Here is a 266704-nt window from a genome sequence, read left to right as displayed (position 1 = left end):
GACCTGGGGAACGGCTCCAGTAGCCCCGACAGTGCTTTAGAAGGGTTTAGAAACATTTTATTGGTGATGCAGTAGGAATTAGGTAATTTTAATAGTTTTTCGTGTGTGTTAGCCCACGGATTTTTTAGGTGCCGGGGGTTCGGGCCAAATTTTCTTGGTTTCTTCTATAATAGCGTCTGTAACAACTTGGAGAATGAATCTAGTAGCTCTGAAGGCGCTTTAGAGGGTTTAAGAGCATTTTATTAGCGATGCAATAGGAATTAGGCAATTTTGTCAGTTTTTTGTGTGTGCTAGCCTAAGGGTTTTTTAGGTGCCGGGGGTCCGTGTCAAATTTTCTTAGAATCTTCCATAGTAGCATTTGTAATGACCTAGGGAACGACTCCAGTAGCCCCGATAGCACTTTAGAAGGGTTTAGAAATATTTTATTGGCGATGCAATAGGAATTAGGCAATTTTGCCAGTTTTTCGTGTGTATTAGCGCACAGACTTTTTAGGTGCCGGGGGTTCGGGCTGAATTTTCTTAGATTCTTCTATAATAGCGTCTGTAACGCCCTGGAGAACTATTCTAGTAGCCCTGGAGGCGCTTTAGAGGGGTTTAGGAGCATTTTATTGGCAATAAAATAGGAATCAAGCGATTTTGCCAGTTTTTCATGTTAAGTTAGCCCATGGTTTTTTAGGTGCCGGAGGTCCGGGTCAAATTTTCTTGGATTCTTCCATAGTAGCATCCATAACGACCTAGGAAATGACTCCAGTAGCCCCGACGGCGCTTTAGAAGGGTTTAGGAGCATTTTATTAGCGACATAATAGGAATTAGGCAATTTTTCCAATTTTTCGTGTGTGTTAACTCACAGATTTTATAGGTACCGGAGGTCCGGGTTGAATTTTCTTGGATTCTTCCAGTGTAGCATCCGTAACGACCTAGGTAATGACTTCAGTAGCTCCGGCGGCACTTTAGAAGGGATTTAGGAGTATTTTATTGGCAACGCAATAGGAACTAGGCGATTTTGCCAGTTATTCGTGTGTGTTAACCCATGGATTTTTTAGGTGCCAAGGGTCCGAGTCGAATTTTCTTGGATTCTTCCATAGTAGCGTCCGTAAACACCCAGGCAACGACTTCAGTAGCCCCGGCGACGCTTTAGAGGGGTTTAGGAGAATTAGGCGATTTTGCCAGTTTTTCGTGTGTTTTAACCCATTTATTTTTTAGGTGCCGGGGGTCCGGGTTGAAATTTCTTAGATTCTTATATAGTAACATCCGTAACGACCTGAAAAACGACTCTAGTAGCCCTGGAGGCGCTTTAGAGGGGTCTAAGAGCATTTTATTGGCAATGAAATATGAATTAGGAGATTTGTCCAATTTTTTGTGTGTGTTAGCCTACAGATTTTTTAGGTGCCAGGGGTCCGGGTCTAATTTTCTTGGATTCTTCCATAGTAGCAACAATAATGACCTAGAGAATGACTTCCGTAGCCCCGACGATGCTTTAGAGGGGTTTAGGAGCATTTTATTGGCGAAGCAATAAGAATTAGGCAATTTTGCCATTTTTTCATGTGTGTTAGCCAAAGATTTTTTAGGTGGTGGGGATCCGGGTCGAATTTTCTTGGATTTTTCCATAGTAGCGTACAAAACGACCTAGGGAATGACTCTAGTAGCCCCGAAGGCGCTTTAGAGGGGTCTAGGAGCTTTTTATTGGCAACGAAATAGGAATTAGGCGATTTTGCCAGTTTTTCGTGTATGTTAGCCCACAGATTTTTTAGGTACCGGGGGTCCGGGTCGAAATTTCTTAGATTCTTCAATTGTAACGTCTGTAATGACCTAGGGAATGACTCCAATAGCCCTGACAGCGCTTTAGAAGGGTTTAGAAGCATTTTATTGGCGACGCAAAAAAAATTAGGCAGTTTTGCCAATTTTTCGTATGTGTTAGTCCACAGATTTTTTAGGTGTCGGGGGCCCAGTTTGAGTTTTCTTGGATTCTTCTATATTAGCATCCGTAATGACCTAGGGAATGACTCTAGTAGTGCCGGCGACGCTTTAGAGGGGTTTAAGAGCATTTTATTGGCGATGCAATAGAAATTAGGCGATTTTGCCAGTTTTTCGTATGTGTTAACCCATGGATTTTTTAGATGCCGGGGGTCCGGGTCGAAATTTCTTAGATTCTTCTATAGTAGCATCCTTAACGACCTGGGGAACGATTTTTTTAGCCCCGGAGGCGCTTTAGATGTGTCTAAGAACATTTTATTGGCAATGAAATATGAATTAGGAGATTCTGCTAGTTTTTCGTGTGTGTTAGTCCACAGATTTTTTAGAAGCCGGGGGTCTGGGTCAAATTTTGTTGAATTCTTCCATAGTACCATCCATAACGACCTAGGGAATGTCTCCAGTAGCCCCGACGACGCTTTAGAGGGGTTTAGGAGCATTTTATTGGCAACGCAATAGGAATTAGGTGATTTTGCCAGTTTTTTGTGTGTTAGCCCACGAATTTTTTAGATGCCGAGGGTCTGGGTTGAATTTTCTTAGATTATTTCATAATAGCGTCTGTAACAACCTATGAAACAACTCTAGTAGCCCCAGCAGCGCTTTGGAAGGGTTTAGGAGGATTTTATTAATAAAGCAGTAGGAATTAGGCGATTTTGCCAGTTTTTCATGTGTGTTAGCCCACAGATTTTTTAGGTGCCGGGGGTTCGGGTTAAAGTTTCTTGGATTATTACATAGTAGCATCTGTAATGACCTAGGGAATGACTTCAGTAGCCTTGGCGGTGCTTTAGAGGGGCTTAGAAGCATTTTATTGGCAACACAATAGGAATTAGGCAATTTTGCAAGTTGTTTTTGTGTATTAACCCACAGATTTTTTAGGTGTCGGGGGTCCAGGTCGAATTTACTTGGATTCTTCCATAATAAAGTCCATAACGACCTAAGGAATGACTTCAGTAGCCCCGACGATGCTTTAGAGGGGTTTAAGAGCATTTTATTGGCGACGCAATAGAAATTAGGCAATTTTTCTAGTTTTTCGTGTGTATTAGCCCATGGATTTTTTATGTGCCGGGGGTCCGGGTCGAATTTTCCAGGATTCTTCCATAGTAGCATTCGTAACGACCTAGGGAACGACTCAAGTAGCCCCGGCGGCGCTTTAGAAGGGTTTAAGAGCATTTTATTGACGATGCAATAGAAATTAGGCTATTTTGCCAGTTTTTCATGTGTGTAACCCACAGAGTTTTTAGTTGCCGGGGGTTTGGGTCGATATTTTCTTTGATTTTTCTATAGTAGCGTCCGTAACGACCTAGGGAATGACTTCAGTAGCTCCGACGATGCTTTATAGGGGTTTAAGAGCATTTTATTGGCGACGTAATAGAAATTAGGATATTTTGCCAGTTTTTCGTGTCTGTTATCCCACAATTTTTTTAGGTGCCGGGAGTCCGGGTCGAATTTTCTTAGATTCTTCTATAATTACATCCATAACGACCTAGGGAATGACTCCAGTAGCCCCAACAACTCTTTAGAAGGAATTAGGAGCATTTTATTAGCGATGCAATAGGAATTAGGCGATTTTGCTAGTTTTTCGTGTGTTTAGCCCATAAATTTTTTAGGTTGCTGGGGTTCGGGTTGAATTTTCTTGGATTCTTCCATTGTAGCATCCGTAATGACTTAGGGAACTTCAGCGGTACTTTAGAGCGGTTGAGGAGCATTTTATTGGCGACGCAATAGGAATTAGGCAATTTTGTCTGTTTTTCATGTGTGAACACCCATGGATTTTTTAGGTGCCGGGGGTCTGGGTCAGATTTTCTTGGATTCTTCCATAGGAGAACCCGTAATGACCTAGGGACCGAATCTAGTAGCCCCGACAGTGCTTTAGAAGGGATTAGGAGCATTTTATTAGCGACGCAATAGAAATTAGTCGATTTTGCCAGTTTTTCGTGTATGTTAGCCCACAGGTTTTTTAGCTGCCGGGGGTCCGGTCGAATTTTCTTGGATTCTTCCATAATAGTGTACGTAACAACCTGGAGAACGACTTTAGTAGCCCTGGAGGTGCTTTAGAGGGGTCTAGGAGCATTTTATGAGCAATGAAATAGGAATTAGGCGATTTTGCCTGTTTTTCTTGTGTGTTAGTCCTTTGATTTTTTAGGTGCCGGGGGTCCGGGTTGAATTTTCTTTGATTCTTCCATAGTAGCATCCATAATGACCTAGGGAACGACTTCAGTATACCTGGCGGCGCTTTAGAAGGGTTTAAGAGCATTTTATTGGCAACGCAATAGGAATTAGGCAAATTTTCCAGTTTTTCGTGTGTGTTAGCCCACAGATTTTTTAGGTGACTGGGGCCCGGGTCGAATTTTCTTGTATTTTTTTATTGTAACCTCCGTAATAAACTAGGGAACGATTTCAGTAGCCCAGCGGCACTTTAGAGGGGTTTAGGAGCATTTTATTGACGACGCAATAGAAATTAGGTGATTTTTTTCAGTTTTTCGAATGTGTTAGCACACGGATTTTTTAGGTGCCGGGGGTCCGAGTTAAATTTTCTTTGATTCTTCCACAGTAGCATCCTTAACAATCTAGGGAATGACTTCAGTATTTCCGAAGGTGATTTATAGGGGTTTAAGAGCATTTTATTGGCGACGCAATAGAAATTAGGCAATTTTGCCAGTTTTTCGTGTGTGTTATCTCATTGATTTTTTAGGTGCCGAGGGTCTCGATCGAATTTTCTTGAATTCTTCCATAATAGAATCCGTAACGACCTAGGAAACAATATCAGTAGCCCCACCAGCGCTTTAGAAGGGATTAGGAGCATTTTATTAGCGACGCAATAGGAATTAGGCAATTTTGCTAGTTTTTCGTGTGTTTAGCCCACATATATTTTAGGTGGCTGGGGTCCGGGTTGAATTTTCTTGGATTATTCCATTGTAGCATCCATAACGACCTAGGGAACCCCAACAACGCTTTAGAGCGGTTTAGGAGCATTTTATTGGCGACGCAATAGGAATTAGGCAATTTTGTCAGTTTTTCGTGTGTGAACACCCATGGATTTTTTAGGTGTCGGGGGTCCGGGTCAGATTTTCTTGGATTCTTCCAAAGGAGAACCCGTAATGACCTAGGGACCGACTCCAGTAGCCCCAACGATGCTTTAGAAGGGATTAGGAGCATTTTATTAGCGACGCAAAAGGAATTAGTCGATTTTGCCAGTTTTTCGTGTATGTTAGCCTACATATTTTTTAGCTGCCGGGGGTCCGGGTTGAATTTTCTTGGATTCTTCCATAATAGTGTACGTAACGACCTGGAGAACGACTTTAGTAGTCCCGGAGGTGCTTTAGAGGGGTCTAGGAGCATTTTATTGGCAATGAAATAGGAATTAGGTGATTTTGCCTATTTTTTGTGTGTGTTAGCCCTTTGATTTTTTAGGTGCCGGGGGTCCGGGTCGAATTTTCTTGGATTCTTCCACAGTAGCATCCGTAACGACCTAGGGAATGACTTCAGTATTCCCGACGGTGCTTTATAGGGGTTTAAGAGCATTTTATTGGCAACGCAATAGAAATTAGGCAATTTTGCCAGTTTTTCGTGTGTGTTATCTCATTGATTTTTTAGGTGCCGGGGGTCCCGGTCGAATTTTCTTGAATTCTTCCATAATAGCATCCGTAACGACCTAGGGAACAACATCAGTAGCCCCAGCAGCGCTTTAGAAGGGATTAGGAGCATTTTATTAGCGACGCAATAGGAATTAGGCAATTTTGCTAGTTTTTCATGTGTTTAGCCCACATATATTTTAGGTGGCTGGGGTCCGGGTTGAATTTTCTTGGATTCTTCCATTGTAGCATCCGTTATGACCTAGGGAACCCCAACAACGCTTTAGAGCGGTTTAGGAGCATTTTATTGGTGACGCAATTGAATTTAGGCAATTTTGTGAGTTTTTCGTGTGTGTTAACCCATGGATTTTTTAGGTGCCGGGGTTTGGGTCAAATTTTCTTGGATTCTTCAATAGGAGAACCCGTAAAGACCTAAGGAACGACTCCAGTAGCCCCGACGATTCTTTAGAAGGGATTAGGAGCATTTTATTAGCGACGCAATAGGATTTAGTCTATTTTGCCAGTTTTTCGTGTGTGTTGCCCACAAATTTTTTAGGTGCTGGGGTCCGGGTGGAATTTTCTGGGATTCTTCCATAATAGCATCCGTAACGACCTGGAGAACGACTTTAGTAGCCCCGGAGGCGCTTTAGAGGGGTTTAGGAGCATTTTATTGGCAATAAAATAGGAATTAGGCGATTTTTCCAGTTTTTCGTATGTGTTAGCCACTGATTTTTTAGGTGCCGGGGTTCCTGGTTGAATTTTCTTGGATTCTTCCATATTAGCATCCGTAACGACCTAGGGAATGACTTCAGTATCCCTGGTGGCGCTTTAGAGGGGTTTAAGAGCATTTTATTGGCAACGCAATAGAAATTAGGCAATTTTTCCAGTTTTTCGTGTGTGTTAGCCCACAGATTTTTTAGATGGCTGGGGTCCGGGTTGAATTTTCTTGGATTTTTCCTTTGTAACGTCCGTAACGACATAGGGAACGATTTCAGTAGCCCAGTGGCGCTTTAGAAGGGTTTAGGAGTATTTTATTGGCGACGCAATAGAAATTAGATGATTTTGCTAGTTTTTCGTGTATGTTAACCCACGGAATTTTTAGGTGCCGGGGGTCTGGGTCGAATATTTTTGGAATCTTCCATAGTAGCATCTGTAACGACCTGGGGAACGACTCTAGTATCCCCGGCGGCGCTTTAGAAGGGTTTAGGAATATTTTATTGGTGACGCAATAGGAATTAGGCGATTTTGCCAGTTTTTCATGTGTGTTAACCCACGGATTTTTAATGTGCCGAGGGTCCGGGTGGAAAGTTTTTTGGATTTTTCAATAGTAGCGTCCGTAACGACCTAGGGAACAAATTCAGTAGCGCCGGTGGCACTTTAGAGGGGTGTAGGAGCATTTTATTAGCGACGCAATAGGAATCAGGCAATTTTGCCAGTTTTTCGTGTGTATTAGCCTACCGATTTTTTAGGTGCTGGGGTTCGGGTAAAATTTTCTTGGATTCTTCTATAGTAGCATCTGTAACGACCTAGAGAACGACTCTATTAGCCCCGGCGGCATTTTAGAAGGGTTTAGGAGCATTTTATTGCCGACGCAATAGGAATTAGGCGATTTTCTAATTTTTCGTGTGTGTTAGCCCATAGAATTTTTAGGTGTCGGAGGTTCGGGTCGAATTTTCTTGGTTTCTTCTATAGTAGCATTCGTAACGACTTGGAAACAAATCTAGTAGCCCCAGAGGCACTTTTGAGGGGTTTAGGAGCATTTTATTGACAATAAAATAGGAATTAGGCAATTTTGCCATTTTTTCGTGTGTGTTAGCCCACAGATTGTTTTGGTGTCGGGGGTCCGGATTGAACGTTTCTTGGATTCTTCCATAGTAGCGTCTATAACGACCAAGGAAACCACTCCAGTAGACGCGACGGCGCTTTAGAAGGGTTTAAGAGCATTTTATTAGCGACTCAATAGAAATTAGGCGATATTGCTAGTTTTCGTGTGTGTTAGCTCACAGATTTTTTAGGTGCCGGGGGTCCGGGTTGAATTTTCTTTGATTCTTCCATAGTACCATACATAACGACCTAGAGAGCAACTCCAGTAGCCCCGGCGGTGCTTTAGAGAGGTTTAGAAGCATTTTATTGGCAACGCAATAGGAATTAGGCGATTTTGCCAGTTTTTTGTGTGTGTTAACCCACAGATTTTTTTAGGTGCCGGGGGTCTAGGCTGAATTTTCTTAGATTTTTCCATAATAGCGTCTGTAATGACCTGTAGAACGAATCTAGTAGCCCCGGAGGCGCTTTAGAGGGGTTTAGGAGCATTTTATTGGCAATAAAATAGGAATTAGGCGATTTTGCCAGTTTTTTGTATGTATTAGCGCACAGAAGTTTTAGGTGCCGGGGTTCTGGGTCGAATTTTCTTGGATTCTTCCATAATAGCATCCGTAAAAACCTAGGAAATGACTGTAGTAGCCTCGACGGCGCTTTAGAAGGGTTTATGAGCATTTGATTAGCGACGCAATAGGACTTAGGTAATTTTGCCAGTTTTTCATATGTGTTAGCTCACAAAATTTTTAGGTTGCAAGGGTCCGGGTTGAACTTTCTTGGATTATTCTATAGTAGCATACGTAACGAGCTTGTGAACGACTACAGTAGCCCCGACAGCGCTTTCAAAGGGATTATAAGCATTTTATTAGCGACGCAATAAAAATTAGATGATTTTGCTAGTTTTTCGTGTGTGTTAGCCTACAGATTTTTTAGGTGCCGGGGGTACGGGTTGAATTTTCTTGGATTCTTCCATACTAGCATCCGTAACGACCTGGAGAATGACTCTAGTAGTCCCTGAGGCGCTTTGGAAGGGTCTAGGAGCATTTTATTGGCAATAAAATAGGAATTAGGCTATTTTTTGCTTATTTTACGTCAGTGTTAGCCCATAGATTTTTTAGGTGCCGGAGGTTCGGGTCAACTTTTCTTGGATTCTTCAATAGTAGCATCTGTAATGACCTAGAAAATGACTCCAGTAGCCTCAGCGACACTTTAGAAGGGTTTAGAAGCACTTTATTAGCGACATAATAGAAATTAGGCGATTTTGCAAATTTTTCATGTGTGTTAGCACACAGATTTTTTAGGTGCCGGGGGTCCGGGTTGAATTTTCTTGGATTCTTCCATAGTAGCATCCATAACAACCTAGGGAATGATCTCAGTAGCCCTGGCTATACTTTAGAGGGGTTAGGAGTATTTTATTGGCGATACAATAGGAATTATGCAAATTTGCCTATTTTTCGTGTGTGTTAGCCCACAGATTGTTTGGGTACCGGGGGTCTGGATCGAATTTTCTTGGATTCTTCTATAGTAACGTCCGTAACGACCTAGGGAATGACTCTAGTAGCCCGACGGTACTTTAGAGGGGTTTAAGAGCACTTTATTGGTGACACAATAGGAATTAGGCAATTTTGCTAGTTTTTCGTGTGTGTTAGCCCATAGAGTTTTTAGGTACTGGGGGTTAGGGTTGAATGTTTTTGGATTCTTCCATAGTAGCATCCGTAACGACCTAGGGAATAACTCCAGTAGTCCCGACAGTGCTTTAGAGGGGTTTAGGAGCATTTTATAAGTGACGCAATAGAAATTAGGCAATTTTTCCTATTTTTCGTGTGTGTTAGCTCACATATTTTTTAGGTAGCGGGGGTCCGGGTTGAATTTTCTTGGATTCTTCCATCGTAACATTCGTAATGACTTGGAGAACGACTCTAGTAGCACCGTAGTCACTTTAGAGGGATTTACAAGCATTTTAATTGCAATGAAATTGGAATTAGGCTATTTTGCCAGTTTTTCGTATGTGTTAGCCCATGGATTTTTTAGGTACCGGGGGTCCGAGATGAATTTTCTTGGATTATTCAATAATAGCATTCGTAACTACCTAGGGAACGACTTTAGTAGCCCCGACGGCGCTTTAGAAGGGTTTAAAAGCATTTTTATTAGAGACGCAATAGGAATTAGGCGATTTTATCAGTTTTTTGTATGTGTTAGCCCACAATTTTTTTAGGTGCTGGGGTTCGGGTTGAATTTTCTTGGATTCTTCCATAGTAGCATTTGTAATGACCTGGAGAACGACTCTATTAGCCCCGGAGGCGCTTTAGAGGGGTTTAGGACCATTTTATTGGCAATGAAATAGGAATTAGGCAATTTTGCTATTTTTTTGTGTGTGTTAGCCCACAGATTTTTTAGGTGCCGGGGATCCGGGTCGAATTTTCTTAGATTCTTCCATAGTAACATCCGTAACGACCTAGGGATCGACTCTAGTAGCCCAACGGTACTCTAGAGGGGTTTAGGAGCACTTTATTGGGGACACAATAGGAATTAGAAGATTTTGCCAGTTTTTCGTGTGTGTTAGCCCATGGATCTTTTGGGTGCTGTGGGTCCGGGTCAAAATTTTCTTGGATTCTTCCATTATAACGTCCGTAATGACCTAGGGAACGACTCCAGTAGCCCTGACGGTGCTTTAGAGGGGTTTATGAGCACTTTATTAGCGACACAATAGGAATTAGGCGATTTTGCAGTTTTTCGTATGTGTGTTAGCCCACGGATTTTTTGGGTGCCGGGGGTCCGGGTCGAATTTTCTTGGATTCTTCTATAGTAATGTCCGTAACGACCTAGGGAATGACTCTAGTAGCCCGACGGTACCTTAGAGGGGTTTAGGAGCACTTTATTGGGGACACAATAGGAATTAGGCAATTTTGCTAGTTTTTCGTGTGTGTTAGCCCATAGAGTTTTTAGGTACTGGGGGTCAGGGTTGAATGTTTTTGGATTCTTCCATAGTAGCATCCGTAACGACCTAGGAAATGACTCCGGTAGTTCTGACAGCTCTTAGAGGGGTTTAAGAGCATTTTGTTGGCAATGAAATAGGAATTAGGCGATTTTGCCAATTTTTTCTTGTGTGTTAGCCACGGATTTTTTAGGTGTCGGGGTTCCTGGTTGAATTTTCTTGGATTCTTCAATAGTAGCATCCGTAACGACCTAGGGAACGACTCCAATTACCCCGACGGCGCTTTAGAATGGATTAGGAGTATTTTATTGGCGACGCAATAGGAATTAGGCAATTTTGCCATTTTTTTATGTTTGTTAGCCTACGAATGTTTTAGGCGCCGGGGGTCTGGGTCGAATTTTCTTGGATTCTTCCATAGGAGCATCCGTAATGACCTAGGGAATGACTTTAGTAGCCCCGGTGGCACTTTAGAGGGGTTTAGGAGTATTTTATTGGCGATGTATTAGGAATTAAACAATTTTGCTAGTTTTCGTGTGTGTTAGCCCACGGATTTTTTAGGTGCCGGGGGTCCGGGTCTAATTTTCTTGAAATTTTCCATAGTAGCATCCATAACGACCTTGGAAACGACTCCAGTAGCCCCGGCAGCACTTTAGAAGGGCTTAGGATCATTTTATTGGCGACGTAATAGGAATTAAGCGATCTTGCCAGTTTTTCGTGTGTGTTAGCCCATAAATTTTTTAGGTGTCGGGGGTCCGGGTTGAAATTTCTTGGAATATTCCATAATAACATCCGTAACGACCTGGGGAACAAATCTAGTAGCCCCGGAGGGGCTTTAGAGGGGTCTAGGAGCATTTTTTTGGCAATAAAATAGGAATTAGGCGATTTTGCCAGTTTTTCGTATGTGTTAGCCCATGGATTTTTTAGGTGCCGGGGGTCCGGATCAAATTTTCTTGGATTCTTCCATAGTAGCATCTGTAACGACTTAGGGAACGACCTCCGTAGCCCCGACGATGCCTAAGAAGGGTTTATGAGCATTTTATAGGCGACACAATAGGAATTAGGCGATTTTGCCAATTTTTCGTGTGTGTTAGCCCACGGATTTTTTAGGTGCCGGGGGTCCGTATCGAATATTCTTAGATTCTTCCATAGTAGCATGTGTAACGACCTGGGGAACGACTCTAGTAGCCCCAGCTGCGCTATAGAAGGGTTTAGGAGCATTTTATAGGCGATGCAATAGGAATTATGCGATTTTGCCAATTTTTCGTACATGTTAGCCCATGGATTTTTTGGGTGCCGAGGGTCCGGGTCGAAATTTCTTGGGTTCTACCAGAGTAGCATCCCTAAAGACCCGGAGAACTAATCTAATAGCCCCGGAGGTGCTTTAGAGGGGTTTAGGAGCCGGGGTTCCGAGTTGAAGTTTTTTGGATTCTTCCATAGTAGCATCCGTAACGACCTAGGAAATAACTTTAGTAGCCTAGGCTGCACTTTAGAGGGGTCCGAGTAGAATTTTCTTGGATTTTTCCATAGTAGCATCCGTAACGACCTAGGAAATGACTATAGTAGCCCTAGCGGTTATTTTGAGGGGTTTAGGAGCATTTTATTGGCGATGCAATAGGAATTAGGTAATTTTGCCAGATTTTTGTGTGTGTTAGCCCACAGATTGTTTAGGTGCCGGGGGTCTGGGTTGAATTTTTCTTTGATTCTTCCATAATAACGTCTGTAACGACCTAGGAAATGACTCTAGCAGCCCCGGTGGTGCTTTAGAAGGGATTAGGAAAATTTTATTGGCGACGCAAAGGAATTAGGCGATTTTGCCAGTTTTTGGTGTGTGTTAGCCCACAGATTTTTTGGGTGTCGGGGGTGCGGGTCGAATTTACTTGGATTTTTCCATAAGAGCGTCCGTAACGACCTAGGGATCGAATCTAGTAGCCCGATGATACTTTAAAGGGTTTAGGAGGATTTTATTGGCTAGGTAATAGGAATTAGGCGATTTTGCTAGTTTTTTGTGTGTGTTAGCCCATAGAGTTTTTAGGTACTGGGGGTCCGAGTTGAATTTTCTTGGATTTTTCATTAGTAGCATCCGTAACGACCTAGGGAACGACTCCAGTAGTTCCGCCAGTGCTTTAGAGGGGTTTAGGAGTATTTTATTGGCGACGCAACAGAAATTAGACGATTTTGCCAGTTTTTCGTGTGATTTAGCTCACATATTTTTTAGGTGGTGGGGGTACAGGTCGAAATTTCTTGGATTCTTCCATAGTAACGTAGGTAACGACTTGGGAATGACTCTAGTAGCCCCGGAGTCACTTTAGAGGGGTTTAGAAGCATTTTATTGGTAATGAAATAGGAATTAGGTGATTTTTCCAGTTTTTCGTGTGTGTTAGCCCACAAATATTTTAGGTACCGGGGGTCCGAAATGAATTTTCTTGGATTCTTCAATAATAGAATCCGTAATGACCTAGTGAACGACTTCAGTAGCCCAGCGGCACTTTAGAAGGGTTTAAGAGCATTTTATTAGCGACACAATAGCAATTATGCAATTTTGCCAGTTTTTCGTGTGTGTTAGCGCACGGATTTTTTAGATGTTTGGGGTCCATGTTGAATTTTCTTAGATTCTTCGACAGTAGCATCCGTAACAACCTAGGGAATGACTACAGTAGCCGCGGCGGCAATTTAGAGGGGTTTAGGGGCATTTTATTGGCAACGTAATATGAATTAGGCGATTTTTCTAGTTTTTCATGTGTGTTAGCCCACAGATTTTTTAGGTGGCGGGGGTCTGGGTCGAATTTTCTTGGATTCTTCCATAACAACATTCGTAACGACCTAGGAAACGACTTCCGTAGCCCCTGCGGCGCTTTAGAGGGGTATTGGAGCATTTTATTGGCAATAAAATAGGAATTAGGCGATTTTGCTTATTTTTCGTATATGTTAACTCATAGATTTGTTAGGTGCTGCGGGTCCGGGTCGAATCTTCTTAGATTCTTCAATAGTAGCATTCGTAACGACCTAGGAAACAACTCTAGTAGTCTTAGCGGAGCTTTAGAAGGGTTTAAGAGCACTTTATTAGCGACGCAATATGAATTGGGTGATTTTACTAGTTTTTCGTGTGATTTAACCCATGGATTTTTTAGGTGCCGGGGGTCCGGGTTGAATTTTCTTAGATTCTTCAATGGTAGCATCCATAACGACCTAGGGAACGACTTCAGTAACCCCGGCGATGCTTTAGAGGGGCTTAGGAGTATTTTATTGGCGACGCAATAGGAATTGGGCAATTTTGTCAGTTTTTCGTGTGTGTTAGCCTACGGATTTTTTAGGTGCCGGGGGTCCGGGTTGAATCTACTTGGATTCTTCCATAGTATCATTGATAACAACCTAAGGAACGACCTCAGTAGACCCAGCGGCACTTTAGAAGGGTTTAGGAGCATTTTATTGGTGACGTAATAGGAATTATGCGATTTTGCTAGTTTTTCATGTGTGTTAGCCCACGGATATTTTGGGTGCCAGGGGTACGATTCGAAATTTTCTTGGAATCTTCCATAGTAACGGCTGCAACGACCTAGGGAATGAGTCCAGTTGCCCCGACGGTGCTTTAGAGGGATTTAGGAGCATTTTATTGGCAATAAATAGGAATTAGGCGATTTTGCCAGTTTTTCGTGTGTGTTAGCCCACAGATTTTTTAGGTGCCTAGGGTTCGGGTTGAATTTTCTTATATTCTTTCATAGTAGAATCCGTAACGACCTAGGGAACGACCTCCGTAGCCCCGACGATGCTTTAGAAGGTTTTAGGAGCATTTTATTGGCGATACAATAGAAAGTAGGCGATTTTGCCAATTTTTCGTGTGTGTTAGCCCACAGATATTTTAGGTGCCGAGGGTCCGGGTTGAATATTCTTGGATTCTTCTATAGTAGCATCTGTAACGACCTGGGGAACGACTATAGTAGCCTCGGTGGCGCTTTAGAAGGGTTTAGGAGCATTTTATTGGCGACGCAATAGGAATTATGCGATTTTGGCAATTTTTCGTACATGTTAGCCCACAAATTTTTTGGGTGCCGAGGGTGCGGGTTGAATTTTCTTAGATTTTTCCATAGTAGCATTCGTAAAGACCTGGAGAACTAATTTAATAGCCCCGGAGGCGCTTTAGAGTGGTTTAGGAGTATTTTATTGGCAATAAAATAGGAATTAGGCGATTTTGCCAGTTTTTCGTGTGTGTTAGCCCACAAAATTTTTAGATGCCGGGGTTCCGAGTTGAAGTTTTTTGGATTCTTCCATAGTAGCATCCATAACGACCTAGGAAATAACTTTAGTAGCCTAGGCTGCACTTTAGAGGGGTCTGGGTAGAATTTTCTTGAAGTTTTCGATAGTAGCATCCGTAACGACCTAGGGAACGACTCCAGTCGCCCCAACAGTTCTTTAGAGGGGTTTAAGAGTATTTTATTGGCAACACAATAGGAATTAGGTGATTTTGCTAGTTTTTTGTGTGTGTTAGCCCACAATGTTTTTAGGTACCGAGGGTCCGGGTTGAATTTTCTTGGATTCTTCCATAACAACATTCATAACGACCTAGGAAATGACTTATGTAGCCCCTGCGGCGCTTTAGAGGGGTTTAGTAGCATTTTATTGGCGACGTAATAGGAATTAGGCAATTTTGCTAGTTTTTCGTGTGTTAGCCCACCGATTTTTTAGGTTCTAGGGTTACGGGTCGAATTTTCTTTGATTCTTCCATAGTAGCATCCGTAACGACCTAGGGAATGACCTCTGTAGCCCCGGCGATGCTTTAGAAGGGTTTAGGAGCATTTTATTGGCGACATAATAGGAATTAGGCGATTTTGCCAATTTTTCGTGTGTGTTAGTCCACGAATTTTTTAGGTGCCGGGGGTATGGGTTGAATATTCTTAGATTCTTCCATAGTAGCATCTGTAACGACCTGGGGAACGACTCTAGAAGCCCCGACGGCACTTTAGAAGGGTTTAGGAGCATTTTATTAGCGACGCAATAGGAATTATGCACTTTTGCCAGTTTTTCGTACATGTTAGCCCAGAGATTTTTTGGGTGCCAAGGGTCTGGGTCGAATTTTCTTAGATTCTTCCATAGTAGCATCCGTAAAGACCTGGAGAACTAATCTAATAGCCCCGGAGGCGCTTTAGAGGGGTTTAGGAGCATTTTATTAGCAATAAAATAGCAATTAGGCAATTTTGCCAGTTTTTCGTGTGTGTTAGTCCACAAAATTTTAGATGCCAGGGTTTCGGGTCGAATGTTTTTGGATTCTTCCATAGTAGCATCAGTAACGACCTAGGGAACGACTTCAGTAGCCCCGACGGTGCTTTAGAGGGGTTTAAGAGCATTTTATTAGCGACGCAATAGAAATTAGACAATTTTGCTAGTTTTTAATGTGTGTTAGCCTACAGATGTTTTAGGTGCCGTGGATCCGGGTCGAATTTTCTTGGGTTTTTCCATAGTATCATCCATAACGACCTAGGGAACGACTCCAGTAGCCCCAGAAGTGCTCTAGAAGGGATTAGGAGCATTTTATTGGCAATGCAATAGAAATTAGGCGATTTTGCCAGTTTTACGTGTGTGTTAGCCCACAGATTGTTTAGATGCCGGGGGTCCGGGTTGAACTTTCTTGGATACTTTCATTGTAGCATCCGTAACAACCTAGGAAATGACTCCAGTAGCCCCGGCGGCACTTTAGAGCGGTTTAGGAGCATTTTATTGGCGATACAATAGGAATTAGGAGATTTTGCCAGTTTTTCGTGTGTGTTAACCCACGTATTTTTAGGTGTAGGGGGTCCGGATCAAAGTTTCTTGGATTCCTCCATAGTAGCATCTGTAACGATCTGGGGATTGACTTTAGTAGCTCCAGAGGTGCTTTAGAGGGGTTTAGGAGCATTTTATTGGCAATGAATCAGAAATTAGGCAATTTTGCTAATTTTTCGTGTGTGTTAGCCCATAGATTTTTTAGGTGTCGGGGTTCCGGGTTGACTTTTCTTATATTATTCAATAGTAGCATCCGTAACGACCTAGGAAACAACTCCAGTAGCCTCAGCGGTGCTTTAAAAGGGTTTAGGAGCACTTTTTAGCGACACAATATGAATTAGGTAATTTTGCCATTTTTTCGTGTGGGTTAACCCATTGATTTTTTAGGTGCCGGGGGTACGGGTTGAATTTTCATGGATTCTTCAATGGTAGCATCCATAACGACCTAGGTAACGACCTCAGTAGCCCCGGCGATGCTTTAGAGGGGTTTAGTAGCATTTTATTGGCGATGCAATAGGAACTAGGCAATTTTGTCAGTTTTTCGTGTGTGTTAGCCCATAAATATTTTAGGTGCCGGGGATCCGGGTCGAATTTACTTGGATTATTCCATAGTATCATCGGTAAAAACCTAAGGAACAACCTTAGTAGACCCAGTGACACTTTAGAAGGGTTTAGGAGCATTTTATTGGTGACGCAATAGGAATTATGCGATTTTGCTAGGTTTTCATGTGTGTTAGCCCATGGATTTTTTGGTTTCGGGGGTCCGGTTCGAATTTTTCTTGGATTTTTCTATAGTAACATCTGTAATGACCTAGGGAACGATCCAGTTGCCCCGATGATGCTTTAGAGGGGTTTAGGAGCAGTTTATTGGCGACACAAAAGGAATTAGGCAATTTTGTCAGTTTTTCGTGTGTGTTAGCCCACGGATTTTTTGGGTACCGGGGGTCCGAGTCGAATTTTCTTGTATTCTTCCATAGTAACGTCTATAACGACCTAGGTAATGACTCTAGTAGCCCGGAGGTGCTTTAAAGGGGTTTAGGAGCACTTTATTGGTGACGCAATAGGAATTAGACGATTTTGCTAGTTTTTCGTGTGTGTTAGCCCACAGAGTTTTTAGGTACCGGGGGTCCGAGTTGAATTTTTTTGGATTCTTCTATAGTAGTATCCATAACGACCTACGGAATGACTCCAATAGCCCCGACAGCTGTTTAGAGGGGTTTAGGAGCATTTTATTGGCGACACAATAGAAATTAGGCAATTTTTCCTATTTTTCGTGTGTGTGAGCTCACAGAATTTTTAGGTGGCGGAGGTTCGGGTCAAATTTTCTTGAATTCTTCTAATGTAACATTCGTAACGACTTGGGGAACGACTCTAGCAGCCCCGGAGTCACTTTAGAGGGGTTTAGAAATATTTTATTGGCAATCAAATAGGTATTAGGCTATTTTGCTAGTTTTTGGTGTGTGTTAGCCCACAAATGTTTTAGGTACCAGAAGTCTGAGATGAATTTTCTTGGATTATTCAATAATAGCATCTGTAACGATATAGGGAACAACTCTAGTAGCCCCGGCGGTGCTTTAGAAGCGATTAGCAGCATTTTATTAGCGATGCAATAGGAATTTAGTGATTTTGCTTGTTTTTCGTGTGTGTTAGCCCACAAATTTTAAGGTACTGGGGGTCCAAGTTGAATTTTCTTGAAATCTTCCATAGTAGTATCCGTAACGACCTGGGGAATGACTCTAGTAGCTCTGGAGGCACTTTAGAGGGGTTTAGGAGCATGTTATTGGCGACGTAATAGGAATTAGACTATTTTGCTAGTTTTTCATGTGTTTTAGCCCACAGATTTTTTAGGTGTTGGGGTCCGGGTCGAATTTTTTTGTATTCTTCCATATTAGCATCCGTAACAACCTAGGAAATGACCTTAGTAGCACCGGCGGTGCTTTAGAAGGGTTTAAGAGCATTTTATTGGCGACGCAATAGGAATTAGGCAATTTTGCCAAGTTTTTTGTGTGTATTAACCCACAGATTCTTTAGGTGCCGGGGGTCAGGGTCGAATTTTCTTGGATTTTTCCATAGTAACGTCTGTACTGACTTAGGGAATGATTTCAGTATCCCCGGAGGTGCTTTAGAGGTGCTTAGGAGCATTTTATTGGTGACTCAATAGAAATTAGGTAATTTTTCCAGTTTTTCGTGTGTGTTATCCTTTGGATGTTTTAGGGTGCTGGGTGTACGGTTCAAATTTTCTTGGATTATTCAATAGTAACATTCGTAATAATCTAGGTAACGACTCTAGTAGCCTCGACGACACTTTAGAGGGGTTTAGGAGCATTTTATTTGCGATGCAATAGGAATTAGGCAATTTTGCCAGTTTTTCGTGTGTGTTAGCCCACAGATTTTTTAGGTGTCAGGGGTCCGGGTTGAATTTTATTTGATTATTCCATAGTAGCATCCATACAAACCTAGGGAACGACTCCAGTAGCCCTAACAACGCTTTAGAGGGGTTTAGGAGCATTTTATTGGCGACGCAATAGGGATTATGCGATTTTCTCAGTTTTTCATGTGTGTTAGCCCACAGATTTTTTAGGTACTGGGGTTCGGGTCAAATTTTCTTAGATTCTTACATAGTAACATCCGTAATGACTTAGGGAACGACTCTAGTAGGCCCAATGGTGCTTTAGAGGGGTTTAGGAGCACTTTATTGGCGACGCAATAGGAATTAGGCAATTTTTCCAGTTTTTTGTGTGTGTTAACCCAGGGATTTTTTAGGTGACGGGGGTCTGGGTCAAAATTTTCTTGGAATCTTCCATAGTAGCATCCGTAATGAACTAGGGAACCACTTCAGTAACCTCGACGATGCTTTCGCGGGGTTTAAGAGCATTTTATTAGCGACGCAATAAGAATTAGACATTTTTTCCAGTTTTTCATGTGTTTTAGCCCGCAGATTTTTTAGGTGGCGAAGTCCGGGTTGAATTTTCTTGGAGTCTTCCATATTTACATCTTTAACGACCTGGAAATGACTCCAGTAGCCCCGACGGCATTTTAGCGGGGTTTAGGAGCATTTTATTTGCGACGCAATAGGAATTAGGCAATTTTGCCAGTTTTTCGTGTGTGTTACCCCACCGATTTTTTAGGTGTTGGGGATCTGGGTTGAAGTTTCTTTGATTCTTCCATAGTAGCATCCATAACAACCTAGGAAACGACTCCAGTAGCCCTGACAACGCTTTAGAGGGGTTTAGGAGTATTTTTTTGGCGACGCAATAGGAATTAGGTGATTTTGCTAGTTTTTCGTGTATATTAACCCATAGTTTTTTTAGGTGTCGGGGTCCAGGTCGAATTTCCTTGGCTTCTTACATAGGAGAATCCGTAACGACCTAGGGAACGACTCCAGTAGCCTCGGCGGCGCTTTAGAAGGGATTAAGAGAATTTTATTGGCGACGCAATAGAAATTAGGAAATTTTTTCCATTTTTTTGTGTTTGTTAGCCCACAAATGTTTTAGATGCCGGGGGTACGGGTCAAAATTTCTTGGATTCTTCCATAGGAGCATCCGTAATGACCTAGGAAACAACTCCTGTAACCCCGACGACACTTTATAAGGGATTAGGAGAATTTTATTGGCGACGCAATAGGAATTAGGCGATTTTGTCAGTTTTTTGTGTGTGTTAGCCCACAGATATTTTAGGTGCCGGGGGTTCGGGTCAAATTTTCTTGGATTCTACCATAGTAGCATCCGTAACGACCTAGACAATGACTCCAGTAGACCCGGCGGCGCTTTACAGGGGTTCTGGAGTAATGTATTGGTGACAAAATAGAAATTAAGCGATTTTGCCAGTTTTTCTTGTCTGTTAGCCCACGGATTTTTTAGGTGCTGGGGTCCAGATCTAATTTTCTTGGATTCTTCCGTAATATCGTACGTAACGACCTAGGGAACGACTCCAATAGCCCTGACGGCGCTTTAGAGATGTTTAGGAGCATTTTATTGGCGATGCAATAGGTATTAGGCCACTTTTTCTATTTTTTGTTTGTGTTAGCCCACGGATTTTTTAGGTGCAGAGGCTCCGGGTCAAATTTTCTTAGATTTTTCCATAGTAGCATTCGTAACGACCTAGGGATTGACTGCAGTAGCCCCGGCGGTGCTTTAGAAGGGTTTTGGAGCATTTTACTGGCAATGAAATAGGAATTAAGAAATTTTGGCAGTTTTTTGTGTGTGTTAGCCCACGGATTTTCTTAAGTGCCTGGGGTCCGGGTCGAATTTTCTTGTATTCTTCCGTAGTAGCATCATAACGACCTGGGGAATGACTCTAGGAGCCCCGGAGTCACTTTAGAGGGGTTTAGAAGCATTTTATTGGCAATGAAATAGGAATTAGGCAATTTTGCCAGTTTTTCGTGTGTGTTAGCCCACAGATTTTTTAGGTGCCTGGGGTCCGGGTTGAATTTTCTTGTATTCTTCTGTAGTAGCATCGTAACGACCTAAGGAATGACCTCTGTAGCCCCAGCGATGATTTAGAAGGGTTTAGGAGCATTTTATTGGCAACGCAATAGGAATTAGGCAATTTTGCCAGTTTTTTATGTGTGTTAGCCCACAAATTTTTTAAGTGCCGGAGGTCTGGGTAGATTTTTCTTAGATTCTTCTATAGTAGCATCCATAACGACCTAGGAAATGACTCCAGTAGCCCCGACAACACTTTAGAAGGGTTTAGAAACATTTTATTGGTGACGTAATAGAAATTAGTCGATTTTGCCAGTTTGTTTTGTATGTTAACCCGCGGATTTTTTAATGTGTCGCGGGTTCGGGTCGAAAATTTCTTGGATTCTTCCATAGTAGCATCTGTAACGACCTAGGGAACAAGTCCAATAGCCCCGACGGTGCTTTAGAAGGGAATATGAGCATTTTATTGGCGACGCAATAGAAATAGGCGATTTTGCCAGTTTTTCGTGTGTGTTAGCCTACAGATATTTTAGGTGCCAGGGTTCAGGGTTGAATTTTCTTGGATTCTTTCATAGTAGCATCCATAACGACCTAGGTAAAGAATCTAGTAGCCCCAGAGGTGATTTAGAAGGGTTTAAGAGCATTTTATTGGCAATGCAATAGGAATTAGGCGATTTTGTCAGTTTTTCGTGTGTGTTAAGCCACTGATTTTTTAGGTACTGGAGTTCCGGGTTGAATTTTCTTAGATTCTTCCATAGTAACGTCCGCAACGACCAAGGGATTGACTCCAGTAGCCCCAGAGTTGCTTTAGAGGGGTTTAAGATCATTTTATTGGCAATTCAATAGGAATTAGGCAATTTTGCTAGTTTTTCGTGTGTGTTAGCCCACGGATTTTTTAGGTGCTAGGGGTCCGGGTTGAATTTTCTTGGATTCTTTAATAGTAGCATCCGTAACGACCTAGGGAACGACTCCAGTATCCCCGATGGAGCTTTAGAGGGATTAGGAGCATTTTATTCGCAATGAAATAGGAATTAGGCAATTTTGTCAGTTGTTCGTGTGTGCTAGCCCACAGATTTTTTAGGTGTCGGGGGTCTAGGTCGAATTTTCTTGCATTCTTACATAGTAGTATCCGTAACGATCTAAGAAATGACTCCAGTAGCCTCAACGGCGCTTTATAAGGATTTAGGAGCCTTTTATTATCGACGCAATAGAAATTACGCGATTTTACTAGTTTTTTTGTGTGTGTTAACCCACGAATTTTTAATATGCCGGGGGTTTGGTTTAAAATTTTCTTGGATTCTTACATAGTAGCATCCTTAACGACCTAGGGAATGACTTCAATAGCCCGAGCGATGCTTTAGAGGGGTTAAGAGGATTATATTGGCGACGCAATAGGAATTAGGCAATTTTTCCAATTTTTCGTGTGTGTTGGCCCACAAATATTTTAGGTGGCGGGGGTTCGGGCCGAATTTTCTTGGATTCTTTCATTGTAACATCTGTAACGACCTAAGGAACGACTTAAGTAGCCCCTGCGGTGCTTTAGAGGGGTTTAGGAGCATTTTATTGGCTACGCAATAGAAATTAGGCAATTTTGCCAGTTTTTTGTATGTGTTAGCCCACAAATTTTTAGGTGTCGGGGGTCCAGGTTGAATTTTCTTGGATTCTTCCATTGTATCATCCGTAACGACTTAGGGATCGACTCCAGTTACCCTGGCGGCGCTTTAGAAGGGTTTAGGAGCATTTTATTGGCGACGCAATAGGAATTAGGCGATTTTGCCAATTTTTCGTGTGTGTTAGCACATAGAATTTTTAGGTGTCGGAGGTCCGGGTTAAACTTTCTTGGATTTTTCCATTTTAGCATCCATAAGGACCTAGGAAACGACTCCAGTAGCCCCGGTGGTGCTTTAGAGTAGTTTAGGAGCATTTTATTGGCAACTTCATAGGAATTAGGCGATTTTGCCAGTTTTTCGTGTGTGTTAACCCATAAATAATTTAGATGCCGAGGGTTCGGGTCAAATTTTTTTGGATTATTCCATAGTAGCTTGCGTAACAACCTAGAGAACGACTCCAGTAGCCCCGACGACGCTTTAGATGGGATTAAAAGCATTTTATTGGAAATGAAATAGGAATTAGTCTATTTTGCTAGTTGTTCGTGTGTGCTAGACAACTGATGTTTTAGGTGCCGGGGGTTCGGGTCGAATTTTCTTGGATTCTTCCATAGTAGCGTCCGTAATGACCTAGGAAACGACTCCAGTAGCCTCGGTGGCACTTTAGAAAGGTTTAGGAGCATTTTATTAGCGACGCAATAGGAATTAGCCGATTTTGCCAGTTTTTTGTGTGTTAACCCACAGATTTTTAATATGCTGGGGGTTCGGGTCAAAATTTTCTTGGATTATTCAATAGTAGCGTCAGTAATGACCTAGGGAACGACTTCAGTAGTCGGAGGTGCTTTAGAGGGGTTAAGAGCATTTTATTGGCGACGCTATAGGAATTAGAAATTTTTTCCAGTTTTTCGTGAGTGTTAGCCCACAGACTTTTTAGCTAGCGGGGGTCTGGGTCGAATTTTCTTGGATTCTTCTATATTTACGTCCGTAACGACCTAGGGATCGACTCCAGTTGCCCCTGCGGCGCTTTACACGGGTTTAGGAGCATTTTATTGGCGACGCAATAGGAATTAGGTGATTTTTCCAATATTTCGTTTGTTAGCACATAGATTTTTTAGGTGCCAGAGGTACGGGTTAAAATTTCTTGGATTTTTCCATTTTAGCATCCTTAAGGAACTAGGGAACGACTCCAGTTGCCCCGGTGGTGTTTTAGAGTAGTTTAGGAGCATTTTATTGGCGACGCCATAGGAATTAGGCGATTTTGCTAGTTTTTCGTGTGTCTTAAACCACAAATAATTTAGGTGCCGAGGGTTCGGGTCAAATGTTCTTGGATTCTTCCATAGTAGCTTCCGTAACGACCTAGGGAATGACTCTAGTAGCCCCAGCAGCGCTTTAGAAGGGACTAGGAGCATTTTATTGGCGACGCAATAGGAATTAGGCGATTTTGCCAGTTTTTCGTGTTTGTTAGCCCACAGATATTTTAGGTGCTAGGGGTCCGGATTGAATTTTCTTGGATTCTTCCATTGTAGCATTCGTAATGACCTAGGGAATGATTTCAGTTTCCCCAGCGGCCCTTTAGAGAGGTTTTAGTGCATTTTATTGTCAACGCAGTAGGAATTAGGCAATTTTTCCAAATTTTTGTGTGTTAGCCCACAGATTTTTTAGGTGCCGGGAGTATTGGTCTAATTTTCTTGTATTCTTCTATAGTAGCGTCTGTAACGACATGGGAATTGGATCTAGTAGCCCCGGAGGTGCTTTAGAGGGATTTAGAAGCATTTTATTGGCAATGAAATAAGAATTAGACAATTTTGTCAGTTTTTCGTGTGTGTTAGGCCACAAATTTTTTAGATGCCGGGGGTCCGGGTCGAAATTTCTTGAATTCTTCAATAGTAGCATCCATAACGACCAAGGGAACGACTTTAGTAGCCCCGGTGGCGATTTAGAGGGTTTAAGAGCATTTTATTGGGCACGCAATAGGAATTAGGCAATTTTGTCAGTTTTCATGTGTGTTAGTCCACAGATTTTTTAGGTGTCGGGGGTCTGGGTCAAATTTTTTTAGAATCTTGCATAGTAGCACCTGTAACGACCAAGGTAATGACTCTAGTAGCCCCGATAGCGCTTTAGAAGGGTTTAAGAACATTTTATTGGTGACGCAATAGGAATTAGTCGATTTTGCCAGTTTTTCGTGTGTGTTAGCACACAAATTTTTTAGGTGCCAGAGGTCTGGGTTGAATTTTTTCTTAGATTTTTCCATAGTAACATCTGTAATGACCTAGGGAACGACTCTAGTAGCTCCAGCGGTGCTTTAGAGGGGTTTATGAGCATTTTATTGGCGACGCAATAGAAATTAGGCGATTTTGCCAATTTTTTGTGTGTGTTAACCCACGAATATTTTAATGTGCCGGGGTTCCGGGTCGAAATTTTCTTGGATTCTTTAATAGTAGCGTCCGTAACGACCTAGGGAACAACTTCAGTAGCTTATGCGATGCTTTAGAGGGGTTTAAGAGCATTTAATTGGCGACGCAATAGGAATTAGGAAATTGTTTCAGTTTTTCGTGTGTGTTAGCCCACAGATTTTTTAGGTGTCGGGGGTTCGGGTTGAATTTTCTTGAATTCTTCCATAGTAACATCTATAACGACCTAGGGAACGACTTCAATAGCCCGTAAGGCGCTTTAGAAGGGTTTAGGAGTATTTTATTGGCGATGCAATAGGAATTAGGCAATTTTGTCAGTTTTTTGTGTGTGTTAGCCTAGGAATTTTTTAGGTGCCGGATGTCCGGGTCGAATTTTTTTAATATCTTCCATAGTAGCATCCGTAACGACCTAGGGAATGACTCTTGTAGCCCCGAAAGTGCTCTAGAAGGGTTTATGAGCATTTTATTAGCGACGCAATTGGAATTAGGCGATTTTGCCAATTTCTTGTGTATGTTCACCCACAGATTTTTAATATGCCGAGGGTTCGTGTCGAAATTTTCTTGGATTATTCAATAGTAGCATCTGTAATGACCTAGGGAACGACTTCAGTAGCCTAGTGATGCTTTAGAGGGGTTAAGAACATTTTATTGGTGACGCAATAGGAATTAGGCAATTTTTCCAGTTTTTTATAACTGTTAGCCCACAGATTTTTTAGGTGGCGGGGGTCTGGGTCGCATTTTCTTGGATTATTCCATATTAACGTCCGTAACGACTTAGGGAATGACTTCAGTAGCCCCTGCGATGCTTTAGAGGGGTTTAGTAGCATTTTATTGGCGACGCAATAGAAATTAGGCAATTTTGCTAGTTTTTCGTGTGTGAGCCCACAGATTTTTTAGGTGCCGGGGGTTCGAGTTGAAATATCTTAGAATCTTCCATATTATCATCCGTAATGACCTAGGGAACGACTTCAGTAGCCCTGGCAGTACTTTAGAAGGGTTTAGGAATATTTTATTGGTGATGCAATAGGAATTAGGCGATTCTGCCAGTTTTTTGTGTGTGTTAGCCTACGGATTTTTTAGGTGTCGAGGGTCTAGGTCAAGTTTTCTTGGATTCTTTCATAGTAGCATCCATAATGACATAGGGAATGACCTCAGTAATCCTAGAGGCACTTTAGAAGGGTTTAGGAGCATTTTATTGGCGACGCAATAGGAATTAGACGATCTTGCCAGTTTTTCGTGTGTGTTAACCCACAGATTTTTTAGGTGTTGGGGGTTCGGGTTGATACTTCTTGGATTCTTCTATAGTAGCATTTGTAACGACCTGGGGAACGACTCTAGTAGCCCCGAAGGTGTTTTAAAGGTGTCTAGGAGCATGGTTTTGTAATAAAATAGGAATTAGGCGATTTTGCCAGTTTATCATGTGTGTTAGCCCCACAGATTTTTTAGGTGCCGGGGGTCTGGGTTAAATTTTCTTAGATTCTTACATAGTAGCATCCGTAACGACCTAGGGAACGACCTCAGTAGCCCCGCGGCGCTTTAGAGGGGTTTAGGAGCATTTTATTGGCGACGCAATAGAAATTAGGCGATTTTGAGCATTTTTTGTGTGTTAGCCCACAGAGTTTTTAGGTGGTGGGGGTTCAGGTCGAATTTTCTTGTATTCTTCTATAGTAGCATCCGTAACAACCTACGGAATAACTCCAATAACCCCGGCGGCGCTTTAGAAGGGATTAAGAGCATTTTATTGGTGATGCAATAGGAATTATTTGATTTTGCTAGTTTTTTGTGTGTGTTAGCCCACAGATGTTTTAGGTGCCAGGGGTATGCGTCGAATCTTTTTGGATTCTTCTATAGTAGCATCCGTAACGACCTGAGGAATGACTCTAGTAGCCCCGGAAATGCTTTAGAGGGGTTTAGAAGCATTTTATTGGCAATGAAATAGGAATTAGGCAATTTTGCTAGTTTTTCGTGTGTGTTAGCCCACAGATTTTTTAGGTGTCGAGGGTCTGGGTAGAATTTTTTTGGATTCTTCCTTAATAGCGTCAATAACGACCTATGGAAAGACTCCAGTAGCCTCAGTGGCTCTTTAGAAGGGTTTAGAAGTATTTTATTAGCGACGCAATAGGAATTAGGCGATTTTGCCAGTTTTTTGTGTGTGCTAGCACATAGATTTTTTAGGTACCGGGGGTCCGAGTCGAATTTTCTTGCATTCTTATATAGTAGTGTCCGTAACGATTTACGAAATGACTCCAGTAGCCTCGGCGGCACTTTAGAAGGGTTTAGGAGCATTTTATTATCGACGCAATAGAAATTAGGCGATTTTGCTAGTTTTTTGTGTGTATTAACAACCTAGGGAACGACTTCAATAGCCCCAGCGGCACTTTAGAGGGGTTAAGAGCATTTTATTGGCGACGCAATAGGAATTAGGCAATTTTTCCAGTTTTTCGTGTGTGTTAGCCCACAGATATTTTAGGTGGCCGGGGTCTGGGTCGAATATTCTTGGATTCTTTCATTGTAACATCCGTAACGACCTAAGGAACGACTTCAGTAGCCTCGGCGGTGCTTTAGAGGGGTTTAAGAGCATTTTATTGGCTACGCAATAGAAATTAGGCAATTTTGCATGTTTTTCGTGTGTGTTAGCCTACAGATTTTTTAGGTGCCAGGAGTCTGGGTCGAATTTTCTTGGAATCTTCAATAGTAGCATCCGTAACAACTAGGTAACGAGTCGAGTAGCCCCGACGGCGCTTTAGAAGGGATTAAGATCATTTTATTAGAAATGAAATAGTAATTAGTCTATTTTGCCAGTTGTTCGTGTGTGCTAGCCCACAGATGTTTTAGGTCCCGGGGGTCCGGGTCGAATTTTCTTAAATTCTTCCATAGTAGTGTCCGTAACGACCTAGGAAATGACTCCAGTAGCCTCGGTGGCGCTTTAGAAGGGTTTAGGAGCATTTTATTAGCGACGCAATAGGAATTAGCCGATTTTGCCAATTTTTTGTGTGTAATAACCCACAGATTTTTAATATGCCGGGGGTTCGAGTCGAACTTTTCTTGGATTCTTCAATAGTAGCGTCTGTAATGACCTAGGGAACGACTTCAGTAGCCCAGCGGTGCTTTAGAGGGGTTAAGAGCATTTTATTGGCGACGCAATAGAAATTAGGCGATTTTGCCAATTTTCCGTGTGTGTTAGCACATAGATTTTTTAGGTTCCGGAGGTCCGGGTTAAACTTTCTTGGATTCTTCCATAGTAGCGTCCTTAACGACCTGGGGAATGACTCTAGTAGCCCCGAAGGTTGTTTAGAGGGGTTTAGGAGTATTTTATTGGCAACGCAATAGGAATTAGGCGATTTTGTCAGTTTTTCGTGTGTGTTAAGCTACTGATTTTTTAGGTACTGGAGGTCCGGGTTGAATTTTCTTAGATTATTCCATAGTAACGTCCGCAACGACCAAAGTATTGACTCCAGTAGCCCCAGCGGCGCTTTAGAGGGGTTTAAGAGCATTTTATTGGCGATGCAATAGGAATTAGGCAATTTTACCAGTTTTTCATGTGTGCTAGCCCACAGATTTTTTAGGTGTCGGGGGTCCTGGTCGAATTATCTTGTATTCTTACATAGTAGTGTCCGTAACGACCTAAAAAATGACTCTAGTAGCCTCGGTGGCTCTTTAGAAGGGTTAAGGAGCATTTTATTATTGACGCAATAGAAATTAGGCGATTTTGCTAGTTTTTTGTGTGTGTTAACCCACAAATTTTTAATATGCCGGGGGTTCGGTTTGAAATTTTCTTGGAATCTTCCATAGTAGCACCCGTAATGACCTAGGGAATAACTCCAGTAGCCCCGGCGGCACTTTAGAGGGGTTTAGTAGCATTTTATTGGAGACGCAATAGAAATTAGGCGATTTTGCTAGTTTTCCGTGTGTGTTAGCCCCACAGATTTTTTAGGTCCTGGGGATCCGGGTTGAATTTTTTTGGATTCTTCCATAGTAGCGTCCGTAAAGTCTAGGTAATGACTCCAGTAGCCCCGACGGCACTTTAGAAGGGTTTAGGAGCATTTTATTAACGATGCAATAAGAATTAGGCGATTTTGCTAGTTGTTCGTGTGTATTAGACCACAAATTTTTTAGGTGCTAGGGGGTTCGGCTTCAATTTTCTTCGATTCATCCATAGTAGCATTCATAAAGACCTAGGGAACGACTTCAGTAGCAACGGTGGTTCTTTAGAAGGGTTTAGGAGCATTTTATTGGGGACGCAATAGGAATTAGGTGATTTTGAGCATTTTTCGTGTGTGTTAGCCCACAGATTTTTTAGGTGGCAGGGGTCCAGGTCAAATTTTCTTAGATTCTTCTATAGTAGCGTCCGTAACGACCTGAGAATGACTCTAGTAGCCTCGGAGGTGCTTTAGAGGGGTCTAGATGCATTTTATTTGCACTGAAATAGGAATTAGGCGATTTTGCTAGTTTTTCGTGTGTGTTAGCCCATAGATATTTTAGGTGCTAGGGGTTCGGGTTGAATAATCTTGTATTATTCCATCGTAGCATCTTTAAAGACCTAGGGAATGACTCTAGTAGCCCCGGCAGCGCTTTAGAGCGGTTTAGGAGCATTTTATTGGAGACGCAATATGAATTAGGCGATTTTGCCATTTTTTCGTGTGTGTTAACCAATGGATTTTTTGGGTGCCGGGGGTCCGGGTCAAATTTTCTTGGATTCTTCTAGAGTAGCGTCCGTAATGACCTATGGAACGACTTCAGTTTCCCCGGCGGCGCTTTAGAGGGGTTTAAGTGCATTTTATTGTCAACGCAGTAGGAATTAGAATTTTTTTTTAGTTTTTCATGTTAGCCCACAGATTGTTTAGGTGCCGGGGGTCCGGGTTGAATATTTCTGGATTCTTCCATTGTAGCATCTGTAATGACCTAGGGAATCCAGTAGCCCCGGCGGTGCTTTAGAGGTGTTTAAAAGCATTTTATTGGCAACGCAATAGGAATTAGGTGATTTTACTAGTTTTTCGTATATGTTAACCCATGGATTTTTTAGGTTCCAAGGGTCCGGGTCGAATTTTCTTGATTTTTTCTATAGTAACTTCCGTAACGACTTAGGGAACAACTTCAATAGCCCCGACGGTGCTTTATAGGGGTTTAAGAGCATTTTATTGGCGACACAATAGGAATTAGACAATTTTGCCAGTTTTTCGTGTGTGTTAGCCCACAGATATTTTAGGTGCTGGGGGTCCGGGTCGAATTTTCTTGGATTCTTCCATAGTAGCATCTGTAACGACCTAGGGAACAACCTCACAAGCCCCAGTGGTGCTTTAGAAGGGTTTAAGAGCATTTTATTACCGACGAAATAGGAATTAGGTGATTTTGCTAGTTTTTTCGTGTGTCTTAGCCCACGGATTTTTTAGGTGCCGGGGGTCTGGGTTGAATTTTCTTGGATTCTTCTATAGTAGCTTCCGTAATGACTTGAGAATGAATCTAGTAGCCCCGAAGGCGCTTTAGAGGGGTCTAGGAGCATTTTATTGGCACTGAAATAGGAATTAGGTGATTTTGCTAGTTTTTCATGTGTGCTAGCCCACAAATTTTTAGGTGTTGGGGGTCCGTGTCAAATTTTCTTGGATTCTTCCATAGTAGCATCCGTAACGACCTATGGATTGACTCTAGTAGCCCTGACGATGCTTTAGAATGGTTTAGGGGCATTTTATTAGTGATGCAATAAGAATTAGGCGATTTTGCCTGTTTTTCATGTGTTAGCCCACAGATTTTTTAGGTGTCGGGGGTCCGGGTCGAATTTTCTTGAATTCTTCTATAATATCATCCGTAATGACTTGGGAATGACGTTAGTAGCCCCGGAGGCGCTTTAGAGGGTTTAGGAGCATTTTATTTGCGATGCAATAGGAATTAGGCAATTTTGCCAGTTTTCATGTGTGTTAGCCCAAAGAATTTTTAGGTGCCGGGGGTCCGGGTTGAATTTTCTTTAAATCTTCCATAGTAGCACCTTAAACGATCTAGGGAATGACTCTAGTAGCCCCAACAACGCTTTAGAAGGGTTTAGGAACATTTTATTGGTGACACAATAGGAATTAGTCGATTTTGCCTGTTTTTCGTGTGTGTTAGCACACAGATTTTTTAGGTGCCGGCGGTCTGGGTTGAATTTTCTTGGATTCTTCCGTAGTAGCATTTATAATGACCTAGGGAACGACTCCAGTAGCCTCGGCGGAGCTTTAGAAAGGTTTAGGAGCATTTTATTATCGACGCAATAGGAATTAGCCGATTTTTCTAGTTTTTTGTGTGTGTTAACCTACGAATTTTTAATATGCCGGGGGTTCGGTTTGAAATTTTCTTGGATTCTTACATAGTAGCATCCTTAACGACCTAGGGAACGACTTCAGTAGCCCCAGCGGCGCTTTAGAGGGGTTTAAGAGCATTTAAGTAGCGACGCAATAGGAATTAGGAAATATTTCCAGTTTTTCGTGTGTGTTAGCCCACAGATTTTTTAGGTGGGCGGTCCGGGTCGAATTTTCTTGGATTCTTCCATAGTAACATCTGTAACGACCTAGGGAACGACTTCAATATCCCCTGCGGAGCTTTAGAAGGGTTTTGGAGTATTTTATTGGCGACGCAATAGGAATTAGGTAATTTTGTCAGTTCTTCATGTGTGTTAGCCCACGAATTTTTTAGGTGCTGGAGATCTGGGTCGAATTTTTTTAGGATCTTCCATAGTAATATCCATAACGACCTAGGGAATGACTCATGTAGCCCGGACAATGCTTTCAAAGGGTTTAGGAATATTTTATTGGCAACACAATAGGAATTAGTCGATTTTACCAAATTTTCGTGTGTGTTAGCACATAGATTTTGTAGGTGACGGAGGTCTGGGTTGAATTTTCTTGGATTCTTCCATAGTAGCATCTGTAATGACCTAGGGAACGACTCTCGTAGCCCCGACGGTGCTTTAGAGGAATTAGGAGCATTTTATTCGCAATGAAATAGGAATTAGGCAATTTTGCGAGTTGTTCGTGTGTGCTAGCCCACAGATTTTTTAGGTGCCGGGGGTCTGGGTAAAATTTTCTTGCATTCTTACATAGTAGTGTCCGTAACGACCTAAGAAATGACTCCAGTAGCCTCAGCGGCGCTTTATAAAGGTTTAGGAGCATTTTATTATCGACGTAATAAGAATTAGGCGATTTTGCTAGTTTTTTGTGTGTGTTAACTCATGAATTTTTAATATGCCGGGGATTCGGTTTGAAATTTTCTTGGATTCTTCCATAGTAACATCCGTAATGACTTAGGGAACGAATTCAGTAGACCCAGCGGCGCTTTAGAGGGGTAAGAGCATTTTATTGGCGACGCAATAGGAATTAGGAATTTTTTCCAGTTTTTCGTGTGTGTTAGCCCACAGATTTTTTAGGTGGCGGGGTCCGGGTTGAATTTTCTTTGATTCTTGTATAGTAACATCTGTAACGACCTAGGGAACGACTTCAATATCCCTTGCGGCGCTTTAGAAGGGTTTAGGAGTATTTTATTGGCGACGCAATACGAATTAGGCAATATTGTCAGTTCTTCGTGTGTGTTAGCCCACGGATTTTTTAGGTGCCGTAGATCCGGGTCGAATGTTTTTAGTATCTTCCATAGTAGTATCCGTAACAACTTAGGGAATGACTTCTGTAGCTCCGACGATGCTTTAGAAGGGATTAAGAGCATTTTATAGGAAATAAAATAGGAATTAGGCTTATTTGCCAGTTTTTCGGGTGTGTTAATCCATGGATTTTTAATGTGCCAGGGGTCCGGGTCGAAATTTTCTTGGATTCTTCCATAAAAGCGTCCGTAATGACCTAGGGAACGACTTCTGTAGCCCCGACGGTGCTTTAGAGGGGTTTAAGGGCATTTTATTGGCGACGCAATAGAATTAGGCGATTTTATCAGTTTTTCGTGTGTGTTAGCCCACAGATTTTTTAGGTGGCGGGGGTTCGGGTTGAATTTTCTTGGATTCTTTCATAGTAACATCTATAACGATCTAGGGAACGATTTTATTGGCGACGCAATAGGAATTAGGCAATTTTGTCAGTTCTTCGTGTGTGTTAGCCCACGGATTTTTTAGGTGCCGGAGATCTGGGTCGAATATTTTTAGTATCTTCCATAGTAGTCTCCGTAACGACTTAGGTAATGACTCCTGTAGCTCGGACAGCGCTTTAAAAAGGTTTAGGAACATTTTATTAGCAACACAATAGGAATTAGTCGATTTTACTAGTTTTTCGTGTGTGTTAGCACATAGATTTTGTAGGTGCCGGAGGTCTGGGTTGAATTTTCTTGGATTCTTCTATAGTAGCATCTATAATGACCTAGGGAATGACTCCAATAGCCCCGACGGTGCTTTAGAGAGGTTTAGAAGCATTTTATTGGCGACGCAATAAAAATTAAGTGATTTTCTTTGTTTTTTGTATGTGTTAACCCACGGATTTTTAAGGTGCCGAGGTTCCGGGTCGAAATTTTCTTGGATTCTTCCATAGTAGCATCTGTAATGACCTGAGGAATGACTCTAGTAGCCACGGAGGTGGTTTAGACGGGTTTAGGGGCATTTTATTGGTAACGTAATAGGAATTAGGTGATTTTTTCAGTTTTTCGTGTGTGTTAAGCCACTGATTTTTTAGGTACTGGAGTTCCGGGTTGAATTTTCTTACATTCTTTCGTAGTAACGTCCGCAACGACCAAGGGATTGACTCCAGTTGCCCCGGCGGCGCTTTAGAGGGGTTTAAGAATATTTTATTGGCGATGCAATAGGAATTCGTCAATTTTGCCAGTTTTTTGTGTGTGTTAGCCCACGGATTTTTTAGGTGCCATGGGTCCGAGTCGAATTTTCTTGGATTCTTCAATAGTAGCATCCGTAACGACCTAGGGAATGACTCCAGTAGCCCCGATGGCGCTTTAGAGGGATTAGGAGCATTTTATTCGCAATGAAATAGGAATTAGGCAATTTTGCTAGTTGTTCGTGTGTGTTAGCCCATAGATATTTTAGGTGCCGGGGGTCCGGGTCGAATTTTCTTATATTCTTACATAGTAGTTTCTGTAACGACCTAGGAAATGACTCCAGTAGCCTCGGCGGCGCTTTAGAAGGGTTTAGGAGCATTTTATTATCGACGCAATAGAAATTAGGCGATTTTGCTAGTTTTTTGTGTGTGTTAACCCACGAATTTTTAATATGCCGGGGGTTCGGTTAGAAATCTTCTTGGATTCTTACATAGTATCATCCGTAACAACCTAGGGAACGACTTCAGTATCCCCAGTGGCGCTTTAGAGGGGTTAAGAGCATTTTATTAGCGACGCAATAGGAATTAGGCAATATTTCCTATTTTTGTATTTGTTAGCCCACAGATTTTTTAGGTGGCGGGGGTCCGGGTCAAATTTTCTTGGATTCTTTCATTGTAACATTCGTAACGACCTAAGGAACGACTTTAGTAGCCCCGACGGCGCTTTAGAGGGGTTTAGGAGCATTTTATTGGCTACGCAATAGAAATTAGGCAATTTTGCCAGTTTTTCATGTGTGTTAGCCTACAGATTTTTTAGGTGTCAGGGGTCCGGGTCAAATTTTCTTGGAATCTTCAATATTAGCATCCGTAACGACCTAGGGAACGACTCCAGTAGCCCCGACGGCGCTTTAGAAGGGATTAAGAGCATTTTATTGGAAATGAAATAGGAATTAGGCTATTTTGTCAGTTGTTAGTGTGTGCTAGCCCACGGATGTTTTAGGTGCTGGAGGTCCAGGTCGAATTTTCTTAGATTCTTCCATAGTAGCATCCGTAACGACTAAGGAAATGACTCCAGTAGCCTCGGTGGCGCTTTAAAAGGTTTTAGGAGCATTTTATTAGCGACGTAATAGGAATTAGCCGATTTTGCCAGTTTTTTGTGTGTGTTAACCTACAGATTTTTAATATGTCGGGGGTTCGAGTCGAAATTTTCTTGGATTCTTCTATAATAACATCTGTAATGACCTAAGGAACGACTTCAATAGCCCCTGCGGCGCTTTAGAAGGGTTTAGGAGTATTTTATTGGCGACGCAATAGGAATTAGGAAATTTTGTAAGTTTTTTGTGCGTATTAGCCCACGAATTTTTTAGATGCCGGAGATTTGGGACGAAATTTTTTAGTATCTTCGATACTAGTATCCGTAACGACCTAGGGAATGACTCATGTAGCCCCGAAAGCGCTTTAAAATGGTGTAGGAACATTTTATTGGTAACACAATAGGAATTAGTCGATTTTACCAGTTTTTCGTGTGTGTTAGCACACAGATTTTGTAGGTGTCGGAGGTCAGGGTTGAATTTTCTTGGATTCCTCTATAGTAGCATCTATAATGACCTAGGGAACAACTCCAGTAGCCCCGACGGTGCTTTAGAGAGGTTTAGGAGCATTTTATTGGCGACGCAATAAAAATTAGGCTATTTTGCCAATTTTTTTATGTGTGTTAACCCATGGATTTTTAATGTGTCGGGGGTCTGGGTCGAAATTTTCTTGGATTCTTCCATAGTAGCGTCCGTAATGACCTGGGGAATGACTCTAGTAGCCTTGAAGGTGGTTTAGAGGGGTTTAGGAGCATTTTATTGGCAACACAATAGGAATTAGGCAATTTTGTCAGTCTTTCGTGTGTGTTAAGCCACTGATTTTTTAGGTACTGGAGGTCCGGGTTGAATTTTCTTAGATTCTTCGATTGTAACATCTGCAACGACTAAGGGATTGACTCTAGTAGCCCCGACATCACTTTAGAGGGGTCTAGGTACATTTTATTTGCACTAAAATAGGAATTAGGAGATTTTGCTAGTTTTTCGTATGTGTTAGCCCACAGATATTTTAGGTGCTAGGGGTCCGAGTTGAATAATCTTGGATTATTCCATCGTAGCATCCGTAAAGACCTAGGAAATGACTCTAGTAGCCCCGGCAGTGCTTTAGAGCAGTTTAGGAGCATTTTATTGGAGACGCAATAGGAATTAGGCAATTTTGCCAGTTTTTCGTGTGTGTTAACCAACGGATTTTTTGGGTGCCGGGGGTTCGGGTCAAATTTTCTTGGATTCTTCTAGAGTAGCATCTGTAACGACCTAAGAAACGACTTCAGTTTCCCCGGCGGCGCTTTAGAGGGGCTTAAGTGCATTTTATTGTTAACGTAGTAGGAATTAGGAAAATTTTTCAGTTTTTCATGTGTTAGCCCATAGATTTTTTAGGTGCCGGGGGTGTGGGTTGAATTCCTGGATTTTTCCATTGTAGCATATGTAACGACCTAGGGAATCCAGTAGCCCCGACGTCGCTTTAGAGGTGTTTAAGAGCATTTTATTGGCAACGCAATAGAAATTAGGCGATTTTATTAGTTTTTCGTGTATGTTAGCCCACAGATTTTTTATATGTCGGGGGTCCGGGTTGAATTTTTTTGTATTCTTCTATAGTAGCATCAATAACGATCTAGAGAACGACTCTCGTAGCCCCGGCGGTGCTTTAGAGGGCTTTAGGAGCATTTTATTGGTGATATAATAGAAATTAGGAGATTTTGCCAGTTTTTTGTGTTTGTTAACACAGAATTTTTAGGTACCGAGGGTGTGGGTCAAAAGTTTCTTGGATTCTTCTATAGTAAATTCCATAACGACCTAGAAAATAACTTCAGTAGCCCGGCGGTGCTTTTGAGGGGTTTAGGAGCATTTTATTGGCAATAAAATAGGAATAAAGAAATTTTGCCAGTTTTTGTGTGTGTTAGCCCACGGATTTTTTAGATACCGAGGGTTCGGGTGAAGTTTCTTGGAATCTTCCATATTAGCATCCATAATGAACTAGGGAACGATTCTAGTAGCCCCGGCATATCTTTAGAAGAGATTAGGAGATTTTTTTGGCGACGTAATAGAAATTAGGCTATTTTGCTAGTTTTTTGTATGTGTTAACCCACGGATTTTTAATGTGCCGGTGGTCTGGGTCGAAATTTTCTTGGATTCTTCGATAGTAGCATCCGTAAAGACCTAGGGAACGACTTCAGTAGATCCGGCGGTGCTTTAGAAGGGTTATAAGAGCATTTTATTGGCAACGCAATAGTAATTAGGCAATTTTTCCAATTTTTCGTATGTGTTAACCCATATATATTTTAGATAACGAGGGTCCGGGTCGAATTTTCTTAGATTCTTCCATAGTAGCGTCCGTAACAACCTAGGAAATGACTCTAGTAGCCCCGGCGGTGCTTTAGAAGGGTTAAGAGGCATTTTATTAACGATGCAATAGGAATTAGGCGATTTTGCCAGTTTTTCATGTGTGTTAGCTAACAGATTTTTTAGGTGCCGGGGGTCCTGGTCGAATTTTCTTGGATTCTTCCATAGTAGCATCTGTAATGACCTAGGAACGACTTCAGTAGCCCCAGTGGAGCTTTAGAGGGGTTTAGGAGCATTTTATTGGCGACGCAATAGGAATTAGTCAATTTTGCTAGTTTTTCGTGTGTGTTAGCCCACAGATTTTTTAGGTGCCGAGGGTTCGGGTCGAATTTTCTTGGAATCTTCCATAGTAGCATCCGTAACGATCTAGGGAATGACTCTAGTAGCCCAGGCAATGCATTAGAAGGGTTTAGGAATATTTTATTAGCGACGCAATATAAATTAGGTGATTTTGGCAGATTTTCATGTGTGTTAGCCCACAGATTTTTTAGATGCCGGGGGTCCGGGTCAAATTTTCTTGGATTCTTGCATAGTAGCATCCGTAATGACCTAGGGAACGACTCCAGTAGGCTTGGCGGCGCTTTAAAAGGGTTTAGGAGCATTTTATTGGCGACGCAATAGAAATTAATCAATTTTGCCAGTTTTTTGTGTGTGGTAGCTCATAGATTTTTTAGATGCTGGGGGTTCGAGTTAAAATTTCTTGGATTCTTCAATATTAGCATCCGTAACGACCTAGGGATTGAATCCAATAGCCCTGGCGGCGCTTTAGAGGGGTTTAGGAGCATTTTATTAACGACGCAATAGGAATTAGGCAATTTTGCCAGTTTTCGTGTATGTTAGCCCACGAATTTTTTAGGTGCCGGGGGTCTGGGTCGAATTTTCTGAAATTCTTCCATAGTAGCATTCGTAATGACCTAGGAACAACTTCAGTAGCCCCGATGGCGCTTTAGAGGGGTTTAGGAGCATTTTATTGGCGACGCAATAGAAATTAGGCCATTTTTGCCAGTTTTAAGTGTGTGTTAGCTCACGGATTTTTTAGATGCCGGGGGTACGGCTTGAATTTTCTTGAAATCTTCCATAATAGCATCTGTAACGAACTAGGGAATGACTCCAGTATCCCCGGCAGCGCTTAGAAGGGTTTAGGAATATTTTATTGGCGACGCAATAGAAATTAGACGATTTTGGCAGTTTTTCGTGTGTTAGCCAACATATTTTTTAGGTGTCGGGGGTCCGGGTCAATTCTTTTTGGATTCTTCTATAGTAGCATCTGTAACAACCTAGAGAACGACTCTAGTATCCCTAAAAGCTCTTTAGAAGGGATTTAGAGCATTTTATTGGCGACGCAATAGGATTTAGGCAATTTTGCTAATTTTTCGTGTATGTTATCCCATAGATTTTTTAGGTGCCGAGGGTCCGGGTTGAATTTTCTTCGATTCTTCTATATTAGCATCCGTAACGACCTGGGGAATGACTCTAGTCGACCCAGAGGTACTTTAGAGGGGCTTAGGAGCATTTTATTGGCAACATAATAGGAATTAGACGATTTTGCCAGTTTTTTATGTGTGTTAACCCACGGATATTTAATGTGTCGGGGGTTCGAGTCGAAATTTTCTTTGATTCTTCTATAATAGCGTCCGTAACGACCTAGAGAACGACTTCAGTAGCCCCAACGGTGCTTTAGAGGGGTTTAAGAGCATTTTATTGGTGACGCAATAGGAATTAGCGAATTTTACTAGTTTTTCATGTGTGTTATTCCACAGATTGTTAATGTGTCGGGGGTCCGGGTTGAAAATTTCTTGGATTCTTCAATAGTAACGTCTGTAACGACCTAGGGAACGACTCCAATAGACCCAGCAGTGCTTTAGAAGGGATTAGGAGCATTTTATTAGCTATGGAATACAAATTAGGCGATTTTGCCAGTTTTTCGTATGTGTTAACCCACGGATATTTAATGTGACGGGGGTTCGAGTCGAAATTTTCTTGGATTCATCCATAGTAGCGTACGTAACGACCTAGGGAACGACTTCAGTTGCTCCGGCAGTGCTTTAGCGGGGTTTAAGAGCATTTTATTGGTGACGCAATCGGAATTAGGGAATTTTTCCAGTTTTTTATGTGTGTTAGCCCACAGATATTTTAGGTGCCGGGGGTTTGAGTCGAATTTTGTTGTATTCTTCCATAGTAATGTCCGTAACGACCTAAGGAACGACTTCAGTAGCCCCGACGGAGCTTTAAAGGGGTCAAGGAGCATTTTATTGGCAATGAATTAGGAATTAAGTGATTTTGCAAGTTTTTCGTGTGTGTTAGCCCACAGATTTTTTAGGTGCCGGGTGTTTGGGTTGAATTTTCTTAGATTCTCCCATAGTAGCATCCGTAACAACTTAGGAAACGACTGCAGTAGCCCCGACGGTGCTTTAGAAGGGTTTAGAATCATTTTATTAACGACGCAATAGGAATTAGGCGATTTTGCCACTTTTTCGTATGTGTTAGCTAACAGATTTTTTAGGTGCCGCGGGTCCGAATTGAAATTTCTTGAATTCTTCCATACTAGAATCTGTAATGACCTAGGAACGACTTTAGTAGCCCCGGCGGCGCTTTAGAGGGGTTTAGGAGCATTTTTTTTTGCGATGCAATAGGAATTAGGCAATTTTGACAGTTTTTCGTATTTGTTAGCCCATAGATTTTTTAGGTGCTGGGGGTTCGGGTCAAATTTTCTTGGAATACTCCATAGTAGCATCCGTAACGACCTAGGGAATGACTCCAGTAGCCCGGCAGCACTTTAAAAGGGTTAAGGAATATTTTATTGGCGATGTAATAGAAATTAGGTGATTTTGGAAGTTTTTCATGTGTATTAACCTACAGATTTTTTAGGTGTCGGGGGGTCCGGGTCAAATTTTCTTGGATTCTTCTATTGTAGCATCCGTAACGACCTAGGGAACAACTCCAGTAGCCTCGTCGGCGCTTTAGAAGGGATTAGGAGAATTTTATTGGCGATGTAATAGGAATTAGGCGATTTTTCTAGTTTTTCGTTTGTGTTAGCCCACAGATTTTTTTGGTACTGGGGTACGGGATGAATTTTTTTGAATTCTTCCATAGTAGCGTCCGAACAACCTGGGGAATGACTCTAGTTGACCCAAAAGTGCTTTAAAGGGGTTTAAGAGCATTTTATTGGCAACGCAATAGTAATTAGGCGATTTTGCCAGTTTTTCGTGTGTGTTAACCCACAGCTTTTTTAGGTGTCGAGGGTATGCGTCATATTTTCTTGGATTCTTCCATAGTAACGTCTGTAATGACCTAGGGATTGACTCCAATAGCCCCGGCGGCACTTTAGAGGGGTTTAGGAGCATTTTATTGGCGACGCAATAGGAATTAGGCAATTTTGCCAGTTTTTCGTATGTGTTAGCCCACGAATTTTTTGGGTGTCGGAGGTATGGGTCGAATTTTCTTGGATTCTTCCATAGTAGCATCCGTAATGACCTAGGGAACGACTCCAGTAGCCTCGGTGGTGCTATAGAAGGTATTAAGAGCATTTTATTGGCGACGCAATAGTAATTAGGCGATTTTACCTGTTTTTCGTTTGTGTTAACCCACGGAATTTTAATGTGCCGGGGGTTTGGATCGAAATTTTCTTGGATTCTTCCATAGTAGGATTCGTAACGAACTAAGGAACGACTTCAGTAGCCTCGGCGGTGCTTTAAAGGGGTTTAAGAGCATTTTATTGATGACGCAATAGGAATTAGGCAATTTTCCCAGTTTTTCATTTGTGTTAACCCACGGATATTTAATGTGCCGGGGGGGCGAGTCGAAAATTTCTTGGATTCTTGCATAGTTGCGTCCGTAACGACCTAGGGAACGACTTCAGTAGCCTCGGTGGCTCTTTAGAGGGGTTTAAAAGCATTTTGTCAGCGACGCAATAGAAATTAGGCAATTTTGCCAGTTTTTCATGTGTGTTAGCCCACGGAATTTTTAGTTGCCGGGGGTCCGGGTCACATTTTCTTGGATTCTTCTATAGTATCATCTGTAATTATCAAGGAAATGACTCTAGTAGCCCCGGTGGTGCTTTAGAAAGGGTTTAAGAACATTTTATTAGCGACGCAATAGGAATTAGGCAATTTTGCCAGTTTTTCGTGTGTTAGCCCACAGATTTTTAGATGCCTGGGGTGCGGGTCAAATTTTCTTGGATTCTTCTATAGTATCGTCTGTAATTATCAAGGAAACGACTCTAGTAGCCCCGGTGGTGCTTTAGAAGGGTTTAAGAGCATTTTATTAGCGATGCAATAGGAATTAGGCTTTTTTGGCCAGTTTTTCGTATGTGTTAGCCCACAGATTTTTAGATTCCGGCGGTCCGTGTTGAAATTTCTTGGATTCTTCCATAGTAGCATTTTTAACGACCTAGGGAATGACTCTAGTAGCCCAGGCGGCGCTTTAGAGGGGTTTAGGAGCATTTTATTTGCAAAGCAATAGAAATTAGATAATTTTGCCAGTTTTTCGTGTGTGTTAACCCGCGGATTTTTTAGGTGCCGGAGGTTCGAGTTGAACTTTTTTAGAATCTTTCATAGTAACATCCGTAATGACCTAGGGAACGACTTCAGTAGCCCCGGCAGAGCTTTAGAGGGGTTTAGGAGCATTTTATTGGCGACGCAATAGGAATTAGGGAATTTTGCCAGTTTTTCATTTGTGGTATCCCATAGATTTATTAGGTGTCGGGGGTTTGGGTCGAATGTTCTTGTATTTTTCTATAGTAGCGTCCGTAATGACCTAGAGAATGAATCTAGTAGCCCCGGAGGCACTTTAGAGGGGTTTAGGAGCATTTATTGGTAATAAAATAGGAATTAGGCAATTTTGCTAGTTTTTCGTGTGTGTGAGCCCACAGATTTTTTAGGTGTTGGGGGTTCGGTTCGAATTTTCTTGGATTCTTCCATAGTAGAGTCCTTAACGACCTAGGAAACGACTCTAGTAGCCTCGGTGGCACTTTAGAAGGGTTTAGGAGTATTTTATTAGGGATGCAATAGGAATTAGGCAATTTTGCCAGTTTTTCATGTGTGTTAGCCCACAAATTTTTTAGCTGTCGGGGGTCTAGGCCGAATTTATTTGCAATCAACCATAGTAGCATCCGTAACGACCTAGGGAACGACTTCAATAGCCTTGGCGGCGCTTTAGAGGGGTTTAGGAGCATTTGATTGATGACGCAATAGGAATTAGGCAATTTTGCCAGTTTTTTATGTGTGTTAGCCCATGGATGTTTTAGGTTTCGGAGGTCTGGGTCAAATTTTCTTGTATTCTTTTATATTAGAATTCGTACCGACCTAGAGAACAACTTTAGTAGCGCCGGTGGCACTTTAGAGGGTTTAGGAGAATTTTATTGGCGACGCAATAGGAATTAGGCAATTTTGCCTATTTTTCGTGTGTGTTAGCCTACGGATTTTTTAGGTGCCAGAGGTCTGGGTTGAATTTTCTTGGATTCTACCATAGTAGCATCCGTAATGACCTATGGAACGACTCCAGTAGCCCCAGCAGCGCTTTAGAAGGAATTAGGAGCATTTTATTGGCGACGTAATAGGAATTAGGCGATTTTTCCTGTTTTTAGTGTTTGTTAACCCACATATTTTTTAGGTGCCGGGGTCTGGGTCAACTTTTCTTTGATTCTTCCATAGTAGCATCTGTAACGACCTGGAGAACGACTCTAGTAGCTCTGGAGGTGCTTTAGAGGGGTTTAGGAGCATTTTATCGACAATGAAATAGGAATTAGGCAATTTTGTCAGTTTTATCCTATGTGTTAATCAATGGATTTTTTAGGTGCCGGGGGTTCGGGTTGAATTTTCTTGGATTCTTCCATAGTAGCGTCCGTAACGACCTAGAGATTGACTCCAATAGCTCCAGCGGCGCTTTAGATGGGTTTAGAAGCTTTTTATTGGCGACGCAATAGAAATTAGGCAATTTTGCCAATTTTTCGTGTGTGTTAGCCCAAGGATTTTTTAGCTGCCGAGGTTCTAGATCGAATTTTCTTGGATTCTTTAATAATAGCATCCGTAATTACCTAGAGAACAATTCCCGTAGCCCCAGCGGCGCTTTAGAAGGGTTTAAGAGCATTTTATTGGCGACGCAATAGGAATTAGGCAATTTTGCCAGTTTTTCGTATGTGTTAGCCCACAGATTTTTTAGGTGCCGGAGGTCCGGGTCGAATTTTCTTGGATTCTTCAATAGTAGCATCCATAATGACTTAGGGAACATCTCCAGTATCCCCGGCGGGGCTTTAGAAGGGATTAGGAGCATTTTATTGGCGACGCAATAGAAATTAGGCAATTTTGCCAGTTTTTCATGTGTTAACACCCACAGATTTTTAATGTGCTGGGGTTCGGGTCGAAATTTTGTTGGATTCTTACATAGTAGCAATTGTAACGACCTAAGGAACGACTTTAGAAAGATTTAAACGCATTTTATTGGCGACGTAATAGGAATTGGGCAATTTTACCAGTTTTTCGTGTGTTTTAGCCCAAAGATTTTTTAGGTGTTGGGGGTCCGGGTCGAATTTTCTTGGATTCTTCCATAATAGCATCCGTAATGACCTGGAAACGACTCCAATAGCCCCAGCGGAGCTTTAGAGGGTTTAAGAGCATTTTATTGGCAACGCAATAGGAATTAGGAAATTTTGCCAGTTTTTCGTGTGTGTTAGCCCATGGATTTTTTAGGTGCCGAGGGTCCGGGTCAACTTTTCTTGGATTCTTCCATAGTAGTATCCGTAACGACCTAGGGAACGACTGTAGTAGCCCAGGCGGCGCTTTAGAAGGGATTAGGAGCATTTTATTGGCGACGCAATAGAAATTAGGCGATTTTGCCAGTTTTTTGTGTGTGTTAACCCACAGATATTTTAATGTGTTGGGCGTCCGGGTCGAAATTTTTCTTGGATTCTTCGATAATAACGTTTGTAACGACCTAGGAAACGATTCCAATAGCCCTGGTGGCGCTTTAGAAGGGTTTAGGAGCATTTTATTAACGACGCAATAGAATTAGGCAATTTTGCCAGTTTTTCGTGTGTGTTAGCCTATGGATTTTTTAGGTGCTGGTGGTCCAGGTCAAATTTTATTTGATTCTTCAATAGTAGAATCCATAACGACATAGGGAACGACTTCAATAGCCTCGGCTGCGCTTTAGAGGGGTTTAGGAGCATTTTATTGGCGATGTAATAGGAATTAGGCAATTTTGCCAGTTTTTCGTGTGTGTTAGCCCAAGGATGTTTTAGCTGCCGGGGTCTGGGTCGAATTTTCTTGGAATCTTCCATAGTAGCATCCGTAATGACCTAGGGAACAACTCCAGTAGCCCCGGCAACGCTTTAGAAGGGTTTAGGAACATTTTATTGGCGATGCAATAGGAATTAGAAGTTTTTTCCAGTTTTCCGTGTGTGTTAGCACACAAATTTTTTAGATGCTGGGGGTCCGAGCCAAATTTTCTTGGATTCTTTCATAGTAGCGTCTGTAATGACCTAGAGAACGAATTTAGTAGCCCAAAGGCGCTTTTGATGGGTTTAGGAGCATTTTATTGGCAATAAAATAGGAATTAGGCAATTTTGCCAGTTTTTCGTATGTGTTAGCCCACAGATTTTTCAGGTGCCAGGGGTCCGGGTCAAATTTTCTTGGATTCTTCCATATTAGCGTCTGTAACGACCTAGTAAACAACTCCAATAGCTCTGGCGGTGCTTTAGAAGGGTTTAAGAGTATTTTATTAGCGATGCAATCGGAATTAGGCGATTTTGCCAATGTTTCGTGTATATTAGCCTACAGATTTTTTAGGTGCCGAGAGTCCGGGTCAAATTTTCTTGGATTCTTCCAGAATAACGTCTATAACGACCTAGGGAACGACTTTAGTAGTCCCTACGACGCTTTAGAGGGGGTTAGGAGCATTTTATTGGCGACTCAATAGCAATTAGGCAATTTTGCTAGTTTTTTGTGTGTGTTAGCCCGCAGAGTTTTTAGGTGCTGGGGGTCCGGATCAAATTTTCTTGGATGCTACCATAGTAGCATCCTTAAGTACCTAGAGAACTACTTCATTAGCCCCGGTGGTACTTTAGTGGGGTTTAAAAGCATTTTATTGGCGACGCAATAGAAATTAGGCAATTTTGATAATTTTTCATGTGTGTTAGCCAACAGATTTTTTAGGTGCCGGGGGTTCGGGTCGAATCTTCTTGGATTCGTCAATAGTAGCATACGTAACGACTTAGAGAACGACTTCAGTAGCCCCGGCGATGCTTTAGAGGGGTTTAGAAGCATTTTATTGACGACGCAATAGGAATTAGGCGATTTTGCTAGTTTTTCATGTGTGTTAACCCACAGATTTTATAGGTGCCTGGGGTACGGGTCGAATTTTCTTGTATTCTTCTATAGTAACGTCTGTAACGACCTAGGGATTGACTCCAATAGCCCTGGTGGTGCTTTAGAAGGGTTTAGGAGCATTTTATTGACGACGCAATAGAAATTAGGCAATTTTGATAGTTTTTCGTGTGTGTTAACCCATGGATTTTTTAGGTGCTGGGGTACGGGTCGAATTTTCTTGGATTCTTCCATAGTAGCGTTTGTAACGACCTAAGGAATGACTTCAGTAGCTCCGGCGGCACTTTAAAGGGGTTTAAGAGCATTTTATTGGCGACGCAATAGCAATTAGGCAATTTTTCTAATTTTTCGTGTGTGTTAACCCACGAATTTTTAATGTGCTAGGGGTCCGAGTCAAAAATTACTAGGATTCTTCAATAGTAGCATCCGTAAGGACCTAGAGAACTATTTCATTAGCTCCGGTGGTGCTTTAGTGGGGTTTAAAAGCATTTTATTGGCGACGCAATAGAAATTAGGCGATTTTGACAATTTTTCATGTGTGTTAGCCCACGGAATTTTTTGGTGTCGGGGGTCCGGGTCGAATCTTCTAGGATTCTTCCATAGTAGCATACGTAATGACTTAGGGAACGACTTCAGTAGCCCCGGAGACGCTTTAGAGGGGTTTAAAAGCATTTTATTGGCGACGTAATTGGAATTAGACGATTTTGCTAGTTTTTCGTGTGTGTTAGCTCACAGATTTTTTAGGTGCCGGGGGTCCGGGTCGAATTTTCTTGGATTCTTCCATAGTAGCATCTGTAATGACCTAGGAAATGACTTCAGTAGCCCCGACAACGCTTTAGAAGGGTTTAAGAGCATTTTATTAGCGATACAATAGGAATTAGGCGATTTTGCCAGTTTTTCGTGTGTGTTAGCACACATATTTTTAGATGCTGAGGGTCCGGGTCAAATTTTCTTGGATTATTCCATAATAGCGTCCGTAACGACCTAGTTAATGACAGTAGACCCGGCAGCGCTTTAGAAGGGTTTAGGAGCATTTAATTAACGACGCAATAGAAATTAGGCAATTTTGCCAGTTTTTTGTGTGTCTTAGCCCACAGATTTTTTAGGTGCCGGGGGTCCGAGTCGAATTTTCTTGGATTCTTTCATAGTAACGTCCGTAACGACCTAGGGATTGACTCCAATAGCCCCGGCGGTGCTTTAGAGGGATTTAGGAGCATTTTATTGGCAACGCAATAGAAATTAGGCGATTTTGCCAGTTTTTCGTGTGTGTTAACCCACGGATTTTTTAGGTGCCGGTGTTAGGGCTGAATTTTTTTAGATACTTCCATAGTAGCGTCCGTAACAACCTGATGAAATGAATCTTGTTGCTCTGGAGGCGCTTTAGAGGGGTTTAAGAGCATTTTAATGGCGACGCAATAGGAATTTGGCGATTTTGCTAATTTTTCATGTGTGTTAACCCGCAGAGTTTCTAGGTGCTGGGGGTACGGGTCAAATTTTCTTGGATTCTACCATAGTAGCATCCGTAACGACCTAGGTAATGACTTCAGTTTCCCCGGCTGCACTTTAGAAGGGTTTAAGAGCATTTTATTGTCAACGCAATAGAAATTCGGCAATTTTTCGAGTTTTTCGTGTGTGTTAGCCTACAAATGTTTTAGGTGGCGGAAGTCTGAGTCGAATTTTCTTAGATTCTTTCATTGTAACGTCCGTAATGACCTAGAGAACGACTTCAGTAGCCCCGGCGGCGCTTTAGAGGGTTTAGGAGCATTTTATTGGCTACGCAATAGGAATTAGGCAATTTTGCCAATTTTTCATGTGTGTTAGCCCAAGGATTTTTTAGGTGCCGGGGGTATAGGTCGTATTTTTTGGATTCTTCCATAGTAGCATCCGTAAAGACCTAAGGAATAACTTCATTAGCCGTGGCGGCGCTTTAGAAGGGTTTAGGAGCATTTTATTGGCGACGCAATAGGAATTAGGGAATTTTTCAGTTTTTCATGTGTGTTAGCCTATAGATTTTTAGGTGACGGAGGTTCGGGTCGAATTTTCTTAGATTTTTCAATTGTAGCTTATGTAACGACCTAGGAAACGACTCCAGTAGCCCCGGAGGTGCTTTAGAAGGGTTTAGGAGCATTTTAATGGCAATTAAATAGGAATTAGGCGATTTTGCCAGTTTTTCGTGTGTGCTAGCGCACGAATTTTTAAGGTGCCGGGGGTCCGGGTCAAATTTTCTTGGATTCTTACATTGTAGCATCCGTAATGACCTTGGGAATAACACCAGTAGCCCTGGTGGCGCTTTAGAGCGGTTAAGGAGCATTTTATTGGAGACGCAATAGGAATTACGCGATTTTGCCAGTTTTTCATGTGTGTGAACCCACGGATTTTTTAGGTGTCGGGGGTCTGGGTCAAATTTTCTTGGATTCTTTCATTGTAGCTTCCGTAACGACCTAGGGAATGACACCAGTAGCCCCGGTGGCGCTTTAGAGCGGTTTAGGAGCATTTTATTAAAGACGCAATAGGAATTAGGAGATTTTGCCAGTTTTTCGTGTGTGTTAACCCACATATTTTTTAGGTGCCGCGGGTCCGGGTTAAATTTTCTTGGAGTCTTCCATAGTAGTGTCCGTAACGACCTAGGTAACGACTTCAGTTTCCCCAGTGGGGCTTTAGAGGGATTTAAGAGCATTTTATTGTCAACACTATAGGAATTTAGCAATTTTTCCAGTTTTTCGTGTGTGTTAGCCCACAGATTATTTAGGTGGCGAGGGTCCCCGGTCGAATTTTCTTGGATTCTTTCATAGTAACGTCCGTAACGACCTAGAGAATTACGCAATTTTGCCAGTTTTTCGTGTGTGTGAACCCACGGATTTTTTAGGTGTCGGGGATCTGGGTTAAATTTTCTTGGATTCTTCCATTGTAGCTTCCGTAACGACCTAGGGAATGACACCAGTAGCCCCGGCGGCGCTTTAGAGCGGTTTAGGAGCATTTTATTGGCTACGCAATAGGAATTAGGCAATTTTGCTAGTTTTTCGTGTGTGTTAACCCATGGATTTTTTAGGTACTGGGGTACGGGTCGAAATTTCTTAGATTCTTCCATAGTAGCATCCGTAACGACCTAAGGAACGACTTCAGTAGCCCCGGTGGCACTTTAAAGGGGTTTAAGAGCATTTTATTGGCGACGCAATAGAAATTAGGCAATTTTTCTAATTTTTCGTGTTTGTTAACCCATTGATTTTTAATGTGCTGGGGGTCCGGGTCTAAAATTACTTGGATTCTTCAATAGTAGCATCTGTAACGACTTAGGGAACTACGTTATTAGCCCCGGCGGTGCTTTAGTGGAGTTTAAAAGCATTTTATTGGCGAAGCAATAGGAATTAGGCGATTTTGACAATTTTTTGTGTGTGTTAGCCGACGGATTTTTTAGGTGCCGGGGGTCTGGGTCGAATTTTCTTGGATTCTTCCATAGTAGCGTCTGTAATGACCTAGGAAATGACTCCAGTAGCCCCGGCGGCGCTTTAGAAGGGTTTAAGAGCATTTTATTAACGACACAATAGGAATTTTGCAATTTTGCCAGTTTTCCTTGTTTGTTAGCCCACAGATTTTTTAGGTGCCGGGGGTTCGGGTCGAATTTTCTTGTATTCTTCAATTGTAGCTTCTGTAATGACCTAGAGATTGACTCCAAAAGCCCCAGCTGCGCTTTAGAGGGGTTTAGGAGCATTTTATTGGCAACACAATAGGAATTAGACAATTTTGCCAGTTTTTCGTGTTTGTTAACCCACGGATTTTTTAGGTGCCGGGGGTGAGGGAAGAATTTTCTTAGATTCTTTCATAGTAGCATCTATAACGACCTGGAGAAACGAATCCAGTAGTCCTGGAGGCACTTTAGAGGGGTTTAAGAGCATTTTATTGGCAATAAAATAGGAATTAGGCAATTTTGTTAGTTTTTCGTGTGTGTTAGCCGACAGAATTTTTAGGTGCGGGGGGTCCGGGTCGAAATTTCTTGGATTCTTCCATAGTAGAGTCCGTAACGACCTAGGAAACGACTCCAGTAGCCTCGGCGGCACTTTAAAAGGGTTTAGGAGCATTTTATTAGGGATGCAATAGGAATTAGGCAATTTTGCCAGTTTTTCGTATGTGTTAGCCCACAGATTTTTTAGGTGCCGGGGTTTAGGTTTAATTTTCTTGGATTCTTCCATTGTAATGTCCGTAACGACCTAGGAATGAATCTAGTAGCCCTAAAGGCGCTTTAGAGGGGTCTAGGAGCATTTTATTGGCAATGAAATAGGAATTAGGCAATTTTGCCAGTTTTCGTGTGCGTTAGCCCACAGAATTTTTAGGTGCCGGGAGTTCGGGTCGAATTTTCTTATATTCTTCAATTGTAGCCTCCGTAACGACCTAGGGAACGACTCCAGTAGCCCCGGAGGTGCTTTAGAAGGGTTTAGGAGCATTTTATTGGCAATGAAATAGGAATTAGGCGATTTTGCCATTTTTTCATGTGTGTTAGCCCACAGATTTCTTAGGTGCCGGGGGTCCGGGTTGACTTTTATTGGATTCTTCCATAGTAGAGTCTGTAACGACCTAGGGAACGACTCCAGTAGCCCCGGCGGTGCTTTAGAGGGGTTTAGGAGCATTTTATTGGCGACGTAATAGAATTAGGCGATTTTGCCTGTTTTTCGTGTGTGTTAACACACAGATTTTTTAGGTGCTGGGGGTCCGGACCGAATTTTCTTAGATTCTTCCATAGTAGCATCCGTAACGACCTGGAGAACGAATCTAGTAGCCCCATAAGCGCTTTAGAGAGGTTTAGGAGCCTTTTATTTGCAATAAAATAGGAATTAGGCGATTTTGCCAGTTTTTCGTGTGCGTTAGCCCACAAAATTTTTAGGTGCCGAAGGTCCTGGTCGAATTTTCTTAGATTCTTCCACAGTATCGTCCTTAACGACCTAGGAAATGACTCCAGTAGCCTCGGCGGTGCTTTAGAAGAGTTTAGGAGCATTTTATTAGCAACGCTATAAGAATTAGGCGATTTTACCAGTTTTTCATGTGTGTTAGCCCACAGATTTCTTAGGTGCCGGGGTTCCGGGTCGACTTTTATTGAATTCTTCCATAGTAGAGTTCATAACGACCTAGGGAACGACTCCAGTAGCCTCGGCGGTGCTTTAGAGGGGTTTAGGAGCATTTTATTGGCAACACAATAGGAATTATGTGATTTTGCCAGTTTTCGTGTGTGTTAGCCCACAGAATTTTTAGGTGCCGGGGGTTTGAGTTGAATTTTCTTGGATTTTTCCATAGTAGCATCCGTAACGACCTGGAGAACAAATCTAGTAGCCCCCGAAGCGCTTTAGAGGGGTTTAGGAGCATTTTATTTGCAATAAAATAGGAATTAGGCGATTTTGCCAGTTTTTCGTGTGCGTTAGCCCACAGAATTTTTAGTTGTCGGAGGTCCTGGTCGAATTTTCTTAGATTCTTCCACAGAATCGTCCTTAACAACCTAGGAAATGACTCTGGTAGCCTCGGCGGCGCTTTAGAAAGGGTTAGGAGTATTTTATTAGCGATGCAATAGAAATTAGTCGATTTTGCCAGTTTTTCATGTGTGTTAGCCCACAGATTTCTTAGGTGCTGGGGTCCGGGTTGACTTTTATTAGAATCTTCCATAGTAGAGTCCGTAACTACCTAGGGAATAACTTTAGTAGCCCTAGCGGCGCTTTAGAAGGGTTTAAGAGCATTTTATTGGCGACGCAATAGGAATTAGGCAATTTTGCCAGTTTTTCGTGTGTGTTAGCCCACAGATTTTTTAGGTGCCGGGGGTCCGGGTCGAATTTTCTTGGATTCTTCCATAGTAACAACTGTAATGACCTAGGGATTGACTCCAATATCCCCGGCGGCACTTTAGAGAGGTTTAGGAGCATTTTATTGGCGATGCAATAGGAATTAGGCAATTTTTCAGTTTTTCGTATGTGTTAGCCCACAGATTTTTTAGGTGCCGGAGGTCCAGATCGAATTTTCTTGGATTCTTCCATAGTAGCATCCGTAACGACCTGGGAATAACTCTAGTAGCCCCGGAGGCGCTTTAGAGGGGTCTAGGAGCATTTTATTGGCAATGAAATAGGAATTAGGCAATTTTGCCAGTTTTTCGTGTGTGTTAGCACACAGATTTTTTAGGTGCCGGGGGTCTGGGCTGAATTTTCTTGCAATCATCCATACTAGCATCCATAATGACCTAGAAAACGACTTCAATAGCCGCGGCGGCGCTTTAGAAGGGTTTAGAAGCATTTGATTGGCGACGCAATAGGAATTAAGCAATTTTGCCATTTGTTTGTGTGTGTTAGCCCATGGATGTTTTAGGTGTCGGGGTCCGGGTCGATTTTTTTTAGAATCTTCTATAGTAGCATCCATAACGACCTAGGGAACGACTCCAGTAGCCTCGGCAGCACTTTTGAAAGGTTTAGGATTATTTTATTGGCGACGCAATAGAAATTAGGCGTTTTTGCTAGTTTTTCGTATGTGTTAGCCCATAGATTTTTTAGGTGCCGGGGGTCGAGGCCGAATTTTCTTGGTTTCTTCCATAATAGCGTCCTTAATGACCTGGAGAACGAATCTAGTAGCCCCGGTGGCACTTTAGAGTGGTTTAGAAGGATTTTATTAGCGACGTAATAGGAATTAGGCAATTTTACCAGTTTTTCGTTTGTATTAGCCCACAGATTTTTTGGGTGCCGGAGGTTCGGGTTGAATTTTCTCGCAATCTTCTATAGTAGCATCCATAACGACCTAGAGAATGACTCCAGCAGCCCGGCAGCGCTTTAGTAGGGTTTAGGAACTTTTTATTGGCGATGCAATAAAAATTATGCGATTTTGCCACTTTTTTGTGTATTAGCCCACAGATTTTTTAGGTGCTGGGGTTTCAGGCCGAATATTCTTGGATTCTTTCATAGTAGCATTCGTAATGACTTGGACAACGAATCTTATAGCCCGGGAGGCGCTTTAGAGGGTTTAGGAGCATTTTATTGGCAATAAAATAGGAATTAGGCAATTTTGCCAGTTTTTTGTGTGCGTTAGCCCACAGATTTTTTAGGTGCCGGAGGTTTGAGTCGAATTTTCTTGGATTCTTCCATAGTAGAGTCTGTAACAACCTAGGAAATGACTCCAGTAGACCTGGCGGCGCTTTAGAGCGATTTAGGAGCATTTTATTGAACACACAATAGGAATTAGGCGATTTTGCCAATTTTTCGTGTGTGTTAACCCACAGATTTTTTAGGTGTCGAGGGTCCAGGTCAAATTTTCTTAGATTATTCCATAGTAGCGTCCGTAACAACCTAGGTAACGACTTCAGTTTCCCCGGCGGCGCTTTAGAAGGGTTTAACAGCATTTTATTGTCAACGCAATAGAAATTAGGCAATTTTTCTAGTTTTTCGTGTTAGCCCACAGATTTTTTAGGTGCCGGAGGTTCGGGTTGAATTTTTTTGAATTCTTCCATTGTAGCATCCGTAATGACCTGGGAATAACTTTAGTAGTCTCAGAGGCAATTTAGAGGGGTCTAGAAGCATTTTATTGGCAATGAAATAGAAATTAAGCAATTTTGCCAGTTTTTCGTGTGTGTTAGCCCACGGATTTTTTAGGTGCCGGAGGTCCAAGTTGAATTTTCTTGGATTCTTCAATAGTAGCATCTGTAACGACCTACGGAATGACTCCAATAGCCCCGACGGTGCTTTAGAAGGGTTTAGGAGCATTTTATTAGTGACGCAATAGGAATTAGGCGATTTTGCTAGTTTTTCGTATATGTTAGCCCACAGATCTTTTAGGTGTCGGGGGTACGGGTTGAATTTTCTTGGATTCTTTTATAGTCGCATCTGTTACGACCTAGGGAATGACCTTATTAGCTCCGGCATCGCTTTAGAAGGGTTTAGGAGCATTTTATTTGCGACACAATAGGAATTAGGCAATTTTTCAGTTTTTCGTGTGTGTAAGCCCACAGATTTTTTAGGTGCCGTTGGTTTGGGTCAAATTTTCTTGGATTCTTCAATAGTAGCTTCCGTAACGACCTGGGAATGACTCTAGTAGCCCAGAGGCGCTTTAGAGGGGTCTAGGAGCATTTTATTAGCAATGAAATAGGAATTAGGCGATTTTGCCAGTTTTTCGTGTGTGTTAGCCCACAGATTTTTTAGGTGCCGGGGGTCCAGGTCGAATTTTCTTGGATTCCTATATAGTAACGTCCGTAACGACCAGGGGATTGACTCCAGTAGCCCTAACGGTGCTTTAGAATGGTTTAGGAGCATTTTATTAGCAACGCAATAAGAATTTTCTTGGATTCTTCCATAGTAGAATCTGTAATGAGCTAGGGAACGACTCCAGTAGCCCCGATTGTGCTTTAGAGGGGTTTAGGAGCATTTTATTTGCGATGCAATAGAAATAAGGCAATTTTATCAATTTTTCGTGTGTCTTAACCCATGGATTTTTAATGTGTCGGGGGTCCGGGTCGAAATTTTCTTGGATTCTTCCATAGTAGAGTCCGTAACGACCTAGGGAACAACTGTATTAGCCTAGGCGGCTCTTTAGAGGGGTTTAAGAGTAGTTTATTAGAGACGCAATAGGAATTAGGGAATGTTTCTAGTTTTTCGTGTGAGTTAGCCCACAGATATTTTAGGTGGTGGGGGTCCGGGTCGAAATTTCTTGGATTCTTCCATGTTAACGTCTGTAACGACCTAGGGATTGACTTCAGTAGCCCCTCCGGCGCTTTAGAGGGGTTTAGGAGCATTTTATTGGCGACGCAATAGGAATTAGGCAATTTTTGGCAGTTTTCCTGTGTGTTAGCCCACGGATTTTTTAAGTGTCGGGGGTCCGGGTCGATTTTTCTTGGAATCTTCCATAGTAGCATCCATAACGACCTAGGGAACGACTCCAGTAGCCACGGCAACACTTTAGAAGGGTTTAGGAACATTTTATTACCGACGCAATAGGAATTAGGCATTTTTGTCAGTTTTTCGTGTGTGTTAGCCCACAGATGTTTTAGGTGCCGGGGGTCTAAGCTGAATTTTCTTGGATTCTTCTATAGTAGCGTCAATAACGACCTGGAGAACGAATCTAGTAACTCCAGAGGCGCTTTTGAGAGGTTTAGGAGCATTTTATTGATAATAATATAAGAATAAGGCAATTTTGCCAGTTTTTTATGTGTATTAGCCCACGGATTTTTTAAGTGCCGGGTTCCGGTCGAATTTTCTTAGATTCTTCCATAGTAGCGTCTGTAATGACCTAGAAAACGACTCCAGTAGCCCCGGCATCACTTTAGAAGGGTTTAAGAGCATTTTATTAGCGATAAAATAGGAATTAGGCGATTTTGACAGTTTTTCGTGTGTGTTAGCCACAGATTGTTTAGGTGCCGGGGGTTCGGTTGAATTTTTTTGGATTCTTCCATAGTAGCATCCGTAACGACCTGGAAAATGACTCTAGTAGCCCCAGAGGCACTTTAGATCGGTTTATGAGCATTTTATTGGCAACGCAATAGGAATTAGGCGATTTTGCCAGTTTTTCATGTGTGTTAACCCACGGATATTTTTAGGTGTCGGGGGTTCGGGTCGAATTTTTTTGGATTCTTTCATAGTAACGTCCGTAACGACCAAGAAAACGACTCTAGTAGCCCTGGCGGCACTTTAGAAGGGTTTACGAGCATTTTATTGGCGACGCACTAGGAATTAGGCAATTTTGCCAGTTTTTCGTGTGTGTTAGCCCACAGATTTTTTAGGTGTCGGGGGTACGTGTTGAATTTTCTCAGATTCTTCCATAGTAGCATCCGTAATGACCTAGGGAACAACTCCAGTAGCCTCAGTTGTACTTTAGAAGGAATTAGGAGCATTTTATTGGCGATGCAATAGAAATTAGGCGATTTCGCCAGTTGTTCGTGTGTGGTAGCCCACAGAATTTTTTGGTGCCGGGGGTCCGGGCCGATTTTTCCTAGAATATTCCATAGTAGCATCTGTAACGACCTAGAGAATGACTCCAGTAGCTCCGAAAGTGCTTTAGAAGGGTTTAGGAATATTTTATTAGCGACGCAATAGAAATTAGGCAATTTTGGCATTTTTTCGTGTGTGTTAGCCCACAGATTTTTTAGGCGCCGGGGGTCCTGGTCAAATTTTCTTGGATTCTTCTATATTAGCATCTATAACGACCTAGGAAACGATTCCAGTAGCCCCAGCGGCGCTTTAGAAGGGATTAGGAGCATTTTATTGGTGCCGCAATAGGAATTAGGCATTTTTGCCAGTTTTTCGTGTGTGGTAGCCCACAGATTTTTTAGGTTCCGAGGGTCTGAGCCGAAGTTTCTTGGATTCTTCCATATTAGCATCCATAATTACCTGGAGAACGAATCTAGTAGCCCAGAGGCGCTTTTGAAGGGTTTAAGAGCATTTTATTAGCAATAAAATAGGATTTAAGCAATTTTGCCAGTTTTTCGCGTGTGTTAGCCCACGGATTTTTTAGGTGCCGGGGGTCCAGGTTAAATTTTCTTGGATTCTTCTATAGTAGCATTTGTAATGACCTAGAGAACGACTCCAATAGCCCCGGTGGTGCTTTAGAAGGGATTAGAAGCATTTTATTGGCGATGCAATAGGAATTAGGCGATTTTGCTAGTTTTTCGTGTGTATTAGTCTACAGATTTTTCAGGTGCGGGGGTCCAGGTTGAATTTTCTTGGATTCTTCCATAGTAGCATCCGTAACGACCCAGAGAATGACTCTAGTTGACCCGGAGGCGCTTTAGAAGGTTTAGGAGCATTTTATAGGCAACGCAATAGGAATTAGGTAATTTTGTCAGTTTTTCATGTGTGTTAACTCACAGATTGTTTAGGTGCCGTGGGTCCAGGTCAAATTTCTTGGATTCTTTCATGGTAACGTCCGTAACAAACTAGGGAATGACTCTAGTAGCCCCGACGGCGCTTTAGAAGGGTTTAGGAGTATTTTATTGGCGACGCAATAGGAATTAGACGATTTTGCTAGTTTTTCGTGTGTGTTAGCCCACAGATTTTTTAGGTACCGGGGGTTCGGGTCGAATTTTCTTAGATTCTTCCATAGTAGCATCCGTAACAACCTAGGGAACGACTCCAGTAGCCTCGGTGGTGCTTTAGAAGGGATTAGGAGCATTTTATTGGCGACGCAATAGAAATTAGGCGATTTTGCCAGTTTTTCGTGTGTGGTAGCCCACAGATTTTTTAGGTGTCGGGGGTCTGGGCCAAATTTTCTTGGAATCTTCCATAGTAACGTCTATAACGACCTGGAGAACGAATCTAGTAACCCAGAGGCGCTTTTGAAGAGTTTAGGAATATTTTATTGGCAATAAAATAAGAATTAAGCAATTTTGCTAGTTTTTCGTGTGTGTTAGCCCACAGATTTTTTAGGTATCGGGGGTCCGGCTCAAATTTTTGTGGATTCTTCCATAGTAGCTTTTGTAACAACTTAGGAAATGACTCTACTAGCCCCGGCGGCGCTTTAGAGAAGTTTAGGAGTATTTTATTAGCGACGCAATAGGAATTAAGCGATTTTGCTAGTTTTTCGTGTGTGTTGGCCCATAGACTTTTTAGATGTCGGGGATCCGGATTGAATTTTCTTGGATTCTTCTATAGTAGCGTCCTTAAAGACCTGGAAAATGACTTTAGTAGCCCTAGAGGCGCATTAGAGGGGTTTAGGAGCATTTTATTGGCAACGCAATAGAAATTAGGCAATTTTGGCAGTTTTTCATGTGTGTTAACCCACGGATTTTTTAGGTGCCGGGGGTCCGGGTCGAATTTTCTTGGATTCTTCCATAGTAACATCCGTAATGACCTAGGGATTGACTCCAATAGCCCTAGCGGCGGTTTAGAGGGGTTTAAAAGTATTTTATTGGCGATGCAATAAGAATTAGGCAATTTTGCCAGTTTTTCGTTTCTGTTAGCCCACGAATTTTTTAGATGCCGGGCTCCGGGTCGAATTTTCTTGGATTCTTCCACAGTAGCGTCCGTAACGACCTAGGAAACGACTCCAGTAGCCACGAAAGCACTTTAGAAGGGTTTAGGAACATTTTATTGGTGACGCAATAGGAATTAGACGTTTTTGCCAATTTTTCGTGTGTGTTAGCCCACAGATCTTTTAGGTGTCGGGGGTCCGGGTTGAATTTTTTTGAATTCTTCTATAGTAGCATCTGTAACGTCCTTGCAAATGACTCTAGTAGCCCCGGAGGCGCTTTATAGGGGTTTAAGAGCATTTTATTGGCAACGCAATAGGAATTAGGCGATTTTGCCAGATTTTCGTGTGTGTTAACCCACAGATTGTTTTAGGTGCCGGGGGTCCGGGTCGAATTTTCTTGGATTCTTTAATGGTAACGTCCGTAACGAACTAGGAAACGACTCTAGTAGCCCCAACGGCGCTTTAGAAGGGTTTAGAAGTATTTTATTGGCGACGCAATAGGAATTAGACGATTTTGCTAGTTTTTCGTGTGTGTTAGCCCACGGATTTTTTAGATGTCGGGGGTCCGAGTTGAATTTTCTTAGATTCTTTCATAGTAGCATCTGTAACGACCTAGGGAATGACTCAAGTATCCTCGGTGGTGCTTTAGAAGGAATTAGGAGCATTTTATTGGCGACGCAATAGAAATTAGACGATTATGCCAATTTTTCGTGTGTGGTAGCCCAGAGATTTTTTTGGTGCCGGATGTCCGTGCTGATTTTTCTTGGAATATTCTATAGTAGCATCCGTAACGACCTAGGTAATGACTCCAGTAGCCCCGGCAACTCTTTAGATGGGTTTAGGAATATTTTATTGGCAATAAAATAGGAATTAAGCAATTTTGCCAGTTTTTCGTGTGTGTTAGCCCACAGATTTTTTAGGTGCCGGGGTTCGGGTCGTATTTTCTTGGATTCTTTCATAGTAGCGTCCGTAACGACCTAGGGAACGACTTCAGTAACCCCGGCGACGCTTTAGAGGGGTTTAAGAGCATTTTATTGGCGAAACAATAGGAATTAGGTAATTTTTCTAGTTTTTCGTATGTATTAGCCTACAAATATTTTAGGTGTCGGGGGTCTGGGTCAAAGTTTCTTGGATTTTTCTATAGTAACGTCCGTAACGACCTAGGAAATAACTTCATTAGCATCGACGGTGCTTTATAGGGGTTAAGGAGCATTTTATTGGCAATGAATTAGAAATTAGGCGATTTTGCCAGTTTTTCGTGTGTGTTAGCCCACGGATTTTTTAGGTGTCAAGGGTCCGAATCAAAATTTCATAGATTCTTCCATAGTAGCATCCGTAACGACCTGGGGAACGACTCCAGTAGCCCCGGCAGTGCTTTAGAAAGGTTTAGGAGCATTTTATTAATGACACAATAGGAATTAGGCAATTTTGCCAGTTTTTCGGGTGTGTTAGCTAACAGATTTTTTCGGTGCCGGGGGTCCGGGTCAAATTTTCTTAGATTCTTCAATAGTAGCGTTCATAACGACCTAAGAAACGACTCTAGTAGCCTCAGCGGCGCTTTAGAAGGGTTTAGGAGCATTTTATTGGCGACACAATAGAAATTAGGCAATTTTGCCAGTTTTTCGTGTGTGTTAGCCCACGGATTTTTTAGGTGCCAGGGTTTCGGGTCGAATTTTCTTGGATTTTTCAATAGTATCATCCGTAACGACCTAGGAAATGACTTCAGTAGCCCCGACAGCGCTTTAGAAGGGTTTAGGAATATTTTATTGGCGACGCAATAGAATTAGGTGTTTTTGCCAGTTTTTTGTGTGTGTTAGCCCATGAAATTTTTAGGTGCTGAGGTCCGGGTTGAATTTTCTTGCATTCATCCATAGTAGCATCCATAACAAACTAGAGAACGACTCCAGTAGCACCAGCGGCACTTTGAAGGGGTTTAAGAGCATTTTATTTGAGACGCAATAGGTATTAAGCGATTTTGTCAGTTTTTCGTGTATTTTAGCCTATGAAATTTTTAGGTGCCGCGATGCAGGTCAATTTTTTTGGATTCTTCAATAGTAGCGTAATGAATTTGGTAATGACTCCAGTAGCCCCGATGGTACTTTAGAGGGGTTTAGGAGCATTTTATTGGCGACGCAACAGGAGTTAGTAGATTTTTCTAGTTTTTCATGTGTGTTAGCCTGCAGATTTATTAGATGACGGGGGTTCAGGTTGAATTTTCTTGGATTCCTCCCTAGTAGCGTCCGTAACGACCTGGGGAATGACTCTAGTATCCCTAACGACACTTTAGAGGGGTTTAGGAACCTTTTATTGGCGACGCAACAAAAATTAGGCGATTTTGTCAGTTTTTAGTGTGTGTTAGCCCACACATATTATGGGTGCCGGGGGTACGGGTCGAATTTTCTTAGATTCTTCAATAGTAGCATCCATAATGACTTGAGAACGACTCTAGTAGCCCCAGCGATGCTTTAGAGGGGTTTAGGAGCATTTATTGGCGTTACAATAGAAATTATGCGATTTTGCCAATTTTTCATGTGTGTTAGCCCACAAAATTTCTATGTGCTGGGGTCTAGGTTGAATTTTGTTGAATTCTTCCATAGTATCATCCATAACGACTTAGAAAACGACTTTAGTATCTCTAACAGCGCTTTAGAGGGGATTAGGAGCATTTTATTGGAGACGCAACAGGAATTAGGCAATTTTTGCCAGTTTTTTTGTGTGTGTTAGCCCACAGATTTTTTGGGTGCCGGGGGTACGGGTTAAATTTTCTTGGATTTTTCAATATTATCATCCATAAATACCTGTGAAATGAATACAGTAGCCCCGGCGGTGCCTTAGAGAGGTTTAAGAGCATTTTATTGGCAATGCAATAGGAATTAGGCGATTTTGCTAGTTTTTCTTGTGTGTTAGCTCGTGAAATTTTTAGGTGCCAAGGTCCGAGTCGAAGTTTCTTGGATTTTTCCACAATAGCATTCGTAACAAACTTGGAAACGACTCTAGTGGTACCGAAGGTACTTTAGAGGGGTTTAGGAGCATTTTATTGGCGATGCAAAAATAATTAGTAGATTTTTTCGGTTTTTTTGTGTGTGTTATCCCACAGATTTTTTAGGTGTCGGGGTTTTAGGTCATATTTTCTTGGATTCCTAAATAATAGCATCCATAACAACCTGGGAAACGACTCTAGTATCTCCGACGGTGCTTTAGAGGGGTTTAGGTTCATTTTATTAGCGACGCAACAGAAATTAGGTGATTTTGCCAGTTTTTCGTGTATGTTAGCCCACAGATATTTTGGGTGCTGGAGTTTGAGTTGAATTTTCTTGGATTGTTCTATAGTAGCGTACATAACGACCGGGGAAATGACTCCACTAGCCCCAGAAATGCTTCAGAAGGGTTTAGGAGCATTTTATTAGCGACACAATAGGAATTAGGTGATTTTGCCAAATTTTTGTGTGTGTTAGCCTACAGAATTTTTAGGTGCTGGGGTTTGGAATGAATTTCTTTAGATTCTTCTATAGTAGCATCCGTACCGACCTAAGGAATAACTCCAGTAGCCCCGGTGGCGTATTAGAGAGGTTTACGACCATTTTATTGGAGATGCAACAGGAATTAGGCGATTTTTCTAACTTTTCATGTGTGTTAGCCCACAGATATTTTAGATACCGAGGGTCTAGATCGAATTTTCTTTGATTCTTCCATAGTAGCATCTGTAACTCTCTAGTGAACGACTCTAGCAGCCCCGTGTTTAGGAGCTTTTTATTGGCTACACAATATGAATTAGGCTATTTTGCTAGTTTTACGTATGTGTTAGCCCACAGATTTTTTGGTGCCGGGGGTCCGGGTTGAATTTTCTTGGATTCTTCCATAGTAGCATACATAACTACCTGGTAATGACTCCAGTAGCCCCGGCGGCACTTTAGAGGGGTTTAGGAGCATTTTATTTGCGACGCAATAGGAATTAGGTTAATTTGATAATTTTTCGTGTGTTCTAGCCCACAGAATCTTTAGGTGCTGGGGGGTCCAGATTGAATTTTGTTGGATTCTTCAATAGTAGAATCCATAACGACCTAAGGAACGACTCCAGTAGCCCCGATGGCACTTTAGAGGGGTTTAGGAGTATTTTATTTGCGACGCAATAGCAATTAGTCGATTTTGCCAATTTTTTGTATTTGTTAGCCCATAGAATTTTTAGATGTTGGGGGTCCTGATCGAATTTTCTTAAATTGTTCAATTGTAGCTTCTGTAACGACCTAAGGAATGACTCCATTAGCCCTGCCGGTGCTTTAGATGGTTTAGGAGCATTTTATTTGTGACGCAATAGGAATTAGTCGATTTTGCCGGTTTTTCATGTGTGTTAGCCCATAAAATTTTAGGTGCCGAAGTTTGGTCGAATATTTTTGAATTATTCCATAGTAGCATCCGTAATGAACTAGGAAAAGACTCCAGAAGCCCCGACGACACTTTAGAGGGGATTAGGAGGATTTTATTGGCAACTCAACAGGAATTAGTAGATTTTTCCAGTTTGTCATGTTTGTTAGCCCATAGATTTTTTAGGTGTCGGGGGTCAAGGTCGAATTTTCTTGGATTCCTTCATAGTTGCATCCTTAACGACCTGAGGAACGACTCCAGTATCCCTGTCAGCGCTTTAAAGGGGTTTAGGATTATTTTATTGGCGATGCAACAACAATTAAGCGATTTTGCCAATTTTTTTGTGTGTGTTGGCCCACACATATTTTGGGTGCTGGGGTCCGGTTGAATTATGATAGATTCTTCCATAGTAGCATCCGTAATGACCTGGGGAACGACTTCAGTAGCCCCAGCAGTACTTTAGAGGGGTTTAGGAGCATTTTATTAGCGACGCAATAGAAGTTAGGTGATTTTGCTATTTTTTCGTGTGTGTTAGCGCATAAAATTTTTAGGTGCTGGGGTACGGGTCGAATTTCATTGGATTCTTTCATAGTAGCTTCCGTAACGACTTAAAGAATGATTCTAGTAGCCCCGGCGGCACTTTAGAGGGTTTAGGACCATTTTATTGGAGACGCAACATGAATTAGGCAATTTTGCCAGCTTTTCGTGTGTGCTAGCCCACAGATTTTTAAGGTGCTGAGGGTCCGAGTCGAATTTTTTTTATTCTTCCATACTAGCATCCGTAACTATCTAGGAAACGACTCCAGTAGCCCCGGTGGCGCTTTACAGGGGTTTAGGAGAATTTTATTCACGATGCAATAGGAATTAGTCAATTTTGCCAGTTTTTTGTATGTGTTAGCCCACAGAATTTTTAGGTGCTGGGGGTCCTGATCGAATTTTCTTGAATTGTTCAATTTTAGCTTCTGTAACGACCTAAGGAATGACTCCATTAGCCCTGGCGGTGCTTTAGATGGTTTAGGAGCATTTTATTTGCGACGCAATAGGAATTAGTCGATTTTGCCAGTTTTTTGTGTGTGTTAGCCCATAAAATTTTAGGTGCCGAAGTCCGGTCGATTATTTTTGAATTATTCCATAGTAGCATCCGTAATGAACTAGAAAAAGACTCCAGAAGCCTCGACGTCACTTTAGAGGGGATTAGGAGAATTTTATTGGCGACGCAGCAGCAATTAGTAGATTTTTCCAGTTTGTCATGTTTGTTAGCCCATAGATTTTTTAGGTGTCGGGGGTCAAAGTCGAATTTTCTTAGATTCCTCCATAGTTGCGTCCTTAACGGTCTGAGGAACGACTCCAGTATCCCTGGCAGCGCTTTAAAGGGGTTTAGAATTATTTTATTGGCGATGCAACAGGAATTAGGTAATTTTGCCAATTTTTTGTGTGTGTTAGCCCACACATATTTTGGGTGCTGGGGGTCCGATTGAATTTTATTAGATTCTTCTATAGTAGTATCCGTAACGACTTGGGCAACGACTATAGAAGCCCTGGCGGTGCTTTAAAGAGGTTTAGGAGTATTTTATTAGCGATGCAATAGAAGTTAGGTGATTTTGCCAATTTTTCGTGTGTGTTAGCCCATGGATTTTTTAGGTGTCGGGGGTCAAGGTAGAATTTCGTTTAATTCTTTAATAGTAGCTTCCGTAACGACCTAAGGAATGACCCTAGTAGCCCCGATGGCACTTTAGAGAGTTTAGGAGCATTTTATTAGAGACGCAACATGAATTAAGCGATTTTGCCAGCTTTTCATGTGTGTTAGCCACGCATTTTAAAGGTGCCGAGGGTGCGGGTCGAATTTTCTTTGATTCTTCCATAGTAGAATTCGTAACTATCTAGGAAAAGACTCTAGTTGCCCCGACAGTGCTTTTGAGGGATTTAAGAGCATTTTATTTGTGACGCAACAGAAATTAGGCGATTTTGCTAGTTTTACACATGTGTTAGCCTACGAATTTTTTGGGTGTCTGGGGTCCGAGTCGAATTTTTGTGGATTCTTTCATAGTAGCGTCCATAACAACCTGGGAACGACTCTTGTATCCCCGGTGGCGCTTTAGAGGGGTTTAGAAGTATTTTATTGGCGACGCAATAGGAATTAGGTGATTTTTGGCATTTTTTCGTGTGTATTAGCCCACATATTTTTTAGGTGCTGGGGGTCTGATTCAAATTTTCTTGGATTTTTTCATAATAGCGTCCGTAACGACTTACAAAACGACTCCAATAGACCTTGCGATGCTTTAGAGGGGTTTAAGAGCATTTTATTGGAGACGTAATAGGAATTAGGTGATTTTGGCAATTTTTCGTGTGTGTTAGCCGACAGAATTTTTAGGTGTCGGGGTTCTGGATTGAATTTTGTTGGATTCTTCCATAGTAGCTTCCGTAACGACTTAGGAAACGACTCTAGTAGCCCCGTAAACGCTTTAGAGGGTTTAGGAAAATTTTATTTGCGACGCAATAAGAATTAGTCGATTTTGCCAGATTTTCGTGTGTGTTAGCCCATGAATTTTTTAGATGCCGAGGGTTCGGGTCGAATGTTCTTAGATTCTTCCATAGTAGCATCCATAACGACCTGGAAAACGACTCCAGTATCCCTGATGGCACTTTAGAGGGGTTTAGGAGAATTTTATTGGCAAAGCAACAGGAATTAGGCGATTTTGCTAGTTTTTTGTGTGTAACACTCACAGATTTTTTAGGTGCCGAGGGTCCGGGTTGAATTTTCTTAGATTCTTCCATAGTAGCATCCTTAACGACCTGAGAACAACTCCAGTATCTCCGACGGCACTTTAGAGGGGTTTAGGAGCATTTTTATTAGCGCCGCAACAAGAATTAGTCAATTTTGCTAGTTTTTCGTATGTGTTAGCCCACAGATTTTTTAGGTGCCGGAGGTCCAGGTCAAATTTTCTTGGATTCTTGCATAATAGTTTTTGTAATGACCTAAGGAACGACTTCAGTAGCCCCGACGGTGCTTTAGAGAGGTTTAGGAGTACTTTAGTAGCGACGCAATAGGAGTTTGACGATTTTGCTAGATTTTCGTGTGTGTTAGCCCATAGAATTTTTAAGTGTCGAGGGTTTGGGTTGAATTTTCTTGAATTCTTTCACAGTAGCGTCCGTAACGAGTTGGGGAACGACTCTAGTATCCCCGGTTGCACTTTAGAGGGGTTTAGGGGAATTTTATTAGCGACGCAACAGGATTTAGGCGATTTTGCCAGTTTTTTATGTGTCTTAGCCCACAGATTTTTTTGGTGCCGGGGTCCGAGTTGAATTTTCTTGGATTTTTCCATAGTAGAGTCCTTAACGACCTGGGAAATGACTCTAGTATCTTCGATGGCGCTTTAGAGGGGATTAGGAGCATTTTATTGGCAGCGCAACAGGAATTAGGCTATTTTGCAAGTTTTTCGTGTGTGTTAGCCCATTGAATTTTTAGGTGTCGGGATTCCGGGTTGAATTTTCTTAGATTCTTCTATAGTAGCGTCCATAATGACCTGGAAAATGACTCTAGTAGCCCCGGCGGTGCTTCTGACGGATTTAGAAGCATTTTATTAGCGACGCAATGGAAATTAGGTGATTTTGCAGTTTTTCGTGTGTGTTATCCCACGGATTTTTTACGTGTCGGGGGTCCCGATCGAATTTTCTTAGATTCTTCCATATTAACGTCTGTAATGACCTGGAGAACGACTCTAGTAGGCCAGACGATGATTTAGAGAACTTTAGGAGCATTTTATTAGCGACGCAATAGGAATTAGGCGATTTTGCCAGTTTTTCGTGTGTGTTAGCCCATGGATTTTTTAGGTGCCGGGGGTTCAGGTTGAATTTTCTTGGATTCTTCAATAGTAGCGTCCATAACGACCTGGGGAATGACTCTAGTATCTCCGGCGGCGCTTTAGAGGGGTTTAGTACCATTTTATTGGCGGTGCAACTGGAATTAGGCGATTTTGCTAGTTTTTTTGTGTGTGTTAGCCCATGGAATTTTTACGTGTTGGGGGTCCGGGTCAAAGTTTCTTGGATTCTTCCATAGTAGTATCCCTAACGACCTGGAGAACGACTCCAGTAGCCCCGGCGGCGCTTTATACGGGTTTAGAAGTATTTTATTAGCGACGCAATGGTAATTAGGTAATTTTGCCAGTTTTTCGTATGTGTTAGCCTACGGGATTTTTAGTTGCTGGGGTACCGATCGAATTGTTTTGGGTTATTTCATAGTAGCATCTGTAACGACCTGGGAAGGACTCCAGTATCTCCAACGGTGCTTTAGAGAAGTTTAGGAGTATTTTATTAGCGACGCAATTGGAATTAGGTGATTTTGCTAGTTTTTTGTGTGTTAGCCCATAGATTTTTTAGGTGCCGGGGGTTCGAGTTGAATTTTCTTTGATTCCTCCATAATAGCGTCCATAACGACCTCGGTAATGACTCCAGTATCGCCGGTGATGCTTTAGAGGGGTTTCTGAGAATTTTATTGGCGACACAACCGAAATTAGGCGATTTTGCCAATTTTTCGTGTGTTAGCCCATAAAATTTTTAGGTATCGAGGGTTTGGATTGAATTTTCTTAGATTCTTCTATAATAGCGTCAATAACTACATGGGGAACGACTCCAGTAGCCCCAGCAGTGCTTTCCAGAAGTTTAGGAGCATTTTATTAGCGACATAACAGGAATTAGAAGATTTTGCTAGTTTTTCATGTGTGTTAGTCCACAGAATTTTTAGATGCCGAGAGTTCGTATTGAATTTTTTTGGATTCTTCTATAGTAGTGTCCGTAACGACCTGTGTAACGACTCCAGTATCCCCGGCGGTGCTTTAGAGGGGTTTAAGGATATTTTATTGGCGATGCAACAGGAATTAGGCGATTTTGCCAGTTTTTCGTTTGTGTTAGCCCACAAATCTTTTAGGTGTCGGGAGTCCGGATCGAATTTTCTTTGATTCTTCCATAGTAGCATCCCTAACGACTTGGGGAACGACTCTAGTTGCCCCAGCGATGCTTTAGACGGGTTTAGAAGTATTTTACTAGCGACGCAATGGGATTTAGGCAATTTTGCTAGTTTTTCATTTGTGTTAGCCCACGGATTTTTTAAGTGCCGCGGGTCTGGGTCGAATTTTCTTAGATTCTTCCATAGTAGCGTCTGTAACGACCTGGGTAAAGACTCCAGTAGCCTCGGCGGTGCTTTAGATAAGTTTAGGAGCATTTTATTAGCGACGCAACAGAAATTAGGCGATTTTGTCAGTTTTCGTGTGTGTTAGCCCACAGATTTTTTAGGTGCCGGGGTACGGGTTGAATTTTCTTCAATTCTTCCATAGTAGCATCCTTAACGACCTGGGAAACGACTCCAGTATCCCTGGTGGCGCTTTAGAGGGGTTTAGGAATATTTTATTGGCGGTGCAACAGGAATTAGGCGATTTTGCCAATTTTTCGTGTGTGTTAGCCCATAAAATTTTTAGGTGCCGAGGGTCTGGGATGAGTTTTTTTGGATTCTTCCATAGTAGCGTCTGTAACGACCTGGATAAAGACTCCAGTAGCCCCGGCGGTGCTTTAGATAAGTTTAGGAGCATTTTATTAGCGACGCAACAGAAATTAGGCGATTTTGTCAGTTTTCGTGTGTGTTAGCCCACAGATTTTTTAGGTACCGGGGTACGGGTTGAATTTTCTTGAATTCTTCCATAGTAGCATCCTTAACGACCTGGGGAACGACTCCAGTATCCCCGGCGGTGCTTTAGAGGAATTTATGGGAATTTTATTAGCGACACAACAGGAATTAGGTGATTTTGCCAGTTTTTCGTGTGTGTTAGCCCACAGATTTTTTAGGTACTGGGGGTCCGGATTGAATTTTCTTGGATTCTTCCATAGTAGCGTGTTTAACGACCTGTGGAACGACTCCAATATCCCCGGCGGTGCTTTAGAGGGGCTTAGGAGCATTTTATTGGCGGCGCAATAGGAATTATGTGATTTTGCCAGTTTTCGTGTGTGTTAGCCCACAGAATTTTTAGGTGCCGGGGGTTTGAGTTGAATTTTCTTGAATTCTTCCATAGTAGCATCCGTAACGACCTGGAGAATGACTCCAGTATCCCCGGCGGTGCTTTAGAGGGATTTATGGGAATTTTATTAGCGACGCAATAGGAATTAGGTGATTTTGCCAGTTTTTCATGTGTGTTAGCCCACAGATTTTTTAGGTACCGGGGGTCCGGATTGAATTTTCTTGGATTCTTCCATAGTAGCGTCCTTAACGACCTGTGGAATGACTCCAGTATCCCCGGCGGTGCTTTAGAGGGGCTTAGGAGCATTTTATTGGCGGCGCAATAGGAATTATGTGATTTTGTCAGTTTTCGTGTGTGTGTTAGCCCACAGAATTTTTAGGTTTGAGTTGAATTTTCTTGGATTTTTCCATAGTAGCATCCGTAACGACCTAGGTAACGACTCCAGTATCTCCAGCGGCGCTTTAGACGAGTTTAGGGAAATTTTATTAGCGACGCAACAGAAATTAGGCGATTTTTTCCAGTTTTTCGTGTGTGTTAGCCCACAGATTTTTTAGGTGTCGGGGATCCGAATCGAATTTTCTTGGATTCTTCCATAGTAGCATTCGTAACGACCTGGGGAACGACTCCCGTATCCCCGACGGCAGTTTAGAGGGGTTTAGGGGAATTTTATTGGCGACGCAACAGGAATTAAGCGATTTTGCCAGTTTTTCGTGAGTGTTAGCCCAAAGGTTGGAAATCCGGTTATCCTACTTAGAAATCTAAACCAAACTGAAGGCCTCTGCAATGGAATAAGATTAATTATCTCGCATCTTGATATTTGGTCTATTAGTGCTAACATCATCAGGTAAGAACATCGGCACAAGAGTCACAATACCCAGAATTATCATGTCTCCAAACGATTCAAAGTGGCCATTCAAGCTTAACAGATGCCAACTTCCTTTAGCACCCTGTTACGCTATTCCTTAACCATTTACCATTCAGTTTAGTTATTACAAAGTACCATTAAGTGGAAAAAATATATTAATAAATTTTCATAATAAAGGACCTGCAGATAGCTAGCCATACAAATGACGACACATGATGGAGATGGAATGTCAATGCCTACAAACATAACCATAGAGCAGGTTCTACACGGCCTAGCCAATGCAACAACTGCTGAATCTGTTACAAATACATAAATTAGAGGTAAGTACCTTATATATTAACATACAACACATACTAAACACTGATGTAACAAATGAACATAGAAAAATTGAACAAGGATGGTATGCAAAACACATGCACATGAATCGGAGATTAGCTAAGGACACTTGCATAGTGGCTATCACTGTACTATTTGGACTTTGTGTTACAGGGTATTTGACCGTGGAAATATCATTACTTGGTGCAGGTCAGACTCTTCATGCGGAATACTGAGCGTGTAGAGCAAAGAATGGGATAAGGTAGAGGAATGAAAGATGTAGGGTGAATGGGAAATACTTCCTACATGCCAAGCCTAAAAAACAGGAATGTATTTCACAATTTTACAGAATGTTGACAATTAATTGCCCAAATCACGGCACAAACCTATCTTCCCCATATCTTCCGTTACAAAACGTCCAAGGAAAACCTCAGGCACTTCCCCTTACATCCATATGATCTCCTTCTTAATCTCTATTGTTCACGTCTTCAATGTTCATAATTGCCCTCCATCTCTTCCTCTTATTTCACCCAAACATTATTACCTTTTCGTCTTCCAAAACTATTATTGTTAAAGATAGAACGAAGCAACTTTTTGTGACCGGATCCTTAGTTTAGTTCTCTGACTTTGTCGGAATTGAATTCATCATCTTCCTCAAACCATCTTTACGGATTATTACTGGATGTCGAATGCAGTCACCATCTCTTCCACTGATCTCCACAACAACCTTCAAACAAATATGGTACCTACATCACAAAGACTGCATATTTAGCAATACAGGGAAAAAGTGTAGTTTTATTTGCCTTTCAAAGCTTGGTTATTAGAAACTCTGTTAATGTTATTAACTATCGTCTGGTACACATCTTTCCAACTCTACCATATGTTACATTTTTTAGTAGCTGCACCTGATTTTTATAAAATTATCAAGACCTATATGTCATCGCGGTAAAAGGTTTTATTATGTAAGAATCAATATATCTGGAACTCCTTCAGTAATGAATAACTGATGCAAATTTTGCCCTACTAATTACTGTTATGCATTATAAGCATGGGTGTGAAATGATTCGTCATGCTCAAAAAGGTCACCCACCATTCAAACATCCACTTGCTTAATATCTAATTACCTTAATTTCTAATGGTTGTACGTGGTTTCCATCTATAAATGTTAATCTCATTCTATCGTGCAGAATGTTATTTGCAGAGATCTCCTGAATGGTCAAAAAATTTGATTTACTATTGTGGTCAATATGAAAATTTAACTGTGAGAGGGATTATACAAATCTCTTCATGAACTCATGCTCTTCAAGAGTATTCCACAAGAACAAAACGTTGAATTCAGGAATCAAGAGCCTCCAATCTCAATGATAATTTAATTGAAAGAAGCCATTAGAGTTAAAGAGTGCAAAAACCTTATAGATTGTAGCACATCAAACTTATATAAGAGCTATCATTGTTTATTTATGTATTATGACATCTCCTTTCACCATTTCATAAACATTATTCTTCTAATTAATTATGAAAACGATTGAAGCTATGTCTACTTTGTGGTGTGTTTGGAATGACGATCAAAGAAACAATAGCTTGCACGGATCATTTTTTCCAGTGTTGATTGTATCTTCTCATGTCTGAGGTATGGATAGAGCACCCATTGTTTCCTTCTATTTGAATAAGTACGTTTTTATATTTCGTGAAAACATTTAGAGGAGAGATTGCCTGTGATAATAGATACTTACAGTGATAGGACCATTGAAATAGAAAGAAGCAAAACTTTTAAGGAATAAAAAAAAATGGGGAACAGATATTTTATAAGAAAGAATATGAAAGTTAATTTGTATCTATGACCATGAATAACTCAATATCATACCAAAAATACTATGGAAACAGCTGCTTCATGTGCATAGTTGAAGCCCGCCAACTCTATGCAGAGAAACCATGTACCATCATACAATACCTAACATGGCTGCCTACAAACTGCATCAATGAGGGCCCTTTTACATAGAGTCGTATGATCTATAGCTTGGTATACAAATAGTGGAGCGTAATTAAGATTGGTGCAACTCGCAAAATACTCAAGTGTAGAAATCAATTAGATGCTACTGTTCACCATGCTACTGTTGGATCGAAAAAATGATATGCAACGAAGTGGAATCCTACAAAGAAATGGACGGAAAAATACAATTTATTAGGATGTCCAGATAATTTTATAACGAATGAAATTTAAATTAACTCGACTTACTCAGACTCAACCATTTAAAGCCTAATCGGCTAAATTCACAGGCGTGTACCGAGAAAAAAAATGATAATGCATTAACACTAAATTTGCATTAAAACAGCAAAATCAATAAGACGTAACTAACACCGGCGCGAAGTGCGAACAATTTACCTGCCAAATTAAAACTTCACATAATTTGACACATGGCAAAATATAATTGGCTATAATTTTTGACCCACTAATAGTCGACTCACCTATCAGAAAATGACATTCCTCCTCTTTTTTTTTCCTAATTTTTACTTTGGACACTTGGAAAACAATAAAAGTATCTTTGTCTGGTTATGGCCGTTTTTAGCTTTGATTATAACAAGAAAGAAAATTGAAAAAAATAATAATTTAACTTTTATCTCTATAAATATATTTTTTGCCGTTTTAATTTGCTTGTTTCGTTATTTTTTAATTATTTTAAAAATATTTTTTTCATTTTAATTTATATGTTTTACTTTATTTTTTAGTTTGTTTTAAAAAAAAAAAATTTGATAGCTTTTTAATTTTAATCTTTCACTAATATATTTAAAATCACAAAATTAAAGATATTTTGATATATATTTTTATATAAATTAAATTTAAAATCATAAGACTGAAAATTCTTCTTTACTTGTATTGCTTTTTTATTTCGATAAGTTTTTAATTTTAATATTTTTCGTGACTTGTTTAAAAGATATTTTAAGAGTATAAAATTTAAAGTTTTTTTTTTCTTTTTAAATTTGTATCAAATAAAATTAGACAAACAAATTGAAAATGAAGAATATATGTTTTTTTTCAAGAATTCAACTCTAAAAAAAACCACAAAAAGAAAAAACCAGAAAAAAATTCAAAGTCTTACCTTTCAATACATTTTTCACCTTTCATTGAGTCACAAGATATATATTTTTTTTTTCAAGAATTCACCTGTTGGAAGAACCCCACCAGAAGAGAACTCCAAAAAACAGATTAAAAATCCCACCTTTGAGTACTTCTCCCAATAATTTTAAGTTTCAGTGAATCTCAAGATGTAATTTTTTTTCAAGAATTCATCTGTTAGGAAAACCCCACAAGAAGAAAACTGCAAAAACAGATTCAAAATCTCACCTTTTTAGATCTTTTCAACATTTTTTCACTTTATTATCTCACAAAAATATTGAACAAGGAAGAGGGGATTCAAAAAAAATGTCATTTGTTTTAGGGGTTGTGTTTGGAATAGCATTTGGACTTGCTATAATAGTTGCTTTTGTGAAATCTGAAAATGCTAGATCCAAAAAACGTACTGATCTGGTTAGTCAACTAAAGTCTTTACCTTTTTTTACTTCAATTTTTTTGGAACTTTAGTTTTTTCCATTTCTGGTGTTTTTTGTATTTATGTTGTTTTTTTTTGGTTGAATTGTAAAGGCTAGTGGAATTGCTGCATTTGCTAGAATGACAGTGGATGATTCAAGAAAAATCTTCACTCCAGAACAACACCCTTCTTGGGTTGTTTTCTCAAATCAGCAAAAGGTGAAGTCTTTAACTTTTCTTTAGTATGTGTTTGGTATGACGTGGAGGTGGAGTTGGAATTTTTAGTTTATGGGTTCTAGACGACATTTCCTTTTGCTTTGTTGGGCTTCAGAAAAGACTATTTATACATATCAAATGAATATTTTAGCACAAATATAGGGTTTAAGCTAAATGTACTGGGTTCTGGCGTACCCATAGCTAACGTAGTGGCTCTGCCTCTAGTAGGACGGAAGTCAATTTTCAGAAATGTGTAAAATGACTCATTTTTTGGAAAATGTTTTTTCGTGTTTGATTGGTGAATGGAATATCTTTTTGGAAAAAGACATTATTGAAGATTGGGTTAGCAAATTGGATAGTGCAATCCAAGGGTGTGACCTAGTGGTCAATGAAATGGATCGACAAAAAAACACTTGGTGATTTTTTCCTATGTGTCCTAGTCTTGGTGGATAAAGTTACCTGGTGCCTGTTGCTAGTAGGATGTGGTAGTTATTCCGTGGAATTAGTCGAGGTGCGGGAAAGTTGGCCCGGATACAACACTTATCAAAGAATTTTTTTTTGGATAGTACTTTTGATGAAATATAGATGAGTATTAAAGACGGATAATAATGGCATGGCTATATTTGAGATAATCGTTTGCTCCTTTCTGGTGGAAATGTTTTCCCTAGAACATATTTTCTGGCAACCAAAATCATTAAATAAGTATTTTGTTTTTTGGAAATGGAATTTCGGAAAATATTTCCTGTTATACCCAACACAACATTAGTGTCCTTTTTTGTTTTGGGGGCACATATTGACCATATATGATCATTGAGATTCAATAAGCGCATTATGGTTCAAATTGTGGTCTTTGGTTACAAGATTTTCCCTTTATGGACTTTGTTTAATGTCTATCTAGCATACATGTTGAGATTTGGTTTGTTGAGAGCAAAGGAAATGACCTTTTAAAGTTTTCAATTTTATTCTTACAGTTGACGTGGCTTAATTCTCATCTTGAAAAGATCTGGCCATATGTGGATGAGGTTAGGTTCAATGTCTATACATTGTTTAGTTTTCCACTCTATTGCAATTCTGCAATTTTCCATTTTTTTCCCTTTTTCTTTTCTAAATTCTGATTGTTGGAACTTCTTTGTTACTGATTTTATCGGTATGGGTATATGGTAATTCAGGCAGCATCAGAACTAGTAAAATCAAATGTGGAGCCAGTTTTGGAACAATATAGGCCTGTGATTTTGGCGTCGTTGAAATTTTCAAAGTTCACTCTTGGTACAGTTGCTCCACAATTCACAGGTTAGATGAGGTCTGGCATAACATGCCTCATGTGTCGCAATACGTTCCAGTGTTTTAGCTTTATTTGTTTGTATGTGTATATATATTCACGGTCAAGTAATCACTTATTGTTATTTGTTAAAGAAATGTACCTCAGGCCTAATTCAACCCCAAAGTTAGCTCAAGAGTTGAGAATTGCCCGATACCATATAAGGAGGCCAAAGGACTACATGCCCACCGATGTGGCATATCCAACACCCTCCTCCCTCTTTGATCGTGTCTTAGTTTCTTTGCCCGAGACCATATAAGTTTTTATCTGTCAAAAAACTTTGATCGTGTCTTAGTTTCTTTAGCTATTCAAGGCTCTTCTATATTGTACTACCTAAAAGTTTTAGGAGTCACTTATACATATGAAAGAACTTATTCCTCTAGTTCTTTTGGCATGCTTATATTTGGAGTAGCATAACATTTCCCTGCACGGACACCACCACCGGAAAAAAAAAAGTCGCATAACATTTCCCTGCCATTTATAGCCTCTTGAGAAGTCAAAATGTAACAAATAATTTGAAACAGATGGTATAAAAGATATCCAAACCTAAAAGAGCTATTCTATTGTCTCATGTCAATTAGTCCTTAATAAAAGAAACTTCTTGTGAGGATGAATCACATGATATTTAACAAAGGTTTGATTTCATACATATGTCATTGCAGGGATTTCTATTATTGAAGATGGAAGTGAGGGTATTACTATGGAATTAGAGATGCAATGGGATGGGAATCCAAGCATAATACTCGATATCAAGACTTATGTTGGTGTAGCATTACCAGTACAGGTAATTAGTTTCACCATATGTTGCTTGGACTCTCCAAAAATGTTGCCGCACCCGTGTTGGATTCTCCAAAATTGCACTACTTTTGGAGTATGTGACACGCACCCGTTGACATTTTGAAGAGTTTGAACAACATACTTTCACCTCAGAGTTGTGCCACATACTTTAACTGCTTCACATGATATGGTCCTAATTTATGCTGAGATGCGAATTTTGCTTTTATCTCTGTGAATACTCAAATTGAAAGACACAATGGTTTTACTTGATGTCCTCAAGCCTGCATTTATTGTTTCTGAAAGAGCTTGGACTTATCGAATTATGTTTTCTATAAGAGCTTGTTGAAAAGGGGAACAAACAACTGTTTCAGCTTAACTAGTCTGTATTTGTGTCTTACACTTGCAAGTTATCCCATATGATTTGCATGGACATGCTCGTGCTTATGTATTTTTCTTGGACTGAGCACAAAATGAAAAGTTAATGTCATTATATTCCCTGCAATACGCCCTTAATAGTAATCTAAAAGAGTTGCTCGCTGTAAGAGTGAAGAAATGAAGACGCTAGTACTAGTAATTTATCCACACAAATTTCTATTTTAGTTCCTAAAATACTTGCATCTTGCTATGTTCCAACTCTTATGAATCTGATTATAACTTTGTGATTATTGTTCTCCTTTCGCTTAGGTGAAAAACATCGGGTTTACTGGTATTTTCAGGCTCATCTTCAGGCCACTTGTTGATGAGTTTCCTTGCTTCGGAGCTGTATGTTATTCTCTAAGGCAGAAGGTGTTGTATAAACCTCAATTTTTCTTTTATCTTTCATTTGCCTGTGTATCACTTTATGCACATACATGCACAGAAATCAATTTAAGCATGTTATTGATACTTACCCTTAAACAATTTAAGCATCGTGTTGATACTTGAAATAAAAAAGGAAATTAAGCATACTAATTACACAATCCATGAATGAAATTTAAGCTATTTCTTTTGTTTTGAATTAAAATAAGTCAGTGGGTGCTGATCACTACACCCACAACTCATTGTTGCAACAGGTGTGGACTTAATATAAATGTACATTTATATATATATATAAAAAAATCTCGACTACTTATATACTTCAAGCAAGACCAGAGGGAGAAGGTGCACCTACTGTCATAGTTCTACATTTCCCGTGTGTGTGCAGATGGCACTTACTCTCATGTGGACAAGGGCACAAGGCTACCCGCGTGCATATCTCACACCTAAACTCTATAGGAAAATTGACAAATAATTTCTTTGTTTGCAGAAAAAGCTGGATTTTACTCTTAAAGTAATTGGTGGTGACATGACAGCAATTCCTGGCCTTTCTGATGCAATTGAGGTTTGGGCGAACTTTACCACTTATCTATTTCTCTGTTGTGCTATTCTTCCACAACAACCAATGCAGTTTGATGTGGATGTAATTGTTATTGATAAAGTTGGTTAGATGTAGCGAAGGCCTACAGATGCCGTGGATATTTGGCTGGCGTAGCCAAGCCTTATTTTGTTTTCCCTTATTCTTTCTCAAAAGAGAACGGAAGGAACAGAAAGAATTGAAATTTTTAAGTAGTGGCTTAGTGTTATAACTACAAGAATAGGGTGTTTTTGTAGTGGTTATTTTCATCCTTGTTTAGGAAATTCGGGAGCTTGATTCACGACCTGTAAACAAGATAAAACTATTTCTCATGTTTCTTTGGTAAACATTCTATGTTGTCTTGAACTTGCCTAAATCTTCTATATTTCAATATGGATAACGGCATTTACTTGAAGTGACAAATACATTTATGAGAATGAAGGAGTGTTGAGTGAAAACTTTCGAACAACAATTCTTTTGTTTCTTGGTGCATTCTCTAAGACTATTCTCATTCGAGAAAAGAGAGGAACAACGGATTTGCTGCTTTGAGTTGTTTGCATGAACTTGAATTTTTTTATGCAGTCATAAAATGGAACACTTAACGCATGTTAGTTATGATTTACTACATTCTAGGTGTACTAAAATGAATTTATTTCTCCAGGGAACCATCCGGGACGCTGTTGAAGATTCAATCACCTGGCCAGTTCGAAAAGTTATTCCCATTTTACCTGGGGATTATAGGTATTGATATTAGCAATTGATTCTTTGAACCATCTTGGTTTCACTGACCCAGTTCATCTTTGGGCTGCCCCAATGTTGGTCCAATCGAACACATTTAACTTCTCGTTGAACCTCCGAAGGACCCTCAAATATAAGATTTCCAAAAGCAGAATTGGGATTAAGTTTTGGAGATTAATCCCCTCAACTTGTGTCGGACTTCCATTCATTTTGCATTGAGCTAGGGAAGTCAAAATGTTATCTCACGCAATTTTGTAATTATCTCATGTTTTGATTGGATCTGTAAAAGCAAGTTCTAGTAGATGCCTCTGCGTTCTGTGTTTTAACTGAAAAGACAAGTTAAACATCTAGATTTTGATTGGCAACTGCTTAATTTCAACATTCTATTTTCTTGTTTACCAGTGACCTTGAAATGAAGCCTACCGGAGTATTGGAGGTGAAACTTGTTCAAGCAAAGGAGTTAACAAACAAAGACATTATTGGAAAATCGGATCCTTTCGCTGTATTATACGTACGCCCTTTACGAGATAGAATGAAGAAGAGCAAAATAATTGTAAGTTATTCATTTGTTTCCTTGGAAAAGTTTCTTTAATTTATTTGATCAAGTTAAGATTAAAGTAATCAATGTTCTTTTTCAGAACAATGATTTGAATCCAATATGGAATGAGCATTTTGAGTTCGTAGTCGAAGATCCATTGACACAACACTTGGTGGTAAAAATCTATGACGATGAAGGGCTTCAGTCAGCTGAACTAATTGGATGTGCCCATATCCGTTTGAATGAGCTTGAGCCTGGTAAAGTGAAGGATATCTGGTTGAAGTTGGTGAAAGATTTGGAGATTCAGAGAGACCAGAAAAATAGGGGCCAGGTGATGACTCCAATTCCTGTTTACTTTCCATGGCCTTGTTTAAATCCATACTGTAGTAGCTAGAAATATACCGTACATAGTATTAGTAAATTTGATGGATAATATATGCACAGAATCATAATGTTCGAAATCTAATGATTTTTCAGCAATAATTAAATCAAACAACATTTTACTGTTCAAAATGAGTGGCACCCAGCAGCGGAGCCGGAGGATCCGAACCCCTTCGCTAGTAAATTACACTGTGTTACAAAGTCAATTTTACTTTTCATGTATATGCAATAGATGTTGAATCCCCTTGGCTTCTTGGTGTGTTTATCTCTTTATATTTTGCATCCCTTCACTGAAAATCCTGGCTCCGGCACTGGTGGCACCAATTGTCCTGTGAATAGTACGAGTTTGTTCCTACTCATTATATTCTTAATGCCATGATCTTGATCCACCGAGTGCATTAGACAGGAAGACCACGGGGGGAGGGGTTACATATCCTGCAGAACGTAGATCATATAGTGCATTATAGCAGTCTCGGTTGCCATCTTTTAGTCCTACTTTGTGAACTTACTGGCAGTGATTTCCTTTCCCTTGTAGCTCCAGAGCACGGCTAATCTCTATTATTTATTTGTCTCTTGAAACTGTGTATTTTGTTGTCGTTATTTTCCTTTCTATCATGATTTCTCTACACTTCTTTTGAGCTGAGGGTGTACCGGAAATAACCTCTCTACCCCGCAAAGGTTGGGGTAAGGTCTACGTACATCCTACCTTCTCCAGACCTCACTTGTGGGATTACACTCGATTTGTTGTTATTGTTGTAAATTGTGAGCAGAACACATAGAATAGTCTCTGTGCTTGATGTGTTAACTGTTCTCATTTCTTTGGTTAGGTGCACTTGGAACTATTGTACTGCCCGAATGGCATGAACAATGGGCTAAGTAACCCTTTTGCCCAGAATGAGTCAATGACTTCATTAGAGAGAGTTTTTAAAAACTCGGCAGAAGGAAAAGAAGCTAGTCCAAACGGAAGTGAAATCAACAATAGAAGAGAGGTAATAGTACGAGGGGTACTTTCTATTACCGTGATATCAGCTGATGACCTGCCCCCAGTTGATATAGGGGGGAAGGCTGATCCCTACGTCGTGCTGATCATGAAGAAGGCTCAACTCAAGAACAAGACCAGGGTACCCTTTCTTCGTATTATATAATTGTTGACTTCTTGATAAATGCAGTAAATAATTTCTTTCCTTCTTCGTATGCCATGATCCTCTTTTTTGCATATGATTTCTATGTAGCTTTGGCTCAGATTCTGTATTATACACTCGATAAGTACAAATAATTGATTTCAACCCCAGTAAATCAAATGAATTGATGTAGAATCCTGAACTCGAACAGCTTATCCGGAAAAAAAAACCGAACTTGAGCCCATAAGGTTCAAATCTTGATTTCACCTCTACTAATATTGAGCCTATGGGAACCACAAAGTTTGTATCATTCTTGTTCACAGTAATTTACCTCGAGTATCAACATTCATTACTAGATATATTGCTGAATGTTACTAACAATGACTACACCTCAAACTAAAGGAAGCTAGGGCCGTCTATATGATTTTTCAGTGTCCATACCGTAACATCTTTAGCTCATTTTATTTTATATGATGCTGATTATCACTTACCAAAAAAATATATAACGCTTATTATCTGTTTTCCTTTAGGTCGTAAATGAAAGTCTAAATCCAGTATGGAATCAGACTTTTGACTTTGTTGTTGAGGACGGATTACATGATATGCTAATGCTGGAAGTCTGGGACCATGACACATTTGGAAAGGTAAGAGTATCTGCCCCTTAAATAAGTTCCATATGATTATCCCGTGACTATTTTTGGTCCTCACGCAATATATCATTAAGCACTTGTTTAACATCTTAAGTATCTTTCCATACACCAACATTTGTCGATGTGATGTTTCCTTTAGCTGAAGTAACTCATTACGTGAGCGCTTTTCTAAAATTTTGAATTGGTTACATTCACCCTTTCCTTGTTTTTTCCATTCTAAAAAGGATTATATTTCTGTATTTGGAAATAATTTGACTTAAAACTTTCCATTTTACTATTTGTCAGAAGCTTTTATAGATGCACAAATTTCTAGAGTCTCTTTTTTTCTTAAACTCCGTATTGAGTCAAATTGCGTCATATAAGTTGGAACGGAGGGAGTACTAGATGTGGAACTGCGTAAGTTGTGTTTGACTTTTTAAAAGTATAAGGTTATGGAATGTATAAGTTGTGTTGGGCTATGATCCATTGTTTAGCTCATCTTGATCGTGCCCATCTCAGCCAAGTGATTTTTGAGCGGGCAACACATTTTGACCCACCTAAATTTAGCCTAACTCGCTCATCTAACACCCCCTATGTGCGAGTATATATAAATTCTGGAGAGTACCCTTGTCATATCTTATTTCCTGATTATAGAATTCATTCATTTCGAATTCTTCCAACTTTTTTCACAGGATTTCATGGGAAAATGCATTCTGACTTTAACGAGGGTTATTATGGAAGGTGAATACAAAGACACGTATGAATTAGCGGAGGCTAAATCAGGGAAACTGAACTTGCATCTCAAATGGAATCCACAGCCAATATACAGGGACTACCAATGATGAACATCAAACTTGAGTTTTATTATCTTGTTAGTTTTGTACAGGGAAGTAAAGTTTCTTTGATTCCCTAATTGACTGGGAACGGCAGCACGTATAATCGAATATTTTCTGTACATGATTTATTAAAAGCAGAAGATACTGTAAAGCTGTGAAACTTTTGAAGAGAAGCTGGACAAGAATAAAAATGGGGGTAATTTTTCAAGTTTAAGCTATTATGTACTATTAGCAACTCACTAATATCCTTGGCTATATGGCCATTTTTCATTTGTTGAAGTGTGTGACTATCTGAGCACACTTTTATTTGTGTGTGAGCAGAAACTCGTTTTTAATGGGCTAAGCATGTGAATCTTCTTTGTTTTGATAATGATTGGCATATAAACTCGAACTAGGAACCTCCGCCACCTATATACCATGTTGAAGTGTGATGGATCATGTTATCTAAAAGGCAAACTCTTTTTTGGGTTTCCCACCGGTACTTGCTTTAGGGCTTGACTAATTTGTATTCACATTGGGAAGTCCCACTTTAGGAGGGGTAAAATGCTCCTCAAAGGAGACTTCATATTCATGGTTCAAATTCGAGACTTTTTGTTAAGGGTGGATGAGTATTTAATGCTCCACCACAACCTTTGATAGTGAGTAAAATTTTTCTAAAAAAAAAACAAACTACAAATCCATGAGAGCTTATTAACTTATCATTAATCAAGTCTTTAAGTATTCTGATGGTACATTCATCTTCCAAAACAAGAACAAAATAAATGAAGTGAGTGCATTGTGAATATTCAAATAAAATTATTCTTCAGAAACTGAAATGATGAAATAAACAGCACAATCTTTTATTTGAATGATCATTATTTGGTGGAAATTTAGCCAAATAGTCCAACAACATACTCAGTGTAATTCCACGATTGAGTCTGGGGAAGGTAGTGTGCACACAGACAATTTCTGATAAACCCTCGACTCAAGTAATTATCCAAATAGTCAAAGAAAGCAAATAGATTTTCAAGCTAATTAGTTACCAATGGGATAATGATCTATGGCCATAAAACTGCAACTAAGTTGAGAGTAAGTTGCAGAAATATGTTTTCACAGTTGTGCAGTTGAAGCCCTGTTTAAAATGATTGAACGGAGACGATTTTTGTTCAACTTTATCCGGTGATGATTCCTTCCCCTGCATGACCATAAATCGCGTGAGTTTAACCTTTATATACTGACAATGTAAAAGAATTCGCCTAAATGATAGCTACTGATATTCGTCCATAGTAAGCGAGATTAGCTCTTGGAAAATAAGACAGTACTACAGTATGTTAAAAAGACTATAAGACTTATGTGTATACATGTTGCATTACTTAGATTCAAGACGAAATAGAATAGGCTGATTGTTCTAGTAGAATGACGACGTATACACAAAGTGGGTTAAAATAAGACAGTTTATCTGTTATAACAAGTTAATATATAGTATCGTCTGTGAATATATGTTAATGCACGTTGTGTTATTTAATTAAGGCGAACTAGAATAGGCTGACTCAACAGCAAACAAGTCTTATCAATCTGCTATTGCTTGGTAAAAGGAAAATTCAATACAAATTTTCCAGATGAAATTTTTTTCTGCAAAGGTAGGAAGATCATACTTACCAGTACAGATTGTGTAACACGAACGAGTCGATTTTAACTTTCTTTCCATCGTCATTTCTGTTCCAATGGTAGAATGCATGTGTTCTGTTCTTAATCTCTAGCGTAGAATGGCCATAGCTCGATTCGCGGAAAGCAGAGTAATCTGGTTGAGGATCTCTAAATCTGCAAAAAAATAAACAAATGAAAATCTATAGTTCTAGAGCGATTTAAGAAGTTATAAGGTAGTTGAAGCACATAATACGACAAGAGTAGAAAAAGGGCAGTACGTTGCACTAAACATCACACATTTATGCAGGATCCAGGGAAGGGCTGCACCACTAGGGAGTGTATGATGTAGGCAGTATGCACTAATGCAAGAGTCAGTTACTGAGTTCACGGCTCGAAAATCATGACCTATAGGTTACATGGGGACAACTTGAGCGTTGCTCCAAGTATCCCCTTCATAATTTCATTAAATTTCCTAATAAATGGATCGAGTAAATTCATGTACTCGAGATGAACCTAGTTTATTAATCTAGTGAGCGCATTGTAATGTCATTCACTAGCGATGTTTTGCAATAACATGTAACTTACCTTGAAGCAAGACCTTCTTTATTTCCTCCATCACCAACAGTTATGTAAACTGGAGCTGTTTTATCAGGTACGGGATAAGGATCACCACTCGAGATGTTATAGCGTATATTTGATATGCGATACTGGAAAAGAAAAAGAACTTTTTTTAGCAGATGTCACCTTTAGAAGAAGGAAATGTTCATACTTCAGATATATACTTCCTCTGTTTCAATTTGTTTGTCTTTCTTTCCTTTTTAATACATTTCAAAACGAATGTCTACTCCCTGTTTTGGCAACTCATAATTCCTCTTTAATTCTAACTTTCCACATGACATGTTTAAGACTACTAGATTAGAGGACATTTTTGTACATTTTACGTATCTTTAGCTTAAGATCACAAGATTCAAAAGTACTCGTTACTTTCTAAAACTCTGCGTCAAGTCAGAATCAGACAAACAAATTGAACAGAGGGAGTATCACATATTTTTTCTCCTTTATTTCTTTGTTCTCGGACGAGTAGAAAAGCCAGTACAATGAAATGAAGTGACTTACTGATCGTTCATAGGCGTGGACATGACCAGCAAAGATCACATCAACTTTGTGTTCGACAAACCATGCTTCGAAGACAGATCTCATACTTTCTCCCTCCATGAAATGAGCTACATTACTATTGTAGATAGGAACATGCATAAGGACTATAAGCCAAGGAGTTTTCTCTCTGTCCACATTTTTAAATTCCTCTCTCAGCCACTTCCATTGAGGTGTGTACTTTACTGCATTAGAAAAGACATTGTGAGTTTGTTGGTTGTGTCGCATTTAAGAAAATCAAGAAAGACTACTTTATTTACTTGATTCTATTCTCAACACGCTCTCACTTGCAGGCCTAATTCTTTCTTCCCTCGTGGGCCAAGTATGTGGAAATTTTTTCTAATAATGAGTGGTGTGGTCTGATACCATGTTGAAGTGTGTGTCTTATAGAGAACACGTTTTTGTTTACTTTATTATGTTCTCAACTAGTACCTCACATGGACAAGGTCAAAATAGCCTACGATGGAAGCAACAAGAATCATGAAACAAGAACGGATAAATTACCGAAAGGAGAATAGGTTGACAGCACAATTATGTGAGCAGACGACCTCCTGATGGAATACCAAAGAGGGCTAGTACTGTTTGAAGCTTGATATGGCGTTGGATATCTGTACAGATACGACTTGAACGGAGTTACTTCTCCCTGTGTAAAATAAGAAAAACAGTCAAAAATATTTAAAACATTGCTGTTTTTCTGCATATAGCAGGAAACTAACACTATGTTAAACATATGAACTTTAGCTGTGTTGCAGGACTTCACCATATATGGCATATATTCTATCTCATGATTCCCGGTATTCCAAATCCACGGTTGATATGCTGTACTTGGTTCAACAAAACGTCCCCATGAATCCCAACGGACTCCAACATCATGATACTTATATCTGTCCGCGTAAGATAGATCTCCCACAAATAAGACACTCTTAGCTCCACTATTCATGTAATGCTGAAGAGTTGAAAGAGAATTATATGTTTGTCCGAGATCACCTGGAAAGAACAACACACAAACTCTAATAATGATACATCCCGATAAGAGTTCAGATGTGCACAAACGTCATTATGTGGTAAAGTATAATTCAGAAAAATGGGAAATGAAATATATAAACTACTCACCTATGATGCCAAATGTGTATGAAGCATCTGGATCAACCTTTGGAGGAGTTTCAAACCAAAAGTTTCGAGCAGAGTCACCATTTCCGATTTCATAGTAATACTTCGTGTCATACTAAAATCAGAGGTAAAATTTTTGTCAAACTAGATAGAAAATTGAGGATAGCATTTAAAACATCACGGAACAATTCTGTGATGTCCATATATGTTATAAGTGGCGGAGGCAGGATTTTCAACAAGGAATTTATCATCTACCTTGTATGTACAGTTTAATTTAACGGTGAATTGAACTATATGCTTTATGCAAATACAATAGCATGATGTATATGACATTTAGACGAAGAGATGACATGGCGATTCTTTCCTTGTCCAAAACTAGAAAACGAAGATTTTTCATTACCTGAAGTCCATTAAGAAAGCACTTGTGTATATATCCAGACTTGTAGTCGTAGAATGTGTAGTTTGTGAATGATCCCTTAGCTGTAAAATCATATTTTCCCTCAGATAATCCGTAACGTACTTGACTAGACCCCGGTTTATCAGGTGTGACCCATGAGACTATTACAGCCTTTCCTTCATAGTCACCCTGTGTTATATGCACCTATAGTAGAATGAAGTTATTAGCATTTAAGATGACACGCAAACACATTGTTTTCTCGAAAAAACTTGTAGCATAAGAAACTGCATTTTATCCACAGTTGACAAAACGTTGCACTCGAAGATTATGAGTACAGTTGTCGATATTACAATGTATTTCATCATCACCTACATAGTTGTAACAGCCCACGAACCACTGGAGGTTGAACTCGAAAGGTTTTTTTTTGCCAAATGCCCCGATGACTAGGCTTGGCCAAACCTCATTAAATTTGTGTTATATTTTCTTCACTATTTTGTTTTGATTGTGTGCTAATTATCCCATGATCTTCCGCAACACTTGCCTTAGGCAAATCCCATACCAAAAAGGAACGGGAAAGTTAGTAGGCTTAGTGGTCATATAAAGACAAGTTCAGGATTCAACAGTTGAGACGTTGTTTGGTTAAATTCCCAAGGGAACAAAACCTTTAGGCCCCAAATCCTAGAGGTGGGGATCAGGCCAAAGCAGACAATACCTTAACAGTTGGACCTAGGCCAGGACAACAATTGTCATACACAAATTCAAGTTGACACTGAGCTATTAAATCGTGCTACTCGAATTGAATATATTATATCAAGTTCACAAAGACATTACACGAAAGCACACTTCCTCATAGATATATTGTTGTGTGGAAGATCAAACAAAACAAAGGTAAAGTAACTTACTTGCTGTGGAGCATTGTAACCTTTAGGAACTGCAAATACTTCATTTTCAAGAGGGATATCGATAGCTGGAAACTCGTTACGAATAAATGAACTAGTTACACCAGCATTCCCGTTGTCTATCAATGTCAAAAAGACGGACAACGAGAAGAAGAGATGAAGCAACATTGACTCCTCTCAAGTAAAAATATTTCAATGACACCAGTTAATGATTCACTGCATCCAGAAAGAACCAATGTAGTAATTAAAAGCGGAAATTTGAAAGGCAAACCTTACGCTAAACAAGAAGAAAAAATCAAAGTATATGCTTAGGTGAACATAGATCTATGTCTGTTGACAAATGATCAAATTCGTGCACGTTCCTATGATGAGGAAACACTCATGATACTAGAACTCATGCCTTATCAAGCATATTAACGGAATCTGACACATAAATCAGTTGATCAACTAATAGAAAAGCGTTTACTCTATCACTTAAGTTATACAGGAATAATTCATGAGATGAATATATAATCACTTGATTCCTCAAACTACTCAGTACTCATCACCTGAATTATCCTTCCTATGGCCTATATATGTTGCTCGGACTCTCCAAAATGTTGTTGCATCGGTGTCAGATCTTCCAAAAATGACTATTTTTAGAGTATTTGACATGCATATATTTTTGAAGAGTCTGAGCAACATAAGCTCTGGCTATTGGAACAACTAACAAAAGAGGATAAAACGAAAAAGGTGAAATGACATACATGAAGTGCGAAAGTCATTTTCCTTATGACTATCTGAACTTGTAACCAAACACCAGAAAATGATTTTCCATGGAAAAAGAATTACGTCATTACCAAACACGCGATATTTTATTGATTTTTACCTTTCTTTCCAAGCACCTCGTATGACGAACTCAAAAACAATGCAACAATATTCTTTAGTAACAGTACATTAACAATCACCCAACCAAACAAAGTCCAAGCTAACTGAATGCAGATTCTAATTACTTTCAATATCACAATTCTTTAAACTTGAAAGTCATTCAGATAGCACCGTACTTTTTAGTCTGTCCTAAAAAAATTATATCTTTCTATTTTTAGAAATGTTTTAAATTTAAACTTTCTCATCTTATCCTTTCCATACAAGTACATACGGCTTATTTTAGACCACAAATTTCAAAAATCTTTAATTCTTTCATTCTCATCAAACTCTCTGCCAATCAAAATAACAATGGCATATACAGTGTAATTCCACAGGTCTGGGGGACTGTGACATGTACGCAGACTTTACCTCTACCTTGTGAATGTAGAGAGGTTATTTCCGAAACGGAAGGAGTAGTAGCTAATCTACGCTTATTAAACTACTAAGAAAATCTCTATTAACAGTGATGGAGCCAAGATTTTCAAACAAGGGAATAAAAACTTTGTATATATGCAACAACAAAAAAAAATCACTTTTACCCAATTTACATAGTACTTCCTCCATTTCAATTTGTTTGTTTTACTTTCATTTGTAATCCGTTCAAAAAGAATGTTTCTTTTCTTTTTTGACAACTCTTTAATTCTGACTTTCCACGTGACATATTTAAGACTACAAAATAATACCTTCAATATATTTTCAGTTTAAGAAACCGAATTTAAAAATCATTTTTTACTTTCTTAAACTCTATGTCAAGTCAAACCAGACAAATAAATTAAAACAGACGAAGTATTATTTTTCAACCCTCTACTTCCACCCTTTATCTATATTGTCAGCGTATATAACTTAAAATTCATGAATTTGCATTAGAACAACATGAAAGTGATAAAGAAAAGTACCTTGAAAAGTTGAAATTAATCACCAGATAGCTAGGGAATTGAAGTGAAAATATTGGCAGGCTGTTTATTTTGGTATTGTTATTCAAATAGCATTGCTTATTTGATGAGTAAACTTTGAGTATAAGTAGTAATAAGAATGATGAGTAAAGATAGCAGTATGATATGGCGCAAGATTGGATCAAAATGTGTCGTCTCAGTCAATTATTGGATGGAATGTCACTTTCTTTGTTTTTTTTTCTCATTCAATGTTCTATATTTGTATTAAAATCTGATTAAATTCAAGTTTGTGTCGAAAAGTCTACATGGCGAGTTAAAAGGACTCCCTCACGCAAAAAGAATATCATATATTTAATTGTATGATTTACCCTTTTAAATAGATTGATCTTTAATTTTTGTCTTTTAAAATCAACTTATGTCTAGTGAGACATAAGTACATAAATTATTTAAAAGCGTGATGCATAACTTGTTGGATCAATTTGTGTTGTCTCAATCAATTATTGGATAAATGTGTACTCTTTCTTCTTCTTTTTTCCGACCCGATGTTATATGTATATGTATTAATGTTCGATTAAATTTAAATTTGTGACGAAAAGTCTTACATCTCATGAATCACAAAGGGGGTTTCATACATTTAATTACACGAGTTGCTCTGGCTGGTTTTTAATTTTATCCTTTAAAATCAATTTATGCCTAAAAATCTTAATTTTTGTGGTCTTTATGTATACAATCCTTTAAATTTTGTAATCTTAAATTTATCATGTAAAATGTTAGAATTGAAAAACTTACTAAACATAAAAAGAAACGCCCTTTATCGTACAGACCCCAAAAAAGAAGTAGTAAAACACTCAAATTGAAACGAGTGAAATATAATTTGATTTTTTTTTTAATAACGATGATGTCCGAACCAGATCGCAACAAGTACAAATCAACCAACTTAAAGATCCAGTTTTTTTTTTTTTTTTTTGTGCTGAAATTTAAATTTATTTTAATATACCAGTGGGATGGGAAGTTGTTTAAAGTGACTTCCTCTGTGAAGTATTCTGACAATAGATTGGTTTCTTTTAAAAGAAACTGTTTGTTTTTATTGTAGATATAATAATTATTAATTTTTTGCCCATCGTGAAGTTAAAATAATTGTTTAAATTTTTGTCTTCATATAATAAATGGAAGTAGATATTATTATTTTTTACTATATTCTTTGTTATATTCTCTGAAAAAGAAAGAATTATATGAGGCATGAGCTTGCCCATACATAATGTAGCTCACATGAAGTGTACAAGCTAAGTAAAATAATTCTGCACTAATGTTTACACGAAATTATATTAATTTATTATAATCAAGTTATAAATTAAGGTGACACATTAATTAACTATAATTTAGTGATAAGAATATTTATAAAGATAACAATGATAGAAAAATTATTTTCAATAGCCCTCGAAAATATTTCTTAAGACATTTATCATACTTTTAGTGGATTAATCTTTGTTCTATTATCTTTTTGGCATAATACATATACAACACTCAAATTTACTCTCAGCTAGCAAGTAAGCACTCCAATTTTGAGAGTACGCATCCAAAAACATCAATTTCGTCTAAATTGATAAGTAAACACTCCAACTTGATCTCGTGGAAGCCCGGGCTGCTGATAAAAATGCATATAATTAACCATTGCTAAGTGTAAATCATAAAATCATATGTTAAAAGCACATACTTTGGTGCATGCATGTACCATATTATAAGAGTTCCACAGACACATAAAATATCATTAGAAACAAATATAACAGAATATTTGAGGATAAAGATTATGCTCTATAAAATCACATACAATTGAACTTCACTTCATGTCAACTACAGAACAATAAGTTTCATCAGTCCTCTGGGAAACCTAAATATCTATAAATAAGTTCAGCAACTGGTTTCGCGTCACCTGGTTGATATGGGACAAGAGAGCCCGGATCCATATCCGAGATAGTCTTGTATAATGTTTGTGGACAAGCACAATACAAATGTTTTCTCTCAGCCAGTTCTTCTGCGAGCTCACTTTGATGGTTGTCCATTAGATCCTCATTGACTACCACTATTAACGGTTTGCCCAGTCGTAATGTCTCAAATATGCTCCCTGAACCTGCAGTACCCCAATGTATGATTACATAGCCTTAGCATTGCAAGTTTTGAAGTCCTATAATGACAAGAAATATCGGTTATTTTCCCTATTCGCAACAAGTTCTACAATTCATTTATTATTTACAAATTATTAATTTTGAACATCATAACTCAAAAGGACAAAAATCTTGATCCCATAAGCTTCAATTCCTGGTTCCGCCTCTGCTCAGAAACAAAGTGCATGAACTTTTCAGCCAATCATATGTCTTATGAGGCCACTAGCAGTAGCAGCTGAAAACATTTGCAAGCAGTGGTTGACGTTAAATCACATCAACAGATAGACGTGTTAAAGAAAACAGAGACTTTTCAACATACTCGGAAACCCGACCCCCCCCCCCCCCAATGATTCTATGTTAGTTATCGAGACCATTGGATCAGTATGAAAATGTTTGAAGTATCTCAATGAGAGAGCTCACTTTGGACTTTGGCATCATACAACTAGTATCTAGATCTATGGGTTAATTTTCCTAGTCAGAGCAAATATCTACGCATTTTAATGAAACAATGATATCCGAAAAGCTACTTGCTCTGATCCGAGTAGAATGGAGAATAGAGGAAGAAAAAGTCAAGGAGACCGTAAAAACAATGACGACAGAAAGTACCAACGTGATATAGTAAGTGGTGTTTTGTTGTTGTGGTTAGGAAGGGAGTGATTCATGTACTAAAATAAGCATAGCTAATACCATGTCCTGTAGCATTTTAGTTGTTTTGTATAAAATTCAGCACACCAAGTACGGAGTTTGTTTATTATTTTACAACCCCGCATAAATAAAACATGTACAAGTTATGAAAATGAAATAACTAAACCCTCCATAACTAATTCCTACATTTCTATACATGCATAACTCTAACCAGAAACCAAACGAACCCTTAAATGTATAAAGTTAAGGTCACTGTCAACCATGAATTACCTGCGTGGCTGATAACAAGTGATGCTGAGTTCAAATAGTCAGCTATGCTTGATGAGAATGTGAAGTAGTCCAGAGCTGGGGAACCATTTTCAGCAGTCGACTGGAAAGATTCAGCAAGATATAAAAGACCAGAAATAAATGAATTATTACCGGGCAAAGAAGAATTGTCGAGGGAGCCGAGTAAATTTTGCAAAGTTAGTTATGTGTAAGTGAGTGAGTACACGTGTTCCATTTCTATAGAAGGCTTAAAAGAGATTCCATATCAAATTGCAACAAAGCCTAACATAAAAAGCATAAAACTAATACAGTCCGCAAGTTTAATGAGATGCGAGCACCCAAAAGAACCTAAATGTAATGCCACATCACACTTTCCAAATCACTCGTTTTTATTGTCCTTCAAAGACAAAGTTGAGATTTGGTAACCACATATAGGATCTCAGCTAATTAAATAATTCAGCACGCTAAGGTCTAGTCATTACTAGGATTAAAGCTTCCACATGCAAACTTAAATTCTTCAAAACTTTCAATTGTCTTTGTTAAGCAGACTTACTTACACGTGGTAAGAAAGCAACATGTGATGTGTGGGTTAGGCGAACATCGCTGGTTCAAACCTTCCTACAGCAGCCTGGTATTTAAGAGGAAAAATGTAGAAGGATGGGCCAATCATCCACCGAGTTTCGAATGGTGATATATACGAAGAAAAGGGTAGAGGGATGGGTCCATTATCCGAGTGTTGAACTGTGTATCACTGGCCCTTAGAGATTTTTCAGTTATATAACCAAAGAAAAGAACCCTATACTTTCTTCACAGCAAGAAAACCAAAAAAACAGCATTTTTCCCCAAAATCCTTAATTCTGCATCATTTCTCAAAATTTCACTAACTCATAGTTCTTTCACTTAATTAGGCAACTCAACTTGGTTTGCCATTCTATTTTATTTTTGTTGTTGGTTTCCTCCCGGTGTTCGGTACCCATTCTGGGGCTCGACTAATCCATATTCCCACCGCTTAAGTCTCACTAAAAGGGGAACTAGGATTTTTTTTCATTCTCAAGGCTCAAACTCAAGACCTCATATAAAGGGAGGAGTGATCCTATCCATCCCACAACTACCCTAATTCTTCTATTTTTGGATCCACAATCATAGTAAAAACTGAAAAGCTGAAATTTTTACCACAAATGTGCTTACAGGAAAAATCAAATATCAAGAGAAACGTCGAATTACCCTTGTGGGGATGTACGATCCTCGCCCAATTTGAATCAAAATATCAGTGTAACCTTTCTTGAACAATTCATTCTTAACTTGTGGAGTATCCACTGCTGTTACAAGAGCATCAAAAGAAGTTGTCCCCACGGTCAAAAAAACTACTCTCTTCTCCTTCGCAATATCAGCTATATCGCCCATTAACAATTTCCAAATTACCTTCAACAATTCAAATCTGCAATTAACATTATTATTTTTTGATAAATTTTTTTGAATTTTTAGTTCAAATGCAATTTGGGGTATCTTCAAAAAATTCTTCGAGATAACACTAATTAGTAAAAAATCACAATGAATTAAACTCACATTTTGATTTGGTAGAGAAATTGAACGGTGAAGAGCTCCGGTGATCTCCAGCGGCCGGCAATTAAGAGACTGAAAACAGGTTTGATTTCGGGTCCATTTGAAGTTTATTTAGGCCTGCTAAGAGGAGTTTTTGGGCCATGGGCTTTCTAGTTAAATGGGCTCTAAATTATATTCGAAGAATTGACCTAAATAGCCGCTCACCTAAACTCTTTAAATTAAAATGGCCATCGAATGCATAATATTATAATTTATAATTCCATTTTCTCTGTTTTAATTTATTGTTGTTACTTTTCTTTTTATTCCGTTTCAAAAATATATATCTTTACTTTTTTGTCAACTCTTTAATTTCAATTTTTCACATGACATTATTTGCATGTAAAGAAGAGTTTAATAGAAGTATCTCTTTGACACTGACAGTTCTATCTATCTATACTTACGGCTGACCGCCAACTGCAAGAGAAGAGAAGAGAGAAAGAAAACTGAAAACTTCTAACATCACTACCGCACAGAACGCCTTCCTCTAATTCCTGGAATTAAGAGTGAGCTTGTTTCTTCAATGTTGTAGTCTTAGTCTAGAAATGCGCTAGTAATCTGTAGCGAGATCACCGGAAATGAGAGAGTTATGAGTGTCCATCATTCTGTCAACGTGCAAGATTAAAGGACATTTTCACATGAGCTACGTTGTGTCAATTGAACACTCCAACTTACAAAAAAAATCATTTAGACACCTCCAAAATTTGTGTCAATTAGGTGGCCATGAGACACAGTAATGACGAGTTGCAGTGTTTAGCTGACAACTGAAACCAAATTGAGGTGTCTGGATGTGCACTCTCAAAGATGGAGTACTTACTTGTCAACCAAGGTCAAGTTTGAATGGTTGTTTATGTAATCAACAACAACAACATAGTTTAATCCTACAAGTGGTCTCGGAAAAAAAAAAAACTAAGCAATATATTCAATACAAATCAAATTTGCTGTACAAGTGAAATTTCTTCAATTTTGAAGCAACCTCATACAGGTTCTCCAAGACAAGTAATCTTAATACTAAAGAAGAATGGTTTCAACACTCCAAAACATAAGAAACTTCTCCCAATATCTGCATTTTTATCACAGCTCCATCGTTCTCGTTCTCATTCTCATTCTCGTTTTAAATTTCTCCCGACTAACCAAGAATCGGAATTTGTCTAGAAAATCTAAAGATTACAATGAGTGCGCCAAGCGTTTATGGCCAAAGAATTAGATCATTGAACCTAACTGACATAATATCCTACTAGAACAAATCTTAGACCTTGTAGTAAAAAAGAAAAAAAACAGAATCTATGTATCTGGTTTAAATTAAGCTTGAAAATGAAGACGTGAATGCGTAAGGAATGTTGGCAAGAGGACCCCTCTGGCATGCGAGCTCGTGGATGTCCTTCACGATGTCAAAAACTGCATCGGGTTGTGCAAGTTTTAGTGCATTCTCAGATATAGTTTTGCGTTCATCTGCCTTTGTGCTAAACCACTCTGCAACAATTCGAGCTGTTTCTTTGGGGCTTCGTGTGAAAACACCAGCTCCATTGTCCACCACGTATGGAACATTTCCTTTTTCCTGCAAATACACAATGAAAAAGTAAATCAGTAAACACAGTCATAACAGCAGCTATACTACGATAGCTGTCAATCGAATAATCAACATTTTGATTTCACTAACTTGTCCGGGAATGTAGTCATTGAGAATAATTGGCAGCCCTCTGATTAGTGCTTCTGCAATTGTACCTGGTCCAGCCTACAGGTGAAAATAACTGAATCTTTACTCCCACATTGTGAACAATGCACAAAAAACAATACACGGCAGCAAATACAGAGCCAAAATTTGAAGCTTATGGGTCCGGAATTCTAGTCCCTTCCAAGTTATTGGGTTCAAAATCAATAATTGTATATTCAATGGATTTTTAGTACAAATACAGAGTTTGGACCAAAACTATCGAGTTCGGCTAAAGCCGTAGTAATTGAAGCATTAGCTCCGCCCCTGCAGCGCGGCAATGCTAAAATAGGAGTGCATTGACATATATACCTTTGTGATAATGCAGTCGCAAACGCCCATCCACTTCTCCATCTGTTTCTGAAATCCTTTAATCTAGATAGTGAGAAGAAAAAATATTCAAAAAAAAAGATTGTCAGTAAAGTTGAGGTGTATTAAGGTAATTCTGTAAATCGAGTTCATACTCCAAGCATCTGGTTCTGTTTTACCTTGACCGGGATGTTCCATTCAAGTGATTGTAATGTGGACACTAGCTCTTCATTACGTCCACATATGACAACCATTTGACCGATAGGTTTCTCCATTTCTTTATCGAAAAGAGCTTCTCCAAGAGCCTTTGCAGTTTTTTTCACCGGTCCCATCCCTTCACCCCCACCCATCAGCAACACTGCAGGCAACGTGGGATCCATCTCTAGCTCTACTCTGAGGTCATCCTATAGCAAGTATTGAGAAAACAATAAGAAAAAAAAATGAAACATGGATTCGAACGAGTGTAATTCTTTTGTAAATTGACGGAATATTCACCTTGGTAAAAATTGCTCTACAAAAAGATGGACGAATAGGCAACCCGAAAACGCGTGTTTGAGATGCATCCAATCCATCAAATAAAGCCCTCTTTGCTACCTCCTCAGCGGGGCAGTACAATCGATTGACCCCAGGATGAAACCTATCGTTCAAAAGAGGATACCGGTTAAACTGACATATTTGACATGAAAGCTATATTGTCCGGACTCTCCAAAAATGTCGTCGTACCCATGTCAGATCCTCCAAAAATGCACTACTTTTGGATGATCCAACATGCACCTGACAGCATTTTTGAAGAGTCCGAGCAGCATAGCATTAAAGTACTAGATATATTCAAATTCCAAAGTTAGCACTTGGTAACTTACCATGTACGGTGGCAAGTACTGAGGTCCGTAATAACCGTGACAAATATTACTTTCTTTTGTAGACCTTGCCATTTTAGAACCCACAAAGGAATGTGTTGCATAAGAGGATGAACACTAATAATTATGTCTGGCTTGTACTCCATCAGGCCAGCTTCCACCTCCCTTCATTTTCACAAATCGATACTTGGAAATTTAAAATAAATTTAAGACGATTCATTCAATTTTTTACGAATACTATATTGATCCCATATCTTTGATAACATTAAGAAAGTCCACTTTCGTGTAAAACTTAAGCAACCAGGTCAGAAATCTTTTTTAATATATGTGTAAAAAACAAACGAGACAAGTCGCTATTGACAAAATGATAAGATATGAAGCATTAAAGAAATGATTAAAGACTGTTAAATGCATTCAAAACACAGTACTATAATTGAAAATGCTGAATTTATGGTGCGCTAACCTAGCTGGCATATCAAGGAGTATCAAAGGAAAATCACTTAGAAAATAACATAAGTCAGGTTATTACGCTAAAGTATACTCCCTCCATTTCAATTTATTTGTCTCGAGTCTATTTCAGAAAGAACATCTGGCAACTCTTTAATTCTGATTTTTCACGTGGCATGTTTAAGATCACAAGATTAAAGGACATTTTGGTACATTCTACATATCTTTTGTTTGAAACTACAAGCTTCTTTACTTTCTTAAACTTTGTGTCAAGTCAAAACCAGACAAACAAATTGGAACGGAGGGAATGTCATTGACCATAGGAAGTATCAAACATCCATAGCTTTAAAAACAAAGAAGGAACTATACTTGGCGTAGAAGGCGGCAATGGCAGCAAGATAGGCTGAATGTATCCAACGAGGGGACGTGCCATGAAATGCAACCCTCCAAAGCTGCACATGTTTAACCATGAACTTGTATTGCTGTTCCATGGTGTTCAATGGCCATCCAGTGTATTCCTTCCAAACATCTTTTACGAAAATCTACAACAATTGAACACATCTGACATTACCAAATTGACATATGAATATGTGGTACATCCAATAAAGACTTCATTAGGCATATTATATCATGGGGAGAAAAACCAGTAACTAAATTGTTAAACTTAACAAGTAAAAAATTATATCCGGAGAAGTATTTAACCAGATGGGATCTCCATAAACATGAGAATTATGTAGATCAACGCACAGAAACACAATTTTTAGGTAGATCTGACAACACTAATCAACATTGAATCTCTAAGCAAGGGTAATTCAGGGATTCACAATTCCAAAAAACAAAAGCAATAAAAAGAGAAATTCAGATCAAATAGCTAGAAAACCAAAAAGATAAACCTATATTACATATTATAATATCCTTAAACTTTCAAGAAGGCAAGAACCAATCAAAACTTCAAAGAGAAAAACTTGGGATTTATGATTGGAAATTCAATACCTCAATATGACAAATGACTCAATAATGCACATAGGACAACACGAATCGACATGGAATTTCGAAGCAAGGGGATAAATGGGATTCACAATTCCAAACTAAAACAATGCAACAAAAAGAGCAATTCAGATCAAATAGCTAGAAAACCAGAAAGATAACAACTTTACATTGTAATATCCTTAAATTTCAAGAACTAATCAAAACTTCAAAAGAAAAGAACTTGGCCTTTATCATTGGAAATTCAATACCTCAATATGACATATGACTCAACAACACATAGGACAACACAAATCGACATGGAATTTCTAAGCAAGGGGATTCATGGGATTCACAATTCCAAAGGTAAGAAATGTAACAAAAAGTACAATTCAGATCAATTAGCTAGAAAACCAGAAATATAATAACTTTACATTATACTTAACATTGAAATATCCTTAACTTTCAAGAACTAATCAAAACTTCAATGAAAAGAACTTGGCATTTATCATTGGAAATTCAATTCCTCAATATGACAAATGAATCAACAATGCACATAGGACAACATGAATCGACATAGAATATCTAAGCAAGGGGATTCACAATTCCAAAACAAAATGCAGCAATCAATTCATATTCAAATATCTAGAAAACCAGAAAGATTAAATCTTTACATTATACTCATCCCCAAATTCCAAATGGAAAGCATCGCGAATCGCCTCAGCTGAAGCCCTATGTCCACCCCCTGTATCACTCATCAAAATAAGCACATTTTTGGTTCTTTCAGCACCAAGTTGCACCATTTCCATTGTATCATTTTCATCTTGAAATTCAATATTACACCTCTTTGTGGTACTGCTGTTCCGTACAAACCCATAAACTCCAACTCTCTCTAACACAGTGCTTATCGGATTCCTCACCGGAATCACCTCAGTCACCATTTCCCCTTTTCTCTAATGTTCCAATTCTTGAAATCTCTATATTTGGTAAAAAGTTCAAATCTTTTTCCACTTTTTGGAAAATGTATATCAAATTTAAACACCCACCCACATAAAGATTTCAAATTCTCAAGAAAATAATGAATCCACCACTCCCTTTGACCTGCCAGAAAATGGGGTTTTTTTTCCGACAAGATCAAAGAGTTGGGGATTAAGAAAAGAGAAAATGGCTATAAAAACACAAAGGGTTTACAAAATTTCAAGAAAATGGAAGAATGGGACACCCTTTAAAAGATTTTCAGAGAGTTGCAAGTATGGAGAAATGGGGTTAGTTTTATTTTTTTTGGCTTTCTATTAATAAGAGAAGATGAAAGGACAGAGAAGAGAGAGATATGTTGAGAATGGTGCTATTTTTAGATGTACTATATTTGGTGGCAGTGTGTCGAGGAATTTGTTGACATATAATACGTAAAAAAAACTCTCAAATTTGGCATCTGCTAATACGTGAACACTTTAATTTTGAATATACATCTTTAGATATTTTAATTTATTAAATGATTATCTATACATTTTTAATATTGATATGTATTTACGAAACACAACAAAAATAAAATAAAGTATTTTATTATTAGTTGAAATCAAATTAAGGTATCTAAATGTTGAGTTGTTTAGCCCATGCAAGTTGGTGGTCCTTCCATTTGTCATTGACAGATGTGTGCAGACATTTTTCAATGAAATAATTATTTTTTTCTTATATGACATTAGTATATAGTTTTCATGGGCCATTGCCAAGTTTAGTGAGTTGTATTTTAGTCCTAAATAAGAAAGGTACCTTTTTGAATTTCAAAAATTAAAAATTAACGTTAAACTTTAAAGATTACCTTATTTAGAAAGAAGTTAAAATAGTAGAAAATAACAGAATGTCACAAATGTGTTACGCAGGGTGTTGTCTGTTGCCACAAATTTATATCTTATTATATTTAGGAGTCATTTGATTCGCAAATAAAGCTATTTTAGGAAGGTGAAATAAAATAATTTCAAGTTGAAAGAGATAAAATGAAATATCAAAGATGAATGTTGCGATTAAATTTATACTCTATTTGGTTGAAGGTATAAATTACAAAATATAATTTTAATCTCAAACTTAATTTTGAAATATCTCACTTTATCTTGTGTACCAAACGACTCGTTTAGTAAAGGAACAAGTTATTCCGGAAATAGTAATGTGGGATTAAAAATAGAACTAGAATCTCGAAATAAGTTATCCCGTGATTTTATTTCAACCAAACATAAGATAAATTCATCCTAAAATCAAATCTCAAATTAGTTATCCCTTATCCCTCATACCAAACAAGAGTTTAAGATGGTATAATCCATCAATTTGTCATACACTAATGTCTTATTTAAAGTCTGAACTAGAGCTAGAATAATACTTTACAAAGAAAACACTGAAAAGTTTATACAGAAAGCTAACTGATTCTTGATGCCTCTTGTAAGCTACATTTCCCTCTCAATACATCTGGTATCCAAACGATTAAACGCGCGGCAGACGCGCATCCACTGCCTTTGACTCGAACTATATATAAACATAACATATAGTTACATTATATCGAGATTTTAAGACATGTATACATGTCTACACAACTCGGAGCTTTTCAAATCCAGAATCCGCACCTGAGATTATCTACATTCAGGTACAAAAGCAAACCTACTCAATTGATGCCACGACAGATCGGGCAGGGTGGATCAGTTACATATTCATGATGTGTTCTTTCCTCCAAACAATCAGCATGGTAAAGATGACCACAAACTAAAACTGCCACAACAGAGGGCTCGCTGGAAGATATGTTGCTATCAAGTATATAACGTTTCTTTCTCAAAGGCTTCTGACATAATCCGCAAAACAGCTTCGTGACATTGGAAGATGTTGCATTTGTTGCCAGTAAACTGGGTTCGGTGCCAACACTTTCTGGTTTGTGAAGTTCACTCTGCTTACTCTCTGAAATAAAATGCAAAGGAAGTCAAGTGAGAAGGCTGAAAATAATATCAAAGATGCCCTTTAAGTGCAGTGTTATCAAAAGCAAAAAGAGTAATCCGTTGGGGCTTTAATCGCAAAGAGGAAATAAAGTGTGAGTTTTAATGAAAGAAGGCGCAAAGGGTGAAAAAATACAAATATATATGGTTAGTCCAAGACTAATAATTTTAAGCATCAATGACAAATACATAAACAAAGAAATTGAATTTTTTTTACAATAAAGTGAAATATCAGTTGTTTAACGTCACCTCTTCAGAAGAGGCTCGTTGGCAAAGAAAAGTATGTCTTAGAAGATTGATGATGACACTGAAGCGCACATTAAGTGAGGCGAACCGCTCAACACATTTTGAGCCTCGCTTTAGGACTTGAGGGAGCCTTTGACAACACTATTTAAAATGGATTGGCTTAATACATGAACGACCACTTGAACTTGTTCAAACATTTTTTCGTTTTTTCATTTAGACAACTAATCTAGAGGCCCTAGGTGACACCTTATGTTGTCGAGAATGTGCCTATTGAACATGCCTTGATGACAAGGCAGGTCACGTGTCTCCCGCCCAAATTGAGTGTGTTTTGCAGAAAAATTGGATCTTTCACAGGAGAAACTGATTTCTGGCCATTTTTTCCAACTCCTCTTCTTCGTCCTCCTCCCCGTAAAAAAATGGAGTTGCCAGAAAATGGAGCTTTACCGGAATTCTTCATTTCAACCCCTCTCTCTGTCTCTCTTCATGTCATGAATATTTTTTCTTTTGCTCATTGGTTTTATTTGTCACACCAAGAACGAGTAACATTCATGCACCTTAGTTTGTTTAGAATTGTAAGATAAGTGATCAATAGAAACATTTTTTATAACATAAACCATTCAATAGGTTGGGACCCTAATGGGTGTCTAAATGAATTGTTTTGCCCGGTTCAGCCGTTTAGGGGGTCGTCTATGTATTCAACCAAGTAGATTCAAAAGAAAGAGAAGAGAATCACTAAAGACTGATACAAAAAGAACGAGAAATTTGATTTACAAGGCCACGTTTAATTTCTATTTGAACTATCTTACATTTGATGGCAAAACAAGAACGTGGCCTCCAAAAGAGACCAAGATCCTTGTGCAACTACTAAGGATTTGCACGAGATGTATGTGGAAAAAGATAAGGAAATAAGTTGCACCTGTGTCATGTCCAGAATCTGCGTTGCATTTACTAGCTGGCTTTACAGACATCTTCTCATCATAAAAAGGAGTCGCCCCACCACGGGAAGTTGATGCCTCAGCATTAGCAGACCTCCGCCGAGTATAATGGAGCCCATAGTAGTGATGAGGATGCTTTGAACACATTGCCGGGTCAATATTTCGACGGTGAACAATAGATGATTGTTGGCATTGTGTTACCTTTGAAGAATCATCTATGATATCCATAATCGATGAGAAAGACTTTGTTGCACAGAAATCAACTTGATGAGAGGTCTGCTCAATTAATACAAGAAAAGATCTAAGAAGGATAAGCAAGAACATCGTAATTCCAAATCAGTTAGTGCTTGAAACCCTTTCCCCTCCCGATTTTGTACATGAAGACCACCTCCTATTATAACTTTAAGGTGGAAATCTCACAGCATTAATACAACAACATTTGGGGAGGGTAGAGTGTATGCAGACCTTACCCCTACCTCATGGAGGTAGAGAGGCTGTTTCCGAAGGACCCTCAACTCAAGTGCAGCAAATCAAAGTAGTAATGAAAAGGAAAAATGACAATGAAGAAAACATAGCAACTAATAAGAAAAGCAGCAGTAAAAACAACAAAATAGTGTGATTACAGAGACACAATAAACAATAGATGATGGTAGATATCAACTCACAATGTTAATAGCTATGTCAATTAATCCTAGTTCATCAATATTTGTAGAGAATACAGCATCAGCTATGAATTGAGCTAATATATATTTAGCTCCACCATTTTAGATAATACCCAAAAATGCAACAGGTGCAGATGCGTTATGTGTAAGCAGAGTAACTTTGAAGATTGAACCACAAAGTAAAACTAGCGGAAATATTTAACTACCACTGCACGACAGGAAAGAAAGCTAACCTGTCTCGACAATGCATCCATCCCAGGTGAAGGCAGCTGGTCTGCAGCGACATGAATAAAGCTTCGAATTACGATTCAAGTATTCGACTGTCATTTCTCAAGGAAACTAACTATGCAAGCACAGTGAATATCTATCACAAACATTTTTTCATTTTGTATGTATGTGTTGGTGTTGATTGGGAGTAGGGGGATTGTGAGTTGAACTCGAACCAATACTGAATGAACAAAAACCATCCTAGAATTTGTATGTCATGCTTCTAAGAATTTCTCACACGAAAAGAACTGCCATTGTAACGATGGCGAGCTTCTTCTAGAAAGCATTCTATTCAAATAGAAGAAATTAACTTAGCACAGCTACACTTAAATATATGGCAAAATAATCAGAGTTTTGTGGTGTGTGAAAGCAGCAATACCTTGGGTAGATGGTACAGGAAAATGGCATGGGATAATATCAAACGAAAGTTCAAGGTTCCATCAGACCATCTTCCGTATACGTACAAAAGAAGGCGATGTACATGGCATGTGTTAAAAATCATAGTTGGGAACCAAGTTAATACGAAGCAGAAGGAAAAGAAGCCTCGAGAAAATTGTTAGGAGTATGGAGAAGTGATCCCTTGACAGTTGAAGGTCATACACAGACAGTGCTAAGTTCGCTGTGAGGTCATGTTCAGCTGTGCTTAGATATCCTATATCATATACTAAAAGTAAGGAAATCCAATCAATGGAGAACATATTATTTTCTGATTCCAAAAGAGTGAAGTGAATTTCTCATAACTAATCAACTACAAGCAATTTAAAAGACATATGCTGTTGGATAAAATGAATTGCTCGCCACCAAGAAGAAAAAGAAGAAGCAATCTTTACTTGACAGAAACAGGCTCTCTACATCCACGAGGAAGTGGTAAGGTCTGCATACATTCTACCATCCCTAAACTTCACTTGTGGAATTTCACTGGATATATTGTTACTTGTCAGCAAGCTGTCAACTAAAGAAAACGTCCCAATACCTTCTTTTTTATATATATAACTATGGTATCCGGGCTAGCTTGTATGCCCCTCAATTAATTCCACGAAAAACCTGCTACCTCCCACCAACACACAGGTACCGAATAATTCTATCCACCTAACCTTGGCCAAATAGGTAGAAATCACCTACTGTTTTGCCTCCGCTGGGATTTGACCACTAGAAAACATCTTACACTTCCCAGCACATTAAATTAATGAAACTCTAGTTTTAGACATTAATAACTATTCTATTAAACTAGCAATTTCTCAATTAAGAAGCTATAATTTCTTCCTCCCCTCGCCACCCCTCCCCTCCCCTCCCCATCCCCCACTCTAAACACCTTTTTGGAGCAACATAATCAGGGGCAGAGCCAGGTAGGGCCAACGGGTTCATCTGAACCCCCTTCGACACAAAATTAAACTATATATAAGACAACGGGTTCATCTGAACCCCCTTCGACACAAAATTAAACTATATATAAGACAACAGAGTAGATGTTAAACCCCTTTGGTTTCTTCATTTCTTCGTGTGTTTACTTTTCATATCTTGAACAACACCCTTACTGAAAATAGTGACTCCGCCACTCGTATCATTGCATCATTACAACAAGCAAAAGAATCAACAAAATAAAACAACAGAGTGAACATTTTAAGCAAGAAAATAAAAACACAAAAAGGAAGAAACATTTTTAAGCAAGAACCAATTTTTACCAGTAGGAGAATGAGTCTTATTGAGATCACCTCTTCTCTTTCTCTTCCCCATATGTTTTACACACACACCCACAAAGCCAATTTCATGTAAAATGTACAAGATTAAAAATTTACACAAAATCAATGGCTATTAAGCCAATAAATTTCTAGGGGTTTTGGGTAGTTAAAAAGCTTGATTTGGGAAAAATGGGTTCTTTGGAAAAAAAAAATGGCGTGGGCGTGGGGGTAAAGGAGGGGCCGTAGAGCAAGGACACGATGGTACGACATATATAAATTCACAAAAAAGACATAGGAAGAGAAAGAGGATAGACGTGTCGCTGCGCTCGATTGGTTATACATTTTGAAGTTAAAAAATTTTCTTGCTTTTAAATATGTATTTTACTTGAAAAAAAATCTAACGTTTTTGTTTGGGGAAGTTCAATTTTGATTCAATTTTCATACTATTTAATTGATTTTAATTCAATTTTCATATTCAAATTTGCAACAATGGTGTCAAAAAGTTCAATTATTAAGGATGTGATTTTCTTAATAAGGTGATTGTGCATTAAATGACACCATGCATATAGTCTAGAATAATAGCAACAACATAATCAGTATAATTCATAAATAGGGTATGAAAAGAACAAGATGTATGCGAATTTTATATTATTTTTATAAATAGAAAAACTATTTTCAATAAATTCTCGACTCAAAAAAACTGTGCATATAGGATATGAGGTGAAAAGGATTAGTGATATGGATCGGCCCATTAGCAGGAGAAGAACTTCAGCTTGGGCCTATTTGGTTTGTATTTTCTCTAATTATTCGGCGTGGGAATCTACTAGCAAGATTAATACAGATTCTACCCTAAAAAGCTCATTATGAAAGGCTTTAACACTTCTTATCCAAGAGGACTTAATTCCCTAAAGCTCAAACATGAGACTCCTCGTAAGCGTAAATAAATGGACAAATTACATCCAGTGGCCATTCGATCAAAATAATTATCAAAAAAATAGTCATTTGCTGTATAGGCATGTATAGTCAGTGTATATTTCATGTATAGTCAAGCTATATTTAATTTTTGAGTGTATTATAATGTATATTCGTTGTATATGATGTATAGTCAGTGTATAATCACTGTATATGTTTTATGTAAATAAAATATAGATATATTTGTTGTAAACTAATTAGTTTTTTTTTTATATAGTTGAAATTGTCCCTAAATAAATTTGTACCATTTCATTAGGCCTTGTGGAATGAATTTTACTAATATATGTGGAACTATTCCATAATTGGAAAGACACGTGTCCTTATGAAAATAATTTTACGTCAAAAGATCATAATCTGAATCAAAATAACTAATCAAAGTCACGAGAATGCTCATATTTCCTACTTTTATATTAGTAATGTTTTCGGAATTGTGATATTAAATTTCAGATCCTAAAACTAATTTATAGAGCCTTCTCCTAAAAATAATTCATAATCACAATAATAGTAGATAATTAAATTCACATGATAAATTTTATTTATCTTGTTTCATAGAACATAAAGGATTGGACTTGTGTAGAATTTGTGCTTCATCAAGAAGACCAAAACAATTTCCAATCCCATATAAAAAATGCACATAAACAATCAAATTTGATAAACAGAAATGGTTGGGTGTGGGTATATGGGCAAAGCTTATTATTGAACCTTCAAATATGGTAAACAAATAGCACGATGAGCTCGATCGAGAAAACATGTAGTATATTGAATGAGTGACTCTTTATTTAGTACGCACGGTAAATTCGATTGAAAAAACATGCTCATTTAAGAGAGATCATCTGTTCAACCAACTCAATTATCCTTATAGATCTCTTTGTTCATATTATTAAATAAATTAGAATTATACATACCTAAAAGATACAAGTCTAACACGTGGCATTATTGAATCTTTGCATAAATTTTCACTTCTTGTCTTTCTCTTTTCTTTTTTTCATTTTTGCGATGCAGAAAATTTTGACATGGAAAATTTCTTCTAGATCATTTGAGGTATGTTTTTTTTTTTGAAAAACTAAAAAAAATGTATTTTTAGGTATAATTATATTATATCTTTTAGATATATAAATTATCATCTCCTTTGTGAATCTTATTATAGACAGGATGTTGGCGTTATCTAACATATGACCTTGACTTTAATATTATTTGTCATGATCATATCAAAAATTATAGTTGATAATACGAATGTAACTTTATTTCTTAACTAATTAGGTCCACCAAACAAGTATTACATACGATCATAATTTCGATCCAGACCACCCCGCCCAACCCCCTTGTAGGCCTCGTCATAGAGAAGATATTGACATGTATTACCAACACCCACAATATAATGACTAGTGATCAGCCATTGATAGCATATTCCCAACCTTATTAATTCGCCCAACTAGTTCATTGTCTCTTTTACATAATTAATATGACAACAAAACCATATCCTATCTTTTATATATATATATATATATAAACCTTAGCCATAAAATTTATTCAATATTTATATCAAATCATAAATACAAATAATATATTGAAGTCAAAGATTTTTTTGGAAGGGGAAATTCAAAAAGTAATAATATACTGTCACAATTGAAATCAATTTCTATTAAAACGTTGTATATAATATTTATATTTATTGTTGGAAAGAAAAAAAAAACTACAAAGAAATTAAGAATGAAGAATATGTTGATTCCCAAATGATTTTTCACTTGTTGATGTTGACTACAACATTTATACTTTAGTGCCTATATTTTGTTTCACTCGTAATATCACTTTGAATTTTTCATTTTATATATCACTTTTATTTTTGATTTTTTTCCAGAAATTTTTAATTTTGTTCTAGCGATGTTGTATTTATATCTAACAGGTAAGATTTCTGCTTTTATATTTTTCGTCATCCTATTTCAATATCTTAGATCATATTTTTCATAAGAGGACTATAATTGAAGTATAAAGAATTTCATTTAATGAACGCTGCTGCAAAATTTCTTATGCCTTTATCTCTTTGTTAATTACTTTGCACATGCATGTACTCATCCAAAAATGGTATTAAGAAGTATACAATGAATAGAGAAAGGTTTTGCGAAAAGAGAATTTAAAGCTCAGTAATGCATTTCTGTCATGTCAATTTACTGGTTGCCCTTCAACTTCCTCATGATCTTGAGCAGTTGAGGTGAGTAAGATCTAGAGTGGATCATTCGACGCCATTGATGAAAGTCTAAAATTTTATGTTCGTCAGGAAAGAGAACGTGTAATGGGATTTAATCGAAAGAAGTTTCTTTTGAGCATTTTATTTGTGTATTGGTGATAGCTGGGTTATGTTTTGATTGTTTGTTTAAATTCTAATCTACTTTGATTTTAACTCAGTTGTTTCTACGTTTTTTGGGCTGTTAAAATCTTGGTCTTTCCTATATGATAGAAAATTTGATGGAGGATTTTCCATTGCACCATTCATCAACAATCACATACTGCAATTTGTTCTTTTGTCAAAACCCTAGATAAAACATACAACTTCAAGAAGATTGAGAACATGAATAGCACTCTCGTCACATTGTGAAAGAGAAGTTTCTCTTCTCTATTGGGTATTATATAGTAAGGGTCCAAGGTGGGGGTTAGGTGTTCGTACACTCTACTTTCGTCACATTGTTCCTTTTTCGCTCTTCTTGCCAGAATGACACTATCAATGAAACATGCTCTAATATGGGATAATGTGGTTTATATTAAGTCTCTTGTTGAGGTGGATGCTCTCATTGGAAGCTTGTGTTTACTCCTATTTTGGAATGGTGGATGCTCTCACTTGATTTTGTTGGACAAGAATTGGGTATTTTAGCTCTATGAAAAAAATATTTGTTGTGTCGTAGGTGTTTGATAAGTTTCTTCAAATAAGTGGAATTTTCTTTGGACTTCTAGATGCTGCATTTTTGACACTTGAGTTTTTAAATTTGATTTCATTGATGTAATATATCTCGAGAAAATGCTAGCTGAGGAAATATATATGAGAAAAGACCCATTTTAAGACTGGTTCGTCCGAAAAAGTTAGTCCACCTCTTATTGTGGTTGCGGTGACACAAAATGACCACTTTAAGAGTGGCCGATTCAAAATTCAGACCTCTTTCGTACCTCAGCCAAGATGAAGCCCTTTTCTAATACCATGTAATCAATCGAATGGGAGATCTTAGATGAGAAATGCATAAATACAAAACTTTATGTTCTACAATTAGGAGGGATTCCTATAAATCTGCTACCTATATAGTTATGTACATTACTAAGATTAAGTTTATATACATTAACAGCGGCCACTTACTATAAGTTGAGTGACTATTCAGGCATTCAACTCTGCTCTAGCTCTATAAGGGATTCAAAACACAAGAAGAAATTAAAAGGATTCAACATCTAATATATATATACATAAAAAATAATTCTAATCATGTATAAATAATATAATATTTTGCCAAAAGGGTTCAGATGAATCCCTCGACACTACCTGGCTCCACCCCTGGAGCTAAGCATGTCATATTCAAGTGGGTAGCTGTGTTTTCCTGTATTTGTTTCACTCTGGTGAACATGTTCATTTGGAAAGTTTGTGTTAAGTGTAAATCTAATTGCTTAAAGGATTCAACTATCTTCAATCTGCAACTATTCCTATAGTATATTTTTGGGCTTCTTGATATTTTGTCTGTTAAACCGTACTTTCTCTACTTCACTGGAAGAAATTTTAAGTTTACTTGACAGAATTAAAGACATAGTTAAATCCTGCAAATAGAGAAATAATTTAATGAATAAGTATCATTATAGATAGGACATATTCATGAACTAGGTGGAAATCACTCTCTTCTGTACAATCTAACCTTTGGAGAGAATTAGTTTTGGAACTGCAATCCTCAGCATCAGTGTAATCAGTAATGCAGCTTTTGGAAGCTAGCTTTCTGCAGTTGGCTCTTAAAATAGGGTGCAAAGTCCCACATGAGGCTCCAGTTACTTACCACATGCTTTGTTGAATTTATTTTGTAGCAATAGAGCTTGCACTTGATTCGTTGATAATTGGCAATATGTTAATCGAGAAGAAGACCAACAATCGTAAGTTCCAGGAAGTCATTCAGAGAACTGTCAATATGATGAAACAAAACAATATGCATATCACACACATCTTTAGAGAGGAAAATCAGGATGCGGACTGCTTGGCGAAATGGGCGTCGCAGTTTGGTACTTTAAACAATTGCAGATGTTGGTTTCATGTTTCATGTTTTTGTTCTTGGAGTTCAAGTAGATCCAGCAGTGCTGAGAAGAGCGGGGAGAAACGCGGTGCTAATAGGTGTTTCCTCTTTTGCTATGCCTTTTGCACTTGGAGGATTAGCCAGTTACGCATTAACTTATTTGACAGTCATAGATGATGCGACAACGCATTTCTGCCTTTGTTAGCCGTAATTGACTCTGCTTCATTCTTTCCTGTGATCACTAGCCTTCTTGGTGACCTTAAGATTTTAAATTCGGAAATTGATCGAATAGCTACATTGGCCTCCTTGATTAACGACAATTGTATATATGCTGCTTCCATGCTTTTTAACAGCAATAGATGCATCATCAAGTTATTCCAAGTGGAATGGAGTATTGTCCATTGCATGGATAGGCATATTTCTGATAGTAGTCGCGTTTGCTGTAAAGCCATTTTATGAAACATGTTGCTAGGACTATACTGGAAAGAGGGGCTATGAAGGAAAGCCAATTTCTAATAATAGCCGTGCTAGCTCTGATGTGTGGATTTGTCGCCCAGTCTATTGGACAGCCTGCTGCTGTTGGTACTTTTATTTTGGGCATAGTTGTACTAGAGGATCGCCTTTGGGATCATCGATGGTCTACAAGATCGATATTTTATGTGCTGGATTGCTGCTTCCTGCTAAGTTTGCTATCAGTGGTTTGTCAATGGACATATTCTCCCTAGGAAGAGGAAAGGGTTTTTTAGGCGTCGAAGCAGTGATCCTATTAGGTTATTTAGGTAAGTTTGCTGTCACTCTTGTTTCAGCAGTTTACTTCGGGGTTTCCTTCAAAGATGCAGTCCCTCTTGCTCTCATCATGTGTTGCAAAGGAATTATCGAGGCATCATTTTATATCGGTTTAAAGGATACTGGAGTACACAACTTATCTCCCTCTCTTTTCTATGGTTATATATATACTGAAAGGACAATGCAAACAATTTTTATATTAACGGTGATTTTTTTATCTGTTACCGATTTGTAGTCCATCTGTTATATTGTCAGTGTATAGAAGTTAAACTCAATCGCTATTCACTAATAGTATACAAGTTATTTACATGTCTCTTATTTGATTATCTACAGGTAATATCAAGTGAAGCATATGCGCTTTTGTTAATCACAATGTTGCATAACAGGAATTGTGAGACCTTTAATTTGGTACCTCTATGATCCATCAAGAAGGTACTCAGGCTACAGAACAAATAGCATACAACACTTGGATCCAACCAGTGAGCTTCCGGTACAAGTTTGTATTCACAACGAAGATAATGTCCCGAGAATAGTCAATCTTCTTGATGCGTCCAATCCATCCAGAAGAAGACCTATTGCAGTGTTCGTTCTAAATTTAATGGAGCTCAAAGGCAGCGCAGCCGCTTTACTGGTGCCAACTCATAATAATAGAAAACGCAAAGCAACATATATCCAATGCATTTAACATTCTCGTGCATAGAAATCAAGGTTCTGTGGTCGTGCAACACTTCACCTCCATTGTTCCGTATGCACCTATGCATGATGACATATGTACAATCGCGGTGGACAGAGGTGTTAATATTGTGATCATCCCGTTCCACAATCAATGGGCTATTGATGGAACAGTAGGAGCCAATTTCCCTGCAATAAGAATGGTGAACCAACAGGTACTCCATAAAGCGCCTTGCTATGACAAATGCCAAGTCTTACGACTAGGTATGATAAAGCCAATTTTTTTGTAAGTTTTTGTTCTGAGACAACTCCTGATGTTCAAGGTGATAGAATTACCTTTGTTTTGTAATAGAGGTATGGTCTTGCCATCCTCTTGTTTTGCTCAAATAATACAACACAACCCTGGCCTCACCGGGTAATTGAAGAAAAAAAGAGCTTGCACTTTCTTTGGAGAAGTTAACAAATGTAACGATAAATTACAAAAATTATGTGAATTTTTCTTAAAAGGCCAAATATCTTTATATCATTGATTTTTGTGACTTTTGGAAGTGTATCTCTGCTAAAGATACAATAGATACATAGGACTTAAAATACGTAAGACACATAACAAAAATTACTTCAGATACATAAAGATTAAAATTATAGATACATGCATAGTCCTAGATACACAATCTCATATACACATTCCCATATACAGTCATAGAGATAGTAATTATTTTAAAATTATATGGTAACTCTTGTATATGCCCTATCCATCTATATATATCCTCTTCTTTTTTCCTCATTTTTGACAGTCAAACCCCAACAATTGTTACTATTGCAACTATGCAGCTACTTTTTGCCAAATCGTGCCAAGAAGCTAAAAAAAGAGACAAGATTGTGGAACAAAAATTGCACCATCATTTTCAATACGTAAATAGTATAGCTAGGGTTGTACAGGAGAAATCGATAAACCGCACCAAACCGACAAACCGAATCAAACCGAAAAAAAATCCGACTAGTGGTTTGATTTGACTTGGTTTGGTGTTTGAAAAAAAAAACCCGACCATTATAGGGTTGGTTTGGTTTTAACTAAAAAAAGTCAAACCGAACTCAAACCAACCCGATTATAAATATACTACTTTTAAATTTTGTTATATATAAAAATATTTATTAAAATATAATTTATAAATATTTTTTAAAATTTTTTCATAATTTTTGTTTTCTTTCTTACATTTAGATTTGGACTTGAGTAGCTCATCTAAATAATATACAAAAAAAAACTTATTTTATAAAGTTATATTATAAAGTTAAAACTTCAAACAGTGTTGTGCCTCCATCTTATATGTTGATATTTTGTACTAGAACTCTTTTTAAGAAGCATTGCTCTGTGCTTTTTATTAGATACTATGAGAAACCCAAAAAAATCCGAAAAAACCCAAAAAACCCGAGAAACCCGAAAAACCCGAGAAAAATTGATATCGAAAAATCCGACTTTTATTGGTTTGGTTTGGTTTATAGATTTAATAACCCGACACAAATGGTTTGATTTAATTTGTAAAAAATCCGAACCAACCCGGTCCATGTACACCCCTAAGTATAGCTTGTAAATATGATGCAAATAATGCAGTCATGGATATAAACAATGTAACACTTAGCAACCATGCAATATTTGTGTGTAAATGTATAATAATATATGTCGTTTAGCTAAGAAAACTGTTTCAACATTGGCAAGGGCCACCACTACCTAGTCATTAAAAATAAAAGACTGCATCTCTATTTATAAAGAGCTAAAAAAAAGATTTAAGAAATATATTGTTTTTCTTATAGATACTAAACTAAAAGGAAACTAAATATTATATAATTAATGTAGATTCCTAATAAGAAAAAATGAATATTCTAGAATATTTCTAAATTTAAAAGAAAGTAATATTATACCATTAATGTAAATCATAAATTAGAAGGAAAGTAAATTTTAACACTTTGCCGGACTTAGCTTTCGTCCCTTCGCTCTTATAGACAACGTCTTGACTTTACTATCGCTCATGATTTTCCTGTTTCAAATTATTTATCGTGATTTTTAAAAATAGTTATTTTAATTTATTTTTTATTTTAGAAGTTTAAGATAAATTTTTTTAATTTTATTCTTAATATTAGTTATTTTTGAAAATACAAATACTTCAATATATAGACTAAATATTTAATGAAGAGAGAATTATATTTTAATACGTTAATGAGGATAAATAGTCAAAATTCCTACCATAATATCCTATTTAATGATATTGCCTTCTAACTACTAATTATTTCTAAAAGCCATATTTACGTGCACAAATTAATTAACCTTTTATGTTTTATGTAGTGTATTACGGGTGTAACGTTCCATCCCACAATATGATGTGATAAATTATTAAATAGTAGTACTAACTAACAAAAAAAAGGAAAATGACAATAATTAATGGGAGGTGATGTATAAATTTAGGGGCGAGTCTTCATACGAATCTTCTCCGTATATATAAGATATTTTTAAAAAATTTAGTGGATATATAAATAATGTATAACAACGAAATTCATATTTAGCAATATAATTTTTGTATTTTTGGTTTATTGATATTATTGGAAGCAATTTTTGATGTTGTAGTTAGTTTCTGAAAAAACATAATATAAACAAGCATTTAAACTTAGCGTCAGATATCAACTAACAAGTAAATACTCAAATTTTGAAAGTTACATCTTAACCAACAACTAAACAATCCAACTGATTTTCATAATGCTAACGTTGCACATGAATTATAGAAGTGACTTAGATGATCATTTCGTAAGTTATATCATTCACCTAATTTAAGTATAGACAAGTTGAGGTGTCTAGATTGATGTGCATATGCAAAATTATAGTGCTTAATTACTAGTTGAAATCAACTAAACTTGGTTCCAGACTCAGCCGACACAGCTAAACACTTAAATTTGCATAAAATTAAAACAATTAGATATACGCATTCTACATGACATAATATAAATCAGTTTGAATATATCACAAACGAATTACCACGTAGAACCCATGTATTTATTTATTCAATTTATACAAATTTAAATATATATTTATATATACACCCAAAATTAAAAGAAATAAATGTTCGTTAAAACTAAATTAAAGAACACATTTACCCATTACGTTTTATTAAATTTAACCCGACTTTTATGATGTTTCTAGTTAATTCTTTTTTTTTTATATAGTTCCCATCAAATCTAACCGAGTAGAGTTTGTTAAAATACCGGCCAAACAAGGGTGAACCACAGACCCACCGCACAAATCTGCCATATTTTCATATTCCTCTCTTATTTATTTTTCCCCCCATTCACTTTTTTTTCTCCATCCTTCACTTTCTCTCTCTAGATTTGTCGGTGATGGGAGCAACAATTCTGCCAGATCTCGGAACGGAGATTCTGATTCCGGTATGTGCACTCATCGGAATTGGATTCGCGTTAGTACAATGGGTGATTGTTTCTAAAGTTACGGTTTCGACGGATGGTAAATCGTCATCTTCCTGTGCCGGCACCGATGGTAAGAATGGATATGCTGAATCGCTTATTGAAGAAGAAGAAGGAATAAATGACCATAGCGTTGTGCACAAATGTGCTGAAATTCAAAATGCCATTGCTGAAGGTACGCGAAGATTAGCATTTTGTTTTGAATTTTTTGGTTTTGAATTTTTTAGCTGCATTGAAATTGCTTTATATGTTCTTCATGTAACGATTGCGTATGTACGCTAAAAATCTACTACTGATAAGAATACACGTGTATATATGTGTGTAGTTTTTTGTATAACTAGAGTCTAAGCCAGCTTTCGTGCACCTGTATCCTAGCTAGCTTTTGCGCACCATGGCAGATTCACATATATATGTACATATAACTCTGTTTACCAAGGCTATAACAAATTAGAAATCATCTAGTGTTTTTTTTTTGTTCTGTTGGGATTTGAACCTCGGCATGATTCTCTCAATCCACCTTATTGATCAATACACCACACAGGATGTGTATATATGTGTGTATAATATATTGTATATGTATTTATGTATGCATATATGTCTCTGTGTATTTTCTTTGTATGATGGTTGTGCTTGGTCCAGCTTAGGTACATTCACTATACCAGCACACATTGGCGGATGCATTATTTGAATTTTATGTGCTCTACGATGAGGTCAAGTTAATATTAAAATAATAAGTGGGTTTCTTAGTGGATAGCTTAATATATATTTACAAGATCAACCCATTAGATCCACCCCTTGGTTGGCAGAGGTAAAGAAATCGCCTAGTATTTTTGGCACTGCTAGGATTTGAACATGAGACTTCATGTTTCTAAACCCACTTAATTGTCTATGTGTGTACAGAGTTCAAGTTGAAGGCAGTAGGTGGATGTGTACTCTGTTAAAAGGCTATACAATTGTTTGTCTGTATGGTTTGCAATTAGATCTTTTCTTGGAGTTGAATTTTTGCCGTTGTGTTCGGTTGATACATTTTTTTTTGATACATATAGCCTTTAGTCTTAATTTTAGGTGTTTCGAAATTCTCAGTTGCCTACATTTTTATGTTATTGAAAATTTCAAGTACTTGTATATAGTGGCGAAGCCAGGATTCTGAATAAAAGAGTTTAAAATCTGAATAAGTAGTCACACGGTCTAGTTGAAGGTGGTTCGATATCTACTTTATATACATAAAAAATTATTTTAACCATATATAAATGGTATAATTTTCTGCCGAAGAGGGTTCAGATGAACCCCCTTGGCACAAGGTGGCTCCGCCACTGCTTGTATAATACTAGTAAATTGAATGAGCTTGTTCTATTGTTTATATGTATACGTATGTGTGAGTAAAGGTAGCAGCTTTGATGCTTTGATACATTGTCTCTGTACTTTTACGTGGTTTGTTGGTATACTTTCTTCTGATTTACTTGGTGCGTTTAGCATTTAACTATTAAGTTTTGTCTAAATAGTAATTCTTGCACAATACATGTTATGTTGTGATGCAACTTTGTTTGTTCATCATAAAGATCTGAGGTTTTCCTGCTTTGCATGTTGCTTACTACTTAAATAATGATTATTTAACAGATGTTACAAATTATTAGTTTAATCTTTAAGATCTGAACTTTTCGTGCTTTGCAGGTTGCTTGATGATTATTTAACAGATGTTATAGACTTAGACTTTAGTCTTCCTCTTTAATTACTGTTACAATTTGTTAGCTTGCTATGATTATGATGGGCATGCCACTTTGTTATTTTATATTAACTAATTGCAGTTAAGTACTCCCTAAGCAACCCTTGATTCACTATTAAATAATTTCAGGCTGCTGCCCAGCACTATCCTAGTGGTATACTTCTAAGAAGATAGACTAGAGAAACCGTGTTAACTTGATATTTTGCTATAGTCACATGTCTCTAATCTAGAAGCCAACTTAGTGCAAGGCTGCTGAATTGAATAATAACATGTTACATCTATTTAGAGATTTAAATTTTCATTCTTGTCATCAAGTGATTAAAATAAGATATGTGAATTTAACAGCTTCATTGGGTTGTTGTTGTTGTTGTTGTTGAATTTAACAGCTTCATTGCACAAAGTAAATATTGAGCAACTAGGGGGATCGAAATTTTCTGATGAATGTGAGGTTACTTTGGCAGTTTCCTTAGAGCATCCATAGTGGACATCCTTGGAACATAGAATTTAAAAAGAAAAATAAGAAAGAAAAAAACAAGAGGAATTCTGAGATTCTATGGATGATTAAAAATACTATAAATAGTGTAGTTTTGGCAATTGGCATTTCAAATCTGGAGCATATTACAGGCTTCAGTTGAATTTCGAATCGTCAAAAGAGAGCTTCCTTTTGCTCTTACGAATATTGTATTGCTGGATTTGTTCCAGTTTACCGCTCTAGAGTCTAGTGTGTTGTGTTAATGTTTATTTTAGCGTAAGAGTTCTTCATTTTTCATTGTTTGGACCATATTTGACTTGAAAAATGAAGGATTTAACTGATCTATGAATGTGCCTACACAGTAAAATATTTCCTGATAATAGCTTTCCTAACTGCGGAATCTATCTATGCCACAGGTGCAACCTCATTCTTGTTTACGGAATACCAGTATGTTGGTGTTTTCATGGTTGCTTTTGCAATTCTGATCTTCCTATTCCTTGGTTCTGTTGAGGGTTTCAGCACAAAGAACCAGGCGTGTACGTATGACAGCTCCAAAATGTGCAAGCCTGCTCTTGCAACTGCTGTCTTCAGCACCATATCCTTCTTGCTTGGTGCTGTAACTTCTGTGATATCCGGGTTTCTTGGAATGAAAATTGCAACATATGCAAATGCACGGACTACCTTGGAGGCTAGAAAGGGTGTTGGTAAGGCTTTCATTGTTGCATTCCGTTCTGGTGCTGTGATGGGCTTCCTTCTTGCTGCAAATGGCCTTCTTGTTTTGTACATCGCCATCAACCTATTCCAGTTATACTACGGTGATGACTGGGAAGGACTTTTTGAGGCTATAACTGGTTATGGGCTTGGTGGGTCATCAATGGCCCTTTTTGGTAGAGTTGGTGGAGGTATATACACTAAAGCTGCAGATGTTGGAGCTGATCTAGTGGGCAAGGTGGAGAGAAACATCCCTGAAGATGATCCTAGAAATCCAGCAGTAAGCTTATTGTGTCATTTAAATGGAAAGATGCGTTTATATTTTTTTTCTGGTTAGTTTTAATGCTAAATATGTTCTTAGGTTATTGCTGACAATGTCGGTGACAATGTTGGAGATATTGCTGGGATGGGGTCGGATCTATTTGGATCTTATGCAGAGTCATCGTGTGCTGCCCTTGTTGTTGCGTCTATCTCCTCTTTCGGGGTCAACCATGAGTTCACTGCCATGCTATATCCTCTTCTTATCAGTTCTGTCGGCATCCTTGTGTGTTTGCTTACCACCTTATTTGCAACTGATTTCTTTGAAGTCAAGGCTGTAAAAGAAATTGAGACAGCATTGAAGAAGCAACTTGTAATCTCAACTGTTCTCATGACAATTGGAATTGCTCTTGTTTCTTGGATTGCCCTTCCATCTACCTTCACAATATTCAATTTTGGAATTCAGAAAGAAGTTCAGAGCTGGTAAATCTAAACCTGTGCTTCTATAATTTGAAATAATTACATTAAATATATGTTGTTCCATAATATTTCTCGGATTGTCTTTGAAAATTGTAAGCATGAAATCAATATGTAGGTAAAGCAACTCCAGTAAAATTTGGTCCAAATATTTATCAAAGGCTAACTGGCACACAAAACTGATTTAAACTTGCAGGCAATTGTTCTTATGCGTTGGAGTTGGTCTGTGGGCTGGACTTATCATTGGATTTGTTACCGAGTACTATACCAGCAACGCTTACAGGTAGACTTGGGTCTCTAGCTGTTCTGTTTGGTGCTTATTTGACTCTTGCCAATCAGAAATGTAAGTTTTGTTTCATTTGTTTCCAGCCCTGTGCAAGATGTTGCTGATTCTTGCCGAACTGGTGCTGCCACAAACATTATATTTGGCCTTGCCTTGGGCTACAAATCAGTTATCATTCCAATTTTTGCCATAGCAATCAGCATTTTTGTTAGCTTCAGTTTTGCTGCAATGTACGGCATTGCAGTCGCTGCTCTTGGAATGCTGAGCACCATAGCTACTGGTTTGGCAATTGACGCCTATGGTCCCATCAGTGACAATGCAGGAGGCATTGCTGAGATGGCTGGGATGAGCCACAGAATCAGAGAAAGAACCGATGCCCTTGATGCTGCAGGAAACACCACTGCTGCTATTGGAAAGGTAAGTCAGATACTCTAGTACTTCATTGAATGTTGTTAGGTCTAGTTAGAAAAGAAAGGTTCACTCCATTGCCTCTTTGTTAATGAACTTTCTATTATGGCAACAGGGATTTGCCATTGGATCTGCTGCTCTTGTGTCTCTGGCCCTCTTTGGTGCATTTGTGAGTCGTGCAGGAATTTCCACTGTAGATGTCTTGACACCGAAAGTATTCATTGGCTTGCTTATCGGTGCAATGCTTCCTTACTGGTTCTCTGCCATGACAATGAAGAGCGTCGGAAGTGCTGCCCTTAAGATGGTTGAGGAAGTGCGCAGGCAATTCAACACCATCCCTGGACTCATGGAAGGAACCGCAAAGCCTGATTATGCCAACTGCGTCAAGATCTCCACTGATGCATCAATCAAAGAAATGATCCCACCTGGTGCCCTTGTCATGCTCACTCCTTTGATTGTAGGGATATTATTCGGTGTGGAAACCTTGTCCGGTGTGCTTGCAGGATCTTTAGTGTCTGGCGTACAGGTAATGATTCTGATGACAGGTTTAAAAACCTTCAAACGATCTCTCTCTCTCTCTCTCTCTCTCTCTCTCTCTCTCTCTCTCTTATCCTGGATGATCTTTGGTTTGTAGATTGCCATATCTGCATCAAACACTGGTGGTGCTTGGGACAACGCCAAGAAGTACATCGAGGTATAATAATTAGTTGGACCTTATTACATTCACATTAAGTTCCTGGAGTATCTTGAGAAACATCGTTTATTTCTCTCATTTTTGGGATATTAGGCTGGAGCTTCAGAACACGCGAAAACTCTTGGTCCCAAGGGATCCGATCCACACAAGGCTGCTGTCATTGGTGACACTGTTGGTGACCCCCTCAAGGACACATCTGGACCATCACTGAACATCCTCATCAAGCTGATGGCTGTGGAGTCACTTGTTTTTGCTCCCTTTTTCGCCACTCACGGTGGTCTGCTCTTCAAGATCCTTTAAGACAAAAGCAACTCAACTGGATCAAATTTTCGTCTGGTGATGTTTTTACTCCTCCTTTTGCCTACTTTTTTTTTAGTTTTCTCTTCGTGTTCATCGTTGATAGAATGTACGTCTTTGGAGGAGAACTGGTGATGATGGCGAAATGTTTATGAAGAGTTTAGAAAAATCCAACATTCTTTTCTTAAGAGTAAAATGTATCCTATGTATCTATAGTATATATACACACACAAAGAAGTTGAAAATTATGTAAGCTTTTATTCGTTGTTATTTTGTTGGTCTTTACATTGCATATTCTTTTAACTTGTCATGAGTTATCTTGATATTCTTACACGCACAAATAATGCATGAACAAAAATATGAGTTTAGCTTCTATACATAGCTCGTGAAAAACGAACTCAAGTAATAACTTTCACGTTATAACTTGAGGTACGTGCAAGTTGACCTATACATCACAGTTATCAAAAAGTTTTCACATAGATTGAAGTATAGAGGATGAGAGATTCATAGAGAAAACAAGAAGATAACAAACAATTTTATTGAACCATAACTAGAATTTTTTTTAATTAAAATACATGAACAAAAGCTATTCTTTGCCAAATTAGAAAATATTGCTAAACATAGAAGTACTTTCTAATTTATCATACCAAACATATTAAAGAAAATAAAATCATTCCATTCCTTTTGACTAATTGAAAAAATCACAACTTTTTATTTATTTTGTTAATTTTACATTATGAAAAAGGAAAAAATACCAAACATCCACATCCACTTGGATCTAACTTACCTACACTAATTGTATAAGAAACATTTACACCATCAATGTATCTTAGCCTGTTATAACAAGCAATACGTCTTATTTTCTCATGTTATTTGTGACAACGTAAAAAATATTCTTTTACACGATCAGTGGAGGGGTAATTATTTGAGCCTCACTGGAACAAAAACTCTTAATAGCTTGTGGAAAAAATGGATTAAATGGGAAAAAAATTGGCCAACATCCATCATCAATATCTAATGCAGCTTTACAACATTGAGGACCAAGTAAATGGGGTTGAATACTTAAAAAGGGTGTAATTATTTCTTCAACACAATTAGGAACATCATTAACTGATGTTAAACATTTTGTGATAGAATCAGGGCCTAATCCTCCAAAATTAGGAAATAATCCACCAAAATTTGGCAATAATCCACCAAAAATTTGAGCATTGACAAGTGATATGGATAATAAAGAAATTAGGATAGTTGAATATAAGGCTTTAGGTTCGTCATTCGAGAAAAAAAATTACTCACACTCGATATTTTTATTTAGTACTGATAGTATTTGTTGTAAGGACTTTGGATTGTAAGTATGATTTTTATTTTTTTAGAGTTTGTGTTATTTATATGTAAAGTTTATGAGCCAAATTAATAAGAAATAGTGACATTAATTTTCTATCAGTTTAATTGTTGTTTTGTTTAATGTTTAGTCATATATATTTAAATTAAAAAGATGTTATTAATATTAGTATTTATTGCTTCATTCTTCTTTTCTTTTTGTAGTAAGGGGGTTACTTTTTTGTTGTAACTATAGTAATTACATTAAATTGGTTAATGAATGAATATTAATTTCAGTCCTTGACCATTCATGTAATTCGATATTATATTGTCAAAAATAGAAAAAAATGAGATTCAAAAATGACTAAAACAATGCATTTCATAATAAATATTTATAAATAAATAATCTTTATGACACCAAAATCTCCCTATAAATACCTTTACTTCTCCACAAAAATCCAACCAAACATCATCCAAAAAAAATAAAAATCAGAGCAAATTCAAGAAGTCATGGCAATAAAAAATTTAAAGTTTTTTGGATTTTTCATTATATTATGCATGGGAAATTCAGTAGTAGCTATGGCTAGAGTTGATCAAATTTTGGCACCAAGTCCTAATGATGATGAAGTAGTTGAATGTTGGTCATCACTTCAAAGGTTAAATAGATGTGTAAAAGGAATTTATGAAGTATTTATTGGTATTGGATGGCTTGATTCTCCTTGTTGTGAAGTAATTAATGGGATTGAAAGTAAATGTTGGCCAAAATTTTTCCCATTTGATCCAAGTTTTGGTGATCTATTGGTGTATTATTGTAGCATTTCTGCTCCTGCACCATCTCCATTTGCTGCAATTTGAAGATGAAAGTGAGAGTATTTGGTTAAATAATGGGGTTGGTGGAGGGGAGGGGGAGTGTGTGTGTGTTTTTTATAAAAACTTTCTTATGATGCAAAAAATGCAATTGAAGGTTCTTGTTAGGTGTTTGGCTGATTGAATAAACTTTTGTTTCTATGATATTGATAGAGAGTTAGGTGCACTGACCATATAAAGAACTTTTATATTAACGGAGTTTCAAATGTCATTGAGGACAAAAAGTGCAATGGGTGGAGGTTTTTGTTAGGTGTTTCTTTTGGTCAATTGAATAAACTTTTGCTTGTCTTTTATGTTTTGTATACTGACAATATAAAAGGAGTTTTACACTATCAGAGTGTCCAATAAGCATTAATGATGAGATTCAGAATACGGAAGTTAGAATGTATCATTTGTAGTATAAAGATCTTTTGTATTATCGAGTGTCAAATGTCATTGAGGATAAAAAGTGCAATTGGTGGAGGTTCTTGTTAGGTGTTTTTTTTTTGTCGATTGAATAATCTTTTGCTCATCTTTTATGTTTTGTATACTGACAATATAAAAGGTTTTTACACTATCATAGTGTCGAATAAGCATTAATGATGAGAATCAAAATACGGAAGTCAAAACATGTAATTTTTAGTATAAAGAACTTTGGTATTATTAGTGTCAAATGTCGCTTGTGGACGAAAATGCAATTGGAAGTTCTTGTTAGGTGTATACACTATCAAAGTGTCGAATAAGCATCAATGATGAAATTCAGAATACGAAAGTCAAAACATCTAAGTTTGGATTACCCTTCCATGGAACATTGATATATTATCGCAGCATTGCTGCTCCTGCACCAACTCCATTTACTTCACAGCTTGAAGATGAAAATGATAGTATTTGGGGTGAGGGGTGGGATTTGGTTACTTAAAAATGAGAGAGAATGTCGGCGACCACGTCGCTAAGAATGGCATAGTTTAGCTATCTACATAAGCATATAATGTTTTAAGTATATAATGTTTTAAGTGTGAATATAAATCAGGAACTTTGTAAACATCACCTTTATTTTAGAAAAAAAACTATATGGTAAATTGGTAATTGAAATTTTTTCAGGTTAAGTTGAATACTTCCCCTTTCTCAACCACTTCTTGTTATAACATGCATCATAGCCTGTTTGACCACCAAAATTTACTTATTCTGAAAAGTGCTTTGCAAAAAAATTGTTTCTAGGAAGAAGTTACTTCTTTCAACTTCGAAAAAATAACTTCTATTTTACTACTAAAACCACTTATTTTGTTTCCTACAAGCTTGGCTAACACCTCAACATTATAAAACAAGCACTACTCACTTCCCAGAAGCTTTGGTCAAAAAGACTATCACTGTCAAATGCCATTGAAGATGGTCGGGAGATGAAGGAATGATGAAAGTTAAAGAGTACAAGAACATACCCAATGAAATACCACAATTTTGGGAGGGTAGAGTGTACGCAAACCTTAAACCTACCTCGCAGAGGTAGAGAGGTAAGGAAGTTGAGAGTACACCATTGTCAAATAGACTATCACTGTCAAATGCCATTGAAGATGGTCGGGAGATGAAGGAATGATGAAAGTTGAGTACAACAACATACCCAATGTAATACCACAAGTGGAGAAGGATAGAGTATACTCAAACCTTAAATCTATCTTGCAGAAGTAGAGAGGTACGGAAGTTGAGAGTACACAATTAATAAGGATCCAAAATATTCATAGGATTGAATGGAATATATATCAGAACAAGAAGTCAAATAGCATGACAAAAGGAGTTCATTTGTTCTGCAAAAGGATGATTAATTCCTACAGAAGAGCTAAGACTCTCCTCTTCCTACTACTACTACATAATCCAACAAGCATGGAAGAAAAGCAGAATAACATACAAGGAAATGGTTTACTTTTTCTTCTTGGCAGGTGGTTGATCCTCCTCTTCCTCCTCTTCTTCGTCATCTTCCTCTTCATCATCATCATCCCCATCCTCATCATCTTCATCATCATCATCGTCGTCATCGCTGCCTTCGTTGCCGTTAGCTGCTGGATTCTCTTCGGGATCTCCTTCATCGTCATCGTCATCATCTCCTCCTTCGCCTGAAAAGTCTTCATCATCAGCATCATCATCATCCTGATCATCAGCATCTCCGTCATCATCTTCATCATCGTCCTCTGTGTCGCTCCCATCTTTGTTCTCAGGCCCAGCTTTGTCCGTTTTATGAAGTTCCTCGAATGGAAACCTGAAAACAAGATCAAAATTGGTGTTCGCCACATGAAATTTTCCAGTTCTGAAGGCTATGACTTATGAGTATTGCGAAGATGACAAATATTACCTTTTATCAGTGCCTATCAACTCTGGCAATGCATCAGCATCCTTGAGCATAATTCCTGCCTGAAGCATAACTGACTTTGATAAGGGAAATATTACGAGAGAACTTGAGGAACAAGAAGTTTCTAGGTCGTAATTGTAAAGTTCTATCAAAGGCACAACGAAAAGTTGGGCAACTAAACTGAATAAGCATAACCAACTTTTGCATCAAGTGCTATCTAACAATTTCACTTATGCTTATAAGGAAGCAAAAAGTGAATTAGATTTTTGAATTTTAAGGTTCCTGCATGCATATATGGACAATTAAGGTTTTGCCAAAGGTGACAAAAATTGGCAGTACTCGCGCAAACAAGAACCTTATACACACGTTTTCAAGTTGCATCAGTAACATATCAGACAAGAAGAGCACTAATCAAATTTACCACTATATGTTCTTTTCATTTATCTTACTACCGTTTGTCTCCCTCTTTAGCGAACGCTATTACACCCATATATTTCATATATCCAAAATAGTTCGTTTCACTTTCTATGCCGCACTAGTGTCAGATTTTCCAATATAAACTACTTTTGGAGAATTGTACATGCACCCGTTGACATTTTTGAAGAGTCCGAGCAATATAGAAATTGGACATTTGTTCCACATCCACAAAGAAATTCCGAGATTTAACTACGCATAAGCAAGAAGCAATAAAATTTGACACGAGCTGTTCAAACAACATCAGAAGTAGAAAACAGAGAAAGATATCCAAAATCCACCGTTAAAAATCACAACATTCGAGAAAATAAAGAGTGGAAGTTGGAAGGTTTTGTTATACCACTATGAGCAACGAAGCAAAAGAAGAAAAAGAAATAGCATAGCTCTTGACCCCACAATTACTTCAAAAGAACATAACTTATTAACATACAATACCAAAGTTAGCAGCTTGGAGAACAATTACCAACATTCAAACAAGAAACCTAATGCAGCACAGAAAAATTTACGACCTTTAACTACCCCATTAGCAAGAAGCAATGAAATTTTACGCAAGAGCTGTCCAAATAGCTGAAAAAGCAAAACATAACAAGAAATCCAAAACCCATCATTAAAAAAATAACTTATAAACATAAAATACCTAACATTAGAAGCTTGGAGAACAATTACTTACAGTTAAAACTTAAAATAAGAAACCTAATGCAGAACAGAAAATTTCCAAGTTTTAACTGCCCCATAAAAGAATCAATGAAATTCCACAACAGAATTGTTCAAACAACTACAGAGGCTGAAAACATAGCAAGAAGTGCAAAACCCACCATAAAAAATCACAACTTTTTCAAGAAAATAATAAGAGTTGTAAGTTGGAAAAATGTGTAATACCACAATGAGCAAGAGAGCAAAAGAAAAAAGGAAATAAATAGATCTCTTCACTCTACAACTTCTTCAAAAGGAAGACAACTTATTAACATACAATACCTAAAGTTAGCAGCTTGGGGAACAAACACTAACATACATAAACAACATACTCACTGTAATTCCAGTAGTGTGTACACAAACCTTACCCCTAAAGTAGAGAGTTTGTTTCCTATAGACAGTAAACCTAATGCAGCACAGTAAATTTCCCAGCTTTAACTACACTATAAGCTAGAATCAATGAAATTTGACACAAGAACTGTTCAAACAACTACAGAAGCAGAAAACAGAGCAAGAAATTCAAACCCCACAATTAAAAATCACAACTTTTTCAAGAAAATATAAAAGTGTCAAGTTAAAAGATAGTGTATTATACCACAATGAACAAGGAAGCAACAGATCTCTGAGCAGCCAAAAGGGTCTCAGCAACTACAGCTTCAAGAACAGACCCCACCACCATTCTCCCAAGAACAGCTACATCAGACCTCAAACTACTCACCTCCATTTTTACTCCCCTAAAATAAAACAACCCAAAAAAAAAAAAGCAAAGAAACAGAGAGTTCAAGAATACCCAAAATCCCAAAATCAAAACTTTCTGGAAAGAGAAGTAAAAATGGGGTTTTAGGGTAGGGTAGGGTAGGGTTTGACTGTCCAAAAGGGGATTGAAGATAAACTTTGGGGGGGGGGAAAGGGAAGGGAAATTAGGGTTTTGAGCAATGTGTTTAGGGTTTTGGGGTGTAAATTTGATATTAGTCGTTTTGTTGGGGGTAAAGTGTAAAAAAAGAAAGTATGTGAACTGACCTCGACAGTATGGGATCTAATGTTGAAAGTACAAAATGAGAATTAGTAGGATGGAGGTTGTTTCAAAAGATACCAACATGAATTGTGGAATTGTGGTGCAGTGGTGGAACAGATTTACTTATAATTAGATGTCTCGAATTCAAGTCATGGATATAAAAAAAAATTGTTGGGAGTGTCACTCTCGAATGGGACCTGCAGTGCACGATTCAAATTTAGTCGGGACTTCATGGGCTCCGAATACAAGATGGGAAACCAAAAAAAAAATTATTTCAAAAGATTGATAATTTTTTTAAAGATATAATACATAAATATACTATTTAACTTAATATTAATTGATATTTAATTTTGAGTGTGCATAAGTATACATTTAAGTTAGTATGAAGTTGAATAAGTAGACGGACGTGGCAATATATGCATCCTAAGCCATGGCAATACACGCGTCCAATGATGTGAACATACATGTGTCCTATTTGGCATAATACAAACCAGTTCAAGAATATTTCACGTGAATTATCATTTAAAATGTGTGATTCTACTTATTCAACTCTATATGAATTTAATAATTAACTTTTTATAAAAAAATATATATATATAAAATATTCATTCACTTCTTAAAAATTGAGACATAATTATTATTGTGCCAGAAGTTAAACCTTTATTTCTTTTTAAGTTCATAAATGTCTTAATAAAGATTATTTCAATGGTAATAGTATTATCAAAAAGTAAAAAATTATTTCAATGCACATCAAAACACAAGATAAAATTATACCGTCACATCATCCAAATGATAAGATATCGACAAATAACTTTGATTGATATATATTGTAACGTTTTTACACTGTTAAAGTAAATTTATCAAAACTTAAACAATGTTTTATTTTCTTAATAATTATTGCAGATCACTAAAAATTACAGTAGGATAGTTAAAATCTCTCCATCTTTACTCAAATTTTCAAATTTGAATTCTTACTATAGAAAAAAATCCTCATAGAAATGATTTTTTTAAATTTTATGTCGTACGAATTCAGAAATTAATTTATACTCTAATATAAATATCAAAATTCAGAAATTAATTTGTACTCTAATATAGATATTGGATACTCTATTTGAAGTGTATCCTCCAGATAATATCCTTATCCTCTAGGCATCATGATTTGCAGTGTTTTGATGATTAGTCTGATACAACATATTACACTTTAAAAAAAAATCAAATTTAATATTCCCTCAGTCTTAAATTAGATGTGATATATATTAAAAATAGTTATTCCAAAATAATTGTCAATTTAAATAATGAAAAGAGAATTAATTATATTTTTTCAATTTTATACTTAGTATTAATTATTCTAGTATTAAAAGACACATAAATAGATAAAAATTAGAGAATTAATAAAAGGGTATATTAATCAAATAATGCTCCTAATTAATATTTTTTTTTTAAAGATTGTGAAATTTTTTATCACGACAACTAAAATAGGACGGAAGAAGTACTAGGTATTGAATCCAACACCAAAATTAACACGTGACTCGGCAAAAAATCCACTCTTACAAACAAAGATTTGGACACGTGGCAGACACCCACAAGCTTTCTTGATTTTGTGCATCTCTATTTAAGCTCTAATGTAGAGGGAAAAAACAAGAAATATTAATTTTGTGCTCTTATATCCATTGAAATCAAAATAAGAAAGGCTTTCATTTAAAGCACTCCATCTATTTAAGGTTTTTGTTGTTTTCTCTCTTTTTTCATTTGGTGACATTTTTAAATTTTATGATGCAAGCTCTTTTGTTCTTGTTCTTGTGTAGTTAAGAATTATATTTTAAGAAAGAGTACTCTTTGTCTCTTAATTCCATAATTAAACATCTATATGAGTTAATTATATTGGTAGAATTATATCAAATGTTGTGTTCTAGTTTTTTTGTGGGGATTATAGTATTGTGCAGAATAACTTTCTATGTTTGAGAATTTTTTGACTTCTAATTAAATTTTAAAATTTTCTTTTAATAATGACATGTTGTTGTTGTAGGAAATTATCGTGACACGTTTAAGACCACGAGTTCTGTGTAAATTCTATCCTTCATGATATGAAGTGAAAATTCTGGAGGTTAACCATGCAGATTCTTATTTGTGTAGTATAATAGAATGATACCTTTCTGTGTTTTTGAAAAAAAATAAAAATAATCCAACTTTAAATTTTTTATTCTACTCTTACTAATGACATTTTGTAGCGTAGAAATGTCATGACACGTTTAAGACCACAAGTTTTGTATAAGTGAAAAAAATTGGAGGTCAACCATGCAGTGATGCAGATGCTTGTTTGTGTAATATAATAGAATGATACCTTTCTATGTTTGAAAGTTTTTTCCGATGCATGTTGTTGTAGCATAGAAATATCATGTTTAAGACCACGAGTTATGTGCATCGTGATATGAATTAAGTGGAGAATTTGGAGGTACTATGCAGATGTGTGTTCATACATAAAGTTTCACTAGTATTAGTGGAAAAACTGAAAGTGAAAATTATGATTCTTGATTTTTGTACAAACAAGATGAAAATAGATGAGAGAAAAACAGCAAGAATCAAATACTCCCTGAGTTTCAATTTGTTTGTCTGATTTTAATTTGACACGAAATTTAAAAAAGTAAATAAAGATTTTTGAATCTTGTAATCTTAAATTAAAGATACGTAGAATGTATCAAAATGCTCTTTAATTTTGTGGTCTTAAGCATGTCACGTGGAAAATTAGAATTAAAGAGTTTTCAGCAAGGAAAAGACATTACTTTATAAACGGATTAAAGAAAAAACAATTACAGTGAAACTTAACCAATTATAACAGTAAGTAAGTTACGATATCAGACTTGTTATGAAGAATTGCATGATGTTGTATGTTGACTTTACTTAGATAGTGCAAAAGTTTACGTATTGTTAGTGTGTAGAACTTAAACTCATATAAGAAATTTGACGTTATACATATATTGTTGATCTTTCTTCAGGCTTCAAGTGCCTATCAAAATCTACAACATTCATGGGGGTGCTCGTTTCTTGAATCGCCGGTTGTGTTGCTGTCTATTAGTGCTCGTCATGGCGTAGATAAGGCTTTATTGGTGTATTCCTAGTCAAATGGGGGGTGCTTGTTCATTAAAGAGAGATGCACATGATGATAATAACATCATTAGAAGAGGTTTGTCAAGTAGACACTTCAAAGTTGAGAGATCGAGTTGTTTAGAGTCGTCCCTTCTTGGGCGTGGCGTGGATTGTCCTATGGGAAGAAACAATTGTCCGTCCCTCATGGAATTATGCGTTCATAGAATACATAAGGTGATTGATCTTCTCTTAAAATGTTTCATCAAGTAGAGGTGGATTCAGAATTTAAACTTGATAAGTTCAACCTTTAATGTTCTTAGTACCGAACACATTGTACAAAGTTTAAAGATTACTATCTGTTGTATTTCTAGTGGATTTTCACATATATATATTCATGTTACCTGTCGAAAATATTGGTTTTTGTTGGACTCGTTTTTTTGTATAGGCTGTATCTACTTCTGTCGTTAAGGTTATTGAGTTCTTTTGGTCTAATGTTGCTCAGAGTACTCTCGAGAAATGGTTGTCGGATCCTCCAATAATGCACTACTTTCGAAGGATCTGACAACATTTTTGAAGAGTCCGAGCAACATAGCTTGTGGTTAAAGAGAATAGAGATCTTATGTTCTCTTCTATTAACAGGACATTGACAAATATCATTCATTCTCAATGTTGCCAAGGGATATAAGCCAGTTGATATTCAACAAACTGGTCTATTCAAATCGCCTTTCAGATTACAGTATCAAAGCTTTTAGAGATTGTGCAGTGCACGTAAAATCCCTTCTCACATTGATATCGTATCAAAATTTGAAAACCAAGTGATTATTCTAGTACACCATTTGTTTTGATTTTTTTTGTTAATAGGATATGTGGACGGGACAATATAAAGGTGTTAAAGATAATTGGATGGATGTGTTTTCTTCACAAGGATCATCTTTACTATCTGTATATATTTTTGGTTCTGAGGTCACGGATTACGGATTCAGTCTCTTGCAAAATTGCCCGAACATCCAAGCTTTATCTTTCGATTGTTGTGACTGTATTTCCGAACAGGGGATAAAGCAAGTCAGTGGTAGTTATTGCTGTGCTCTCTTATGATAATTTCTTATTTCACTTGTCAATCTGTATAATTAGTTTCTCGCGAATTGGTTTTCTTAAAGAAAGAAAGTGCTATATGAAAATAAGAAAATGTTTTTCTCTCTGTTTAATGCTGTTTTCTTTTCTATATTGTTCGGACTCTCCAAAAATGTTGTCAGTCGGATCCTCTAAAACTACACTAATGCACCTGTCAACATCTTTGAAGAGTGCAAGCAACATAGTTTCTTTTCATCATTTTGTTGTTTTATTGAGCATATTTCTTTAAAAGAGTGCGTGAAATATACATTACAAAATCTATTATGTGGCTAACTATTTTCTTTGCGTGTTTGCTTTATCTTACTCTTTTACTAGTCGAATTAGGAAGGTTAATTTGTGATTTGATATTTTGTTTGGTGATGAGGATCATTGCATGTGTGCGTCAGGTTTCTCGAATTTGACATATTTGAGTTTTAGAAGATGTGTTTCGGTTACAGCCGAAGCGATGGAAGCTTTATCCAGCTTAGATAAATTGGTTAAGTTGGATTTCGAGAGGTGTCAACAAATTCATGGAGGATTTGTTCATCTTCAAGGTTGGTTATTGTCCAATTGTTTGTTACGCGTCTCTATACAGACCTAGAGTTGGCAATGATCAAGCATCCGGGGGCCAAAGCGGATTTAGATGTATGCTTACGCATTCATGTGAATCCAATATCTTTTGCAAAGACCCTTTATATGTATGTAGTAAGAAATCTAAAAATATATATAAACATTTGACGGTCGAGGTTCCTATGGGAACCGTATGTGGGTCCAGGATTTGAAGTTTACACTTGCTTTCGATGACATTGTATGCTTTTAATTTTATTCCGTCTTAAGATAAAGAAATATTTTTTGTTTCAGGTTTATCAAAACTTGAATCTCTCAGTATAAGATGTTGTCAATGCATTATGGATTCAGACATGCAGCCTCTGGCAGGTACCGGTGGTGAACATGCTTAAAAAACATCACACCTGTCACCTTGACATGATCGATCCTTTTGTGCAATTTTCTCATTTTCTTGTGGCGTACTTCAGGGCTCACGAGTTTGAAGGAGCTTCAGATAGTGTGTGTCTACATAACAGATTACGGAGTATCTTATCTGAGAGGTACTAATTAGTTATTCTGTTATACTCAACTTTTGCAATGTCTTATTATGGTGATGATAGGTCTGTGGTTTCCATCTATGTTACTTGACTCTACAAAATTACCGCGGCACACATGTCATCCTTCAAAAAAAAAATGCACTACTTTTCGAGGATCCAACACACACCTGGGGTCATTTTTTAAGAGTCCGAGCAACATGGGTTTCAATACTAGGGATCACATGCCCTGCATTATATATTGGAGTTATATCCACTTTTTGTTTATGTTAAGTATCTAATTTTGTCGTCTTTGTAGACTCGTTTATACTTATATTGAAATTTTCTTTTCTTTTTGATTTTTTTAAGGTTTGAACAAACTTGTTGTACTAAATATGGAAGGATCCCATGTTACTACTTCATGTTTGGATACTATCTCAGGTTTGCGCGCACTTTTCTAGTAGTACAGTAGTTTTAGTAAGTTAAGATGTAAGTGCATTTTCAATCCTATGGTTGATAAATACTATTCTACAGTGCTCCCTAAGCTGCAATCGCTGAATCTCAATAGATGTTGTCTGAGAGATGATGGATGTGAAAAGTTTTCAGGTAATTGGAAGATATTGTTATTTCCAATATGAGCTGATTATAGCGAAATAACGTTACATCTATAGCCAACTGTTGTACAACGTCCAGCGCTCAGCAATTTGAAGGTGTTGAATTTGGGATTTAACCACATTACAGATGAATGTTTGGGCCATTTGAAAGGTCCGTCTTTATCTTCTCTGATTACGTTAATTGAGTATTGTGTTTTGCATAACAGCTCTGATTCGCCTTTTTTCTTTAAATCACATATCCAATATCCTGTTCGTAGATGTATCGGAATGCGAGGAGATATTTCTTTGCAATGGAAAACATTCGTTCTAAGTTGTATCACTTCACACCTGTATGCCTACACTTAACTGTGTACATGCTACATTTCAATGAGGGGCGGAGCTAGAGTGTAGAAAACCGGTTCCAAAGAATAAAGTAGTTTTAGTTCAAACTCTCTAATTTTCTTAAGAAATTCGTTTAATATGTACAAATTATTAATTTAGAACCCTGTAAGGCACAGCAGGATCAAAATCCCGAACCCCTAAACTTCAAATCATGATTCCTCTGATTTCGTCATCTGTTTTTCTTGTTTACTAATTTTCCATATCGAAACGTGCTATTTCTGTACTGAAGTGGTTAACACCTGTTGTATCTTCTCTCTCTCATGGTTTTTTGTTATTCATTTCATTGGATCTAAATTGCAGGTCTGACAAAATTGGAAGGCTTGAACTTTGACTCATGTAGGATTACGGATGACGGATTGGCTCATTTATCAGGTATAGAACATCAGCCTGCTAAACATAACTTTGCATTAATCGAGGACACTGATTTTATGTCCTTGTTAACATTGAGAATACGGTCCTGAACTTGAATCAATTCCTGATTTTATTCAGTTGTCCGAATAGAATTTGGTCAAGTCACTTAAGTTCTGTTTATATCTTTGAGGTAATTTCTGAGGTTAATAAGTCGTCCACAACTCCACATTAGATGAAAGTTGCAGTATGTTAATCTATGTACGCTCAAACTTCCGAAAAATGTTGCAGCAACCGTGTCCGATCCTCGAAAAATGCACCACTTTTGGTAGATCCTACATGCAGCCATGAACATTTGAAAAGTTTGAGCAACATAGATGTTAATTATGAAAGAAGGATGTCATCGGTATATCTGCACTTCACGGGACACTAAAATCTGTCCTGTCATAACAGTTTCTTCAACTTTCTTCAAATCAATGAAGCCTTTAATTATATGTTGTTTGATGAGACCGACTTCTTGTTTTGCGCATTTTATGAACAGATTTGTGTGATTCGTTTGTTTTAGGTTTGTCAAAATTGGAGGAACTCAACCTCAAGTTCACGTTAGTGACCGACGATGGTTTGAAAATGTTATCCGGATTGACATGTCTCAAGTCGCTTAACCTGGACGTTCGCCAAATTACAGACTCAGGGCTTGCAGTTCTCACAGGTCAGCCATAGAAAAACATGAGACGAAGTGTTAATGCTTAGTATTTACTGGATGCAAAATGTACTTTCTGTTTTGAGATGTGGCTTATCGTGTATCAATTCCTCTGCAGTATGTTGAGTCGAATTGTATAATTTCTTTTCTAGTGTTTGCAGCTAGAAATTTAATCATGTACTTAATTCTTTTGGCTTTATGGAATATAGGTTTAACTGGTTTGACTCACCTGGATCTCTTTGGAGCTGACATAACGGATTCTGGGACAAAGTATCTCACATGTACGTTAAACCTAAAGGCATTCGTTCTTCTCTTACTATATCTTACATTGCCCTTGTACATTTATATAGGCCCCCGTCACACCTGCTTTCTGGGTGCTGACCCTAACATCTAGTATTCTGTATTGCGAGAATTCATAATGAATTTACTAAGGTCGAATTGAGGCTTAGTAGTATTAGTATATGATGTGCCTTATGCTTCCTTTAATTTCATCAACGAGTATTGACCAAGATAAGTCTCTATGGGACAACACTCAATCTAATAGTTTTATTATTTTTTTATCAACCACGTATACTTGCTTGTGCATTTGGGAGCAACACTCGTACTTCACGTGATACTCGGGTTACATATTCAAATTCTAAATGTGTATGATGATTGTCTCATCAGATTTCAGAAATCTGCAATCACTAGACCTTTGTGGTGGCACGTTAACAGATGCTGGAGTCGAAAATATAAAGGATCTTTCTTCCTTGATGTTTTTGAACCTGTCACAGAACCGGAATTTGACCGATAAGACCTTGGAGCTTCTATCAGGTACATTTATTTATCCATTCAATAGGTTACATGTACATGTTGAATTGAAAATTTAAGCTCGTAGTGTTGAATGCGTGTGCGTTTTGAAATTTGAAACAACTATGCATATATGTGTTTAGGAGTTTTAACTTATTGTTTAGCTCATTTTGATCAAACACATTTCAGCTCAGGTAAACTTTGGGCGGATTAGTGACTTGTCCATTTGTAACCTACCCCACTTAGCTTTAACCTGTTTAAGTTTAGATCCGCGTACTTGACATCTTAGTCTAAAGGTGGATTGAAAAGCACGTCTAGGTGATCCAATCATACCAACTACTTCCAGCTCCAATCACGTATACATATGCACAAAAAAGAAGTTTAATTTTAACATGTAAATACATTATATATATTATGTTTATCCTGAATTGTTTGATTCAAAATTCTAGGTTCATCTTTGTATTTATCTTTGTTCATATGTGGCCTAATTTTCACTTTTTTTTTTCCTTCTAAATAATGCAGGACTGAAATTGTTGGTATGTTTAAATGTGTCAAATTCTTGCATCACCAATGATGGATTGAAATATTTGAAGCCTCTGAAGAATTTACACTCATTGGATTTAGAATATTGCAATGTGACACCATCTGAGATTAAGAAACTTCAAGACAATGTCCTTTTAAATCTTGTGAGATATAGACCTAATTAAGTGCTCGAGGGTTCATTTGGTTTGCTGATTAAGTTATTTCGAAATTATAGTTCTGAGATTATAATTCTTGATCTCATCTCATATACCAAATGACCCCTAATGTTCATGTAACATACAGCAAATAGTCCATAGACAAGTTCTTTCTTTTAGTAAACCAAAGTCATCGTTTAATAGCTATTTTGCTTCACTTTCTTCTTTACAAATAAAAACTTGAAGATTTAGTTACGATTAGAAATTAACTTTCTATCTTCATCCATGGATCCTTTATTCATACTTATTTTATCGGTCGAATTAGACATATCTTCTTCTAGGATTAGTTAGTGTGTTACTATCATTTATTGCTCGTTGCGTGATTATTATTTTTTTTTTGCAAGATTACATGTGGATGCTTGTAATTTTTGTATCGTGCAACACATAAGATATGTAAGACCGCTAAATTTGCAAAGGTAATCGGATACATGAGATTTGGGATAAGAAACATTCTGAAGGTACTGAATTATCATGCCATAATAGTGACTCGAGACAACTTAGTTTTCAATTGGATGAAATTTTTGAACACAATTTATACATATGAGAGGTGTAAGGATCACGAGGTGAAGTTATTAATTTTGTATATTAGCATACTAGAGAGTTTGCAACTATGACACCATCAAAAAATAATTATATAGGAGTATATAATATACATATGTAATATGGGACCTTATAATAAAGTTTGAGAAAATGATTATATCCTTATCCCTTTGCATAAAAGAACAACTAGTCCTCAATATATCCACATCTATCTTATGTGGTTTGTGTGTGTATCTACATCATCATCACATGGCTTGTCAACTTCTCCATTGCAATATGGAAATTTCTGTGGGTCCTTTCAACTGCTCAACACATATATGTATATTTCACTGGATTTGGATTATTGAAATCAGCGGTAGAATCTGAATTTTCATTAAAAAGATCTAATATATAACATAGTACTCAATAGAATATATAATTAATGATTATACAAAAATTAAAAATATATATTAAATAAATACTTATTATATATAATAATAATGTGTGTATTATTTTTTTAATACATTCTATCAAACGAATCGCTTTTAGTGTCTCTCTATGTAGCTTGTCCCAAGCAAAAATAATGTGTGTATTATTTTTTTAATACATTCTACCAAACGAATCGCTTTTCTATGTAGTCATGATTTCTATTACAAAAATGACACTACTCTTTTTTGCTTTTGGTTTTATAGCTTTTTCTTTTTGTCGTTTTTTTTATTAGTGTTCGATATTATAATGGAGTTGAATAATATAACGTATTGCAAAATTTATATTTTGAAATGATGTTTTTAATTGAATTTCGACTCGATCGAAATTTCTAATTGAAGGCGAAAGGAATTTCAATCATTTCTAGTTTCCATAATATCAGTTTGCACCTATATTCAAAACAAAAAGAGAAGAACTTAATGCCATTTGTGTACATAGCAAATTAAATTAAATATTCCTTACACTTTGGATAAAAGTAAGACTGCAATTTACACAATCATATCAACTAAAAAAAACATACAGTAGCTACAAATAAACTCTAATTAATTTTATTTAGTGATAAATTAGTGTTGCATTATTTTAAAAAAAAATATTAGTTACGAACAATTTAGCAATTGATAAAATCGATAGCTAATTTTTAAATTTTTTCATCTTCATAACCTTATCTAGAATTAAAGTGACAAAAGCTTGGAAGATGACAATATCATGGTCAAATACAGATCCAATTATTATCAATATACATCATCTATATATTTGTTGATATATATCCCACAATTTTTGGATTTATCTAAGCAATATATATGTAACTTTCCTAACCAACTATGAACTATCTAATAGCTGGATACCAAGTTACCAACCATATATACATTGATAGCAGCTGCCAAATGTTTTTATTTTTATTTTTATGTTGTGATTTATTTTTTCCCTTTTATTGTCTTTTTGGAAGAATCATGATAAGAAAAAGGGAGAAAAAACATTGTTTGGTGAGAATTTAATTAATTTCACAACTAAAGAAAACAAAATAGCAAACTTTATTAATGAACTACTAATATTGTACTTTTGATACAAATTGGTTGAAAAGATAATTTAAGTTAGTAGAGACAAGGGTTTTTCATAGTAGTTGATTACTAGAGGTGATAAAATCAAAAACTTTCTATCATAGTTCGTTTGATCTGTTTAAATTTTAATAATTTATGTTATTTTTTTGTTAATTGATTCAATGAATTAAACTTGAAATGACGTATCAAACTATTGTACTAAAACATGTCAAAATATAACTAAAACCTAAAAATAAAAACTACATTTCAAATTTGGAACATACGTAAATCTTAAAAATTTAAACTAGTAATTTGTGCGGGGAAAAAATTAAACTTATTCGTTTTACAAAAATAAAAAAGGAGAGTAAAGAACCTTATTATATCCCAATGGCTACTATCTAATAAGGTTTATGACTCACTTCCAAGAAATTAAGTTAAATGGCTATTTTAATAAGAAGCTTAAGCCTAATTAAGACCAAAATTGAAAGCAATTAAAGGAAGGGATAAGCATGTCCCCTCCCTCCTCCCCCCCCCCAACCAACCCACCCAAATCTTTCAAGATGAAAATATGGTTTAGCTTTTTCTTTTTTTATATAAAGCTATTTTGTCGAGTGTGCAATCATAACATGACTCGAAGAAGAAAAAGTTCCTATTAACTTCGTGCGACACTCACAGTAAAATTTTCATCGAAATATCTGATCACAGTCATATTTGGCAAAATTGACGAAATATAACTTGTTATATAACTCAATTATTTTTGCCAAAGTTCGAAGAACAAATAAAATCGTCAACTATGTATCGACTTAGACATAGTTTATCAGCCCAATTTTGACCAACTTTCCCATTTAATTTGCACATCTAGCATTCACATTTGTTAGTGCATTATAATTAAATTTTGAGTGTGTATAACTACTTTTTGGTTATTAGTCAATTTGTAGTTTTTCACAACAAAAGATTGTTGAAAAAGCCTAATCTATAAACTAAAAGCACAGAAGGAATTCAATTTGTATAAGTAAAGTTCATTAACGAGTAAAACACTTGTGTTCCAATCGGGGGCATATCCAATCAACAAGTTCATCTGAATTCTTTTTGATTTATGTAAATATACATATATATTATTAAATATTTTTATGCCTTAATTTATATGATATCATTCGAATTTAAAAAGTCAAGTAATTTAATTTTGATCATAAATTTAGATATGAAAATCTTTATTTTAAAAATTTATATATTTAAAAATTACGTAAAAAATATAATAAGTTATAATGATTAATAATTTGAAATCTCTTAAAAAAATATAAAAAGCTTATGATAATTTATTTTTGTTTAAATCTTAATCTACTACTAAGTAGCACTTCTGCTATTCAATCATAGAATCGATTCCGATTTAAAAAGTATCACGTAAATTGAGAGCGGATAAATTGTTCATTTTCGAGCAATGAACCAATTGTTGACATCCATTATAAATTTAGGCAACTCTTTAAATCTTACCAAGCGATTAACTCAGTAAGAAGTGAACATGTTTGAGTTATGATTGGTATTTTAGTTCTTGTCGATTTTAATATATTTCAATTTAAGTAATTTTTAAATAAATTATTAATTCATTAAATAATAAAAATATTCATTAATTTAGATCTTAATTATGTATTCTTGCATCAGTTTTTGAATATTATGCTCCATATTATTTTTTTATTAGGTATATGTATCTGGCATATTTAGATACATGAAGTTAAATTTAGTGTAATTTATTTCAACTACATCTCTCGCTCGTTTTTCTCTCCATATATCTATATTTTAGAATGTATCTCGAATATATCTGAGTGTATCTGATATCTCAGATATATATATCTAATGTGATTCACATATATGTGAAATACACTAACTCTTTTTTTTGTCACTCTTCCCATATCTATATATATATATTTCAAAATGTATGTAATGACAAAGACACATATATTTAGAAATATCTAACTTAAAATCTGAAATAAAACTATTAATCAATAAAATAATATATAATTATTTCAAATTATATAGAGAATTAATACTATAGTAGAAATGGTCGTGTAATTAGATAATTTCCTCTTCATTTTTAACTGTTTGTGTAATTAGATAATTCCATCTTCATTTATTAACTCAAATTTGTTTGATCAATTCAAATTTAATTTAACCCACTCATTTAACACCAGTCCATTTCTCAGGAGGTCGGATTTGTGTGATGATATCTCAATTAAATTGCTTTCAATTTGGTTCTTAGTTTTAATTTCTATATTAGTAATTAGTTTAAGGAAAGTATTAGAATTAGAAGTTCATGATTCATTGCATTCAAAATTGGAAAAATTGGATGATTTTATAATTTTCTTCATTGTATTAAGACTATACACTTATGGATCTTAAGGCTTTGGTCACCGGAGTACACAAAAAAACCCGTTCCATTCCGACCACCACCGTGTGAACCATTTGCCGTCACGCTTTGCCGCCGCCTTGCTGCAGCTGACGTCACTTCACGGCAGGACATCGTTTGCTGAGGTCAGCAGTCAACAGAAAGCAAATTTCTAAGAACTCTAATAACGTCTTATAAATCACCGGCACCGTAAATAACGGAAATCCGGCTAGATCGGCGCCGGAAATCGGCACGGCGGCTCTGTTGAATGCTGACGTCAGCATTCAATAACAGTCTTATGAATCACCGGAACTGGAAATAACGGAAAGCCGGCTAGGTCGGCGTTGGAAATCGGAACGGCGGCGTTGTTGATGAGAAGAAGGACGAATTAAAGCTGCCAAAGCTCTTTTTACAAGCTCACCTTCAACAGTACCAATTCGCACCAGCGAATTCGTCATCGCCGATCGCCTCGTATGCAATCGGATCGAATTCGAAGCCGTTTGATTACTACGTCGAACATCCATTTTCTTATGCATACTACACCGAAACGAACCTGGATGATTCGTCGGTGAACACATACACGTCTTCTTCTGAGAAGAAGCCATTGTTTTCTGCCGGTTCATTACGGAAATAGACCGGCTCGGGGAAGTCTCACGGTCCAGTGTGAACCGGATCGATGAAGCAGAAAACGATGAAGTTCTAGAGGTCGACGAGTAAAATCTTCCGGCGGGGGAAAGTGAACGGAGCACCGGTCCGGTTGATCGCCGAGCAGAAGCTGCCATTTTATTTGCTGTTTTACAGTTGAGAGAGAAGGAGAAGGAAGATGGAGAGTATATCTTTGTGCCGTGTTTGGCTGTTTGATTTGGCAAACCTTAGTTTCACTCGAGGTATGTATTTATAGCAATCACGCAATTATTTCTTTTTCGTTTATAATTATTTCTTAGCTTTAATTGCATAGCTGACCCTATAGGTTCTTTAGAATTCTATTTTGGTCTACATGCGTGTTTCTTCTGTGTTTTGTGTTAAACACGTATACTTGATGGTTAAGAAGTCTCTAATTAAGTTTTAAAAAGTGTTATGGAGTGATAAATATTTATTTATTTGAAATCATATCATCTAAAAATTTGTTTTTTGAATTATTTTATAATATTATTTTTATTTGAATCGAGAATTTATTAATAGTAATATCTATATTTACTAAAATAAGGATAAAAATTGTGTATATATATTACCATTTCACGTTTCACTTGTGAAATTTTAAAAATAAATAATTTAAAACAGTTTGAAAAACGACATATCGACTATAGAAAAATATGACAAAATATTCGATCATAAGAAAATAAGAGAAGAAATAAATAATAATATATAAGGATCGAAGAAAAAGAAACTACGACAGTAATAAACAATGGGCTGGCGGGAGGATAGTAAAGTTGAAAAAGACAAGGGAAATTGCTGTTTGAGTAACGACCAGTGGTATATAACAGAAAGCTGCCACGTTTCTGTTCATGTATGGTGACTCACTCCATATAGATCCCACGTATAATTAGTGTCCTATTTGTTTATATTTAATTTACTCATACCAGGTTCGATTCAAATTAAAAAAATAATTTAAACAAGATACGATGAATATTTTGAAAAAAAAACTAAGGTTAGAAAAATCGTAAAGTAAGGCGGTGCACATGTGGGAGTTAGTAATATAGAGAATAAAATAATACAAAATATATATTACTCATAAGATTAAAATTAGATGGTTAAAATATAGAAGTATTTTATAAAATAGATTATGCTATATAATAATTAATATTGAGCTACTAAAGTTAAATATATTGAGTATTGTGAAGACGCGATATCGATTTATGATAAGCAGCAATAATAACAACACGTTAGTGAAATCACATAAGTGAGGTCTGAAAAGAATAGAATATACTTAGACTTTATTACTGTCATGTGAAAGTAGAGAGACTGTTTTCAAAAGATTCTCGGTGCAAGAATAAAACAAACTTTAAATTACATTTTAAAAAATACATCTTAAAAGATCTGTAATTACTTGATATCAATTTTAATTAATCGTAGACTATAATTCTGAATGATATATAAAAAATTACGAATTGTAATGATATATATTACACCGTATTAATGCATGAAGGATATGCGTGATTTATACACAAGTCTATCACTCAATTATAATTAAATAATATATATTTTAATTTTATAATTTTTATAAAATTAAAATGATTGATAGAATATGATAAATATTTACTTAAATGAATTCCTTGTCAATTCCCATCTTTACTTTCTTTTTCTTCTTTTGGTTGGGTTATGTGTTAAATTGATGATTTAGGGGACATAATTATTGGTACCTTTATGTTAACCTCAATTATAAGTACCTTACTAATATATGTTTAATCAGTTATGCAATGTTGCTAGGGCACAAGTAGAAGAATAAAAAATCGTGCAATGGATTTGTTTTTCCTAGCACGTCCACCTAGGTAGGCTTTAAAATAGTTAAATCAATCGTATTATTACTTCATTTATTTCCGTTTATGTATGTATGTAGTCAGACTAAATTTGAATTATAAGTATCAAGTTTTTTAATTAATAACTTTGATATTATAGTTAGATTAAATCTCTGCAATTTAAATAAGCACTCTATCTCATATATCATTTCAATTGTAGCATAAACACAACTTAAACTTTTTTGATGCTCTAGATCGATCATAATAGTATTATATAAAGTGGAATTAATATATATTTTTTTTGTGAAAAGCTAATCCAATATTTAAAATGTTTTTCTTTACATAAAAAAAGATGCTGAGGTGTCTGATGGAAAAGGCCAAAAACCATAATTTTAGTTAAATAAAAGTTTTTGTGATCGAATAAACTATAAAAGAGATTCTGATTAGGTCACATGAAAGTCTGCTAATCTTACACCGAAAGCACTAGACTTTTTCTTTTTTTCTAAACTTTTTTCGTATTAATCTAATTAAACCAAATCCACTTTAGTTTAGAATAATATTCAAGTGTCAATTAATTTCAATGGGTATCTAGAACATATATTCAACAACTACACTATATCCGGAGTAATATCTACAAAGTCGGATCTGAGAAAAATAAAGTACGTACAGACCTTATTGTGTCTTTACCTAAGAGGTAAAGAGGATGTATCTTATAAATTCTCGGCTCAAGAAAAATTACCTAGAAAAAAAAATAGAAATACAAAAAATAACAAATAGTAATAAAATAATAACTACAACAAAATATATAGTAGAATAATTAAAGTACTAGAAACAATGAATAAATACAAAAATCGAAGGACAAGAAACTACAAAAGCAATACTATGACTACTAGTATGGATGGGTAGCATGACAACGAACTGCTACGCCTACTAACAAGCTTTTAGTGTAATTCATATCTTCCATAACCTCCTTTATAAGATCATGCCCTCGACAAGCTGAAACTGTATCATGACCTGTATAATCACTCTCCCCAATACATTTTTGGTCTACCTCAATCTCTCATAAAATCATCCATAGCCAAACCTTTCATATCACCGCACTGTGGCATTCGTGCATCTCCTCTTCACATGTCTGAAGCATCTCAACTATCTTGCTTTCGGTATCTTGTCCTCCATCAAAGTCACTCCCACCTTGTTTTGAATATCCTCATTTCTAATCATATCTCTCCTAGTATGCCCCTACATATATATATATATATATTAATTTGAGTAATTTAAATTCGCATTTAATAGACTCATTATGAAGAACAAAAATGCTCCCTATCAAGAAGTTAAATTCCAGCTAAGGTGATGCCTTAATTTTTTTTTTTGTTATGGCAAAAAAAGAAGGGGGGGGGGGGGGTTAAAAACATGTTAAACCTTCAAGGATAGTAAACTAACTATTTTTTTTTAAAAAATTGTGAGAGATCTTTGAATTTTCCATATATGCCTTGTTTGAATTGAGAGACTTTGACTTTGACTTTTCCATATAAGCTCTCTCAAATTTGAACAACAAACCTAAACTTCATTACTTTAGAATTAATACCAAGACAATATAATGAGTCCGTTTGGATAGGCTTAAAAAAAGTAATTTTTATGTATAAAGTGCTTTTAGAACTTTGAAGTGCTGAAAGTTATTTTTATAAATAAACAGTTGAGTGTTTGGATAAAAGTGCTTATGATGTGAATTTTAGGGTTCAAAGAATAAAAAAAGGTAGTTTGAGAATTTAGCTAAAATATAAAGGATATAAAAGTAATTTCCATGGTCAAAGAAAATGACTTTAAGCACTTTGGGAAAAAAAGTTAGAAATCCTAACTTTTCATTTCTGACTGACTTTAAGAACTTTATGGCTTAAAGTCAGCATTAGGCAAACACGTCCAAAAGCTAAAAAGGGGCTTTAAGTTGGTTTTGACCAACTTAAAGTCAATCCAAACGGGCTCAATGTCAATTTGAAATTGGCAATTAATTAATTTCTTTTGTAGAAAAACAAATACTATATATATATATATATATATATATATATATATATATATTCATGAAATTAATTTTCTTTGGCAACTTTCTGAATTTAGCAAAGTGTTAATATATATATTAATATGTAAATAAAAATATTATTTTAAAAATATTTATATATAATCTACGTACATTCAATCGGGTTGAATTATTGTCTGTTGAATTTCTTTGTACTGTGCCTTTCTGACTTTACTAAAGTGTTGACATAGTTTCCTTATTTGACCAAATAATTAATGTATTAACATTCAGTTGCCACAACACTTGGCAAGGCATTTAATCAAACTTGGTCAAATGTGTTTATAATTAATCATTGAGAGATCATAATCGATAATTTCTTTACTTCGATTATCGTACGTGTTATTTGTTAGTATAATTGGTGTTCTCTAATGTATTATTGTTTTTTTCCTGTTTTGATATGTTTTACTTGAGTCTAGGAGTAAAACTCTATCGAAAACAACATCTCTACTATCATAGAATAGGGATAAGACTACTTACACTATCGTTCCCAAACTCCACTTGTAAAAATTTTCTGAGTATATGTTGTCGTTGTTGTGCTACAATGCATTTAATTTAGGCATAACACATAAAGAAACACTTAACAAGTAAACACTCATCAAACTTTGATAGTACGCATCTAGACATCATAACTTGCTCTTAATTGACCACTAAACACTTCAACTCGTCCTCATTGTATCTCTTGAACAATCGATGCTGATATAATACATAAATTTTTGAGGTATATAGATAATTATTTTGTAAGTTAGAGTATTCAACTGATATATTAAAGACGAATTTGAGTTGTCTAAATGTGTACTTTCAAATCAAATTAAATTTAATTAGACCTCTCTCAATCTTCAACCTCAACTTGTCAAAAGTAGTCTTTAGTGCAAATGTGAATATTGGGACCGAAGCTTATATATGCATGACAAATTGCAAATTATTCTCAAATGACAAAGATTATAATACCGATCTTGTTTTAATAATGGCTTAATTATTTGTTTAAAACCTATGCTTTTAAAAATTAACACTTTCATATTTTAAATAAATAAAAAGTGTATATGCTAGTATTTTATTAAGACCCACTGAATAGGATCCACTTGTTTTTGTGGTCCTATGGGTTTGATGAGGCTGAAAGTAGAAAAATAAAATACAACAAAATGTTTGAAAAGTATGTATATATTATATTAATAATTATTTCCACATGGTGGGAACCCATAGTTGTGGAATTTCAATTGGCCCCATGCAATTATTAAATAATTTTTTCGTCACGTAACCGAAATGTGCAACTAGTGATATATATCACCTAAGCAGGTCTCTTATTTGATTGGTAACATCGTCAAAGCGTATCATGAGATTTGACTACGAAGAAAGGAACTTGAAGTAAAAGAGCAGCGTCTTATGCAAGACAATGATAGTTGGGCTTCTATAATTTTTTATCTGATAGACTTGATAAAAAGTCCACGTCTTATTTCTAGGTCTATCTAGTATCTACACACCAAAAATTCACTCTTAATGAATGGAGCAGAAAGTGAGTTTATCTATAATATCTGGTAATGCCTTCATGGACATGTTCCTCTTTGAGGTGGTCTAATCTAATCGAAGTTTCCGCAAATTCAAATTTAACCGGAATATAGCCACTAAAATTCTCCCAAAAGGTGTTTTTGGATATGTGCCACTAAAATTAAAAGAACACAACTATATATGAGTTGGCAGAAAATAGTAAAATTAATTATTGTTAATAGACAACTTTATTGGAATGACAATGGTAATATGACATAAACAATGTTCAAACATTGCAAAAATGTTCAAAAAAATAACGTGTACTTTGGCATTTTCCCCCAAAAATTGTTGAAATCATTTAATCCAAAATTCTCAACTTTTTTTTTCCCAATCATAACCGACTTCAACTTATTTGAAATTAAAGTGGAGTAATTATATTATTATTGTTGTTGTTGTTGTTGTTTTTATTTATACACTGTCATATAAAACAATATTAACTATAATATATTCAGTGTAATTCTACAGACGAAATTTGAACTATAATGAACTTATTATATATGAAGTCAATCTTTTCTAACTATTTTCTTATAATGATGTGCTAAGACGATTTATGAATTCAGTAGTAATTCAGAATTCATAAACTTGAAATTTTATGACAATATTGGGCTTCAAGTTGACATAAATCTTGGCGTGTATACTCTTAAGCCCAATCCAATTAGCATTCAGTAGAGCTTGCTTCCAAGTCCAGCCCAGAACCCAATTTGGGCCATATTTAAAAGGAAAAATTACTAGAAAAATCACTTTTTAATAAATAATTACTGATTTTAGCGATACTTTTTATTTATTATCATTTATAGCAATATATAACAATATTATGATATATCTCCTATGTATTAAAAGTGAATTATGCATGCAATATAAATGTATTATAAGTGTTTTAAAATATATTATACTTGTTTGGTAAGAAATTGACACAATGTATTATAAGTGTATTAAAGTATATGATAAATTAAGTATCCATGAATAAAACTTGTATTATATAAGTTTTATAAATTATTCTCGTTAATATGTATTATAATTGTATTATAAGTGTTCAGTGAAAAAAAAATATTATTGCTATAAATAGTAAATATTTTTTTAATATGGTACATTTATGTAAATTCCCCTATTTAAAACATGACATTCCTACTCAAATTTCATCACTAAGGTTCTCTTATACTTGCAAAATATTTCAATTTGTTATGGAAAATCAATGCTCCATGCCAAATCGAGCTTATTGTACCTAGCTTTTTTCAACGAACTTTATGGTAAACTTATGCTAGGTAGTAGGTACAATTGTTCTGAAAGGGAAGTAATCAATAGAAACATGGTTATATTACTGTGTTCGAGCTGGATTAGTGGCACTCATAATGAGAATATATATTTAAATATTCAGTTACGATCAACGCTATCTGTAATAATCATTTGTGACAATGCTTCACTATAATAATCAAGTTGTGCAATTGATTTTTAATGTTACATTATGTTATATGTTCTATTTAACAACATTTTGTTACAACATCCAAAGAAATTCGGCTAAATGATGTTAGTATGGAATATGTTATATTATCGAGCATTTTTCCTTTAAATTTATTTTAGAGAAAAAACTCAAATTTTCCATCGAACTTTGAGAGAAAGCTCATTTATGTCATCCGTTAAAAATTTTACTCATTTATGTCATTATCGTTTGAGAAAAGGCTCATCTATGCTATTATTTTTTAACTCTGATTTTGCAAAATCACCCAAACAACTTTTACCTTTTTTTTAAAAAATAAATTGAATCAAATATACTCTTTTTACTTCTTCTTCAAGAATATAAAAAACTCCAAATTTCCAACTTCTTCAATTTTTCATAAAATTATCTCAAATTTCAACAGTATCATCTCTCTGAGCTAGATATCAAAAACTCAATATTGTTTAAGCTCGAATTCAACCTAACCCAACAAGACACAATTGAAAAAATTTCAAAACTTTAACCTCCTCTTTAATGATAGAATTTTCTCCACTACTCCAAATCATTTGAAATTTTGAACATAGACATAGTGAACTTTAACATAGTGTTTTTTGAGTCTATTCAAAATTTTAAGTAATTTAGAGTAGTGGAGAAAATTCTACATTAAAGAGGAAGTTAAAGTTTTGAAATTTTGAAAAAAATTTAAGTGTGTCTTGTAGAGTTAGGTTGAATTCGAGCTTTAAATATATTGAGTTTTGATATCTAGCTCGAAGGGATGATACCATTGAAATTTGAGGTGATTTCATGAAAAATTAAAGAAGTTGGAAATTTGGAGTTCTTCATGTATTCTTGATGTTCTTGAAGAAGAAGAAGCAAAAAAAATACATTTGATTCAAAATTTTAATAAAAAAACGTTAAAAGTTGTTTGGTGGTTTTGCAAAATTGGAGTTAAAAAATAATGGTATAGATGATCCTTTTCTCAATCGGTAATGGCAAAAATGAGCCAAACTTTTAACGGATGTCATAAATGAACATTTTTTCAAAGTTCGATGGCAAATTAGAGCCTTTTTCCTTATTTTATAAGAGTGAAAAACACACCTAAAATATCTGATTTTTCGAATTTTATGTCTGAACTATTAGGTGTACGAGCTTCTTATATGGATTATCGCCAACATTATCAAAACACATATCAACTATTAATTGTTCTCTTTTCCTACCCGAATAGTGACAATTCAACGAAATAATTGATAATTGAAGTGTGTTTTGATAAATAGTTGATGAAAATTTAAGTATGAAATTCGAAAAATCAGAATATTTAAGTGTGCTACTTATTATATAAAAGAAAAAATTGAATTAATGGTGCTTTAATAGTTGTGTTCAGGATTTTGAGATGATGAGTGCACGGTTAATAAATTTAGGTTGTTATCAATCTAAATTGTTAATAGGTCCAAAATTAATTCTCGAGCCGGGTTCACGGGAACCAACCCCCACTTGCTTACGCCCCTGGCTTCAAAGGCTTAAATAGTGGTTCCAAATAAGAAGGGAAAAAAGAGAAGGGCCAAAATTACTTGAAGAGTTTTACTTATGGGACTATTTTTCAAGTCTATTAATCACTTGTTTGCTCAAAGGTTGATCTACCATTTGTCCTTTCAGATTTCAACTACACCAATCTGTGTTTACCTCTGTCATCGACACCTCCATACGGTATATTTAATTTTTTGTTTATTACATCTCTGAAAATCAGTTAATTTGACTAAATTATTGTATTGGGTCCTTAGATTTTTGGATGAGAATGTGAAATGCCGATTCTTGATTTTAAAGGTTGAGTCTTTTCTATTTCTTTTTTGTTTTTTCAGATGAAAGGAACAAGAAATGCTAATTATCGTGTGTTATAGAGATAAATGTTGAGACTTGAACTTTGGATTTTTTTTTTCTTTTTGTTGATGCTGTTGAGAGGATTGTGAAATGCCTATTATGGGTTTGAATGAATTGTTTAATTGGGTTTTCTGGGTCAATTAGTGAGTTTGAATTGTGCTGATTGTTGAGAAATGAGGTGAAATCTGAATCTAAGGAAACAAGATTTTGAGGTCAACTTTTGATCTTCCAATTTCTAATTCTTGGTTTTAAAGGTTGAGTCTTGAAATCATCTGTTGATTATGAGAAATGCTAATGTTGGGTTTCAATGAATGTGTTATAGAGATAAAAGGTTGAGTCTTGAAGTTTGATAAAAAAAATAATTTAAAAATGGTTGAGTCTTTCTTTGTTGTTTATGGGAAGAATGGTAAATACCAATTCTGGGTTTAAGGTTGGGTTGGAAAAGATAAACTTGCTGCACGAGTAAAATGCTTGAATCACCAGTAGTCGCGTTGCTTTTCTGGGTCAATTATTAAATGATAGTCTGTTTGAATGAGTGAGTTTGAATTATGCTGATTGTTGAGAAATGGGGTGAAATCTGATTCTTAGGAAACACGTTTTTGAAGTGTTTTGATATGCTTACTTCTCGTTGAGTTATGTATCCCATTGCCTCGAATTTAGTGTTTGGCCTTTGATTTTTGGATGAAAGGTATATAAAATGATAATTCTTGGTTTTAAAGGTTGAGTCTTGAATTTCGTAAAAGAAAAGTTTGAGTCTTTTCTTTTTCTTCTTTGTTTTTTTCAGATGAGAGGAATGAAAAATGCTAATTCTAGGAGTCTTGAAGTTTGATAAAAAGAAAAGGTTGAGTCTTTCTTTGTTGTGGATGAGAGGAATGGTAAATGCCAATTCTGGCTTTCAATGAATGTAAGGTTTGGTTGAAAAAAATGAACTTGATAGAATTTGGGCGTATTGCTTCACGAGTAAAATGCTTTGCTTTTGTGGATCAATAATTAAATTATTATCTGTTTGAATTAGTGGGCTTAAATTGTGCTGATCGTTGAGAAATGGAGTGAAATCCAAATCTAAGGCAACAAGATTTTGAGGTCAACTTTTGATCCTCCAACTACTCATTGCTTATGTTTTCCATTTTATATGCCTATTGATTCTCTGATAGGCATTTGCTTGTGACACCATTCTTATATTTATATAATTTTTCGGTAACATCTGGTTGTTTTGTTTCTTTGTCTTGTTTTTTAAGATGAGCCAAAAAATATGGAGAAATTGACATAAATAGTCGCCCATTAAAATAATAGCCAACAAATGTATATTTTTTGTATATTAATGTATCTTCTATATCTATGGGATCTATACAGGTTAAAGGAAACAACAGATTCTGAATTATCTTGTTTCATTAGAGGATAAGAGATTTTCTGATCTGAAGAATATAATCACAATGACAATTGAGAATGCTGAGCTCACCACCGAGCAGGTAATTTCTTGCATGAATAAGCATCATCATGAATCTACAGTTATGCACTAATAGTAGATTTCTACCATCATCATAATGAACATCTAGGTCTGTGGCTGTTAGTTGCTTTCTTTTTCATCCATTGACCTTCTTTTTCTTCAAAGGCTATATAATAGCTTGTCTGTGTAAATTAAAGAAACTGGAAACAATAAATGGACGACTAGAACACGAGGTTTGTGGCTTGTGTTAAAGTTTAATTACTAATTGCCTTGGTAGTAGAGCATTTTTTGACATAGAAATGTTCTCTATTCTCGAGATTGAAAATCGTATTTACTCTTTCTATTTCTAACCATCAGGGAGATTTATCCTAGATTATTCCAGCAAATAGCAGAATCGTGGCTAGGGAACTATACGAGTGATTTACCCAATTTATTATAGAAATTTTCGCGTTCAATGATTAGACCATGCAAACTGGAAATGTTTTTTCTTGGCTAAAGAAAGAGATTACTTGATCTATGTCTGTATCGCTCATGATATATCAACACTTGGACATCCATTGCAAGTGCATATCTCACTTTTGCATAGTAGGGCGTGTTCCATGACGAAACAAGTGAATGAAAGGCCGCTTTACGTTTTATGCTCTTTATCTTTCATCTTGGTGAAAGTAACAACAGGACATCCTTCATTATAATGTGAATCCTTCTTATCTTCTTTCCCGAGAGGGAAAAAGAAAGAGTATCTTATGGAGGGAGGGGTGGGGGTGGGGTTGGTGGGTGGGGTGAATAAGGAAACTGCTAATAGTAGTGATCAACTGTGTCTCTTACTGCACAGCTCAAATTGTGTGCTTTGCTCTTTAAAGGTTTTGAGGAGGGATATTCCATGGGAGACTTACATGACCACAAAGCTGATCAGTGGAACAGATCTTCAGCTGTTGAGGCGTTATGATAAAATGGCTGAAAGCTACAAATCTCAGTTGCTGGATGATGTAATGTTTTCTGTCTCTGTCTTTTTATTTAGCTATGATTTACATGTTAATTGCTCCCCAATTCCGATTCATGCATCTTACTTCCATGTTCACTGAAACTTTTCTGCCTAATCTTTCTTGTAATTAGTTGGATTTTTCTTCTAAATTCTATCTGGAGAAGGTCTCATATGTGGTAATGTTGCGTTTGCTTTTTATGTCACCAGAAAAATGAGTCAGAAGTCACTGGGAGAAAAATTAAATATTCCCTTCAATGGAAATTGTTGATGTAGTACAATCACTAATCTTATCTGTACTAATTCGTGGTGGCACACACCGACTTCCTTCCTATTTTTGTTTTGGCTCTGATTGAGTGTCCTTTTTATGTGTGGTTTGGGTGTTAATCTATTAAAAGTTATTCATTACTCCCCCTGTGTTTCAATTTGTTTGTCTGTTTTTGATTTGACACGGAGTTTAAGAAAGTAAATAAGACTTTTGTATCTTGTGGTCCTAAACTAAAGATACGTAGAATGTACCAAAATGTCCTTTAATTTTTGTGGTCTTAAACCTGTGGAAAGTTGAAATTAAAAAGTTGCTGAAAAAGAAGAAAGACATTCTTTTTTTAACGGATAAAAAGGAAAGTAAGACAAACAAATTGAAATGGAGGGAGTAATAAAAAGGGGTTATTTATGTAATTTTAGTAATGATGATGTGTCATTTAAAACATTTTTAAGTTTTCTGTAAGCTACATGCACTATGATTATGGGGTACGTACGCAATGGTGTTTTTAACATATGTTATCAAGAAATGCCTATTGCTACTTCAGTTTTGGTTTCTTTCTCAATCTTCTATAGCTCTTGATGTTCCATAATGGTCTTTAGTTTTACGACATTGATAAACTGGAAACATTTTTTGCAGGACGGTCCAGCTTATATCCATGTTTTTGTTACTACTTTACGAGACATCTTCAAACAAGAAACTGTGGAATATGTTTTAGCTTTAATTGATGAAATGCTTACAGGTAACTGAGGGGTGTATCTTTCTCTGCAAAAATAAAAAGTACTAGCGACGGACAACTTAAGTCACTAAATAACAAACAATTGTTGCTAATCCTAATTAACGACGGATTAGTGGTGGATTATCAAAATATCGTGTTAGCTATGGGCTAGTTAGCGACATATTAGCCATGCTGATTCATTTTTTATTATAGTGTTTTAGATTTCTTTTGATAGATCGACGAATCTATACTCTCTTTCTTGCAGCAAACCCAAGAAGAGCGAGATTATTCCATGACAACTCTTTTTCCAATGAAGACACTTATGAACCTTTCCTCAGGTACTTTTATTATAACTTTTAGTCTGCAATTGTCAGATATGATGGTGCCTGTTGTATTATACTTGAGCTTGTCTCCCAGATTTATTTTTCTTTCTTTCTCTCCCTCTATAGCATGCTTGATGCAATACTCCCTCTTTATCCTATGTCCTCATGTATTAACATGTGTGTGTTTGATAACCTTGATGTCCGTGCCGGTTTGCATGCACCTCGACTAATTCTACGGGATACTTGCCACCTCCCACCGGCAATAGGTGTCAAGTTGGCTAAAACAGATGGGAAGAAATCACCTAGAGTTTTGTCTCTGCTGGGATTTGAACCTGAGACATCGTGTATTCACATGTGTTGATATATGGATTTTCCTATATCTATACATTTATACGGCTTCACACTTATCATCTCAATGCCCAGCTTACAAGATCACTGAAGAGTTACTGGTCCTCACGTTTGAGATGCAGTTAGCAGTAATTCATTTAATTATATTTTATTTAATTTCTTGATGATTCAGCAGCAAATTATGTGTTTGAATTAGCAGATATATTTTGAAGGCGAAGCTCTTTTCTCTTTCTTTTGTGCTTCTTATCTAAAATTCACTAGAACTACTTTCCTTTTTTTAAAAAATAAAATAAAATCCGGTCCAACACTCGATCTTTTGTATTTTTAAGTTCTCGTTATGGAGAAACTGTCCTATAGTCCTTTAGGATTTTAATATCTGCACTTATTTAAGTGGAAAGGTTCATAATCAAGAATTTCTTAAGTATGCCAAATATTAAGAGGTAACATTGGAGTCAAAAACAAAGTCAGCAACCTTACAGTGTTTCGATTAATTATATATGCATATGTATTCCAGATCGGTTTTACTCCTGAAACTAAACAGTGTGTTCATATGTCATTTGGCTCTAACGGAGAATCCAAAATCCAAAAGCACATGTAGATAGCTCAACAGGAAAATGAGAGTTGTATGTTCTTTTGAAATTCACTGTTCTGCCAATATGTAGTCTCTTCTTTGCGATAATCTTGCATCATCACATTCTTTCTCTTTCTGAATGATGAGTTTATTTCTTTCAGATTGCTTTGGAAAGGTAATTGGTTCATACAAGAGAAGAGCTGTAAGATTCTCTCTTTGATAGTGAGGTAGTAACGTCACTATTCCTATGATGTCAATCAGCTTGAGAGACTTAAGATTAGGACGATTTACTGATAACTTTCTTATGGATCTTCTGTTCTTTTTGGTAATTCCAGTGCCAGGCCAAATGTTCAGAATGTTGTTGATGCAAATGGAGATGCCTCGAATTCAAAGAGGACACTCACCACTATGGAAGATGTTCTGAATGGCCTAGTGGAGTGGCTATGCACGCAGGTTCATCTGCATTCCTAAATTTTGTACTTCTACTTTGTACCTCCACTCACGGTCCCCCAACCCCCCACCCCAAAAAAGAAAAAATAAACTACCGATTCATGAGGTTTTTTTCTAGACATTTCAAGGGGATTTTCAATGGTTTATTGAGGCATTGAGTTTCTGCAGTAGTACTTGCCAATCTCTTTGCTCTTTCAAATTGTGCCTTCTATCATTTTTGGCAAATACATAAACAGACACTCAAACTTGGCCGCAGTTGGCAACTAAGAACTTCAACAGTGAGTATGCACATCTAGACACCTCAACTCATTTCCACTGTGTCAATTGAACACTCCAGCTTATAAAATGATCATCTAGACACCTCTAAAATTAATGTGCCACATCAGTATCGGGTGCCCACGAGACACAATGGGGACTAGTTAGAGTGTCTAGTTGCTAGTTGAGACCAAGTTGATGTGTCTAGATGTGCACACTGACAGTTGAAGTGCTTACTTGCCAGCTGAGGCCAAATTTCTGTTTATTTATTATTCGCTCTCTTTTTGCTTGTTATGGTATTCTTTCTTAACTAAAGTTAAGTCACTAAAGTGGTGGGAGAAAAGGAGGGGCAGATGGGCGATGTTCTGGGTTTATTTTCAGTTGTTGCTAGAAGCATAAAATTATATGACAATAACTTGTTACTGTTGTCTGTCCTGATTCCTCTGTATCATTTCAGCTGAGAAAGCCTTCTCATCCTAGTTGTAGCATTCCCTCTGCAATCAATTGTCTTGCAACTCTGTTGAAGGAGCCTGTTGTTCGACGTTCATTTGTTCAAACTGATGGAGTGAAGCTGCTTGTTCCTTTAATTTCACCAGCATCTACTCAGCAGTCCATTCAGGTCCGTCTTTACACAAGTGTTGCCACCTGTTAGACCAACTTCATAAATTCTGTAGTCGTGCTGGGAAATGACTGTTAAGATGGTTGTCATTTTACTCCATGTATCATGCAGCTCATAATTGTTGACAAAAAGTTCCATGCTTCCACCTTTGACCCGCCCTCCATATATGGGCCAAATTACAACAACATACTCAGTGTAATCCCACAAGTGGGGTCTGGGAGGGTGGGGAGGGTAGAGTGTACGTAGACCATACCCCTACCTTGGGAGGTAGAGAGGTTGACCCTCGGCTCAAGGAAAAGCATACCAAAGTAGATCGAAAGAGAAATGATGAAGTGAAGAAATCATGGAAAAATACTACAGAGAGCATGACAAAGCATTCTGGAAAAAAGGAACAGTAACTACAACATAATAGTGCGATAATCGAAGTACAAGAGACAGTAGCTAATAGCAGAAATAGAAGGACAAGAAACTACATATAGGCCAAATTACAACCTCTTTTAGTAAAGCGGTTTCTCCCAATTCCAACTATGATATATCTGATTAACTATTCTTTGAAACAGCTTCTCTACGAGACATGTCTATGCGTTTGGCTTCTGTCTTACTATGAACCTGCAATTGAGTACTTGGCTACTTCTAGGGCCCTACCTCGATTGATTGAAGTTGTTAAAGGTTCAACAAAAGAGAAGGTGAGCTATTTTTGCTTCTGTTTGTTCTAATATCTTTTCTACTTGCTATCCCTATGTCTTAAACTTAATGTGGCGGTTCTCCTTTGGATGCCAAGAAAGAACTCGGTAATATTATCTTTTCTACTTGCTATCCCCTAGTTATGTAGTCGTGATTGATTTCCTTCATTCGCGTTCATCCTTCACTTCTCTTGAGTTAGTTTTCAGTCATTTGCTTTCTAGGCAGCACATTACTTAAGCTGTTGCATTTTCTATTTATTCATCTATGAAGTATCTTTGGCTCATCATTGTTCATGGCATTTTTATGTACAATGACTACAGGTAGTCAGAGTTGTCATCTTGACTCTTAGGAATTTGCTTGTCAAAGGGTCATTTGGTGCTCAAATGGTAGACCTGGATGTTCTGCAAATTGTACAGAGCTTGAAAGCTCAGTCTTGGAGTGATGAGGTGAATAGAAAGGTTTTGTGTTTTTTAATTTGATACAGTATGTCACTTTATTTTCTTTATATCAGAAGCAAATTAAAAGAAATTCCCACAAAGTTGAAATAATAGACTATATTGACAGTGCTTAATCATGCTACTATGTCTATGGAATAATCGTGAACCTTTTAAGACAACTTCTTGTTTCCGAGGGCGAATTGACTTTTCCTGCACCTAAAAATAATCTTAATGTAGGCGGATTTGGTCAGGGAGATGCAGACATAGTACTTTAGGATCCATTACGTGTCCAAGGACTTCTGTTCTTCTTGGCATCTGTTATTTTGGTCTTTATAAAGAAATAGTTCAAGAAGGTTCAGTAGGTCAAAATGAATTTCTAGTTCGCAGATTTATCGACATCACCCTAATTTGTCGTGTAATCTTTTTTAGGACCTTTTGGACGCTCTGAATCAACTTGAAGGAGGATTGAAGGACAACATCAAAAAATTGAGTTCATATGATAAGTACAAGCAGGAAGTCCTACTTGGCAGTCTTGATTGGTCCCCCATGCATAAAGATCCTCTATTCTGGAAGGAAAATATAAATTGTTTCGAGGAGAACAGATTTCAGGTAATGCCTCTGGCATTTCTCATTCTTTTGTATAAGCTTAAACACCACAAGTTTCTGTTACTGTTGTGCCTTTCTGTGAGAAAAACAACAATCTTGCAGGTCGCGTAACAGCTCAACAATCTTGCTGGCCTTGACTTAGTATATATGCTAACTCAAATAAAAAACTTCACACATTTATAAGTAGCCATAGATATCAGTCGTAACAGTCAGTAGAGTGGTGCAGTATTTTTAAAGCAAAAAGCACAAAAACGACAAGGTCCATAGGGATTGAAGCATACACTCCTGTGAATAAAAATGTACTATTTATGGTAAATTAAAAACTATCAAACATCTATGATTTGGTACAGTAAAAATAAATTGGGACTAAAATAACTCATTTCAACATCCAATGTACAATAATGTTGATATTAATCTAACTACTAATTTGAGTTTCAGAGAAATGATTGATTCTCGTCGTATGTACTTAAGCACCATCTTTTAAGTGATAACTTCATGCTTCACATGAATCATGCTTTAAGCCCCAAAGCAATGACTCTTAATAACGCTGGTGGTGGTGGTGATCTTTGTAGGTTTATCGTTTTCATCCCCTGTTACTGTATGAAGTGTATCAAAAACACTCTTGAACTATCATTTTTTCGCGAGTTTCACACCCCAACTATTAATTGTTCCATTTTCCTAATGTATTAAAACACACCTAGTTGAGTAGATGGTGATTGTTCAGGTAGGAAAAAGGAATAATTGATAGCTGGCCTAAGCATGTTTTAGTACATAGATGGTGATAGTTCGGGTAGGGAAAGAGAACGACTTTCGGGTAGGGAAAGAGAACAACTAATAGTTGGGCTGTGTTACTCGCGAAAAAGTGATAGTTCAGGCATGTTTTTGACCATTTACTCATAAATCAATCCATTGACTATTGTATTGAGTGTTGTATAGATTGATCGTTGTCGTGTTGTGTTGCAGATCTTGAGAGTGCTGATGACGATTTTGGATACATCAAATGATGCAAGGACACTTGCTGTAGCTTGCTATGACTTGTCACAGTTCATTCAGTGCCATCCTGCCGGGAGAATCATAGTGGCTGACCTCAAAGCTAAGGAACGGGTAATGAAACTATTGAACCACGAAACTGCAGAGGTCACGAAAAACGCCCTGCTTTGCATCCAGAGGCTTTTCTTAGGTGCCAAATATGCCAGCCTTTTGCAGGCTTAAATTATCTTTGGCTTCAGTCTTTAGACAAACTATACACATTTGTTATTTCAAATGGCTCAAGTTTGAGAGTGGTCATGTTCTATCTAGTCATTTTATCTTATTATCGTTTGATGAGATTGGAAGGACACGGATAGTGAGGAATCATGTAGCCGACTTCAGCTTGTTTGACTAGATCCTCACTCTTACGAATGCCTGTATGAGTTAATTTTGTTTCTCCTCTCTTGTTCTTCTCTCTTAAGCCGAGGGTCTTTCGGAAACAGCCTTCCTACCTGTCAAGGTGGGGGTTAGGTCTGCGTACACTTTACCCTCCCCTGACCCCACATGGTTGGACTATACTGGGCTTCTTGTTGTTGTAAATGAAGTTTTTGCACAACATCTATGAGTTAATTTTTCCTACATTGATGTTATTTATACTAGTAAATTACGTAGAGTTGCATATTTTCTCACTTACAAGACGACTCTATTTTATTGGGAAGACGCAGTACTCATTAAGCATCTGATGACTAACGTAATGACTATACTAAAAGATTTTAGTTCATATTTTGCACATCGTTATGGGGATCGTTGAGCCCCATGAAGACGACTCTACTTTACATGAAACACACATTATCCATTCTACTTTACATGAAACACACATTATCCATTAACGTTCAACAAAGAACTTCTGGCCATCCAATTTATACCCTGGAAAAAGGATAGTCCGATGCACTAAATTCTTGCTATGCTCGAGGTCTGAGGAAGGATTGGATCATATTAAATTTCTTATATGCAACTCTATCTAATATTTATATGAGAATCTGTTTCTATAACTTAAACTCGTGACTTGTTAATCATACGACGATAACTCTTACCGTCCCCCTCCTCAGTACTCCACACCATCAGTCCATCACCCCATATACACATGCCTTTAATGCCATGATTATACCAAAAATCTCTTTTCACAATCCCAACAGATACATCTAAACCTACCTGAAACAGCCAGTTGAGGTAACTGATGTAAAAAGAGCAAGTGGCATTCTATGAACCACTTCTAGTCAATGTTTCGATAGAAACAACATCATATCTCTAAGTTATATTTTGTTTCCCTACATATACATGGGAGAAAGTGGGGCTCCAAAAAAATTGAGGCCCCAAGCGATTGCTTTAGTGGTCTTATAGTCTAGACGGTCTTGGCTACGATATTAGGTTGTGTTCAGACAAATCTAATAATGTTGACTTAAAACACTATATTTGTATTCAATATAACAACAACAACATGCCCAGTATTGTTCCATAAATGGAGTCTAGGAAGGATAAGATGTACGTAGATCTTATCCCTGTCTTTGTGGGGGTGGGGGGGGGGGGAGACAGACTGTTTTCGACAGATGCTCAATACTAAAAAGTCACTATTTTTCCATTGAAAAATATTTAGTGACTATTTCAATATTTCAATGAGAATCTGTTTTTCACCATGATTTTTCCAGTGAGTGCGTTCGATGGAAATAGAGTGGAAAATCATGTTTTATAACTTAAATTTCTCATTGATTCGTAGTGAAAAAATCTTTGTTTCTAATAATAACTCGGCTCATATATATAAATATTTAATTGTGAATCTTGTAACTAAAACAATTTATGAATTCGAATTCATACCTAATACTATAGCTTCGCCTAATTATTAATTGTGGTTAAATCTAGAAGTAGAGGGAAATATCTCTATCTAGACAATTAATACCAAAAGCAAACGCCGGCACTAACTTCTAAAAATGATTTAAGCCATTTGATTAAGACAACTAAATCAATTTAAGCCTTAGCATGCATAGTTTCATAAACTAATCTAGATTCAAGGGGCAGAGTTAGAAATTCTAATAAGACAATTAAAAAAATGCAATAAGCCCATGGTAGTTCCAAGGGGGCTGGGGAAAGGGGGGGGGGGGGGTCTGTGAATTTCCAATAGTTTAGGTATGAAACATGTAAATTGGTGATAGTTTAAGGGGTGTTGTAACCTATTCAGTCAATTTTTTTTCACGTCATGTACTGCCACTTGGAACTCGTTATAGAAGCTTTTGGAATGTGATGTTCACGTAACATGTCATATACCTCCTATATAAGTTCCACACCATGTGTATTTCTTAGGTCATTAACAACCAGTTTCTCTTCAAACACCACTTTCACTTACCATCTTTAATTCAACATTTTTTTCTATCGATGTCTCACTTAATTAACACTCCACTAAAAATGTCGAATGCTCGTATAGAAAGGTTTGTTAGTGAAGCAGCACCACCACAATTTGTAAATATCATCAATTTCTCCAAGTAACTCATCATCTACAATGAAGTCCAAGTATTATGTCAAAAAAGTTCAAATGTCTTTTCCTTTATTTGGAACTAAATCCTCTTCTTAGAAGAGAGGTTAGTCCATATAAATATATATATTGGTTAAGTTTGTATGCTAGTTAATTTCTTAAGTAGTGTTTATTATATTATTCATCCAAGTGAGTTTGTATTTAAGCAAGATACTCTCTTTGTTCGGGTTTTGGGAATGGAGTTGCTTCTGGTAAAGAGTGTTTCACTCCAAAGTGAGATGTTTTTGACCACTATTAATCGGTCTCCAAAACGAATACCAGACAGCAAAATGGAACCAAGAACAAAAGATACTCTATTTGTTTTAGTTTCTGTGGCAACGTTTCCTTTTTAGTATGTTATGAAAAGAATGACAATTTTCTAAATTGGGAGACATAGTCCTCTTATTTACGTTTTCTTCCGTATTAATACAATTTTCTTTTCTTATTGGAAAACAAAAATAAATATTTTCCTTCCATATTTATTTTCTTTAAATTTCCTTCTATATCCAACAGGTTCAAGCTATGTTGCTTAGACTCTTCAAAATTTTGATTGCATCAGTGTCGCACTATTTTTGAAGTATCTGACACGTCAATATTTTTAAAATCCCAAACAACATAGGGTTCAAGACTTCAAGGTACTGACATATTTCCCCGAATCTATTAAGGTGTGGATTTGGAAAGAAAAAGAAACTTATTCACGTTTAGTATTTGAATTACTTAATTTGATGTAAACACTAAATGCGGGTTCCCAAAGGATTTGTTTACTTCCCATTTTGTAAAAGACAAATTAAATCAAAAACAAACTGTCATAAAACTTTTGATCTGAAAAAAAAAAACTAAAAAAAAAACTAAAAAAACTTTTGATCTGAAAAATCTCCTAGAGGAAAGAAAATCAATTTTGTTTTATCTTTGCCTATCTGATTATCTTCCTCTAGTGGAGGTTTTTCTATTTTCATTGATCCTTCATCAACAATCACATATCTTTTTATACTTAATAACTTTTTCTTATTAATTCTTTGATTCCTTGAAAGAAATTTAAATATTTGAGGTGAATTTGATGTAAATATAAATATTTAGATAATTTCTTGTTGGATGTGCACTAGGTTGAACAAAATCCAAACATGGATTAATTATGATCAATGATAAAAATTGAATCTTTGGAGCTTTAAGTGCAACAAGATCCAATTTTTAGGACATTCATATAGTACTAGTATCAATTAGCCCGAAATCAGAAATTTCGTTGAAGGTGTTATTTTGACCTGTATACGGAGAATAATTTTCCGGCAAAGGGCATTCAACTAATTTTCATTAAGATTGTTTTTTTTCTTCTTATGTTTTGTTATGTTTGATGGCTGAAATTGGCAAGGCAATGTCCCGATTCGACGTTGAATCATTACAAGAAACACTTTGTGTTCAAGAACAACTTATAGAGAACCTGTACAGTGAGTTAGATGAAGAAAGTGAAGCCTCAGCTAGTGCAGCAACTGAAGCATTGTCGATGATTTTACATCTACAAGGTGAAAAGGCTGCAGAAGAAATGGAAGCAGAACAGTACAAGAGATTTGTAGAAGAAAAAATGAGTCATGCTGAAGAATCTTTATCCATTTTACAAGAACTTATTGATCAAAAACAGATGGAGATAGATGAATTGGATTATCACGCACAAGCTTATCGATGTAAGCTTGTGAGTATGGGCTATGATGATGATGATGATCTTGATGCTAGTGCTGTCGAATTTCTCGAGAATTCAGAAGGAAAGATGATTGTTCAGTCTATTGGGAGATGTAAATCCACTCCGAACATCCCATTGAAATATGCTAATATGAAAAAGGGTGTTGTTAAAGACGAAAAAATCAGTCCAAAATGCGATTTGAATGATGTTTCAAAGGCTGGGAGTATAAATTTGTACTGTGAGCAAATCGAAAAGTTGGAAGAAAGAGTGGAACAGATTGCTGGTGCTAACTACGCGAAATTGTCTAGTTTACCAGCTTCTAAAAGAAACTCTTGTAACAATTTCTTGGAGCAATTTAAAGAAACGTACCTCGTTCAGCATCGAGGGGATAAATCCAATAACGAAGCTGCTGCTAGTCGTTCTGCTTCTCCTCCGAATGTTCTTGATGTCTTTAAAGTCCCTCTAGCCATTAAAGACGAACATTTTGTTGTCCCAAAGGAGGCTGAAAAACAACTCGTTAAAGATGAAACTGATTGGCATAAGAAATATTTAGTACCTATGCAGCATTTGGAAATTTGTCCTACAACTAATGCTTCAAAAACAGCAGAGATTCGTCGTGTCAATAGGACAATGTTTGAGATTGCTGAAGTTGAGAGACAAGGTACGAGGCAAGAACACGAGAGACACGAAGAGCTAATGTCGTTACGTGACATAAAGGAGCAGCCAAATTTAGTACCTATGCAGCATTTGGAAATTTGTCCAGCAACTAGTGCTTCAGAAACAGAAGAGATTTATCGTGTCAATAGGACCACGTTTAAGATAGCTGAAATCGAGAGAGAAGGTACGAGGCCAGAACCTGACAGACACGAAGAGCTAATGTTGTTACATGACATTAAGGAGCAACTAAATTTAGCACCTATAAAGCATTCGAAAATTTGTCCAATGACTAGTGCTTCAGAAACAGCAGAGATTCGTCGCATCAATAGGACTACGTTTAAGAAAGCTGAAGTCGAGAGAGAAGGTACGAGGCCAGAACCTGACAGACACGAAGAGCTAATGTTGTTACATGACATTAAGGAGCAACTAAATTTAGCACCTATAAAGCATTCGAAAATTTGTCCAATGACTAGTGCTTCAGAAACAGCAGAGATTCGTCGCATCAATAGGACTACGTTTAAGAAAGCTGAAGTCGAGAGACAAAGGAAAGAGGCAAGAACCCGACAGACACGAAGAGCTAATGTTGTTACATGGCATTAAGGAGCAACTAAATTTAGCACCTATAAAGCATTTGAAAATTTGTCCAATGACTAGTGCTTCAGGAACAGCAGAGATTCGTTGTGTCAATAAGACGTTTGAGATAGCTGAAGTCGAGAGACAAGATACGAGGCAAGAGACGAAGAGACATGAAGAGATAATGTTGTTACATGACATTAAGGAGCAACTTTATTTAGTACCTATGCAGAATGAGAACAAGTTACATAGAGTAGGTGACACTACTTCTCCTACAACTAGTCCTTCAGAAACAGCAGAGATTTGTTGTGTCAATAGGACGACGTTTGAGATAGCTGAAGTTGAGAGACAACATACGAGGCAAGAATCCAACAGATACGAAGAGCTAACGTTGTTGCATGAGATTAAGGAGGAACTAAATTTGATGCAATCTGACATTAAAACTTGGAAAAATATCAAGTCCACTCCAAAAGATGAGCCATCTGTAGTTTCTCTAACAGAGGTACTCTCTTTAACTGCTGTGCATGTATGTGTGGGGTTATAAAAAAAATTATTGTGCTCACACAAAGCTATGTTGCTCAAACTCTCCAAAATGTTGTGGCACCCCTGATCAGTATCATCCAGGAATGCACTACTTTTGGAGGATCTGACACACACCCCTATTCAATATCCTCGAAATGCACTACTTTTGGAGGATCCGACATGCACTTGTCGATAATTTTTACGAGTCCGAGCAACATAGGCAATAAGTATATATAAAAGTGAAAATCTTGACAGTGCATTGCTTTGGTGGACAGGTGATGGTTTGCCTTTGGCTTTGATTCCGCTATCAAAAAGCTTGCAAATTCAAGATGTTGAAATTTTTGCTTATTATGGCTTTTGAGTTGAGACAGTCAGTGTTCGAGCCAAGATTTTCACTAAGGGAATTCAAAATAATAAAGTAGTAAACACACCAAGAAGCCAAGGGAATTCAACATATACGGTATATACATAAAATATAATTTTGTTCTTGTATATACCATGTAACTTTCTGACAAACGGGATTCGGATGAACCCCTTACGGCCCCCTAGTCTGCCCCTGAGTTGAGTAGTAGTACTTTTGGCCTTTTTACGAGAATGGTCGCTTAGTACGATTCGATTATAAAATTGGTTATTAGTGTCTTGTAAAGTTTGTATTTCAAGAATCTGCAACAGTTGACCACATCAACCAAGAAGAGATCTTCTATCTTGTTACCAGGTTTCAAGTTTTGTATAATTGAAATTTTTAATCAACAATGACTGTACAGAAGTATATTTTTGATACTAATGGTTTATTTGTCTTCTATTTCTTATGTCATTCATGATGGATTCCTTGATTCTACACTCAAAATAGTTGCTGTTTCGATCCTTCAAAAATCCTGTCAGGTGTGTATGCCATATCCTTCACAAGGCGGCATTTTTTCAGAATCGAGCAACATAGCTCAACTATGTATTTAACTTTGAGGCAAATTTGTTTGTCTGGAGTTGGTTCTTTTCATTGCTGAGCACATTTTAGTAGTGAAAATAATAAATGGTACTAACAACTGTCATGAAGTTTTCTTGTGTCTAGCAAGTTGCTTTTTTTTTGCCAATAGGTTTGGGGAGACTTGAATTACAACACATTTTATCACCTTTATAAGTCGTTGAATTGTGTGTCGACTATAATATAGGTCATTGAATTGTGTGCTCAACTCCTTTATAAGTCTTTGAATTGTGTGCCCAACTCCTTTATAGGTCGTTGAATTGTGTGCCCAACATCTTTATAAGTCGTTTAATTGTATGCCCAACTCCTTTATAGGTCCTTGAATTGTGTGTCGACTATAATATAGGTCATTGAATTGTGTGCTCAACTCCTTTATAAGTCGTTCAATTGTGTGCCCAACTCCTTTATAGGTCGTTGAATTGTGTGCCCAACTCCTTTATGGGTAGTTGAATTGTGTTCTCAACTCCTTTATAGGTCTTTGAATTGTGTGCCCATCTCCTTTATAAGTCGTTGAATTGTGTGCCCAACTCCTTTATAGGTCGTTGAATTGTGAATTGTGTGTCCAACTCCTTTATAGGTCGTTGAATTGTGTGTCCACTCATTTATAAGTTGTTGGTGCCCAACTCAATGGAAAAGTTTAAATTAATATAATATAGTCTTTTGACTTTTTTTTGTGTGTATTTAAGAACCTAAACTCATTGCACGTTATTCACTTCTCAGTTCTTCTCTTTTTTTGTTACAATGTCTACATACTCATCAGACAATGTTGTTCACCTTGATGAAGTGATTGTAGCCATGGTGCCATTTCCTGATTTTAGCCATCTCAATCAGCTCTTCGTTCTTGCTCGCTTCATTGCCTCCCATAATATACCAGAACACTTCCTCTGCTTTGCTGATCGGAACCAAGATTTGAAACTTCACGTCCAAGATGGTCTATGGGCCTCAAACATCCATTTTCATGACCTTTTGGTACCTTCTTCTCTTGCAGAAACAGAAGATGCTGGCGATGGTCTGCCTTTGATTGTTATATTCATGAAAAAACTCGTTGAGCCCATTAGAAGAACGTGTATTGATATCTCAACCAATGCAAAGAGATTGGTCATAATTCATGATTCCATAATGATGGATCATTTAAGGGATGTTCATTCATTGATCCCGAACATGGAGTCTTATAAGTTCCACTACATTTCAGCTTTTGCAAGATACTCTATGCTACGACAAAGTATTGATGACATAGTTGTTGATGATGATCATGAGAAACTGATCAAGCAAATGCACGGTGAGTTTCCATTGTTGGAGAGTTGTAGTGGACCATATGCAGCAACGATCGTTAGAAAGGAACATGAATGGAAGCTTAACTCTGGAGAAATCATGAACTCGTGCAGAGAAGTCGAAATTAAGTACCTGGATTTACTTGCACATACAAAAGACAAGCAGTGGTGGGCTGTGGTCCACTTCATATGTTGCTAGAATCACACGACTCAAGCAACATGACGAAGCATGAATGCCTAGAATTTCTAGCTAAGCAAGACGCTAACTCAGTAATATTCGTCTCGTTTGGAACAACCACTACATTCTCACAAGAGCAAGTCAATGAGCTCGTGCTTGGTTTAGAACAGAGCAACCATAAATTCATTTGGGTACTAAGAAAAGCAGATAGAAAGATGGAAACTGAGATCCTTGAAGAGAAAGATGAGAAGATTGAATTGCCAAAAGGGTTTGAAGAAAGAGTAGAAGGAAGAGGAATAGTGGTGAGAAGTTGGGCACCCCAATTGGAAATCTTGGGACATTCATCAACAGGCGGGTTTTTGAGTCACTGTGGATGGTATTCTTGTATCGCGTATCCTGTCATGAGTGCACTTCAATCTTGTGGTATCCTCTCACTGAAATATTGTTCTCTTTGAAAGCCGAAGTTATGGAGTTTTTCCTTAGGCCAAAGTTACCTAGTACCCATATTGGTATTATATAGCTAGTGCCTAATAAATTAGTTGAAGTGCACTCAGACTAGTGAGCACACAACTGTTGTTAAGAAGAAAGAGAGGTAAAATTGGTTGTAACTAACTTTTGAACAACTCACGCGCTAGCCATGTGCCTCAACTAATTCTTAACAGACTTAACAACAAGAACAGCTGGAAGCCAGTTTACCAAAATATTCATGGGCTAACACACACTAAAAGAATGAGAAAATCGTCTAATTCCGCTTGTGCGGCCCCTAAATGATATTAATGCATCGTGGATCATGCCAGGGCCACACGTCCAGATCCCCCGGGTGCCTACAGAGGGTTCCATAACTATTTTTGAATAAAATCGATAGGAAGCCAATTCACCAAAATATTCATGGGCTAACACACACGAAAAAAATGCAAAAATCGCCTAATTCCGCTTATGCGGCCCCTAAATGCTATGAATGTGCCGTGGTTCATGCCGGGGTCGCACGTAATGATCCTCCAGGCACCTACGGAGGGTCTCATAATGGTTTTGAAATAAAATAGATCGGAAGCCAGTTCACCAAAATATTCATGGGCTAAAACACACGAAAAAAATGAGAAAATCGCTTAATTCCACTTTTGCGGCCCCTAAATGCTATGAATCTCCGTGGATTGTGGAGGAACCTTACGTGCTAATCCCTCGGGTACCTACGGAAGGTCCCTTTACTGTTTCGGAATAAAATCAATTCGAAGTCAGTTCATCAAAATGTTCATGGACTAACACACAAAAAAATGAGAAAATTGCCTAATCCCGCTTGTGCGGCCCCTAAATGTTACAAATGCATCGTGGATCGTACCAAGGATGCATGTACTGATCATGAGGGTACCTACGGAGGTTCCCATAATGGTTTCAGAATAAAATTGATCGAAATTCAGTTCACCAAAATATTCATAGTCTAACACACACGATAAAAATGAGAAAATCACATAATTTCGCTTGTGCGGCCACTAAATCCTATGAATGCACTGTGGATCGTGTCAGGGACACACGTAATGATTCCCTGGATACCTATAGTGGTACCATGATGGTTTTTGAATAAAATCGTCCGGAATCCAGTTCATTAAAATATTCATGGGCTAACACACACGAAAAAAAAAGAGAAAATCACCTAATTCCACTTGTGCGGGGCCCCTAAATGTTATGAATACCCCGTGGATCATGTCGGGACCTTACGTACTGATCCCCTGAGTACCCAAAAAGGGTCCCATAACAGTTTCAAAATAAAATTGTCTAGAAGGAAGTTCATCAAAATATTCATGGGCTAACACACGAAAAAAAATGAGAAATTCGCCTAATTCCTCTAGTCTGCCCCTAAATACTATGGATGCACATTGGATCATGCTGAAGCCGCACATACTGATCCTTCAGGTACCTACGGAGGGTACTATAATGGTTTCGAAATAAAACCGTCAGGAAGTCAGTTCACCAAAATATTCATAGTCTAACACACACGATAAAATGAGAAAATCGCCTAATTCCACCTGCGTAGCCACTAAATTCTATGAATGCACCGTAGATCATGCAGGGCCACGCGTATAGATCCCCTAGGTACCTACATAGGGTCCCATAATGGTTTTGGAATAAAATCGATCGGAATCCAGTTCACCAAAATATTCATGGGCTATTATACACGAAAAAAATAAGAAAATTGCATAATTCCGCTTGTGCGGCCCCTAAATGCTATGAATGCGCCGCGATTTGTGCCAGGGCAACACATATTGATCCCTAGGGTACCTACAGATGGACCCATAATAGTTTTGGAATAAAATCGATCAGAAGTCAGTTCACCAAAATATTAATGGGCTAACATACACAAAAAATGAGAAAATCGTCTAATTCCGCTTGTGCGACAACTAAATGCTATGAATGCATCGTGGATCGTGCCGATGGAACACGTACTGATCCCCCGGGTGCCTACGGAGGGTCCCATAACAATTTCGTAATAAAATCGATCGGAAGTCACTTCACCAAAATATTCATGGCTAACACTCACGAAAAAAAGGAGAAAATAACTTAAAGACGTATATTTGGAATTTAAATTTGATCGATTCAAAATTGACCTGGTTGAGTTGAAAATGTTGAACCAACGACAAATCCATAGGTTCAATTAAGTCTCCTTCGTCGAAAAAAATTATATTGTGCAAGGAGCAAGGGCGAAGCTAGAGTATAATCTATGGATTTAGTAAAGCTAATAGTTTTGGTTATAACTTTATATTTATTTTAGGGATAATGCATATTGATCGAAATCCCTGCGACACACCTTAACTATACTAGAGTCCTATTACCCCCACTAAACTATTTTAAAATAGAATAAATACATCCTAAAAGCTGACGTGACACAAATAGTGTCCACACTCTCTTGAAGGCAAGTGATGGGTGAAATAATTGGATATATGCCATTTTTTAATTGGTAACTTTATAATTAGTTAGTACAGATAATTATTGATATTAAAACTTACATGTATATATATTTAATTATTATCATTTCTTACTATGTAAAATATTTATTTAATTTCTTCCTCACTTTAAATTTTCTATTTTTTTGTTCATTAATTTCTTATCTTTTCACTTTTAATTATTTTAAAAAAATTACGTGGATTCTTTAAAAAAATAATTAAAAAGTGTTTTTTATTTTAACGTTTTAATTTTTTATGTTTTATTTGATTTTTTCCAATTATTTTGATATCCATTCGAAATTAAATAAGCTTAAATACAAGAATTTGGAATTAAATTTGAAATCAGATCAAAAAGGAATGTTAAAGGAAATAAAAAGAGTAAATAAAATCAATAAAAAAAATAAAAGAGAAAATATAATGAATGAAGGATTTTTTTTTCAAAGTTTAAATACAAGATTTTTTTAAAAAATAAAAAATACGTGTATTAACTTAATTTAAATACAAGATAAATAAAATAAAAAAAATTAAAAAGAATTAAAAACTTGTAAAAAAATATTTATTTTTGAAAAAAGAATTACTGACGTGGCGGCAAGTGTATACAAACACAACCAACTTACTTGGGTGAAGGTACATTAACACAAAAGTTGCACGAAAATGCAAAGAAAAAAAAGTTCGGGGGGGGGGGGGGGGAGTAATAGGACCCTAGTTGAGTTAAGGTGTGTCGCTGAGATTTCGGTCATAGTTCAGAGTGGTACTTATGCATTATTCCTTTATTTTAAGAAATTTATTTAATATGTACATAATAGTAATTTGAAACCCAACAATAACATAAAGTCTCATAAGTGGGGTCCCCTTTATTTTAAGAAATTTATTTAATACGTACATAATAGTAATTTGAAACCCAACAATAACATAAAGTCTCATAAATGGGGTCTACGATAGACGGTATGTACGCAACTTTATTCCTACCTTCTGAAGAGAGAGATATTGTTTATGATAAACCCCCGTTTCAAGTAAAACATATCAAAATTAGTAAGAAAAGGAAAAACAATGGTGAATAAATTATACATATAGAAAATAGTGGAGAAAGGGGGAGTAGCAACAACAAATAGGAATGAAGTAGAGGAAACAACATGCATGTAATAATAAAATTGAAGAATAAAGTAGTAAGAGAGTACTTATAATTATACAATAAGGGAAATTTTACTGCACCTCGACAAAGTACAGACGTTTTATGTCTTGTTTAATCACACTTCTCTCTAATACTTTTTCGGTCTACCTCATGTCCCTCGATTATCTAATTCACCACAGAGGTCGCTCTTGTCTTATCTCGAACTTAAAAAGGTTAAACTTTTGATATCACTAAACTTTAAATTCTGACTTTGTATTTGACGTGTACATAGATATATATAGTTGTGAAATACCATTAAAACAAAGTTATCTTATAATTAATGTAGTAGAAAAAGAGGTTGATTCAAAATTTAAATTTGATGAATTTTTAGAATTTATAATTTTACCTACCTTTTATACAAAAAAAAAAGAGTAAAATTTTTCAAGAATTGCTTTAAATCACCGGTTTCAAATCCCGAATCATTATTATTAGAATTTCTGACTCAACTATGATCGTATTGAAACCATACTCCATATATATTTTGTGTGGGCATAGAAGAAAAAACCCAAAAGGGGACGTTTAATTTTTTGACATTGGACATAAATGTCATGTCGCAAAGATTGCCTATGGCCGCTAAGATATGAAGCAACCAATAAGAAAACAACCTCAATTATGAAAAACAATAAATGATCTATCCTGTCTCTTCCACCCCTACAGCCTGTGATTCATAAACCTCTTACGTAGCATATTTTTTCATCATAAAAAAATCCATTTTATTCTCTTATGATTCTTCAAAAAAAAAATGAAAAGTGTTCTTGAATTTTAACGTTTAATTTTTTTTATGTTTTATTTGATTTTTTTCCCGTTATTTTGATATTCATTCGAAATTAAATAATTTAAAATACAAGTATTTGAAATTAAATTTGAAGTCAGATCAAAAAGAAAAGACAGAGAAAATAAAAGGAGTAAATAAAATCAATAGAAAAATAAAAGAGAAAATATAATGAATGAAGGTAAAAAAAATTAAAAAGTTTAAAGACAAGATTTTAAAAAAAATAAAAAGTACATGTATTAACTTAATTTAAATACAAGATAAAGAAAATAAAAAGATTTAAAAAGAATTAAAAAATTTATAAAAAAGATATACTTTTAAATCATTTTATTTGTATGATAAATATACAAACTTAATAGATTTTATTTCTCTATGAGGTAGAAAAGTTATTTTCGAAAGAACAGTGCGTTCAAGAATTTCTCTCTCACCATCAAACACCCTCAACTCAAGAAAATCATTTTTCACAAATATGAAAAGAAATGAAGAGTAATAGTTATAAGTTTGACAGAACCTACTACTTAGAGGTATGTATTGGTCGATTCGATTTATATTATTGATTGTTTACCGATAAAGGCTTACCTATTGATAGTGAATACCCACATGTTTGGTGTGCTTTTTGGTACAGCCCCCCCGCCTCCAACGGCTACAAAGTGACATTTATGGTGGCAAGAACGGTGCACATGTTATCTTTTAATTTATTATAAAAACGTATTATAAAAAGAGAGTGATGGTGTATGTCAGTAACTCAGTTTTTTGTAAAAGTTGTTCTCCAAAACTCATTTTTTGTCAAAGTTGTTGTCTCTCCTTTTGTTGCAATGGCTGCTACCAATGAAGTGATTGTGGCAATGGTGCCATTTCCTGATTACAGCCATATAAATAACCTCTTTGATCTTGCTCGTTACATGGCGTCCCATAATATACCAGTACACTTCCTCTGTTTTGCTGATGTGAACAAAGACTTGAAACTACGCTTTCAAGGTGGCTTCAACATCCATTTCAATGACCTCTTGAGACCTTCTTCTCCGATAGAAAAAGAAGATCGCTATGGAGTGCCTCCGATTCTAATGTATCTGGAAAAACTCAAGGAGCCTATTTACGAAATATGCGTTGAACTCTCCACCAAAGCAAAGAGATTAGTCATAATTCATGACCTTATAATGAGTGAACCAATATTAGATGTCCATACATTGTTGAATGTCAAGTCTTATATCTTCCAAACTGGGTCGACTTTTAACAGATACTCTGCCCTCAAACAAACTATTCCGGACATAATTGATGATGACTATGATCATGAAAAACTCGTCAAGCAAATGCAGGATGAGTTTCCATTGTTGGAGCCACATGAGAAATTTCGCTTTAAAATGGAGCTTGAATTGAAGCACCAATCCGGAGAAATCATAAACTCGTGTAAAGAAGTGGAAGGTAGGTACCCAGAGTTACTTGCCAATGCAAAAGAAAAGCCAATATGGGCTTTTGGTCCATTTCATATGTTGCTAGATTCTTCGTCTAGCAACAACATGACTCGTAGTCTAGAATTATTTCTCGACAAGCAAGATGATAACTCAGTAATATTCGTTTCATTTGGATCGACTACTACATTATCACAAGAGCAAGTGAATGAGCTCGCTCGGGGTTTAGAACAAAGCAATCATAGATTTATATGGGTACTAAGAAAAGGAGATAATGTGGAGAAACTTAAAGAGAAATTAGACGGAAAGATTGAATTACCAGAAGGGTTTGAAGAGAGAGTGGAAGGAAGAGGAATGGTGGTAAATTGGGCACCACAGTTGGAAATCTTGGGGCATTCATCTACGGGTGGGTTTTTGAGTCATTGTGGATGGAATTCTTGTATTGAGAGCATTAGTATGGGAGTGCCTCTAGCAACTTGGCCAATTAGTTACGATCATCCATTTAACTCTATATTAGTAACCAATTTGTTGAAGATTGGAATATCTGTCAAGAGTTGGTCTCACCGGGATGAATTGGTAACAGCATCAACCATTGAGAAAGCTGTCAAGACATTGATGGGTACGATACAAGGGGATGAGATGAGGCAAAGGGCGGTGGAATTGAGCGAAAAGATCAAAAGCTCTGCTAGCCGTGGAGGACTTGCACGTAAGGAAATGGAATCTTTCATATCACATATTATTAAATAACCTCACAAGGAGTATCTTTGCTAAGAAGAAAGCCACCATTTTTATGGTTCTGCTCTACTTTTTCTATCTTATCTTTGTTGTTAAATAAAAGATTAGTCATCTTGCAACCTTGAGGTGTATGGATGGACAAGTAATGTGATTTAAATGGACGGGTCAATATGTTTTTGATATTAAATGTTAATTTGTTTTCTATTTATTATGTCATTCATGATGGATTCCTTGATTCTACTCTCAGAATAATTGTTGTTTGGATCCTTCAAAAATCCCGCCGGGTGTGTATGTCGTATCCTTCAAAAGGCGGCATTTTTTCAGAATCCGAGGAACATAGCTCAATTATGTATTTAACTTTGAGGCAAATTTATTTGTCTGGAGTTGGTTCTTTCCATTACTGAGCACATTTTAGGAGTGAAATTAATAAATGGTACTAACAACTGTCATGAAGTTTTCTTGTGTCTGGCAAGTTAATTTTTTTTGTCAATAGGTTTGGGGAGACTTGAATACAACACCTTTTATCGCCTTTGTAAGTCATTGAATTGTGTGTCGACTCTAACATAGGTCATTGAATTGTGTGCCCAACTCCTTTATAAGTCATTGAATTGTGTGCCCAGCTCCTTTATAAGTCGTTGAATTGGGTGTCCACTCCGTTATAAGTCGTTGAATTGCGTGTCCAACTCCTTTATAAGTCGTTGAGTTGAGTGCCCACTCCTTTATAGGTCGTTGAATTGTGTGCCCAACTCAATGGAAAAGTTTAAATTAATATAATATAGTCTTTTAGTTGACTTTTTTTTGTGTGTATTTAAGCACCTAAACTCATTGTAAGTTATTCATTTCTCAGTTCTTCTCTATTTTTTTACAATGTCTACAAACTCATTAGACAATGTTGTTCACCTTGATGAAGTGATTGTAGCCATGGTTGCATTTCCTGATTTTAGCAATCTCAATCAGCTCTTCGTTCTTGCTCGCTTCATCACCTCCCATAATATACCAGTACACTTCCTCTGCCTTGCTGATCGGAACCAAGATTTGAAACTTCGCATCCAAGGTGGTCTATGGGTCTCAAACATCCATTTCCATGACCTTTTGGTACCTTGTTCTTTTGCAGAAACAGAAGATGCTGACGATGGTCTGCCTTTGATTGTTATATTCATGAAAAAACTCGTTGAGCCCATTAGAAGAACGTGTATTGATATCTCTACCAATGCGAAGAGATTGGCTATAATTCATGATTCCATAATGATGAATCATATAAGGGATGTTCATTCATTGATCCCGAATTATTGATGACATAGTTGATGATGATGATAGTGAGAAAATGATCAAACAAATGCACGATGAGTTTCCGTTGTTGGAGAGTTGTAGTGGACCATATGCAGCAACGATTGTTAGAAAGGAACATGAACGGAAGCTTAACTCTGGAGAAATCATGAACTCGTGCAGAGAAGTCGAAAGTAAGTACCTTGATTTACTTGCACATACAAAAGACAAGCAGTGGTGGGCTGTTGGTCCACTTCATATGTTGCTAGAATCACATGATCCTAGCAACGTGACTTGTCATGAATGCCTACAATTTCTAGCTAAGCAAGACGCTAACTCAGTAATATTCGTCTCGTTTGGAACAACCACTACATTCTCACAATAGCAAGTCAATGAGCTCGCGCTTGGTTTAGAACAGAGCAACCATAAATTCATTTGGGTACTAAGAAAAGCAGATAGAAAGATGGAAACTGAGATACTTGAAGAGAAACATGAGAAGATTGAATTGCCAAAAGGGTTTGAAGAAAGAGTGGAAGGAAGAGGAAGAGTGGTGAGAAGTTGGGCACCCCAATTGGAAATCTTGGGGCATTCATCAACAGGCGGGTTTTTGAGTCACTGTGGATGAAATTCTTGTATCGAGAGCATTAGCATGGGAGTACCTCTAGCAGTTTGGCCAATCAATCACGATCAGCCATTTAACGCTGTTTTTGTAACCAACTTGCTGAAGATTGGAACATCTGTTAGGAGTTGGGCACGTCGAGAGGAATTGGTGACAGCATCAACCATTGAGAATCGCGACAGAAGGGAAAGAGATGAGGCAAAGGGCGGTGGAGTTGAGCATTAAGATCAAGAACTCTGTTAGCCGCGGAGGACCTGCACGCAAGGAAATGGAATCTTTCATATCGCGTATTATCAAATAACTTCATAGGGGGTGTCATTTAGACAAACAACTAACTCTACGACAAAAAATAGTTTTTAGCAGCAATAAACATGCACACTAATAAAGAATGTTTAAAGCATTTACCGACATTAGTTAATTGTCATTGAATCTAATGTCGCTATAGGCTTTAGGGACAATCTTCGTCACTCTCTAATTTCAACTTTCTACATGACATGTTTAGGACCACAAGATTCAAAGATACTTTGTACATTCTACATATCTTTATTTTAAAACAATTCCAAAGTCTTCTTTCCTTTCTTAAACTCCGTGTCAAGTAAAAAACTAAACAAATAAACTGAAACGGTGGGAGTAGTTACTTTTTCTGTTTAATGAACAAAATCTATCAATGCTGAAACTTCAGTTTACCCATTTATCTTTCTTTGATAGCCTCATCTGGTACTAACAATTGCGTGCAACTCGACTAATTCCATGGGATACCTGTCACCTCCATCAACAACAGGTACCAGGCAATTTTGTCCATCAAGACGAGGACACACTTCTACTTATTAAAATAGTCAACTTCCCGTAAAGCATATCACATGATGTCTTCATCACTTATTAAAATAGCTAGTTTCCCGGATCTGCAAATCACATGATATCTTTATTTTAAATGTTTATCAAAGGAGTGGCACGCATTCCATAGTTAAAGCACTAAACTCATTTTTTCTCAATTTTTCTGCTCTTGATCCAATGTGTTAGGATCCAGAACTCGGTAGTACGGAATTTAGCCAATAGAGTGTTGCAATATTTTTGGACAGTCCAAGCAACACAGCGTATTGGTTCTTACAAAAAAAAGTGAAACATACTTTTCATTGTTCCTAGTCAAGAAGATTTGTGAGGCATACCAGGAAACACCAGCTGAAACTTGAGTCACTGATTTATCCTTATTTGGCAGATTCTGAACTGTCTGTACAATGGAATTCATTTGGTACAAGCATTATGAAGAAGTTAATGGTCGAGTGACACTACGTAAGGTGGGGCGGTCAACTTGATGTGGGAGAGGCATGAATGCAGTTCAATCTTGTGGTATCCTGTCACTAAAATATTGTTCTCTTTGAAAGACGAAGTTATCGAGTTTGTCTTTAGGCCAAAGTTACCTAGTACCCATATTGGTATTATATAGCTAGTGCCTAATAAATTAGTTGAAGTGCACTCAGACTAGGTTGAGCACAACTGTTGTTAAGAAGAAAGAGAGAGGTAAAATTGGTTGTAACTAACTTTTGAACAACTCACGCTCCAGCCATGTGCCTCAACTAACTCTTAACATACTTAACAACTAAGCACAACTAGAAGCCAGTTCACCAAAATATTCATTGGCTAACACACAAAAAAAAAATGAGAAAATCGCCTAATTTCGCTTGTGCGGCCACTAAATACTATGAATGCACCGTGGATCGTGCCGGAGCCGCATGTATAGATCCCCCGGGTACCTACAGAGGATCCCATAACGATTTTTGAATAAAATCGATCGAAAGTCAATTCACCAAAATATTCATTAGCTAACACATACGAAAAAATTTAGAAAATTGTCTAATTTCACTTGTGCGGCCCCTAAATGCTATGAATGCACCGTAGTTCATGTCAAGGTTGCACGTACTAATCCTACGGTCACCTATGAAGGGTCCCATTATACTTTCGGAGTAAAATAGACCGGACGTCGGTTCACCAAAATATTAATGGGCTAACACATGAAAAAAATTAAAAAAATTGCCTAATTCTGCTTATGTGGCCCCTAAATGCTATGAATGCGCCGTGGATTGTGTCGGAACCTTACGTATTGATACCTCGGGTACCTACGGAGGGTCCCATAATGGTTTTGGCATAAAATTGATCGGAAGCCAGTTTACCAAAATATTCATGCTCTAACACACAAAAATAATTAAAACAATTGCCTAATTCTGCTTGTGCGGCCCTAAATGTTATGAATGCATCGTGGATCGTGCTGGAACCTCATGTACTGATCCCAGGGTACCTACGAAGGGTACCATAGTGGTTTTGAAATAAAATCGATCGGAAGTTAGTTAAACAAAATATTAATGGGCTAACAAATGATAAAAATGAGAAAATCACATAATTTCGCTTGTGCAACCACTAAATCCTACGAATGCACCGTGGATCATGCCGGGGCCGCACGTAATGATTCCCGGATACCTATAGTGGGTTCCATACTGGTTTTGGAATAAATTCGACCGGAAGCCAGTTCACAAAATATTCATGGGCTAACACACACGAAAAAAATGAGAAAATCGTCTAGCGTCTCCTAAATGCTATGAATGCGCTATGGATCATGTCGGTTACTTACGTACTGATCCCCCGAGTACCCAAAAGAGGGTCCCATAATAATTTCAGAATAAAATTGGCTGGAAGACAGTTTACCAAAATATTAATGAGCTAATACACGAAAAATGAGAAATTCGCCTAATTACTTTTGTGCAGCCCCTAAATACTATGAATGCACCTTGGATCATGCTGAGACCGCACATACTGATCCCTCGGATACCTACGAAGGGTCCTATAATGGTTTCGGAATAAAACCGTCTGGAAGCCAGTTCACCAAAATATTCATGAGCTAACACACATGATAAAAATGAGAAAATCATCTAATTCCACTTGTGTGGCCACTAAATTCTATGAATGCACCATAGATCGTACCCGGGCTACATGTAAAGATCCCCCGGGTACCTAAAGAGGGTCTCATAATGGTTTTTGAATAAAATCGATCGGAAGCCAGTTCACCAAAATATTCATAGGTTATTATACACGAATAAATGGAAAAATTGTCTAATTCTACTTGTGCGGCTCTTAAATGATATTAATGCACTTCGGTTCATACCGGGGCAACATGTACTGATCCCCCGGGCACCTACAGAGGGTCCCATAACCATTTTGGAATAAAATTGACCGAAAGCCAGTTCACTAAAATATTCATGGCTAACATACACAAAAAAAATGAGAAAATCATTTAATTTCGCTTGTGCGACAATGAAATGCTATGAATGCATCGTGGATCGTGTCGAGGCAACACGTACTGATCCCTCGGGTGCCTATGGAGGTTCCCATATCGATTTTGAAATAAAATCGATCGAAAACCAGTTCATCAAAATATTCATGGCTAACACTCACGAAAAATTGACATATATTTCGAATTTAAATTTGATCGATTCAAAATTGGCCTAGTTGAGTTGAAAATGTTGAACCAATGACGAATCCATAGGTTCAATTAAGTCTCCTTCGTTGAAAAAAATTATATTGTGCAAGGAGCATAGGCGAAGCTAGAGTATAATCTATGGATTTAGTAAAGCTAATAGTTTTGGTTATAACTTTATATTTATTTTAGGGATAATTCATATATGATCAAAATCAATGAGACACACCTTAACTTTACTAGGGTCCTATTACCCTCTTAAACTATTTTAAAATAAATAAATACATCTTAAAAGTTGACATGGCACAAAGAGTGTGTGCACACTCTCCTGAATGCAAGTGATGGGTGAAAAAATTGGACACATTTCCTTTTTTAATTGATAACTTTATAATTAGTTAGTACACATAATTGTTGACATTGAAACTTACATATATATTTAATTATTATCATTTCTTAGTATGTAAAATATTTATTTAATTTCTTCCTCATTTTAATTTTTAATTTTTTTCGTTCATTAATTTCTTATCTTTTCACTTTTAATTATTTTTTAAAAAATTAAGTGGATTCTTTAAAAAAATAATTAAAAAGTGTTCTTTAATTTTAACATTTTAATTTTTTTATGTTTTATTTGATTTTTTTCAATTATTTTGATATCCATTCGAAATTAAATAATTTTAAATACAAGCATTTGGAATTAAATTTGAAATCAGATCAATAAAGGAAAGATAAAGGAAATAAAAAGAATAAATAAAATCAATAAAAAATAAAAAAGAAAATATAATGAATGAATGTAAAAAAAATTAAAAAAAGTTTAAATACAAGATTTTTTTAAAAAAAATAAAAAGTACGTGTATTAACTTAATTTAAATACAAGATAAATAAAATAAAAAGATTTAAAAAGAATTAAAAACTTTTAAAAAATTATTTTATTTTTTTTAAAAAAAATTACTGACGTGGCGGTGAGTGTATACAAACACAACCAACTTACTTGGTTGAAGGTACATTAACACAAAAGGTGCACGAAAATGCAAAAAAAAAAAGTTCGGGGGGATAATAAGACCCTAGTTAAGTTAAGGTGTGTCGCTGAGATTTCGGTCATAGTTTAGAGTGGTACTTATGCATTATCCCTTTATTTTAAGAAATTTATTTAGTATGTACATAATAGTAATTTGAAACCCAACAATAACATAAAGTCTCATAAGTGGGATCTAGGATAGATGGTATGTACGCAACCTTATTGCTACCTTCTGAAGGGAGAGATATTGTTTATGATAAACCCTCGTTTCAAGTAAAGCATATCAAAATTAGTAAGAAAAGAAAAAACAATGGTGAATAAATTATGCATATAGAAAATAATAGAGAAAGGATGAGTAGCAACAACAAATAGGAATGAAGTAGAGGAAACAACATGTATGTAATAATAAAATTGAAGAATAAAGTAGCAAGAGAGTACTTATAATTATAAAATAAGGGAAATTCGACTACTCCTCGGTAAATTACAAACGTTTTATGTCTTGTTTAATCACACCTTTCTCTAATATTTTTTCGATCTACCTCTACCTCTGCTAAGACCCACCATAATCAACTCCTTGCACCCTTCTCATTGGGACATCTATGCATCTCCTCTACATATCAAAGCCATCTCAACCTCGTGTCCCTCGATCATCTAATTCACTACGGAGGTCGCTCTTGTCTTATCTCGAACTTAAAAAGGTTAAACTCTTGATACCCCTAAACTTTAAATTCTGACTTTGTATTTGACGTGTACATAGATATATATAGTTGTGAAATCCCATTAAAACAAAGTTATCTTATAATTAATGTAGTAAAGAAAGAGGTTGATTCAAAATTTTAATTTGATGAATTTTTAGAATTTATAATTTTACCTACCTTTTATACAAAAAAAAAAAAGAAGTAAAATTTCTGATCAATTAATGTCCACGACACCACTTTTCCTCAATACATTAGCCACTTCCGCTCTTGGATATATTCAAGAATTGCTTTAAATCACCAATTTCAAATCCCAAATTATTGTTATTAGAATTTCTGATTCAGCATTTTATCGATACTCCATATATATTTTGTGTGGGGATACAAGAAAAGAACTAAAAGGGAACCTTTTAGTCTTTTGACATTGGACATAAATGTCGTGTAGCAAAAATTGCCTATGGCCCTTGAGATTTGAAGCAACCAATAATAAAACAACCTCATTTTGGACATACATTATATTATGACAAACAATATATGATCTATATCTGTCTCCTCCATCCTACGGCTTGTGATTAATAAACCTCTTAAGTAGCATTTTTTAATTCTCTTATGATTCTTTAAAAAATAATTTTAAAAAAATGTTCTTGAATTTTAACGTTTTATTTAATAAATAAATAAATACTTTTAAATCATTTTATTTGTATGATAAATATACAAACTGAAAAGATTTTATTTCTATCTTTATAAAGTAAAAAAATTATTTTCGAAAGACCCTCCATTCAATAAAATCATTTTCACAAAAGTTTAAAAAAAAATGAAGAATAATAGTTATGAGTTTAGCAGAGCTTTCACTCAGGTTATAGGTTATGTATGGTCAATTCTATTTGATTTATCAATTGTGTATCGGGTAAGGGCCCATCTATTGATTGTGAATTCCCACATGTTCGGTGTGCTTTTTGGTACAGCCACCCGCATCCGACGGCGACAAAGAATGGAGCACACGTTATAAAAAGAGTATGTCCAAAACTCATTTTTTTGTCAAAGTTGTTCTCTCTCCTTTTGTTGCAATGGCTGCTACCAATGAAGTGATTGTGGCAATGGTGCCATTTCCTGATTACAGCCATCTAAATAGCCTCTTTGATCTTGCTCGTTACATGGCGTTCCATAATATACCAGTACACTTCCTCTGTTTTGCTGATGTGAACAAAGACTTGAAACTACGCTTTCAAGGTGGCTTCAACATCCATTTCAATGACCTCTTGAGACCTTCTTCTCCGATAGAAAAAGAAGATCGCTATGGAGTGCCTCCGATTCTAATGTATCTGGAAAAACTCAAGGAGCCTATTTACGAAATATGCGTTGAACTCTCCACCAAAGCAAAGAGATTAGTCATAATTCATGACCTTATAATGAGTGAACCAATATTAGATGTCCATACATTGTTGAATGTCAAATCTTATATCTTCCAAACTGGGTCGACTTTTAACAGATACTCTGCCTTCAAACAAACTATTCCGGACATAATTGAGGATGACGATGATCATGAAAAACTCGTCAAGCAAATGCAGGATGAGTTTCCATTGTTGGAGCCACATGAGAAATTTCTCTTTGAAATGGAGCTTGAATTGAAGCACCAATCCGGAGAAATCATAAACTCGTGTAAAGAAGTGGAAGGTAGGTACCCAGAGTTACTTGCCAATGCAAAAGAAAAGCCAATATGGGCTTTTGGTCCATTTCATATGTTGCTAGATTCTTCGTCTAGCAACAACATGACTCGTAGTCTAGAATTATTTCTCGACAAGCAAGATGATAACTCAGTAATATTCGTGTCATTTGGATCAACTACTACATTATCACAAGAGCAAGTGAATGAGCTCGCTCGGGGTTTAGAACAAAGCAACCATAGATTTATATGGGTACTAAGAAAAGGAGATAATGTGGAGAAACTTAAAGAGAAATTAGACGGAAAGATTGAATTACCAGAAGGGTTTGAAGAGAGAGTGGAAGGAAGAGGAATGGTGGTAAATTGGGCACCACAGTTGGAAATCTTGGGGCATTCATCTACGGGTGGGTTTTTGAGTCATTGTGGATGGAATTCTTGTATTGAGAGCATTAGTATGGGAGTGCCTCTAGCAACTTGGCCAATTAGTTACGATCATCCATTTAACTCTATATTAGTAACCAATTTGTTGAAGATTGGAATATCTGTCAAGAGTTGGTCTCACCGGGATGAATTGGTAACAGCATCAACCATTGAGAAAGCTGTCAAGACATTGATGGGTACGATACAAGGGGATGAGATGAGGCAAAGGGCGGTGGAATTGAGCGAAAAGATCAAAAGCTCTGCTAGCCGTGGAGGACTTGCACGTAAGGAAATGGAATCTTTCATATCACATATTATTAAATAACCTCACAAGGAGTATCTTTGCTAAGAAGAAAGCCACCATTTTTATGGTTCTGCTCTACTTTTTCTATCTTATCTTTGTTGTTAAATAAAAGATTAGTCATCTTGCAACCTTGAGGTGTATGGATGGACAAGTAATGTGATTTAAATGGACGGGTCAATATGTTTTTGATATTAAATGTTAATTTGTTTTCTATTTATTATGTCATTCATGATGGATTCTGATAGAATATATGCGTCTACCACACGAGTCAGGGGACCAGGTCCCTTGACACAATCAATTAACAGAATGCTCAAGAAACGGACAACTAATGCAAGTAATGAACAAGACAAGAGTTTTACGTGGAAAAACTCCTTGTTCAAGGGAGAAACAACCACAACTTGTCCAACAGGATTTCCAACCAATCTTCACTAGATGTAAGAGCAAAGTGATCTATTACAACCTATGTAACTAGATACAAATCCTCTTCACCCCTATGTTTGCAACATCCTATCACAAGATTTCGAGCCTAAGCAATATGACTATTGCCCACTACCCCAACTCACTCTACTTGACGTAAACTTCAACACTCCGATCAAGGCTAGCTCTAGCAATGACTCGGAAACTAAGCAATAAGACTATTGCCCACTACACAACCACCCCTAGGTTAATGTAGATTTTTCTAACTACTTCAATTCTAACTCTAGCAAAGAAGTTACAATAACACAATACAAAGAGAAGTAATCAATATTCCTTTATATGATAGGAACTGATTTTACAATGTTTAGCATACTAGTCCCAACATTACAGCAAAGCAACAACCTAAAACTATTCTTCAATAGTAGCTCGATCAGGTCCCTGCTGCCTTGAGGAAGTGTTCTTTCTTTTGAGCACACACACCACTTTTCTTTTGCCTTGTAAAAATGATGTATGAAAACTAACTTGTTTCATGTCTCAAAGATAGTATTTAGCATATAGGCGAAACCACCTGGTACCTTCTGATTTGCTGGACGTCTCTATCGTCCAACTGTTGCCCACCAACCACAGCAAATGTACAAATACATATGTATAACAATTATATATATATAATTTTTTGACAAATATACATATACAATTCGACAGATATACATATATAATTCGCCTCTCGCTCGTCTCTCTCCTCCTCTCTCACGGTCTTGCTTGCCAGATATACAAATACATATGTATGCCAGTGTTTGTATATTTCGGTATACAAATAATTTGTGGGTATAGCAATTGTATAATTTGCTACAACTTTTGTATAATTCGCTACAGCATTTGTATAATGGCAAAATTTATGTTTGGCATTATAAGTAATTAGGGAAACTATACCCATATGGAGTAATTATGCTTAAAAAGTTTGTCATATCTGAAAATTTCCCTTGTTTAATAGCCTCATTTGGTACCAATAATTGCGTGCAACTCGATTAATTTCACGGGATATCTGTCACCTCCACCAACAACAGGTACAAGATAATTCTATTCATTAAGACTTGGACATACTTTTACTTATCACGTGATGTCTTCATCACTAATTAAAATAGTCAACTTCCCAGATCTGTAAAGCATATCACATGATGTCTTCATCACTTATTAAAATAGCTAGTTTCCCGGATCTGCAAATCACACGATATCTTTATTTTAAATGTTTATCAAAGGAGTGGCACGCATTCCATAGTTAAAGCACAACTCACTTTTTTCTCAATTTTTCTGCTCTTGATCCAATGTGTTAGTATCAAAAACTCGATACTGTGGAATTTAGCCAAATAATTTTACAACGATAATAGCAAAGACAATAATAGGATGAGAATAACGAAAGTAAAGCAAATAAAGAATGCACAAATTTAACGTGATTTGGCCCGTGTGACCTAGTCAACAGACGGAGAGGAGCAAATTCACTATATCAATGAGAGTATGAAAGAGAGTACAAAATTAGAGTAAACACTCTAATTAATCCCAAATACCACAAGAAAATAACCTCACAAGATCACTCCAAAAAAAGGGTTCACACAAATATTTCACATCACTCACTCTCTAACAAAATAAATCTTAATGGAAAAACAAGGAAAAAAAGCAAGAAAATGTTTTCATAGGTTTCAAAGTGTGTTTCAACTAATGATCAATTTTCCTAGGGATAAAATGGGTTGCTTGATATCATAGGTGATATCATTGGAAGATAAATATGAATATATCAAGTATGCGGTGCCAAATCTTTGACATTTATGGCTGCCAAATGTGAACCTTATGGCTGCCAAATCTTTAAAAATATGGCTGCCAAATTTTTGACAAAAGAAAGAAAACTTAAGCCAAAATAACAAGGCCACATTATAAATCTCCACATTGGCTTGAGTTTGACGAATATAGTAAATTTGCTTCATCCTCTCTACAAAAGCCCATATGGGCTAAATTATTCTTCATAAATGCCAATCAAGTTCAAGCTCTGGAAGAGACTTCGTATCTATGGTCATGTCGTCAGTAATGTGAAGATGTATCATGTTCGGTCTAATCAACTCCCCCTATATTTCATCAGCTTACTTCTACCTCTCCTGAAACATGCTATAGACACCTTCTTACACCTCCTAAGTGGTGCATCTATACATTTCTTATTCTCATATTTAAATCATCTCAGTCTCGCTTCCTTCATCAACAGAAGTATATTTTGCACCAAAAGGTGATCTCAGTTGAAAAAAGGAATGCATCATGGTGATGATATATGTACAGTTCTCTAGGACATTACGGAGGGTCTTGTAAAGGTTTTAAAAAAAAAGTATCTGAAAACTATATCACTAGAAAATTCATTGACTAAGACAAATGAAAAATTGAGAAAATCGCTTAATTCCTATTGAAGTGACCTCTAAATACTAAAAAATTATGTGGATCATGATGAGGCTATAACACAGTGTTCCCCCAAATCATTATGGAGGGTTCTGTCCCAAAAAATATATCACCAAAAATTTCATTAACTAACACATGAAAAAATAAAAAAATCGTCTAATTCATTTTGAGTGACCCCTGAATGCTTAAAAAAATGGCGTGGATCATGGTTAAACTGTAATGTACTGTTCCCACAGGTTATTGCGGAGGATTTTGTAAAGGTTTTGAAAAAAGTGCCGGAAAATTATATCACTAAAAAATTTATTGACTAACACACGTGAAAAAGTGAGAAACTCCTAATTCCAGTGGCCCTTAAATATTTACAAAATCTTTTGGTTCTAATGGTTACCAACTCATCATACAATGGTGTTCACCTTAGTGAAGTCATTGTGGTCATGGTGCCATTTCCTGAGTATAACCATCTCAATCAACTCTTTGTTCTTGCTCGCTTCAACGCCTCCCATAATACACCAGTACACTTACTCTGCCTTGATGATCAAAGCAAAAAATTTAAGCAGCACGTCGTAGATGGTCTTGAAGACTCCAACATTCATGTTGATGACCTTACGTTGCCTTTGAATCAGATGAGCTTCCTATGATGGAGAGTTGTTTTGGACCGTATTGGAATTGTTTGTTATAATGGAATACGAATGGAAACTCAAGTCCAGATAACTCATCAATTCCTGCAGAGAAGTGGATAGTACGTACGTAGATTTACTTGAAATAAAAGTACACACAAGAAACCATTGTAGGTTATTGGTCCAATTCATATGTTGCTGCTAGAATCACGCGAATCTAGCAGCAGCATGATTGCCTAACATTCCTTGACGAGCAACACATTAACGCGGTAATATTCGTTTCATTTGGGACAAAACTAAGTGCACACAAGAGCAAGTCAATGAGCTTGCGCTAGGTTTAGAACAAAGCAACCATAAATTCATTTGGGTAATAAGAGAATCTGATAAAAAGACGGACAGTGAAAAATTCAAAGAGAGATTGGAGCTTTAAATTGCCAGAAGGGTTTCAAGAAAGAGTTGAAGGAAGAGAAATGGTGCCCCAATTGGAAATCTTGGGAGATAACTTGCTATGTTGTTCGTACTCTCCAAAAATGTCATTGAACTTGTGTCGGATCTTGCAATATTGCATTACTTTTGAAAGGTCTGACACACACTAGATGACATTTTTTGAGAGTTGAACAACATGATATTTTTTTAGAGTTGAACAACATGATGAGGTTAGGTTGATTACCGTATCTCACCTTTGTTTCTTATCTTTTTCATTTAATAATAAAACACTAGACACCTTGATATTTATGGATTGTTGTTCATATTACTAGTTTCATGACAGAGATTTGGTTTTCTAATCCTTTTTAATTTTGACCCTTTTCCCTTCATAATAAAACACTAGCCACCTTTGTCTCTTATCTTTAAATGTTCATTGACAACTAACATGACAAAAGTTTGGTATGCATTAAATTTAAAGGAAACATAGCACTTGAAAAGAAGTCATACATGACATACTTGATACAAAATGTTGATGTCATTGAGTGAAATTTATTTGGTAATACAAGTAATGAAAGATTCCCTTTCCTTGTGTGCAAGTCCTCCATGGCTAACAGAGTTCTTGATCTTATTGCTCAACTCCATTGCCCTCTGTCGAATTTCAACTCCTTCCGGTGTACCCATCAAAGTCCTAACAGCTTTCTCAATAGTTGTTGCTGTTACCAATTCTTCCCTACGAGCCCAACTTCTAACCGGGATTCCAATCTTCAGCACGTTGGTTACAAAAACAGCGTTATACGGTTGGTCCACTTGAATTGGCCAAGTTGCTATAGGAACTCCCATGCTAATGCTCTCCATACAAGAATTCCATCCACAATGACTCAAGAAACCGCCAGTAGATTTATGTCCCAAGATTTCCATTTGGGGCACCCAATTCCTCACCACCATTCCTCTTCCTTCCACTCTTTCTTCAAACCCTTCTGGCAATTCAAAGTTCCAATCTTTCCCTCCACATTTATCCGTCTCCATCTTTTTATCTGCTTCTCTTATCACCCAAATGAACTTATGGTTGCTCTTTTCTAAACCAAGCGCGAGCTCATTCATTTGCTCTCGCGACAATGTAGTAGTCGTTCCAAACGAAACGAACATTACTGAATTAACATCTTGCTCGTCAAGAAACTCAACACACTCATGGCGACTCCTATTTCCCGATGACTCGGGTAATTCTTGCAACATATGAAATGGACCAAGACCAAACAATGGCTTCTTCCTAAACTTGACAAGTAAATCCAAATACTCCCCTTCTAATTCCCTACAAGAATTCATAAACTCTCCACAATTAAGATTACATTCCCTTTCCTTTTTAACAAACTCGAAAATATCCGGTCCAAAACAATCCTCCACTTCAGGCATTTCATCGAACACTTGGCGTGCAACTCCGTCTTTAACTTCACCAACAATCTGTTGAAAGGTAGAATACATACAAAAAGCTGAAATCACATGAAAAGAGTAACATTCAACATTTGATATCGAATACACTTCCTTAATCACATTCGTCATCAAAGAATCAAAAATAACCACCAATTTCTTCGCCTTTTTCGAGATTTCAACACAAATTTCGTAAATGGGTTCCCCCAATTTATCCAAAAACTCCAAAAATGCAAACTCATCAGCAAAATCCTTTCTGGGTTCTGAAATTTGTGTCAAAGGGGGTGCTAAAAGGTCATTAAAATGGATTTTTGAGGTATTTTGGGCGCGATTTTTCAGATCTTGGTTTCGATCAATAAGAGAGATGAAGTGTAAAGGGATATTGTGAGAAGAAATGAAGTTAGCAATATGGAAGAGTGGATTGATATGACCATATTCTGGCCATGGAATTACAGCTACAATTACTTCATTGAGCTGAAGAATAGTGGTTGATGAATTGGTAGCCATTGGAGCAAAAAAAAATGGTTTGAACAGAGAAATGTGATAAAAGGGAGTATAATGCTTTGAATCACAGCTACCATATTAATATAAGTATTAGTTTCTCCGAAAAAATTTAATAGCTTTGTGGATTGATATGCTTTTTTCATGTTTTCTTTTCGAATTCCAATTAAATTTTTTTAGAGGCTATGGTTTAAATTTTGGATATGAAGTTAATTTTATGAAAAAATTATCAAATTACACTCATTATATTTTTATATTTTCAATTATTTTTTACTATTTATAAAAATTTCAAAAAAAATTATTTTGATATATAGAAATAATACTGATACATCGTGATTTGATACATAATTTTTTTTCATTAAATAGGAGGCATTTTAACTTTAACGTAAAATTTCTCAATATAAATCTAAATTTTCATTGTAAAATTTTTTGACGAAAATCTCAATTTAATTGATTTGAATGCATGTATTGAATATCGAACATAAAAAAAGAATATTAGGTGTGAAAGATTGAAATATGTGCCCTTGTTTTTTCTTTTCTTAGACTTTGGTAATTATTTGTATCTTTAATACAGAACTTTCCAACGATAAATTTGAATTTTCTATATGAGTATTTCCGATGAGAATTTGTTTTGATATGTGTATTGAATATGAATAAGTAAGAAAAAAATTATTAAGTGTGAAAGATTAGAATATATACTCTTGTTTTTTCTCCTTAGATATTAAAAATTATTTTAAAATTTAATTAATTTAAATTCGAATAGAAAAGACTCACTTTTAAGGCACAGTATAATCTATCAAAAAATTTATTTTTAAAACTTAAATTCCAAACAAAAAAATACTTTAATATTAAACAAAAATATGTGGTGGTGAATATATCGTACTCACATGGTGACAAAGACAACATTTAAAAGATGGCATAATAAAGAAATTATTCATTATCATGTCTAAATTATTAGGGGATTTTGAAAACAAAATTAAATAATTTTAATTTCTTAAATATTAAAAGTCATTCATAAGCCATTAGTTCCAAGCTTTATTAATAATAAAATACATTGATCATTGTTCATGTGTGATTATTGAAAAGGACAGTAGAACTGATTTTCTTTTTTTCTTGCCGACAAATTTCATTTCTAAATTGATTGTACTCGTATATTATGGAGGTAGAAAAATTATTTTTGAAAAAATCTTGATTTAGATAATGAAAATCTAAAATCATACCGCAAGAAAGAAAGAAATTTTTTTGAGAATAATAAAACTTTTTGACTTGAATACGAATTAATCAAATTCTAAAGCGAATTTAGATACGAAATACAAAACCAATTAATAACCAGACACATAAATCACTGTCCCTAGATTCCCAATACAAATATTTCAATTTTCAGCCATTTGTCTATATAGCTAGTCAAATAATGTCGTGTTATCAACCAAATTAATGATTGTTCACTTTGTATTAGTGGATAGTCCTCTATTTTCTTTAGTGGGCAACTTACCACTAATATTTTTTCTTCACTTACATATGGCTATAAATAGCCTTCTTCTTCAATGTAAAGATGATATAGATACTGCAATACACAGCAAACGTTTTCTCCTTTGTTCTCCTTTCTTATCTTTTACTCTAGCCTCCTTATTTTGTTGTATTTCATAACACGTTTTCTTTGTTCTCCTTTCTTATCTTTTACTCTAGCCTCCTCATTTTGTTGTATTTCATAACACGTTATCAGTACGAAGCTCTAATTTTTAGAAAATTAACTTCTATATCAGGTATATCTACTGAATAAAATTTAATTTTCAGTTGTCTTTGTTATTTTAAAAATTAATTTTCATCATGTCAATATTGGAGTTTGTGGCACTTGATATTTCTGGCAAAAATTATTTGTCATGGGTACTTGATGCTGAAATTCACCTTACCGCTAAGGGTCTTGATGATGCTATAATTGAAGGAAATACAACATCAAGTCAGGATAAAGCAAAGGCTATGATTTTCCTTCGTCATCATCTGGATGAAAGCCTAAAAGTTGAATACTTGACAGTGAAAGATCCACTTGAATTGTGAAAAAACATAAAAGGGAGGTATGACCACCTCAGGGCAACGGTATTGCCAAGGGCTCGTTATGAGTGGATGTACTTACGGTTTCAAAACTTTAAAACTGTAATTGAATATAATTCTGTTGTATTTAGAATAAATTCTCAATTAAAATTATGTGGAGAAACTATAAATGATGAGGACATGTTAGAAAAGACACTAACAATTTTTCATGTCTCTAATGTGATATTACAGTAGTAATACCGTGAAAAGGATTTTCAAAAATACTCTGAATTGATCTCATGCCTTCTGGTGGCTGAGCAACATAATGCCCTTTTAATGAAAAATCATGAAGCTCGTCCCACTGAAACTTCTCTGTTACCGAAAGCAAATATGGTAGAAGCACATGGCTAGTCTGAAAGAAGACAGAATAAAAATCATGGCCACAATAATGTGCGTTGACGTGTCAATGGCAGAAGATGATATAATAATCGTCGTGGTGATGGTCAACATAAAAGGGAGAACAATATCAGTTCTCAAAATGACTCTTCAAGAAGTAACTGTCATCATTGTGGCATGAAAGGTCACTGAAAAAATGAATGTCGAACGCCTGAGCATTTTGTAAGGCTTTATCAAAATTCATTCAAAAAAAGACAAATAGAGGTGGTGCCTTCTTCTTCTAATGCTCGGATAGAGTCACACTTGACGTTTGAAAATAATATTGAGGCAGGACCTTCACATAATAATAATATTAAAGCAAATCTAGCTCTAAAGAATGATATTTTTAATGACCTCAATGATATTACTCATTTAGAGGTTGAAGACTTCTTTAAGGATTATAATTGATGTTAATTTCATTGTATGATTTTCAATATATTGTCATTTTTATGTACCTTGAATTATGGTGTTTTCACATTTCTATGTAGAAGGGACTTATGATTATTTTTAAAATATACACTTTCTGTTATTTCATCCCCATAGGTTTTTATAGCACATTTCCTACATTATTCTAATTCTTTTACAACCTTATACATCAATTGCACACCATATTATTATATATTTCTATTTATGCTGAACCAATCATATACCATCGTATTTTTTATCTATTTCTATATAATCATTACATTTATCATTACTACATTAATTCGTGATTCATTCATTATTACGTTACCACATGTTAATACATCATACCTTTTAACTTAACATACGTGCATATTGCTTTTATTACTTATTTCTTATAATGTATTTTTATTTTATGAAAATAAATAAATTCTTCAATCTTCAATTGGATTCAAGATGAATAATGGAGATATGTGCCTTTTGGATAGTGTCACAACTCATACAATATTAAAAGAAAAAAAATATTTCTGTCATTTAATTATGAAAAAGGCCTATGTCAATACAATATCTGGTAGTACAAAATTAATTGAAGGTTCTGAAAAAATGGCCTTATTACTACCCGGAGTAACGATATTAGTAATTGATAATGCATTATATTGTAGTAACTCTCAAAGAAACTTGTTAAGTTTCAAGATTATTCGCCAAAATGGCTATCATATTGAGACTGCAAATGAAGGAAAGGTTGAATACCTTTATATTATTACAATAAATATGGAGAAGAAAATTGTGCACGAAAAATTATCTTCACTTTCTTTTGGATTGTACCATACAAATATTGGTACTGTTGAATCACATGCCATACTAAACAAAAGGTTTACTGATTCTAATGATTTAATCATTTGGCATGACCGGTTGGGTCATCCCGGTTATAATATGATGCGCAAAATTATTGAGAATTCACATGGGCACACTTTGAAGAATCAGAAATTTTTTCAATCTAAGGAATTATCTTGTGTTGCTTGTTCCCAAGGAAAACTGATTATTAAACCATCAACAACTAAGGTTGGGATTGAATTTTTTGCGTTTCTGCAACGTATACAGGGTGATATATGTGGGTCAATTCACCCTTCATGTGGACCATTTAAATATTATATGGTCTTGATAGATGCATCTACAAGATGGTCACATGTGTGCTTATTATCAACTCGCAACATGGCTTTTGCGAGATTGTTAGCTCAAATTATAAGGTTAAGAGCACAATTTTCAGATTATGCAATAAAGACAATTTGTCTTGATAATGCTGGTGAATTTACATCTCAATCATTTAATGATTATTGTATGTCGGTTGGAATAAAAGTTGAGCATCCGATCGCTCATTTTCATACTCAAAATGATCTAGCAGAATCATTGATTAAACGCTTTCAATTGATAGCTAGACCATTGCTAATGAGGACAAAACTTCCTATTTAAGTATGGGGGCATGCTATTTTGCATGCAGCAGCACTTGTGCGCATAAGACCAACAAATTATCATGAATTTTCTCCATTACAGTTGGCGTTTAGAAAGGAGCCAAATATATCCCATCTCAGAATATTTGGGTGTGCGGTATATGTCCCAATTGGTCCACCGCACCGCACAAAGATGGGTCCCCAAAGAAGGTTGAGAATATATGTTGGGTATGAATCTCCTTTTATTATAAAATATTTGGAATCTATGACTGGAGATTTATTTACGACAAGATTCGCTGATTGTCATTTTGATGAATCAGTGTACCCAACATTAGGAGGAGAACATAAGCAGTTGAAAAATAAAATAGATTGGAATTCATTGTCACTATCTCATTTAGATCCTCGAACAAATCAATGTGAGCAAGAAGTTCAAAAGATGATTTATTTGCAGAATATTGCAAATCAATTGCCGGATGCATTTACTAACCTTCCACGGATTACTAAATCGCATATCCCAGCTGCTAATGCTCAAGTTCGAGTTGATGTCCCGATAAGACAACTTGTTCAGGTAAATGAGTCTAGGTCACGCTTAAAACATGGAAGACCAATTGGTTCCAAGGATAAAAATCCTCGAAAAAGGAAAGGAATAAATAATCAAGATGATCATAATTTGGAGGCAAGTTCTCAAGAATAGCCCAGATACACAACAAATGGTGATACCACCAAGGAGGTTCAAGTACCTGAAAATAATGAGAATGAAAAAATTTCAATAAGTTATGTCTCGACAGGAAAACGGTGGAACCGAAATGATATTGTGGTCGATAATATTTTTGCTTATAATGTTGCCATTGAAATAATGCAACAAGATAAGGATCTTGAACCAAAATCTATCGATGAATGCAGACAGAGAAATGATTGGCTAAAATGGAAGGATGCAATTCAAGCAGAGTTAACTTCACTTGAAAAACATGAAGTTTTCGGATCAATAATCCTAACACCTGAAGGTGTCAAGCCAGTAGGGTACAAATGAGTTTTTATGCATAGACGAAATGAAAAGGGTGAAGTCGTAAGATATAAAGCACGGCTTGTAGCCCAAAGTTTTTCGCAAAGACCTGACATTGACTATATGAAAACATATTTCCCTGTGGTGGATGTAATTACCTTCAGGTATCTAATGAATTTGGAAGTTCATGAAAAGCTTGAAATGCACTTAATGGACATGGTCACTACCTATTTATATGGCTCATTGGACCACGATATTTTTATGAAAATTTTTGAAGGGTTCAAAGTGCCTGAAGCATACAAGGATTCTCGAGAAAATTACTCAATAAAGCTTCAGAAATCCTTGTACGGGTTGAAACAATCAGGGCGAATGTGGTACAATCGTCTTAACGAATATTTGCTAAAAGAAGAATATAAAAATGATCCAATTTGCTCTTGTATCTTTATTAGAAGGTCTGGATCTGAATTTGTCATAATAGCAGTATATGTTGATGATTTGAATGTTATTGGAACTCCGGAAGAACTTTCAAAGGCAGTAAAATATCTAAAAAAGGAGTTTAAAATGAAAGACCTTGGAAAGACAAAATTTTGTCTTGGTCTACAAATTGAACATTTTACAAATGGGACATTTGTCCATCAGTCAACATATACTAAAAATATTTTAAAGAGGTTTTATATGTATAAAGCACATCCATTGTTTACCCCAATGGTTGTGAGATCTCTTGATATTAATACAGATCCACTTCGACTTCATGAAAATGATGAAGAGCTTGTTGGTGCTGAAATACCATACCTTAGTGCAATTGGTGCATTAATGTATCTTGCCAACAATTCTAGACTGGATATAGCTTTTTCAGTAAACTTGTTAGCAAGATTTAGTTCTTCTCCAACGCGCAGACACTGGAATGGAATTAAGCATATTTTCAGATACATCCGAGGGACCATTGATATGAGATTATTTTACTCAAATGAATTCACATCACCATTGATTGGTTACACAGACGTTGGATATTTGTCTGATCCCCATAAAGGTCGATCGTAAATAGGCTATTTATTTATGTGTGATGGTACAACTATACCATGACGTTCACCAAAGCAAACTATGGTTGTCACTTCTATAAATCATGCAGAGATAATAGTCATCCATGAAGTAAGTCGAGAATGTGTTTGGTTAAGATCAATAACTCAACACATTCAAGAAACATGCGGCCTTTCTTTGAAAAGAGACGTACCAACAATATTGTATGAAGACAATGCTGCATGTATACCTCAATTGAAGGGAGGATACATCAAAGGAGACAGAATAAAACATATTTCACCAAAATTCTTTTTTACTCATGATCTTCAAAAGAAGGGTGAAATAGATGTCCAACAAGTTTGTTCAAGTAACAATTTAACAGATATGTTTACCAAGGCATTGCCAACTTCAACCTTTGAGAAAATGAGATACAAAATTGGAATGTGTCGTCTTTGAGATATTAAGTGATGTTTTTCATCAGGAGGAGCAAAATACGCCCTGTACTCTTTTTCCCTTAGTCAAGATTTTATCCCACTGAGTTTTCTTGATAAGGTTTTTAATGAGGCAGCCTCAAGACGTATTACCAGATGTGTATACTCTTTTTCCTTCACTAGTTTTTTTCCCAATGAGTTTTTTCTAGTAAGGTTTTAACGAGGCACAACATCTATGGATGTTCAGAATAACTATGTATATTGTTTCTTGTAAAAATTTTAATGAGACACATTTTACGTGGACACCCAAGGGGGAGGGTTATCAACCAAATTAATGATTGTCCACTTTGCATTAGTGGATAGTCCTCTATTTTCTTTAGTGGGCAACTTACCCACTAATGTTTTTCCTCCACTTACATATGGCTATAAATAGCATTCTTCTTCAATGTAAAGATGATATAGATACTGCAATACACAACAAACGTTTTCTCCTTTGTTCTCCTTTCTTATCTTTTACTCTAGCCTCCTTATTTTGTTGCATTTCATAACATGTCGAATATTATGCATAACTTAAATTCCATGGATTTTATCATTGTCTATTAATGTCTTGTCTCTATTGAAAATGTGCTGTCCATTTGTACTCTAAGCTAAGTAGTACTACTATAAAATAAGAATATTATTTTAAATGATTTATCATTTTAAAAGTTAAAAATAAAATTAATTACTTTTTTTCAATTTATTCTCAATAATTGTTATTTTTAAAGACTATAAACACCATAATCATAAGGTGATGTTATAATTGTTGAGATCATAATGAAGGGTAAATAGATTATTTTTTTAAAAAAAGTATAAAAGAAAATCACAACAGATAATTTGTAATAATATGAGTAGTTGCTATAATAGAAATGAAATTCTCATCGTTCCAAAATCAAGCCCCACCCCACCCCCACCCCCTCAATATTATTGGAATCCTTAAAAAAACTTATGATATCATGATATGGATGTTTGTCTTTGTTTTAACCTTACACGCAATGCGAATCTTCATAAGTTAAATTAGTGAATTTCGATTATTGAAATATTTTTAAAAATGAATAAATAATTAATTTCATGACAAGCATTAATTGTTAATACGATAAACGTGGTAAGTTATGATCATAAATGAAATAATATTGATATTTGTATGGTCGGCATATATAATTTAAACTACAACTCTCAAATCACAAAAAGTGAAGGAGATTGATGAAATAACAGTAAAGTTATCTTCGTGTAACCTATAAGATACGGTTTCGAGTCGTTGAAAGAAGTACTAATACTAGCATTAGAATCGACTGTCTACTCCACATTTCTCTTGTTTGGTATCCTTCCCCAAATTCCTGCATGAACACGTGATACTTTGTCCACCCGCTTAAATAAGGAAAATTAACATGCTACATCAGTGGCGGATCCAGGAATTTTATGAAGGGGGTTCAAAAAAAATTAAACATGCTAATTATATTCATAAAAAACGGGTCGGGTCAAATATACCTGTTTTGCAAGAAGTATGGGGTCTTTCTACAAGTTGTTCAGTTTCTTTTGAATTCTCTTTAGCTCCTGAAAGTGCAAATGAAGAGCAAACATAAACTTTTACATTTAAAAAGACTTAAAATAAACACCAACTCAAAGTAAAAGCACTCTTCCTCCGGAAAAATAATTTGACATAAAATGGCTTCAAAACAATACAAAAACATCCTGAACAATAGAGTTATAGGCATTTTCTATTGAATTAGAAAGCATGTAATAATAAGCCTATCAAAACATTGTTTTACAATTGAAATTCAACTACATACACTACTACAAATCTACAATTGTACTCTACGAGGTTTCATATCTTGAAATGTCTTAATAATAGCATCATTAGAAATACTATCAAATACATCTTTTTCTAAATAAGGCACCAAACAACCACTAAAAAAATCATCACTCATTTTGCTCCGCAAGTCATTCTTGATATACTTCATTGCCGAAAAAGCTCTTTCAACGGAGGCAGTGGCAACTGGTAGAAGTAGAGCAAGTTTCACTAAGCGGAATACCAAAGGATAAGTAGAATGTTTCTTTGTCTGAATTAATATTTTGGAAAGATCACAAAGCCCATTTAGATCGGAGAACCTTTCATCAACATCACGAACATCTACAACATAACTTGCAAGTTGATTCTCAAGAGCACTCATATTAGATTCATCAAAGTCATCCGGATATAATTTTGCCATTCTCATTACTTTTTTAATGTCAAAACTTGAAAATGAGTTAATTGGATTTAAGCAAGCAATTCCATGGAGCAAATCGGTAGTCACCTCATCAAAACGACCATTAAGTTCTTGAAGTTGCCAATCAATAATATTGCAAAAAACTTCAACACGATAATGATGTAAGATTGTATAGTTAGCAAGATTTCGTCGTGATCTTAAAGAGCTAACATATGGCTCCTCAAAGTTAGGTATCAAAACATCATGTTTGATACAAAATGTAGATACCTTAGCAATAAGAGAGTCCCATTCATCATCCCTTAAAACTTGCAACCTTCTCTTTGCTACTTCAACAAGTAGCATGGCATTTGCAATATCTTGCTCCTTTTTTTGTAAGCATTTATTAAGCTCATTTGTAATTGCTAAGACATCTCTCATCAAATGCAACATGAACGCAACCTCATATGTTCGGCAAGCTTCGAGATGTCCCATTGCCTTAGCTCTTTCATCCATATTTCGTGCATCAAGAGCAAGTGATTCAAGAACATCAAGAATAGAGCCAAACATAATAATAAAATTATTAAAGGATTTATAATGAGATCCCCAACGAGTGTCACAAGCTCTTGAAAGACCAAGTTGTTGATTCAAGCCCCTACCGGTTGTAAGTTCACCCATATCTAATGCCTCTTTAATCGTTTCTTTTTGAGAATCACGTAATTCATCCATACGTTTGAAAGAAGATCCCAATACATTTAAAATATTTGAGACCAATACTACAAGTTTTCCCACTTCAACACACTTTTTAGAGACCCCAACAAGAGTTAGTTGAAGTTGATGAGCAAAACAATGGATGGAATGAGCCGATCTACTTTCTTGCCTAATCAACATTTTAAGGCCATTGATCTCACCTTGCATATTGCTTGCACCATCATAACATTGTCCACGCACACTTGATGGACTCAAAGAATGTTTAGCAAGTAAATTAACAATTGCCTCCTTTAGAGATGAAGCACTAGTATCTTGAACATGAACAATGTCAATAAGTCGTTCCATCACAAATCCCTTTCTATCAATATATCGAAATACAATAGCCATTTGCTCTTTGCGTGACACATCAAAGGATTCATCAACTAGCAAGGCAAAGTAATCACCATTTAATTCCTCAAGAATAGCTTTAACGGTCTCTATTTTACATGCACTCACAATATCTTTTTGAATTATTGGAGAAATCATTTGATCATTTTTAGGAGCATGTTCTAGTACATAATCACATATTTTATCACATTTTTTTGCATACCATGAGAGAATTTCAAGAAAGTTACCCCTACTAAGTGATGATTTAGATTCATCATGACCTCGAAATGCAAATCCCTGAGTTATGAGAAGTCTTACTACATCAACCGAAGCACTTAAGCGAATCCAATATCCATACTTGAGTTGATTAGATTGCCTCTCAAATGCAAATTGAATAGACTGCCGTTGTCGTAATAAATCTTGACATTTCTTTTTTGATTGATTATGAATGCTATTTGGTAGACCAATATGTTTGTCAAGACTACTCTTTTTATTCCAACTCTTAAACCCAACACTTGAAAATACTTCACCTCCTCCTTGATGAATGTTATGGTCTTTAAATAGATAACAATACAAACAATAGACTGCATCTTTGCTAACACTATACTCCAACCAATCATGATATACATCATCAAACCATTCATGATTAAAACGACGTATTGATCCAGAAATATTTGTTTGAGGATACTCATGCACCGCTAGACGAGGTTGGCAAGGACCATTCAAAAGGTATGTTCTTCTAATAACATCACGATGATTTGGATGATAGTTCAATATTGAGATTCTTTCACCAGGATCAAACTTTAAAGAATCCAAATCAAATTCTTGAGAAGAGTGTAATGATATTTCCGAATGATTAGCATTTTCTTCTTGGTTAGATTGACTATGACTATGAGAGGCTAAACTTGATTTCGAAACTTTGGTGAAATACTTCTTCATTGAAGCTTGATAGTTGAGACTAAACAGTAAAGAGCACATAAATAAGACAATAAATACCATTATACCAAAGCCAAAGGCATATATAAAATCTGAAAATTTTTAGAACACACAAAAAAGGAAGAAGAGCTAAGAACTTACAGCAAGTCAGCAATGAGCAGGCGCAGCGGCAACGGACAGCAACTGGCAGCAACTGGCAGTGACGAATGGACAGCAGCAGCAAAGACTAAAGAGCAGCTAGGAGAAGAGAAGAGTTGAGGAGAAAAAGAAGGCTTTTTTATCCCTAGAAATCCCTAGAAATTAGAAGAAGAGGGCTTTTTTATTTGTTAAGTTTTCAATTAAAGATTTAAAATTTAAAAAATTAAAATGTTAAGAAGTCATTTTTTAATTTAAAAAACGCCAAAAAAATAAATCTAAAAACGCACCTAAAAGCAGAAATAAAAAAAAGTGTGGCTATTTTTGGATTCGAACCCGCGACGCAAGGGCATGCAAGCGAAATATTGAACCCTCTTTGCCACTGAGCTAGTCCTTTGGCTTATGCTCAGGGTGTTCAACATTAAATATATACACATAAATTAAAATTTTTTTTTTATATATACAGTATAATTTTTTAACGAAGAGGGTTCGGATGAACCCCCTGGACTCAACGTAGATCCGCCCATGTGCTACATATGGTGCGCGCCGGCTACCTTAAATATGCACTTGTATTGGCTGCTATTTTTGCCGGCTCATGCAAAGTATATTCTCATAATAATAAACTTAAACAAAATATACAAAAATGAGAAAGTGATATATAGTTGAACACTTCAAACTTTAACTCAAAAGCATCTTGATTTTTTCTCTATATAAATGGTTTAATACTTAGTTCTTTTGAAATATAGTTGCTTTAGTTCAAAAACATTACACAAACAAAAACAAATGAAGATAGTGACATTATTATTGGTGTTTTTGTGTTATTTTTTTCAAGATTTTGTATCAGCTCAACTTAGAATTGGTTTCTACAATTCAAGTTGTCCAAATGCTGAATTTATTGTGAAATGTATAGTGCAAAAGAAGTTCAAAAATAATCCTTCAATTACAGCAGCTTTGCTTCGTTTGCATTTTCATGACTGTGGTGTCAGAGTAAGTACCGATATAAGTTATATATACTGACAGTTTAAACATTTTTCTTTTATATGATTTGTGTAGATAGTTTAACTTATCATAACATGTTAGAGCATGGTATACCCCTTAACAGTATTAGGGGTATATGTAGGCCACTTTTGTGTAACACTAAGGATATATATGTGAATCATTTATGTAACGAGGAGTATATCATTTATAAATCACAAAGTTGAGGAGTATATTAGGTCCTTTTCCTTTTATTTTAGTCGGGTTATCAGTTAATTAAAGTATATTACATACATAAATATTTTGATTCTATGAAATTTTTACTTATATACAGTATACATCGACAAAAAAAAGAAATTTGTACATGTTCGTATCACTTAAAAAATATGTCTACATGACAGATTTATTGTAATCTTGAAAATATGACAAGTTGTCTGCTATAACAAGTACATGTGATATACCCCTTAACAGTATTAGGGGTATATGTGAGCCACTTTTGGGTAACAGTATGAGTATATATGCGTCACTTTTGTCAGTTTGTGTAATAGTAAAGATATATATATATATATATATATATATGTGAGTCATTTCTATAACGAGGAGTATATTATTTCTAAATCACAAAGTTGAGGAGTATATCAGGTCTTTTTACCCCTTTTTAATCGGGTTATCAGTTAATTAAAGTATATTACAGAGATTTACATATAAATATTGTGATTCTGTGAATTTTTTACTTATATACAGTATACTCCGACAAAATAAAGAAATTTTTACATGATCATATCACTTTTAAAATATGTCTACATGTCAGATTTATTGTAATCTTGAAAATATGGCAAGTTGTCTATTATAACAAATACATGTGATATGATAGTGAAAAAAAAATCAGTTTATGATTTTCACACAATCCAATCAATTTTATTTATTATAACATGTCTTATTTGTAAACTACTATATAGCTTCAATTATCTTTATTAATTAAAAATAATTATATATGGTCATTTATTGATTGTTTTCTTTTGTAACTATTATGTCAGGGTTGTGATGCATCAATATTGATAGATTCAGATTCATCAAAAAACCAAACATCAGAAAAAGATGCTGGTCCTAATTTCACAGTACGAGGTTATGAATTAATTGATGAAATTAAGGAAAAATTAGAATCTATTTGTCCTTCAATTGTTTCATGTTCAGACATTGTGACACTAGCTACTAGAGATGCAGTTGCTTTAGCCAAAGGACCTAAATACGCCGTCCCGACGGGCCGGCGCGATGGGCTCGTGTCGGACCCCTCAAAAGTGGACTTGCCCGGTCCAGCCCTTTCTGTTTCAGAAATTTTACAATTCTTCAGAACTATAGGTTTGAATAAAAATGATATGGTAACGTTACTAGGAGCTCATACAGTTGGAGTCGCACATTGCTCATTTTTCAGATCTAGGATTTCGGACTTTCGAGGTACAGGGAAACCTGACCCCACGATGGATCCTGAATTGGTAACGAAACTATTCAAACTTTGTAACACGTCGAGTTCGCCGACTACATTGGACGATGTTCCAACAACATTCTTGGATCAAAATACATCTTTTATAGTTGATAATCAATTCTATAATCAAATCTTGAACAAGAAAGGGATTTTGAAGATTGATCAAGAACTTGCTTTGGATAAATTGAGTGCACCAATTGTTTCAAGATTTGCAACCAATGGAAATGCATTTAGAAAGAGTTTTGCTAAGTCCATGGTCAAGATGGGAAATATTAATGTACTAGTTGGTAATGATGGAGAAATTAGAAAGAATTGTAGGGTTTTTAATAATCCTAATTAATTAAAAAGTTATAATTAATTATTAATTTACTCAAAGAGTCAAGACTATGATGTATTATTATGTATTGTCCAATATTTATCAAATGCATGTTTGTATTAGTTTTTTATTTGTTTGTTTGTTTCATTGAGAGATTTGGAAGGAAGGAAAATAGGATTAATTTTAACACTTTTGGTCCCTTATTTATTGTTAAATTTTGATTTTAGTCAGTGTAATATCTGGCTACGCATGTTTAATTCATTTGCTTGTGAGTGTTTGCAAATTAACTATATGTATTAATCGTTGAACCTCTTAATTATTTGTATTTTTTTTAAGCTTGTGTCGTTACTTTATATTTTGATCGTAAACTAATTTTAAAAATAGTCCAAATATAACATATTTCCGATATAAATGAATCAAAATTGTTGTTTTATAACTCATCGAATATAAGACGTCATGCATGTTGAGTAACAAAGACAAAAATCTTCAAGTTAAGAATGATTTTAACGATTTTATTGTCGTTTATTGACTTATTGAATATATATAAAACACAATACTTTTGATGATCGTACGAATACAATTAACTCATAATAAGAGTTTTGTAAATTTATAGTAATATAAAAAACATAAATGATATAAGCATTTTGCTCTTTTCACATGTTTTTTTTGTATGAGTTGTAAAATATATTATAATTTGGTTAATATAACATATATATTAACTTAAATATATGTTTGATTAATTATATTTCAATTCCAAATAAGTTTACATGAACATATAAGTTTTTTTTTTGTGAGGTTAAATATGATTTATAAATGACTTCAAGACCTTATGCAAACATGCATTTTTAATAAATGTTGGATAATACATAGTAATTAAATAATAATTGGAGATATCATTTGATGATAACACCAAGATTCACACATTTCTAAGAGCTATAGTCTTGAAATAAATGTCTTCTTTTCGTAATTTTCCTTTTCAATTTGGGGCTAAAAGTAATACTCTATCAAAATCTTCATTGACTTGAAACAAAGTTCAAGGGCAAAAGAGTCAACCATGGCAAAACATTACATAACTAAATTTCCTCAAAAGCATCTCTATATTTTTTCCCAAGTCAAGGTGCATATGATAATTTTATTTTCATCAAAGTGTCATTTATACCTAACTTATTGATACTTTTTCAATTAATCTTATATTAATAAATAATAATTGTGGGGTTAATAAATTTTAATTTTAATTCATGTTCTTTAGCTATTCGAAATATGCACTTTAGATCCTTCGCTTATGGATATTTATAAAAAAAAATTAAAATTATTAATCGTTCTACTATTTAATATTTATGTGTCATATTACACTTATATTTTACTGTATATTTAGAGATAATATATTATTAAAAAATAGTCCATAAATGTATTGCATCATAAATAACAAGGACCAATATCAAAATTTATAACTAAACGTCTCAAATCGAACTTTGAGAATGGAATTCTTATCGCTAGACAACACTTTATTCATAAATAAGATTTATCAATATGAATCTTAATTATTCGAATCCTAAGAAAGCGTCGGATAATAAATAAGAAACTAAAAAGGAGATCTATTTAATGCAATTATTGTAAATATCTCTTACCGTGTACAACAATAACATAATATACACAGTGTAATATCATAAAAATAGAATTCGATGAGTATTGAATGTACACAAACATTATCTCTGTTTTGGAGAGATAGATAAGTTATTTCTGATAGATCCTCGATTTGGAGTGGATTCTAGGGTAAGGGCAGAGCCTCACCTTGCAGTAGGAGGGTGTTCATTGTTGGAACAAGTTCAAACTGGATTGAAGAGAGAAAGAAAAAAAAGATCCTCTCTTCTTGATTCTATCGAATCAAACATTGAATACCTGGGGATGTCTAGGGCTTTCAAATCAAAGCAACAACTCTTCCATACCAACTTAGCTGCTCGGTGCTGCTATTGACATAACAACCGGTACACCATAGGTTAGCCCAATCCAATACTCTCGTACTAGAATTGGCTCCTCACAGTTCTCCCGTTAACACCATGATAGATAAAAATCGAACTGTCTCACGACGTTCCAAACTCAGCTCACGTACCACTTGAAGAAGAGTAACAAACATAAAAGGCCTAATATAAATTATACTACCAAAAGTACCCATACATAAATTTTGTAATACCGAAACTACCCTCAAAGGGTTTTTTTTCCCTCACCCTCTTCACAATCGCCTCTCTTTCCCTTCACCATTTCCTCTGCCCCCACAGTGGAGAAGAGAGGAAAAGCACTCTCTCTCTTTCTCTCTCTAAAAATCTAATCTTTATATCTCTATACACATATAGATACACGTTTCATCTGTATCTATTTTGGTTTATTGCTTGCTTTAGATTTGCCCTTTTTGTGTGTTCGAATTGATCGGACGGTGGAGAATTGAGGTATGCAGGCTGATCAGACGGTGATAAGTTTGAGACCAGGTGGTGGTAACAGAGGTGGTGGAAGCAGAGTATTTAGCTCTCGCTTTGATTCCTCATCTACCAATTCTGATCTCTCACTTTTTCGTCCTCATGGTGGCTCTTCATCTTTTCCATCTTTCAAGGTTGAATCTTTTTTTATTTTCTAAGTTTTTTTCAGATCTATGGATCTTTTTGCCTTGTGGGTATGCTTTTTCTTGATGTTTTGATTCATCTATTGTTGATGTTTTGTTGTTTTTCATGTGAAGAATCTAATCTTTTTTTACTATCTAGCTTGTGATTCTGCATTAGAGAACCCCTATATTGTTTTAGAAGACAAATTATTAAGCATTGGAATAGTGGTGGAGTCAGGAGTTTCGTTAGGGGATTCAAAATGTAAAGAACTAAACACACGGAAAATACATAAAATAAGGCGTTTGATCATGAAAATTGTGAGTATCGAAAAAAAAAAGTTCTTGTTTTCAAAGTGAAAAATGATATTTGAAAATGGGCGTTTGGCCATGGTGGTTATTGCAAAATACTATCTTTGGTTTGTACTTGTTATCTTTCTGATTATTTTGCTTAATGATATTGGTGATATCTGTTGTTATGTGCCTGCTGAATGCTTCCGTTTCGCTCAGGTTTGGGGTAGAGAATATCAAGCCTCATGTTGGATATATCTCTGATGCATTATACAACTGTGCCTATAGTCTACAGAAAATTGTTTCTTCTTTTCGTAAAAGACAAAATAGTTTGTATCTGTCTTCCTGTTGTAGAACATGTGTTTTTTAGTTTTTACTTTATGCATGAATGCAACAACTAGATACTATGGAGATGTTTGGAGGCTAAAGGTGTACCTGTAGCGTACATAAGGGTGATCAAGGACATGTACGAGGGTGCCAAAATTAGGGTAAGGACAGTAGGAGGGGACTCAGAACACTTCCCAGTTATGATGGGGTTGCACCAAGGATCAGCTCTTAGCCCGTTCCTATTTGCCTTGGTGATGGATGGATTGACGCGACAAATTCAAGGTGAGGTGTCATGGTGTATGCTTTTTGCGGACGACATAGTCCTCATCGATGAGACTCGTAGCGGAGTTAACGCTAAGCTGGAAGACTGGAGACGCACCTTGGAGTCTAAGGGGTTTAAGCTGAGTAGGACCAAGACAGAGTACCTAGAGTGCAAGTTCAGTGAGACACCTCAAGAGGTTGGCGCGGAAGTTAGGCTCGGGGACCAAGCCATCCAAAAGAGAAGTAGTTTTAAGTACCTTGGTTCTATCATGCAAGACAGCGGAGAGATCGACGAGGATGTCACACACCGTATTGGGGCAGGATGGATGAAATGGAGGCTAGCCTCAGGTGTGTTATGTGACAAGAAGGTGCCACCACAACTTAAGGGCAAGTTCTACAAAGTGGTCGTTAGACTAGCTATGTTGTATGGGGCGGAGTGTTGGCCAGTTAAGGTCTCCCACGTGCAAAAGATGAAGGTTGCCGAGATGAGAATGTTGAGATGGATGTGTGGGCATACCAGGAGTGACAAGATTAGAAATGAGGTTATTCGAGAAAAGGTAGGAGTGGCCTCGGTGGAAGACAAGATGCGGAAAACGAGACTGAGATGGTTTGGACATGTGAAGAGGAGAGTCCCAGATGCACCAGTGCGGAGATGTGAGAGGCTGGCCATGGATGGTTTCAAAAGAGGTAGGGGTAGGCCGAAGAAATATTGGGGAGAGGTGATCAGACAGGACATGGCGCATTTACGACTTACCGAGGACATGACCCTAGATAGGAGGGTGTGGAGGACACACATTAGGGTAGAAGGCTAGTACATAGTGGTTTTATTCTCCCTTATTCGTTGGCGTATTAACGCACTATGATTTTTTGTACTCTGATGTATGTTATTTATGGTATTTATGTTATTATCCAATAATAATATCTACTGTTTTCTGTGCTTTGATTATACTATTGTTTGGACCGTTTTCGTCATCTACTTATTTACTCTAATATTCTTGTCTGACCTTTTTCTATGCTTTTATTGAGCCGAGGGTCTTTCGGAAACAGCCGTCCTACATTGGTAGGAGTCAGGTTCGCGTACACTCTACCCTCCCCAGATCCCACGATGTGGGATTTCACTGGGTTGTTGTTGTTGTTGTTGCATGAATGCAACAACTACATAACTATTGTGATTTCACAAGTGGGGTCCGGGGAGGGTGGAGCAGTGTTATGAAAGGCGATCGCCTCACCAATGGCGAGAGGCAAGCCAAGACGACCCTTCATCGCCTATTAGCTTTGTGGCAAGATGATAATCAAAAGGCGACGCCATGGCGACAAAGACAAAGGCAAGAAAGGTGTCGCCTTTTGTATTTTCTTAAAAATAGGCGACCGTTTTAGGGTTTTAAAAGTTAAAAGGTAATTTTAGGGTTTTCTTTCCAAATTTGCACAGTTGCACTCTTAGACTACGACTGAAACTCCAACCAGTCGACTCGACTTCTCCGACGACCAGCCAGACTTTTTCGGTGACTCCAAAGTCCAACCAATACGTCTTTCTTCTTTTCTTATAATTCCTTCTTCAAATCTTCCTCTGTTTCTCTTTTCTTCTTCTTCTTCAGACTTCAAAGTTACTTCTACCTATCTTTTTTTCCTCATTGTTTTGACTTTTGTTCTGTTTTTTTGTCATTCAAGTTCTAAACTTTTAGTATGACTATCTATTTCACTTCTTGAATTGAAATATTTGCTAATATATTATTTCTATTGAGATTATGATTATTTGTATATGCAATTAAACATTTTAATATGTTGGTGTTAATTGGCACCGCACTTCAAAAAGGCGAGCGCCTCACCTTGGACGAGGCAGACCCTTGTTGCCTTTTGCCGTCCAAAACACTGGGGTGGAGCGTACTTAGACCTTACCTCCACCTTGTATGAAATAGAGAGGTTGTTTTCGATAGATTCTCTACTCAGGAATAATGTTTCCAAAAAACAGCTTTGAGGTTAATACAAGGGTAAAAAGCTATGGGGAAAATACGTTAACAGTACAAATAATATAGATCTAAGTAAAAGAAACAACAGTAGTAGTTAGGGGTGCTTATCGGGCGGATCGGACGGATTATTATCCTTAACGGTTTGACTTAACGGTTATCGGTTTTTAAAAGTACTAATCCGCTATCCAACCTATAAGATATCGGTTGGTTCGGTATCGGATTAACAATTATCGGACGGTTATCGGGCGGTGTATCGGTGGTTTGATAACATGTAAAATTTTCGCCACTTATTTCAATTCGGCTTCTCAACAGGCATACACAATGTAAGTTAGGTAAGTAAATAATCAATATGTCATATGTGAACAGATTAACAACAAACCGCCGCTTAAACTTCACACTTTCACAATATATTCATATATAGCTACAAATAATAATATAATTAATAAAATATCATACTCTAGTCAGGTAAATTTGTGCAGCCCAACAATTCAAAGGGTATAACGAGGGGCAGAAAAATAGTACTAGTACATTACATATACAGTGGTTTGTGAATTGTGATCTCTCATTTGGGAGATTTCTGTACCAGGTGTGGACATCAATATTGGTTGAGAAGGGGAAGGGAAAGAGAAACATTTAAATATTGCCAATATGAAAAAATAAAATAAAAACACTAGTGTTTCAAATTAGCAGTAGCTTGTTTTCCTCCTTTTGAGGACATGATCAGACTCCTCCCTTGTGCTTGTAACTCTGAATTTTGGAATTGGTTGATTGCTTGCTGAAACATCGTCAACCTATCAGAATTTAGTGAAAGTTAATTACTTGAGGCTCCAACCCATTTGAATCCCCCAGTGAATTGATGAAAAAGGAAATAGGGGTTGGCTAGTTTTTGAATTGAATATGATGAGACTGAAATTATAAACCTTTTCTCAAAAATAGATGTTATTTGCAACTATAGAATATAAAAGACAAAAGCAAACATTGTGATAATAAGCAAATTTTGTGGATGTACTGCATGAAAGGAACTTCTGAAAACTAAGAAGCTCATCACTTACATACTTCTACATAGCGATGAAGTATTTTCTCGACTGCACTTTGATGCAAAGGCGGCAAGTCGGCAACTGCAAGTAGTAGGGCTGCTGCCTGCTTCTCTTATTTAGGTTTAGATAAAAATTAGGGATTTAGGATATATAGACATAGTTGGTGACTTGTAGTTGTTGGGCCTGGGCTTGTACTCTAAATGGCCAAATGGGTTTGGCCTATTTTAACTAAATGGGCTTAGTACAAATTATAATTATCAATATCATACATATTTTATATGTTTATGGATAAAAATATATTAAAATATAATAAATTCTTAACGGATTAACGGTTTATCCAATAACAAAATTGAGTAATCCGTCCCCCACACCGATAAGCCGTTAATTATAAAATTTAAATCCATTCTCCACCCGCTAATCCGATAACCCAATACCAATAAGCCAATAAGCCAATTTTGCGGTTGGGTTATCGGTAGCGGCCGGTTTTGAACAGCCCTAGTAGTAGTACAATTGACGAATAAGATAATAATAAAGATATTGATACTTTATGCATGAATCTATATGATTATTAAGTCTATAAGCAAAGCTGTCAGTGTTCGTATTGGTAGACGTGATTGGTGAATTGGCTGGTTTTCTGATGAAGTGTCTGGATTGTGTGATTAAAATCTGTAAACAAAAGTGCAAATGCATCTAATGGTACACATGCTGTTGTATGGGTGGTCGACTGATCAAGTAGGTGGACTGGACTGAAATTAGATTTCCTTGACTCGTGGTAGCTTCGTGCTTGATGCAGACTGTCTTGTCAGTGGTGTGCATAGTGGTTTTCTGTACCTTTTTGTGTCTTCTTTTGGCTTAACATGATACTGCACTATCGGAACTTGGATAGAACATGCTTAGAAATATGGAAGTGTCACTGCATGCTGAAATGAAAACATGGGCAGCCTCAGTAACTACATCACCTTTTGCAAACTGTTGAAATGAGAATTGTACAGGAATACATGTAGTATGAACGAGAATGATGATTATATAGTTAGTACAGTATAAGTGTCTCTGTGCATGATATTTGAATTACGTTCCTGTTAACGTCCTAATTCTTGGCAGCTCACTTTAGTTGTGCATCTGCTGTAAATATGGATGGAGAATCATTAGTAGGCTTTAAGTGGGTACTTAAGAATTATCAGGCCGCCCATAAAGAATCTACTAAATACTGGAAGTCTTAGTAGCTATTAGCCATGCAGAAGCTAGTCACCTTATAGAATGCTGTTCTTTGGACAGTAAGTTCATTTAATGGTAGATGTGCAGCTTGATTTTTGCATTGTTAGTTTGGAGTATATGGTAGGAAGTTACAAACGTTAAGATAACTGAAGTGAATTGAAGAGTAAGCAGCAAAGAATGACCTTTTATCTGGTGAATGGTGTTGCGCTGTTGGCTATCTGGCATTTAGGAATGTGAGCATTAATATATCTTCGTGCTTGTGCATAGATCAAATATGAACGAGAAAGATAACTATATAGTTATTGGTATAATAGAAGTCTATGTGTGCATAATATTAGAATACATTCTTGTCAACGTCCTAATTCTTGGCAGCTCACTTTAGTTGTGTATCTGCAGTAAATATGGACGGATAATCACTGGTAGGCTTTAGGTGGGCACTTAAGAATTATCAGGCTGCCCATAACGAACTCTACTAACACTGGAAGTCTTATGGCCATGCAAAAGCTAGTCATACTGTTCATACTGCTATGTGGGAACTTGAGCATTGGCATATCTTCATGCTTGTATATCATGAAGGTTAAAAAGAAAACATATCATGCAACTAAAATTTGAGGGAGATCCTTCGATGAAGCCTGTTGGATGATGTTTTTCCCCGGAATTGTGATAAGTACTGGATATCTGATTCCTGATTTACAAAAAAAAAGTACTGGCTATCGACTCCTTTTGTTGCAAACTATTCTTAAACCCTCATTGGCTAATATCTTACCAGTATGAAGACTGGTTTGCTCGTTAGTCAGTCAGGCTGGACATCCCTGTTGTGTCTTTAGCTGATAACCTATGAACTTCATAAAGCATGTAGACATATTTTGAATTCTTACAATTAATTCAACCATATTTCATTCCATGTTCCCATTATTTTCACAATGAGCTATCAATTTTGATCAGTGCTTCTTGCTGGATTTGCATTTTTATGGTACTTTCCGTGTTTTATGCTAGCTCAAGATGCTTATCGTTTTTCTTGAAATTCATTTTAAGAACTTGTTGTTCTTACGGTTCTGTTTGTCCTAACTCACCTTTATCATTGTAGACTGGAGATTCTCGTTTTGATAGCCATGAACGTGTTCGCTATACTCGAGATCAGCTCCTGCAACTGAGGGCGGTAATATCCATTTTAAAAAATGTTTAGTGATTGTGTTTATTGGGTATTAGTTTTCTGTACATAGATATGGGAGAAACAAATCTGGACATTTTTTTTTCTTATTGTTACCATTTCAAAAAAAAAAAACTGCCCATTTTTACTACTAGGTATCGATTGTGATGTAATTTCTATTATTAAGAATTCAGTCCTCTTCTTCCATCTTTTAGATCTCTCTCAATTTCAGCTACCAAAAAAAATGATATCAGGGTGGATTATCATGATTTATTTGCTTGTCCTTGATTCTGGTTATTGATGTCTTCTAGGCGGTTGTCCTACAGTTACCCGAGGTTATTCTGCAAATCAAACAAGAAGTCGAAGCTGAGCTGTTTGGTGAAGATGCCTCTCGGGGTCATGTGGATAGCAATGTGAGTTTCTGTCTGACTTGAAATAAAAAGTTGTATTTCTTCTCATCAGACTATTTTGTTGGCATTTCTCTCCACCCTACTGCATAGGAAAAAAAAAGGATATTTGATGTTTTTGGTAATGTTGCGAGCTAAAGAACAGTTTTAATTCATTATTCTTTGTTAATTCTTGTCTATCTTCTATTTCACTTTCTTGCAGTGTTCACTTTCTGTTGCCTGATTTTCCAGTGTAATTTGTCTTTCTATAGGTGCAGCAGTCTCAGGGTCGTTATTCTGAACCAGACAACCGTGACTGGCGTAATCGGTCAGCACAATTTTCTGCCCCCATAGAGGAGAGGTCATGGGAAGCACTTCGAGAAAACAGGGAATTTAGTGGCCAGTATACTCGGCAAGAGCAACTTAGCTCACAGTTTGCAAGAGCTCAAGTATCTGCCAATCAAGGGGTAATTCATTTCCTCTTGCGCATTTTGGAGAATGTTCATTATTGATTTGAAGAACTTCTGTTAATTATTTTCTGCTTTTGTACTCCCAAGGGCAAGTTCAGTTTTCCATGCTTTCTGAAAGCCGTCAGCACTTACAGAAAAGATATCCTATTGAAGAAGTATAATATACTTGATTATCACATCACTTGCTCATGGTAGACAGGGAAATTCCTTTATCCAGTATTGTGGTTGTTTTGCACTTTGTCATATGTATTAAAATTAGGTATACAAATACATAGTTGTATTGTCTTATTGACATAATTTGGAACAGCAATTAGATTAATTTAAGAGAGATCACTTTTTTTCTACATAATGTCTCTCTTCGTTGTTTTAGCTGCTAAGCTTATCCTTGCACCAGCGATGGTTTCTTTTTTTTTTCTGCTCAAATTTCAAACTACATGATTTTGCCTGATGGTGAACTATTCACTACATCTGATCTCTGAAACCCTTCAATTGTTTGTGCACCAGGGAGGTCCTGCTCCTTCACTGATCAAAGCTGAGGTGCCATGGTCAGTCCGAAGGGGCACTCTTTCTGACAAAGATCGTGTCGTGAAAACAGTCAAGGGGTAATCTTTCTGAAAATTCTCACTAATTCGAAGCTATTTTTTAACCACATCTTGACAGTAGGGAACTGCATTTTGCTCTTCTTTACTACCTTTACTCATATTCATGGATATGATAAGCCGTCATTAGCCCGTGGAACTACTTACTGTAAATAAGAAAATAAGGTTTCAATATGGTCTTGGTTTCAGATGTAGTTTGCTAATTCTGTGATGGTAAATTTTAGGATATAATTATTGTGTACATGATTGATGTAAGTATTATCGATCTTGCAGAATACTCAACAAGTTGACCCCAGAGAAATTTGATCTTCTCAAAGGTCAATTAATAGATTCAGGGATAACAAGTGCAGACATTCTAAAGGTCCTCCTATCTCTCAGATACCAATATTTCTCTAATGTCTTGTTCCCCCCCCCCCCCCCCCCCGTATATCTTGGTTAACTGATGTATTCTCTTCTCTATATTCCAGGGTGTGATCTCCTTGATATTTGACAAGGCCATATTGGAACCTACCTTTTGCCCGATGTATGCCCAGTTGTGTTCTGATCTCAATGAGAAGCTTCCTCCATTTCCATCTGATGAACCTGGTGGGAAAGAAATCACGTTTAAACGAGTTCTTCTTAATAATTGCCAAGAGGCATTTGAAGGTGCTGCCAAATTGAGGGAAGAGGCGAGACAAATGACTGCTCCGGAGCAGGAGTCAAAACGCAAGGACAAAGAAAGGTTGATCAAATTGCGTACTCTTGGAAACATACGTCTTATCGGGGAGCTTTTGAAGCAAAATATGGTTCCTGAAAGGATTGTTCATCACATTGTTCAGGTTGTTGATTGTTTTCTATTAGCTTAATTTTCTTGATCCTTTCTCTCTTAAATGTCTTCAATGTATCAATTTTGCGGGAAATTGTCTTCCTGATCTTGTTAACAGGAACTATTAGGACAAGATCCCAAAAGCTGTCCTGAAGAAGAGAACGTTGAGGCTATATGTCAGTTCTTTAACACCATCGGTAAGAAGCTTGACAAAAAGCAAATGTCAAGGCACATCAATGATACATATTTCAACCGATTGAAAGAACTATCAACAAACCCTCAGCTGGTAGCACGACTAAGGTTTTTGGTGCGTGATGTGCTGGATTTACGCGCCAATAACTGGGTCCCTAGGCGGGAAGAGGTGATACATAATTTGCTTATGTAGTAGTTGTGACTAGCAAGTCCTACACCTCTTTCTCATGATGTATTAACTTCTTTTACAGGTGAAAGCCAAAACCATTAATGAGATCCACTCGGAAGCAGAGAAGACCTTGGGGTTGCGACCTGGTGCTACATTAAGCCTTAGAAATGCTCGTGCTCCTCCAGTTGTTCAAGGTAATTTGGGTCCTGGTGGCTATTCCATTAATCGACCTGGCACTGGTGGTATGATGCCAGGGATGCCAGGAGCAAGGAAGATGCCTGGGATGCCAGGAATGGATAATGACAACTGGGAGGTTCCTAGGTCACGGACAATGCCTAGAGGTGCTCAGCCACCATTGATTGGCAAGTCACCGTCCTTGAACACAAGACTCTTGCCTCAGGGTAGCAGTGGCAACATGAGTGGCAGGAGTAGCGCCCTCTTACAAGGTAGTGGTGGACCTCCTGTCCGATCATCAGGCTATGTCTCTGGTATGGAGCCTGTATCACAAGTTCCAGCACCAGCTAAGACATCTCCAACCAGTTCTGTTTTGCCTGTTGCTGAGAAACCTCAGGCTCCAACTGCAAGGTCAAATCCCGAAGAGCTGAAGAGAAAAACAGTTTCTCTTTTGGAGGAATATTTTAGTGTTCGGATTTTGGATGAAGCTTTGCAGTGCATTGAGGAACTCAAATCCCCTGCCTTCTATCCTGAGGTTGTCGAAAAAGCCATATCACTTGGACTGGACAAAAGCCCACCACGTGTTGAACCAGTTGCACAACTTCTTGAGCACTTGTTTGCTAAGAAGGTTTTTACTGCTACGGACTTGGCCACTGGATGCTTGAACTTTGCTTCTCAGTTGGAAGATCTTGCAATGGATTTACCAAAAGCACCAGCAAATTTCGGGGAGATAATTGCAAGGCTAGTTTTGACAGGAGCAATGGACTTCAAGTTGGTGAATGAGATCCTGAAGAAGGTAACCGATGACTTATACCAGAAGGACTTATTTGCAGCTATCATGAAAGCGATTAGCTCTAGCCCTATGGGTCAAGGAGTATTAGATTCACAAGCACCTGTTATCGAAGCCTGCAAAAATCTGTTAACGTATAAAGCTTAATCCTTGCTTGGAGGAGTGATGTAACCTCGACGATGGTATAATGCTCAAACACACTTTTCCTCGCAATGGCCTTTCCGTTTGTGCCAAGTGAACCAGAAGCAGTTTTTCATAATCGGAACAGTAAAAGAACAGGTGATTTTATTTGAGTTGTATACTTTCCCAACTTGTGTTCATTAGACGAAGAAAGACAGTTTTGCAACATGGTAAATTATACGCCATATTTGCTCGAGGCAACGGGCTGCTTTATGGAGTCCAGCCGTTTTGTATTCCATTAGTTTTTCATTTATTATTCCCCGTTGACTTGTTATATTAAGTTTTGTCGAATTTGTGAGTTCATAAAATGCAACTGTTCCAATCTCTACACTATTTTAGAGCTTGAACTTGATGACATAAGTTTGTCTTCAGATTATCTTCTTTGATAGGTTTTTAGCTTTTGCTGGGTATTTGCATCTGCAGTTTTATTTCTATTAGCTTGCTTTTGTACTTGATAGTAATAATGCAATATGTTGTACAATCAAAATCCTTGATGCTTTAGTTATCGTGTAGTTTTTTATTCTTTGATGTGTACTACTATTTGTTGATGCATTTATCTTGTTATTTTTCTTTTCTTACAATTCTGTGCTTAATACTTTCTTTTGAGTGGAGGGTTTATCGGTAACAACATCTTTATCTCACAAAGGTAAGGATAAGGTCTGCATATATTCTATTCTTTTCAAACTACAAGTGGAATTATATTGGGTATGTTATTATTGTTATTGTAATCTAAATCTTCGATGCCAATTGTTCCACTATGAGCAAAATGTGTGACGTCTGACTTTAAGTGCACATGTTGATTTCGAACCTTGCAGGGACTTAAAAGCTTGTTATTTAAGTGGTAAGGGCGGACGAGTTGATTTATTATTTGCTGAGTTTCTAGTTCCACACCTATTTCTGTTTGTGGGATTTATTTTTTTCGGTGGAGTGAAGTATATAAGAATCTTATTCAATTTATAAACAAGTGCAATTCCATCTTCAACTGAGATCACCCTATGATAGAACATAAATTTTAGTTAGACGGGGCGGTCTTATTTAACTTTCATTTGTTATTTTAGCTAATTATCTATTAAATAACTTAATTGTATAAATATTTTTCATATTAATCGATCAATTTATATAACTTAAACTCTTTCTATGTTTGTACTTTCCCACCAAAAAGAGTTGATGCCACATTCATTTGATGAAAATGATGTGCTATTCTTATCCTCATTTTGAGCTACTATTATCCAACCCCATGAATGCTCAAGTATATCCTTTTTTGGGTTTAATCATTCATATTTGAAACTTATTGGTTTGATTATTTAAAATTTGTGTCGTAGAATGAATGGGGAAAGTACTCCACTAGAGATATCTTCATTTTCGAATTTGAATTCAAAACCTTTAACTAAAAATTGATGAGGAATTTTATCCATGGAATCACATCCTTAATTGGTCTATGATATCACATCAGAGCTATTCACAATAAATTCACCTTAAAGGAAATAAAAATTACCAATAAATAACTTATGTCACTAAGTAATAAAATTCATCATTAATCTTACTTAATGATAGATTATAAAAAAGATCTTGTTAGCTACAAATTATTTAGCGACAAATTTGTAATAAACTTAATAGCTAATTCTTATCTTATTTGTTTTGTAGTAATCAGTTGAAACTCTTCAACTTACTAGTTCAAATTTTCTTGTTTGAATTTTTATTGAGCGAGCTTTCTTTATTATTTGGCATGGCTTCTTTACTTTTGTATTATTTTTTAAATTTGCTATAAAATATTTTTCTTGAGTCGAAACACTATTAAAAAAAATAAAAATTAGCAACAAACAAATTTTGCTGCTAAAAGAGCAAAATCCACATCACTAATCTTATTTAGTGATGGATATTTTTCAAAAAATTGTTAGCTACAAACAATTGGTGTCGAAGTTCATAATTAAGTCTAGTTTCTTTTATTTGTAGTGAGAATTAAGAGCCTGTTAAAAATAACTTTTTTATTCTTATACGATAAAGATAATAACTACGTATTTATTATCTTCTTCGAATCTTCATAAAATTACATTGAATATATTATTGTTATTGTCGTGGATACTGTGGAGTGTGGAGTGAGTAGGTGATCTCATAATAGTTAGGTGGTGATTCATGTTCATGTGGTTCTAACTTCTCCAACGTTGTCCCTCTATGGAGCACATCTTATGTAGTAATAGTTGTAGATCATCAAACTAGAGGAATGAAATTTATTTATTCTAATTTATGTGATATATTTTTATTATTATTTTGTTCTGGAAAAATGATATATTTTTATATTTAGAAATAATTTAACTTTATAATTTTTATTTTAATCTAAATAAGATGAATTTATGACTATATAAATGTCTAGGATTTATTAAATAGGACATGATGCACCTACAAGTTATCGAAAATGTGATACTAGATAAGAAGATATGGAAATTAGGGATCAGTATAGAAGGTTAATAGGTAGTTAAGCGTTGTCTAGTTCCTTATCGACATTGTTTTACCTTTTCACTTTCTCAAGGTAAGGTAAGACTACATATACACCATCCTTTTCAGACTACTTATAAAATTACATTTGATATATTATTATTGAATGATTATCTAAGATATTTGTTAAACAATAATTTTCAAATATCTCTATTTACAAAAAAAAAGAATCGTATTAATCAAACACCTTCAATGAAATTGAAAAGGAGTAGTAGACATAATTAATATAGTGTAATTCAGGCTATAAATGTTCCTCCTCCAAGACCCAAAGATTCATCTTATTCCCTCTTATTCTTATATTTATCTTTTTTTTTTGGAAAATGAAGAAGATGAAGATCAACATTATAGAATCAATAATGGTGAAACCATCAAAGCCAACTCCTTCAAAGATTCTATGGAATTCAAATCTTGATTTAATAGTTGGAAGAATCCATCTTTTGACTGTTTATTTCTACAAGCCTAATAATGGATTAATATCCCAAAATAATACTAATTTCTTTGATTCAAAAATTATGAAAGAGGCTTTAAGCAATGTTTTAGTTTCATTTTATCCAATGGCTGGAAGATTAATATTGGCTAAGGATAATAATGAAGACGGAAAAATAATTGAAATAAATTGTAATGGAGAAGGGGTATTATTTGTTGAAGCTCAAAGTGATGATACTTTTATTGATGATTTTGGTGATTTTGTTCCAAATTTGGAGATGAAGAAACTTATTCCTAGTGTTGATACTTGTGGTGACATCTCTTCTTTTCCACTTGTCATCTTTCAGGTACTCCATTTCCATTATTATTTTTGTTACTTTTCTCTTCTACGTTACTGTATTTTCCTTTGGATATATATGTGATTTTATTATGTTTTACTTGAGCCGAGAGTCTATCAAAAACAGTTTATTTACCTTCACAAGATAGGAGTATAGGTTGCATGCATTAAGCATGTTGTTTTTGTTATTGTTTTTGTATTGGTAGAGTCGCATTCAATCTCTGTTATTTTATTCTTTGGCTGGTAACCACATCAGTCACAAGGTGGTCTATCACATCGATTAAGGAAAAATGCTTTTTAATTAACCACATTCAGATGAAAATTTTGTGAGAAATACGCTTGTTTCTAGTAAGGTAATTTAATAATTTTCCGACTATACCCTTAGGTCGTAATATAATTGAACAAATTTATGTTCACAATGTATGTTTCGTGTTGTAACTTTCTAGTCACTATGTTGTCCCCTTTGGGACCATAGTTATAATTAATTTTGTTATTAATGTGATTTTTTTATTAGGTTACTCATTTTAAGTGTGGCGGAGTGTCCTTAGGTTGTGGAGTTTTCCACACATTATCTGATGGTGTTTCGTCCATTCATTTCATCAACACGTGGTCAAAAATCACACGTGGACTCTCCGTTGCGGTCCCACCGTTCATCGACCGGTCCCTCCTCCGTGCACGGGACCCACTGACCCCGGCCTTTAAACATGTCGAGTATCACCCTCCACCAACCCTAAATAACGTCCACGATCAAGTTAATGGTCCAAAGTCCAGTACCACGGCCATGTTTAAGATCACAAGCGACCAACTAACCCTGCTCAGGACTAGGTCCGAGCACAAGGGTAGCACTTATGAAGTCCTCGCGGCCCATATTTGGCGTTGCACGTGCAAAGCACGTGCCCTAGACGACGACCAATTGACAAAGTTACATGTTGCTACAGATGGAAGGACAAGACTTTTTCCTCCCTTACCACAAGGCTATTTAGGAAATGTTGTCTTCACAGCTACACCAATGGCCAAATCTAGTGAAATTCTATCAGAACCATTGACGAAAACTGCACGAAGAATTCATGATACGTTGGCAAGAATGAACGATGAATACTTAAGATCCGCGATAGATTACCTCGAATTAATCACAGATTTATCTAAATTAATCCGAGGGCCAACGTATTTTGCTAGTCCTAATCTTAATATCAACAGTTGGACTAAGTTGCCTGTTCATGATTCAGATTTCGGATGGGGAAAGCCAATTCATATGGGACCTGCTTGTATATTGTATGAAGGGACAGTGTATATATTGCCAAGTCCAAGTGATGACAAGAATTTGAGTTTGGCTGTGTGTTTAGATGTTGATCATATGCCACTTTTTGAGAAGTATTTGTATGAATTTTGATAAGTTTGGTCTTTGTATTGTTCCAATTTTATCAAACAAGGCAGGATTGCCTCTGTATCGTTCCAATTTTATCAAATGTTTCCGAAGGGACGGGGTATGATTATCTCTAGATTTGTTTTAAGTGTTCATTATTGTTTTTTTTGTTGGGGTGAAGGTTGGGGGGGGGGGGGTTAAGTTGTTTGTTTATCCAAATTCTTTCTGTTGAATTGATCATGTAGTTGCTAATGTCTTAAGGTTACTCAACTTGTCCTGGTAATAATTCAGCATGTTCTTCAATTACTTTTTTTTGGTATAGAGGAGGAAAAAGAAATGGAATAGTGTACTTTGACGGATTTAACTTATATATATTGACAAGTATACAAGAACATACCCAAATTTCACGAGTGAGGTCTGAGGAGGATAGTGTGTACGCAACCCTACCCCTACTTATGAGGATAAAGAGGTTATTTCCGATAGTCCCCCAACTCAAATATATTAACAGTATGAAGAAAATAATTACACATATATACAAGGTTAGCTAAGTGAATGCTACAACTCTCAACAGAACATAAAAGAAGACCACTGGCTTGCGTAAATACCGCAACGAACTCATGTTACACTAAGTTGCTTGTAGATGTATGCATGCAGCATAGGGTAACACTTTTGGGGTGAACACCCATCGAACAAGTAGGATCAATAGTTCAACAATTAGGCCGTAACATTTAGCAAAAAGCAAAAGTGAGTTGTCTGAAGCCGTAAAGGAACGAAACACACGCTCAAGAAGGTTCATTTGAGAGCAGGACCAATACCAGATTAGTCTGTCCAGTGGACTTCAGATAGCATAACAGAATGGAACGACTGTATCCATTGGTCTTTTCTCTAAGAAACTTAAATCCATCAAACTCAGTTGAAGCCACCAACAATGCAAGGTGGTATCAGAACTACTCTCAAGCAACATGCTTGGAAAACTCGTCTCGATGGATGAGAATCTCCAAAAAACAATCAAACCATCAATGTGGAATTCAACAAACAGAACACAAAATTCACTGCTTGACCAGAAAACTGCTGAAGATATATGATATTTAATGTAGAGGATGAATTACACGGACCACATCTCATTGCTAACAATGAACATATAGTGTGCATGTATTGCATGTATAAGAAGTTTCTTTACACAAAAAGGATAATGTAAGCCTACATGTCAACAGAAGTTTGACAATGCTCAGCATTAACACAAAATTTTCTGACCACATTTAACTGAAGGGTGAAAGACGAATCAAACCCTCAAAGCAACAGGGTCTTGCCATGATAATTTTCGCTTTCCCACCCGAGAAGTGCCTTCTCCAACATTTCTACAAACCAGTAGCTTCGCATCATCATTGAGGTTTCGGACAAGATTTCTCTTTTGCTCCTCGAGCTGCACCTGCTCAAAATTTACTTCTGTTTCCTCTTCTCCTATCTGTAAAAATTAGAGAGTCTAGAGGTAAATGATGTAAAAAGTATATAACTCACAAAATAAATGGAAAGAGTAATTGATGCTTAATTTGATACTTACCGAAATCTCATTCAAATCAAAGACTGGAGCACGAGTGGGCAATGCAGCTCCTTTGCCACTATGACCAGTGCCCTGATTTAAATCAAAAGTAGGCGAGCTGCTCTGTGAGATAGCATTGTTCGCAATGTATAATCTCTCGTTCTGATTCAAATTATAGGCTGGAGCTCCTCTTCGGGATGAAACTTCCTTTCCACTATATACTCTTGATCTACGGTTCAACTCTAAATCTGCATTGTGAAAAACAGCATCTTTTCTACCATCTAATCTGTGCTTTTGGTTCACATGAGTATTGGCTATCTTTTTCGATGCAGCTACCTTTGCAACCTGTATCCTTCCGTTCTGTTTTGGGCCAGGAAGAGGGGGCAGTTTGTTTAGCTTGGCTTCCTTTTTTCTCATAACTTGATACCTTGACCTACTTTTGGGGTAAGTTTCAACATTTGGTACTGATACTAGCTCTTTCCCTTTTGGAGGACTTAAGGACTTTGATTGCAATAGATGCTTGTGCCTCTGGCGTAAGAAACTGCACAATCATGCAAAAAGATTGCACTTAGATTTAAATAGAAAAGAAACTTCACCAGAAACAACACCACACCAGTGTAAACTCCACAAACATTTCAAGAAAATGCATATGCACAGAAGTGCAGTTCTTTTCTCTTAGTCCTATTACACAAGCTATATTATTTTTAAGTCTATGGCTAAAATATTGAATTCAAGAACTCCTAAAGAAAATAAAACTATATCAAGTCAATATGAAAACCTTTATATAAGTTGAACAAAAACTTACCGAACTTCAGCTAGTAATCTTAGTTTCCTCAGCTTTGAATCCTCCAATTTGTGCTTTATGCCATCAGTTTCCTGAAAATTACAACTTACATGTAAGCAAAACCGATTGATCACAAATACACATTATTAATTTACTCTAATCCAAAAAACAAAACAGCCTTCAATCATCTTGCAGTTTGAAGTATATTGACTATAATGGACACAATCTATGAACCATTACCCCAACGCTTTGGTCTAGTAATAAAAGAGCAATGCGTGATCTGTGGGTTAGGCACACGTCACGGATTGAACTCTCAGACAAACAAAGTCTAGTATTTTTTCCATGACAAGGAAACTTGCAAACGCTACCCTTTGGGTGCGCGCGCAAGGTAAACCCAACTCCTGTGCAATAGCTCGCAAACTACACAAGAGAGATAAACTGCACTAGGAAAGCCCCGTGCCACGAGCTTGACCCAGAAGGCCAAGCCCCTGCTATTGCAGGCAAGAGGTTTCAAACTTGAGACCTCCATTATGGAAGTACCCAGCCAAACTATCTGAGCCACCACAAAGGGTAACAAAGCCTAGTATTTAAATGGGGAAGGAGAGACCATGCATCACTGGCACTCAGGAATTTCTCGAGTACAAAGAAAAGAACAATGCTAAGAGCTATTTAGAGAGAATTCCTAAAACTCTTAGGAAAAAACACAAATAAATTCAACAAAGGATACAATAAATTCAACCAAGGGATACAATCTCAGGGGGAACCTCTATAGTGGAATGATGAAAAGGGTAACTTCAGATAGAAATTGAACAAAGAGACAACAAATAACAACTCTGAAGGTTCAAATCCCAGCGGTGACAAAAACTCTAGGTGATTTCTTCTCATTTGTTCTGACCTGGGTGAGCAGAGTTACCTAACCTATTGCTTGTGGGAGAGGGCACATAACCGGTGAATTATTCGAGATGCATGCAAGCTGGCCCGAACATCACATTTATCAAAAAATTAACAACTACATAAATCATTGATAGAAAACAGATCCAATTCAAAGGAGGTTCCTACACCAAAAGGCACCATATTTCTAACAAGCAAAAAAAGATACTCCAAAAGAGAGAAATTAAAAAAAAACTATTAAACACACTAAAAAACCACTAATCAACAAAATTACTTTTCTTCATAACAAATGATCAAAAAAAAAGACAAGATTTTTATACCTTCTGGAGCTCTTTATAGTCCTGCAAAAGTGTTTGATGCTTCAACCTAGCCTTTGTGTCTTCAAAAACACCATAAGATGATGATTCCAAAGCAACCCTTTTCATCTTCTTAGACATATCAGATCACAGATGAATCAAACTAATCCCTTCACATAAAAAAGATCAGATCTTTGGAGAAATAAAGAGACAAAAAAGTTGGAAAAAAACCAAGAAAAGGGGAAAAGGAAGGCAGAGAAGAGAGAAAAAAAAAGAAAAGGAAAGAGAGGAGAAACAATAATAACAACACAACAAGAAGGCCAAACAAAAAAAGGAGTAATAGAGAAAAAAAGAGAGGTGGTAAGAAGGTTCTCTTGACCAAGACAAACCCCAAAAAGCCCACATAAATGGAGAACCCAAACAAAAAATATATATACTATTATACATTGCTGTTGTTTTTGTATTAAGAGAGACAGTGAAGGAGTGATGAAGATTGGAAATTTTTTTGGGATGTTGCAGAAAGGGTATTTGTGGCATAAAGATACAATCTTTATGGTCATATGTTATATGTATGAGGTGGATTTAGACAATATGATGAATGAAGACACCTCTTCTTTCCTTTTAAATTTCTTGACTTTTTTTTTTGGGGGGGGGGGGGGTTTTCTTCTTCTACATAAATTTTGCCCCACCTACCATTAGAAACAAAGAAAGTAGCTTTGTGGGCTGATTCTTGATGAGGATAGTAACAGTGGAAAGGATAAATATAAATTTAATACAAAAAAAAAAAAAAAAAGCCAAGTGTGATGACTGTGATATATGATATGGGATTTTCAGAAAAGCATGGAGAGAGAAATCTGGAGTTGTTGGTAAGTTGCCTTGTTTTTAGGCTTTGTTGGGGGTTGCTCTTGTTTTGATGGTGATGGGCTATTTACATTATCCTTATGTGAAAGTACTATTTTACCCTTTATCATTTGTTTTTAAAGGTTTCCACATTCATCAAAATATTATGACACCAGCCATTGGAAAAAGTTTGGAAACTATGGATTTCTCACTTGCATTATTATGACACCAGCCATTAGATTTTGTAGTGTTATGTGGTGATCTAGCCAACAGTCCTTTATTATTGATTGACCTAAAGAATATAGAGTTAAATGGTAAAAACACATAAACTATTATTTTTTGATTTTCATATTTTAATTATTTATTATTATATTTAGGTATAATCATACGTGATTTGTTATATAGGATGCATATATTTTAGGGAAAAGGCATAAATTCTCTTCTGAAGTTGTACCGAAAAATCGGTTACATACTTAAACTATCATAACGATTTATTACACACCTAACTATCTAAAAGTGAAACTATTACCCCCTATAATTGACGTGGAAAAAAACGCGTCGGATTATCTGTAAAGTAAAAAAAAATATTAAAAAACACAAAATCACTCCACGTCCTTTCTTCTTCACACCCACCTACCATCTTCTTCTTCACACTCATCTCCATTTACTCTCATTTTGAATCTTGATTTTTTTCTTTCAAAACCCATTAAAGTAAAAAAAAATTAAGTGTGTAACTGACTTTTTGATATAACTTCAGGAGGAAATTTATGTTTTTTCCCTATATTTTATGCGATTACATGCAAAATGCATGTGTTTAATTAAAAGTTAAAATTATCTAAATATTGGCCATCAAAGAAGTATGGTAAAAATAGTAAACCTTCATTCAATATTATAATCTGAGTTTCGAATCCAAACATTAAGAACAAAATTCACTTGATAATAACATTTTGAAACGTAAATTTAAATTAATCACATCAACAATATTGAATGATTTTGGGGAAAAAAACAATTTGCTAGGGGAAGAGTCCATTCTATACGTAAGTCCTAACTTATGTGTTTACATATGTCACTCTTTCCAGCCCCAACCTATCTTAGCTATCAGAATCAATGCTATGCCAAGAGCTGGCAATTATCTTTGAATGCACAAAAGTTAAAATTTTGATTTCAAATATATTTCAAAAGTGGGGTATAAGTTTCTTGAAGTTTTGTTATATTACCTTTTTCAATAATTTAAGGAAGGTGATACATTAAATTACATTAATAATTTTATTTTACGATATAAGTAAAAGTTAATGATTTATCGAAAATAATTTTTCTATTTTCTTAAAGTCGGAATATGACTTTCTCAAATTTCATCGGTGAGATTTCATTGATTTTGTTATTAACAGTATAAGTAAAATCTTATCTATTATAACTAAAATTTATCTTATTCTCCAAGTTACTACTCTCACATGTTATAGATAGTTACTTGTAAGTAACATGATAGCAAATGCAGATCCACCATATTAGTTGCAAGTTCGACCACAAAAATTTTAGTCTAGATATTATATTTATGTCAGAAAATTCACTTAATATGTATAAAATATTTATTTCGAAGCCAATAAACAAAAAAGATCATTTAATTTGAATCGTAAATTCAATTCTGTTCTATATAAAAGCTAAACTCTTATTTAGAATACATAAATTACTGAGCTGACAAGTAAGCATTTTAATTTTGAGAGTTTATATTTGGATACAATAAATTGGTCTCAACTGATAAAAACACTCTAACTCATTTCTACCATGGACATGACATAGACATGGCATGGGACTATTTAACTGACAATGAAAATGAGTTGAGGTGTTTAAATGTCCACTCTCAAAGTTGAAATACTTACTTGTCAGCTAAGCTCAAGTTTGAGTATATGTTAATACATTTTGCCTATTTAAAAGAATGCAAGTACAAACTTTTAGAAGTATTAGAGGTCATCTTGATATTTTCAAAACCTGAGAGGGCAAAAACGCTTATCCAGAAGTACTACAACAGCGGACTTGGATAAAGATATTTTCTTTATATCTTCTTCTTTTAAAAAAACTCATTTTTCTGCAAAAAAAAAAGGTTTTGTGGTGAAAAAAATGGCGTCTACAAGTGCTTTCACAGCTGGAATTTCAAATCTTCATAGCTTCAGTAAGCTCTTTTCTCTCTCTCTCTCTCTATATATATATATATATATATTGGGGGAATTTTTAGTTTAGAGAACTAAAAAAATTATTTTGTATTGGAATGAATATCTAGTATTTATATAGTCAATAATACTAATTTAGGGTTGTGGTGTTGTTGATTGTTAATTTTTTAGCACTAATTATTTTCAGAACAAATTGGCAATATAGTTAGTACGTCTAATTTATCTTGCTTGGTTCAGATATTCAGAAAATGATATGAAACAAGCTTAAAGGAAGAAATGGGATTCATATAATCGACCCAAACTTGTTTGGGGCTAAGGCGTTGTTCGTCGTTGTTGTTATGGCCTTATGTTGGTATACAGTTCTTAATTGCTAATGGGGTTGTGGTGATAGTTTACAAAATGCCCTAAAAAAGGAAGAGAGCCATTCGGTCGAAGCTATTAGCTTTCTTGCTTTAAAGCTAACAACTTTCTTTCTTGAAAAAGTCTAAATTTGATGGTAATCACAAAATTTTCCAACTCTTGGAAGTTCTATCCAACTTGTTTGTGTCTAAGGCGTTGTTGTTATTATGCCTTAGGTGTAGAGTCCTTAATTGCTAATGGGGTTGTGTTGATAGTATACAAAATGCACCCAAAAAAATGATATAGCCATTATGTCGAAGCTTTTAGCTTTCTTGATATAAAGTTTGCAATGTCTAATTTTGATGGTAATCACAAAGTTTTCCTACCCTTGGACTTGGAAGTTCTATCCAACTTGTTTTGGTGGAATACCTACCACCTCCCACCAACAATTGGTACTAGGTAACTCTGTCCACTAAGACTAGGATAAATTAGAAGAATCACCTAGTATTTTTTGTCTCCGCTGGGATTTGAACTTGGGACCTCATGACTCTCAACCACTTCATTGACCACTAGGCCACACCCTTGGGTGCCTAAGAGGGGATTGTTCTATCCAAACATCCTTCCAAAATTTGGTTTTACTGCCACTTCCAACGTTGATATATAAGTTTTCCTCCATTTGTGCCCACAAGCTTCTAATTGATCTCCACACTCCCACACCATAAGGTTCAACTATGTTCTCTGTACACTAAGGGCTTAGCTCACCATACTTAGCTGTATTCACCTCTTTCCAGAGGGCATTTCCCTCCTCAGTAGTCTCAAGTTTTTAATTCCCAGCCCCCATCCGTCTTTGCTAAGGAGTACAGTCTTCCAGTTTACTAAGTTGTAGCCTTTTCCTTCCCTTTTACCTTACCATAGGAATTTTCTCCTTAACTTGTCTAGTTTTTTCACTACTTTAGCTAGGATTGGGAATAAAGACATCACATAAGTGGGCAATGAGTCAAGAACGGAGTTTATGAGGATCAACCTTCCACCTAGAGAAAGATATTGAGCCTTCCATGTAGATAGCTTCTTTTAAGTTTTCTCCAGAATATCATCCCATATTTCCAAAGCTTGTGTTTGCTACCCAATGGCATGCCCAGATAGGTGGTGGGCAGTTTCTCCTCCCTACACCCCAGTATACTTGCCAATTTCTGAATCTGAGGTACCTTATTCACAGGAAAGATACTTTTTCCCCAGTTCACTTTCAATCCAGAGTCTGCTTCAAACAATACCAATATCACCCTAATATAGCCGATCTGTTCTGCTATAGGTTCACAAAAGGTGACGGTGTCATCTGCATAGAGCATATGCCCAATTTCTCTTACTTCCCCCCTCCCCCCTATACATTCCACTTCAAAGCCTCTGATCCACCTATTTTGTGCTGCAATCCTCATCATACCATCAAAACCCTCCATTGCCAAAATGAAGGGGAAAGAGGATCTCCTTGTTTCAGTCTAAGGCGTTGTTGTTGTTAGCTTAAGTTGGTGTCGAGTTCTTAATTGCTAATGGGGTTCTTTTAATAGTATACAAAATGCCCCAAAAAGGAAGAGAGCCATTCGGTTGAATCTATTAACTTTCTTGATATAAAACTAGCAACTTTCTTTGTTGAAAAAGTCTTAACTTTGATGGTAATCACAAAATTTTCCAACTCTTGGAAGTTCTATCCAACTTGTTTGGGGCTAAGGCGGCGTTCTTGTTATGGCTTATGTTGTTTTACCGTTCTTAATTGCTAATGGGGTTGTGTTGATAGTACACAAATGCCCTAAAAAAATGAAAACAGCCATTCAGTCGAAGCTATTAATTTTTTTGATATAAAGCTAGCAACTTTCTTTATTGAAAAAGTCTAATTTTGATGGTAATCACAAAAGTTTCCAACCCTTGGAAGCTCTATCAAATTTGTTTGGGACTAAGGCGTTGTTGTTATGGCTTATGTTGGTGCACAATTCTTAATTGCTAATGGGGTTTTGTTGATAGTATACAAAATGCCCTTAAAAAATGAAGAGAGTCATTCGGTCGAAGCTATTAGCTATCTTGGTATAAAGCTAGGAATTTTCTTTGTTGAAAAAGTCTAATTTTGATGGTAATCACAAAATTTTCTAATCCTTGGAAGTTCTATCCAATTTGTTTGGGGCTAAGGTGTTGTTGTTATGGATTGTGTTGGTGTACAGTTCTTAATTGCGAATGGGGTTGTATTGATAGTTTTACAAAATACCCTAAAAAAATGAAGAGTCATTCGGTCAAATCTATTAGCTTTCTTGATATAAAGCTAACAACTTTCTTTGTTGTAAAAGTCTAATTTGATGGTAATCACAAAATTTTCCAACCCTTGGAAGTTCTATATACACATACACACACAAATATATATTTATGTTAAGTTTGCACCCTTTGCCATGAAGGAGTAGCAGGGATGTAGCAAAGAGTTAATGAATCTAAACTCAGTATTTTCGACATGAAGTATAGACGTACGTGTGAAGAATCGCTATAATTTCAAGAAATGTAATTCTGAAGGCATTTCAAATGGTTATTCACACTACAAATAATAAATTTAACCAAGCTTCAAACTTACTTAACTCGTCTTCGTGAAACACGCCGCACAACTATTGATTAGGTCACTTTGTCTTGGGATGTATATTTTCTGATGCCCTTTTGTTTTCTTATCCTCCATTAACATAAAGTTTATTCATTAATTGTTTTCGAGAAGTGATACTTATAAAAAGAAAAATGTTGTGGTTATTTATACGCATCAAGAATTTCTTTTATGGTAGATAATTTAATTCCTAGCCTAATGTTGTAATTGGAAGTAATATTGCCTTTATGATGAAAATTATAGTAGCAAAATGAAATGACGATACTTGGGGACCTGTTTGGCCGAAAATATTTAGGGAAAAACTTGGCAAATACTGTTTGGCCATACAATTTGCCATTATTTGGCAAATGTTTTTGGCAAACAATCCAAATTCCCAAATACTAGAAAAGAAAACTAGTAGTTGGGTTAAATTCTATTATTTGGGAACTTTTAAAAATTACCCCAAACTTTTATATTTTATAAAAACTCCCATCATTTATAGTTTTGGACTGGAGTTCAGTCCTAATTCAACAACAACAACAACAACAATAACCCAGTGAAATCCCACAACATGGGGTCTGGGGAGGGTAGAATGTACGCAGACCTTACTCCTACCAAGGTAGGAAACAACCGTCCTACCTTGGTAGGATTTCAGTCCTAATTCGTTGTACAAAATTTATACAGTTATATACATATTTTATATAGTTTTTATCCGAGCTTGATCTCCGAAGTGACTTCCAATTACAAGTAGTAATAGTAGTTTTCGTATACAAAATCAATGGTATTTCCCTTTTGTTTTCTTCCTCTTTTTTGAGATTCATATTAGTTGTGTTCATTGTCATGACTTTTCACTGAGCATGTTCATTGTAAAATAATAATAATACAAACTTATGAGTATTTTAAATAGTTTTTAGAACTTATGGATATAAATCATATTTCTCCCAAAAACTATGGCCAAATGCATGATGAAACTTCACCCAAAACTTAACCCAAAAATGACTTGTCAAAACTATTTGGGAATCTATGGCCAAACACTAGCTCAATACATGATTTGTAGATGAGTAACAACAAGATCTGAATTTTAAAGTTAAGATAAGGTAAATATTTTAATTACTTGGCGAACTTTACTAAGTTATGATTAGTAAGTGCAAATAATTTGAAGAAATATTAGTTACATACCAAAATCTTCCATTTTTTTCTTAAAAGAACCAAACTATAATAAATCTAAATTTGTAACTTGAAAAGGAAAAAATGTTAATGTGCTTATTGAAATTCATTGAGTCTTAGTTTTAAAACAAAACCAAGAAACTTCATTGAGATTTGAACTTTGAGGTAAATAGGTAAATGTTGTAATACACTTGATGAATTTTCCTAAGCTATGATTGGTAAGTGAATGTAAATTGAAGAAACATTAGCTATGTACCAAATATTTTCAACTTCCTTGGTACAACTAAATAAAATTCTCCACTTACATTAACTAAAATAAATCTCAAATTTAACTCGAAAAAGAAAATGTATTTATGTGCTTATTGAAATTTAGCTCGCAAGATTAGGAATGAGGATATCCGGGACAAGGTAGGATTGGCCGCGATAGAGGACAAGATGCAGGAATCAAGACTGAGTATGTGTAGAGAAGATGCACGGATGCCCCAATGCGGAGGTATGAGAGATTGGCTATAAATGGTTTCAAGAGAGGTAGACTGGTAGAGGTAGCCCGAAGAAGTATTGGGGAGAGGTGATTAGACATGACATGACGCAGCTTCAGCTTACCGAGGGCATGAACTTAGATAGACAGTTATGGATGACACATTTTCCTCATAAAATATTAGGGTTGGAGGTTAGTTAGTTAGTTGAGTGTTATCTCGCTTATTCCTCTTAACTATTAGTCATACTATTAGTTGTATTACTCTTGTAGTTTCTTTGTCCTTTGAGTTTACTTATTATTTGTGTTTTTTTACACTTTGATTATCATTGTATCTTGCTATGACTATTGTTTAGGATCATTTGTCAGATTGTCTGTAGTAGTTTGCCATGACTATCTTCATTTCCGTTATTTCTTTCTCTATGCTACGTTGGACTGTTTTTTCTTGTGGTGAGGGTCTAAAAAGAACAACCTCTCTACATCTAAGGTAGTGGTAAGGTTTTCAGACCCTATTGTGGGATTACACTGGGTATTTTGTTGTTGTGTATAGTTTTAAATAGGCTTAATGCATAGTTTTCTCCCCGAGTTTGTAGTCAAGTCCTTTTTACACTCCCTCCTTCATGGGGAACCTTTTACACACCGCATATTTTTCCGAATGTATTTAAAACACACCACTTTTGTGCTTAATGAGTTCCTCAAAACATGTGCATGTCACGAACCAATAGGATGGGGACACATGTTATTAACTTAATACAACAACAACAACCCAGTGAAGTCCCACAACATGGGATGTTATTAACTTAATGAAACACTTAAAATAACAAATATACCTCCATCTTCTTCCCAGTAATGAATAAGTTTGAGTGGGAGTACTTTTCTAAGTTGTTGAATATGTTGACCTTCGTATTACTTGTACCAATGTGCTTCTACCATTAAGAGAAAAGGTTCTTGCTTAACCATCAGGCTGTGTTCTAGAAGTTTGTTTGAAAAATCTTCTGGATTTAGAGAAAAGGGAATTGTATATTTTTTTTAAATAAAGGCAGCCTAATGCACTAAGATCGCTCTATGTGCGGGTTTCAGGGATGGGTCTGACCACAAAGATCTATTGTATGCATCTTTACTCTGCATTTCTGCAAGAGGTTGTTTCCATAGTTCGAACTCGTGACCTCCAGGTCACATGACAGCAACGTCACCAGTTACGGCGTAGCTCCCCTTTCATTTACGCCAAATGGCTTATCTTCGAGTGTCAATATTTAGTCAGAATTTCCTTCCATTTAAACATGTATGTGTTGTTCAAGTATTACCTTCTTGGAGTTCTTTATTCAGCATTCAGTTTACTCTTACAAATGCTAGCTATTAAGTCTTCTTTCAGTTATACCTCCCTGGAAAAATTAAGCACATAATGAAAAATATAGTTTTTCCCAATTTTGGTCTTTGCAGACAAACCGTGTCCTAGTGCAAATCAAGTTGGTATGTGGACTTTATCAAGATCCGGCTATCGAAAGGGTTTAGATAATCCCAGACCTCTGCAAATATGTTCTCTGTTTGGAGGAAAAAAGGACAATAATGAGCAGAACAATGATGCTCCTTCAAAGGTATCTGAGTATATCCCTTTCGTTGTATAGTATTTTATTGTTTACATTGACATTGGACTATCTTATTTGATGACTTGTCAGTGATCATTTTAAGATATATATACATGCACAGAAAGACCATATTGCAAAATCTTCTTCTAGTAGCTTGCTAGTTTTATTGTTCAAATGTTTTTTTAGCTTGCTAGTATTATCTCTGCAAATAAAAGATTGTGTTGTTTGGTAATAACATTGACTGTAAACTGGAGCTCTTGTTAACGTCATTATTACCCTTAATTATGAGTAGTAGATCACATGATACAAAGGTGAATGGAGAGCCTTGAATTCACTTCTCTCTGTTCAAATTATCGTGATTTGAAGTGGCCTCAAGGTTTGGCATTCATAGATCCTTCCATGAACTAGTAACCTGTTTGGCTTTGGCCAAGCTTCTGGAAAGCCAAAAGTGCCGTTTTTTTTCCAGAAAATTGAGGTGTTTGGCCAAACTTTTGAAATAAAATAGTGTTTTTGAGTAGTACTACAAGTTGGTTTTCAAAGGCTAAACAAGTTAGCTTTTCTCCTGAAACACTTTTGGAACATTGGTCAAGCACAAATACTACTCTAATATTGACAAAATGTTTTTCAAATTAATTAGCCAAACACAAACTGCTACTTTTCTAAAAGCATTTTTCAGATAAATAGATATTGGAAGTTTGGGCAAACAAGCTATAACTGTGGGTAGTACAAGTGTTTAACCTTGAACTGGATGAGGAGTCTTGGTTGAGGACTCTTTATCAAATACTGAGATATGTTGCACATATTTGGTGTTCTGACATCTAGGGCGGTTCACAGTTTTGGTTAAAACCAAAATCAAACCGAAAATTTAACCAAACCGAATAAAAAAACGACATTCAGTTTGGTTTGGTTTGGTTTTAAATTTGAATAACCGATAATATTTGGTTTGGTTATGGTTATAGAAAAAAATAACCGAATAAATAACCGAACCGAACCAAACTGATAATTATATACTTAAAATTTATAATTATTTATATGTATAATATTAGTTCTTCATAAATAATTAAAGATATTTTATACCTTTTAATTATTAATTTAATATTAATATACTTATTTTTAAGGCCCAACAATTCAAACCCAACTCTCAAGACCAATTAGAAATTCTAATAAACACTAAACAGCGGTCCAAGTCCAACAATCCAAGCCCATTAGCCCAACTCTCAAGCCCAATTCTAAATCCTAAATTTCTAATAAGCACTAAGCACTTGAGCAGCAGGCAGCAACATAAAGTAAACGTTAAAACTTTAAAACCCTAGTATCTGTTTTCCTTTTACATTTTTGTTCCTCTCACGTTGGTTTCTCACAAAGTCACAGACTCACAGTCATAGACTAACAGTGAAGGCTCAAGAGCAACCTCAACTCCTCAACCCCAAGTATAAGATTGTCAAATTTTGAGAAGGTTTGTAGGGAGTTTTTCAAATTTTAAATTGATTTTAAGTTGTTTTCTTTTTTTTTCGAATGTTTAAGTTGTTTCCTTTTCTGTTTTGAACCTCTGTGGGTCGTGAGGAAAAAAGAGGTTCATAAGAATTTGAAGAATGTAGAGAGAGAATATTTGAATTATCTCGGCTAGTAATAAACCGAATAACCGAATCAAACCGAACCAAACCGACAATAACCAAACCCGTGGTTATTATTTTTCTTGGTTTGGTTATGGTTTTAGTCATTTAATAACCGATTAAATTGGTTTGGTTATGGTTTTAATCAATAACCGACCCAAACCGAACCATGAACACCCCTACTGACATCCAAGACCATATCTTTCATTGATGCATAAAATTTTCTTTCAAGTTTGTCCAGGACTTGAATAGAATTGTTGTGTATTCATTCATCAATACCCCAACATATTCGTAAGAGTGAACATGATACCACCCCCGCCCCCTCCTAAATTATCACCATTTTGCGAGTTCCGTATCTAAACTATTGGGTGTTCATGTTAACCCCTGGACTCTAAGTCCCTTTAGATTTAAAGTCCCCTGGTTGAATACGTGGCAAAATGTTTGGGATAACTTGCTGAGAGGCACGTGGGAGATAAAAAAAAACCTTAGATTGAGTCCACCTAGCACAGTGAGTTCATGGTAGTTCGGTTGGGGGGAGGTTGTGAACACTCAATAGTGTAGGTATGAAACTCAATTCAATGATAGTTTAAGGGGAGTTATAGAAAAATTTCCACATGTACTGCCACATGGTATTCTTTGGAGTAGCTTTAGGAGCATGATGTTCGCGTAGTATGTCATAGTGAATACCTTCCTCTGTAATCTCTTCTCTGGTCTCTCTTTTTGAGAGAAGACTTTCTACCTCGCATGCCTATGAAGAACTTCAAGTCTATCGGAAAAGGATGTGTGGTAACCCTATTCCTCTAGGAGGTATTTTTATATGAGTTCATTGTAGTTCAGGGGGCTTCTGCAAATAACCAATTGTTTAGGTATGTAACTTGCAAACAATGATAATTTACGTTTTTTTCCTATTCACTCTATTCGTAAGGCTTGTCATTTTTCCCATTTTAGCAAAATTTCTTCCCATGTAAGCACTCAATTGGAAAGTGGGTCTTTTTCATCTCCCATGAAAGCAATCATCGTTGTCATATTCACACGTCAAAAACCTAATCAGTTGTTGTCGTTGATGTTGTTGTTTTGGCACCTGGACTTCTAGACTGACAAAAGAGCTGCCATTCTCATAAAGTTGATTCACAGACTAAAACACGACATGTCTTCATCACAAGGAGAATTTTAAACCAATTCATCTAAACCGTCTGTTGGAAAATCTTGTGTTCAACTTTAAAGCTTGATATCCTCAACCAGAAAAACAGATGATAAAGGGAGCAGGTTAGAGGGATGGATCCATTATCAACCAAGTTTCGAACCATGTGCAACTAAGCCTCGGTGATTTCTCATTTTTTTTTTTAAAAAAGAAGCTAGTGAAGATCATTTTTTACACTTAATTTAGGTTAAGTATTGGGGCACATTTGTTTGGATCACTTTGCAATAAAAGGCAATAATTGGTATTAGGATGAAATGAGTCCTAATGGAAGTGGAACGAAATGAATATTGAGGAGTCAATTATAATGGACCCAACTTGTATGAGTTTGGGCTTATATGTTGTTGTTTACTTTCACTGTGCACTTTGAAGATGGTGTTCGACCAAGCTTGTAGGAGAAGAAAAAGTGTTTTTGAGTAGAAGCAGAAGCTATTTTTGAGAAGTTGAAAAAAATAGGTTCTCCACGAAAGTACTTTTCTGAAAAACACTTCTGAGAAAATACTTTAAAAGCTTGACCAAATACTAATTGCTACTCAAAAGTGTTTTTAAAATTGATTAGCCGAACACAAATTGCTTTTCACCAAAAGTACTTTTTTTAAAAGCACTTGAAAAAATAAGCCGGTTTTAGAAGTTTGGCCAAACAAGCTATTAGCATACTTATTATTCTATATTCAACTTTCCCATGCGTAACCTATTGGTTCACTCATCAAAACTGCTGTGCTATTTCATTGTAACCAACCTCAAGTTTTTTATATTGATCGTAGGCAGGTCTTTTTGGCAACATGCAAAACTTATACGAGACGGTGAAGAAGGCACAAAATGTGGTTCAAGTTGAGGCAGTGCGAGTACAAAAAGAGCTTGCTTTGTATGTTTTTAATAGTGCCCTTTGTAATATGTTTTAACCTTTCTGTGAACTAATCTTTATCGTTTTCTACTTATTCTTTTTTGGTGGTTTGTATTTTCAGAGCAGAGTTTGATGGATACTGTGAAGGTGAACTAATCAAGGTATGTTCTTTTCTTGTTTAATTTTGGTGTCATCTGACTGACCAGATCACTTCTAATTGATCGAACGGAAATACTAATTTGACTATTCCGGAAGTTAGAGAAAATGACAAAAATGATCCCTTACGTTTGAGGGTAGGTTCAATATAGTCCCTTAATTATGCACTGAACAGTTTTGGTCTTTTAAGTTTTCCAAAATTTAACACTTTTAGTCCCTGTCAAATATTTGCGGAACTTTGTCCGTTATATTTGACTCTATGAAAGAAAAGGAAATTAGCAGGAACTCACATTTAAAGACAATTTCTTAGTTTCTGCTATTTGATTTATTTCTAGAGTCTGGTGCAACTGTTGATGTGTAATTTTTGCTTCTTTTTTTGCATCTTTTAAGTGTCTAGTGCAATTCTTTGTGTTGCATGGATTTAATTGGACTTTCTTGATGTTTTTGGTTTAAAAGAAGAGTTTCACTGTTTCCGTCAAATCTAACGAACATACATATTAAGTGTTAACTTTTGGCAAATTTAAATGGCCATAACTGTCCAGTGCATACTTAACTGACTATTTGTAATCTACCCTCAAACATAACGGCCCATTTCTGTTATTTCTCGCCAATCTTACTTGGCGACTTACGCGTTGGGACTGTCAAACAAGTGAACAACCTTCGTTTTAGACATAGAATGCTCATGCTTGGCCTACTAGTTCTTGTAGCATTTCATGCCAAAACCTTCATTTTAACTTGTTTGGGACTGAAGCATAGTTGTTGTTGTAGACAGATCTTATAAACATTAGAGAAATTCCAATTGAGATACAACTTCATGAGAACTTATAAATATTTGCATCATTTGCAGGTAACGCTATCTGGGAATCAGCAACCGATACGTACCGAAATTACTGAGGCTGCCATGGCATTAGGCCCAGAAGTGAGTATATATTGCATGATCATCTGAGTCATGTACTTCTATCTTATTTGAGCTATCAAAATCTGTTACATACTAGCGGCTTACAGATGGATTCTCAATTATTAATCGTATTTTGCTCTATGCATCAAACAACCATTTTGTCAAGGAGCTAACTCTTATTTTTCCCATTGAGATCCTTGTGCTCTTAATTTTATTCATGCTTGGCCTTTGACATGCTATTTCTTTGAACCATTCTTTCCTGAGAAATCGAGATGCTTTTACTTTCTCTTGAAGTGAGTCCACTATGCATACGGCATTTGTTGTGTACTCCCTCATTCTGTCAGAGCAAATGAGATTATCATGAATGCATCTTTCCATCCTTTTTTTTTCTTAAGATGAAGTAAGATGTTATATTGCTGGCATCAAGAAGATCTATGGCCTTGAGTACAAGAATGAGGTGTTAGCTGCATTACAACCTGTTTTATACTATAAGCACAGGGAGCTAACCAAAAAGGGAATGCATACGGTCAAACCTCTCTATAACAATCATCCTCTATAATAAAATTTCACTATAACAGCCATTTTTTTGTGGAACCGATCTTTAATGTTATGTTATATTATAGGCATAATACATACAGACGCTCAAACGTGGCCTCAGTTGGCAAGTAAACACTACAATTATGTAAATAAACAGCTAGACACTCCAACTCGTTCCCAGTATGTCAGTCCAACATTCCAACTTACAAAATGATCATCTATACACCTCCATAATTTATGTGTCATGTCAGCACTAGGATGAGTTGGGGTGTTTAGTTGCCAATTAATTCCAAGTTGAGTGTCTAGATGTGCACTCTCAAAGTTGGAGTGCTTACTTGCCAGTTGAGGCCAAGTTTGAGTGTCTGTTTATGTATTATTATATGTTCTCTGTAACAATATTTTGCTATAGCAGACAAAAAATATAGGAACAAACGATGTTGTTATGAGAGGCTTGACTATATTTCCATCCTCACTCAAAAATGCTTACCATACACCCTCAAAAACAACATGTTAGCATGAAGGACGTTTTACCTTCTCTCGTCCCTATTTTCTTTGGTCTGTCCCCTATTTTTAGTTTGTGCAGTAATCTATCCAAGTCATTTCTTATTCTTCTCTCGTGGAAGGTGTTTGTAATTGGTAAGAAAATCCCGCATTTCAAGAAGAAATTCCTGGGCATGGATTTGTGTCGTGTCGTTTAATTGGTCTATGCATTGTGGCTTTCGGCTTCTAGGGAGCCCTGTGAAGTATTGCAGTTTACAATCTATGAACCCCTGTGATTTGTGAAACTTCAGTTGCCAAATGTTTAAAAGAGTATTCAATATTTTTCTTGTGCAGAAACTCTCACTCCTGATTACAGAGGCATACAAGGATGCACATCAGAAAAGTGTACTGGTAAGAACCTCAATACTTCTTCCTTTTACTCCCTCTGTTCCGTTTTATGTGACATTCTTTCCTTTTTAGTCTGTTTTATATTTAGAAACAATATAACTTAACCTTCAATTTTACCCTGCATGACATGATTTTAATACCACAAAAATGTTATGACATGTTCAAGACCACAAATTTTAAAAGTTTCTTTTTTTCTTTAACATCGTCTTCTAAACGTCGTTCTATGTCAAACGCTTTCACATAAAGTGTAAGGGAAGGAGTATTTTTTTCTTAACAATCCATCCAAAGGAGGTTAACAATGGCTCCCTATCTTCCAAGCTTTGATTGACAGAGTTTACCTAGTACCTATATTGCATGGACTCTTCAATAATGCTGACACTTTGTTGGACCCTTCAAAGTAGTGCATTTTTGGAGGATCCGACATGGGTGCAACAACCTTTAGGAGATTTCAATCAACATAGCCAGGTACTTTTGTTGGTGGGAGGTAGCAGGTACCTATGGAATTAGTTGAGGTGTGCGCAAGTTGGCTCGAGCACCATGATTATATGAAAAAAACAATGATTTTTCTATGTACACACCAATGTGACACAAGTCTCTGGTCTAGCAGTTGGATGTTGGGACGCTTTACCAACTGAGCAATACTCACTCGTCGTCAACTCAAACTTATATCTAATTCTACCCTTAGATTTTCTTATCTTCTAATATGACCCCTATGTTTTCATTCTATTTGGTAGTATTTCATGTAGGATCTTATTCTCCGATCTTTACTAGTACATGTTTCTATAATTGTTGTATACTTCTTGTTACTTTGTTGTCGTTATTTTTCAGGCAATGAAGGAAAGAATGAGTGATCTTGCTCAGAGCTTGGGAATGCCAGCAGGCCTTGGTGAAGGATTCAAGCAGTAACATCGCTCCACTTAGTTTCAAATTTGTACACTACCAGACACAAGTTTTTTTACATTAAAATTATGAATACAATTTTTATCATATTGTAGTTTATTGTAAGATTATGTACTCAAAGCTTTTGGATTGAAAGTTTAAATTCTTTTATAGTGAAATAGAATTATCAAAGAGTTGAATCATCACTTCAAAAACTCCTCAAAACAAGAAAAAATAACATAATACATAAACATGTCTTTTAACGTGGTGTCAGACGTTTATGTTCTTCAACTTTGATTGTGTATGAGTAGGTATTTAAACTTGTATAAAGTTGAACAAGTGGACAGACGATTCGTTTGAGATACACTCGATTTGATTTATATTATACCCATTTGATTTAATGAAAATGTCCGATTGATCATTGCAACTTCTTTCGTCAGATCTGAATTTTTTAACTAAACAGGAAAATACTTTAATACATTAATGAACCTTACAAGCCATAATTTGTAAGTTTGAATTAATTTGAAAGGAACTTTACTTTTATACCAAAAATGTAAATCAAATTCTCCATTTGCATTAAATTTAATTTAGATAAATCCAAAGTTTTTAATTTAACAAGGAAAATATATCAATGCCCTTATTGATATTCATTGACTCTAGTTTTTAAGTAGATAAATTAAAAGGTCTTCTTTCTTTTGTTACTACCATTTGGTATTTGAATTTATTGGTCCCACTAAGCCTAATACGAGCCATATAAAATTCATTTTGTAAAAAAAAAGAAAAAAAAACTTTACCGCAATATTTTAAAAAATTTATATGGCTCGAATTCAATCAATTTTTTTCTCATTCAGAGTGTCCAATATTAATAATTTACACTTTTATCACTATTTTGTGTTTAGTTTTAGGTTTTTATAGCATAATATTTCACAAGTCATGTCCTGCACATCGCGATCTAAATGAATTTATATCCTATTAGAGGTAAGTTCAATTGTTAAAGAGCAAAAATTAAAAGATCAGCTCATATTTGATAAAATAATACAATATACGTATTAAGGGTTGACTAAATTCAATTTGAGTTAAAAAATTCATATTGGGAATCAAGACGACTTTATATTCCTATCCGAAATCTCTAACTATGAATTAATCGCGATAAAAAAATCTTTTTTAAAAAAAAATATTCTAGAATAACATTCAGTCGTTACAACCTCTGTCACAACCTCTATCCTTCAAATGAGCATTTTGCGAGTACGGATAAATTTCTCACTATAAAATAATTTGTAAACTTTACAAAAAATATAAAAAGTACTAGGTAAATTTTTTACGATAAATTCAATTAAAAAAATATTAAAAAATCGATCCTGAATCATCCGGTAGAGATCAACGGACTCTCGACAAAAAATTCTTATTTCACCTTTTTTCACATGGAATTCGGTTATCAATAATCGGAAAGTCACATATTTGACACAAAGTCAAAGCTGGTGTCTTCTCATATAAATATTCAAAGCATTCTCTTTTTCTCCTTCAATTTTTCGTTTTTCTTTTTCCCTTTCAATTCAATCGATTTGCCCTTTTTTTTTTATTCCTTTTTCATCAGAGTTCCTCAAGAAATTTTGATAGGTATGAATAATTAATACCCTTTTTCTTCTATTTGAACTTACATATATTGTTTATTTATTTGTAATTCTTGCCCTCTTGTGGTTGCTCGTTTCCTGGGTTTGCTGGATTTGTTATGCTGTTATCGATCTGGTTTTTTTTTTTGCTTAAAAAATTGCTTAAAGGGGAGCTTGGATTTGGGTTTTTGAGGTTCGATCTATATTGGGTATTCTTTATTTTTGCTTAATTGAGGAAATAAATTTGAAAAAAAAGCATTTTTTTGGGTCGATTATATTTTGATTGCTTGAATTGTGAAAAACGAATACTGGATTTTTAAAAATTGTTTAAAGGGGTGCTTTGGATTTGGGGTTTTGAGGTTCGATCTATATTGGATTTTCTTTCTTTTTGCTTAATTGAGGAAATATATTTGAAAAAAGAAGTTTTTATTGATTGATTGTAGTTTGATTGCTTGAATTGTGCAAACGAGTAGTGGGTTTTTTATTTGTTGCTTTGAGGATTTGTATGGTTGTATCAAATTTGATTATTTTTATCACCAATGGATGTGGTACCGTGGACATCCCAAATGGGCCCTAATCGCATGAATCAGGATTAGTCGGGCTCCAACACAGGTACCGAACATAAATGGGAAACAAAAAAAAGATTTTTTTTCTCTCTTTTAAGTCAAACTTTAGATTTCCAACTTGTTTTATTGATGATATAATGTGTATGCTCAATGTGGTGAATTCAATTTCTATCTATGCTCTTTTTCTCAATCTTTGAACTTTTAGTTTAGGAAAACACTTAATGAAATGGGTCTGAATAGAATGAAATGAATATAGATGATTCATGTAATGTACCCAACTAGGTTGAGATTGTGGTATAGTTGATTGATTCTATTTTTGAGGTTTGTTTAGCCCTCCTCCCAATCCAAAATATGTAAAGCTTTCAAATTCTAGAAAAAAAATTGAAAACTTTTTTATTGCATAGTTGTGTTCTTTTTTGTGTGGGTGGGGGGGTGGGGGGTAGGGGTGGATAAGCTTTTTTCTGTTCTTGATTGCTTCACTTTCCGCATTTATGTAAGAAAGTACCATTTGTTGAATCTGTTACGGAACCTTGAGTTTGATAGGAGATAAGCTTTTTTCCATTCTTGATTGCTTCACTTTCCTCATTTATGTAAGAAAATACCATTTGTTGATTCTGTTACGTAACCGTGAGTTTGATAATTTTTGAAGCTAACCTTCCGCAATACTGCAAGTTTTATTTTCAGGGGTTTAGTTTGCTGGCTGATCTGTGAGTATTTTCTTAACCTTCATTTTTTGTTTGCAGGGGTATATATTTAGAACCAGAGATGTTAGAGCAGTTACTGATATTCACTAGAGGGGGCTTGATCCTCTGGACGTGTAAGGAGCTTGGAAATGCTCTCAGAGGTTCTCCAATTGACACATTGATTCGTTCATGTCTTTTGGAGGAACGTTCAGGTGCTGCTTCATTTAACTATGATGTACCAGGAGCTGCATACACTCTTAAATGGACGTTTCACAATGATCTGGGGCTTGTGTTTGTTGCTGTGTATCAGAAAATTCTTCATCTTTTGTATGTGGATGAATTGCTTTCTATGGTTAAGCGAGAATTCTCAGAGATTTATGATCCGAAAAGGACTGTTTACAATGAATTTGACGATGTATTTCAGCAGCTTAGGAAGGAGGCCGAGGCACGTGCTGAGGAAATGAAGAAATCGAAGCAGGTGAACAAGCCTGTGAACCATAATCTTGGTAAGAAGCAAGGACAAGTGCAGAAGGGCATTATGGATGGAGGTAATCAAAAAAAGGGTGGTGCTGAACCAGGAAATGACGGTGGAGATGGTGATAAAGTAAATAGTCGTGCCATGGAAAATGGCAATGGACGTTCTAAAGGTAGTAATGGAAATGGAGTAGTGCAGGCTAATGGTAAAGAGAACAGAAGTTCTGGTTCTGGGGCTTTTGATGTAAATAAGCTACAGAAGCTTAGGGCTAAAGGTGGAAAGAAAACCGATACCGTTGCAAAGGATTCCAAGGCAGAGCCTACAAAAAAGACAAAGAAGAACAGAGTCTGGGACGATTCACCTAAGGAGTCGAAGTTGGATTTCACGGATCCTATGTGTGAGAATGCGAATGAGAATATAGCAGTTGTGGAAGCAGTTCAAGGTGAGAGTATGATGGACAAAGAGGAGATTGTGAGTAGTGATAGTGAGACTGAGGAGGATGAGGAGCCAGGGAAAGACAGCAAGGTCGAGGCAAAGAAGAAAGGGTGGTTCTCATCCATGTTCCAGAGGTAATTCTCCTTGTTCGGGAAAAGAAATGAGTTCATTTTTATGAAAATTAGTTAATGTAATGGTTGATATATCTATCATATAGTCCTCACAAAATGGATCAATGGGTATATATAGATCAGAAAGATTTTCACCCACTTCCGTTATTAATCACCATGAAATTGGCCTAATTTGATTATCAGACACTAAAGTATAATTTGTTTTGGGGTTTTATATGAAAATCTGATAAATATTCAATAAAAATGGGGAAAAAAAATTACTTTCAAGATAATGGATCGCGGTTTCTGACTGTCAAATGCTGGGCATAACTTGGGTTGCTGTTGTGTCTCCAGTATCGCAGGAAAGGCAAATTTGGACAAAGCTGACTTAGAGCCAGCTTTAAAAGCTCTTAAGGACAGGCTGATGACCAAGAATGTGGTAAGTTTACAGTTGTTACCTTCCCGCGTTCGTTCTCCTTAACCTTCCCCAATTGATGACCATATTTCTATCAGTTGTTTTCATTCTATAATTGGTTGATGAGTGTTACGCATGTCTTACAGGCCGAGGAAATTGCTGAAAAGCTTTGTGAATCAGTGGCAGCAAGTTTGGAGGGTAAAAAGCTTGGCTCATTTACAAGAATTTCTTCAACAGTTCAGGTAAGAGAGTTGGAAGTTGGAACCTTCATTCATTTACAGAGTAGAGCATTAACTAGCTTTAAAGTACTTGAACTTGGAGGAACAATGCCATTTAAGAAGTGTTCAAGTCCAAGGTCTTTGAAATCATACCCCTGAACATCTTCTAGCTTTTAAGGAAAAAAGGAAGAGTTAAGATGGAAAGGTGTTTCCAAAGTCAAGTTATTGCATGCCAAAACTTGAAAAATCTCTTCATCTATTTTTTTACTTTTGGTATAGTCTGACCATTTCTTGAGTCGAGGGTCTACCAGAAACAACCTCTCTACCTGCCAAGTAGGGGTAAGGTCTGTGCACGCTCTACCCTCCCCAAACCCCACTTTTGGGACTATACTAGGTACGTTGTTGTTGGTGGTGGTATAGTCTGAGCATACTAATATGGGGTATTGAATTGATCAAACCAGACAGCAATGGAGGAGGCCCTTGTTCGCATCTTAACTCCAAAACGTTCCATTGATATCTTGAGGGATGTTCATGCCGCAAAGGAACAAGGGAAACCATATGTTGTGGTTTTTGTAGGAGTTAATGGGGTTGGAAAGTCAACCAATCTTGCTAAGGTAAACTAAGAGCTCTTTTTTTTTCTTTAACTTCAAGGGCCCTTGTATATCTTCTGATGTGGTTCTTTATATGTAATTTTGCTGCAGGTTGCTTATTGGCTTCAGCAGCACAAGGTCAATGTTATGATGGCGGCTTGCGACACATTTCGATCCGGAGCTGTAGAGCAGTTGCGCACTCATGCTCGGAGACTTCAGGTATGCCATGATTGGAAATTTTATACTTGTTGAAATTATTGGTCTTTGCTGGGGGAGAGATTGCACGAGTTAGTTTCTGACATTGGATTGCCTTATCAGGTCCCCATATTTGAGAAGGGCTATGAGAAGGATCCTGCTATTGTTGCCAAGGAAGCAATCCAGGAGGCTAATCGAAATGGTTCAGATGTCGTTCTTGTTGATACAGCCGGTCGAATGCAGGTATGATTGAATTTCTTACCAGTTTTAGGAAGTCCCTGTAGGAGTACTATGCATAGAACAATAGTAGAATATTTTCTTGGATACTAATAGGGGTTTCTACTGTTAGTTTCAACATCCACCCTTGCAGCTGAGCTACTTTGTTTCTTGTTTTCATCTTTCACTTCCTTAATATTTATGCACAACTGTCATATTCCACAGGATAATGAACCACTGATGCGAGCACTTTCGAAGCTTATATATGTGAACAGTCCAGATCTGATCCTTTTTGTTGGTGAGGCACTTGTTGGAAATGATGCTGTTGATCAGTTATCAAAGTTCAACCAGGTTTGCCTATAATGGTGATGATGCTTTCCCATAATTTTAACGTTTGTCCCATCATTTGACATGTTCTCTTATTTCTGCAGAAACTAGGTGACCTTTCACCCTCACCAAATCCAAGATTGATCGATGGAATTCTCCTTACCAAGTTTGACACCATTGATGATAAGGTACACAGTCATAGTCTTTTCCCATTAACCAGTTTGATGCCTGCCTATGTTACTTTACCGAGTTTATGATGCTAATATTCTTCTTACTTATTTGATTATCATTCTGATATTCAACATTTAAATGTCAAAATATATTTCAGTCACATTAGTATATTTAATTTAGGTCCTATGATTTCGAGTCATATCAGATATATACCGATAGAAAATAGAGAGAATTTCTACTATTTTTGAATGATATTGGCTTGAGACAAGCTTAAATGGAGTGACAAGATTTATATAGCCGATTCCCACTTGAGTTTGAGATTAAGGCATAGTAGTAGTCGTTGTATTCTTACATTCAACGTTTGACACAGGTGGGAGCAGCATTGTCCATGGTTTACATATCCGGAGCCCCGGTCATGTTTGTGGGATGTGGTCAGTCCTACACAGACTTGAAGAAGCTGAATGTCAAGTCCATAGTGAAGACACTCCTCAAATGAGAAACACAAATCTGTCTCTACGTTTTAGCTTGGCTTTTAATATGTTTGTTTAAGAAGTGTGAACACTTTGGATGTTGCTGCTGCAGTTCTGTTCTGTTCTGTTTGTAACTTGTATACTCCCATCTGCGATCTCTCACTATTTTGACTTTTAAGGTGAATTATTGGACTTAATGGAGTGTGCTAACTACTGATCCCCCCCTCCCCTCCCACACACACAAAATCCTCTCACCATTCCATCACATCGTTTGGTGGTGAGCTCGTATGTACTACGTATATTTCGTACCAGTGTACATTATCCAAGATCTCTGGTTAAAAGATGGATGAGTATGTACCGCTCCATCATACCCTTTGGGGGTGAAGCTTGGGAGGCAATATGTCTACACCTCTTGATGTACTATCTATCTTTCGTACTCGTGTACGCTTATCATGAAAAACCTACATAAAGGAAAGAAAAAGATCACAATTGGGTAGTTTGATTGAATTTGAACCCTTTTAATGTCCCCCCCCCCTGCTATATCTATTAACAGAGTAAATATTATTGGATTGGGTAAAACATCCAAGCTAGTTCATATATATGGTGATTGGTGATTATGGCTACGAATATCTAATTGTTGATTATGAGTATGAATATGTACTGAGTAATTTATATTTGTGTCCTATACAACATACTAAAGGAAAAAACACTCCCTGCTAATGTTTTTTTTGTTCCTAAGAGTCAAACTTGACACCTCAAATTAACATTTCGAGGAATCTTATTGCCACACTAATCCTTGATTGTTTGAATATCATACCGTAAAATAAATTAACAAAAATAAGTGAACATTAATGTATAACATGATAATAACTAATGTTTATTGATTTGATGTAAGTATCGAGAAGGAGTAAATTTATACTATAGAAGCCTAGGCATTCAGGGGTGTACAAGACGAGAAAATCAATAACAACATGCAAATCAAAATCTTTTTTGTTGTTAGAGATGGTAAACATTTGTTTTGAAGTTCGACTAGTCTGAATTCGTGTGGGGATAAAGTGGGATATTTTTAATTATATTTTTTGAAATTTTGCTCAGATTCATGAAATGAAACGTCTCATTATGCTATTTATTATGGAAAATAAATGACAAATAAAATCTATTTAATAAATAATCATAATTCAAAATTCCCAAACCTGTTTTTTGGTTTATCATGATCCCCACGTGTCAGCACCACACAGCTTCAATCACTCCGAACCTCATCCCGAACCTAGACTCCTCAACAAAGCCAAAAACTTATATATATATATATATATTATAGTTAGAAAAAATTGAAAAATCCCCTACGTTTCTCTCATCAACTTATATATATATTTCCTTCTTTGCTATTTTGTATTCATCACTTTTATAACTAAAAAAAAGTTTCATTTTTTCTTGAGGGGAAAAAATGAAAAATTATGATTATCCTCTTTTGGCATATTTTGTGATTATTACTTTTTCCACAAGATGTTTTTGTGAAGCAAGAGAGTTTGTTGTGGATGGAAAAGAAAATTCTTGGAAAATTCCTTCTTCACCTAATGAACTTAATAAGTGGGCTGAGAAAAATCGTTTTCAGATTGGAGATTATATTGGTAACAATTTATTTATGTTAATATATCGTTAAATAGTTCGTAATCTTGTATGATTAGTCGGATGGATTTTTTATTGTTTAGCAAGTTCGTGCTAACATTTTCTGAATAACTAGTGGCTAATGTGATTTTTTGATAATCCCTCGTTATATATGTTCATTTCATGCTAGCAAGTTTATGTTTTATTTCTTTTTTCTCAATAGTGTTATATATATATATATATATATACATACAAGGTTTTGGGGCGGAACATACTTGAAGTAAGTGTAGCATAGATAACCTGTCCCGAATGAAAGATTTTATAGGATTCTTAAGAAATTCTTCTCCGTTGATAGCCGGAACACTAAGTAATATTCAAAAAGACATTTAGAGAATCGACATGATTCTATCTCTTTTCGTTCCATTTAGGAAAAAAAAGGAGGATTGGTTTTTCTTTTCCTTGTTAAATTCAATGAATCTCTCTTTGATGGAGCAACATGTGATATTCTGTTCATTTGTTAATTCAACAAATCTCTCTTTGATTAAGCAATGTGATATTCCGAATTTACTTACAGCTCGAATTCAATATGACTTAATTGATCACATCAAGAGACAACTTTACCATTTCACCTGATATAAGAAGTTAAACTTCCCTCTTTATCCTTCTAATTATAATCTTCTTGTGTTATTTTCATATTTTTTTCAGTTTTGAACTATGATCCAAAGTCAGACTCAGTACTAGAAGTGAATGAAGAAGATTACAACAATTGCAACAAGGCCCAGCCCATTAAAACATATAAAGATGGAGAAACCAAGATTTTGCTTGACAAATCAGGCCCATTTTTCTTCATAAGTGGAGCAAATGGACATTGTGAAAATGGCCAAAAACTTCAACTTAAAGTCTTGTCACCTCAACATAGTTCATCAAATGATCATTTTACGGCATCGGCTCCGGTGAAATTTATCACTCCGGCACCGTCTCCGGTGAGTGGAAGTAGTGGCATGAAAATTGGGATCATTGGAGGGTTTATGGTTATGTTAGCAAGTTTTATTGTTCTTGCCTAGTCTTGAGTTTTAAATTTTAGTGTTTTTTTTTGTTAGCCATGATGTAGTGCATGGTTTATTTATGAAAATTTTGTTGGTTTTTGTTTATCACTTTATTCATTAGTAGTAGTATTTCTTTTGTGGTTTTTGGTTATCTTTGACATGTTATTGGAGATATTTGTGCAACCTTGCTTCCACCCTAGTCCTACGTGACTGTTACAAATCAATTCAGATGTATCTCACGCAATTTGCTACATAAAAAGTAATTTTACTGTAGTTTTTTTTATCGTGTGAATCTAGCCACCCAAACTCCAAGACTACTTATACACGTCTTCTCAACTTGATACTCGGAGTTAAAATGCTTTTGATTTTTTTTTCTTTCTTTTGTTTATTTGGTCCATTGTCGTAAGAATTAGAAAGATATATTTTTATTTATCGTATCCTCCACCATCTTCTTTTTATGTTTATACATAGTTTATCATCATTTTGCCCACTTTCAATTGATGACAAAGTATTATATAAGTGTTAACTTAAGTCCATCTACACGGGCTCGACTCCCAAACATTTTCTTTTGATTTCTCATTGATGTTCAATATCCATAACCCCGATTAAATTAAGATTTACATTAATATTATTAGATTTTATTGCATTTATTTCTTTTCATATTTATTAAAATAAAAATTAAAGTTGAATAATTTCATTATTATATCTTTAATTTTTTAAAATGATAAATATTTTTGAATTAATTGTTAATAGTAACCATGGCAACTAAACGAAAAAAAAAAAACTTGATGGAAAATGGGGTCTTTTTGGTTGGGGTGGGTGGGAACTGCATTCATCTCTCAAGTTGGTCTATTTTATTACTAACTTCTGCTACTCTGTTCCTCACTTTTGACTTCTGATTTTAGTGCCATCCATTTGTTATTTATATGCTCAGAATTTTTTTTGACTTTATCTTTGCTTTCACACCCATCCTCCTCCTCCCCCCTCAACCCCCAGCTTCAACTTTCTTTTTCCCCTATTCTCTGTTCTTTTTTTGTACCATAGTTCACGGGTTAACCTCCAAGACTTCAATTGTAAGTCCCTTTTCTTGATCCATTCTTCTTTTTATCTTTACTTTTGTAAAGATTTTGATTAAATTAGCAATATAATTAAGTTTTCTGTTACTTTTTTTCCCCTTTAATTTGAGTATTGATTAGTGTGCTTGTTATGCTATTATCTGTTTTTGTTGTCTAAAAGTGCTTATATACAAATTTATAGCTGAAGGGGTTAATAAAGATTCAATCTTTATTGGTTAGAAGCTATGGGGTTTGTCTCTTTTTTGCTTATATACAGATTTAGAGATTATTGCTGTTTTTTTTCCCCATCTTTTTTGACTAGTTACATGAGTCTTGATTGGCTATCATCTGTTTTTGTTGTCTGAATGCTCATAGAAAAATTTACAGCTGAAGGGGTCTATAAAGAGTCGATCTTTATTGGTTAAAATCTATGGGGTTTGTCTTTTTTTGTTTATATACAAATTTACAGAGATTATTGTTGTCTGAATTGCTTATATACAAATTTACAGATGATGGGGTCAATAAAGAGTCAATCTTTGTTGGTTAAAATATGTGGGGTTTGTCTCTTTTTGGTTTATATACAAATTTACAGAGATAATTGCTTCGCTTTTCTGTTTTTTTCTATCTTTTTTGACTAGTTGAATGAGTCTTGGTTAATTTGCTGGTTATGCTATTATCTGTTTTTGTTGTATGAATTGCTTGTGTGAATTTATATATACAAGTTTATGGCTGAAGTGTTCAATAAAGATTCAATCTTTATTTGGTTAAATTTTGTGGGGTTTGTGTCTTCTGGGGAAGAAATGAAGAAAAGCTCAAGTCTTTTAAAGGTAGGATGATTTGGGAACCTAACTACTATGTACTGAAGGTTTTTTTCTGATTATTAGTTCACTTACATATCAATATTTTGCAGAAGCCACTAAAAATATATCATCCATAAAAAGGAAACTGGGATTTTGAAAGTTTTCAATTTGGAGCATTTCTAGATAAAAGAGAAAGAAGGAGAGGGAGAGGGAGAGGGAGAGGGGGAGGGAGAAGGAGAGGTGGTTAAGTTGTGTGTGTTTTTGGGGGGTGGCTTAGCGGTTTAATCATGAAACGTCCTATTGCCAGGTCAAATGGAAACATTTTTATTTGAAAAAGATGTCCTAGAACATGTTATTGGATTAGTGAGGGGTTCCTCTTTTCTTATCCCGGAAATTGGATACTAACCTTACTGTATTGAGAAAGTAGGTTTTCTATCTAATGTCTGAAGCTTTGGATGTTGGAGTTGCAATGGAATGGATGTGACCTCTTTGCACTTTGGTTGAAAAGTTGTGAACTTCTCGAGTCAGCTAACGTCGGTGGTTGTAACAATAATCTAATGCTTAGGAGCTTGACTGCAACTAAGAAGTCGTGGATTTAGTGGTTTTAGGTGAGTGGAAAATTTTGTCCGGTACAAGACAAGTTTCCCTTGAGGTTTTTGTTTCAGCTTGCGGCTCAAGCTTAGAATATATCCATTTTCTGAAATTCAATGATGTGATAAGAAAACTGTCATAGCTACATTATTATCTGATTATGTGATAGGAGACAATGAGTCACACACAATAGGGAAGATCAAAGCACCTAGTTTTGGGTGAAGACGAAAAAAAGTTCCGTTCGATAAATTCAATAATATTTTTGCATCAGATTAATGTATTTGTACATGTTAGAAATGAGTACCATTTGTTTTAATGATGCTTTGACTATGTAGAATTCAGGTTCACATAATTGCTAAAACTAGCCAAGGCTAAATCCTCGAGGGCAGAAAGCTTAGCCGTATTGGACTTGTGCAAATTCTAGGCTAAAAACGTTTAGCTCACAATTTCCAAACTATCCTCTATTAGTTTAAGGGATTGGTCTCACGTAGCTTCTGCTTCAACTGCAGAAACATACCAAGTAAGATATCTTGGGAAGATTCGGGTATAGCATCTTCTAGATTTCCCTCCTGGCTCTAACTCGGCCACAAGAGAGGATGGGCCAGGGAAATGAGACAGTAAGTGAAGAGATTTAGCAATCACTGTGCTTCTTTCCTACCCCTGTCCCTTGCTTTTCCCCAGTTAAAAAATGGGAAGAAAGATTGGGTTGAGCACCATGAGGTCTCAAGTTCAAATTCCAACACGAGACAAAAACACTAAGTGATTTCTTCCCATTTGATCTCGTTTTGGTGGACAAAGTTACCTGATACCTGTGGCTAGTAGGAGGTGGCAGGTATCCCGTGGAATTAGTCGAGGTGCGCGCAAGCTGGCCCGGACACCACGGTTATCAAAAAAAAAGGGAAGAAAGACAGGAGAAGGAAGGATGGATTTGCTAGGTAGATACGTCGCAGCAAAGCTTTACAGAAAGGTCTTCCATTTTGTAACTTGAGCATTGGTTATTACAGATCTTGTGAATGAGTGACTAATTAGAATCTTTTTAGCATCTGTGTCATTTTTGAAAACACTTGACTTGCTTGAACAAGCAGGATCTGCAAAATTTAAAATTCAATTTATTCCAGTTGTCGTCTTCATTTTTCTGAACTTATTTTTTCCTTTTTCTTTCATATGAGAAATTGTTGTTGAAGTAGCTCAATAAATGATTATCTTTTCGGGGTTCCATTTTGGAAAATAAAGCTGCTGGCATGGACTCCTGATGGCTTTAATGCAAGTAGAGAATGATGTAAAATGGCAAGGCTCTTGCTCTATGCAGGCAGAATTGATGTCAATGTTTTAGTCTTTCTTGTCCAAAAGTTTAATAAAATTATAGATTGGACTTAAATCCTGAAGTTAGAATCTTTTGCTTTATTGCAGTTACTATATTTGTGTTTGACTGTACAAAATGTTTGATTATGGTTCCAAGTCCCAAGATCTGGATGGGCAGCAAAAAAAAGTTTGTAAGGTACTAAAAATTCTTTTGTTAAGGTTATTAAGCTTTTATTTCAGTCCACTTCTTTCCGCATATATTTTGAGGGTTATATGTTCTTAATGTGAAAACTGGCAGTCAGAGATGTGGGCTAAATACAGTGTGTTGCACAGTGAACTGTTGAAAATTTTGTTGTAAATCACTGCATTCTAGGTTTTTTGCAGATTACATCTTACCCTCACTATCTTTGAAGAATTTTTTTGACACTCTTTTGGTTGGAATATACATTTTTCTATTAATTAAAGATAACACATAAGATGTGACTGTTTAGCATTTAAGCAATTTATGGTTGATGGACAAGGCGGCTTGACATGAACAATGTATTTATGGCCATTTGTTGAGTCATTGATGATTTCTCCTTGAGTATCCCTACCTTCCTTTTGGCAGCTAATAATGCTTCTTCACATTTTTTTAGGTTGGATGACTTGGATTGCGGACTAACCTCAGCGTTAACACTGTAGAAGCAAATAAATGTGGCTTCATTATGGAAGCTTTAAGACATTCTGGCCATGCAACTAGCAGCCCATCAAGGTCTTTTAAGAGAGGAATGAGAAAAGGATCTGAAGGACTAAAGTCGATTGGTCGATCACTCGGATTTGGTGTCTCTAAGGCAGTATTTCCTGAAGATCTGAAAGTTTCGGAGAAGAAGATTTTTGATCCTCAAGATAAACTCCTTCTCTTGTGGAATAAGCTATTTGTTATATCATGCATTCTGGCCGTGTCTGTGGATCCACTGTTTTTCTACCTTCCAGTTTTTGATGACAAGTCAAATTGCCTTCAGATTGATCGAAAGCTAGCTGTGATAGCCACAACGCTTCGTACCGTTGTTGATGCTTTCTATCTTATTCACATTGCACTTCAGTTTCGTACAGCTTATATTGCACCATCATCTCGAGTTTTTGGAAGGGGTGAACTTGTGATAGATCCTGGAGAAATTGCTAAAAGATACTTGCGATCCTATTTTATCATTGATCTTCTTGCTGTGGTTCCCTTGCCTCAGGTTTAAAGAAATGCTTTATATTTTTTTGGTGTCTCTTTAAGTCGAAACCTTATTTCCTTTAGTAAACTAACATGGCTCTTATGGTAACTGACCTTATTCTCCCTCTGTCCCAATTTATGTGGAACCGTTTGACTTGACACAAAGTTTAAGAAAGAAAGGTAGACTTTTGAAATTTGTGGTCTAAAACAAACCTTAGCCATTTGTGTGGCTATAATTTACTATAAATTATTTCATTAAGGGTAAAAAGGGAAATTTTAAAGTTAAATTCTTTCTAATTATAGAAAGGGTGACATTCTTCCTGGGACGGACTAAAAAGGAAAATTTGTCAGGTAAATTGGGACAGAGGGAGTATGTACTTGTAAAATGATTGTTTCCTTCTTGTTATATCATGCTTTCTCTTTTCAAGGTTCTTCCTTCTTACTGTTCTGAATGCGATTGAGTGGGATTTTCATCCTGTCTCTTCCTTTCTGTGTGTTAGGATATTGTCGATGAATGTTTTGATAGGTTTTGTCTTTTTATTAAATTTTTTCTTTATGAATCAGCCCATAGAGCTGCTTTTGATGAATGTCCTATTGTCATTCACTTTGCTTTTTCCTTTTATGGATCTATGCAGATTGTAGCTGGGAGATTCTTGCAGAGATCGACAGGTTCTGATGTACTGGCTACCAAACAAGCTTTGCTTTATATCATTTTGCTTCAGTATATCCCCAGATTTGTCCGAGTTATACCCTTAACGTCAGAATTGAAAAGAACTACTGGTGTCTTCGCTGAAACTGCGTGGGCTGGTGCTGCATCCTATTTGCTGTTGTACATACTTGCTAGTCATGTAAGCTTCTTATTAAGTTGAGGAAATGTTTGCTATCAGTTCTTCTGTTAAGTTAACCTATTCATTGGCGTTGTTTCAAAATATTACTTCCCCTGTTTCAATTTGTTTGTGTGGTTTTGACTTGGAATGGAGTTTAAGAAAGTAAAAAAGACTTTTGAATCTTATGGCCTTAAATTAAAGATATGTAGAATGTACCAAAATTTCCTTTAATCTTATGCTCTTTAACATGCCAAGTGGAAAATTGAAATTAAAGAGGTGCCAAAAAAGGAAAGAGGCATTCTTTTTTTAAACTGACTAATAAGCAAAGTAAGACAAACAAATTGAAACGGATGGAGTACTTGTTTTGCGTTTTTGTCAGTTTTTCTTCTCTGGGGAGGTGGAAGTTCTGGTTTCCTGCTGTATTCTGTCATTTTGCTGATCATTATGAGGGAAAATCTCTGTGTATATGTTATCTGTGTAAATAGCGTCTTCCTTGTCTTAGATGGAGCTAAAACCACATCCGTATAGTAAAATTAATTTGTAACTGGATCGATTAATTAAAAATAGGTGGAAAACTTTGTAACTATCATATCTTTTGTATTGAATTAAAAAAAATGCAGTGTGCTATCTGTTTTCTGGTTCAATTGCGGGTCTACAGTGTTTGCTGTTTCATTTTCTAACTAGAAAAGATTGTTTACTTATTTTGCAAAGCATATGCAAATTATTTGGGTTTTCTTTGGAATTTCGGATTGTTCATCTTTACAAGACCATCACAAAGGTTATCTTGAGGTGGAATTTTAAACTCGAGCCAAATGAGCACTTGCTTGTTAATTGTAGGAAATTAATTGGTTGTCATCCATTTAACTTATTCATCCTTTTTACCTTTCACATATTTCTTAAAGACATAACTAAACAAATAAAGTGTGCTCTCTCTAACATGTTAAGCTTTTAAATGAGATGTCACACACTTCAACATGGTATCAGAGCAGGTGCTCAGCCCATGAAAAAGGAATCAGATCCGCACATGAAGGATGTGTATAATTGAACAACTAAAAGTGTGCTCTATCTAATAGTTAATGCTTTTAGATGAGATAGTCACACACTTCACCATTGTATCAGAGCAGGTTCTTGTGAAAAGAATCATGCCCACATGTGAAGAGCTTGACAAAGACACAATTAAACAAATAAAGGTTGCTCTCTCTATCATCTTAAGCTTTTAGATGAGATGTGATACACTTCAACATGATAACTGAGCAAATGCTTGGCCCATGAAAAAGAATAAGAGCCACACGTGAAGGACGTGTTAAAGACATAATTAAACAACTAAAAGTGTGCTCTCTCTTAACAGTTTAAGCTTTTATATGAAATGGCCATACACTTCAACAATATTTATTTCTATTATTTCTCAATACATTGTTGGGCTTCTCTTGTAGGTCTTAGGTTCACATGTATTTCAATGCTCTTCTTTTTCCTTAAGAAAACAAACTTCCTTACTTCCATTCTTGTTGGTTCTCTTCAGATAGTTGGCTCCTTTTGGTATTTGCTTTCCGTGGAACGCTATGATACATGCTGGGAAAGAGCTTGTAAACATAATGCACCATGCCAAACTGATTTCTTGTACTGCGGCAATCAAGATATGATAGGGTATAATGCTTGGAGCAATATCAGTGAATCGGTTTTAAATGGAGCATGCCCTCGGAGTGGTGACAATCCACCATTTGATTTTGGAATTTTTGAGCAGGCTTTGTCATCAGGCATAGTTTTCTCGATGAAGTTTGTGACAAAATATTGCTACTGTTTGTGGTGGGGACTCCAGAATTTAAGGTGACTTTACTCTTATGCTCAGCTAACATTCTTTGATCTCATTTGCTTTAGTTTCTCGTATCTTTCAGGGATAATGCCTAAGAAATGAAAAACAAAGCATAAACATGTAGTTAAATTTCCATCACATTACTACTAAATCCTTTTGTTGTTTGAAGTGTACATTTATGCCTAATTACTTCATTGTAGTTTACCATTTGCTAAACTATATGTTGATTAAACATTACTTGAAAGTTGTATGAAACTTCTCCATGCACTCGGTTTTGCATACTATGACTATTTCCTTTTGGCGCTGTCATGATTTCTATAGTATTTTGCCATGGCTTCTCCACTTCCGCCTTTTTTTTATGACAAGGGAAACCTGCAGCCTCTATCCTCTGGGTCTGCTTTTTCTTTTTCGAACTGCGTTGAATTGCTTTTCCTTGGGCCGAGGGTCTAGCAGAAACAACCTCTCTACCTCACAAGGTAGAGGTAATTAAGGTTTGCGTACACTCTACCCTCCCCTGATCCCAATATGTTGTTGTTGCTGCTTGTTGCTTAGGTTGTCTATCCCTACCTGATAGGGTGTAATTCAAAGTGAACAAGACTTTTTTGTGTTAAGGTAACAAGATTATAAGGTGGTTATAAAAAACAAGATTATAGGGTTTTGCGGGAGTTATAGGGGAGATATAAGACAAGTACCCTTAGGACTTTGGTCTAGTGGTAACTGGTAAGAGCGCAACTTGTGATGTGTGTTAGGTGCATGTTACAAGTCCGAGTCCTACTGCAAACAGAAGTCTGGTATTTAAGTAGAGAAGGGTGGAGGGACGAACCCATTATCCACCCAGTTTTGAACTAGGCACCAATGACCTTCAGTGATTTATCGGTTATTAAAAATTGCCAAGTTCCTAATTCAATTTTTCCAGAGTTCCAATGTGACATACCTTTTTTGGTTGAAGACGTGGAGAACAGGGATTTCCTGCTATTCATGTGCGATATCGTATTTAAATGATTATTATTGGACGGCCTTTTCGGTTCATGTTGTCTATCAACTAATTGGCTTGACGGAGGGGTAGTGTTTCCCTGTTACTGAATCATGACAGCGTATAATTAAATGTGAACACCAATTGAATATATTCCAGTATTATATGCTTCTTTTGGTTCATATTATGTATTCACTATTTGGTTAGACCAATATTATCGGTAAGATTTTCTTTTCTTTTTATGTTCTCTACCCAGAGGACTGAAGAGGAAAAAAAGAAGTGACTAAGCTGGAGTTCAGAAAACTAATTAAATGAATATTTAAATTATTTTGCTTTTAATATTCTATTGTACATTAATTGGTAATAAGCCTTTGGTAAACTTGTGCTAATGCCATTTCTTTGTTTTTGTGTTTTGCTTGTTCAGTACCCTTGGACAGGGACTTAAAACTAGCACATTTCCCGGGGAGTCTTTATTCTCTATTGCACTGGCAATACTCGGCCTCATTCTCTTTGCACTGTTGATTGGTAACATGCAGGTAATGACCGAATGTTAGTAATGTAGCTTCCGGACTTACATATCTTATAGAGATTTCTTGTCATTTTGTTACTAACAGAACATTGTGTGAAAACTTCAGAAGGATCAATTGCACGTAGGAGCTTACTGTTATGATACTCGCGCTTGATAAAAACTGAGTTCTTTAAGACATTTTACAATTAAGATAATGCACTTACTGCAACCATTTCAGAAGAAAAAAAAGGATAGTTCACTTAATGCATCTCTTTCTGAAGAATTAGATTATGCTTTTCTCTCGGCAACAGTTAAGAGTTTGCATTAGTCATGAGACAAACAAAGACAACTGTTTCTGATAGTGGCATTTGTATCCACGGGAACTTTGTACTAAACATTTTTGTATTTTGCTAGCACAGACATACCTTCAATCTCTTACTATTCGACTTGAGGAGATGAGAGTTAGAAGACGCGACTCAGAACAGTGGATGCATCACCGATTGCTTCCACAAGATCTTCGAGAACGGGTTAGGGGCTATGATCAGTACAAGTGGCAAGAAACACGTGGAGTGGATGAAGAAAATATAGTTCAGAATTTGCCCAAGGATCTCAGGAGGGATATTAAACGTCATCTTTGTCTGGCTCTAGTGAAGAGGGTAACTAAATTATATATTCCTGCTTCTTCGATAATATTTGTTTCTCCCACCTTGAATCAACTTGTCTCATACTATGTTACCTGGACCCTCCAAAAATGTTGTTGCACCTTTGTCAGGTCCTCCAAAAATGCATAGCTTTTGGAGGACCCAACACACATCCGGCGATATTTCTGAAGAGTCCAAACAACATAGGTCTCATAGTAGTCATGGATCTGCGGTTCTTCAATAATAGAGAGGCTGCATCATGATGATAAAATACATCCTTTCTTTGGAAATAGCACGTGCCTCAGCTCTGCTCTTATAGAACATTGATTATACGACAACATACCCAGTGAAATCCCATAAGTAGGGTGTGGGGAGGGTAGAGTGTACACAGACCTTACCCCTACCTCGTGGAGGTAGAGCGGTTGTTCCTGAAGGACCCTCGTGTTAAGTGCAGCAGATCAAAGTATTTATGAGAAAGAAAATGGCAGTGTAGAAAACATAGCAACTAATAATCTGGTCTTAGTAGTGTGATTTCTTTTATTTCATGTTTTCCTAGTTTCTTGCTAGATTCCTATGGTATAATGGAGGTAATGAAAATTTTTGCTCCACAATCCAAAGCATGCTTCTAGAGTGAGTAACCTAGCATTCATTTTATGACTAGGGCAATTGATTTTATGGCTGCTTGTTAAGAGCTTTACGTTATTGGCTTTTGCTAGTTTTGTTTTACTAATATTCCATTGTTGATTTTCAGGTGCCTCTATTTGCAAATATGGAGGAGAGATTGCTCGATGCAATTTGTGAGCATCTAAAACCCTGTTTGTACATCGAGCACACTTACCTTGTTCGAGAAGGAGATCCAGTGGATGAAATGCTCTTTGTCATACGAGGTCGCCTTGAGAGTGTGACAACTGATGGTGGGAGAAGCGGTTTCTTCAACCGCAGTTTGTTAAAAGAATCCGACTTCTGTGGAGAAGAACTTCTTACTTGGGCATTAGACCCAAAATCAGGTTCTAACCTCCCTTCTTCTACTCGTACCGTGAAAGCTCTAACAGAGGTAGAGGCTTTTGCATTAAAGGCAGATGAGTTGAAATTCGTCGCCAGTCAGTTCAGAAAGCTCCACAGTAGACAGGTCCAGCACACGTTCCGTTTCTACTCCCAGCACTGGAGAACTTGGGCTGCTTGCTTTATCCAAGCAGCATGGAGGCGTTTCACTAAAAGGAAACTTATGGAACTTCAAAGAAAAGAAGACGAAGAAGCAGAAGCGTTGGCCGGGGCCAGTAGCAACTCGGGTGGAGCTTCTTTTAGTATTGGGGCGACATTCTTGGCATCGAGATTTGCAGCTAATGCTCTCCGAGGCGTTCACAAGAATCGAAATCTCAAGTCTGCTAGGGAGCTTATGAAGCTGCAAAAACCTCCAGAGCCTGATTTCAGTGAAGATACTGAGTGAATTTTTTATGCTTTTTTGCCTGACTTGTTGATCTTTTGAGCTTTGCAAAGGGCTTGATGTATCATTCATGTTTGTTAGTCTTATTGCTACATATTTATGTAAGAGTTTTAACTCTATATACTAATTGTGTAAATAAATTTTTACATTTATCATGTCGCTTAAAAGGTAATTATGGGTAGCTGTCCGTCATAAGTAGATTACAGGGCATATAATTGACTATTTCTTTCATTTCAATTTGTTTTTTCAATTTGTTTGTCTGATTTTGATTTAACACGAAGTTCAAAAAAGCAAAGAAGTCTTTTAAATCTCGTGATTTTAAATTAAAGATGTGCAAAATGTATCAAAATATTTTTTAATCTTGTGGTATTAAACATGTTACGTGGAAAGATGAAATTAAAAATTAGCCAAAAAAAGAAAGAGACATTCTTTCATAAAAACTTTTACAGAACCCTCTGTAATGAGTTGGAGAATAGTATTTTTCGTGTGTTATAGTCCATAAATCTTTTTTGTGAACAAAATTTTGGTCAATTTTTTACAAAACTTTACAGGATCCTCTATAACGACCTGGTGGAACAGTATGTGTAGCCTCGTCACAATCTGCACCATTTTTGTAGCATTTAGGAGCCACTCAACAAGAATTATTCAATTTTCTCAGTTTTTCGTGTGTTAACTCATGATTTTTTTGTCAATATGATTTCAGTCAATTTTCTTGAAAAATCTTTACAGGACCCTCTGTAATGACCCGATGAAATATTACGCATAGCCTCGGCATGATTAGCACTATTTTTATAGCATTTAGGGGTCACTCAACAAGATTAGGTGATTTTTTTAGTTTTTCGTATGTGTTAGCCCAGGAATTTTATAGTGCGCATGCTTTCGGTTAATTTTTTTGAAATATCTTTAAAAAACCTTCCGTAACGACCTGGAAAAATAGTACTTTTAGCCTCGACGTAATTCGCGCTACTTTCATAGCATTTAAGGGTCACTCAACAAAAATAAACGATTTTTTCAGTTTTTCGTGTGTGTTAGCCCATGATTTTTTGGTGAATAGACTTTCGATCAATTTTTTTACAAAAACCTTTACAAGACCCTTCTTAATAACCAGGGGGAACAATACGTTTAACCTCCGCATGATCCCTCCCATTTTTATAGAATTTAAGGGTCATTCAATAGAAATTATGCGATTTTCTCAGTTTTTCCTCTGTAATGCCCATGAATTTTTTGGTGAATAGAATTTCGGTAAAATTTTATGCAAAATCTTTACAATACCCTTTATAACGACCAACAAGAACAGTACGCGTAGCCTCGGCATGATCCGTGCCATTTTCATAGTATTTAGGGGTCACTCAACATGAATTAAATGATTTTCTCAGTTTTTCATATGTGTTAGCCCATGAATTTTTTGGTGAACAGGATTTCGGTCAATTTTTTTGTGGACCTTTACAGGACCCTTTGAAATAACTCAGGGAATTGTACGTGTAGCCTCGGCATAAGCCACAAGGCATTCATAGAATTTAGGGGCCGCACAAGCGGAAGTAGGAGATTTTCTTTGTTTTTCATATGTTAGCTCATGAATATTTCAGTGAACTGACATCCGATCAATTTTGTTCCAAAACCATTATGAGATCCTCTGTAAGTACACGGGGGATCAGTACATGTAGTATCAGCGTAATTCACTGCGCATTTATAGCATTTAGGGGCCCCATAAGAGGAACTAGGTGGTTTTCTCATTTTTCGTGTGTGTTAACTCATTAATATTTTGGTGAACTCTCTTTAGGTCAATTTTTTTCGAAACCATTATGGGACCCTATGTAAGTACATGGGGATCAGTATGTGTAGTCTTGGCATGATCCACTGCGCATTAATAAAATTTAGGGGCCCACAAGCGGAACTAGGCGATTTTCTCATTTTTCATGTGTGTTAGCTCATGAATATTTTGGTAAATTCTCTTTAGGTCAATTTTTTCGAAACCATTATGGAACCCTCCAAAAGTACCTGGGGGATCAGTACGTGTAGCCTCAGCACAATCCACTATGCATTAATAGCATTGAGGGTCCACACAAGCAGAATTAAATGATTTTCTCATTTTTCGTGTGTGTTAGCCCATGAATTTTTTTGTGAACAGGATTTCGGTCAACTTTCTTGAAAAATCTTTACAAGACCCTCCATAACGATCTGATGGAATATTACGCATAGCCTAGGCATGATTAGAACCATTTTTATTGCATTTAGAGGCTACTCAACAAGATCAGGCGATTTTCTCAATTTTTCGTATGTGTTAGCCTAGGAATTTTGTGGTGCACATGTTTTCGATTAATTTTTTTTGAAATATCTTTAAAAGAACCTCTATAACGATCTGGGAAAATAATACTTTTAACCTCGATATAATTCGCGGTACTTTCATAGCATTTAGAGGCCACTCAACAGGAATTAAGTGATTTTCTCAGTTTTTCGTGTGTGTTAGCCCATATTTTTTTTGGTGAATAGATTTTCGGTTAATTTTTTTATAAAACCTTTACAAGAGCCTTCGTAATGACCAAGGGGAACAGTACGTTTAGCCTCATCATGATCCCCGCTATTTTTATAGAATTTAGGGGCAACTCAACAGACATTAGGCGATTTTCTCTATTTTTCCTTTGTAATGCCCATGATTTTTTGGTAAATAGGATTTGGTCATTTTTTTACAAAATTTTTACAAGACCCTTTATAACAATCAAGGGGAACAATATGGGTAGCCTTGGCATGATCCGTGCCATTTTGATAATATTAAGGAGTCACTCAATATGAATTAAACGATTTTTCTCAGTTTTTCATATGTGTTAGCCTATGAATTTTTTGGTGAACAGGCTTTCGGTCAATTTTTTAGTGAAACTTTACAGGATGCTCTGAAACTACCCGGGGAATAGTACATGTAGCCTCGGCATGATCCACAGGAAATTCATAGCATTTAGGGGCTGCACAAACGGAAATAAGTGATTTTTTCTATTTTCATGTGTGTTAGTTTCATGAATATTTTAGTGAACTAACTTTCAATTTTTTCTCAAAACCATTATGAGACCCTCTGTGAGTATCCGGGGGATTAGTACATGTAGCTTCGACACGATCCACATGACATTCGTAGCATTTAGGGGCCGCACAAGTGGAACAAAGCGATTTTCTCATTTTTCGTGTATGTTAGCTCATGAATATTTTAGTGAATTCACTTTCGGTCAATTTTTTTTCCAAATCATTATGGGACCCTCTTTAAGTATCCAGGGGATCAGTACGTGTAGCCTCATCATGATCCACTGCGCATTAATAGCCTTGAGGGTCCGCACAAGCAGAATTAGATAATTTTCTCATTTTTTGTTTGTGTTAGCCATTGAATATTCTGGTGAACTGGAATCCGGTTAATTTTTTTTCTGAAATCATTATGGGAACCTCCCTAGGGATACTCATGGAGTATTCCTGGGATCAGTACGTGTAGCCTCGGCATGATCCACGGCATATTCATGGCATATAGGGGTCATACAAGCAAAATTAGTCAATTTTTCTCATTTTCCGTGTGTGTTAGCTCATAAATATTTTGGTTAACTCACTTTCATTTAATTTTTTCCCAAAACTATTATGGGACTCTCTATAAGTAACCGAGGGATCAATATGTGTAGCCTCTGCACGATCCACAGTGCATTCATATTATTTTGGGCCCGCACAAGCAAAATTAAGTGATTTTCTCATTTTTCATATGTGTTAGCCCATGAATATTTTGGTGAACTGGCTTTTGGTCAATTTTTTCTCCAAAATTATTATTTGACCTTTCGTAAGTAGTTAATGGATCAGTACATGTAGCCTCGACACGATCCATGATGCATTCATAGCATTTAGGGGCAACACAAATGGAATTTAATTATTGTCTCATTTTTCGTGTGTGTTAGTTAATGAATATTTTGGTGAATTGACTTCTGATAAAAAAAATTGCCAAACCATTATGGTACCCTTTGTAAATACCGGGGGATCAGTACGTGAAACCTCAGCACAATCCATGGTTCATTCATATATTTAGGGCCGAACAAGCGGAATTAGATAATTTTCTAATTTTTCGTGTGTCTTAGCTCATGAATATTTTAGTGAACTGACTTTTGGTCAATTATTTTTTGGATATATTATGGGACCCTTCGTAAGTATTAGGAGGATCAGTATGTGTAGGCTTGGCATGATCCACACCTCATTTATAGCATTTAGGAGTCGCACAAGTGGAATTAGGCGATTTTCTCATTTTTCATATGTGTTAGCCCATTAATATTTTGGTGAACTGAGTTCTGATTAATAGTTTTCCAAAACCTTTTATGCGACCCTCCATAAGTATCTAGGGGATCACTGCGTGTAGCCTCCACAAGATCTACGGTACATTCATAACATTTAGGGGTCGCATAAGCGAAATTAGATAATTTTCTCATTTTTCGTGTGTGTTAGCCAATGAATATTTTGGTGAACTGCTTTCTGGTTAAATTTTTTCGAAACCATTATAGGACCCTCCATAAGTACTCAAGGTATCATTACGTATAGCCTCGACATGACCTATGATGCATTTATAGCATTTAGGGGTCGCGCAAGCGGAGTTAGCAATTTTTTTATTTTTTCATGTGTGTTAGACAATGAATTTTTTGGGGAAACTGTCTTCTGGTTAATTTTTTTAAAACCATTATGAGACCCTCTATAAGTGCCAGAGGGATTAGTACATGTAGCCTCGGCACAATCCATGGCACATTCATAGCATTTAGATGTCGCACAAACGAAATTAGGTAATTTTTTTTATTTTTTGTGTGTGTTAGCCCAAGAATATTTTGGTGAATTGGCTTCCGGTTAATTTTTTTCTAAAACCATTATGGGACCCTCCATAAGTACTTGGGAGGTCATTATATGTGCCCGCATCAAATCAACTGCGCATTCATTGCATTTAAGGGTTGCACAAGCAGAATTAGTCAATTTTCTCATTTTCCATGTGTGTTAGCCCATGAATATTTTGGTCAAATGACTTCTACTCAAAAAAATTCTGAAATCATTATGGGACCCTCCGTAAGTACCCGATGAATTAGTGCATGTCGCTTCGGCATAATCCATGACACATTCATACCATTTAGTGGCCGCACAAATGGAACGCAACAGGAATTTGGCAATTTTGTAAGTTTTTTGTGTATGTTAGCCAACAAATTTATTAAGTGTCGGGGGTTCGGGTCGAATTTTTTTAGATTCTTCTTTAGTAGCGTCCATAACGACCTGAGGAATGACTCCAGTAGCCCCAGCGGTACTTTTACATTAGTTAGGAGCATTTTAGGGGCGCCACAACTGGAATTAGGTGATTTTGCCAGTTTTTTGTGTGTTGGCCCACAGAATTTTTAAGTGTCGAGGGGCCGGGTCAAATTTTCTTGGTTTCTTCTTTAATAGCCTCCGTAACAGCTTGGGGAACGACTACAGTAGCCGTAGAGGGTATTCTACGGAGTTTAGGAGCATTTTAGGGACGACACAACTGAATTAGGCAATTTTATCCAGTTTTTTGTGTGTTAGCCCATAGTTTTTTGTATGCCGAGGGTTCGAGTGAAAGTTTCTTGGATTCTTCTTTAGTAGCGTCCGTAAAGATATGGGAATGACTCCAGTAGCCCCACGGCGTTTAAGAGCATTTTAGGGGCAACACAACAAGAATTAGGTAATTTTGCCAATTTTTTGTGTGTGTTAGCCAGCTGAATTTTTGAGTGACGGGGGTCGGGTTAAATATTTCTTGGATTCTTCTTTAGTAGTGTCGCCAACGACCTGAGGAACGACTCTAGTAGCTCGGTGGGACTTCTACCGCGTTTAGGAGCATTTTAGGGGCGATGCAATAGGATTTAGGCGATTTTGCCAGTTTTTTGTGTGTTAGCCCACGAAATTTTCAAGTGCCGGGGGTCCGAATTGAATTCTCTTGAATTGTCTCTTTAGTAGAGTCTGTAATGATCTGGGGAACGACTCTAGTAGCCCCAGTTAGGCTTCTACGACGTTTAAGAGCATTTTAGGGGCGATAGAAGGGGTATTAGGTGATTTTTCTAGTTTTTCGTGTGTTAGCCTACGAAATTTTTGGTGCCGGGTGTCCTGGTTGAATTTTCTTGGATTCTTATTTAATAGCCTTCGTAACAACCTGAGAAACGATTCTGTTAGCCTCAACAGGGCTTCTACGGCGTTTAGGAGTATTTTAGGGGCGATGCAACATGAATTAGGCAATTTTGCCAGTTTTTCATGTGTATTAGCCCATAGATTTTTTAATTGTCAGAGGTGCGGGTAGAATTTTCATGGATTCTTCTTTAGTAGCATTCGTAAAGACCTGAGGAAATGACTCCAGTAGCCCCGATGGGGGCTTTTATGGTGTTTAAGAGTATTTTAGGGGCAACACAATAGGAATTAAGTGATTTTGCCAGTTTTTTAGGTGTGTTAGCCCACAGATTTTTTATGTGCCGGGGGTCCAAGTCAATTTTTTTGGATTATTCTTTAGTAGCATCCGTAAAGATTAGGGGAATGACTCCAGTAGAGCCGGCGAGACTTCGAAGGCGTTTAGGAGAATTTTAGTGGCGACACAATAGGTATGAGATAATTTTTCCAGTTTTTTGTGTGTGTTAGCCTATGAATATTTTAGGTGCCGGGTGTCCTGGTCGAATTTTCTTGGATTCTTCTTTAATAACGTCCGTAACAACCTGGGGAACGACTCCAATAGCCTCAGCGAGGCTTCTACGGCGTTAAGAGAATTTAGGGGCGACGCAACAGAAATTAAGCGATTTTGAGTGTTTTTCGTGTGCGTTAGCACATGGATTGTTTGGGTGCTGGGGGTCTAGGTAGAATTTTCTTGGATTCATCTTTAGAAGCGTTCTTAATGACCTAGGGAGCGACTCCAACAACCCCGACGGAGATTCTACGGTGTTTAAGAAAATTTTAGAGGCGACATAATAGAAATTAAGTGATTTTGCTAGTTTTTCGTTTGTGTTAGCCTACTAATTTTTTGGGTGATGGGGGTCTGGGTCGAATTTTCTTGAATTCTTCTTTAGTAGCGTTTGCAAAAACCTGCGGAATGACTCCAGTAGCTCGCGGGGATTCTATCGCATTCAGGAGCATTTTAGGGGCAACACAACAAGAATTATATGATTTTGCTAGTTTTCGTGTGTGTTAGCTCACATAATTTTTAGGTGTCGGAGGTACGGGTCGAATTTTCTTGGATTTTTCTTTAGTAGCATTTGTAACAGCCTAGGGAACGACTCCAGTAGCTCTTGTGGGTATTCTACGACGCTTAAGAGCATTTTAGGGGCGACACAACAGAAATTAGGCAATTTTGCCATTTTTTCGGATGTGTTAGCCTACAGAAGTTTTAGGTGTTGGGGATCCTAGTCAAATTATTTTGGATTATTCTATAGTAGGTTCGTAAAGATCAGGGGAACGATTCCAGTAGCCCCTACGAGACTTGTACGACGTTTAAGAGAATTTTAGTGGTGACACAACATGTATTAGGCGATTTTTTTAGTTTTTTGTGTGTGTTAGACAATGGATATTTTAGGTGTCGGGATTCCTGGTTGAATTTTCTTATATTTTTCTTTAGTAGCATTTGTAATGACCTGGGGAACGACTCCAGTAGCCCCGGAGAGGCTTCTACGACGTTTAGGAGCATTTTAGGGATGATACAATAGAAATTAGAATATTTTGATAGTTTTTCATGTGTGTTAGCCCATAGATTATTTGGGTGCTGGAGGCCAGGAAGAATTTTCTTGGATTTATCTTTAGAAGCATCCGTAATGACCTGGGGAATGACTCCTACAGCTCCGATGGGGTTTCTACGACGTTTAAGAGAATTTTAGAGGCAACACAATAGAAAATAGGTGATTTTGCTAGTTTTTTATATGTGTTAGTCCACAGATTTTTTAGATTTTGAGAGTGCGGGTCGAATTTTCTTTGATTCTTCTTTAATAGCGTTAATAACGACCTAAGGAACGACTCTAGTATTTCCAGCGGGAATTCTACGGTGTTTAATAGTATTTTAGGGGAGACGCAATAAGAATTCGGCAATTTGCCAGTTTCTCATGTGTGTTAGTCTACGGATTTTTTTGGGTGCTAGGGGTTCGAGTCAAATTTTCTTGGATACTTTTTAGTAGCATTCGTAACAGCCTAGGTAACGATTCTAGTATCCCCGGTGGGTATTTTACGGCGTTTAGGAGTATTTTAGGGCCAACGCAACAGGAATTAGGCGATTTTGTTAGTTTTTCGGGCGTGTTAGCCAATGGATTTTTTAGGTGCCGGGGATATAAGTCAATTTTTTTGGATTCTTCTTTAGTAGAGTCTATATAAACCAAGGGAACAACTCCAATAGCCCCAGCGAGGTTTCTATGGCGTTGAGGAGAATTTTAGAGGCGACATAACAGGTATTAGGTGATTTTTCCAATTTTCGTGTGTGTTAATGCACAGATTTTTTAGCTGCCCGGTGTCCTAGTCAAAGTTTTTTGGATTCTACTTTAGTAGCGTCCGTAAAGACCTTGGGAACAACTACAGTAGCCCCGACGAGGCTTCTACGGCGTTTAGAAGCATTTTAGGAGCAATGAAACATGAATTAGACAATTTTGCCAATTTTTCGTATGTGTTAGCCCAATGATTTATTGGATGCCGGGGTTTCGGATAGAATTTTCTTTGATTCTTCTTTAGTAATGCGTAAAGACCTAGAAAATGACTCTAGTAGCTCCGACGGGCTTCTACGTAGTTTAGGAGCATTTTAGGGCGACGCAATATAATTTAGGTGATTTTGCCAGTTTTTCGTTTGTTAGCCTACGGATTTTTTAAGTGTCGGGGGTTCGAATTGAAT

At 36.5% G+C, this 266704-nt stretch overlaps 21 protein-coding genes, 2 non-coding genes and 5 pseudogenes across 29 annotated transcripts; 19 read left to right on the top strand and 9 right to left on the bottom strand.

Annotated features, from left to right (window-relative positions):
- Positions 1–71545: 71545 nt before the first annotated feature.
- LOC129870313 (synaptotagmin-5-like) lies at positions 71546–80249 on the top strand. The gene is made up of 13 exons (XM_055945047.1): positions 71546–71953; positions 72068–72172; positions 73141–73191; positions 73339–73459; positions 74150–74271; positions 74949–75050; positions 75550–75624; positions 76298–76377; positions 76777–76927; positions 77013–77243; positions 78121–78414; positions 78945–79058; positions 79736–80249. Exons 1-13 carry the CDS (start codon positions 71849–71851, stop codon positions 79883–79885), a joined length of 1701 nt encoding a protein of 566 aa, XP_055801022.1. The 5' UTR covers positions 71546–71848; the 3' UTR covers positions 79886–80249.
- Positions 80250–80694: 445 nt separating this feature from the next.
- LOC129871578 (bifunctional purple acid phosphatase 26-like) lies at positions 80695–86963 on the bottom strand. The gene is made up of 10 exons (XM_055946535.1): positions 86866–86963; positions 85067–85279; positions 84168–84368; positions 83771–83882; positions 83418–83644; positions 83162–83300; positions 82622–82842; positions 82091–82212; positions 81518–81679; positions 80695–81053 (listed from the first exon to the last, which is right to left on the bottom strand). Exons 2-10 carry the CDS (start codon positions 85229–85231, stop codon positions 80969–80971), a joined length of 1434 nt encoding a protein of 477 aa, XP_055802510.1. The 5' UTR covers positions 85232–85279; positions 86866–86963; the 3' UTR covers positions 80695–80968.
- Positions 86964–88653: 1690 nt separating this feature from the next.
- LOC129871432 (uncharacterized) lies at positions 88654–91602 on the bottom strand. 2 transcript variants are annotated; one of them, XM_055946343.1, is made up of 4 exons: positions 91503–91602; positions 91161–91374; positions 89940–90039; positions 88654–88990 (listed from the first exon to the last, which is right to left on the bottom strand). In XM_055946343.1, exons 2-4 carry the CDS (start codon positions 91338–91340, stop codon positions 88734–88736), a joined length of 537 nt encoding a protein of 178 aa, XP_055802318.1. In that variant the 5' UTR covers positions 91341–91374; positions 91503–91602; the 3' UTR covers positions 88654–88733. The 2 variants fall into 2 exon arrangements, with proteins under 2 accessions (XP_055802318.1, XP_055802319.1); XM_055946344.1 differs by having other exon boundaries at positions 91161–91358; positions 91503–91600.
- Positions 91603–92439: 837 nt separating this feature from the next.
- On the bottom strand, positions 92440–97224 carry LOC129870409 (monogalactosyldiacylglycerol synthase 2, chloroplastic-like). Its single transcript, XM_055945194.1, has 8 exons — positions 96500–97224; positions 95229–95401; positions 94416–94577; positions 94051–94192; positions 93735–93959; positions 93559–93621; positions 93196–93270; positions 92440–93093 (listed from the first exon to the last, which is right to left on the bottom strand). The coding sequence occupies exons 1-8, from the start codon at positions 96764–96766 to the stop codon at positions 92833–92835; spliced, it is 1368 nt and encodes a 455-aa protein (XP_055801169.1). The 5' UTR covers positions 96767–97224; the 3' UTR covers positions 92440–92832.
- Positions 97225–98127: 903 nt separating this feature from the next.
- On the bottom strand, positions 98128–102916 carry LOC129871558 (uncharacterized). 2 transcript variants are annotated; one of them, XM_055946503.1, is made up of 5 exons: positions 102590–102916; positions 100874–100914; positions 99960–100254; positions 98438–98762; positions 98128–98339 (listed from the first exon to the last, which is right to left on the bottom strand). In XM_055946503.1, the coding sequence occupies exons 1-4, from the start codon at positions 102639–102641 to the stop codon at positions 98476–98478; spliced, it is 675 nt and encodes a 224-aa protein (XP_055802478.1). In that variant the 5' UTR covers positions 102642–102916; the 3' UTR covers positions 98128–98339; positions 98438–98475. The 2 variants fall into 2 exon arrangements, with proteins under 2 accessions (XP_055802478.1, XP_055802477.1); XM_055946502.1 differs by having other exon boundaries at positions 98128–98762.
- Positions 102917–107761: 4845 nt separating this feature from the next.
- Positions 107762–109668, top strand: LOC129870933 (cation/H(+) antiporter 14-like; annotated as a pseudogene).
- A 2843-nt stretch (positions 109669–112511) lies between these two features.
- LOC129871112 (pyrophosphate-energized vacuolar membrane proton pump) lies at positions 112512–118357 on the top strand. Its single transcript, XM_055945989.1, has 8 exons — positions 112512–112906; positions 115343–115917; positions 115999–116378; positions 116569–116655; positions 116742–117072; positions 117179–117589; positions 117698–117757; positions 117851–118357. The coding sequence occupies exons 1-8, from the start codon at positions 112648–112650 to the stop codon at positions 118055–118057; spliced, it is 2310 nt and encodes a 769-aa protein (XP_055801964.1). The 5' UTR covers positions 112512–112647; the 3' UTR covers positions 118058–118357.
- A 3574-nt stretch (positions 118358–121931) lies between these two features.
- On the bottom strand, positions 121932–124743 carry LOC129871454 (uncharacterized). Its single transcript, XM_055946363.1, has 3 exons — positions 124318–124743; positions 122559–122617; positions 121932–122465 (listed from the first exon to the last, which is right to left on the bottom strand). The coding sequence occupies exons 1-3, from the start codon at positions 124444–124446 to the stop codon at positions 122129–122131; spliced, it is 525 nt and encodes a 174-aa protein (XP_055802338.1). The 5' UTR covers positions 124447–124743; the 3' UTR covers positions 121932–122128.
- A 3114-nt stretch (positions 124744–127857) lies between these two features.
- LOC129871419 (uncharacterized) lies at positions 127858–133549 on the top strand (annotated as a pseudogene).
- Positions 133550–137913: 4364 nt separating this feature from the next.
- LOC129870381 (uncharacterized) lies at positions 137914–138880 on the bottom strand. The gene has a single exon (XM_055945153.1). It carries the CDS (start codon positions 138781–138783, stop codon positions 138298–138300), a length of 486 nt encoding a protein of 161 aa, XP_055801128.1. The 5' UTR covers positions 138784–138880; the 3' UTR covers positions 137914–138297.
- An 8131-nt stretch (positions 138881–147011) lies between these two features.
- LOC129870249 (V-type proton ATPase subunit H-like) lies at positions 147012–156510 on the top strand. The gene is made up of 12 exons (XM_055944950.1): positions 147012–147206; positions 148731–148846; positions 149685–149810; positions 150705–150807; positions 151049–151121; positions 152187–152252; positions 152361–152478; positions 153188–153349; positions 153910–154035; positions 154354–154479; positions 154900–155079; positions 156040–156510. Exons 2-12 carry the CDS (start codon positions 148811–148813, stop codon positions 156286–156288), a joined length of 1365 nt encoding a protein of 454 aa, XP_055800925.1. The 5' UTR covers positions 147012–147206; positions 148731–148810; the 3' UTR covers positions 156289–156510.
- A 3446-nt stretch (positions 156511–159956) lies between these two features.
- On the top strand, positions 159957–162054 carry LOC129870932 (uncharacterized; annotated as a pseudogene).
- A 1698-nt stretch (positions 162055–163752) lies between these two features.
- Positions 163753–164915, top strand: LOC129870931 (zeatin O-glucosyltransferase-like; annotated as a pseudogene).
- Positions 164916–170050: 5135 nt separating this feature from the next.
- On the top strand, positions 170051–171936 carry LOC129871555 (zeatin O-glucosyltransferase-like). The gene has a single exon (XM_055946497.1). The coding sequence runs from the start codon at positions 170074–170076 to the stop codon at positions 171493–171495; it is 1422 nt and encodes a 473-aa protein (XP_055802472.1). The 5' UTR covers positions 170051–170073; the 3' UTR covers positions 171496–171936.
- Positions 171937–172016: 80 nt separating this feature from the next.
- On the top strand, positions 172017–174066 carry LOC129871556 (zeatin O-glucosyltransferase-like; annotated as a pseudogene).
- Positions 174067–179570: 5504 nt separating this feature from the next.
- Positions 179571–181063, top strand: LOC129870464 (zeatin O-glucosyltransferase-like). Its single transcript, XM_055945270.1, has one exon. It carries the CDS (start codon positions 179612–179614, stop codon positions 180950–180952), a length of 1341 nt encoding a protein of 446 aa, XP_055801245.1. The 5' UTR covers positions 179571–179611; the 3' UTR covers positions 180953–181063.
- A 4245-nt stretch (positions 181064–185308) lies between these two features.
- LOC129870290 (zeatin O-glucosyltransferase-like) lies at positions 185309–186824 on the bottom strand. The gene has a single exon (XM_055945017.1). The coding sequence runs from the start codon at positions 186754–186756 to the stop codon at positions 185374–185376; it is 1383 nt and encodes a 460-aa protein (XP_055800992.1). The 5' UTR covers positions 186757–186824; the 3' UTR covers positions 185309–185373.
- Positions 186825–195352: 8528 nt separating this feature from the next.
- Positions 195353–197749, bottom strand: LOC129870930 (uncharacterized). Its single transcript, XM_055945805.1, has one exon. It carries the CDS (start codon positions 197747–197749, stop codon positions 195353–195355), a length of 2397 nt encoding a protein of 798 aa, XP_055801780.1.
- Positions 197750–198664: 915 nt separating this feature from the next.
- Positions 198665–200679, top strand: LOC129870927 (peroxidase 44-like). Its single transcript, XM_055945802.1, has 2 exons — positions 198665–198868; positions 199894–200679. Exons 1-2 carry the CDS (start codon positions 198665–198667, stop codon positions 200677–200679), a joined length of 990 nt encoding a protein of 329 aa, XP_055801777.1.
- Positions 200680–202892: 2213 nt separating this feature from the next.
- On the top strand, positions 202893–213629 carry LOC129904990 (eukaryotic translation initiation factor-like). Of its 2 annotated transcripts, none has more exons than XM_055980400.1 (9): positions 202893–203260; positions 209431–209502; positions 209820–209906; positions 210152–210346; positions 210854–210951; positions 211222–211309; positions 211416–211766; positions 211872–212114; positions 212197–213629. In XM_055980400.1, exons 1-9 carry the CDS (start codon positions 203102–203104, stop codon positions 213223–213225), a joined length of 2322 nt encoding a protein of 773 aa, XP_055836375.1. In that variant the 5' UTR covers positions 202893–203101; the 3' UTR covers positions 213226–213629. The 2 variants fall into 2 exon arrangements, with proteins under 2 accessions (XP_055836375.1, XP_055836374.1); XM_055980399.1 differs by having other exon boundaries at positions 202894–203260; positions 209805–209906.
- Positions 208233–208336, top strand: LOC129871874 (small nucleolar RNA snoR103). The gene has a single exon (XR_008762340.1). It is a non-coding gene; the product is annotated as a small nucleolar RNA snoR103 (small nucleolar RNA).
- LOC129871873 (small nucleolar RNA snoR103) lies at positions 208719–208824 on the top strand. The gene has a single exon (XR_008762339.1). It is a non-coding gene; the product is annotated as a small nucleolar RNA snoR103 (small nucleolar RNA).
- Positions 213630–216009: 2380 nt separating the features above from the next.
- Positions 216010–218152, top strand: LOC129870545 (hydroxycinnamoyltransferase-like). The gene is made up of 2 exons (XM_055945358.1): positions 216010–216524; positions 217029–218152. Exons 1-2 carry the CDS (start codon positions 216072–216074, stop codon positions 217902–217904), a joined length of 1329 nt encoding a protein of 442 aa, XP_055801333.1. The 5' UTR covers positions 216010–216071; the 3' UTR covers positions 217905–218152.
- Positions 218153–218933: 781 nt separating this feature from the next.
- LOC129871434 (uncharacterized) lies at positions 218934–222033 on the bottom strand. Of its 2 annotated transcripts, none has more exons than XM_055946345.1 (4): positions 221413–222029; positions 220223–220293; positions 219439–219958; positions 218934–219342 (listed from the first exon to the last, which is right to left on the bottom strand). In XM_055946345.1, exons 1-4 carry the CDS (start codon positions 221527–221529, stop codon positions 219160–219162), a joined length of 891 nt encoding a protein of 296 aa, XP_055802320.1. In that variant the 5' UTR covers positions 221530–222029; the 3' UTR covers positions 218934–219159. The 2 variants fall into 2 exon arrangements, with proteins under 2 accessions (XP_055802320.1, XP_055802321.1); XM_055946346.1 differs by having other exon boundaries at positions 219249–219360; positions 221413–222033.
- A 2250-nt stretch (positions 222034–224283) lies between these two features.
- Positions 224284–237784, top strand: LOC129870886 (nucleoid-associated protein At4g30620, chloroplastic-like). Its single transcript, XM_055945766.1, has 7 exons — positions 224284–224395; positions 230420–230574; positions 234141–234241; positions 234342–234381; positions 235224–235295; positions 236646–236702; positions 237528–237784. Exons 1-7 carry the CDS (start codon positions 224344–224346, stop codon positions 237603–237605), a joined length of 555 nt encoding a protein of 184 aa, XP_055801741.1. The 5' UTR covers positions 224284–224343; the 3' UTR covers positions 237606–237784.
- A 1304-nt stretch (positions 237785–239088) lies between these two features.
- On the top strand, positions 239089–244256 carry LOC129870427 (uncharacterized). The gene is made up of 10 exons (XM_055945216.1): positions 239089–239195; positions 240498–241481; positions 241812–241896; positions 242019–242114; positions 242552–242704; positions 242792–242899; positions 242999–243118; positions 243317–243442; positions 243523–243606; positions 243960–244256. The coding sequence occupies exons 2-10, from the start codon at positions 240520–240522 to the stop codon at positions 244083–244085; spliced, it is 1860 nt and encodes a 619-aa protein (XP_055801191.1). The 5' UTR covers positions 239089–239195; positions 240498–240519; the 3' UTR covers positions 244086–244256.
- A 1206-nt stretch (positions 244257–245462) lies between these two features.
- On the top strand, positions 245463–246893 carry LOC129871448 (early nodulin-like protein 1). Its single transcript, XM_055946358.1, has 2 exons — positions 245463–245687; positions 246370–246893. Exons 1-2 carry the CDS (start codon positions 245504–245506, stop codon positions 246726–246728), a joined length of 543 nt encoding a protein of 180 aa, XP_055802333.1. The 5' UTR covers positions 245463–245503; the 3' UTR covers positions 246729–246893.
- Positions 246894–247590: 697 nt separating this feature from the next.
- Positions 247591–258031, top strand: LOC129870005 (probable cyclic nucleotide-gated ion channel 5). 3 transcript variants are annotated; one of them, XM_055944567.1, is made up of 8 exons: positions 247591–247783; positions 250567–250654; positions 251094–251678; positions 252292–252504; positions 254003–254307; positions 255691–255802; positions 256194–256430; positions 257167–258031. In XM_055944567.1, the coding sequence occupies exons 3-8, from the start codon at positions 251163–251165 to the stop codon at positions 257860–257862; spliced, it is 2079 nt and encodes a 692-aa protein (XP_055800542.1). In that variant the 5' UTR covers positions 247591–247783; positions 250567–250654; positions 251094–251162; the 3' UTR covers positions 257863–258031. The 3 variants fall into 3 exon arrangements, with proteins under 3 accessions (XP_055800542.1, XP_055800544.1, XP_055800543.1); XM_055944568.1 differs by lacking the exon at positions 247591–247783 and adding an exon at positions 250331–250443; XM_055944569.1 differs by lacking the exon at positions 250567–250654.
- Positions 258032–266704: the final 8673 nt, after the last annotated feature.

This window comes from Solanum dulcamara, chromosome 10 (genome assembly GCF_947179165.1).
Source record: "Solanum dulcamara chromosome 10, daSolDulc1.2, whole genome shotgun sequence".
NCBI lineage: Eukaryota > Viridiplantae > Streptophyta > Magnoliopsida > Solanales > Solanaceae > Solanum > Solanum dulcamara.
Note: the sequence above shows the minus strand (reverse complement) of the source record. Positions and strands in the feature narration are given on the sequence as shown.

Coding starts and splice junctions, on each gene's coding strand:
- LOC129870313 (XM_055945047.1), top strand. CDS start 71,849: ATGTCATTTGTTTTAGGGGTTGTGTTTGGAATAGCATTTGGACTTGCT. Junction 72,173..73,140: donor TTTTCTCAAATCAGCAAAAG/GTGAAGTCTTTA, acceptor TTATTCTTACAG/TTGACGTGGCTTAATTCTCA. Junction 75,051..75,549: donor GTTATTCTCTAAGGCAGAAG/GTGTTGTATAAA, acceptor CTTTGTTTGCAG/AAAAAGCTGGATTTTACTCT.
- LOC129871578 (XM_055946535.1), bottom strand. CDS start 85,231: ATGTTGCTTCATCTCTTCTTCTCGTTGTCCGTCTTTTTGACATTGATA. Junction 82,843..83,161: donor GTCAACCTATTCTCCTTTCG/GTAATTTATCCG, acceptor TTTCTAATGCAG/TAAAGTACACACCTCAATGG. Junction 82,213..82,621: donor TCCACGCCTATGAACGATCA/GTAAGTCACTTC, acceptor TTTCTTTTCCAG/TATCGCATATCAAATATACG.
- LOC129871432 (XM_055946343.1), bottom strand. CDS start 91,340: ATGGGCGATATAGCTGATATTGCGAAGGAGAAGAGAGTAGTTTTTTTG. Junction 90,040..91,160: donor GATCGTACATCCCCACAAGG/GTAATTCGACGT, acceptor GAATCTTTCCAG/TCGACTGCTGAAAATGGTTC. Junction 88,991..89,939: donor ACTTGTTATCAGCCACGCAG/GTAATTCATGGT, acceptor GGGGTACTGCAG/GTTCAGGGAGCATATTTGAG.
- LOC129870409 (XM_055945194.1), bottom strand. CDS start 96,766: ATGGTGACTGAGGTGATTCCGGTGAGGAATCCGATAAGCACTGTGTTA. Junction 93,960..94,050: donor GTAGAGCAATTTTTACCAAG/GTGAATATTCCG, acceptor TACTTGCTATAG/GATGACCTCAGAGTAGAGCT. Junction 93,271..93,558: donor GCGACTGCATTATCACAAAG/GTATATATGTCA, acceptor TTTCACCTGTAG/GCTGGACCAGGTACAATTGC.
- LOC129871558 (XM_055946502.1), bottom strand. CDS start 102,641: ATGGGGAAGAGAAAGAGAAGAGGTGATCTCAATAAGACTCATTCTCCT. Junction 100,915..102,589: donor TAAGACTCATTCTCCTACTG/GTAAAAATTGGT, acceptor ATGTCGCTGCAG/ACCAGCTGCCTTCACCTGGG. Junction 98,763..99,959: donor AGATTCTGGACATGACACAG/GTGCAACTTATT, acceptor ATTTTATTTCAG/AGAGTAAGCAGAGTGAACTT.
- LOC129871112 (XM_055945989.1), top strand. CDS start 112,648: ATGGGAGCAACAATTCTGCCAGATCTCGGAACGGAGATTCTGATTCCG. Junction 116,656..116,741: donor TATACCAGCAACGCTTACAG/GTAGACTTGGGT, acceptor ATTTGTTTCCAG/CCCTGTGCAAGATGTTGCTG. Junction 117,758..117,850: donor ACGCCAAGAAGTACATCGAG/GTATAATAATTA, acceptor TTGGGATATTAG/GCTGGAGCTTCAGAACACGC.
- LOC129871454 (XM_055946363.1), bottom strand. CDS start 124,446: ATGGAGGTGAGTAGTTTGAGGTCTGATGTAGCTGTTCTTGGGAGAATG. Junction 122,618..124,317: donor TTGCTTCCTTGTTCATTGTG/GTATAATACACT, acceptor GTTATGCTTCAG/GCAGGAATTATGCTCAAGGA. Junction 122,466..122,558: donor TTGATAGGCACTGATAAAAG/GTAATATTTGTC, acceptor TCTTGTTTTCAG/GTTTCCATTCGAGGAACTTC.
- LOC129870381 (XM_055945153.1), bottom strand. CDS start 138,783: ATGGCAGCTTCTGCTCGGCGATCAACCGGACCGGTGCTCCGTTCACTT.
- LOC129870249 (XM_055944950.1), top strand. CDS start 148,811: ATGACAATTGAGAATGCTGAGCTCACCACCGAGCAG. Junction 152,253..152,360: donor ATTCTCTCTTTGATAGTGAG/GTAGTAACGTCA, acceptor TGGTAATTCCAG/TGCCAGGCCAAATGTTCAGA. Junction 155,080..156,039: donor TCGAGGAGAACAGATTTCAG/GTAATGCCTCTG, acceptor GTTGTGTTGCAG/ATCTTGAGAGTGCTGATGAC.
- LOC129871555 (XM_055946497.1), top strand. CDS start 170,074: ATGTCAGTAACTCAGTTTTTTGTAAAAGTTGTTCTCCAAAACTCATTT.
- LOC129870464 (XM_055945270.1), top strand. CDS start 179,612: ATGGCTGCTACCAATGAAGTGATTGTGGCAATGGTGCCATTTCCTGAT.
- LOC129870290 (XM_055945017.1), bottom strand. CDS start 186,756: ATGGCTACCAATTCATCAACCACTATTCTTCAGCTCAATGAAGTAATT.
- LOC129870930 (XM_055945805.1), bottom strand. CDS start 197,749: ATGAAGAAGTATTTCACCAAAGTTTCGAAATCAAGTTTAGCCTCTCAT.
- LOC129870927 (XM_055945802.1), top strand. CDS start 198,665: ATGAAGATAGTGACATTATTATTGGTGTTTTTGTGTTATTTTTTTCAA. Junction 198,869..199,893: donor TTCATGACTGTGGTGTCAGA/GTAAGTACCGAT, acceptor CTATTATGTCAG/GGTTGTGATGCATCAATATT.
- LOC129904990 (XM_055980399.1), top strand. CDS start 203,102: ATGCAGGCTGATCAGACGGTGATAAGTTTGAGACCAGGTGGTGGTAAC. Junction 210,347..210,853: donor AAGTATCTGCCAATCAAGGG/GTAATTCATTTC, acceptor TTTGTGCACCAG/GGAGGTCCTGCTCCTTCACT. Junction 211,767..211,871: donor TTGTTCATCACATTGTTCAG/GTTGTTGATTGT, acceptor TCTTGTTAACAG/GAACTATTAGGACAAGATCC.
- LOC129870545 (XM_055945358.1), top strand. CDS start 216,072: ATGAAGAAGATGAAGATCAACATTATAGAATCAATAATGGTGAAACCA. Junction 216,525..217,028: donor TTCCACTTGTCATCTTTCAG/GTACTCCATTTC, acceptor TTTTTTTATTAG/GTTACTCATTTTAAGTGTGG.
- LOC129871434 (XM_055946345.1), bottom strand. CDS start 221,529: ATGTCTAAGAAGATGAAAAGGGTTGCTTTGGAATCATCATCTTATGGT. Junction 220,294..221,412: donor ACTATAAAGAGCTCCAGAAG/GTATAAAAATCT, acceptor TGTAATTTTCAG/GAAACTGATGGCATAAAGCA. Junction 219,343..219,438: donor TTGATTTGAATGAGATTTCG/GTAAGTATCAAA, acceptor TAATTTTTACAG/ATAGGAGAAGAGGAAACAGA.
- LOC129870886 (XM_055945766.1), top strand. CDS start 224,344: ATGGCGTCTACAAGTGCTTTCACAGCTGGAATTTCAAATCTTCATAGC. Junction 234,242..234,341: donor GTACAAAAAGAGCTTGCTTT/GTATGTTTTTAA, acceptor TTGTATTTTCAG/AGCAGAGTTTGATGGATACT. Junction 235,296..236,645: donor CCATGGCATTAGGCCCAGAA/GTGAGTATATAT, acceptor TTTCTTGTGCAG/AAACTCTCACTCCTGATTAC.
- LOC129870427 (XM_055945216.1), top strand. CDS start 240,520: ATGTTAGAGCAGTTACTGATATTCACTAGAGGGGGCTTGATCCTCTGG. Junction 242,115..242,551: donor GAATTTCTTCAACAGTTCAG/GTAAGAGAGTTG, acceptor TGATCAAACCAG/ACAGCAATGGAGGAGGCCCT. Junction 243,119..243,316: donor ATACAGCCGGTCGAATGCAG/GTATGATTGAAT, acceptor CATATTCCACAG/GATAATGAACCACTGATGCG.
- LOC129871448 (XM_055946358.1), top strand. CDS start 245,504: ATGAAAAATTATGATTATCCTCTTTTGGCATATTTTGTGATTATTACT. Junction 245,688..246,369: donor TCAGATTGGAGATTATATTG/GTAACAATTTAT, acceptor TATTTTTTTCAG/TTTTGAACTATGATCCAAAG.
- LOC129870005 (XM_055944569.1), top strand. CDS start 251,163: ATGGAAGCTTTAAGACATTCTGGCCATGCAACTAGCAGCCCATCAAGG. Junction 251,679..252,291: donor CTGTGGTTCCCTTGCCTCAG/GTTTAAAGAAAT, acceptor GGATCTATGCAG/ATTGTAGCTGGGAGATTCTT. Junction 255,803..256,193: donor TGTTGATTGGTAACATGCAG/GTAATGACCGAA, acceptor TTGCTAGCACAG/ACATACCTTCAATCTCTTAC.